At 53.4% G+C, this 259,625-nt stretch overlaps 3 protein-coding genes and 3 long non-coding RNA genes across 7 annotated transcripts; 2 read left to right on the top strand and 4 right to left on the bottom strand.

The window, feature by feature from the left end:
* Positions 1-8,039: 8,039 nt before the first annotated feature.
* On the bottom strand, positions 8,040-13,739 carry RIPPLY3 (ripply transcriptional repressor 3). The gene is made up of 5 exons (XM_054710679.1): positions 13,636-13,739; positions 12,126-12,192; positions 9,999-10,066; positions 8,676-8,857; positions 8,040-8,603 (listed from the first exon to the last, which is right to left on the bottom strand). The coding sequence occupies exons 1-5, from the start codon at positions 13,737-13,739 to the stop codon at positions 8,461-8,463; spliced, it is 564 nt and encodes a 187-aa protein (XP_054566654.1). The 3' UTR covers positions 8,040-8,460.
* An 18,678-nt stretch (positions 13,740-32,417) lies between these two features.
* LOC114233040 (uncharacterized) lies at positions 32,418-35,821 on the bottom strand. Its single transcript, XR_008555494.1, has 3 exons — positions 35,765-35,821; positions 32,920-33,064; positions 32,418-32,667 (listed from the first exon to the last, which is right to left on the bottom strand). It is a non-coding gene; the product is annotated as an uncharacterized LOC114233040 (long non-coding RNA).
* On the top strand, positions 35,697-197,533 carry HLCS (holocarboxylase synthetase). Of its 2 annotated transcripts, XM_054713531.1 has the most exons (13): positions 35,697-35,932; positions 39,299-39,436; positions 46,526-46,688; positions 49,163-50,115; positions 53,185-53,367; positions 75,846-76,117; positions 188,646-188,713; positions 191,190-191,350; positions 192,561-192,675; positions 194,227-194,440; positions 195,894-196,061; positions 196,188-196,208; positions 197,293-197,533. In XM_054713531.1, exons 1-13 carry the CDS (start codon positions 35,738-35,740, stop codon positions 197,300-197,302), a joined length of 2,661 nt encoding a protein of 886 aa, XP_054569506.1. In that variant the 5' UTR covers positions 35,697-35,737; the 3' UTR covers positions 197,303-197,533. The 2 variants fall into 2 exon arrangements, with proteins under 2 accessions (XP_054569506.1, XP_054569507.1); XM_054713532.1 differs by having other exon boundaries at positions 195,894-197,533.
* LOC129148530 (uncharacterized) lies at positions 77,760-78,266 on the top strand. Its single transcript, XR_008555493.1, has 2 exons — positions 77,760-77,970; positions 78,055-78,266. It is a non-coding gene; the product is annotated as an uncharacterized LOC129148530 (long non-coding RNA).
* On the bottom strand, positions 149,860-156,869 carry LOC129148529 (uncharacterized). The gene is made up of 3 exons (XR_008555492.1): positions 156,760-156,869; positions 152,274-152,387; positions 149,860-150,183 (listed from the first exon to the last, which is right to left on the bottom strand). It is a non-coding gene; the product is annotated as an uncharacterized LOC129148529 (long non-coding RNA).
* A 4,356-nt stretch (positions 197,534-201,889) lies between the features above and the next one.
* SIM2 (SIM bHLH transcription factor 2) lies at positions 201,890-245,922 on the bottom strand. Its single transcript, XM_054713533.1, has 11 exons — positions 245,748-245,922; positions 237,155-237,237; positions 234,116-234,205; positions 227,033-227,141; positions 222,311-222,396; positions 220,375-220,574; positions 215,412-215,518; positions 207,268-207,415; positions 206,553-206,721; positions 205,475-205,880; positions 201,890-202,314 (listed from the first exon to the last, which is right to left on the bottom strand). Exons 1-11 carry the CDS (start codon positions 245,920-245,922, stop codon positions 201,890-201,892), a joined length of 1,998 nt encoding a protein of 665 aa, XP_054569508.1.
* Between the last annotated feature and the right edge of the window lie 13,703 nt (positions 245,923-259,625).

Raw genomic sequence — 259,625 nt, 5'->3', positions numbered from 1 at the left:
AATGCAGTCTGTTGCTTCTGGCTTCTTTCACTTAGCTTGTTTTCAAGGCCCATTCATGCGTTAGCATGTAATAAGACTTCATTCCATCCCATGTTATTGCTGAATTATATGCCATTGCATGGATAGACCACATTTTATTTATCCATTCACCAACTGATGTCCATGTAGATTGTTTCCAGTGGGGGGTTATTATGAATCAAGCTGCTATGAACATTTGTGTATGTATATTTTTGTGAATATATGTTTTCATTTCTCCTGGGTAGATTCCTAGGAGTGGAATTGCTAGGTTGTATGGTAAATTTATGTTTAATTTTTGTTGTTGTTAATCCTCATCTGATGATATTTTTCCCATTGATTTTTAGAGAAAGTGGAAGGGAGAGGGAGAGACAGAGAAGCATCAGTGTGAGAGAGTCATATCGATTGGTTGCTTCCCGCACATGCCCTGGACTGAGGGCTGGGATCGAACCTGCAACCCAGGTACATGCCCTTGACCGTAATTGAACCCATGACCCTTCAGTCCTTGGGCCTATGGTCTAACCACTGAGAAAACCCGGCTAGAGCTATGTTTAAATTTTTTATGAAACTGCCAAACTCTTTTCCAAACAACAGGATGTCTCCCCAAAACATATACACACTTTAAAAGCCAATAGCTCAATCTTGAAAATGAAATGTATTTTAATAAACACCACCTTTATAATTCAAAGTGTGTGTATGCATTTTGGGGGACACCCTATATTTAGCATTTTACATTCGCACTAGTGATGTCCCACCTTCTCCACAGCCCTGTCGATCCTTGTTATTACCTGTCTTTTAAAATGATAACCATTCTGGTGGGTGCATGACAGTATCTCACTGTGGTTTTAATTTGCATTTCCATAAGGACTAATGATGTTGAGCAACTTTGTGAAATATCTGAAACTATAAAGTGAAGTCTGCTTGTAAGGATTACTATGTAATGACTATTAAAATAATACAGTATTTCAGATTTGCCCAGCAACTTCTAAGGCAGTCAGATTATCTTTAGAAGCATCCAGCATTTTCAGGATCATCATAAGAGTGCCTGTTTCTGCCTTTGTCTTTCGCCAGCAATTCTACACAAATGAGTCACGCAGCGTGACTCACACCCCGCAGGGGAGGATTACATTCTCCCTCTGGTGTTTGGTAAGGGCAGTCTTTCTCTTGCTTAGAAATATCTTCCCAGCACAGGAGAAAAAAAAAAAAAAAAAAAGTGATACAAACAAATTGTTCCAAATTTGCAATATAGAAACCCACACCTGAGACCTATATGATCATATTGGCCAATGTCATCCCAATAAATTTAATTTTAAAGAAGTTTTTAGCCCTAGCTGGTTTGGCTCAGTGGATAGAGCGTCGGCCTGCAGACTCAAGGGTCCCAGGTTCGATTCCAGTCAAGGGCGTGTACCTAGGTTGTGGGCACATCCCCGGAAGTGGGTGTGCAGGAGACAGCTGATCGATGTTTCTCTCTCATGGATGTTTCTGGCTCTCTATCCCTCTCTCTTCCTCTATGTAAAAAAAAAAAAAAAAAAAAAAAAAAAAAAAAAAAAAATCAATAAAATATATATATTTTAAAGTTTTTAATTTAAAAGTTTTTAATTTAAAAATAAATGCTCAAAGAAACTTTGGTGCGTTCAGTTGACTGTTTGAGGTCCAAAATACAGAACTGGGGAAACTCTAGTAGAGCCTATAGAATTAGCATGACAGGGGTGTGCTCGAGAAACAGCTAAGAGGAATGACATGTGGCCCTTGGTTGGTGTCATTCCCAGGGAGCTGACCTGCCCCAAGGCAGAGGCGGGAGGCAGATGGGGAAGGGGCCTGGGCTCGTTGCTGGAAAGGGGGCATTTGTGGGACTTGGGTCCCATTCTCAGACTTGACTCTTTCTGCGGTGAGATTTTCTCCGTATGTAAAGGCATGAGATGAGTTCAAGAGCTTGGTTGAAACCTTACTATCTGAAAACTTCTTATACCCGCAGAAGAGTTCTTAGACCTTCTTCTCCAGGATCTTAGGGGACTGACTATCCCAGGTCTCATTTCACGTCCCATTCCCTAATGAAGTAAGCTCCTAGATCCCATTACAAAATCCCAATTCAGGAAGAACGAAGATTCCACTGACTGTGGCCACGTGCAGCGCCTCTGAGCTCCAGCCGTTTTTAAAGACCTCAGACAAAACATGGCCATGTCGGTAACCTCATTCCTCTCCTCTGTGTCTTGGTCTACGGCCCCCCTCTCTCCAGTTCTGAAATCACTTTCTGGCTGGAGGAGACCGGACTCAGGGTGCACTCATAAAAAGGGTGATTTTGCTTCATTCCTAGACACACGCACCATGGGAATGGGCCTGTAAGTCCACCAACAGCCATATGCACAGTCAGAGGTGTTACTCCAGGGGCCTCAAACGGGAAACGAACCCAATACTCATCCTTAGGAGGGTGGAGGGGCGGTGCTGCCTGCACACAGGGGTCCATTCAGCAGTGCAAATGGCCGTCTACACCGGCACCCACTGTGACCGAGTCTCACCAACTAATGTCGAGAGAAACCAGACAACAAGAGCGCGTGCCCTGGGACCCCATTGGTGTCAAGTTCAAAACCAGACAATTGGGACCCACAGCGCCGGAAGGTGACGGGGAGGGAGCCCGAGGGGATACCCTAGGGGGACGGGCATGCTGGTTTGAGCTGGGTGCTGCTTTCACAGCACGTGGTCTCCCCGTACAGTGGGATTGATTCAGCCATAGGAAGGAACGAAGTCGTGAGCGGTACGTGATAGAACACGGAGGAACCTCGGAGACATTGGGCCACGTGGAAGAGTTCGGACCCCAGAGGCTGTGTGCTGCGTCATCCCATTGGTGTGAAAGCCCCAGACAGGAGAGTGCAGGTGGCAGGAAGGAGATCAGCTGTGGACAGAGGCTGGGGGCACGGAGTGGCTGTTAATGGATATTTTATACAATTTCGCCAAATGTAATGGCAAATGTTGAGCAGACTTTTGCAAATTCTTGTTTTAACACGTTAAGTTCAAAAAGAAACACGCCATTGGGAACACACTTTTCCTTCCCACAGCAGTGAAACTGGTTAAAAGAGCCCTGGCCGGTTCGGCTCAGTGGATAGAACGTGGGCCTGTGGACTGAAGGGTCCCGGGTTCGATTCCAGTCAAGAGCACATTGTGGGCTCAATCCCCAGTGGGGGGCGTACAGGAGGCAGCCGGTCAATGATTCTCTCTCTTTATTGATGTTTCTATCTCTCTCTCCCTCTCCCTCCCTCTCTGAAGTCAATAAAAATATATATATTTTTAAAAGCTGGTTAAAATAGCAAACAGGAAATAATATGGCAACAAATGGAAATGCATTCCTTTGCCAGCAAGCCCGCCAAAGACTCAGTGTGTTAGAGAGTGGGAATTTTTGGTGCAGAAAATGGCGGGGGGGGGGGGGGGGTTGGCGGGGAGAGCAGGGAGAGCCAGAGAGGCCGTGGACTATGCCCCAGGTAGAGTTGTCAGTGCTGACACCAGGCCAGGCCTTGAGCTATGGTCTCATGGCCCCTTCCTAGCACGTAGATCACCGTCAGCTTTCTGAAGAACAGGATGACCCTGTAAATAACATGGTCGTCAATGGCATGACCCTGACGTTGCTTGGGAAAAACTGTTTTATCTTGGGTTGCTTGCTCTACAAAAACAGGATATGGTAAATGTGCTTAAAAACGGTCCTTCACAAAGGGTTGGGGCTGCTCTCTGGACTCCCTGCATGGAGAAAGGTAGAGCAGTCGCCGGCCGGCTAATAAAGGCTCCCTAAATTTTAATTTGGTCTGGACTCCAGTGGTTGTTCACTCGCGTTCGCTCCACAAGTGGAAATGGAAGATGTGAGGAAACAATACTGTATTACCACAAATTCACACTGCGGGGGGCTTGCTGTCCAGCCGGGAGAGCAACAATGGTCCTGACATGTTTCTGCTGAGGGGTTTGCAGGCTTCTGCTTCAACACTCCCTGGGGTGAGCCCGTAAAAGAAAGGTGTGTCAGGGGAGTGGGCTTCAACCAAGAATCACTATTCAAAGTCATATAGCTTACGGGCCTCTGTCTGAGTGTAACCACTGCTGGGTTGGCTGCTTTAATGCGGATTTTAAAAAGATTCCAGAGAAAAGGTATAGCGGTGGCCTCTCACATGAAATCCATTTCCTGCATCATTAACCCTTTACACTCCCTTGCTTTTTTCAGATTCTTCTATTCTAATGCTAACCTTGTCGAGTCACACTCGACATCCGAGTGCAAAAGGTTAATTGGCAAGCTATTGTAACGAGCACATCGAAGGAGAAATGCAGGTTTTAGAAAATACCATCAAAGCTTTTTTTTAAAAAAATATATTTCTTTATTGATTTCAGAGAGGAAGGGAGAAGGAGAGAGAGATAGAAACATCAATGATGAGAGGGAATCATTGATCGGCTGCCTCCTGCACGACCCCCACTGGGGATTGAGCCCGCAACCCAGGCACGTGCCCTTGGCCAGAATCGAACCTGGGCCCCTTGAGTCTGCAGGCTGACGTTCTATCCACTGAGCCAAGCCGGCTAGGGCCGAAGCTTTTTTTTTTTCTTTTTTTGCTTCTTTGTGTAAATGAGTGGGACTGGCGGTGTGACACCAGGAGTGGGGGGACGGTGGAGAATGGAAGGGGGTGAGGTCCCCTAAGGAGGCAGCCCCTGCTCAGGGCCCGCAGGGGGCTCCACGCGGGGACACAGGGGGCGTAGCCAGAGGTCAGATTTTTAAAGAGAAATTCCGATCTGTAGAGCCCATGCCGCAGGAAAACAAAGGCTTTCAAAGAGCAATTCTCTCTCTCTCTCCGTGGTGTTTTTGTAAGATGGACATAAGCCTCCTGACCCTTCACAAAGCCTAGACAATGTGGCTAATTTTATAAAAACAACCTTTAATACAGCGAACTTTTGCAAGCCTTTGTCATCATATGGCGAGTGACCACCAGTCTTTTGAAGTAAACAGAAGTTAGCCAGCTATATCTTTTGGCAAACCACTTAGGAGTGTCAAACTTAAAAGTTTATTTTTAACTCTTTTCTGACCTTTGTTGGGCTAAGTGGTTGTTAGAAATATACTAGTTAGCAAGTCTTTTAAAAGGTGTACACACAGCAGGGAAAACCCACGTTGTTCCTTCAATGCAGAGGTGATATTCCTCAGCGTGAGTGAAAGGTCAGTGTTGGATCAAAAGAAACTCACGCTATGAAGAGCCATGTGAAAACAGACGTTCGGGATTGCTTCTATCACTGTGTGATTTTCCTTGCTCAAATTGTTACCTTAAAAACCCCACCCTAAAGCAAACATTTAAACGTTTAAAAATCTTCCAAGAAGCCCGGCCGGCGTGGCTCAGTGGTTGAGCGTCAACCTATGAACCAAGAGGTCACGGTTTGATTCCTGATCAGGGCACATGCCCAGGTTGTGGGCTCGATCCCCACTGTGGAGCGTGCAAGAGGCAGCTGACCCATGATTCTCTCTCATCATTGATGTTTCTATCTCTCTTTCCCTCTCCCTTCCTCTCTCTAAAATCAATTTAAAAAAATATTCCAAGAAGATTCAGTGCATTTTTTAATCCTTTGGCTAAAACATAAATATATTATACAGCCAAATAAAAATACAAAATGAAACATCTCCCAGTTGGTTCAAGAATCAACAAATTGACATCAGGGAAGGTAGAATTTACTTATCAAATTTCAACAAAAACTTTTGCCAAATCAGTGGATGAAAACAAATATGTAAGGGCAGAATGTGTTTCCTTTGAATATCTCTGTGAGATAGCTTAAATATTACTGAAGAGCAACGGCTTGTAAAACTACTAGCTAAAATTACGTTGAAAGTTGTTATGGGATATTGATATTACCCTTTAAAATCTGTAGTGTGTGCATATTTATAACGTGCACAGCATATTTAGGGGGACCGTATGAAAACTGCCACTTTGTAGGTCAGACAGCCGAGCATCAGCAGTTCCAAATGGTTCAACGTAAGGTGTAGCTACAAGTGAATACATAAATGTTGGGGTGATGATGAGGCTACAGGATCAAATGAGCGGAGCTTGTGCGGGTTTGGGCCTGTGTGTAGCCAGCCCAGCGAACCACAAAACCAGGACAGTGGACGAGCCCCGAGCTCACCGTCCCCTTTACAAATGCCAGACTCCCAGGAACGTCACTGCCCATTCTAAAGGGCCTCGTTTTCTATACTTGCTCTAGACTGGCCGAGTTCTACCAGTAAGTCATTTAAGGAGAGTGCACCATGCAGCACATTTAAAACTGTGGTGCCATCAGCATACAGACTAGATTTGGTTTCATATATATATATATATATATATATATATATATATATATATATATATAATTTTTTTAAATAAGAGAATGGCTTTGTTCTTTTTTTAAAATATATTTTTATTGATTTCAGAGAGGAAGGGAGAGGGAGAGAGAGAGAGAAACATCAATGATGAAAGAGAATCATTGATCGGCTGCCTCCTGCACGCCCCCCACTGGGGATCAAGCAGGTAACCCCGGCACGTGCCCTGACCAGAATCGAACCAGGGACCCTTCAGTCCACAGGCCGATGCTCTACTCCCTGAGCCAAATCGGCTAGGGCTAGATTTGTTTTTTTAACCGTCAACTGGTGAATGGCCAGATCTTTTTTTCTCAGTAAAACTGATGTATGAAGACAACAAAACAAAGGCAAATGTGATCATTCAGCCTCACCCCAAGCTTCACATGAGAGTAAGAATAAGGCTTCTAGAAAGCCCCTGTTAGAACCCAACAAAATAGAAGGCCATCTTGAATCCTTTGTGAAATAAACCCAGGTAAAATTGCTTTTAAGTTTGAAAAAATATTTTAAAGAAGTAAAAGAATAAAATAAAATACATATTTTTTTAAAGATTAGAAGAAACCATAAATAACAAATTTTTTTAAAGAAAAAAGTAATTTTTAAAAGGTAGAGCAATAAAAACAGTCGATGTTGGCCCACTTTGGATGAGAAAGTGGGGACCGGCGAGGGTGACTTTACTTTGCAATGGACATTTCTCTATGCTGTTTGGATCGTTAAAATATTTGCATGTATTCCTTCTACTTTTTAATATAATAGATTTGAGCATTGATGTTATAGACCATTTTGTTATCTTTTTTTATACTTCCTCTGCATTCTTAAAAACAATAATTTATCATTTAAAGAGTTAAATATAAAAACCTCCTGATAGACTTTTAAAACCTTGAATGTAGGAACTAATTAAATCTAAAAATGTCTTAAACAAAAACGATGATTATCAAACATTTTTTTTCTTTCAAAATATTTACTTCAAGTAGGAACTTATCTGATGTACTTGTATATAGTCAGACAACCACATGTAACATAGTTCAGTAAAATACCTTGAGGAATGTATTCATTTGGTCAAATATAAAAAAATGAAAATAATTTTACATTCAATACTTTGATTGATAGCTATGTTATTCTATTCAAGTAACAAGCCCAAAGCAGCCCCCAACTCAGGGCTAACGCTCTTCTCTATTCATACACATAGCCCTTAAAGAACAGCCATGAAAATGTTATCCACAACCATCTCCTAGAAACCCATCTTTTTATTTGTCACTAGAGGCCCGGTGCATGAAAATTCATGCACTGGAGGGGGGTCCCTCAGCCCGGCCTGCTCCCTCTCATAGTCCAGGAGCCCTCAGGGGCGGGAGTCAACCCAGCGATCAGGGGAAGGCGACACCCCATCACACCTCTGCTGCTGCCACTGCCGGCAGCGCAAGCCTCGGCCGGCCCTGGTTATGTGAGCCTCAGGCAGCCCTGGGTGGCTGGGAGACTCTGGAGGCAGGCGCCCCGGTGGGGCTGAGGGGAATGGGCACCACCAGCTTGTGGCTGTGGATGCTGCCATCTTTGAGGGCGGGACAATCAATTAGCATATTCCCTCCTTATTGGCTGTGGGTGCCACCATCTTAGAGCGCAGGGCAGTCAATTAGCATATTCCCTCTTTATTAGACAGGATTCTTACAGGAATTATTGTTTTGTTTCCCATAAATAATTTTTTCGGAATGCCATGAAGTGACCACAGCAACCTTTGGACAGTATCTTCCGTACAAAATCACAAATAGCCCCAGTACACAGTGAGTCTCCGGTGAGGTGAGAGGCGTGGATGGCCACTGGCCTGCATTGGAGGGTCTCCTTGGACGGCACAGTGGCCGCCGGATGTGGCCTGGAAGTCGGCCCTACCTGATGAGAACCCGTCGACACCAGCCTTCCCGCGGTCCTAGTGTCCTTTCTCAGCGTTCCGTGAGTGCCTTGAAGAAGAGCCCCACAAGGAGAAGGGGAGCTGCGAGCTCTTGCCCTGGGCGGAGTGCTGGCCAGAGACAGTCAGAGCAGCCCCCGGGGACATGCAGTGTCCAGGCCCAGCTGTCCCCAAGAGTGCACGCCAGGCAGGTGTGGGGGGAGGGAGACCCCCGTTATTTGGATGAGGAGCACTCGGCACCCCCTGGAGAGTCACCGTGTGGGAGTCCACCCTTACCACCGAGCCCCCGGTGTTCTCCGAGCCCCCCGTGTCCTTCAGACCGCGGTGCGGGGAGTGTTGGCTGGTCTCTGTTCCTTCCTCCTGGGCCACGTTCCGTGTCTCCTGGGCCACGTTCCGTGTCTCCTGGGCCACGTCCCGTGTCTCCTGGGCTCCCTGCCCCCGGCCCCTGGGCCTCCTGGGGCAGGAGCCGGGCCTCCTCCTCGTGCTCGCCATCCTCGGAGTCGGACGCGTCGTCGTAGAAGTGGATCGTGGCTTGCACCGGGAAACTGGCCAGCACTTTCTCCCCAGAACTCTGCAGATACTCTTGGCGCTTTGAAATGGGTAGATAAAGTCTAATATTTCGAACAAACACAGCGTTAGTCAACCTGAGCCAGCCTGAACTCCACCTGCAGGACCCTGTCCCTGGAAGCAGCTAGCTCCCCACCCCCCCACACACACTCGCGCATCAGCGAGCTGGCCGCTGAGTGAGCAAGTCCACTAGGAAAAGCGTGGCTTCCGCGGAGGGAAAAGGAAAGGAAAACTGTTTTCGTCCAAGACTAAGAGGCCCTCCGTGACCGTGAGGGCTGCCTCCTCCCGGCCCTGCTCCGGGAGGCCCTCGCACGGGGCGTGTTGTGGCCCTTGGGGCTCTCGAGGAACCTTGACTCTGAAACCCTGGTCTAGAGGAGAAGCAGCTCAGCCTCTGGGTGCTGCCAGAGAGAAGCCATAGGGGTGGGTCCCTCACTTTTCCAGAATCGACAATGGCAGCCAGGCTGTTTGCCCAGTAGGAAGAGAGAGGGAAAGGGGAGGGGGAAGGGAAGGGAAGGGAAGAGGAGAAAGCAAGCCAGTTCCCATTTGGGGACCTTTTGGTGTAAATATATCTGAATATTCAAAAAGGAAAGGAGATGCCCTAATGGGGTGGCTCAGTGGACAGAGCTTCGGCCTACAGGGACTGAAGGGTCCCTGGTTCGATTCCGGTCAGGGCACAGGCCCGGGTTGCAGGCTTGATCCCCAGTAGGTGGCGTGTAGGAGGCAGCCAATCAATGATTCTCTTTCATCATTGATGTTTCTATCTCCCTCTCCCTTCTTCTCTGAAATCAATTAAAAAAAATATATATTTTTTTTAAAAAAAAGGAAAGGAGAGAAGATAGCTTATATATATAAAATTGGAATCTCTAAATGCAGGTTTTGTAAATTTAGGATTCCAGTTGTACATAGAAAGTATTTAAAACACCCCCTACTCTAGCCCGGCCCGCGTGGCTAAGTGGTTGACCTATAAACCAGGAGGTCACGGTTTGATTCCCGGTCAGGGCACATGCCCGGGTTTCGGGCTCAATCCCCAGTGTGGGGTGTGCAGGAGGCAGCTGATCCATGATTCTCTCTCATCATTGATGTTTCTCTCTCTCTCTCCCTCTCTGAAATAAACAAAACCTACTCTTGCCCTGGCCGGGTAGCTCAGTTGGTTAGGGTGCATTTCTCACTGGGAAGGTGTGTTACCTCACAGGGTGCTGAAACCCGAAGGCGCCCTTTGGTCCGGAAGTCTGCTGGTCACCCCCTGGCTCAAGCTGTAAAGACAGACACACACACACACACAGTCAAGAAGCTCTGAAGTCGCATCCTGAAACTAGAAAAAAACAAACCCAAAACGGAGTCTAGGTGCCTCAGCAGCGGTTTTAGAGACAGGTAACCACGGAAGCGGTACTTGCTAAGCCCGGCTTCCCCTTGCGGTGGTCGGTAGATGATTCTCTCTCATCATTGATGTTTCTCTCTCCCTCTCCCTTCCTCTCTGGAATCAATAAAAAATATTTGAAAGAAAGAAAGAAAGAAAGAAAAAAGAAAGAAAGAAAGAAAGAAAGAAAGAAAGAAAGAAAGAAAGAAAGAAAGAAAGAAAGAAAGAAAGGGGAAGGAAGGAAGGAAGGAAGGAAGGAAGGAAGGAAGGAAGGAAGGAAGGAAGGAAAGGAAAATGCACCGGGGAATTCTCCTGTTTGTCGGGAGAGGGCGCTGTTGAGCAATAAGCGTCCCCTTTCCGCACTGGCTGTGCTCACCTGGCTGGGGCTCCGGGGACAGAGCGCCTTACCCCTGCCTCTCCGCCCTGCCAACTTAGTTCTGCAAAGAGCTGGTCCCAGGAAAGCGGGGCAGCGAGCGCTGCAGCCCCACGGAACACCCACCCTCCACTCCCCCCAAAAATCCATGGGCACAACTGCTGAGTCCAGTGTGCCATGCTGACGCCCAGCTAGAACCTTGCTACAGCTTAACATCTTTTCTGCAATCTTCATTTTCCTCACCAATGGCCTTCTCATCACCCTAGGGATGAAAATCCACCTGCCTGCCTTCCGTTAGGAAGTTTGCTCTGGTATTTTTATTCTTGCAACTGATAGGCTCCATATACATTTCACTTAAGAGAAAACTGGCCCTAACCGGTTTAGCTCAGTGGATAGAGCGTCGGCCTGCAGACTCAAGGGTCCCAGGTTCGATTCCGGTCAAGGGCATGTACCTTGGTTGCCGGCACATCCCCAGTAGGGAGTGTGCAGGAGGCAGCTGGTTGATGTTTCTCTCTCATCGATGTTTCTATCTCTCTCTCCCCCTCCCTTCCTCTCTGTAAAAAAATCAATAAAATATATTTTAAAAAATTAAAGAAAGAAAACTGCACCATTGTAAACTTCTGTATTATCTCTCTCTCAAGCACTTGAAGTCTCATGTTAAGTTTGAATGCAAAAGAAGGAATTAGTTTCCATTATTTAGACATTGCATGTATTGAATAATAATTTGGGCAACGGAATCATATCTCTTGTTAATTTGATTTTTACTTGCTTCATTCTTTAAATAATAGCCACTGAATGAAAATCCCGTTATTCACACTAATTTAATAAAGTCCTCTACTCCTGTTTTCCCACACCTGAGTTTATCGTATCACCAATAACTGCACACTAAGCCATAGGCCACCTGTGCTGTGTCTTTCCTAGCCTAATTAACGTCAGCATTTAAAAAAAAAAAGCCATCCGTTTCTATTTTAAACCAGAACAAGGGAAGGTGGATTCCATGAAAGCAAGTCATTACTTCAGTAAGCGTAAGGCAATCTAGCTCCCACCGCAGGAGACAAAAGGGGAGTGGGGGCCTCCGAGGGGGTGTATTTGCTCAGACAACCTGCGTGGCCCCGGGACTGCTCCCAGACAGGGCGGAAAGTGCTTCGGAGGGCTTTTCACCACGACGCTGAGCAGCCCAGACGGATCTCTGCCCTCGTTTGCACTGTGGCACCCGCCCAGCGCTAATGGCACCCTCGGCTTTCCTCTGAGGCACGGGAGGGAGGCGGCCTTCTCCCACCGCTCTCTGCCTGTTACTCCGCTGCAGGGAGAAGCAAACGGACATGCCAGAGGCATCGGAGAACGCCCAGGCAGTCGCTATGCGGGAGAGGCGTTGCTTTTCCAGAAAGGAGAAGCCAGCAGGAGCCCAACCTGCTGCGACTCGGGTTGTATCAGCATCGCGCCCCAGGCCCTGCTCCGGACCACCGTGCATTAGATGCCTTAGATGCCGAGGCAGGGACAGGAGGAGGGGCCTTCATCACTTCCGAGACGTGCCATTCCTGGCTGAACCGGTGGATGCCGACAACACCCCACATCCCCTCACCTGGCGGCCAGCTCCCGTCGGCTCGGCGTCTCGGGGTGTCAGGGTCCAAGGTCTCCACGGCGTGGGGCTGGAACGGAAGGGACCAGGCGTGAACGCCAGCATCCTCTGCTGTCTTTTAAAACCATGTCCTAAGAGCTATCGTTTCTGCCGTGTGCCTGGAAAAGGGGTCACTGGACACCCCAGAACGTCCCCTCGGGTTCACTGTGGATCCCCAACGCCGTGTGTGTGTGTGTGTGTGTGTGTGTGTGTGTATGTGTGTATGTGTGTTCCTCCTGCCACATTCCCCGTTTCTGCCATCCCTGGGCGTTGAGAAGCCCCAAATCTGACACAATGATCAGGGGACACATCAGTTGGAGATTTTTCCTCCAGGCCTGGCTAGACTCTCCGATTCAGACAGATCCCCTCCCACAGCTGGGGACTTGGTGGCTCCTGACTTCCAGCCGCACAGCCTGGACCACTGAAGGGTCTTGACTCTCAGAGACGATTCTGCAGAGTTCTATGGAGCACAGAGGGGCAACGGGGGTGCACAGAGGGGCAACGGGGGTGCACAGAGGGGCAATGGGGGTGCACAGAGGGGCAACGGGGGTGCACAGAGGGACAACGGGGGTGCACAGAGGGGCAATGGGGGTGCACAGAGGGACAACGGGGGTGCACAGAGGGACAACGGGGGTGCACAGAGGGGCAATGGGGGTGCACAGAGGGGTAATGGGGGTGCACAGAGGGGCAATGGGGGTGCACAGAGGGGTAATGGGGGTGCACAGAGGGGCAATGGGGGTGCACAGAGGGGCAACGGGGGTGCACAGAGGGGCAACGGGGGTGCACAGAGGGACAACGGGGGTGCACAGTGGGGCAACAGGGGTGCACAGAGGGGCAACAGGGGTGCACAAAAGGCCCATGGGTTTCTCCTCTCCGGCTGCCTGGCCACCCAGCCCGCCACACCTTCCCCGCTAATTTGCTTTCCTTCACCTTCACGACCTTGAAAAGGGCTGACGCACGGGGCCCCGAATACAGCGCCCAGACTGTCACCAAGGTTATGGCAGCCGCCCTAGCCGGTTTGGCTCAGTGGATAGAGCACCCGCCTGCGGACTGAAGGGTCCCAGGCCCGGGTTACGGGCTTGGTCCCCAGCAGGGGACATGCAGGAGGCAGCCGATCAGTGGTTCTCGCTCATCATTGATGTTTCTATCTTTCTCTCCATCTCCCTTCCTTTCTGAAATCAATAAAAAAATATATTTTTTAAAAAAGATTTTGACAGTCCATGTGCGGGGACCCCCTGCCAGGCTCGTCGAGGGGCCGGACACATCCACGCTCCCAGCCAGGTGAGGTTCAGACCCGGACACGGGGGTGCCGGGCTCTTTGCTGGCAAACCTCCCGGCCCCCGCGCTCTGCGTCCCCGCCCCCGGCCACGGGGCTCGCCCGGCGTCGCGGCGGAACGCGGGGACCCGGCGCCTGGGCACCCCGCTCCCAGCACCACGCGCCGCGCCCTCACGCGCCCCGGCGGGCCGCCCTCACCTCTCGGGCCCGCGCGGCGAAGGTGGCCTCCGGGGACCGTCCGCGGGGCAGGGACAGACGCGCCCCCGCGCCGCCCGGGCTCCCGCCGCCGCCTCGGGTCGCATGGTGCCCGCGGAGCCCGCGCCCTCCGGCGGCGACAGCGACTCGGCCGCGCCTGCGAGCGCCCCGGCGAGGGCGCCCGGTTTAAACGGGGCGGGGAGGGGGGGACGGGAACCCGGAGGGCGGGGAGGGCGCGGAGATGCTGGGGGGCGGGGGGGCCGGGGGCGGGCAGGGGAGGGCCGGAGGCGGGGGCGGGGCGGGGGGCGCAGGGGACCCCGGCGGGGGCGGGACCAGAAAAGCTCCCGGAGGGGGCGCGCGGCGAGATGGGGGTGGAGGGCGGGGGCGGGGGGGGGTCAGGGAGGGGGCGCGGGCAGCCCGGGGGGAGGGTGGGGGGAGGGTGGGGAGGGGACAAAGGAAACCAGGAGGGCGCCAGGGCGGGGACCAGGAAGCTGCGGGAGGGGCAGCGGGAAGTGACCCGGGCAGCCGGGGAGGGCGCGTGGGGGGCGAGGCCGTGGCGTCTCCGTCGGGGCGCTCCCGCCGGGTTGGGGGGGCGGTGCTCGCCGAGGTCCTCCCCGCCAGGCGTGGGAGAGGAGGGTCCCTCGCTTCTTCCCGCCCCTTCGGGGTTCTTTCTCCGCGGCCCTCGCGGTTCTGATTCCTGCGCGAGCATCTTGGTCCCCAGATTTAGGGGAGCCTCGCACCCACCCCTTTAAAGTGGCCTCGGGGTTTGTAACGAGCACACCTTCCTCAGGGGGTACCACACCCTGACCATGTGCCTTAGAAATGGCCACTTCTTTATGCTCATTGATTTCAGGGAGGAAGGGACAGGAACATCAGAACCTGTCACCCGGGCGTGTGCCCTTGGCGGGAATCGAACCTGGGACCCTTCAGTCCGCAGGCGGACACTCTGTCCACTGAGCCAAACCGGCCAGGGCGAAAATGGCCACTTCTTGACCCAGGAACTCTGCTTCCCTGACCATCCGTACAAAGATTGTGACCCCAGAGGTGTATTTTGAAATGGGAACAAGCTGTATTTAATCCGAGAGGTGCTCATTGTGGTGTTATTTATGATGCTGAAGAATTCACCTAAAAACATGGCAATGATGAAGTCAACAGTGGTGGAATATCATGCAGCTAATACAAATGTTCACCGAGTTTTGAATAGCGTGGGGAAATACACACGGTATAATGTTAAAAGAACAAAATTGTATGAGTAGGATCCAAAACGTATAGAGAAGGTACACAGGGCAAAACGACTGGCCACTGAGCACAGGGATTACGAAGGATTTAAAGACAACAAAAAAAAAGTTTTCTAACTGTTCAACAATAAGAATGTATTTATTTTTATTGTGGTAAAATATACATAACATAAAAGTGACCATTTTCAAACACAGCCCAGTGGCATTACGTGTACCTGCATTGCCACCAGCCATTTCTAGAACTTTTGAAACTCCACACCCACGAAGCACTAACTCCCCCTCCCCCTTCCTTCTGCCCCGGCAGCCAGCTTCCTCCTCTCTGTCTCTCGGGTCCGGACTACTCCAGGCGCTTCCTGATCTGGAACCGTCTGTCCCTTTGTGGACCACCTGTTATGAAGATAAACTGTCCACAGAACCCTCCCCTCAGCCCTGGGACAGGCATGACCTTCATTTCACAGATTAAGAAACGGGGGGTCCAGAAACGTCCTCTGATTAGACAGCCAGCACGGATATCCCTGTGGGGTTGGGAGACTGGACGCCCCCCAAAATAAATGTAAAGGGCCAACGAACCCAACACAGCACCTGCCGCTCCGTTTCGTGTGTTTGTTTTCCTCGCCAAGTACGTGCAAGGCCGCAGGGGCCCAAACAGGGACCGTCTGAGCAACAAAAGAAAGCAGCGTGGGTTACAACCCAACGCGCAAATACCAGCGAGCTCACCGACATCGGGCAACACTGAAGAAGTGGCTAAACCAGGAGAAGAGTTCCAAATACTTTACGTGGCGACTCTGAGCTCAGGGACGTGCAGTCCAGCTCCACAAGCCGTCCCTGAAATCGTTAGCTGTGCGTGTGTCTGGTGGGAATGAACTTAATGAAAACGACGCTCAGCGGTAACACAGAACAAAAGCATTGTGGGGTGTGTGTGTGTGTGTGTGTGTGTGTTTCCGGAGTTCTTTCTGCAATTAGAATAATTAAAACACAGTAAAAGAAATACATGACTGTTGAGATCGTTGGGATTGTGTTGTGATTACTTTTTCAATTTAAACTTTTTTGGGGCCCAAGGAAGCGCTGGATGCGAGGAAGTACCTTGGCAAAGGGCACAGAAGTCTCGAGGAACTCTTCATTAGGCCCGTGCTTTATAAACCGGGGGGAGCCACGTATCTTCACGGGTGAGCATTCCTGCCTGGGAGGCGATGTGGGAGACAGATCAAATAGAGGCTCTACTTCTCGCTCTGCTCCTTTAATTAAGAATTCTCTTTCTTATGCTGACTGTCAGTCATTGCTTCGGAACAAAGAGTGGAGATGTTAACTCCCAGGGTTTCCGGCTTGCCTAGGAGGAGGATACCGACAGTCAAAACATCTCAGAGGGTGGAATATTTTTACGTAAACAGCGCTGAAGACCAGCAGGGAAGATCGCTTCCTCTCCTCTGTTTAGGCAGACCCTGCTTCCTGTTACCGAGGTTAGAAGTGCAAAACCGCAGTGTGGCCAGGGCCATGCCCGCCCCCCTCGCCCCCCTCAAACCTGTGGGGATCCCTTCCTTACCTCTCCCCAGCTTTGGTGGTTTGCTGCCGCACTCCAGGCTCTGCCTTCATCATCACATGGACTCTCCCTGCGTCTCTCTGTCTTCACATGGCCTTCCTCCTCCCCCTCCGCCTCCTCCTCCTCCTCCTCCTCTTCTTCTTTTTAAAATATATTTTTATTGATTTTAGAGAGGAAGGGAGAGAGAGATAGAAACATCAATGACGAGGGAGAATCATTGATCGGCTGCCTCCTGCACGCCCCCCACTGGCAATCAAGCCCGCAGCCGAGGCATGTGCCCTGACCAGAATCGAACTGTGACCTCCTGGTTCATAGGTCAACGCTCAACCACTGAGCCACGCTAGCCGGGCCACACAGCCTTCTTCTTTAAAATATATATATACATACATATATATATATATATATATATACATACATATAAATAATTGATTTTTTACAGAGAGAAAGGGAGAGGAATAGAGAGCTAGAAACATTGATGAGAGAGAAACATCGATCAGCTGCCTCCTGCACACCCCCCACTGGGGATGTACCCGCAACCAAGGTACATGCCCTTGACCAGAATCGAACCCGGGACCCTTCAGTCTGCAGGCCAACGCTCTATCCACTGAGCCACACCGGTTTTGGCATACAGCCTTCTTCTTATAAAGACACCGGTCATATGGATCAGAGCCTACCCTTCTCCAGGGTGACCTCATCGTAACCAATTACATCTGCAATGACCCCATTTCCGAATAAGCTCACATTGTAAGGTGCTGAGGGTAATGCCTTCAAAATATCTTTTTGGAGGGGGATGCATTTCAACCCGTAACATCAGCCTAAACCTTTTCTGCTCGCTGTAGGTAGGAGACAATGTTAGGGCCCCTTTCATTCAATAGGTCATCCTCAATTCAGAAACCAGCATGTTCGATCCTAATTATGAGTCAGTCCTCAAGCCCCCTTCCAAGGCAGCTCCATCAGGAGTGGCAGCTGCTGCTGGCAGGCAGGAAGGGGGTGTGGTTGGAGGGTTCTGCTCCCTGCTGACCTCCCTGTGCCCTGCCCATTGGCCTCCGTCCTTCCCCCACGGGCTCCGTCTCCACCCTGAGTGGGAGGGGGGGGAGGAAGGGACGGGTCTGGCCTGCCCTCAGGGCTGGCTATTGCCCTCCTTTCCTTCTCAGGGGTGCTTCGGGGGTTCTTTGGAGAGTTCCACCTGGAAGTCTTCTTGTCTGCAGACCTCCTGATTCTGGCAAGTGCAACTTGATTTGGGGAATTAAGTTGCAGTTTCTTCAGGCCTAGAAAGCCGGCAATCCTCCCTCTGTCCCAGGCAGCCCTTTGGGACAGCGTCCTCCAGGACCCAACGCCAGCCCCCCTGTCCCTCCTCCCTGGCCCACCGCTGATGCAAGGGCCTCTCCTGGCCCCCAGAGCAGCTGGCCAGCCTCTTCCTTCTCTGGATTCCCTACGTGATGGCAGACACACATGCGCAGGGGCCCCGACTTCAGGGACACATGCCCATCAGCTCTCTGGGCTTCTTCTGGGACATGGAGGGACCAGGAGATGAAACCTCATACATGGCAAGACCAGGGCTCTCCCCAAAGAAATCTCACCCCAGTTCTCTCCTCATTCTGGCCCCTTGCGTTTCCTCACTCTGGTTGAGGTCAGCATCACTTCGTTTGCAGTTGGGCCGGGGGGCGAGGGGGTTCCTCTGGCAGGTGGGGTCTTCCTCACACGCCTTTGTATCTGTTACATCATCACAGAACATCAGGATTCCCATTCCAGTATCTTCCCACCTGCCAGCACACTGGCCATAGATTTAACAACAGAGCGGTTATTTACAAATTCTCTCTGCCTTCTAAAGGTGGGTCCTAAACATTGAAGGACCTTTATTAAAATATTTTTTAAAATATATTTTTATTGATTTCAGAGAGGAAGCAAGAGGGAGAGATAGAAACATCAATGATGAGAGAGAAGCATTGATCAGCTGCCTCCTGCACGCCCCACTACTGGGGATCGAGGCAGCAACCTAGGCTTGTGCCCTGACCAGGAATCAAAACGTGACCTCCTGGTTCATAGGTCAAAGCTCAACCACTAAGCCACTTCAGCTGGGCTATTAAAATATATATATATTTTTATTTTTATTTATTTATTTTTGAAATAAGAATACATAATTTTATTTATTTTTTCATTTTTTTAAAATTTCTTTATTGATTAAGGTATCACATATTTGTCCTCGTCCCCCCATTCCCATCCCACCCCCCTCCCCACTAAAATATATATTTTTTAAAATAAACTTTATTTTTAGAATAGTTTTAGATTTACCAAGAATTTGCAACATTTTTCCCATAAATCCATTTACTGTTACTATCTTACATTAGTACAGTGTATTTGTTGCAACTAATAAACCCATATTGGTACATTATTATTAACTACTAGAGGCCTGGTGCACGAAATCCATGCACGGCTAGGGTCCATAGCGGCTGGTGGCTGCTAGCCAGGGTCTCCCTCCCCATGGTTGGCCGGCCGGGCCCCGCCCCCTGGTCGAACTCCTGGTTGAACTCTGGGTGGAGGGGACAATTTGCATATTAGGCTTTTATTATATAGGATAGTCCAGTGGTTGGCAAACTGCGGCTCTCGAGTTTGCCACTCTATTGACAAATGACTTTGCTGACCACTGGGATAGTCCATACTCTATTCATATTTCCTCTGTTTTTCCCTAAGGTCCTTTTTCTGTTCCAGGATCCCATCCACACCCCACATTACATTTAACCATCTCCTTAGGCTCTTGGCTTGGACAGTTCTCAGATTCTCTTCGTTTTGATTGACCTTGACAGTTTTGAGGTCAGGTATTCTGTAGAACATTCTTGTATTGGAATTTGTCTGCTGTTTTCCCCCGGTTACATTGGGTTATGGGGTTTGGAGAAGTGCGATTATATAAAAATATATAGTTGGCCTTTGTCCCAGTTCCTGGCACAAAGCTCCTAAAACCCTGGGGATTTTCAGAGTGATAAGAGGTCTTTGTTTTTCCTGATGAATCCTCTTCAATCACATCTGAGTTTAAGCTAATGAGGTGATCCTTGCTGTGCTCCTGTTGGCTGCAGGATGGGGGCTGGTAGCCAGAGGAACCCACCAAGGGATTAGAGGTTAGAACTTCAAGCTCCCTCTCTGCACCCACAGGCCCCTGTAAGCAAAGGGGCCAGAGCTTGGCGCTGTCCGGGGGGGGGGGGGGGCACCGCTGGAGGGGGCAGGCGGTTCCTGAGCTGTGTCCTTCGTAGCGAACCGGTCCCTGTAAGTAAAGCGCTTTCCTGAGTTCTGCGAGTGTCCTAGGGAATGATCAAACCTGAGGGGTGGGGTGTGGACACCCACGGCTTCGTAGTGTGCGGGGCAGACACGCGGGAAGCCTGGCCGCCCCGTCTGTGGCCGGCGTCTGCATTGGGGAACTGGGGTTGCTGTTGGAAAAGACACCACGTGTTTGGAATCAGGGGGAGGCAGACCCGAGAGGGAAAGCATCGTGAGGTGCGGCTGTGTGAGCTCGGAGGAAGGGGTGAGCGGCCGGAGGGCTGCAGGAAGGGGGCTTACAATCACGGTCTGCAGGGGCGCGCGGAGGAGAGAGGAGGCACAGAGACGCCTCGAATGGCTTTCTGCTTTGCAGGTGCGGTCCTGCGTCCAGCGGTGTTGGCAGCTCTCCCCGGGACCCCCGGCCCGAGCCCCGCGGAGGCGCGGCCGGCCGCGAGGGGGCGCAGTGCGCGGCGGGGACACCCAAGCGCGCCGCCCCCATCACTCCGCCTCCCCCGCAGAGGAGTAGGTCCCGGCGCCGCCCCGGGGAGCGCCGCGCCGTCGATCGGGGCCTCGGGTTGCACCCCGGGAGGCTGGCACCTGGAAGACCCGGTTCCTGGAAGGGTCGCGAGGGGACCTCGGGACCAGCCGCGCCGCCGCGCCCGCTCCTCCCCGCGGCCCCGGCGGGCTCGGCCGCTGTCAGTGCGCACGCGCGGCCCGGGGCGCCCGGAGCCTGGTTCTGCCGCCGCCGCCGCCCGGGCTCCCGGCTCCGTCCAGATCGCGCGTCCCAGGACCGAGTGTCGGGGGCCGGGACAGGACTGCCCACCCGCGGCCCGAAAACACGCTGAATTCTATAACCTGGGTGCGGGCCAAGGCTTCCTAATGACCCCAAATCCAGCCGCCAGGAAAAAGCAAAGATTGCTGCGTTTGACATCAGAAAACAACCCCCTCAGAGCCAAGCAAAGCCTGCCGTAAATACAGGGCTGGCACACCGAGGGAACCGGAGACCAAAAGTCCAACTTAAAAAAGGGCAGAGACCCGCATGGACAAGCTGCAGAAACGGATATAAAACTGCTCTTTTTTAAAAATAACATATATTTTATTGACTTTTTACAGAGAGGAAGGGAGAGGTAATAGAGAGAAACATCGATGAGAGAGAAACATCGATCAGCTGCCTCCTGCACACCTCCCACTGGGGATGTGCCTGCAACCAAGGTACATGCCCTTGACCGGAATCGAACCTGGGACCCTTCAGTCCGCAGGCCGACGCTCTATCCACTGAGCCAAACCGGTTAGGGCTAAAACTGCTCTTAAACAAATGTTCATTTCCGTTCAAGGTAGAGAAATGCGCATAACTGAGCTATCTATCGCTTCCAACCCTACACATTGCAGAAAGCCAAGGCAATAGGACAGCCTGCGGGTCAGCGGGCACCCTGGTACATTGCTGGTGGGAAGGCGAGATGGCACAACCGTACCAGGGCTTGGCAATACCTCACAACATTAGAACGTATTTGCCCTTTGACCTGGCACTTTGCAGCTGGGAACTCGCCCTCAGGAAGCACCTCCTCCAGTGTGGAAGCACAGGCATGCTCAGGGTTACTGATGGCGGCGCTGCTTGCGATGACTACATTTTGGAAAGAGCCTCAGGGCCAGCACACCGGCAGCGGGTTGAGAAAACCCTGCTGCCTCCACACCTCAGAGGACTGACTGACTCTGCAGTTGTAAAAGAGAGGGAGGAAGAGCTTGATGACGAGTACGGAGTGATTTCTAGGATAGATTGGTAACTGGAAAAGCTAAATACAAGAGTAATTTATTATGCAATTTTTTGTATAAAATAAGAGGAAACATTAAAAATAGTCAAGTGCCTGCTTAATTTTGCAAAAACAAACAACTCAGGAAGAATAACCTGGAAATGAATACATTCAGAAACTGGTAAACTGATTACCCACAGCGGGTGGCTGGGAATAGGCTGAAAGTATAAGAAGAGGTGACCCTTAGGGAAGAAGCCAGACCAGTTCGGGTAGTTTTGACTTTTAAAAACATGTAAATGTTTTAATATTCAAAACATAAAATTGAGCCCTAGCTGGTTTGGCTCAATGGATAGAGTGTTGGCTTGGGGACTGAAGGGTCCCAGGTTCAATTCCAGTTAAGGGCACATGCCTGGGTTGCCGGCTCCAACCCCAATAGGGGGCGTGCAGGAGGCAGCCGATCAATGCTTCTCTCTCATCATTGATGTTTCTATCTCTCCCTCTCCCTTCCTCTCTGAAATTTTATATATCCTACCTAATAATAGACAAATATGCAAATTGACTGTACCTCCGCTATGCCCGCGATTGGCCAGGAGGCGCGGGGGGGGGGGCGGGCCTCGGGGTGGCCGGGGTGGCCGATTGGGCCGGTGGGACGCTGAGCTCGCATCGCCAGCAGCGGCTCGAGCTCAGCGTCTGCGCCATGGCTGTGCTGCGGCACAGAAGGGGCCTCTGGGGCAGCGAGCTCACGTCCCGTGGACCATCAAAAGCGGGGGAGCTGGGTGCCTGTCCGCTCAGGCACCAGGCCTTTCAGAAGTCTCCGGCGTGGTGGAGGCTTCTGAAAGGCCTGGTGCAGCAGCTTACAGGCACCCAGCTCCCCCGTGATTGAAAGCGAAAGTGTGTAGGGGACCCTACACGTGCATGATTCAATCATGCACTGGGCCTCTAGTATATATATATAATAAAACAAAATAAAATAAAATTGAGTCAACAAAGATGGGGAAACGAAATCTAAAACTGCATACAAATGGAAGTTAACAAGGGAAGGAAACTGTAGATAAATTACCCACAGGACAGAGAAGGAAACCCAAGCCGGTTTTGTACACAGCTCTTTGTGCACCTTGCACGTGTCCACACGCACACACGCACACAGGCACACAAAACCTGCACAGGAACTTTGAGCTTCATTCAGTTGGGAGCGATCTGGAGCCGCAATTCCGACAATGTTTTTTCCGTGTGCTGTGAGATTAAGCAAACTAGTAATTACAATGATATTGTGAGGAGGCAGGGTTCTCCCTGCGGGAGAGGGTGATACCAATATGGAGAAAGGCAGGCAAGCGCTCTGTGAACTGGAATCTGTTCCCTGGATCTGTCTGCGGAAAGCCTCTCCGGCAAGGCACCCCAGTGGCCTTCCTCCTGTCCGTATCTTGGTTGCTAAGGATCACTCTCCAGGCTCCTGGGCATTCAGGGAGGGGCGGGGAAAGTGAAAGGAGAGCCAGGGGCAGGTTGTGTCAGCTGAACACAAGGCGATGGTCAAAGAAGGATAGACCCAGGTCAGGACAGCACAGGGGCCAGCTTGACAGGACTTCCAGTGGCCAAATGTGGGACAATTTGAGCATCAAAATGAGGATTGCATTAATGAATTGTCCCGTTGAATATAAAAGAACCCACAAGTCCAGAGTGATACTAAAAAGCAAATAAAATTACAAATACATAAATGGAGGTAAAAGGGCCAGCTCTAATTTTCTTTCTTTCTTTCTTTTTTTTATAGAGAGAGAGGAAGGGAGAGGGAGAGAGAGAAACATCAATGGTGAGAGAGATCATAGATCGTCCTCCCGAACACCCCGTACTGGGGATTGAGCCCACACCCCGGGCATGTGCCCTGACGGGGAATCAAACTGGCAACCTCTGGGTGTATGGGACGGCACTCAACCAACGGAGCCACACCGGCCAGGTCAGGGGCAGCTCTTCTGGACAGCAGAATGCCAGGAATGAAAGCTAAAGGAACAACAGGGTTCGAGAAGCTGCCACATTGAATGGATGCTAAACCGCTCGGTGCACGTTTGTTGGGCGATAAGCTGTTACCCAGTTTGAAGCATCGCTCCTCCCCAGGTGACTGACTACACAGGGAAAGCAGGAAGCTGTCTGGTGGAGACGCTGCTGGATTCCACCTTAACCATGTGATCCAAGTCAGCACCACCAGTAACGGACGGACTGACATCCTGTGCTGGGTGGGATCCCTTGGGAACTCAAGCTGAGGGACAAGCTAACAATGAACGGGCCTGGCTCTTTAAAAGGGCCAAGGTCACGAAAGACCAAGCCAGAGGGAAGAACTCGGGGCCTGAGCCAGGTGAAAGGGGCCTGAGGAGGCATAACAACTCAGGACGTGTGTGACTTTGAACTGGGAAACATAAATAGGACCGCTCTAAACCATGTAGTTGGGGCAATTGGCAACATGTGAATCTGGACTGAAGAGGAGCTACCATTAGCATTGGATCAATGTTAAATTATCTGAACTTGGTCACTGCAATATGATTACATGAAAGCATGCTGTTTTTTAAATTGATTTGTTGATTTGAGAGAGAGAAAGAGAGAGAAAGAAAGAGGAGATATTGATCTGTTGTTCCACTTATTTCTGCATTCATTGGTTGATTCTTGTATGTGCCGAGAGAGAGAGAGAGAGAGAGAGAGAGAGAGAGAGAGAGAGATTGATCTGTTGTTCCACTTATTTCTGCATTCATTGGTTGATTCTTGTATGTGCCGAGAGAGAGAGAGAGAGAGAGAGAGAGAGAGAGAGAGAGAGAGATATTGATCTGTTGTTCCACTTATTTCTGCATTCATTGGTTGATTCTTGTATGTGCCCTGACAGGAGATAGAAGTCCAACCACCTGAGCTACTTGGCTGGGGCCCATAAGAGAACATTCTTGTTCTTAGGAAATACTCCCTGATGTACTCAGGGGTGAACAGTCACGATTTCCGAAACTTAATCTCAGATGGTTCAGCAAAGAAAAACAAGTCTGCTATACCTTGTGCCGCTGAGTGGATGTACCGCTGTTCGCGTACTATGTTCCTACTGTGGAGAATTTAAAATTGTGAGCTAAAAAACTCATCCCCCTTATAAACCATGTTGCTATCAACATCTTCACAAGTAGAATTTTTCTTCTTGAGTTGTCGTTTTTTAGGATAAATGCCCGGAGTTATGAATACCAAATCCCAGCCTGTGAGTGTTTTTATGGCCTGAAGAAGAGCGTGCTAATTGAAGAGGCCGGCTGTGGTTCCTGGGAGGTGAGAGCATGGCCCACAAATAGCAGGAGAGGGAGAGCAGCTGGGCCAGCGATTGTGCAAAGGATTCTCAGGTTACCAGAACGCCCCACGCCGAGCTTACCCAAGCCTTTTCGGCGAGTAACACCCCTGCCATTGTTCTAGACTTGGGTCTAGTCCAAGCCACCGTGCCCTAAATTTAGACGTTGGACAATAAGGGACTTGTGATTAGCTGGCTCGTTGCATCTAGAGCAGCGGTTCTCAACCTTTCTAATGCCGCGACCCTTTAATACAGTTCCTCATGTTGTGGTGACCCCCAACCATAAAATTATTTTCGTTGCTACTTCATAATGGTGATTTTGCTACTGTTATGAATTGTAATGTAAATATCTGTGTTTTCCGATGGTCTTAGGCTACCCTGCTAGCGGTTCTCAACTGCTAGCAGGGTCGCCTAAGACCATCGGAAAACACAGATATTTACATTACGATTCATAATAGTAGCAAAATTACAGTTATGAAGTAGCAACGAAAATAATTTTATGGTTGGGGTCACCACAACATGAGGAACTGTATTAAAGGGTCGCGGCATTAGAAAGGTTAAGAACCACTGCCCTAGAGGATTCTCCTGATGAACAACCACAATGTGAAATTTTGTGCCCCAGAACCTCATAAATCTCCGAGGCAGTTGTGAAAATCAGTATGAATCTAAAGTGTTTTTAAAAAGTGTTTGGCCTAAAAGACATTGAATTGAAAACAAATTAAAAAAAAAATACCGGTAATGGGAGTGTAAATTGGTATCACTACTTTGGAAAATGGTTTGGCATTATTTTTTAACACTAAATTCTAGTTCGGCTCAGTGAGTCCTCTCCTAGGTCCGTACCCAGAGGAACACCTGCCTGTGGGCCCCAGAGACAAGAAGGGGGTGCTCAGAGCAGCATGGGTTGTCAGAGCAAACTGGAAATTACCCAGTGCCAGCAGCAGAGCAACGGCCACACAGATTATGGTACAGAATATCAGAATCTCACACAGCAGTGAAATGAATAAAGAGCAGCTCTGCACAATTATATGTATGGCCCTTAGAAGCACTGCCTAGACAAAATGAAAGGTTCAGAAGTTTACTTCTTTTTGTTCATTTATTTTATTATTTATATTCCACATATAAGGGCAAGCATATGGTATTTGTCTTTCTCTGTCTTATTTCACTTAAGCATAACAACATCTAGGTCCATCCACGCTGTTGCAAATGGTAAGATTTCATTTTTTTTTTATGGCTGAGTAATATGCCATTGTATATATATATATACCACAACCTTTATTAAAAAATATATATTTTATTGCTTGTTTTACAGAAAGGAAGGGAGAGGGATAGAGAGTTAGAAACATCAATGAGAGAGAAACATCGATCAGCTGCCTCCTGCACACCCCCTACTGGGGATGTGCCCACAACCAAGGTACATGCATGCCCTTGCCCGGAATCGAACCCGGGACCTTTCAGTCCGCAGGCCGACTCTCTATCCACTGAGCCAAACCGGTGAGGGCTACCACAACCTTTTTATCTGCTCATTTATTGATGGGAGAAGTTTACTTATTGAATAGTATTATTTTTATTAAGCTAAAAAACAAAACAATGTACTGTGTAGGGATGCATTCATCTGTAGTTAAGATTTTTTAAAGCAAAGGAATGATAAAAGTAAACTTGGGATGGGGAGCCAGGGGGATAGAATAGATGAGGAATACAGGGGTATTGGCAATAGTCTAGTTATCAGGTTGAGGGGTAAGTACAGCGTGTTCATTTTATTACTAGACTCAGTACCTTACATCAGGTTACAGAAATTCTGTTGAATGTATTGAATAATATGTCAAATTAAAAAAAATGCACTGGTATCTACTGTTTTTGTATGTTGCATTTAAAAACAGCAATGTAGATAAAACCAGAAAGCCATAAAAATTTATAATTGGAAGAGGCCTTTAAGATAATGGTTAATCTGAAATGTAATCACTTAAAAATTATAAGTACTAAGGATTAGTTATCATTTAAGAAACTGAGGCAGACTTTCCCAACATAAAATCAATGGAAAGAGTCATGAAAAAATGGAGAGGTTTTATTTAATTAAAATTATAAAATAGTGCACAAAAGTCATCTTAAATGAAGATAAAAGGCAAATAACAAAGTAGGATAAAAATATGCCACAAATATCACAGCCTTGGGACTCATATCTTAGGCTAATATCCTTAATATTACTCTTAATATATAAAGAACCTATAAAGTCATTAAGGAAAATACTAACCCCAAAATGGAAAAATGGCAATGGAGATGAACAGATGATTAATAGATGAAGAAATGCAAATGAACAGTAAAGCAATTTTAAAAAATAAGTTTTTCTAGCAATTTAAAAAAATAGAAAAATAATCTTTTAAAGACAGGTACCATTTTCATTAATCAAAATAGCAGATTTAAAAAAAAAAACTGGTCCTGTATTACGGCACCTGATCTTGACGAGGGCGTGCTGAAATAAGCGCTCCTTCTTCTACCAGAAGACAAAATTATGAACATTTAAGGCCCGAAGTTTGGCCTTCTGTCTCAGGAGTCTTCGGAAGGTTCGTTCATACCCTTTGGCCCTCACAGGAGGGTAGGCATGCACCTTAAACAACGACCAGAACGTGGCTACGGAGTCCTGGGGAGACAGCCCAGCGCAGAGCCTTCCACAAACGTGGGTGCTTTGTGGCCACCGGAGACCCCGTTCTGAAGACCGGCTCATGGTCACCCCGAGAACCTCTCCCCTGTTCCCCGAGACCTCAGCAGCGACCGGCGACTCCACTGGAGGCTTTCTCTGGCCTGCTGGCTCCGTAGACCACCCGCCAGCTCGGCCCCGGGTCAGACACGGCCCCTTTCTCCAAATGCCTGTCTCCCCTTTAGGACGTCCTCCTCTTTGGGGGCGTCTCGTATGGACACCATGTGGCCGTCGGGGCCCAGCACGGAATCGTGGCCTCCGTGCTCCCCCCGCAGAGGGGGGCCTCACACCCTCGCTGGAGGTCGCTGTGCTGAACTGGGAGGCTCAGCGCAGGGGCAGGATTGGCTGGGGGGGCGGGGGGGGGGGGAGGAGGCCGATCCCAGCCACTGGAAGGAGGGGCGTGGGGAGAAGACACGGCTGAGTGAGCCCACGGTGCACCTGCCTCCCCAAGCCTCCCTCAGGAGCAGCGCCACGCAAACCTTCGGCCACTTTCTTTCTTTTCTTTTTTTAATTTTTAAAAATATATTTTATTGATTTTTTACAGAGAGGAAGGGAGAGGGAGAGAGAGTTAGAAACATCGATCAGCTGCCTCATGCACACCCCCTACCGGAGATGTGCCCGCAACCAAGGTACGTGCCCTTGACCGGAATCAAACCTGGGACTCTTGAGTTCCCAGGCCCATGCTCTATCCACTGAGCCAAACCGGCTAGGGCTCTTTTTTATTTTTATTTTTATTTATTTTATTTTTTTCCCAATTTTTTTTAATTAAGGTATTATACGTGTACATATCTTACCATTGCCACCCCCCACCCCACTCCCATATATGCCCTCACCCCCCAGAGTTTTGCATCCATTGGTTATGCTTATATGCATGCATACAAGTCTTTATTTTTATTTTTTAAAATATATATTTTATTGATTTTTGCAGAGAGGAAGGGAGAGGGATAGAGAGTTAAAAACATCAGATGAGAGAGAACCATCGATCAGCTGCCTCCTGCACAGCCCCCACTGGGGATGTGCCCGCAACCAAGGTACATGCCCTTGACCGGAATCGAACCTGGGATCCTTCAGTCCCCAGGCCGAGGCTCTATCCACTGAGCCACACCGGCTAGGGCTCTTCAGCCACTTTCACTCGATGCCAGGGATCAAGACAGATCCAGCCCCTGCCCTGCCCTGCCCGTGGTGTGTGTGTGTGTGTGTGTGTGTGTGTGTGAGAGGGAGAGAGAGAGAGAGAGAGGGGGGTGGGGGGGAGGCAGACACGTGGTACCAACAATGCCAGGAGGGTGTCACGGCAGAGGACTTTGGGAAGGGGTCCCACCTCGCCCGGGGTCTGGCGAGGCCTCCCTTGGAGGCGGCATTGGCGCGCTTCGGGCCAGACCCACGGGCGGGCGCGGCGGAGCTGGGAGGCGGCGGCGGGGCCCGGGGCAGCCAATGGAGGGCGGCGGGAGGGTGACTCCGGCCCGGCCTCCCCGCCAGTGTGTCCCGCGGGGACCGGGCGGGCTGGAGCGCCGTCAGAATTTGGGGCTGCGACCCGGCAGGGGGCCCCCCCGAGGAGCATCCAGACCTGGCCTTTCCCACGATCCGCTTCCCACGCCCCCGCCGCCACCTGCTCCGTCCTGGGCGACAGCTCCCCCGCCCCCTCCGGGCGCGTTTCGGCGGCGGCCGCCCACTCGGTCCGGGCGCAGCCGCGGGACGGCGAGGCCGAGAGGCCGGGAGCGCGGCGGTGGGATCCGGGCTCGGCTCCCAGGTACGTGCGGCGCCGACCGGCTCCGGGGCTCCGTCTCCCCGGGTGGACGGAGGTCACAGGGCGCGGGCGCTGGCTGCTCGGTGGGCTTCCAGACAAGGCCAGACCCTGCCTCTGCCCCGCGGCTGGCCCTCCCGGGGAATTCATGGGGGAGCGGTTTAACCGCGGCGCCTCCGGCTGTTTGCTTCCTCAGGGTGTGCGGGTGGCTGGGGCGGCCACCCCTCCCTCCGGGGCCGGGATCCGCCGAAAGCGGCTGCGGGAAGCGGCTCCTTGGCCGCATCGCCGGCCCGCGCCGGCTTCCCCGGGAGAAGGCGCCTGGTGACCATTTTACAAACACGGGCGCACTTAGCCCTGTGCCTGCGGGGCTGCTCTGCACGTCTCCCCCGCCCACCAGGTTCCTGCGGCTACAAACCGCCGGCAGCGCTCGGGGGCTGGGCCGTGGGCTTTGCACAATCATGGTGAGAAATCACGGCTTGACCTGCAAAGCCAGGGCCATCGACAGGGGGCGCTGCCGCCTCGCCGGACCGCGCCCTGGATTCTCCCGGCGGAGCCTCCGGGGAAGCGCGTTCAGGGACCGCGAGGGAGCGGAGCTGTGGGCGGGGAACGTGGGGGTGGGGGTGGGGTTGGGGGTGAGAAAGAGGGGTGTCCCGAACCTCCCGCTGGGTCCTCCCACCCACTCTGCCCACCAGACTGCTTCCAGACCCGTGACATTCCCCGCAGCAAAGGGCGATCGGAGGCACCGCTTTTGGTTTTGTTTAAGCAGCAATCGGCTCTAACCAAGCGTCAGCTCCAAAGAGAAAATGTTCAGGTTGGTGGCGGGGAGAGCAGGTGCAGTTGTCACGTGACTCGTCTGCCCCTTTCCACGGAATTTTGGGCCACGAGGCGGGGCCTCTGCGAGTCGCACCGCAGAGCCTGTAACCCCGGCGGAGTCTGCTTCTCCGTGGCTCCCCGGTGCCGCCGGCCCGGCCCAGCCCGGACACTGCCTACGGCCTGTTAGCGTGAGACCCTTTCGACCCTCTCTTCTCCAGTTGTCCCCGGATAGCCCTCCGCTAGTCCCTCTGGTCTTTCTTGCCCCCAGATATGTTCAGGCCAGGGTTCCACCCAGCAAGTCACAAAGGGCTGCAGTTTATACTCAGCTGAATGGTTTTTTTTAAAAATATATATATAAATATATATATATATTTTATTGACTTTTTTACAGAGAGGAAGGGAGAGGGAGAGTTAGAAACATCGATGAGAGGGAAACATTGATCAGCTGCCTCCTGCACACCCCCTACTGGGGATGTGCCTGCAACCAAGGTACATGCCCTTGACCAGAATCGAACCTGGGACCCTTGAGTCCGCAAGCCAACGCTCTATCCACTGAGCCAAACCGGTCAGGGCTGAATGTTTTTTTAAAATATGTTTTTATTGATTTCAGGGAGGAAGGGAGAGGGGGAGAGAGAGAAACATCAATGATGAGAGAGTCATGGATCAGCTGCCTCCAGCACGCAGGATGGAGCCCACAACCTGGGCATGTGTCCTGACGGGGAATGGAACCGTGACCTCCTGGTTCATAGGTCCACGCTCAACCCGAGCCACAAGGCTGGGCGGCAGTTGTATGTTTTTGTCCTCTGTCCTACACACAGCGCCCTGCTCTGCATTTTCTAATTCATGTGATGGACTCCATTCAAAGCAGCAGCCCAGGGCCTGACCCTGACTTCATTCCCTTGGGAGATGGCGTAACCGGAAGGGGAATTTCACCTGGTAGAGATCCCGGGCACCCGTGACTGGCCCCTTGAGGACAGGTCTTAGGCAGAGGAGCTTTGCTGTGCCCGGGAAAGGAGCCCCGCTTTGTGTGGGGCGGAGCCGACTTTCCTGCGCTGTTGCAGGAGGTAATACTACCCACCCCAGGGTGCTGTGAGGATGGAATTGCCGTGGCCTCCTCTTCCTGTTGACTTTGTGCAGGTGGCTGTTCCTCCATGGGAACAGTCAGCCGTCACACCAATGATGTTTCCGTCCACCTCGGAGCATGTGTGACGGTGGTCCCCTGAAATCACAGTGGAGCTGCTAGATGCCTCTGGCCCAGTGACGTTAGCTGTCATAACCTTGCGGCTGCCACAAGATACGCAGGTGCTTGTGGTGATGCTGGTGTGCACACACCTACTTCGCTGCATCAGCTATAGGTACAGCACGTGCAATTATGTACCGTACGTCATACTGGACAACAATGACTATGTTACTGGTTCATACATTTACCATTCTATACTTTTTATCATTAATGTTTTCTTCCTACTTACAAACATTTCTTTTTGCCGTGTAAACAGTATGCCATTACTTGGGCAGCAGACTCACCCATCTCGACTGCCTCATTTTTTCTTGTGCTTGATTTAATCTCGTGTTGTTTTATACAGTGACATGCTGTGCAGGCTGTTCCCTAGCGTGTGTGTAAGGGCACACTGTGCTGTTTGTACAACCATGGGATCACCTCAACACATTTCTCAGCACGTATCCCATCCTTAAAAGGGTACACTCGGCGCAGTGTGCTCACCCTCCACTGGTGCCCGGTGGATGCTCAAACTCTCAAGCTGTGGAGACAGGCACCTGCCCCTGGCCACTGAATGCATTCGTATGTGCGTGTGTGTGCATGTGCGTGTGGAGTCGGGGTTCAGGCAGTATTTGAACCCAGAACGCCTGACTCCAGACCGTGGCCTCTATTGCTTCACTACGCAAACTGCAGCTCACGCAGGCTCCCCCCGGGGCTGCTGCAGGGGTGGGGTGGGAGTTGGGGTGTGTGCAGCTCCTGATGTTTTACCTCATTTTGGTTGTAAAGGTTGTAGTCAATTCCACATTCATTTATTTGACCTCCCTAACCCTGTAAAAGAGAGACCTTACTTCTGGGAATAGGACAAGGTCATTAGGAAGACAAGTGTCCTTGGAGCAAGCAGAGCTCACCTGTTTAGTTCCCTTCACCTCCGTTGAGTGATTTAGACCTTTGAGGCTGCCGAGTGCTAAGTGCCTTGTGTGTGTGTGTGTGTGTGTGTGTGTGTAGTTGTTTGAACGGTAATGGCCCCAACTGCAGGTCCTGTCTGATGGGCTGGAAATTGCTCACAGATGGTGATTCCCCTCCCCCAACCAGGAACAGATTCTGCCTGGGATGTTAGGGGCCACTCCCCTCTGCTGGATGAAGAGAAATTTGCTCTCAATGAAAATTCTGTGAGCACCTCTTTCTAGCGGCCAACTGAGTAAAAGAGGTAACAGTGTTACCTCACTTTACAAATGGGTGTATGAGCCAGTTTCCAAAACTTTTTATTAAGCACCTACTGTGTGCTGGCACAGTGCTAAATGCCAGAGATATGAAGGTGAATAGGACATTACTGCAAACCAAATCCTCGTAAAGTGAATCACATTGCCATTGTATTGGGACCCCAGAATTTCAGAGTCGAGGGGGAAATTGGGGGTACCACCAATGGAAATAAACAGGATTTGGGGTAGAGAGCAGTTGGTACTCCAGGAAGACGACGTTCTAGGTCCACGTGGAAAGCAGGATGTGCTGTCAGTAACAGAGATGAAGAAATCACGGTAAAGAGGTAGTTTGTGGGAGAAACATGCTGCTTCTGAGATACCAGCAGAATACCCTAAAAGAGATATGCGGACGGGAGGAGTATGGCACTGGAGGCCGGGAGAGGCCAGAGCTGGCAGTGAGGGCCTGAGGTCACGCCCTGAGGGGTGGCCGCTGGAACCGGCAGGCAAATGGAACCGCGGAGGAAGAGAACCGGTGAGGGCAGCAGCTGGCCGGACTCACCTGCGCCCAGTGGTTCAGAGGGAGAGAGACAGGCGTCCTGAGAATTGGATGGATTACTCTCCTCGGGCTAACCAGGCGGCTTATTTCCCCACCGTCCGAGGCTGGAAGTCCAAGGTCGAAGTGTGGCAGGGTTGGTTTCTTCTGACTAATGAACACACATACCACTGATTGTCAAACATTCAAAGAAAAGCTCTTCACATTTTATAGGTTTTTTAAAAAATATTTTTATTGATTTCAGGGAGGGATAGGGGAGAGATAGAAACACTGATGATGAGAATCACTGACCAGCTGCCTCCTGCATGCCTCCTACTGGGGATTGAGCCCACAGCCCGGGCATATGCCCTTGACCGGAATCAAACCTGGGACCCTTCAGTCTGCAGGCTCTATCCACCGAGCCAAACCGGCTAGGGCCACATGTTATAGTTTCTGCCAACAAAAACCTCATGATTTCAAATAAGTATGTATTTCAATTACCTTTTCTCAGAGGGGCACTTTAAATAGATGGTAATTCTCAAGTCTCTGGGATCTCTGAATATCATTTCATTTTATTTTAAAAAAAATATTTTTACTGATTTCAGAGAGGAAGGATGTGGGAGAGATAGAAACATCAATGATGAGAGACTCATTCATTGGCTGCCTCTTGCAAGCCCAACACTGGGGATCGAGCCTACAACCTGGGCATGTGCCCTGACCGGGAATCAATCCAGGACCTTCTGGTTCATAGGGCAACGCTCAACCACTGAGCTATGACGGCCGGGCTCTCTGAATATCATTTTAAATTTACAAACTTGTTTAGCAGTCCAACACTGTTGTAGAGGGAACAGATTTTTTTTTTATTTATAAAACAGAGACTACATACTTTAACTGCTAAAAATGAACTGTTTACAGTTACCTAAAACTTCAGCTTCTACTCATCATTTCCTATTAAACAGGGATTTTAAAAAATATATATATTTTATTGATTTTTTACAGAGAGGAAGAGAGAGGGATAGAGAGTTAGAAACATCGATGAGAGAGAAACATCTGATCAGCTGCCTCCTGCACAACCCCTACTGGGGATGTGCCCGCAACCAAGGTACATGCCCTTGACCGGAATCGAACCCGGGACCTTTCAGTCTGCAGGCCGACACTCTATCCACTGAGCCAAACCAGCTAGGGCTCCCCTGATGTCTTATTTGTGCCTCCTTCTCCTTTTCCATTGCTATCTGGGGGCAATGAAGCTAAGCTCCATCGTTTCAGGTGCACAGTTTTGACCCCCACATTTTCCCATGATGTCTTCTCAGACCAAGACCTTGTGAGGCATCGAAGGGCCAACCTGGGAAGTTCCCATTCTGGCCGGATGGGGTTAGGGTGTCTGCGGGAAGGTGAGGTTGCAAAGCTCTTAAGGAACTTGGGAAAACTAGAGATGCTGTGACCTTCAGGCAGAAGAGATGGCCTCTCCATACCGGGCAGGGGTGGGAGGCTGGTCCTCTGAGCTGAAATTCAGCAAACGTCAATGAGGCTGTCTGAAGTGTGTGTCTAGGAAGACGGTAGGGCTTAGCGCGTTAGTAAGCTTTTTCACTTTCTAATTTCTGACTTGTAGCCCTGTGTCATCATGGAGGGGCTGAGTCCCTTCCCACAGGGGCTCGCTCACTTCTTTCTCCAGTGACACAGTTTTAGGTCTTGTTACTGTGGAGGGACCCACTTCCCACCTGTCACCGTCGGATCTGGCTTCAGCCCTGCGTACCGCTGTCTTCTACGTCTGGCCCACTGTGATGCTTCCCTTGGTTTTGAGCTCAGTTATTTCTTCTTGGAGTCTTTCTCTTTTTAAAACTACTCTTGCTGTGTAGCATGGGAGAATTCCCTGTGTCATCTGACCAGAGGTCTGAGGTTCCGAACGTGGGTATTCTGCACTGCTATTTTAAATACCTGAAAAATCTGTCCTCGGATTAAGTAAGACCTGGGAGCGGTATACTGGCTTGCTTTTACTGTGTTATGCCACCCACTCACAGCAAAGGCGAGAATGGTGGTTGGGGCAACTGTTCTCTACTTGCGGCTGAGTTGCTCCACCTGTGGTGTCCCTATGAGTGAGGGATGTCCGTGTCTTGTCCTCAACACTTCCCTACACGCTGCCTTTGGAAAAAGCGAGGCTCCACGGGAGACATCGCATCCATGGCAGGAATAACCATGCTTCTCTTAGGGGACAAGAACAGTGAATCATACTAATGGTCCCCAAAATGGTTTTAGGATGCTCACGAATTGCTCACGTAAAAGAACACCAGGCAGCCTTGTTACTCCTGATCTTTCACTTGCTTCCTGCCCTTACTTTAAAATAGGGCCCAGAAAAAAAAAAGTATTATTGCATTGTATGCATTTACATAAATTATCTTTAAGTCCTTTTTGCAAGAAGGCCTCACCTTATTTTCCCACTGGACTGGGTGGAGGCTGTTGGCACACCGTGACTCCCGTCCGGTGCCGGTTAATGCTGTAAACATGCACGGCCCGGTCCTCCCTCAGCCTCCCACCCGCCCAGGGAGGCCGGACCCCGGCCGGCGCAGGCCAGGCAGCGCCGGGGCCTACCTGCTGGTGCTCAACTTACTCATCATCCCCACCCCTCCCCGCATTTCCCTCCATCACAACACACCAGCCCAGCTCCCCGGCCAGGCACCCCTTCTCTCTCCATCACGCCCCCAGCCTACCTCGCTTCCCCAAGGCCCCGCCTCTTCCGGCCGTCGGGAGGGCGGGAGGGCCGGCGACTGGGACAGGCGGGAGGGGAGGGGCGGGCCGGGCCGGTGAGTTGGAGTGTCCCGGGCCCGCGCCCCGCCGCGGCCGGCCGGCCATGCTCATCACGCTGTGCTACTTGTACCTGTGGGCGCGCTGGGGGCGCCGGCCGGCCGCGCTCGTGCGCATCACGGTGCAGCGGCTGCGCGCCTCGCGCTGCTCCTTCACCTTCTGCGTGGCGGCCGCGCGGCCCCCGGAAGCCAGCGTGTGCCTGAGCCGCGGCGGCCGCGTCTTCTGCGTCGGCGAGAGCCAGGTGGGCGGGGCCTGCGGGGGCGCGGGCGGGGCGGGGCCTGCGGGGGCGGGGCACCAGCGGCGGGGCGGGGTCTGGGGGCGGGGCAGCTCTGGCGCGGGAGGGGCGGGGCCTGCGGGGGCGGGGCACCAGCGGCGGGGCGGGGTCTGGGGGCGGGGCAGCTCTGGCGCGGGAGGGGCGGGGCCTGCGGGGGACGAATCACCAGCGGTGGGCGGGGCCTGGGGGCGGGGCGGGGCAGCTCGGGTGGCTAGAGGGGCGGGGCACCAGCGGAGGGGGCGGGGCGCCAGTGGTAGGGGGCGGGGCAATCCGGAAGCGTCAGCCTGGGCCCCTCCTACCTTCTCCCCTCCACCCCGCCCGCCCTGTGCCCTGGGAGCCTGGGAAGAGCCCTCCGCACGGGGCGTCTCCGAAGTGCCCGGCCGGGCCCCCTGCACGCGATGCCCACGGAGCCCGGGTTAAGGGGACCAGAGATCCGAACACTGACAGGCGCGCGGGGCGAGGGCACGGACGCCGGGCTCCTGGTTCCAAAAGAGGCGCGTACCTGTGCGATCGCGAGGGCCATTGGCACCGAAGCCCGAGAGCGCTGCCCACTGAGCCTCCCGCCGTCCTCCCCTCCACTGTGGGCTGCAGTCCGGGTGAATGGATTCAGAGAAAGAGCACATTCTCAGCTTTCTGTCAGATACTTCCGAGCGACAAAAACTGCCTCCCTCCTCTCCTGTCAGTTGTGTCATTTAGCAGCCAGGGTTTCCGTTTGCACAATTCTACAAGTGCAGCCGCGCTGTGGCTTAATCTCAGCAAAAGCTCTGCTTCTCTGTAAAACGAAAATAGTTCTTCCCGTTCAGCTATTCGAAATGGACTTGATTCACAGTGTGGTTCAGCGCAAATTTCCATCGAAGTCACTGATACTGTTTTCATGAATATTTCAAAATGGTTTCTTGCCCTTTCCTTCTGGAAAGTTGGCTCATTTTTAGCATTAAAATGAGATTTTCTATGTGTGAAAAACCATAACACCCAAATGGGAAAATCTTATCTCAGGTCTTGAATATTTTGGTGAGGTTATGCTTAAGTATAGGATTGTACTGTTCTGCTAGCAAATTAAAAAATACCCTTCCTTGTTAGTCTGCTGTAACACAGAACACTAGTATATACGTCACTATGTCTCAGATCGCTCAAAGAGAGCACCTGTCTGGTACCACCTAGGAGTGAAGTTCATTCACTACATATGGTGGACGCCTGACGGCTTAATTCTCTCAAGGAACCCAGATTGAGAAACAAGTCCAAGTGGGGGGAAATGGAGAGGTGGACTTTCCTATTGCACTGGCTTCCACACTGGATCATTTACTTTAAAAAATAACCTTTAGAGTGGACATTTTGAACATTCAAAAATATTCAGAGGTAAATGTCTTTAATTTTCCTGAAAAACAGTTTTACTCTTTTTAAAAATATATATATTTTATTGATTTTTTACAGAGAGAAAGGGAGAGGGACAGAGAGCCAGAAACATCAATCAGCTGCCTCCTGCACACCCCCCACTGGGGATGTGCCCGCAACCAAGGTACATGCCCTTGACCGGAATCGAACCTGGGACCCTTCAGTTCGCAGGCCGACGCTCTATCCACTGAGCCAAATGGGCCAGGGCAGTTTTACTCTTTTTTATCCTCACCTGAGGATATGGTTATTGACTTCAGAGAGAGAGGAAGGGGGCAGAGAGAGAAACAGATCGGTGGCCTCTGAGTCCCATCCCTGCCTAGGTGTCGAACCTGCGACTTAGTAGGAGCCCTGACCCAGAATGGAACCTGCAGCCCTTGGTGTACAGGACGTCGCTCCAACCAACTGAACCGCCCGGCCAGGACAGTTGTACTTGTGAACATCTCCATGACTTGATTGGTCTCCGCTAACTTCCATGACTGTAACTAAAGCTTTTCAGCCCTCGCCCACGGCTCCGGCCAAACCTGCCTTGGGCTTTCAAGGGATTCCATGCCCCCAGTTCTCTGCATGGTTAACTTTGCCCAGATCTTCAGTCAGACATCACTGTCTCACCGCCGGACTAGATGGGACCGGCCTGCTCTGTGCCCTCAGAGTTTAAATCACGGTTCATCTTTCTAGTTTTTTTTTTTTTTAATTGCACCTGCTTTTATTTTTCTTCTTATTTTTTTTAGATATGTTCTTAAAGCTATCATGGCTGATGAAAATGGAAGGACAGCCCTCTGGGCTAGGCTTCTGTTAGCAATGGGCCTCTGTCTACTAGGATGCACTTCTGAGCCTCATCTTTTTCTTAAATATGTTTTTATTGATTTCAGAGAGAGGAAGGAAGAAGGAGAGAGAGGTAGAAACATCAATGATGAGAGAGAACCATCGATCGGCTGCCTCTTGCACACCCTCCACTGGGGATCGAGCCTGTAACTTAGGCGTGTGCCCTGACCGGGAATTGAACCGTGACCTCCTGGTTCATGGGTCAATGCTCATCCATTGAGCCACACTGGCTGGGCTCTGAACCTCATCTTTAAAAGTCCCTCCAAGACCTAGCTGGTTTGGCTTAGTGGATAGAGTGTCAGCCTATGGACCAAAGGGTTCCAGGTTCAAGTCCAGTCAAGGGCACGTACCTCAGTTGCAGGCTCCTCCCTGGCCCAGACCCTGGTCAGGATGGGTGCAGGAGGCAACCAATCGATGTGCTTCTCTCAGTGGTTCTCAACCTTCCTAATGCCGCGACCCTTTAATACAGTTCCTCATGTTGTGGGGACCCCCAACCATAAAATTATTTTCGTTGCTACTTCATAACTGTAATTTTGCTACTGTTATGAATCATAATGTAAATATCTGTGTTTTCCGATGGTCTTAGGCGACCCACAGGTTGAGAACCGCTGCTGTAGAGCCAGCGGGCTGCGTGCCTCGTTTTCTCTAAACAGTAAGGCAGGGGTCCTCAAACTTTTTAAACAGGGGGCCAGTTCACTGTCCCTCAGACCGTTGGAGGGCCGGACTATAGTTTAAAAAAAAAACTATGAACAAATTCCTATGCACACTGCACATATCTTATTTTGAAGTAAAAAAACAAAACGGCAAAAACACCCGCATATGGCCCGTGGGCCGTAGTTTGAGGACGCCTGCAGTAAAGAATAGTAGCAACAAGCCCAAATTCAGAATCAGTTAGTTGCTGACAAATACCTGGAGATGTTAAAGCTGTCCTGAGTTTTCCTGCTTGTATAGCTCCAGTTCAACAAGAAGCGCAGGTGAGGGTGGTCTGCAGGAGGACACCAGCTGGGCTTACTTCCAGCCCACCCGGGAGGAGCGAGGGGCGAGTCCGGGATGTGAGTGCAGTGGCGGTTGTGGTTTGACATTGAACCCTTTGGCGGTGTTTTCCTTCTCTCTCTCCAGTCCATCGATGACTTGAACAAATGGGCCCTCTATCTCGTGTCTCCTCTTCTACCTGAAGCCGAACACATAGCGTTTGTGACAGAGAGCGTTTGGGGGCGGGGTGAGGATCTGCAGAGGCCGCCTTCCCCGACGCAGACCGTGAGTAACGTGTTTTTCGCCTGTTGGCTGTAAGGAAACTGTGTGTCTTCATTAAAACGCAATTCGTTGTCTGATGAGAGCTTTTTCCTGGCCTTTGTGACTCCCTTTCTTCCTGGATGTTTTGGGTTAAATGAAAACATGTAAGTGAAATTACTTTCCCCTGTTTAAATTTTTTATTTTGTTCATTCTCACTGAAGGATATTTTCCCACTGATTTTTGAGAGAGTGGAAGGGAGGGGGAGACACAGTTGATGTGAGAGAGACACATCAACTGGCTGCTTCCCGCACAGGCTCCGACCAGGGCCAGGGATTGATCCTGCTCCTTGCGGGAATCGAACCCGGGACCCTTCAGTCCACAGGCCGACCGATGCTCTATCCATTGAGCAAAACCGCCTCTAGGGTAAAACATTTATGTTGCTTGATGTTTTATCGCTTTTTAAAACGTGGCTGCCGGGACACGGAGCTCCCCGTGTGGCTTGTGCTTGCGGCCCACACCAGGTTGTTGGGCAGCGCGGCTCAGTGTCCCAGGCCATCCAGGCCATCCTGATGCCAAACCTTGGAGGCTGAGAGAACGGGCTTGCTGAGCCATGTGCTGGCAGAGAAGGACCAGGGCCTGGGACAGGCAAGCTCAACCGCCAGCGTCCGGGCCGGAGGGAGGGGGGACATGTCTCCTGATTTCCAGCTGACGGGGCTCTCTCATCTCATGGGTTTGGGGCAAAAGATGGAAGTTGTTTTGAAAGAGTTTGCATTGGCCATCAATATGGGGCACGGGGGGCGGGGGGAGGGTCGGGCAGGGGGAAGCGGCAGCTCTCCGAGAGGCATCTCCCAGTCCCGGTTGGTCGTGGGCAAGAGTCTGGAAAGTTCATGCATGAGCAGGACGTGGTGGCGTCTGGCGGCTGGCATTTATGTATTTATTTTTGATAGCTGCCTAGAAGTTGATTCAAAGATTTAAATTTTTTTAAATTGAATTTATTGGGGTGACACTGGTTAATAAGATTATACAGGTTTCAGGTGCACAGTTCTACAGTGTGTCATGTGGCTATTGTGTTGTGTGCTCACCAACCACAGTCAAGTCTCCTGTCACCATGTATCCCCCTTTGCCCTCCTACCCCCCCCCCTTCGGTCAGCACCACACTGTTGTCTGTGTCTAGGAGGCTGTTGTTTCTCCCAGCCCCCCAACTCCCCTCCCCTCTGACAGCTGTCAGTCTGTTCTCTGTATCTGTGAGTTGGTTTCTATTTTGTTTGTTAGCTTATTTTGTTCATTAGATTCCACATGTAAGTGAAATCATATGGTACTCGTGTTTCTCTGACGGGCTTATTTCACCCAGCATAATCCTCTCCAGGTTTATCCATGTTGTCGCAAAGAGTAAGTTTTCCTTTTTTTTTTTTTTTTATAGCCCAGTAGTATTCCATTATGTAAATGTATTACAGCTTTTTAAAAAAATATTTTTTCTCTTTTTTATTTTTAAATATATATATTTTTATTGACTTCAGAGGGGAAGGGAGAGGGAGAGAGAAACATCAATGATGAGAGAGAATCATTGCTCTCAGCTGTCTCCTGCACGCCCCACACTTGGGATGGAGCCCGCAACCCCGGCATGTGCCCTGTCTGGGAATCGAACTGTGACCTCCTGGGTCATAGGTCGACGCTCAACCACTAAGCCACGCCGGCCGGGCTATCACAGCTCTTTTATCCACTCATCTACTGATGGGCACTCTGTTTTTTTTAAATATGTTTTATTGATTTTTTACAAAGAAGAAGGGAGAGGGATAGAGAGTCAGAAACATCGATGAGAGAGAAACATCGATCAGCTGCCTCCTGCACACCTCCCTACTGGGGATGTGCCCGCAACCAAGGTACATGCCCTTGACCGGAATCGAACCTGGGACCCCTCAGTCTGCAGGCTGACGCTCTATCCACTGAGCCAAACCAGTTAGGGCCTGATGGGCACTCTGGCTGCTTCCACCCCTGCCACTACCACAGCGGCCAGCGCCATCCACTTCCAGCCCTGAGAATGGGGGACACGGGAACAGCCAGCTTCCTCCTTAACACTGAATCCAGAAGTTTCCAAAGTCACTTCTCACATCCCTTAGCTGCAGGGGAGCCTGGGAAATGCATCCTGTAGCCGGACAGCTGTGGCTCAGAGGCGCCCTGGAGGTGTGTGACTACAAGGGAGAAAGACAGACTAGAGGTTGGGAGATAATAGCATCTCTGCCACAGGTACCCCATTGAACTTACCTTCTCAGGAAGATTTAATTAAGATCTCGCTTAATGGCGGTTTTGCTTAATTCTTTTTTTTAAAATCCTCACCTGAGGATATGTTTATTGATTTTTTTAGAGAGAGAGGAAAGGGGGAGGGGAGAGCGAGCGAGCGAGCTAGAGAAATATCGATGTGAGGGAGAAACATCGATGTGAGAGCATAACACCCACCAGCTGCCTCCTGCACAATCCCCGGCTCGAGCCCACAAGCGGGCATGTGTCCTGACTGGGAATCAAACCAGCAACCTTCCAGTCACAGGCCAACACCCAGCCAACTGACCCGCACAGTCTGGGCCAGTCTGTCCCATTTTGAGGACGATGCAACTCTCACAGACTTTGAAAACGGTATCTTTTTGGACTGGGGCTCTCTCAGGTGGCCACGTTCCCTGGTGCCTCCTGGCCCCGCCATTGCCCGTGGCCGTGGCCGGGGTGAAGCTGGTGGAGCGGAGACAGCACTGCCTGCTGTCCGTCACCAGGGCAGCCCGCAGTCTTGGCTCAGGGCAGGATCTCTGCGCCCTCCGCCTCTGAGGAACCCTTTGTGTAGGGCCGCCCAGGGCTTCCTCAGCTTTGATCTTTGGGGGCCAGCCTTTTCTTTCTCTGCCTTTGTCTTCCCATCTCGGAGTGCCAACGGGAAGGGAAGGGTCCTGTTAGCTTTTCGTCCCGGGAGGCAAACACCTCTGGCCCCGGAGGAGACGCATGACGCGCGGCTCTGCTTTGATCAGGGCACCCAGCTCCGCTGCCGGTGGAGTTTGCATGGTCTGTGGCTCCCGGACCACGTTCCTAGAAAAAGGAAATGCACGTGGGAGAGGAAACGGGTGGCCGCGTCGGGAAACTTGATCGGGGACGTGTGTATATTGTTCTCTGCTGCTTCCTGTCCACCCCCGGGCTTTGTTTATCTCCTGCTCCTCTGTTCTTCCCCGTGGAGTTAATGACCGGCTCCTGTTACACTAAGTGCTGACTCTGGGGTGGGGCTCTGCCCGCTTGATCCAGCAGCTGCTACGTCAGCGTTGGAGCACCTGATGCTGGGCCGGTGTCCCCTGGCGAGCATCTCTGCGCTTTGATTGCCCGCTCAGAACAGAGATGGTCAAAACAGACGGCTCAGAACAGAGATGGTCCTAGCTTTGTGCAGGAGGCGGCACTGTCCCCTTTCCGGTTCCCCATTCACCCTCATCTGAGAAGTCGGCTCTGGCCAAGGTGGGAGTTTCCTTCTCATCCTCCTGAGCTCACATCCTCCCTCCGTTCTCCAAGCTGGACGTCGGCTTGGCAGCAGCGGTTCTCAACCACAGGGTCGCGAGAGCCGCTGCTGTAGAGCCTGAGACCATCGGAAAACACAGATATTTACATTACGATTCATAACAGTAGCAACATTACAGTTATGAAGTAGCAACGAAAATAATTTAATGGTTGGGGGTCACCACCACGTGAGGAACTGTATTAAAGGGTCGTGGCATTAGGAAGGTTGAGAACCACTGGTCTAGGGAAAAGAGGTCAGTGCCCCCAGCCAAATAGTCAGGTATCGCATGTTTTAAAAATTCTTGTGGCGCGCCAGTTGAAAATCACTGACTTAGCATAATGTATTCGAGATTCATGTATGTTGCACCATGTATCACTGCTTCATTGCTTTCAGGGCTGAATCCATTGTATGAGTAGACACCTTTTATTTCTCCACTCATCTGTTGATGGACGTTTGGGTTGTGTCTACTCTTTGGCTATTATGAATAATTCTGCTATGAATATTTGTGTACAAGTTTTGTGTGTGGAATGTTTTTATTTTAAAAAATATATTTTATTGATTTTTTACAGAGAGGAAGGGAGAGGGATAGAGCTAGAAACATCGATGAGAGAGAAACATCGATCAGCTGCCTCCTGCACACCCCCGACTGGGGATGTGCCTGCAACCAAGGTACATGCCCTTGACCGGAATCGAATCTGGGACCTTTGAGTCCACAGGCCAACGCTCTGTCCACTGAGCCAAACCGGTTAGGGCTGGACATATGTTTTTAGTTCTGTTAGGTATCTGCCTAGGAGTGGACTTGCTGGGTCATTGGTAACTCTGTGTTTAACTTTTAGAAGAATTGTCAAATTCTTTTCCAGAGACTTGTACCATTTTACATTTCTACCAGCAATATATTAGGGTTCGGGCTTCTCAACATCCTCTACAGCACTTGTTATTGTCCATCTTTTTGATGATAGCCGTCCGAGTAGTGGTGACGTATTTCATGGTGGTTTTGATTTGCGTTTCCCTGATGACCGATGATGTTGAGCATCTTTTCAAGTAGTTATTGACACTTGTATATATATATATTTTTGAGAAATGTGTTTTAGATCCTTTGCCCATTTTTAAATTGAATATTTGTCTTTTTATTGGTGAGTTATAGGAGTGCTCATATATTGTGGACACAAGTCTCTTATCAGATATATGATTTACAAATACTTTCTCCCACTTTGTTGATAGCTTTTTCATTTTCTTGAAAGTTTTTCTTGAAGCACAGACAATTTGTCTGTTTTTTTTTTCTTTTGTTGCTTGTACATTTGGAGTCCTAGCTGAGAAACCATCGCCTGATCCAAGGTCATGACATTGTGCCTATGTTTTCTTCAGTGAGTTTTGTAGTTTAGCTCTCATATTGACGATTTGATCCAGCTGGAGTTAGTTTGTATCCCTGTGTACATGGGGCGAGCGAGGGGTCCGTTTTCATTCTTCTGCGGGTGGAGATCCCGTTGGCCTGGCAGCCTTGTCCAGATGCTTGATTACCCACGTGTGTGTCTATTTCTATCCTCTCCGTTCTATCCCATCGCTCTCTGTCTCACCTTCTGCCATCTGGACTTGGACTTTGGTGCCCGCGTTTTCTGGAGGAGCAGGGACCCTCAGGGCACACGTGCTTTGGCCTCTGGGAATTTCCTTAGCTCTGCAGGTTCCGGATTTACCCCAGCATCTGGCCTGGCAGTTCATCATGTCGTCATTCTTCAGTGCTTTTAAGATGGCGTTTTAATTATTTCATGCAGCATTTCTCATTGTTTTCAGCAAGAGTTCTAAAAATCGAGCCTACCAATAAAAAGCGGAATTCAAAACTACATATCTCTCACTTTGAGATTTGGGCAGTCTGTTTTTGGAAGATGAATTTTGGGAAGTAGGGGAGTTATTCATGGCATCTTAAAAATGATCACTGTTTACTGCTGCTTTTAAAGTCAGAATTTCTAATAGCTAGTAATTAACTTCATTAACTGAGCACTTTTTTTTTGTCCCCAGTTTTCTGCTCGGGGGGCATTATATATTTTTAATGTGTTAACACAACAAACCTATAAGATCATGGGTATTGGTCCTATCATTTCTCCCTGTCGTACGAGTGAGGAGACAGACCTGCGAGGTTCTGAGACCTGCCTGAGGACACCCAGCGGTGATTAGCTGAGTTTGACCCACACCCAGGTCCTCGGACTCCGGAGCCAGGCTCTGGACCCCAGGGCTCCCCGTCTCCTTGTCCCCGTTTCAGATTCTTGTATGAAAACTGGAAGGCTTCAAGGACGGAGTGTTGGTCTGCTGTCCTTCTCCCCGGCCTCCTGGTGGTGGGAATGGGAACTGGGCCGGGCCGAGCTCTGGAGAGGCCTGGCGCTGTTCTCACCGCTCAGGAACCACCGGGAGGCATGTGTGAATCTGATTCCTGGGCTGCAGCTCCGGGTCTGAGGCAGCAGCCGGAGTCACGCTCAGGACCCTGACGCTTTTTTGCTCTCCGGGGAGCGTCCTTGTAGTGGGCGTGATCCCCGCTTTGAGAAAGGCTGGTCTGCGGGTTACGTGATGAATCCCTGCATATCGTGGACTTGCTGTTTACTCCGATTTCTGTTACTAAAGGGCAAGTTGATGTTTTCGCAGGGCCTGGGGGATGGCTCCTTCCCCCTTTAATTTCTAATAGCTAGTAATTAATTTCATTAATTGAGCACTTTTTTTTTTCTCCCCAGTTTTATGCTCGGGGGGGGGGGGCATTATATATATATATATTTTTTTTAATTTTATTATTATTTTTTAAATAAATTTTTATTGATTTCAGAGAGGAAGGGAGAGGGAGAGAGAGAGATAGAAACATCAGTGATGAGAGAGAATCACTGATTGGCTGCCTCCTGCATGCCCCCCACTGGGGATTGAGCCCGCAACCTGGGCATATGCCCTGACCGGGAATCGAACCAGTGACCTCTTGGTTCCTGGGTCGACGCTCAACCGCTGAGCTACACCCGGCTGGGCTATTTTTAATGTGTTAACACAACAAACCTATAAGATCATGGGTATTGATCCTATCATTTCTTTAGGATATGATAACTTGCCAAATAGGAGTACTAGTAGGCAAGATATGGTAACTTGAAAAGTGACTTGATTGAATTCGCTCCGAGAGAGAAATGAAATACTAAAAACTAAGATTTTTGTGGGGTAGGATGGAGCCTTGGAAGGCTCAAACCATTGTGCTAGCTAGAATTTTTTTTCACACCCCATCCCCCCAACCAGTTTTTGCCCACTTGGGGGTGATATGGTCCCTGCTGAGCATACTTGCTCTGAGGGCTCCACGTTTTGGAATTAGATATGGTAACCTCTTTTCAAGTTACCATATCTGCCTTGAAAAGCAGTGGAGACGTGAGTTAGCGTGAAAGGAGGGGGTCATAGAGCCGTGTAAGCCCTGCTGTTGGGCAGAAATGAGAGGGTCCAGCAGCACAGCTTTGGTGTAAGAATGCAGCGGGGGGCGGGGGGGGAGGGTGGGGAGGGGGGCGCCGAAGGGGAAAATGAAGCACCTCCTTAGTTGAAGAAGACACACGCAACCTCTCTTTTTCTCCCTCCCATTTCCCCCTCAGATTGTGAAGTGGTCAGACTGTTGTGCGCCGTTAGCTTGCAGACCTGGGGACCCTTATCAGTTCATCGCCAGAGCAAGCGTGGATGACTTCAGCAGGCTGGGGGTGGCGTTCATGGAAGACAGACTCCAGATGGCTAATGGGTTGATACCCCAAAAGATTGTTTGTAAGTAACTTTAAACATTTTTAATTTATATATATATATTTAATATATTTTTATTGATTTCAGAGAGGGAGAGAGAGAAAGATCAATGATGAGAGATAATTACTGATCGGCTGCCTCCTGCACGCCCCACACTAGGGATCGAGCCTGCAACCCAGGCATGTGCCCTTGACAGGAATCGAACCCAGGATCCTTCAGTCCACAGCCGACATTCTATCCACTGAGCCAAACCAGCTAAGGCTAATATATACATATATACTAGAGGCCCTGTGCATGAAAATTCATGCACTGGGATGGGTCCCTCAGCCCAGCCTGCACCCTCTCACAGTCCGGGAGCCCTCAAGGGATGTCCTACTGATGGCTTAGGCCTGCTCCCTGCGGGCCTAAGCTACAGTCTGGCCTCCCTCTGGGGGAGGCGACCGGGCTGATCAGAGGAACGCGCCGCCCCCATCACCCACTGCTGCTGCCACTGCGGCCACCACGGCTATGGGCCCTCGCAGCCACTGCGGTGTTTTCATCAACAGGGACTCCAGTCCCTTCACCATGAAAAAATGACAACTTTCTTTAGGCATTTTCAAGATATCTCTTTCATAGGGTATGACCTTTCTCTCTCTCTTTTCCTCACCTGAGGATAGTTTTCCATTGATTTTTAGAGAGTGTGGAAGAGAGAGGGAAAGACAGAGAGAAACATCAATGTGAGAGGGACATATCGATTGGTTGCCTCCTGCATGAGCCCTGACCTGGGCCCGGGTCAGGGAGGAGCCTGCAACCTAGGTACATGCCCTTGACCGGAATCGAACCAGGACCCTGTGGTCTGCAGGCCGGGGCTCTGTCCACTGAGCCAAACCGGCTAGGGCGGGATAGGACATTTCTCAGCCCCTCCAGCAGCGGATCTCCGTTTTTTCCTCCAGGGGTGAGGTGGAAAAACCCCTAGATCACCTTCTTGGATTCTTATTAGCCAAGTTACCAAGAACGCTGTGAGTGGCGTACAGGGAGCTTAGCCAATGAGCGGTCAGAGAAGGTGTTTCCTGTGCAGCTCACGTGCGGAGGCAGGACTTCCGGCGCACTCTGGCTGCCGGCCCTCTCCGGCCCTCGCAGCTGCTGCGGCTTTGTCCAGAAGGACGTCCGGTCTAATCAGCATATTACCCTTTTATTAGTGTAGATTGATTTCAGAGAGGAAGGGAGAGGGAGAGCAAGATAGAAATATCAATGATGAGAGAATCATTGACTGACTGCCTCCTGATCAAGCCCGCAACCGGGCATATGACCTGCCCGGGAATCGAACCGTGATCTCCTGGTTCATAGGTCAACGCTCAGCCACGGAGCCATTCCCGCTGGGCTGTTTGTAAGTAGCTTTAGATGTTTTCATTATAGCAGGTGTCGTAGGTGATTAGCTCACGTACTGTTGAGTACTCCTATTTGGCATGACTTAAGTGAATGCTTATTCTCGGTTTAATTCAGTCAACAGGTTAGATTCCCATAATAGTATAAAGTTCAGACATGTGCCAAGTTCTTTTGAGGAGCTCACCCCTGAGAATATCATGAGCGCTTTTAAAATTCTTAAACAAGGATATCCCATAATCGCACTGTCTGAGAGCGAGCGTGGGAATTCAGAACCCATGGGATAGTGATTTTCCCCAACCTCATACCGAATAACTAGTTTCTGGATTGTAGTTTGATTGAATGGAAAGCATAGTCAGTGTTATTATGAAGTTCTAAATCTTAGTTTTTTATCTGAAATATATACTGTATATACCACAATATTTTGGGACACATTTTTTATTTTTTTTAAGAAACATGCAAGATGGTCTTCCTTCATTAGGCCTCTCAGCTGGCTTCCAGGGGCCAGGATGTCTTCACTGGCATCTTGAGCAAATGACTGTTCCTTACCAGCTTGGGGATTTGTGTAAATCACTCCCTTTTCCCATTTGCCACGTGCGTGTGCCGAATCCCACGTCAGGTGTATAGCAGGTGCTCGGGACTGGATTTCGAACCAGTGATTGTACACGATATTCCAGCCCTGAGAGCAGATCCTGGACAGACCCTTCTTCCGGCCGCGCCTAGGGAGCGCCCTGGGCGTGGCCTTCCCCGGGGTGTGCGTGGACAGACCCAGAGGAGTGCCTTTCTGTTGTGTAGTTTCATTATCGTATCGGAGAGGGACACCCAGGAAACTGAGTCTGGAAGTCAGTGGCCAAATGACCTCTCGGGATCTCACTCTCTTCACTCGTCAGTGGGGGAGTCGAGATTTTCCGATTCAGAGGTGTTGTGGAGACTGGGATTTCACCTGAGACCATCCGGGGCCCCTCCTGGCAGGTGGGAGCACTTTCCTGGTTCCAAAGGACGCCGCAGAGTTAGGTGGGGCGGCCGTGGGTGCCCAGGAACCTGAGTCAGGGAACGCAGGGAGCCTGCGGGGTTTTGAAAGGAGCAGCAGGACAAACCAGAGAGGTGACTGCGTGTCTTTTCTGCTCCTGCGCCAGCCGTGCACCTGCAGGACTCCACTCTGCAGGAGCTTAAGGACCAGGCCGCTGCCAAGCCAGCCCACAGCCTGCAGCCGGGCCCCCAACCTGCCGTCCAGGGTGAGCCTGATCCGGGCGTCATGGAGCACGTTGGCAAAGATGACCGGAAGGTTCTCGGTGCAGAACCCACGCCAGGGCGAGGCGGCGCCTCCGGGAACGAGGCCGCTGGGGAGAGCGACCGAGGAGCGGGCTGCACCGAGCTCTGCGGCCTCCACCTGTCCAGCTGCCACGAGTGTTTGGAGCTGGAGAACAGCACCATTGAGTCCATCCGGTTTGCATCTGCAGAAGACATTCCAGATCTTCCCTACGACGCCAGCGGCGGCGGCGGCGGGGAGGGCGTGGCTGATGCCGTCGGCCCCGAGCGAGAAGGGAGGAGGACCAACCTCACGGGGAAGGCACCCAACATCCTCCTCTACGTGGGCTCCGACTCCCAGGAGGCCCTGGGCCGGTTGCAGGAGGTCCGGTCCGTCCTGGCCGACTGCGTGGACCCCGACAGCTACACGCTGTACCACCTGCCGGAGGAGAGTGCGCGCCGGGACCCGTGGCCGGACAACTGCCTGCTGCTGGTCATCGCCGGCAGGGAGCCTGTTCCCGAAGACGTGCACCAGACGTTCCTGGCCTACCTGGCCCAGGGCGGGAAGGTGCTGGGCCTGTCTTCGTCCTTCGCGTTGGCTGGCTGCCAGGTGACCAGCAAGGACGCGCTGCAGGAGACGGTCCAGAGCCTGGTCTTCTCCAAGGCCGACCGGAGCCAGGTGGAGCTCAGCGTCCTGAGCAGCGGCTGCGTTTACGAGCAGGCCCCCGGGGAGCCGCTCAGCCCGGGCCCGCTCCAGGGCCACCTGGACAACGAGGACCAGGACAGGCTGATCGTGCAAGTGCCTTTTGGAGCGCGTGGAGGGGAGGCCGTGCTCTGCCAGGTAGGCGGCGGGCGGCCCTGTGGCGGTCTTTGGGTACATCTGGCGGGGGACGTGCCGGCACAGCTGTGCTCTGCCAGGTCTGAGCGTCTGCTCCGGGGGCACTTTGGACCTGCGGCTGGGAGTTTCTGCTGATGGGTTAGATCAGGGCTTTCCTGTCGCGTGAGTATCTCGTCTAATCGGAATACTCGCGATGGAGGAGCATTATTTATTTCAGAGAGAGAAAGGGAGAGAGAGAGAGAGAGAGAGGAACATCAGTGATAAGAGAGAATCATTGGCTGGCTGCCTCCTGCACCCCCCACACTGGGGATTGTGTCCACTACCGGAATTGAACCCGGGACCCTTCAGTTCCCAGGCTGACGCTCTATCCACTGAGCCAAACCAGCGAGGGCGGAATCTTTTTATTGAGTTAGGGAACTGTTTCCTTTTTTGTTGTTTTAATTTTTAAAAAAATATTTTTATTGATTCCAGAGAGGAAAGAAGAGGGAGAGATAGAAACATCAGTGATGAGAGAGAATCATGGATCGACTGCCTCCTGCACGCCCCCCACTGGGGATTGAGACCACAACCTGGGCATGTGCCCTGATGGGGAATTGAGCTGTGATCTCCTGGTTCCTAGGTTGACGCTCCACCACTGAGCTACCTCAGCTGGGCTGTTGTTTTAATTTTGTATCCTGTCTCTCTTTCCAGCCCTCCTGAGTCTTTTTGGTTTTCTGACCAAACATTTTTCAAGGGCGTAGGTTTGTTTCTTTACCATTTTCCCCGCTCGTTTGTCTCTAAGATGCGTATAAACAAGGAATCTGGACATTGGGACGGATGCACATGGGCAACCAATCACGTTTCCTCTAGGTTGCAAACCACATGGATTTGTTTTTGGAGGCCTAATCCATGTTCGTCTTCTCTTTCTCTCTGCAAATACGGTAACTATAGTAACTGCATTCTCAGAAAATCCTCTCTAAAACCCGACTTCCTCGGGCCGTATTTCAGTTTTGAAGAGCGAACTTGACCGCCCGGTGCACAGACATGTACTAGAAAATCGATTCGGCACTGTGGCGACGTTTCTCCGAGCTGCACGGCCGGTCTGCTTGCGGCTCCGTCTGAGTTGACCCCGTTGCTGTCATAAAATTCGATACTGCATGCGTGGGCCTCGGAAAAAAGGCAATACGATGCAGCTTCAAAAATCAGATCCAGAGGATTAGTGTCATTTGTGATCTCAGACGGCTCCCAGCCTCTGGGACAGGGTCACCGCTCTCCCCTCCGGCCTGTGTCGCTGCGAGGCCTCGCCGCCGAGATCAGCCAGTAAACATCACCGCAGGCTGGTTCGTTTCCTCTTTCCTGCTGGGTTCCATAGCCTTCATCTTGGCCGTAAATCGGGTAATGATGTAACCCAGTCAGGGGGGCCCAGGACTTCAAGCGCAGCCACAGCTGCACGGTGGGCGGTGGCCTGGCGGCCAGGGGAGCCCGCCACGCTGTTGCCGTCCGTCACCGCGGGGAGGGGGGGTCTGCGGCCCTGGCTGTGCCGGCAGGTGTGCAGGGAAATGTAAGGCTGTGGGTTATGCTGAGATTAGAGTATCAGAGGGGCCAGGAGTTTGGCATGAAATCCAGATACAATCTCTACAATGGATTAAAAAAATATCTCTCTGTATATCTACATATATACAGACAGGGTGGGCAAAAGTAGGTTTTCAGTTGTGAGTACACAAAACACAGAGTTTATTCTTGTATTATTACTTATTCATTATTGTATTATATTCCATGCCAACAACCTACTTTTGCCTCACCCTGTATATTTTATATGTGTGTGTGTGTGTGTGTGTGTGTACACATATATATATATTTAAATATATTTTATTGATTTTTTACAAAGAGGAAGGGAGAGGGAGAGAGAGTTAGAAACATCGATGAGAGAGAAACATCAATCAGCTGCCTCCTGCACACCCCTACTGGGGATGTGCCCGCAACCAAGGTACATGTCCCTGACCGGAATCGAACCTGGGACCTTTCAGTGCGCAGGCCGACGCTCTATCCATTGAGCCAAACCGGTTAGGGCTATATTTTATTGAATATTAATTTTATTTAAAAATTTTCAAATTTTCAGTTATGGTTGACATATATTAGTTTTAGATATACAGCATAGTGATGAGACATTTATAAAACTTATGAAGCGATCACCCTGCTTAGCCTCGCACCCACCTGACACCGCACAGAAAGAGAGTTTTTTCTTCGTTAACTCGCCATGTGGCAGAAGTGGTTCCACTTCACGGCAGCGTCTTACCCACGGCTGTGGCCATCGCTCGCGCCCTTTGTGGGGGGACCGTCCTGTGCCCTGTCGGGTGTTAGCTGCATCACCCAGTAGATGCGGGTGGCGTCCCCTCTGAACGCCCCGTCAGAATCCGATCCAGAGGGGTTGTGGGTTCTGGTACATTCCTCTGTGGGAAGACACAGACCGTTCATTGACGGGCGGCGCTGTTGCAGGTTTCACTGCGGAACAGCCTGGACCGGGCGCCTGCAGTCCCTGACCTTAACCTCAGGCAGGTGAAGGGGAGGGGTGTGGGGCTGGCCTTTCCCGGGTCCCCCAAGCCACGCATCTGCCCGAGTTCCTGCAAACACACTCACACGGGGACGAAGAGGTCTGTCTCCCCGGTGGCTTCCCAGTGGTGATGGCCACCAGGTAGAGTGGGGCTTCCCGCCTGACCCCGTGTGCCTCCAGGGTCCGGGGTGACTCCACGTGGGTCCGCAGCACACCCATCCTTCTAAGTGTCGGTCCGACGTATACTAGTCACCAAGTTAAGTGACTTGCCCAAGGTCCCCAGACTGGTCAGTGGTGAGAGTTGGGACCGGAAAGAGCTGGGCTACCGTCCTGGGTCATGTCCCCCGTGGCCTCCCGGCCCGACAGCCGCGGGGTTCATAGGCTCTTCCGAGGCTTCTTATCGCTTGGCACTGCTCTCTGCGTGTTCAGGCTCCAGGTTACATCGTGTCGATGATCAGCAGGATTCACAGCCACGTTTTCAGAAACACCGGCAAAGGCACTGCTTTCGTGAATGTTCTGATGAAGTGGTGCTTCCCCCGCAGGTGCACCTGGAACTGCCTCCCAGCTCCTCCGTCGTGCAGACTGAGGAAGACTTCAACCGGCTCAAGTCCAGCAACGCGAGGAGGTACGAAGTCCTGAAGGAGATCCTGACCGCCCTGGGCCTCCGCTGTGACGCGCAGCACGTCCCCGCCTTAACGCCCCTCCACCTGCTGCTGGCGGCCGAGGTGAGTGCTCAGCGGGAGGCGCCCCGAGGCGCCCTTCTCAAAGCGGTCACCCTGGCCCTGGCCGGCGTGGCCCAGCGGATAGAGCGTCGGCCTGCGGACCGAAGGGTCCCGGGTTCGATTCCGGTCAAAGGCACGGACCTTGGTTGCGGGCTCCTCCCCAGCCCGGGCCCTCATTGGACACGTGAAGGAGGCAACCAATCGCTGTGTCTCTGTCACATCGATGTCTCTCTCTGTCTTTCCCTCTCTCTTCCACTCTCTTTAAAATCAATGGAAAAATATCCTCGGGTGAACAACAGCAACAAAAACGGTTAACCTTGTCCTGACGCGTCCCTGGCAGTGGGCTTCCACTTTGGTTTCTATTTTTGATTTTTCTATTTGGACCTCTGAGCAACCGTAAAGACGTCCAAGGATAACGGATGTATTTGGCATTTGCATCACAGGGAGGGAGGGCAGACCGTTAGAGTTTAGAAGGTGTTAAGTCTTAAAACTCCGGCCCTTCCCACGTTAAGGGGAAAAGGGCCACTGTTTTATGTGTCAGGAGGAGCTGGGAAACCACAGCGTAGGCCCTTGGGATTAAAACCGTCGTTTGGTTTGGACGGTTCTCGGCGAATCTCTGGAAGGGAAAATCCCCGTTTTGCTTTGTTTTTGTGCTGACGCCTGCCACCTGGTGGCCAATCCTAGCTGGTCTCACAGGAAAGGGCCTGAGCCGGGCAGGCAGGCAGGGATTTTCCTGGCCTGGCGCCTGCCTTTGATGCCCGTGGTTGGTACCCGGTTTGAGCAGGTGGCTAAGCCCAGGCGAGGCTTCTGGCCAAGCTGCCAATTTCTCATTCATTGTGGCACATTGTTTCGTGGGTCTGTTTCTGTCGCCTTCCCTAAACGGGGGGAGGGGTGAGTTTAGTGACGTGACCGTGCAGATTCAGCAAATGGCTGCTAGCCCAGGTGAGTCTAAACACCACCCTCTCCTGCTTTCCCTTGGGAAGAAGGCACTCTGTCTCCTCCCCCAGCACTCAGCGGAGGAGGCGCTCTCCGTGGGCTACACTCTGTCCCGTGCAAACTTGCTGTGCAGAGCAGAGCAGAGCAGAGCTGTGAGCATCCGTGGAGAAGACAGACACACAATCTGGGGCATTTAAGTGTAGGATGTTTTGAAGGAGTGCTTGAGGACTAGATGAAATAGCATATGTGGAAGTTCTGTGTAAAGAGTACAATTATTATTATTATTTAAATATATTTTTATTGATTTCAGAGAGGAAGGGAGAGGGAGAGAGAGATAGAAACATCAATGATGAGAGAGAATCATTGATCATCTGCCTTCTGTATGCCCCCTACTGGGGATCGAGCCCACAACTCAGGCATGTGCCCTTGGCCGGAATCAAACCAGGGACCCTTCAGTCCGCAGGCCAAAGCTCTGTCCACTGAGCCAAACCGGCCAGGGCCAGAGTACAGTTATTAAGATTAAGATCAGATTGTTGAGAGGTTAAGTCACCAGTGTCTAGTGCTTCTAACAAGTGACTGGTGATATAGGTAATGATTTTAATTTAAAAATTAATAAAGCAACAGGTGCTTTTTTCCATCTAAGAACATTCTTGTACTAGAGGCCCGGTGCACAAATTCGTGCACCAGTGGGGCCCCTCAGCCTGGCCTGTGGGATCGGGCTGAAACCAGCTCTCCGACATCCCCTAAGGGGTCCTGGATTGCAAGAGGCGCAGGCCAGGCTGAGCGACCCCACCGGTGTACAATTGGTGCCGCGGAGGGACACGAGAGGTTGGCCAGCCAGGGAGGGACCGTGGGAGGGCTCCAGGGCCTGTCCGGCCCGTCTTGCTTAGTCCCGATCGGCCGGACCCCAGCAGCAAGCTAACCTACCGGTCGAAGCGTCTGCCCCCTGGCGGTCAGTGCACATCATAGTGAGTGGTTGAGTGGCCTTAGCATATTATTAGCATATTACGCTTTGATTGGTTGAATGGATGACTGGATGGACACTTAGCATATTAGGCTTTTATTATATAGGACTATAGTTCTGATGCACAAAATTTTTGCAAGGGGCTTGGCCCTCACAGCCGCCGTGGCTTGCCTTGGCCCTCGTAGCCACGGTGGCTTTCTTCACCCTCACAACCACGGTTTCGTCCGGAAGGTCATCCAGAAGGACGGTCCGGAAGGCTGTTTGGCTGTCCAGTCTAATTAGCATATTATGCTTTTATTATTATAGATTGCATTTTCATTGCACAGTGTCTAGTCAGTTTGCACACTTTTTAATGGGTGCTCCTGGGAATTAATGGTGTGACTTTTGTTTGCACCTGCATCTCAGGAAATCAGAGCTCTCTGTCATTTATCTGTTTTGTGCGTTCTGTTAATAGAAGGAAAAGCACTACCTCCATCCATCTGGTGGCATAAAAAAGGATCAAAATCAAGCTGGAACCCAGAGCTTCCGCCTTGTAGACGACCCCCCTACAGACCTGCCACCTGGCAGGAGGGACAGAGCCATGTGGGCACGGGGCGATGGGACTGTCACTCTCAGAGACTTCCCCCTCTCCTTTCCTGGGCATGGAGGGCTGAGGCTGGAGGGCTGAGGCTGGAGGGCTGAGGAGGTGCCTGCCTTCCCCGGAGGCTCACGGCCAGGGAGCAACAGACCAGGGCTTGCCCTTGACCGCGCTCCCTGACCTTGCCCGGGAGTCTGACCATGCTGGTCTTGGGACGTGTGCCTCTAGACCAGGGGTCCTCAAACTTTTTAAACAGGGGCCAGTTCACTGTCCCTCAGACCGTGGGAGGGCCGGACTATAGTTTAAAAAAAACTATGAACAAATTCCTATGCACACGGCACATATCTTATTTTGAAGTAAAAAAACAAAACGGCAAAAACACCCGCATGTGGCCCGCGGGCCGTAGTTGGAGGACGCCTGCTCTAGACTCTTAGAGCAGCGGAGAAGGAGGGGACCCTGGCCGTCTTCCTGGGAGCAGAAGTTGGGACTCCAGGCTTTTCCCGGTCTCCTTAGGGTGGGTGTGACCTGAGATCCCGAAGGCTTTGGGTCGGGCACGTGCTCACATGACAGTACACAGCGGGTGCTTCCTCCTCTGGTCCTTCCGCTTCTTGCCACTGCCTGGGGTGGGGGACCCATGTCCCCTGTGGATTGGTAACCCCTGTTCACAAACCACGGGCAGGCGATGCTTGAACAAGATTAAAGCACATACTTGTTCTGCGGACACACACACAGATATTGCACACAGACTGCAGGCCCGCCAGCCCCCGGGACACAGCTGGCTTCGGAGAAGAGGAACATCCAGCAGTGCCCACGTCTCATTCCGAGCCTCCGTTTGCTCTGGTTGATCTTAGATGTCTCTCCTGCGGGCTACTTCCCTCCGCACTGCTTCCCTCCGAGGTGATGCACTTTGGGAGCCCGAGGGACTGAGCGAGGGAGTGCGTGTCCTCGTTTCTCGGTGTGTATTAGTTTCTCCCAGAAGACTTGGTCTCTGCTGTGGACGGGAAGGGAAGACTTCGGGCGTTATTCCTGGCATACACGCTCTGTACGTGAATGCGAAGGTGGCTGCTCGCCCGCCGTGACGGGCTTTCTGGGGCGGCCGGGGGATCCCTGCTCCTCTCCTGAGGCCGCGGCCCAGACCTTTCCGAACAGCTTCTGGGCGTTGTGCTGGGGGCTCAGTGTTTGTAGACGGATGGCAGGTTGGGACTAGAACACTTTCCATCGGCTTTGCTTTCCTGCAGCCTTCTCGGCAGGCCTCATTGATCCCCAGGGAACGAAGTTGGCAGCGGAGAGGTTCCAGGCGTCCTGGCACCCCGGGGTGTTACACGCAGCCCACCCTTAGGTTCATCAGCCCCTGCCTTCCCAGCCCTTGCCTGTTCTCTTCCTGTAAAATACGCTGTGACCACACGGTGGCGCTGCTGAGCTAGGCTGCCCGGTGAACAGACTCCCCGGCACCATAAAGTCGTTTTCTCTCTCGACATCAGAGTCTGGTTTCACAGAGTAATTTAGTAGTTTTCCACGATACTGGTGACACTTTCTTCTGGGCCTGAGATTATTTCAGGGTCACAGTTCATAATATTCATCTTCCATTAACCATGGACTGCGCACAGGGTGCCGTTACAGGATGGAATATGAAAGAACCAAATACACACACTGGTTATCTAAATAGTGTTACTGCGTGCCAGCTGTGTTTATACAGTTTGGTGCCCACACACTCGCTCTTTATAGCAAACGGCGCGGAAGATTTATGAGGCACCTCGTGCCGCCACATGACCGCGATGTGAGTGAGAGAGACTGGCACGGGGATCCGCGTAGAAACATAGGCCCAAAGTGCAGCTGGCCCTCGGTGTTTGCAAGGGGTGTGTCCTGAGACCCTCAGCGACACCCAAACGCCACGGTGTCGTGCGATTTCCGCTGTGAAATCCAGCCAGTATGATTCTGCGGCGTCACCGTGCGTGATCAGACGGGGCAGCCAGCTCCTGAGGGGCAGACTCCTGGTGGCCGAGCGTACCTCCTCTCTGACCGGGGTCTCGCCGGTTCCTTGAACCTCCCAGGGGCGGGATTGAAATTCGGGCCTCAGCAAATTTATGATCTGTCAAAGTAAACCAGTAAAACACATGAGCACATGCACACCACACACATATACCCACAGAAAAAAGACTGGAAGGAAAGACAGTGCATATATGGTTATTTTTGGGTGGTGGGCTAAGAGCGATTTTAATAAGCTTTTAAAACTTTCGTTGTATTTTTTCAAATTTTCTACAATGCACCTGTATTATTTTTATAAAGAGCAAACCCAGTTATTAACAATTAAAAACCAAATTACTCTATGTCAGTAGACTTTGAAGGCATTATTCCATAAAGTGTCAAAACTTGAATAAGAGGCAAGAAGTCCCATATCGCCCTGGCTGGTTTGGCTTCAGGGGTAGAGCGTCAGCCTGCGTGGACTGAAGGGTCCCGGGTTTGATTCTGGTCAAGGGCACATCCCCTGGGCTGAGGGCTCGATCCCCAGTAGGGGCCGTGCAGGAGGCAGCCAATCAATGATTCTCTCTCATCGTTGATGTTTCTCTCCCTCCCTCTCTGAAATCAATAAAAAGATATTTAAAAGAAAAGTCCCATCTAGGTGTTGATATTGGCTTAATGTTTGACATCTGTATTAATTATATGAAAAGTGTCAGCTTTGTTAGTAAATGACTCGCACTGGTGAGTGGCCATTAGGCTTGATTGTGGCTCTCAGGCCCCAGCCGTCCCGGCTCCTGGGGGTGGGAGGTCCTTCCGGGTCAGGATTGGAGCGGCTCTCCTCCCCGCTGCTTGGATGCAGCCGTTTCTTGATGGAGCCCCGTGAACTCTTTCTCGGAGAGGCCCACACCCGTGCTGACACCCAATGGGGAGTCCTTCCCGGCAGGTGACCCCCTTTCTGGGGTGTGGGCGGGGCACCATTCGCATGAGCCACACGCTGGCCCCCAGGGTTCTGAGGAGTGAGATTTCGGGGCGGCCACCACCCCGCCCTGCCATTGGTGGTGACGAGAAGTCAGCAGGAAGATGCCTTCATTGTGGGGGACGTGAGTGTGTTTATGAGCATCACCGATTTTATGGAAAAAACAGTTCTTTCCCTTACGGAACCTACAGTCCAACTGAGAAACGCCCCCTCTTGCTTCCGTTTTGATTTCCGCCAGGGACGGGGCAGAAAGAAGAGGGTGTGCAGTGGCGGCCTGTGGGGGCTGCCCCACACGGATGCGGGAACCCCAACGGCGCAGACAGAGCCTCAGCCTCCTCCGCCCCTGCAGAGCAGCTGCCTGGGGTCCCTTTCCATCCCCCAGCCTGGGCGGAGGGGGAGGAGGAGGAGGAGATGGAGGAGGAAGAGGAGATGGAGGAGGAGGAGGAGGAGGAGGAGGAGGAGGAGGAGATGGAGGAGGAAGAGGAGATGGAGGAGGAGGAGGAGGAGGAGGAGGAGGAGGAGGAGGAGGAAGAGGAGGGACAGTGCCCAGCCACCCGGCTCTCCCCTTCCCCTGGGACACCCCGCTCTTTCAGAAACCACAGAGCCGGGATTCTTTGGGGCGTTCCTCTGGCTGATCGCTAATGTGGGGGGACCTGGGAGAAGCAGGCAGGATGTTGGCAGCCTGGCGAGGGCGCATGTGGTTCCTTTGCCTTGGGGTCGAGGTGTAACTGTAACAAGAAGTGACAACTGGGTTTGTTATTAAAGCAACTGGCGGAAAATCTCCCTGTCTGTGTGCGTAACTGGTAGTGTGGGAGTTGGGGGATGGATCAGATAGGCTTAAAGACAGAAACCAGCCCTGACCGGTGTGGCTCCGTGGATAGAGCGTCGGCCTGCGGACTGAAGGGTCCCAGGTTCCATTCCGGTCAAGGGCATGTACCTTGGTTGCGGGCACATCCCCAGTGGGGGGTGTGCAGGAGGCAGCTGATTGATGTTTCTCTCTCATCGATGTTTCTAACTCTCTATCCCTCTCCCTTCCTCTCTGTAAAAAAATCAATGAAATATATTTTAAAAAAAGACAGAAACTAGTCTCACATTTTGATTTGATTCAACCCCAAGTAATTTGCCGTGACCCCCCCCCCCCCCTCCAAATAACAGCAACATTGTTGATCACGATAGTTTGGTAGCTGTAAACAGGTCAGAAAATCCCTGTCCAGTCCCTTCCACCAGGAATTCCCTCCTTGATGCTGGTTGCTTTAGGAAGAATCTTAGCCTAAATCGCACCATACGGTTCCAATTCTTCCTTCTCCTACCGGCCACTTCCTGTCGCCAACACCGCGTGCCTACTCAGTGTGTGACCTCGCTGCGGCCGTTTCTGGAACACGAGATGATCTCTCATGTCACAGCGCTCGTTACAGCTCACCAAGTGCCTTCACGCGTGCCGCGGTCTCCTGGGTCTCCCGGGGGCCCTGGGGCGGGGGGCCCAGTGGAGAGCCTCAGGTCTGATGCTCAGTTCATCAGAATTCTCTGCGTGTGTTTTTAGCGCGGTGTCTGGTACGGGACGCTTCCTCCCTTCACCTCTAATCCCCGTCCTGCGTCTTGAATGTGCAGCGAGAGGAACTTCGGGTGTTCCTCTTGAGAGACCAATGTTCGGGGTCCCCGGGAGAGACGCTCCGAGTTCCAGGTGCGCCCTGAATAGCTTCTGACGGCGGCGGACGCGCTGGTGGCAGCTCTTCCGCGGCCCGGGAGGCGCAGCTGGCAGATGAAAGGCAGCCTTTCAGAGCCGTCCGCGATGGCTGCTCGCGAGGCTCTTTCATGCCCCGTCTCTCCTCTCCTCTTCCCTCGCCCCTGCCCTCAGCAGCGCCTTTTGTTCATTTTAACTGACTTCCTGGTGTCCAACACAATACCTGTGGCGTAGGTGACATGATGGGTTTGACACTGAAGCAAAAGGAAGGAATGACGCGTGGGGTGGTTTCCTTAGCTGCCTTTATTCTATTCTTTTATTTATTTTTTTTTGGGGGGGGAGGCTTTTCAGCTACTGTACACACTGTATTCTCATTGAATCCCGCTTCCACAGGAATGTGTCGGGGCAGCGCCTTTGGAGTAAATCCCGGGCTGACGTCCGGGCGGAGGCTGAGCGGTGGGGAAGCAGGCCCACCTTGGGTAGTTTGCCGCGGCTGCCGGTGGGGTGAGGTTTGGGGGTTCTCTGTGTCGCCCTCTTGCTGGCTGGCCTGGGGAAGGGCAGCCGGGTCTCTGAGCGGCAGCGACCTCTTCCCCAGCGGCCGGCCGTGTCCTAGGGTAGCGGCCTATCTCGGACGGCGGTGTGACTTCCTCGGACTATTTCTATCCACCGCGGTGCAGACGCAGATTGGTGGATGGGAAGCAGGCTCCTCTGGAATAAAAAATCACCCAGGACCAAATGTTTCAGGCCCGCACATCAGGCCCTAATAGCTGCCATGTGTGCGCGGGCCGGGACGTGGAGGGAGCTCCGGGGAAGCAGATTGAAGCTGCCTCGGGGAGTCGTGTGGCGTCCTGGTCTTCGGAGCAGATTTCTGTCTCCCAAGTCGGAAAAAGACAGCCGGGGCGGGAGCCCGCACTGGGGCCGGGTGGGAGGGCGCGATCCAAGGCCCGCACCTTCCTTGTGGTCGCGCCCAGGCGTGGAGCCGAAGCCGAGGGCCGGGAGCGTGGCTCTCGCTCAGCGACGCTGGGGCTGGGACCTGCCCTCCCCTGAGTGACGGGTCCTTCACTTTCCGGGATCTGACTGACAGGTGGGGGCACCTGGTGACTGCGTCCATGCTAATCCCCTGAGAAGGCTGCTCCAGGAATTGTGCCGTCTAGAAAACATGTTCGTGGTGTTTCTGGATTTCAAGACTGACGGGCAATTTGTGGGGCCGCGTGGCGTCGAATCCTCTGCACGCCCCGCCGGCGGGGACCAGCGGCGGCTCCCTGTGCTGGATCTGGGGGGCCGCCAGGCAGGGGGAGGCCTCTTTGGCTTCCTCTGAGAGCGGGCCAGCAGCGTAGCGGCGGGAGGCTCAGCCCAGGTCGGTCGGTCGGTCGGTCTGTCTGTCCATCAGTCCCTTTCTCTCGCAGACAGGAGAGTGCGAGTCACTTCCTTAGTTTAGTTCTTGTCCCGGCCCCGTCGCTGCTTCTCAGTAGATGCATCTGCCCAGGCCCCGCGGGGCCGGTGAGGCCACGGCCCAGGGACCCCACGCTCCTGGTTGTCTTCTGCACCGTCCCTGCTTGCGCGTCCCCCTTTCTGAAGCCGCTCCCAGGCTCCCAGGCCCCGGCGTGGGGCGCCGTCGGGGGGAGAAGCGTTGGTGTCACGCACTGCGGCTGGCTCATTGCTCAGGGAGCTGCTCTCCCTCCCAAGGACGCTGGAGCTCACACCCCTGGTCAGCTGAGCGGCACCCTGCATGCCAGCACCTTGGTCTCTAGGACATTGTTTTAGCCAGTTAACTACCACCTGTCCAAAATGGAAACCATCCCCACACGCCACGATATTTTGAATTTAACTAAAAAAAATCAATTTGCAATGAATATTATAAAAATAAATAGATTACTCACAATTTGGGTGTTCTTGAATATTTTCAGCTGAAAATTCTCACAAAAAATGATTTTAAAGTTGGTCAGGGCTGCCACTTAGGGAGAACATTTTAAAAATATATATTTTATTGATTTTTTACAGAAAGGAAGGGAGAGAGATAGAGAGTTAGAAACATGGATGAGAGAGAAACATCCATCAGCTGCCTCCTGCACACTCCCTACTGGGGATGTGCCCACAACCAAGGTACATGCCCTTGACCGGAATCGAACCTGAGACCTTTCAGTCCGCAGGCCGACGCTCTATCCACTGAGCCAAACCGGTTTCGGCCTTTTTTTTTTTTTCTTTTTTTTAATAGATGTGCGTGGCGTGTGGGGAAGGCCCGCCGCTTGCGTCTACAGACGCTTATGGCGTCAATGGGTTAATTTCTCGTCCTCGGTGGCCCCGAGTCTTTCTAATCTTAACATGAATATGAAGATGTCTGTACACATGTTTGTTTTAGCTAAAGCTTCGGGAAAGGGCTGGAAGGTTGCGGGACTAGAACCAGGGAAACGGACTCTCGGTCGACACCGCCTGCCACGGGGTTTTGTTGGGGGTGTGTGAGTTCTGTGTGTCTCCCTGCGGGGGTCCAAGGTGGGGAGAGAGAGGCGATGGGTGAAGAGATGGGTTGTGGGAGCACTCACACCCCAAGATTTACATGCAGATTCTCAGGAGAACCTCGTGGGCGGGTGGCCTGGCCCGGGTAGCGGCAGGACGCGGGGCCGCCGCACGGGGCTTGGTCAGTCAGTGTCTGTCCTGAGCCCTGAGCTGGACAAACTCCCGGTTTGGTCCCGGTTGCCGTCGCAGGCAGAGGGAACGTCTGAGATATTGAAATGGGGTGTCCTTCCTAGAAAACGGGGAAAGCTTGGCCTCTGTGCCGCGGGAAAGTGCCTGGCGAGCTGTCTTCTTGTCTCTGAGCAAAAATGAACCCCACCTACAGGGCTTAGCACGGTGACTGAGTGAGGGCTCCGCTCCCCCCTCCTGCTTTCGGGCTCGGTAACTAAGGAAAAATGTCTCTTAAAGGAAAACAGTCCATCGTGGTTTCATAAGTGAAAAAATGATGGTTCATTTTTCGGGGGGGATGGGGTGGGAGAGGGGCATGGCCAGACTCTCCCAGCCTAGAATCGCCTAGATTATTCTAGACTGCTGCTTTCCATGGCAACCTCGATATACGCGATGATTTACAGGTGTTCTTATTTATTTTTGGCTGTTTAGCCTATACAACGCTTTAAAGGTCGAAGGTCTTCGTTTCGAAGGTCCTCCTCTCTGAGAGCATTTCCCTCCGTGGTGATGGGATTAGGCGTCTCAGGCTCACTGAGTGGGATTGTCACAGACGATGGCCTTTTAGAGGACAGCCCACTGCCTCTGAGCTCTCAGTCCCTGACCTTCTCTCTCTCTCCGGTTGGGGGAGGGCCGGTGAAATGACCCGTCACAGCTTTTCCCGGACTCTGCAGTGGCACGCTGGTTCCAGGAGAGCCATTAGATGCAAAGCAAACAAACAAACAAAAACAACCACAAAAAAACAAAAACAAAAAACTAAAAAATTATTTTTAAGTGGTTCCTTTGATGCATTCTTTTCTAAGAATTCGTGATTATAACCATTTTCACTTTAAACTGGAACAGTTTGATAACCTCCATCCACAGTTCATTGCAGCACAACGAAAGGAAGTTCTGCTTCTGCTTTGTCTTATCTCAGGCTCTTTCTCCAGCCCGTCTCCCCGGTAACTTAAGGGTCATCAGTGCCACGCAGCGTAGCGGCCTCAGATGTACAAACCGGGTGTGTTTTCCAAGTTTGTGTGCTACATGGCTGTTTTCAAGTCATGTGTGCCAGAGGTTTTCTTCCCAGCTCACGGAAACCCTCGCGCTCCGCAGTGCGGTCCCACCACGGGTCCCACCTCGTGGTCCTGCGTCTGACAGACTCTGGCCGGCGATCAGGAGCGCAGGGGGACCCTGACTGCTTCTCCCTGCGTCCCCGGCGGTCGACTCAGAATTTAAGGGCTTTACTATCTTCCAGGCCCTGCTCAGCCACACACAGTCTCGTTGGACCCCTAGTAATACCGTGGTAGGTGTCCGTATGGAGAAGTAATGAACTCTAATGGGGAGGCTAATATTTTTCTTATATTTAAGAAAACATTTTTTATTCTTTCGCGCAATTGTTTGTACAAATGAAAAAATTCAGGGTGGTGCCTTTTCTACAACCAGTAAATTTTGTTAAGCTGCCAACCCTGGTGAGTAGATGAAACACAGTTTATTCTGGTATTATTATTTATTAATTATTGTATTCTTTTCCATACAAACAACTATAAACCTACTTTAACAAATATGTTTTTATTGATTTCAGACAAGAAGGGGGAGGGAGAGAGAGATAGAAATATCAATGATGAGAGAGAATCATGGATCGGCTGCCTCCCGCACGCCCCACGCTGGGGATGGAGCCTGCAACCTGAGCATGTGCCCTGACCGGGAATCGAACCGTGACCTCCTGGTTCATAGGTTGATTCTCAGACACTGAGCCACGCTGGCCGGGCTGTAAACCTACTTTTGCCCCACCCTGTATTTCATAGAAAATCTCCCACATACAAAAAATAAACAGACGAATGTCCTGACCCCTGTGTGGTCAGCAAGCCACTTCACGCTTTTCTATTCTGGCCAGTGTTATCTCATCCATTCCTATCCACTCCTCCTCCTCCTGTTTATTTTGAAGCAAATGTCAGATCAGATCGCTCATCTGTAAATATTTTATTTTTTTATATTTTATTGATTTTTTACAGAGAGCAAGGGAGAGGGTTAGTGAGCTAGAAACATCAATGAGAGCGAAACATTGATCAGCTGCCTCCTGCACACCCCCCCCCGCCCCCCCCCCCCGCACTGGGGATGTGCCCGCAACCAAGGTGCATGCCCTTGACCTGAATCGAACCTGGGACCCTTCAGTCCGCAGGCCATCGCTCTATCCACTGAGCCAAACCGGTCAGGGCTGTAAATATTTTAGTATGTACGTCTAAAAGATCAGAGCACTATTTAAAAATACAGCCAAATACCGCTATCACACCAAAACCACGATGCCTTCACACAGTCCCGCCGCAGCCAGCGTCCCAGTTTCCAGGGACAGACTCTTGGAAGAGGGGCTGGCTCACCCGTGCACGGGGTCCCTCGTGAAATGAACCCGAGAAAGAAGCAGCTAGAGCTAACCCCTGGCCGCTTTGGGGGGAGTGATTTAGAAAGCTGATTTCCGTGCCTCTTTTGAATGCCATGTTTTACCCCCGTCATTAGGCCATTCTGAAAACGACAACCAATTGCCGTTTGTAATAACGTGCAAAGCCACCCGCACCTTGAGATGGGAGTTTTGTCCCGCCCTCCCCTGCAGAGCTAGCGGGAGTCCCTCACCCCCTCTTTTCTGCCTGCGCAGCCCTGGTTTCCCGGGGCGGGGGCGGGGGCGGCATTGATTCTCGCTCCGTATGCTTTCGCTTCAGGTTGACGTCTAGCCTTTGACCCAGCCACTTTCTTACAATAAACAGTTTGTTGATGAGAGCAGCTGCCCCGCAGATTGTTTCCAGATTGTTCTCCGGCGGAGGAGAGCGTGCACCTTACGGAGAAGCCGGCTGGGCTGCGGCTCCTCCCCGCGCTGTCTGCCTGTCTGCCTGTCTGCCTGTCTGCCTGTCTGCCTGTCTGCCTGCCTGTCTGCCTGTCTGTCTGTCTGTCTGCCTGCCTGTCTATCTGTCTCTGCCTGTCTGTCTGTCTGCCTGCCTGTCTGCCTGTCTGCCTGTCTGTCTGTCTGTCTGTCTGTCTGCCTGTCTGCCTGTCTGCCTGTCTGCCTGCCTGTCTGCCTGTCTGTCTGCCTGTCTGCCTGTCTGCCTGTCTGCCTGCCTGTCTGCCTGCCTGTCTGCCTGCCTGCCTGTCTGCCTGTCTGCCTGCCTGTCTGCCTGTCTGTCTGCCTGTCTGCCTGTCTGCCTGCCTGCCTGTCTGCCTGTCTGTCTGTCTGCCTGTCTGCCTTTGAAGCCGGCTGTCAGCCTCGGAGCGCTGAGCTGTTTATATCAGGGAAACGGCGTGAATCCGGATCAGAAATCGGGGCTCACCGTCTTGACTGTTTTATTTTATTCTCCGAATGAATGATGGCGTTTTCTAGAAGTTTCTGCCATGTTCCTTACATTGCAGTAGGAATTCCTAGCAGTCAGTATGTGGGAATGCGTGTGCCGGTGGTGCCGGGTGGGGAAGTGGACGGGACATACTTTATTTTGTGTAGAAACCGGGTTCCTGGACTATTTAAAGGAACAAGGTAACTCGCGAACTGTTACTATATTGCCCTTTAGAAATAAGGCAGTACTTTAAATATATATATATACACACACACACACACACACACACACACACACACATATATACACACACATATATATATATATATACATATATATATATATATATGTATGTATATACATATATATATGTTTTTGTTGTTTTTAAAAATATATATTTATATTGATTTCAGAGAGAAATGGAGAGGGAGAGAGAGAGAGAAACATCAATGATGAGAGAGAATCATGGCTTGGCTGCCTCCTGCACACCCCCCACTAGGCATTGAGCCCGCAACCCAGGCATGTGCCCTGACCGGGAATTGAACCTGGGGCCCTTCAGTCCACAGGCCGACCCTCTATCCACTGAGCCAAACCGGCCAGGGATATATATATATATGTTTTTATTGATTTCAGAGAGGAAGGGAGAGGGGAAGAGATAGGAACATCGATGATGACAGAGAATCATTGATTGGCTGCCTCCTGCACACCCCCTTCTTGTGATTGAGCCCACAACTCAGGCATGTGCCTTTGACCAGAATCAACTGGGGACCCTTCAGTCTGTAGGCTGACGCTCTATCCACTGAGCCAAACCGGCTAGGGTGTTTTTTTAATGCAAAGGACAGGTACCCTGATGACGGGGTAATTTATGCGGCTCAGAGGTGCCCCTTTGCTTGGCTTTCTGCTGCTCCCCCAGCCGCCCGGGCTGCCGCCTGGACTGGCCCGCCTGCCGCGGCAGCTTCATTAGGGTCAGACTTCCAGCCGCGGAGCCAGCCCGTTTCACCAAACTGGCCACCAGGGGCTGCTGTCAGGACGGTGAGGCTGAGCTCACCTCCCCAGGGGCCAGTTGACTGTTTCTACAACCAGTAAATTTTGTTAAGCTACCAATCCTGGTTCCCCCGCTCAGTCTCACCGCCAGCCTCCCGTCCCCAGGCCGCTCACGGCGTGTCCCTCCAGCCAGGTATTACGTCGGCCCTGGACGCAGTTCAAGACCCGAGATGAAGACTTGTGTGCTTTTCATTCAGTGCCAGTAAGCTGTTACTAACACGCTGATTCCACACACACCGCAGAGCTTCGTGAAACGCGCTGGGGTCTGCGCTCGGGGACCCGCTTCCTGCGTTTGGACTCCAGGGTCCGGGCCTCCGGGGGAGTGGCCCTTGGTGATCAAAATCTGCTTTTTCTGGAAGGTGTTCTTGCCCGGAGTGGCCCCAGCAACTCCTTCCGAGCGTAGACAGCACGGAGGGTCCTGCTGACCCACCGAGGCGTGAAATGCTAAAAGGTATTCTTGGTGGTTGTTTTTTGACTTTTTTTTTTAAACAAAAATTGTATCTTTGATGATTCCAGGATTAACAGCAGAGCAGAAATGTACAGCGAAATATCAGAGCTGACAGGTGCCTTGGAGTGTCTGGAGCAAATTCCTTCATTTCCTCCCAACTTCTTATGTAAGGAAAACTGAAATGTAAGCAGGGCTGAAGGGGTAGCCACAAGCCCCACGCGGGCTGCCCCTGACTCAGCCCTGGTGGACATGAGATGAGGAGGGCTCGGGGGTTTGTGAAAGATGCCCGTGTTACTGCCTCTCGCAGCTCAGGACCTGGCGCCGCTGCGCACGGGAGCGTGTGCCGTCCCGGCCTGGCCTCTCGGAGTCGGCGGGCAGGGGCACCCGTTCCCGCTGGGCCCTGCCTGGTCTCCTGTCCCTGAAGAAGCCAGCGGCCTGCTGGTGTGCGATGCCTCTGGGTGGCCGGCGTCGCCCTCCCGGGCTCCATCCCGTCTTCCCCTGGGCCAACCTGTCTAAACTTCTTCCCATAGAATATATTTTCAAAGTGCTGCATTTTAGAACATGAAACGTCTTCGAGCGCTATGCTGTGAGGGCACCTGGTGGGTCTTTTATACCCAACCCAAGGATGCTAGCCCCGATCAAGGAAAATTCCGCCATCAATCACGCCATGAGTTACAGGATTTACAACTTTTCTTTCACCTTTTTTTTTTTTTTTTTTAAGATTTTCTAAAAATGATTTTTTTTTTTTTTGAGAGAGAGAGAGAGAGAGAGAGAGAGAGAGAGAGAAACATTGGTGTGAGAGCGAAATGTCGATTGGCTGCCTCCTGCACACGCCTACCAGGGATCGAGCCTGCAAGCTGAGCATGTGCCCTAACCGGGGATCTGACCGGCAGTCCTTGTGTGCATGGGAGAATGCCCAACCAGCTGACGCACACTGGCCAGGGCTCTGATTGCTTGCTTCTATGAGCTTTTTTTTTCTTCTTGGTGAAGGGTAAGTGGTGTAGAAATCTCCTGTGTTATTCATGTGAGTATCTGACTGCCCCATTCGACTGTAACCCAAGATCATTTGAAGGCAAGGACCATGTGTTGTCCATCTTGGTATCACGTTCCCCGTGTTTTGCCCACAGTAGGCATTCAGTCAGCGCGTTTCGTTAGGACATTGAAACGCGTTTGGCCTTTCCCACTAAGGCGCTGCGAAGCGCTTCCCCCGCTCCTGTGTCGGGGAGACCCGCGGGCTGGGGCGCAGGCCAGCACCAAGCAGCCAGCAGCTCCCACTGGCCCCCCCTTCTGTCTCGCTCAGTCACCCGTTACTCAGGTGGAACGGGAGTTTCGTAAACAACCACGTTCAGCCGTCGAGAAGAATCAGCGGTTGCTGTGCCTGAGGAGAACTGACAAGACGGCGTTCAGGGGGAAGTGGGGAGTCTTCTCTTTTATCAGCGTGCTTCCCAGGATGGAGGTGATGCCAGCGCCGCCGGCCGGTCCGCGGCTCCTTCCCGTGCACGCGCGGCCCCTTCTGCAACGAGACTCTTAGCCCGGCTCCTCGGCGTGCTGCGTGCGCATCTGCCCTTTGGCACTCGTAGGTGGCGTCCCGGGCTCCACCCCACGTGGCATTCCCTGGGACTCTCGGAATTTTCCAGTGTCGTGGTGACGACACATGGACCTTTGTTAAAGTAAGGGGACTGGATAGAAAGCTCTGGGCCTTCCCTAAATCCTCTGCAAACAGCCACCTCCCTTTTCAGGCCCCGTGGATATTTTACTATTGCAACCCGAGAGCTGTTCTGATTTCTACTGAGGAGCTAACACTGGGGACTAAACACTGAATCTTGAAGCTGATTGAAACACGAAGACACTGAGCCCTGGCCGGGTGGCTCAGTGGTCGGGGCATCAAAAGGCTGCGGGTTCCACCCCTGGTCAGAGCACCTACGCAGGTTACAAGTTTGATCCTTGGTCGGGGCACGTACAGGAGGCAACCGATCAATGTTTTCCTCTCCCCCCCCTTCCTCCCTCTCTAAAACAAACAAACAGAAACCACCCACACGTCCTTGAGGATTTAAGAAAAGGAGAAGGAAAGAGGCCTCATAGCTCTCCAGAGGGTCAAGGCCGGGCCCACAGGTTAGGGGCACACTGTATAGGACGGTGGCCTCTGGGACCTGAGTCTCGGCCCTGCCTGGCGCTCCAGGCCTGCCGCCCACTCGGCATCGTGGAGGAGTGGGAGGTCACACCTGTGCCGTGCGTGCCAGCCCAGGGCGAGCTGGGCAGGGCGCCCCACAGGTGTCCCACCCGCAGCGGGCTCACAGCGCAGAGCCTCCTCGGCGTCCCACGCCCGTCCCAGCCCCGGGAGCCTGTTTGTGTTGGACGGGGACAAAGGGCGGCGGTGCCGGCAGGCAGCCTTAATGAAGGCCCTGGAGACCCCTGCGGATGTGGAGCCCAAACCGGCCGCCAGTGCAAGTTAGCGCCTCTCGTAGGGGCGGTGGCCGCCTCTCTCCCTCCCTCCCTGCCCCCCCATCTCTCTTTTTCTCTCTCTCTGTCCCCACACTCGCAGGACGGGTTTCCCCTCTCAAATGAGCCCAGTTGGCCCAGCGGAGGTGTGATGCCCGTAAAACCAGCCTCGTTAGAAACGGCTTATTCATTACCTCTGTTTTACGGGTCCACCAGCCTCTGGTGCTCTTTCGCGAGTTGGCAGGTAACAAACATGCAGTAAGCCGTGGCCTCTCGGAGCCTCCGCCGAGCGATACGGTTACACAATAAAAGGAATACGGGGTGACCGACATTTACGGGGTGCCTCCTGTGTCCCGGGCCCCGGGGCCCGGGAGCGACTGTGCCGGGGGCGGACGGAGTGCTGGCCCACCTGTCGCACACAGGGGTGTCCTCTCGGGTCCCCGCTGCTCACCAGCGAAGGACCTGGGTGTGAGGGGGCTCATCTCGCTGCTGGGCCCACGAGGGGCCTCAGGGCTGGCTTGGGAGGGGGGTCCCTCCAGAGCGAGTCCCCTCGGCCAGCCCCCAGCCCCCTTGGGCTCTCTCCCAGCCGGGGTGTTGGCCTCTGTCCCAGCTACTCCGTCCCCCTCAGTGAGGTCAGCCCTGCTCTTACAGGAGCGTCCTCCTCTGGTGATGAAGGCGTGCAGTGCGTGTCCTCACGGTTGTGAAGACGCCGCCCACGTCAGCGTGGCCGTGGCTGTGACCAGTTTGTAAACGACAGCGGTAGGAACGGGTTTGTTGTTGTTATCTGTTCCTGTTTCCTCGAGCGTATTGGAGAATGAGACAGCCGTAAGAACGAGCTTGTGTTCCATGTCTGCGTGGATTCCTTTTCTGATTTACACACTGCTGGTTGCCTAGCAACGCACAGTGTTACGACTGAGGCACAACTAATGGGATTATTTGCAGAGGCCAGTGTGTCTCTGAGGTAGAAAACCTTTAGAGGTGAAGATAAGGTGTATCTGGGGAAGAGGAGGACCAAACCACAGGTGGTAATACGTACCGTATTTCGAGTCTAACACTGAATCAGAGGGATGGCTAAGCTTCATTTACTGAATCTTCTTGGATGGATGAATGTAGCCGATGAGACGAGTGATGGGTGAAATGGCTCTAATGGGACTGTGCGTAGCATCCTGCACTCCGTTCCAGTGGGTGTGCAGTGGTACCTCATTGTGGCTTCAGTTTGTATTTCCCTGGTGACTAAGGATGCTGGGTATTTTTTCGTGTACTCTTTGGCCACCTGATGCTTTCTCTTGGGTATTTCTGTTCAAACCTTTTCACTGATGTTCTAAGTTGAATTGTTTGTGTATTTATCCTTCTGTTTTAAGGACCTAAGAATATTCTGGATATAGGTCCTTTGTCGATAGATGTATTGAGAGTAGTTTCTCTCAGTCTGTTGTTTGTCTTTTCATTTTTCTTAACTTTCTCTCTGGAAGAGCAGCAGTTCTTAATGCTCTTAATTTTTATGCAGTCCAGTTTATCATTTTTTTTTTTCTTTTATGGTTCATGCTTCTTTTGTTCTATCTGAGAAAAGCTCTACCTATCCCAAGGTCAGAAAGTTTTGCTCCTATAATTTTATTTTAGAAGTTTCAGAGTTTTACATTTAGGTCTATGATTCGTTGATTCAATTTAACAAAAAAAGATTTTTTAACTGATTTTTTTTTAAAGAGCAGAATAGAGAGAGAGAGAGAGAGAGAGAGAGAGAGAAATATCAATGTGAGAGTGAGACATCTGTCAGAACCAGCAACCTTTTCGTACACAGGACGACGCCCAGCCAACTGAGGCACACCAGCAGGGCTCAGGTTAATTTTTGTATACATGCAGGATAAGATTTTTTTATTTGTCTGTTTTTTGCATATGCATGTACAGTTGTTTCAGTACCATGCATTAAAAAGATGATCCTTTTTTCAAGTGAATTGCCTTGGCACTTTTGTTGAAAATCAGTCAAACATATATTTGTGCCTCTGTTTCTGGACCCTGTTCTGTTTTAGTAATCTATGTCTGTCTGTACTCCAATTTCACACTATCTTCATTACTGCAGCTTTGTAATAAGTCTTGAAAGATAAATCTTCCAACTCCTCCCCCCCCCCCCCCCTGCCAAATTATCTTGGTCATTCTAGGTCTTTTCTATTTCTGTATATGTTTTAGAACCAGCTTATCAGTTTCTACAAAAAAAGCCCGCTAGGATTTTGATTGGAATTTCATGGAATTCATAGATTAATTTGGAGAGAATTGACATCTCATTAATATTGAGTCTTCCAATCCATGAACATGGTATATCTCCTCAGTTATGTTGAGCTCCTTTAATTTTCAAGTCAGGAGTATTTTGTAGTTTTCAGTGTACAGGTCTGGCACATATTTTGTTTAATTTGTCCCTAAATGTTTCAGGTCTATTAAAATGGTATTTTTACAAGTTTCAGACTCCAAATATTTACGGCTAATATATAGACATACACCAAGTTTTTGTATATTGACCTTGTATTTTGCGACCTTGCTGAACTCCCTTACTAGTTCTGGTACTTTTTTGGTAGATTCCTTAGTATCTTCATCAGTGTGTGCCATGTGTTCCAGCAAGAAACAAAGCCATGTTCACCTTTCCTGTGAATGGCTAGCGATCGACCCCCTAGTGCTGTGGCCAATTCAAAAGGGCCGGCAGTTATGTAACTATAAAAAATTCAGATTTTGGTTCTACCTAAATTGTATTTAATTAGCCTGAAATCTTAGAGAAAGGTAAAAATTAAATTCTTGAAGTTCAAATATTTTTTAAAAAAAACATTAATTAGAAGGTTTTTATGAATTTCATTGGGGTGAAAATTGATAGCAGTTGTTTTTTGTTTTCAATAGAATTAATTGGCTTCAAAGATTTCAAAGAGTTAGGTGGATTTGGGACTGGGGTTGGGTAACACTACTATGTCAGCCTATCTGCCTTGATATATATGATCCAGACCTCTTTTGTCAACAGAGTATCTACACTGCCTTAGTGGTCATTAGTAGACTTAAGCCAAGAATCAGGAATCCTTTTTCCTACACATGGCATCAGCTACTTGTACAGCTCTTAAGTCATTGTTGTAACTTGAGTGCATTTGAGGGGACATTCCAGGCAGATTTGCATCAAACAGGTAGTAATGCTGATATTTCTTGCAACCACAATTTTATTCTATTATCCAGGGATGACGGGTGTGGGAGAGCCTAAATACTTCCTTTGTGTACTAGGTTTTGATGGCTTAAAGTTGCATTCGACTATCGTGAATGTAAGTATTTATGGGTAGTATACGGTTATATTTCTTAAGAGGCTCCAGGCCTCATTTTATATCGTTTAGATTCTGTTTGTCCTGAGTAATTTACTTGGCTCCGTGTAAGTCCTGGAAGATTATGTGGAAGAAGTATAAGAGAAAAGAAAAACTTGCATTGCTTTCATCAATTTTATTTTTTGCATTTGTGCATCAAAGTATTGCTTTTAAAAACATAATTGGGACTATTACTTTCGTAATTAGTAGATATAGTAATCTATATATACACAGAAGTGTAAGTGACGGAACAACTGGAAGACTGGTTGACCCGTCGCTATGACCTGCGCTGACCACCAGGGGGCAGACGCTCAACACAGGAGCTGCCCCCTGGTGGTCAGTGCGCTCCCACCGCCAACTTCCCACGGCCGGCCAACCTGCCATGGCCCCTATCCACCCCCCCTCGGCTGGCTGGCCCCAATTGGCCCCATTTGGCCCCAATTGCCAGCCAGCCTGAATTCGTGCACCGGGCCTCTAGTGATGATATAAGTCTTTGAGAATCTGCTCCCAACTGGTGTGCAAATAAGAGCAGATATTCTACTTGGCCAGTCAGGTGGACCACATTGCCAAAGGGAAGTGTATTGGAGTTGTTGGAGTGAATTTTCTTAGCGCTTGTCATACGTCACACTCTGCGGTAGTTGTGTGTACACCCGCCGGCCTTTCGTCCTCTGTCCACTGTGGCACTGTTTGTGAGACACAGATATTTCTTAGATGAATGATGCCTAACTGTGTCAGATAACTCACTCCAGAGAGGACTCCCTGCTTTATTCGGTCCCGGAAGTTCTGTCGCCTGCCTCTGTTCCCTTCTGGTTTCACTCCGGTTTTCATTGACTTTGAGCGGGAGTTCCTATCACCTACACTCGCTGCGCCGAGTCACCACCTCACCTGCTTGGCTAGTGAAAGCGAGAGTCCGTGCAGACACTCCTGTAATCTAGATGGCTTACCCGCTTCACCACTGTGTGTCGTAGCCTGTGTGGTTCCCTGGGAATGTGAGGAAGGGACTTCAGACCTGTTCACTCAGTCCCTTCAGAGGGCTGACCAACATTTAAGGAGCAGAGTTGCTTGTCACGAGTGGCCAGATCTGAGGTTTGGGGGTCTCAGTCCGTTCAGGCTGTGAAACAGAATGGCATCGACTGGGCGGCTGGTCAAGGACAGAGTTATTTCTCCTGCTTCTGGAGCCGGGACGCCGGGACCAGGGTGCCAGCCTGGCTGGTTCTGGTGACGGCCGTCTTGTCGCTGTGTCCTCATTGGTGAGAGGGTGAGGGATCTCCCCGGGTGGCTTTGATAAAGGCACTAACCCCATTGAGGAGGGCCCCGCCCACATGACTAATCACCTCCCAAAGGTTCCACCTCCAAATGCTATCACTTTGGGGATTAGGATTTCAACATAAGAATTTGGGGGGCCCTAACCGGTTTGGCTCAGTGGATAGAACGTCGGCCTGCGGACTCAAGGGTCCCAGGTTCGATTCCGGTCAAGGGCATGTACCTTGGTTGCGGGCACATCCCCAGTAGGGAGTGTGCAAGAGGCAGCTGATCGATGTTTCTCTCTCATCGATGTTTCTAACTCTCTATCCCTCTCCCTTCCTCTCTGTAAAAAAATCAATAAAATATATTAAAAAAAAAAAGAATTTGGGGGGACACCAACATTTATTCCGTTACCTGTGCCTGTCGTTTATTCATTCTGTCTTCTTCCTCCATAGAGTGCATGTCCACGAAACGGCGAACAGGGACTGTGCTCGGAGGCTGAGCCGAATGCTCTCGGTAGCTCAGGGCCTGGGTTTGGGCTTTTCTCCCAGATAGGAGAACGGTTTCCTTGTGGGGAAAGTGTGAGGACACGCGTTTTCTGTAAAATGTGCAGGAGGCTAGAGGATTCCTAGGGAGCCCGAGAGCTGGAGGGGGCTTTGGAGAATTTAGGGCAGAAGGTGTGAGAAAGAGCTCTGCTCATTTTCTTGCATCCTGGTTTCTGAGTCGTTGATTTTGTAGTTTAAGCACTAGTGTCCTTGCTGCCTGTTGTATAATAGTCCCAACCTTCAGAACACACGAATGTAGCGTTTACTGGTCACGACTTAGGAAGTGCTGTGTGACCTAAGTGCCATCTTAAGGCAAAGCTACCCTCCTCTAATGCAATGCCGCGTTACCACCTCTCCATTTCCTTCTTTGCGACGCAGGAGATCCGGGACCCTCTCATGCGGTGGCTGGAGAAATGCATGGATGCCGGAGGAGTGATAAAGTCCAGCAAGCTCTCCCTCAAGTTTGTCCCGTCCCACACGCCGGAAACGGAAGTCACCCCAACCGCCCTCCCCGTGGTGACGGACACGACGGCCTTCTCCTGCGCACATTTTGACTTGGAGATCTACCGGCAGAATCTGCAGACAAAGCAACTCGGGAGAGTGGTTCTGTTTGCTGAAGTGACGTCCTCCACCATGAACCTTCTGGACGGGTAAGTTGACCCGTGCAGATGAGTCCTACTGTGCAGATGAGTCCTACTACGCGAAGGTTCGTTCCCTCCAACCAGTGCTGGGGAGAAGGGATAGGCGCGTCGAACAAGAACTCCATCATCCCGTCATCCCGTCAGGAAGGTGGGCGTGGGCCTGGCCCAGGAGACTCAGCTGCAGGGGGAGAGATGAAGTGCAGTTCTTTGATCACAGGCGTGTGTCCTAAAGATGGGTGGTTCCGGTGCCTGCGACTCTTTGTTCAGTCACACCTTTCAGGGTGTTCGTGGGGAAAAGCACACCGTGAAAAGCCACGTTTAACAGGTGGCGTTGTCGTTCAAGCTATCGTTTCGCTTCCGCGTTGCTAGCACCGGCGTTAGACGGTTAGTTTACATTCTTTGCGGGGGGGGGGGGGGGGGGGGGCGTCAGGAGAGCCGGTTTGCACGACCGACATGCACGCCGTGTTCCGCTGAAACAGATCGGAGCTTTGTGCTCTGCTGCGCTCCTGCCCAGGACATTTTTGGAGCGCTCTGTCATCCCATGTGGATGGTCGAAATTTACTGAAAACGTTCCTTTCTGTTCCTTCTGCTTCCCGGACGTTGATTAAAGGTTAAAAAATGGAAAACAGATGAAAGGACTTGTTTAAACTCCCAAATTAGTCAGGATTAATTAATGCTCTTATTTTGAGATAGTTTAACAAGTAGGGTTACAGAGGGGGTGAATAAGAAAAGCATCTTCCTTCAACATGGGACTAAAATGTAAGGAATGTAAGAGTCCCCCCCAAAACCCAGATTTCCCCCGGTTTCAGACACTTCCCCCTGTTAGACTGCATGGTTAGCTGCATAACTCAATGTATGGAACATATGGGAATACTTGGCCTCTCTCCTTAATAATAACTTGTGGAATTTGATAGCATGTTGATATCAAACGGTAACGTTAGGATTTCTTGACCCTCATTCTCAGAGCCATGGAAATGGCAGCTTTACTGAGTACAGAGAATGTAGGACAAGCATTCGTCAGGCAGCGGTTTTCAGCCTTTTCCCTCTCACGGCACACATAAGCTAATTACTAAAATCTGCAGCACACAGAATGTGGTTTTTGCCGATTCGACACAGGACAATAGGTGTGATTTTTATTCATTCACATCGGACGCCTGTTGTTGTGTTGGCTGTTGTCATTTTCTGTTGGACAGCCTAAGGGAAAAGCGGTCCGTGCCCCCGACTAAATAGTCAGGTGTTGTGTGTTTATAAGTTCCTGCAGCACAGCCGTTGAACATCGCTGGTGTAGGGCCGTGGTCGGCAAACGGCGGCTCGCGAGCCACAGGCGGCTCTTTGGCCCCTTGAGTGTGGCTCTCCCACCAAATACCACGTACAGTGCGATTGAAACTTCGTGGCCCATGCGCAGAAGTCGGTTTTCGGCTCTCAAAAGAAATGTCAATCGTTGTACTGTTGATATTTGGCTCTGTTGGCTGATGAGTTTGCCGACCACGGGTGTAGGGGAATTGACAGAGTGGGGCGAGCAGTAGGAAGGGGAATATGGTAGCCACAGTTCTTGTTTACTGAGCTGTTTGTGTGGTCATAGTACTCCCCCCCAGTGTTCCATCTCTCCTGCCTTCACTCCCCCCCCGCCTCCTCCCCCCGCCCCCGCCCAAGGAGAGAAGACGCCTGTTCTTGCCGGCGTAACAGTCCTACTTGCTGTACAAACCTGGGATAATCTTGTTACTCAGATGAACTGTCTGTTACATTGAGAGGGTGACCCATTATAACTACATCTTCTCCAAAAGTCACCCCTGGCACTGAACACGAGACCCGGGAAAGTGGAATGCGGGTGGAAGAACATGGGCACTTCCGGGCCTTTTCTGGTATTTCCGGGGACGCGCGTGAAGATTACTTCGTGTTGGACGATCTTGAAACTTCGGGGTAATGGTCTGTGTGCTTGTGTATAGGGCAGCGCGTTACCCAGATGCCGGTGGCGCCCGCCAGGGTGCGCGGGCCGAGGCTCCGTGCGAGCGAACGGGCGCTCGGGTTTCCTTACGCCCGGGAGCCTGTGTTTAGGCTGGAAAAGAATGCCATGCAAACACACGGCTTCAGCGCCCTGAAGATGGGTAAGCTCTTTTTTGATATTGAACTTTTAATAAAAAAATAAGGATTCTGTCTATGCAGCGTGGCTCTGTAAACATGTGTAGCTGAGCTCGATGATAGGGGAGCCGGAAACTTCCGTAGGATGAAGACTTTCTGTTTTTACGAAAGAAAAATATTTTAACTCTCCCGGGGGCATTTACACATCTTTTCTGTTTCTCCTCCTGCCTGGTCTCTGTCGGGCGCAGAGGGAAAGGGCTTTGATGGCTGATGGCTGACCCTCTGCTGGGCTCAGAGCAGATCCTGAGGAGTAGCTGCTGCTCAGGGAGACTTACCCCGGAGGCGGTGACTCGCTGGCCCCAGGCCGAGGCCCAGAGCCTGGGGAGAAGTCCCCGGGGGCCGTAGCTTTTTCAAGGGAAGGAACTTGAAGAGGTCACCTTAGTGCCAGAATGGTCCGCAAAGGAACCACAAGATCGACAAGCGAAACATATGACTTATTACTTTTCTTTTTTTAAATCTTTTTTGTTGAAAGTATGCCATAGATACTCCTTTCCCCCATTAACCTCTTCCAGCCCGCTCCCGCCCCCCTCACCACCCACTGTCTGTGTCCATGGTCATGCAGATATGCATACAAGTTCATCGGTCGGGCTCTTCCCACCCACCCTCCCTCCCCTGCCTGCCCTCTGAGGTTCAAGTCTTGGCTTATTACTTTCCAAGCATAAGGCCAAAACCGCTTCTACGCCGAGTGTTGTATTTGATCCTACATAAGCCACGCTTACGGAAACACAGTGCATTGTGGGAATAATAACAGCAATACTAGCCAACATGTAGCGAAAGCTTTTATCTCCCAGACCCGGCTTTTATGTGCTTCACGTGTGCCCACTCATTTCCTGCCTCATCGGTCCGTGCCGGGGGTCATCGCTGGAACCGAGTCAGACTCTGTCATCAGCGTGTGTGGGATGGTTCCTGTCTCTGCACGTTTCTGATGATTGCATGGCATCACGTCCGGGCTCAGCTCGCTGGGGAGGAGGGGTTTTCCAGGCCCCGGACCAGTTTTGCTCCATGCTTGTTTCTCTCTGCGTCCACAGCTTCTGCGGCAGCTGAGTGGCTCTTTCCTATGGACTGGACTAGAAGCGAAATTTAAATTGGATATAGATCTTTTTAAAAACACACCGAGTGGCCAGATCATTACAATCTCTGAACGCATAATAATCTGGCCACTCAGTGTATATCCTACATAATAAAAGGCTACTATGCAAATTGTCCCCTCGACCAGGAGTTCGACCAGCAGGCAGTCCGGCCAACTGCCCATGTCCCCTCCCCCTGGCCAGGATGGCCGGACCCCACCCATGCACGAATTCATGCACCGGGCTTCTAATATATATATACATAGACTGAGTGGCCAGATTATTATGCGTTCAGAGATCATAATAATCTGGCCACTCAGTGTATATTTTTTTTATTGATTTCAGAGGGGAAGGGAGAGGGAGAGAGAGAGAGATAGAAACACCAATGATGAGAGAGAATCATTGATCGGCTGCCTCCTACATACCCCACACTGGGATCGAGCCCACAACCTGGGCCTGTGCCCCGACCGGGAATTGAACTGCGACCTCCTGGTTCATCGGCCGAAGCTCAACCACTGAGCCACACTGGCCTGGCAGATACAGATCTTTATTATAAGGTCTCTAAACCCTGTCTTCCTATTTCTACCCCCACCCCTAGGGACCTGTGCCGGCTAAATATTGAGAATTCCCTTCCTAAGAAAGGAGGGAGCGTGTGTGCTGCGTGCTGTTGAGTTGGCACCCCCTCCTGGTGACCCTGTGAGTGAGCACCCCCCCCCCCCCCCAGCAGCTGGGCTCAGCTTCTACACCAGTGGTCGGCAAACTCATTAGTCAACAGAGCCAAATATTCAACAGCACAACGATTGAAATTTCTTTGGAGAGCCAAGTTTTTTAAACTTAAACTTCTTCTAACGCCACTTCTTCAAAATAGACCTGCCCAGGCTGTGGTATTTTGTGGAAGAGCCACACTCAAGGGGCCAAAGAGCCACATGTGGCTCGCGAGCCGCAGTTTGCCGACCACGGTCCTACACTCATGTCAGTCCATCTCATGCTTGGCTTCCCTCTTTTCCTGCTGTCTTCCAGTTTCTCAGCATTATTATCATTTTTCCCAAAGAACCCTGCCTCCTCGTGACGCCTGGAGTGGGGCGTCTTCATCATTTTGTCTTTTTGGCTCCAGGGATGTTCACTTCCGTTGCTCTGGGACTCGCCTGCTCACCTGCCGGCGGTCCAGGGCACCCCAGAGCTCTCCTCCAACCGTTTCCGATGCCTCCGTTTTTCCCGTCGGCCTTCTTTGCGTCTGTCCTGGACATGGTGTCCATGGTAACAGGGGTGTGGGTGAGCTTGGCCTTGGTCTCTAAGGACACGTCTTTGCTCTTGAGTGCATCCTGGGGAACAGCAGTTCTGTCGCCGGCCCAGACCCCCTTCCCCTCCGTCCCGCACCCCCACCCGCACCCGCACCCTCCTCCGGGAAGGCAGTCCTCACACCCGGTCATAGCGTCCGCTGCTCCGCCCGGGCTCTCTGGGGACGTGCAGGCCTCTCAGGCTGCGGTCCGTCAGTTGACACAGGTGCGCTCTCGGCCCCCAGCACCCGCAGGACTTGAAATCATAGGCGGGGGCGGGGGGTCCCCATTTGAGTGGTGACACTGGTTTGGTTTTGCTGCTTAGTCAGTGTCATTCGCGGGTTTTCCTTACGTGACTGTCAGTCCGGGAGGGTTTGGACATTTCTCTGGGACAAACGGTTTGGAGGCCGTCCTGTTTCCCTCCGGGACTGCAAACCCGGCCAAGCCGCCGCCGAGGGAGACCCTGGCGCTGGCATTGATGTCTGGGTGTGAGCGCAGGCGGGTCCTGAGCCACGACTGCCCACCTCCACCCCTTGTCCCCGCTGCCGGTGAAGGTGAAGGTTACGGCTGAGCCAGTGTCTCCGCGGAGTGCGGGAGTGCTGGGGCCGTCAGTAGCGCAGGGAATAGGGGAGTTTCTTGCTGATAACGAAATCAAAGCAATTGGAGGCCTGTGTCTCTTCCCCCAATAAAAATAAAAAGTAAAAACCGTGTGAGTGATGTTCCCCGGGAGTCTGACCTGGCCGAGCCCCCCTCCCAGGTCGGGTTTGAGGTGGTGTCCCCCCCCCCCCCCGCCCCGTCCTCCCGCGGTCATTTTCTCCGCCTCGCCTTCCTGGCCGTGAGCTGCACCGTCCGCTCTGCCGTCGGGGTGGACCTCTTGGGTGCGACGCTGGTTCTGGACGACTTAGACGCCCTTCTTCCTCCCGGGCTGTTTCCCGGCGGTGTCCCTGAGACCGGTTCGCTCAGCTGGTTGGACGGGTCCCAGGGGGGAGGTTCCTTCCTGGGTCTGGGCCAGTGAATTATGTGTGTTCCCAGTTGCAGACCCAGAGAGCCCTCCGCGCGGGAGCTGTGGGCGGGGGTGCGCCGGCTGGAGGACACCCCGGTGCTCACTCTGCGGAGTGGCCCGGAGCCGCCCGTGGCCGGAGCCCGCCCGCCTGTGTAACCTCCCGATGGGGTGGCTGACCCTCTGCCGTGAGGAGGGCGGGAGGCTGGACCACGGAGCTCGGGAGCTTGGGGGTCACGAGCCACTGTGGCCCTTTGGGATCGTGTCATGTGTTTGACTTGCTGTGTCACTTTTCCCCATTTTTATTTTATGTTTATTTATTTATTTTTATTGTTGTCTCTTTCTGATGACTGGTACTGAGCCTCTGCCAGACACTGGGAGCTCCCTGAGTGCGGCCGGGTGTGGGAGCCCGGGCACAGGCTTGCCGTGGCGCTCCCCTTGGCATTCTGTGCGTCCTCCACCCGCTGGCTTCGGGGTGCTGGTTCCCATTTGTAAAGAACACTTTCTACTTCCTTATTAAGTCCATTTGTTCCCTTCACGTTGCTTCAGCCCCTTGACTTTCAGGTTTACGTCTGCCGTCATCGCTCAGCGAGCGAGCGTGGATGGAGGGCGTCCTGTGTGCCGGCGCCGGAGGGAGCCTGATGGAGAGGTGCCCTCCCGCCTCCCGGGCGTCTGCATCGGAGACAGGTGTGCGCTCAGGTCCCGAGGTCCCGTCACCGTGTGGGCTGCGCGGAGCTGGGGCCGCGGGCCCGTAGGTGGCAGACGCAGGGCGAGCCGGACTGTCCGCGGGGTGTTTGAGCTGCTCCTGTGGGCCAGGCGTCGCTCCTGACGCCGCGAAGCCCCGTCCGGCCGGGAAGATGCTGGACCTGAAGGCGGGCCACCAACCAGCTCTGTCACCGCGGCAGCGGCGCCCTGGGGTTCGCTTTCCTCAGCTGCGGGCTCGGGGCTCCGGGGGCTCCCGCCTCAGCTGCGGGATCGGGGCTCCCCCCTCAGCTGCGGGATCAGGGCTCCGGGGGCTCCCCCCTCAGCTGCGGGCTCGGGGCTCCCCCCTCAGCTGTGGGATCGGGGCTCCGGGGGCTCCCCCCTCAGCTGTGGGCTCGGGGCTCCGGGGGCTCCCCCCTCAGCTGTGGGCTCGGGGCTCCGGGGGCTCCCCCCTCAGCTGTGGGATCGGGGCTCCGGGAGCTCCCCCCTCAGCTCTGGGATCGGGGATCGGGGGGCTCCCCCCTCAGCTGTGGGATCGGGGCTCCGGGGGCTCCCCCCTCAGTTGCGGGATCGGGGCTCCGGGAGCTCCCCCCTCAGCTGTGGGATCGGGGCTCCGGGGGCTCCCCCCTCAGCTGCGGGATCGGGGCTCGGGGGGCTCCCCCCTCAGCTCTGGGATCGGGGATCGGGGGGCTCCCCCCTCAGCTGTGGGATCGGGGCTCCGGGGGCTCCCCCCTCAGTTGTGGGATCGGGGATCGGGGGGCTCCCCCCTCAGCTGCGGGATCGGGGCTCCAGGGGGCTCCCCCCTCAGCTGTGGGATTGGGGCTCCGGGGGGCTCCCCCCTCAGCTGCGGGATCGGGGCTCCGGGGGCTCCCCCCTCAGCTGCGGGATCGGGGCTCCGGGGGCTTCCCCCTCAGCTGCGGGATTGGGCTCCCCAGGGCCCCTCAACTCTACTCCGCACCCAAGCGGCACTCCCAGGCCAGCACCTGCCAGCCAGCCTTTCTGACGCCCAGAACCTCCGGCGTCGTTAGCCGGCTGCAGTGGTTTCTGATTAGCCTCCTGGTAGTTGGGGAAACCTCCTATGGAATTCAGTTGACTTCTACCACCAAAGGCAGACGAGGAAAAACAAACCCATACAATCGTGGTAAAACACATTTTGGGGAGCCCGGCCAGCGAGGCTCAGCATTTGAGCCCCGACCATGAACCAGGAGGTCACCATTCGATTCCCGGTCAGGGCGCATGCCCGGGTTGCGGGCTCCATTCCCAGTGGGGGGTGTGCAGGAGGCAGCTAATCAATGATTCTCTCTCATCATGGATGTTTCTATCTCTCTCTCCCTCTCCCTTCCTCTCTGAAATCAATAAAAACATATTAAAGAAAAACATTTTGGGGGAAATTGCATGGAGGAGAACAGCCACCCTCATTTAAGGAAGGTAGTATTTTGGTCTCAGAATTTGGGGCCAATCCCAGCTTTCCTCCCTCTGCATGGGTGTCGGCTCAGTCCCAGCCGGCTCTGTACCCCTTTCTTCTCTCCTGACTCTGCTCCCCTTGCTCGCGACTCCGCACCCTCCTCCCGAAGTCGAGGCCGAGGGGACAGAGATTGGGCTGGAACTAATTTAATGGCTGAGTGACCTCACAGTAGAGCAACAGCCGGGTCCTAATAGGGATCTTTGTCTGCATTTTCACCCTGGCTGGTAGCATGCCAGTCAAGAGTCAAGCTGGAGACACAGGTGGAAGCGATTAGACCTGTCATAAAGTTTGAAAAATTGATTCTGGAGGCCAAGTGAATAGATTGGACTTGACAGTGTTGTCCTAAAGATTCTAAGGGAAAATTCTGTAGCTTAATTTGAAATCCCTTGATTATTCATTAGCTTTCCAGATGGCTTTTGTTGATGTTTTACATATTAATGCCTGTATTGTGTTATGGGTGTTCCCTTAATGTGCACGTAGGTAATGAGCAAAGAGTAAATACAGGGGTAAGTGTCCCAAATGAATGGGATGTTAGCGTAATTGTGAAATAAAGGGTCTGAAAGAAGCTGATTGCTTTGGAATAATTAGCATGAGCTTTTTTATTTTATGAGCCAATTTGGTACTTTTAAAGTGAAAATTGTCAGAGAGTTTTAAAGAAAGCTCCATTTTAATGTTTATTTCTAAATTAAGGCGCAGGGCCTAGCTCCAGCCTTGGGCTCTGGTGGTCATGACTAAAGGGCAGTTCAGGCATGTTCCCCATCAGATGCCTTTACTGGGGCCCCCTTCGATGCCTGATTAACCTTCTCACCCGAACGCCTGGGGTTGAATTCGAAAGCGACCTCTAGCTTTCCAGAGAGCCTCTACATTGTTTGTGCTCTAGGACGTCTATTTTTACATTTTCTCACTGATTTAAAAAAATATATACATATTGTTATTGATTTCAGAGAGGAAGGCAGAGGGAGAGAGAGAGAGAGAGAGACATCCATGATGAGAGAGAATCATGGATCGGCTGCCTCCTGCACGCTCCTCACTGGGGATGGAGCCCAAAACCCAGGCCTATGCCCTGACCAGGAATCTAGCCATGACCTCCTGCTTCACAGGTTGATGCTCCAGCACTGAGCCACGCCGGCCGGGACTTGTCCCTGACTTTTAAAAGGAGAAGTCAGCTTACTGTGACGTGTGCCATTTTGGGGTGACAGTGTCTGTTTAGATGGCATTCTCAGTAGAACTGGACCTTCTGGGTCTCTCTCAGCGTTGGCCAGCAGAAGAGTGGGGTGCAGGCATGTGTGGGCCGATGTCCCGTGAGTGACGGGTACCACCTGTGGGGGGCACGCGGCCATGGCAGGGACCGCTGTGCCCGAAGCATGGGGCTCCCTCGGGCCCCGAGTCCAAACCCCAGCAGGTCTGCGTGTCCTCAGAGGGGTCCTTCATCTGCTGAGGGTGTGCGGACTTTTAGGAAAAACGAACAACAAAAGCCGGGGACACTGGTGGGGCGTCCGTTGGTGGAGGTATTTGTGGGGACTGCTGCTCCTTTTACACTCGGCGCGCCCCTGGGACCTGACCCTGGGTGTGGGGGGGCTTAGGTCTGACTCTGGGTGTGAGGGGGCTTAGGTCTGACTCTGGGTGTGGGGGGGCTTAGGTCTGACTCTGGGTGTGAGGGGGCTTAGGTCTGGCTCTGGGTGTGAGGGGGCTTAGGTCTGACTCTGGGTGTGGGGGGGTTAGGTCTGACTCTGGGTGTGGGGGGGCTTAGGTCTGACCCTGGGTGTGGGGGGCTTAGGTCTGACTCTGGGTGTGAGGGGGTTAGGTCTGACTCTGGGTGTGAGGGGGTTAGGTCTGACTCTGGGTGTGGGGGGGCTTAGGTCTGACTCTGGGTGTGGGGGGGTTAGGTCTGACCCTGGGTGTGGGGGGGTTAGGTCTGACCCTGGGTGTGGGGGGGCTTAGGTCTGACTCTGGGTGAGGGGGTTAGGTCTGACTCTGGGTGTGGGGGGGTTAGGTCTGACTCTGGGTGTGGGGGGCTTAGGTCTGACTCTGGGTGAGGGGGTTAGGTCTGACTCTGGGTGTGGGGGGCTTAGGTCTGACTCTGGGTGTGGGGGGGTTAGGTCTGACTCTGGGTGTGGGGGGGTTAGGTCTGACTCTGGGTGAGGGGGTTAGGTCTGACTCTGGGTGTGGGGGGGCTTAGGTCTGACTCTGGGTGAGGGGGTTAGGTCTGACTCTGGGTGTGGGGGGGTTAGGTCTGACCCTGGGTGTGAGGGGGTTAGGTCTGACTCTGGGTGTGGGGGGGTTAGGTCTGACTCTGGGTGTGGGGGGCTTAGGTCTGACTCTGGGTGTGGGGGGCTTAGGTCTGACCCTGGGTGTGGGGGGCTTAGGTCTGACTCTGGGTGTGGGGGGGCTTAGGTCTGACTCTGGGTGTGGGGGGGGTTAGGTCTGACTCTGGGTGTGGGGGGGCTTAGGTCTGACTCTGGGTGTGGGGGGTTAGGTCTGACTCTGGGTGTGGGGGGCTTAGGTCTGACTCTGGGTGTGGGGGGCTTAGGTCTGACTCTGGGTGTGGGGGGGCTTAGGTCTGACTCTGGGTGTGGGGGGGCTTAGGTCTGACCCTGGGTGTGGGGGGCTTAGGTCTGACTCTGGGTGTGGGGGGGCTTAGGTCTGACTCTGGGTGTGGGGGGGTTAGGTCTGACTCTGGGTGTGGGGGGCTTAGGTCTGACCCTGGGTGTGGGGGGGCTTAGGTCTGACTCTGGGTGTGGGGGGGCTTAGGTCTGACTCTGGGTGTGGGGGGGGTTAGGTCTGACTCTGGGTGTGGGGGGGCTTAGGTCTGACTCTGGGTGTGGGGGGCTTAGGTCTGACTCTGGGTGTGGGGGGCTTAGGTCTGACCCTGGGTGTGGGGGGCTTAGGTCTGACTCTGGGTGTGGGGGGGGTTAGGTCTGACTCTGGGTGTGGGGGGCTTAGGTCTGACTCTGGGTGTGGGGGGGCTTAGGTCTGGCTCTGGGTGTGGGGGGGCTTAGGTCTGACTCTGGGTGTGGGGGGCTTAGGTCTGACTCTGGGTGTGAGGGGCTTAGGTCTGACTCTGGGTGTGGGGGGCTTAGGTCTGACCCTGGGTGTGGGGGGCTTAGGTCTGACTCTGGGTGTGGGGGGCTTAGGTCTGACTCTGGGTGTGGGGGGCTTAGGTCTGACCCTGGGTGTGGGGGGCTTAGGTCTGACCCTGGGTGTGAGGGGCTTAGGTCTGACTCTGGGTGTGGGGGGGCTTAGGTCTGACCCTGGGTGTGGGGGGCTTAGGTCTGACCCTGGGTGTGGGGGGCTTAGGTCTGACTCTGGGTGTGGGGGGGTTAGGTCTGACTCTGGGTGAGGGGGTTAGGTCTGACTCTGGGTGTGGGGGGGCTTAGGTCTGACTCTGGGTGAGGGGGTTAGGTCTGACTCTGGGTGTGGGGGGGCTTAGGTCTGACTCTGGGTGTGGGGGGCTTAGGTCTGACTCTGGGTGAGGGGGTTAGGTCTGACTCTGGGTGTGGGGGGGCTTAGGTCTGACTCTGGGTGTGGGGGGCTTAGGTCTGACTCTGGGTGTGGGGGGCTTAGGTCTGACTCTGGGTGTGGGGGGCTTAGGTCTGACTCTGGGTGAGGGGCTTAGGTCTGACTCTGGGTGTGGGGGGCTTAGGTCTGACTCTGGGTGTGGGGGGCTTAGGTCTGACTCTGGGTGTGGGGGGCTTAGGTCTGACTCTGGGTGTGGGGGGGTTAGGTCTGACTCTGGGTGTGGGGGGGTTAGGTCTGACTCTGGGTGTGAGGGGGTTAGGTCTGACTCTGGGTGTGGGGGGGGCTTAGGTCTGGCTCTGGGTGTGGGGGGCTTAGGTCTGACTCTGGGTGAGGGGGGGTTAGGTCTGACTCTGGGTGTGGGGGGGTTAGGTCTGACTCTGGGTGTGAGGGGATTAGGTCTGACTCTGGGTGTGGGGGGGTTAGGTCTGACTCTGGGTGTGGGGGGGTTAGGTCTGACTCTGGGTGTGGGGGGGTTAGGTCTGACTCTGGGTGTGGGGGGGTTAGGTCTGACCCTGGGTGTGGGGGGCTTAGGTCTGACTCTGGGTGTGGGGGGGGTTAGGTCTGACTCTGGGTGTGGGGGGCTTAGGTCTGACTCTGGGTGTGGGGGGGTTAGGTCTGGCTCTGGGTGTGAGGGGGCTTAGGTCTGACTCTGGGTGTGGGGGGGCTTAGGTCTGACTCTGGGTGTGGGGGGTTAGGTCTGACTCTGGGTGTGGGGGGCTTAGGTCTGACTCTGGGTGTGGGGGGCTTAGGTCTGACCCTGGGTGTGGGGGGGTTAGGTCTGACTCTGGGTGTGGGGGGGTTAGGTCTGACCCTGGGTGTGGGGGGGTTAGGTCTGACTCTGGGTGTGGGGGGGGTTAGGTCTGACTCTGGGTGTGGGGGTTAGGTCTGACTCTGGGTGTGGGGGGGTTAGGTCTGACTCTGGATGTGGGGGGGCTTAGGTCTGACTCTGGGTGTGGGGGGCTTAGGTCTGACTCTGGGTGTGGGGGGCTTAGGTCTGACTCTGGGTGTGGGGGGGTTAGGTCTGACTCTGGGTGTGAGGGGGTTAGGTCTGACTCTGGGTGTGGGGGGGCTTAGGTCTGACTCTGGGTGTGGGGGGGTTAGGTCTGACTCTGGGTGTGGGGGGGGTTAGGTCTGACTCTGGGTGTGGGGGGCTTAGGTCTGACTCTGGGTGTGGGGGGGTTAGGTCTGACCCTGGGTGTGAGGGGGTTAGGTCTGACTCTGGGTGAGGGGGTTAGGTCTGGCTCTGGGTGTGGGGGACTTAGGTCTGACTCTGGGTGTGAGGGGGTTAGGTCTGACTCTGGGTGAGGGGGTTAGGTCTGACTCTGGGTGTGGGGGGGGGTTAGGTCTGACTCTGGGTGTGGGGGGGTTAGGTCTGACCCTGGGTGTGGGGGGGTTAGGTCTGACCCTGGGTGTGGGGGGGTTAGGTCTGACTCTGGGTGTGGGGGGGGGTTAGGTCTGACCCTGGGTGTGGGGGGCTTAGGTCTGACTCTGGGTGTGGGGGGGTTAGGTCTGGCTCTGGGTGTGGGGGGGTTAGGTCTGGCTCTGGGTGTGGGGGGGTTAGGTCTGACTCTGGGTGTGGGGGGGTTAGGTCTGGCCCTGGGTGTGGGGGGGGCTTAGGTCTGACCCTGGGTGTGGGGGGGTTAGGTCTGACTCTGGGTGTGAGGGGGTTAGGTCTGGCTCTGGGTGTGGGGGGGTTAGGTCTGACCCTGGGTGTGGGGGGCTTAGGTCTGACTCTGGGTGTGGGGGGCTTAGGTCTGACCCTGGGTGTGGGGGGGGGTAAGGTCTGGCTCTGGGTGTGGGGGGGTTAGGTCTGACCCTGGGTGTGGGGGGCTTAGGTCTGACCCTGGGTGTGGGGGGGGTTAGGTCTGGCTCTGGGTGTGGGGGGGTTAGGTCTGACCCTGGGTGTGGGGGGGTTAGGTCTGACTCTGGGTGTGGGGGGGTTAGGTCTGGCCCTGGGTGTGGGGGGGTTAGGTCTGACTCTGGGTGTGGGGGGGTTAGGTCTGGCTCTGGGTGTGGGGGGGTTAGGTCTGACCCTGGGTGTGGGGGGCTTAGGTCTGACTCTGGGTGTGGGGGGGGTTAGGTCTGACTCTGGGTGTGGGGGGGTTAGGTCTGAATCTGGGTGTGGGGGGCTTAGGTCTGACTCTGGGTGTGGGGGGCTTAGGTCTGACTCTGGGTGTGGGGGGGTTAGGTCTGACTCTGGGTGTGGGGGGGTTAGGTCTGACTCTGGGTGTGGGGGGGTTAGGTCTGGCCCTGGGTGTGGGGGGGTTAGGTCTGGCTCTGGGTGTGGGGGGGTTAGGTCTGACCCTGGGTGTGGGGGGCTTAGGTCTGACTCTGGGTGTGAGGGGGTTAGGTCTGACTCTGGGTGTGGGGGGGTTAGGTCTGACTCTGGGTGTGGGGGGGTTAGGTCTGACTCTGGGTGTGAGGGGGGTTAGGTCTGACTCTGGGTGTGGGGGGGGTTAGGTCTGACTCTGGGTGTGGGGGGGTTAGGTCTGACTCTGGGTGTGGGGGGGGTTAGGTCTGACTCTGGGTGAGGGGGTTAGGTCTGACCCTGGGTGTGGGGGGGTTAGGTCTGACCCTGGGTGAGGGGGTTAGGTCTGACCCTGGGTGTGGGGGGGCTTAGGTCTGACTCTGGGTGTGAGGGGGTTAGGTCTGACTCTGGGTGTGAGGGGCTTAGGTCTGACTCTGGGTGTGGGGGGTTAGGTCTGACTCTGGGTGTGGGGGGGTTAGGTCTGACTCTGGGTGTGGGGGGGGTTAGGTCTGACTCTGGGTGTGGGGGGGCTTAGGTCTGACTCTGGGTGTGGGGGGGCTTAGGTCTGACTCTGGGTGTGAGGGGGTTAGGTCTGACTCTGGGTGTGGGGGGGCTTAGGTCTGACTCTGGGTGTGGGGGGGCTTAGGTCTGACTCTGGGTGTGGGGGGCTTAGGTCTGACTCTGGGTGTGGGGGGCTTAGGTCTGACTCTGGGTGTGGGGGGGTTAGGTCTGACTCTGGGTGTGGGGGGTTAGGTCTGACTCTGGGTGTGGGGGGCTTAGGTCTGACTCTGGGTGTGGGGGGGTTAGGTCTGACTCTGGGTGTGAGGGGGTTAGGTCTGACCCTGGGTGTGGGGGGCTTAGGTCTGACTCTGGGTGTGAGGGGGTTAGGTCTGACTCTGGGTGTGGGGGGGTTAGGTCTGACTCTGGGTGTGGGGGGTTAGGTCTGACTCTGGGTGTGGGGGGCTTAGGTCTGACTCTGGGTGTGGGGGGGTTAGGTCTGACTCTGGGTGTGAGGGGGTTAGGTCTGACCCTGGGTGTGGGGGGCTTAGGTCTGACTCTGGGTGTGGGGGGGCTTAGGTCTGACTCTGGGTGTGAGGGGGTTAGGTCTGACTCTGGGTGTGGGGGGTTAGGTCTGACTCTGGGTGTGGGGGGGCTTAGGTCTGACTCTGGGTGTGAGGGGGTTAGGTCTGACTCTGGGTGTGGGGGGTTAGGTCTGACTCTGGGTGTGGGGGGTTAGGTCTGACTCTGGGTGTGAGGGGCTTAGGTCTGACTCTGGGTGTGGGGGGCTTAGATCTGACCCTGGGTGTGGGGGGTTAGGTCTGACTCTGGGTGTGGGGGGTTAGGTCTGACTCTGGGTGTGGGGGGTTAGGTCTGGCTCTGGGTGTGGGGGGCTTAGGTCTGACTCTGGGTGTGGGGGGGTTAGGTCTGACTCTGGGTGTGGGGGGGTTAGGTCTGACTCTGTGTGTGGGGGGTTAGGTCTGACTCTGGGTGTGGGGGGTTAGGTCCGCGGGGGCAGGGCCGCCCGGGGTGCACCTTCTGCCTGAGCAGCTCTGGGCAGGTCAGTGCCCTGGCCTCCTCCTGTCTGTGTGATGTCGCTGGCAGCAGTGCCTGCTTTTTCTTTTCTGTTCCCTTTGCAAGTGCTGTCCCTCAGCTCCTGTCCCCTCGGCTCAGCTCACCCAGCGGGGAACCCCGGCTGAGGCCACCTCCACCCTCTCCCTGGGAGCCTGCAGCCCACCCCGGCTGGGCAGGGTGAGGCGCCCCCAGATGGCTCCCGGGGGCTCTCAGCTCGTGGTCGCTGTGAAGCGCTGCCTGTGAGTCTGCCTGTCCCGCCGCCTCCACCCTGCACCCTCGCGGCCGCGCTGTGACAGCCAGGACGCAGGGCCTTGTCTGTGTGTGGTTGGGGTAGCGTTTTTGTTGAGGATTTTGACAGCTCTTTCTTGCCATCCTAGAAGCAGGATGGCTCATCACTGGTTACCATTTTGCCAAGAAAAGGTGTTATTTTAGTGCAGCTTTTCTTGAAAGATGAGAAAACCTAGTCAATGGTCCGTGTTTGTGTTTCCTTTAAAATACGTGGAGCCAGTTCTCTCTCAGATCGGACTTTCTCTTTATCAATCTTAACACCTTATCACGTTCCCGGCCAGCAGCCGGGGGGAGGGCCAGCGTTCAGCGGGGTGGCCAGTCCTTCCAGTCCCCCGTTTCCTTGGAGACCTCTGACCCTTCTGTGCCAGTCAGGGCGATGCATGGGTCCAGCACTGCGTGCTTCTCTGGAGCTTCTTTTAACACCTCAGGTATTTCTTATTCTGTGGAATTGCTTGATTGTCCGCACATATTTGATATTCATATTGTCAGATGCCTCTGTTATTGTCAAAGCAAGTATGAAAGGCCACAGAGGGAATGAAGCAAGACAAGGTAGAAACGTTAGTCAGGAGAGATGGGACAGGGAATTCTTTTAAGGTTCTTACTCCCCCGGCTCCGTTTACCTTAGAGAGAAGCCGCAGTTGGGAGGGGAGCCGGGTCCTGTGCTGGTTGGGAGTGGTCCCGTCGCGTTAGAGAGGGCACAGGAGTTCTTTCTTAGCCACAGCGCCACTCAAGCGACTCCCGAGTGCGCAGAGGGGGCCTGCTAGGACCCTGGCTCACGCGTGCCAGGCAGCGTGGGTGCCGACGGCAGCACGGGCCTTGCGCACCGTCCGCTGCTGGCCTGGGGCCGAGCCCCGATGTCTCATCTCAGTGGGCAGGCAGGGATGCCCACGCATAGGACGGCCACTCGTGTCACGAGGGTCAAAGGGGCAGCGACACGGAGCAGGTGGTCGGGAGGTGCTGGGCTCGTCTCCTCTTTGCCTCCCAGCTAAGCCACGCAGTGCTTTCCCCACGTGGCGGCTGCTGAGAGCTACGGGCCTGGAAGCCACAGACGCGGATGGAGAGTGTGTCCAGGATTCTCAGGCGCCAAGCAATGTTTGGTGCGAAAACGGGGTTTCCCAGACGTGGCCGTGCAGCAGCATGGCTAGGCCTCGAGGACATTGTGCTGAGTGAGGGAAGCCAGACAGAGAAAGACAAGCACTGTTTGATGTTACCGATATGTGCACTCTAAAAAAGCTCATAAAAACCGGGTAAAGTGGTGGTTACCAGCGGACGGGGAAGGGGAAGGACGGATATTGTTGAAGGTACCACTTCCGAGCAGCGCAGGCGCACGGTCCCGCTCAGACGGCCTCGGGGCCCTGTGGGTGCGTTCCAGGCCATCACAGTAAACGGGTGTTGCAATGCAGAGTCGGATTGCTTGGTTTCTCGTTGCATAGAAGTCACGTTTGCACCATACTGCAGCGTGTTGAGTGTGCAATAGCATTATGCCTTATAAAACAACTAGAGGCCTGGTGCACGAAATCTGTGCAAGAGTAGGCCTACCTACCCCTGGCTGCCGGCACCGGCTTCCCTCTGGCACCCGGGACCCGGGCTTCCCTCGCAGCCCTGGCTTCATCTGGAAGGACATCCGGTCTAATGAGCATATTATGCTTTTATTATTATAGATGGGCACACTTTAATTTAAAAGCACTTTATTGCTAAAAACTGCTAACCATCATCTGAGCCCTCAGCAAGTCATGACCTTTTTGCTGGTGGAGGGTCTGGCCTTGATGTGAATGAAAACGCGGTATCTGCGAAGCGCAATGAAGCGAGGTCTGCCCGTAAGTGACTCCTCGCGATCTAACACCCCGTACGGTGAATAGAGACAACAGTATTGTATTGTAGCCATCACACTTGCTACATAAAAGACTAGAACCTAATCACTCCACTGAAAAGGAACGATAATGATGTAACATGGTAGATGAACTAGTTATTGCTACAGGGGCAATCGATATATAAATGTATCAAATGAACATCTACACCTTAAGTTTACACAATGTTATATATCCAATATATTTTAATTAAAAAAAAAAACTTCTGTAAATGCAGAAAACCCCCCACTTGGTTTATGAATGAACATTAGTTTCTAAGTGGCAATGTTAACTATTCTTAGAATTCGGTGATCACGATAATTCAAGTGTGGTCGCTCACCTGTCTATATGTGGTGAGGAGATAGAGGCTGAGTTCTGGGTTTAAAAAAAAAAGGGTTTTTTTTGTTTTTTTTTGGGTAAAAACCTGTAACTGTGTTGGATGGCCGAGCAGATGTTTTTCCTTCGCCCCACTCAGCATCCCTCTCCCCCTTTTCCATTTCCCACCAGACCCGGCTTTGTGACTCACTTAGAAAAACTTCTGTTTTCCTTTCCAATAAAACACTTACCTGCTTTGGAGGTGCGGGTTGATTTGCTTTCATCTGCCCCTTTAAAATCTTTTACACGCCTCCCCGTGGGCCCCGCGCGCCCGGAGCCGCGATCCCGGGCCTGCTCGGCGGCGGGGAGCGGCGTGTTCTTTCTGCATGAGGGGATTCCGTCACGTCGAGATCCCGAACGCCACATTTTTCCTGCATTGCACAAGGAGTCATTCATCATCTTCCCTCTCTGTCTGGCTCTCCCACCAGAGTATTCAAATCAGCGAGAAGGAAAACGATGAAGTCATCGCCTGGCGGCCAAGTGTTTTCCTGGGAGTGGGAAGGGGCGAGGAGGCGAGGGGGGGGGAAGGCATCGTGGCGAGGTCTGCACCCCCCTCTCGGCCGGGGCGCTCCTGTCGTTGCCACAGCCGGAGGCCGGATCCTCTGCGTGCACAGGATTTACCTAAAAGCCAAACCGCACGGTGGGGCGGCGGAGGCAGTGGCCCCGGCAGCTCAGGCCGGACCTTCGTGCCTCCTCCTGACCTCCCAGCTGTGTGACGTCGTGTGAGTCCCCCGACCTCTCTGGGCCTGTTTCCTCATCTATAAAACGGGAAGGTTGTACTAGGTCCATGGCTTACATACACACCTTGAAAGCAATAAGCCTTTTCAAATGAAGCACCTCCCTTTAGAGGCGGGGCTAAGGCGGGGGCAGGGGGGCGCCTTCTCACAGCCCAGATTCCTCAGGACACACGTCCAGACCCCTGGCCGGGGAGTGTCCGAGGTCCTTGCAGCCGGGACACCAGGCCGCCGCCGGGGGCGGGGAGGCCTTTATGGCAGGCGGCCCGGCGGCTGACCGTTCGGCAGGGTGTGAGGCCGTGGGGACTCAGGGGATCTGTTGTAAGTTCCCTCTGTTTCCTGTACAATCTGAGCAGAGTACACGGTGTCTCCTGTACACTCCGAGCGGAGTGCACGGTGTTCCCTGTACAATCCGAGCGGAGTGCACGGTGTTCCCTGAACAATCCGAGCGGAGTGCACGGTGTTCCCTGTACAATCCGAGCAGAATACACGGTGTCTCCTGTACACTCCGAGCGGAGTGCACGGTGTTCCCTGTACAATCCGAGCGGAGTGCACGGTGTTCCCTGAACAATCCGAGCGGAGTGCACGGTGTTCCCTGTACAATCCGAGCGGAGTGCACGGTGTTCCCTGAACAATCCGAGCGGAGTGCACGGTGTTCCCTGAACAATCCGAGCGGAGTGCACGGTGTTTCCTGTACAATCCGAGTGGGGTGCGCGGTGTTTCCTGTACAATCCAAGCGGAGTGCACGGTGTTCCCTGAACAATCCGAGCGGAGTGCACGGTGTTCCCTGAACAATCCGAGCGGGGTGCACGGTGTCTCCTGTACAACCCGAGCAGAGTGCACCGTGTTTCCTGTACAGCCCGAGCGGAGTGCGCGGTGTCCCCTGTACAGCCCGAGCGGAGTGCGCGGTGTCCCCTGAACAATCCGAGCGGAGTGCACGGTGTTCCCTGAACAATCCGAGCGGAGTGCACGGTGTTTCCTGTACAATCCGAGTGGGGTGCGCGGTGTTTCCTGTACAATCCAAGCGGAGTGCACGGTGTTTGTTGCCTGTTAGGTGTCACGTGTCAGCTCTGTTATTCATAAAACACCGCACCAGTCAGCGTTGCGTGCCTTCTTAGACTAACAGTGGCGAGGACGGAGTGACCCCGCGGGACTGGGGGTCCCCTGGAACCAGCGGGCTGCTGTCGGGGTGTCGTCCAGGTGCTCATGCGGATGTCTCCATTCGAGCTGCGGAGGTCTGAGTAGAAGGGCTTCTGGGACCCAGATCCCACGATGGGTGACGCCGTGGGGTAGCGACTCGGCTGGGGTGGAGCGGGCCCCGCAGCCCACGGGCCTTAGGAGCGTCCTGGAGGGCGCGGTGGGCGGAGGGACGGTGGAGGGGGCAGGCACGCATTGCCCTGTACGAGGTCTTGGCCAGCATCTTGGGTCTGAGGTCTCCCTGAAGCCAGCTTGGCTCACAGAGTACAGGAGGGGCCTGGGTGGGAGCATGGGTCGCACATCGGAGGTGGAGGATTTATGCAAGGTGTGGCTTTCTCCCTGCTTCCTGGGTGCAGCAGCTGCCCCCTGGTGGTCAGTGCGCTCCCACAGGGGGAGCGCTGCTCAGCCAGAAGCCGGGATCACGGCTGGCGAGTGCAGCGGAGATGGCGGCAGCACTAAGGATGTCTGACTGACGGCTTAGGCCCGCTCTCCCAAGAGGGCGCAGGCTGGGCTGAGGGGACGGCCTCCCCCACCCCCTGAGTGCATGAATCTCGTGCACCGGGCTTCTAGTACAATAATATTAATACTTAACATTAATTAGGCATTTACTGGATGGCAGGTACAGTGTATTATGTGTATTTTCCCCATTCAGTCTTTACCAAAACCCCATAGATCGGTGCTATCATAGTTCCCATTTTAACTATGAGGGAGCTGTCATTTACCTAGTAACATACATGAAGCAAAAATTGACAAAATTAAAGAGAGAAATAGACAAGTCCAGAATCATACCACTCTCTTGTTAGGTGATGGAACAACTGAGCAAATCCATGGAGGATCTGAATACCACTTACCCATCACTTTGAAAGAGCTGATGCTTGTAGAACACGGCATCCAGCAGAATGCGTACTTCTCTCAAGGCCACCAAAGTGGAGTACATGCTGGGCCATAAAACGAGTCTCCGTAAACAGAAAGGGATTGAGGTCACACAGAATACATTCTCTGTCCACGACGGAATTCAGTTAGAAATCAATAACAAAAATGTATCTAGGAAAATCACAAATATTTCAGATTTAAGCAGCAGACATCTAAATAATAATCCATGGATCAAGGAAGAAATAAGAAAATTATAAACCATTTTGAAATTAAGGAATATCTAAATAGAGATACTGTACCAGAAGACTCAATATTGTTAAGATTCCAGTTTACTTGAAATGGATTTATGAGTTCAGTTTAGTCAGAATCCCAGCAGGAGTTTTATCAGCTGCATCTAAAATTTTGAACATGAACAAAACTGGAGAAGTCGTATTACCTGACGTTAAGACTTACTATAAAACTGTGATCATCAAAGCTCTGCGGTATTGGCATGAGCAAAAAACAGGTCAGTAGGATAGAATCCCCAGAAATAGACCTGCCCTTCATTGGCCATTTGCTTTTAGGCACAAGTGTCAAAGTTCTCCAGGGAGAAAGGAAAGGCTTTCCAAGAAATGGTCCTGGAATAACTAGCTATGTGCTCCCTGTAGGAAAATAAGTGAAACTTACCCTCTCCCTCCCATCATCCACGAAAACTGACTAGACATGGGTCATAGACCTAAATACCGGAGCTAAAATTATGAAGCTTCTCAAGGAAAATAGAATGTCTTCATGACTGGGGCGTAGGTAAAAGCTTCAAGCGCACATGGTATATTCACCGAGGTAGAACATCCTGGTTATGAAAGCAATAATCAGGGGGGAAAAAAAGCAGTTGATAAAATTGACTTCATATAAATTAAAATAATCCACTTGTCAAAAGATACTGATTTAAAAAACGAATAGCCACACACTGGGAGAGAATATTTGCAAACACGCATCTGGCAAACACAAGGTTACCTGTGATATATAAAAAAAGTTGCATGACTCGATAATAAAATGCCAAACAGCCCAATTAAACGATTTGAACAGCACTACAGTATAATGCCAGCGGCCAAATAATACCTGGAAGGATTCTGAACATTTTCTGTCTTTCAGGAAAATGCCAGTTAAAGCCAGGCTGAGATACTACTGCACACCCACCAGCTTAGCTAGAAGTGGAAGCACGGACCACAGCAAATATTGGGGAGGATGTGAAACCAGCCCCCGTTCCCAAACATCACATTGTTGGTGGGAATGGAAGACGGCACAGCCGCTTTGAAAGAACCGGTGTGGCGGTTCCCTATAAAAGTAAACATGCACCTCCCTTCCGACCCAGCAGCCCTGCTCAGAGTTATTTGCCCAGGATGAATGGAAATATGTGTCTGCACAAAGACTCGTCCCCATCAGTCACAGCAGCTTTATTTGCCGTAGTCAGAGCCTGGAAGCGGCCCAGGTGTCCATCAGCAGGTGAATGGATACATTGTAGCGTATTCATACCAGTGAGCACCACTCAGCAGGAAAAAGGGGTGGACTGCTGATACATGCATCGGCTTGCGAGAGTATCGAAAACTTCACACAGTGAAAAGAAAGCCTCCACAAAAGGCACACACTGCGTGACTGCCTTTTGTGCCGTTCTGGAGCAGACACATCTAATCTGTGGCGGGAGGAACTCAGAAGAGGGCTGGTCTCTGGGGGGAGGTGGGGGGAGATCTACTGGGAAGGACCATGGAGAACCTTCTGAGCGATAGTTATTTGATAGGGGTTTTGCTAACACAGGTGAATACAATTGTCAAAACCCAGCAGGTCGTAGGATATCACCGCAGGCCAATTTTACGTAAAAGCTGAAATATTGAACTCGAGTGAAATGGTATTCCGGCTTTAGTGTTAGGGTTGGGGAGTCGGGTATCTGCCTTATATTGACACTAGAGGCCCGATGCTTGAAGATTCGTGCAAGAATAGGCCTTCCTTCCCCTGGCTGCCGGCACCGGCGTCCCTCCGGCACTTGGGACCCGGACCTTCGCTCCGGCTGGAGCCGCCTTCTGCCTTAGCTTCGGCCAGAGCCACCTTCTGCCTTCGGGGCGGATGCCTGCGTCATCACCATACCGATAATGCAAGCATTCCGGCCCGGCCGCCGCCATCTTTGTCATGTCAATTTGTATATTCCCTTCTTATTGGCTGTGGGCGCCTCCATCTTTGTCGCGGAGTGACAGTCAATTTGCATATCCCGTCTTTATTAGATACAATGCCTAAAACAATACATGGATGGCTAGATGGTTTGATAGATGTGTACTAAAGCAAGTATAATAGAATATTCATGTAGAATCTAGGTGATGGGGGATGAGTGTTCACTCTAAAATTCACCCTTGCTGTAGGGTGTCAATATTTTTATAAGTAAATCGCTATGGAAGAATTTTAAAGATAGCTATGATCGTCTATTTTTAAAAAATATTTTTTATTGAGTTTTTACAGAGAGGAAGGGAGAGGGATAGAGAGTTAGAAGCATCGATGAGAGAGAAACATTGATCAGCTGCCTCCAACCAAGGGGATGTGCCTGCAACCAAGGTACATGCCCTTGACCGGAATCGAACCTGGGACCCTTGAGTCCGCAGGCCGACGCTCTATCCACTGAGCCAAACCGGTCAGGGCTATGATCGTCCATTTAAAATCAGTTTACATGGACAGAATTGGGTTGACGGGAAGTCCTTTGTTGGCCCTAACTGAGTGCGAGGCTGCACCGTGAAAGGAAACGGCTGCGTTTTCTATGTTTATTCCTTTTCCTCTCTGTCTTCCTCCTGTTCCTTATGGAAGCGCAGTTCTCCTTCCTCCGTGAACAGAGGAGCTTGAGGTATATGGGAAGTCGTGAGTTCAAACTGAAGTGTTACTTTGGTGTCTTGCTGGATCACTCACTCCTCAGGTACTGGGTATCCTGAGTGCTAAAATTTAAAACAAAACCACAGTCTGTAGTCTCGTGTTCCCAAGTCCCAGCGGCCTAATGGCACTTTATTTATGCCCCTCGTGAAAATATGTTAAGAATCTAAATTTGTCTGCACATAAAGTTTTCATTTCTCACACCTCGTATCGTCCAGCCCGCGGCCCGGCCTTCACACGTGTGTGCGCTTAGGGGGCTCCCCGCTGGCCCGGGCGGGGGCGTGCCCGGCCGCCTGTTAGGAAGAGGAGATACAATTAGCAGCACTCTCATGATTGAAAGCATCTTCGCTGCTGTACGTTCTGATGTGATTTTCCTCCATAGTTGCCCCAAACACCCTCTCTGAGGCTCAGCCGGAGGCGGGCGGGCGGGCGGGCGAGGGAGTCGGTGCCGAGTCGCTTCCTGCTAAGATGCTGGTTTCCCACCCTTCTCTCTGCCCAGGTCCTTACCCAGCGTGGTGGCCCGGGAGGGTACCTTCTTCTCTCAGAGTCTGGATTTTCGTTGTTGGTATCTCTGGCTCATAATTTTATTGATCATCATCTTCTTAATTAGTCCTTAAGCTATTTTCTGGAATATGATGTTTTGTCCTAACCCCCTGCCCCTCTTGAGATTTTCCTTTTACTTAAAAAATATATGTATATATTTTTTATATTGATTTCAGAGAGCAAGGGAGAGGGAGAGAGAGATAGAAACATCAACGATGAGAGAAAATCATTGATGGGCTGCCTCCTGCATGCCCCACACTGGGGATCGAGCCCGCATCCTGGGCACGTGCTCTTGACTGGAATCGAACCCAGGACCTTTCAGTCTGCAGGCCGACGCTCTACCCACAGAGCCAAACCGGCTAGGGCGAGACCTTCCGTTTACTTTAAGGGACACTTTCAACTGCGATTCTTTAACAGTGACCTCTGATAGGAGGACTGAGATGAAAGTCCTCGTGTCTCCAGATTTAGCCAATGTGCCAACCACCGGCGGAATGACGGCAGAGGTAGGACACAGTTTCCTTCCGCTTATGGACCGTCTACCTTTTACATTGTGAATGAACCATTCTCTGGGCAGATGTGTAAGAAACGGGACGGGGACACACTCCCACGGGTGGAAACCCTCCCCGGAGGCAGACAAGCCGAGTTCGCTCATCGCTAACAGCCGAGGGAGTGACTGACTGCGGGGCCTGGAGGAGCCTGCCCGTGGGAACCTGTCTCTCCTCCCTCGCCCGCGCCTCTGCCTCTGCCGCCAGGAGGAGCCTGGAGAGCATCTGGGGGAGCAGGTCCAGGTGCGTGGTCCTCGGGGAGCCGCCGGGCTGCGTGCAGGCCGGTGGCGGCCGAAGGCGGGGCCCCTCCCTGCAGCGCGGGGCCCAGAACAAAAGCAGCCGAGCTTGCCCCTGACAGTCGTTCAGCATCAGCTTCTGAAGTTTTTAAATGAAAAACACACATGCTTTGGTGTGGAATTACGTACTAAACCGGGGCTGTAGCTTTCCCTCTTTGGGGGGATGGGCTGCTCCCAGGTCTGCAGACCCTGGAGTGGAGGGGCCCTGTCAAGAACTCCCCAGGACAGCCGGCTGGCGTGGCTCAGTGGTTGAGCATTGACCTTTGAACCAGGAGGTCATGGTTCGATTCCCAGTCAGGGCACATGCCTGGGTTTGGGGCTCAATCCCCAGTGTGGGGCGTGCAGGAGGCAGCCAATCGATGATCCTCTCTGATCATTGATGTTTCTGTCTCTCTCTGCCTCTCCCTTCCTCTCTCTGAAGTAAAAAGAAAAACAGTGTGGGTGAGAAAAAAGGAATTCCTCAGGACATAAGCTCCGATTGCTGGGCAGTTGTTCTGTCCCCTTTGGAGGGTGTGGGTAGCAGGAAACTGATCTCTGGATACGTTTTTCCATTATTTTTTTTAATTTTGCTTCTCATTTTCTTTCTACTTTGTGGAAGGATGTACTTCCTGGATTTACATTAGAATCAAAATACAGCCCTGACCGGTGTGGCTCAGTGGATAGAGCGTTGGCCTGCGGACTGAAGGGTCCCAGGTTCGATTCTGGTCAAGGGCATGGACCTTGGTTGCGGGCACATCCCCACTGGGGGGTGTGCAGGAGGCAGCTGATCGATGTTTCTCTCTCATCGATGTTTCTATCTCTCTATCCCTCTCCCTTCCTCTCTGTAAAAAGAAAAAAAAAATCAACAAAATAGAAGCTCCGTGCAGAATTTAGAGGAACAATGGAATTAGTACTCAGAATCATAAAAATCCTGTAGACTGTTGGCAGCTCTCAGTGATACAAGTTACGCATGAATATCTCTCTGTCGTAACCTGAAAAATTACAGCTAATGTTAATGTTCACGCAATCCCGTGTCTCCCCCTCCCACCCTCACCCTAGTCTGTCGTTCGGTCATGCGTCTTGGAGGCTCACCTGTTCCAGCAGACCATCTAGCTTGCTCTTTTTTTAAGATAAATTTAATGATTTCAGAGAGGGAGAGAGAGATAGAAACATGAGTGATGAGAGATAATCATTGATCAGCTGCCTCCTGCACAGCCCCCTCTGGGGATCGAGCCTACAACCCGGGCTTGTGCCCTGACTGGGAATCGAACCCTGACCTGCTGGGTCATAGGTAGATGCTCAACCACTGGGCCACGCCGGCCGGGCTAGCTCACTCCTTTTGACTGCTGCCGGTGGCCCACAGGGAGAGCAGTCTTGGTTCAGCCACGCCCTTCTTAACGGATAATCAGCGGGTTCCCACGCGGGTCTTAGGAGCAGTGTTGCAATGCCCACGCAGGGTTTTTCTCTCTGGTGGGGCCGCAGGGATGTGTCTTGCCCACCCATCTGAGCGGATCGACCAGTCTCACTTGGGGTTTGAGAGAACCTGTCTGAACCTGTTTCTCTCCAGTGGCCTCTGGTCTGGTTCTTGCATTTTAATTCTGACGACAAGGGAGGGGACCCACTCCTACCTCTCCTCACCCACCCCCACACGAATCCGAAACACGAATGTGGGACTTCCGTGGAGAAATACTCGTTGCTTTATTTTATTTATTATTATTTTTGTTAATCTCCCCCGAGGAAATGTTCCCGTCGATTTTTAGAGAGAGTGGAAGGGAGGGGGAGAGACAGAGAGACACATCGATGGGTTGCCTCCTGCACGCACCCCGACCAGGGCCAGGGAACCTGCAACCAAGGTACGTGCCCTTGACTGGAACCGAACCCGGGACCCTTCAGTCCGAGGGCCGCCGCTCTTTCCACCGAGCCAAACCGGCTAGGGCGAGAAATATTTACTATTGAGTAGACTCATCAGAGCAGAACACTTTTTAAAAAAAGACCCAAGTTCTTGGCTGTGTTTTACAGCCAGCGCATAGCACTAATTTATTTCTACCGAGTGACTCAATTTAGTGACAATTTAAAAGCCTGTGGCTGAAGATGATCGTTAAAGATGTAACAGAATTATTTAAAGGAAAGGAAAGTTACCTTTGGGCTTAGCACCAGCCGCCTTAGAGTGAGATCGCTTCAAAGGCAGGTGTGATCCAAGGAATGTGACCCCTGAGTTTCCGCTGTGGATTTGCTCGAATCATGAGAATCGTCACCCCCACGAGAGAGGCCCCGCCCCTCGGGGACCAGAGCGGAGACTCAGTGCTGAAGCCACAGCTCGTGGGTTCAGGATCCTCAGCTACATGAGCTCTCAGAAACTGGGGCCTTTTTGTAGACACACTTTCACACCAGCCTCATACGCACTCACTGCTGAGGTCCCAATGGCTATGTCCTTGATTCTAAGACAACGCTTGTGATCATCTGTGCGTTTGCCCATGTATTCGTTTCCTGGCGCGTCTTAAGTTTCATTTTTGAAAAAGGAGGAATTTCTTCAAGCCCCAGGTTGTCGATTCTCAGCATTTCTGCCCTTCCCGTCCCCATTCCCTCCCCAGCCACGCCGTCCGGAGACTTAATGTGTTGTTACTTGGTGCTGCTGACCACACGGATTTTGGCCCGATCGGAAGGTCCTAAAACGTGGTCAGGCCCAGGAAAGTGAGGGGAGCCGGGGGTTCGGGGAGCCGGGGGTTCGGCGGCGCTTTGCCTTCTGAAAGGAAAGCCGTTTTAAGCGTCAGTGAACGGATCTATGAAAAAGGCGGGGTATTATTTTACAATAATTTTGGACTTTCATGGCTGGAAATTAAACACAGCAGTTTTTAGAGGTATATTTTACTTGAACTTTTACAAGCTCAGGCCATGTTTTTATTAAAAAACCGGACTCAGCACCTTACACGGAGTACAATACCAGATGTGAGATATGAGAGAAATTGCCGGGGCCACCTGCTTACTGTGTATTAAAAACTTGTGTGGTAGCTGATGTCATGTAGCACGCGTGTGATGGGGAGTCATTTTGAGTTATTAGACCGTGTCGGAACGGTAAGGATCACCGGCCGTGGAATGTTCAGCATCTTCTCTCCCGTTTCACTGTTTGTTTGGAAAGACGTGGGCTGAAAGGACGACCCTTTGCCTTCAGAACAACAGCCAAATCCGAGGGCAAAGACCGAAGGGACTCGGAGCGCCCCCTGGAGCCGCGGGAGCCGGGCGGGGGGCCGCTGGGACGGTGACTGTCACTGGATGGGCCCGTGGCCAGCCGCGCGGTTCTAATCCGTAGAGCTTTTCTCTGTTTTAAAAAAGGTTTTCCTTTTCCGACATCTCCCGCCCTCTCCATCCCGGCTTCACCCCCTCTCCCCAGGCCGTTCTCGGTGTCCGCAGGAAAAAAGGCTCCGTTTCAGGCCTGGACCCGTGGTCGGCCCCGGGGTCTGCAGGCGCGTGCCTGGGAGCCGTGCTCTTTAAAGGGGGGGGCGCACCTGGGAGACGAGTGTGGGGGGCGGTGTGTTTTCACACCCTCAGCCTCCGCATGGACTCTCCTGAACCTGATGGCTCCAGCGAATGCCTGTTCTCCGACACCCCCTTCATAATCGCCCCTTTCCACCCACCCCTAATCTTATCAGGGATGGAGCCTTGTCTGAGACGGAGCAGCCCCCGGGGCGGGGGGGGGGGGCAAACAAAAGGACGGTGTGAAATATCGCTGTGAGTTAGCAGACGGTCCACTTCTTCAGATGCGATGGAAGACGGGCCCACCGATCTGTCAGCTGGCAGGTCGTTAGAGACGGGGAGGATGGAGGAGGGTGTGATTTTTGGCAGATACGTGGGAAGGGGTGCAGAAGGGGTGCAGAGCGGAGTGACGTGGCCACAGGGAAGCTCTTGTTTTCCTCTCCTTGTGAGTGCGGACAAGGCCTCTGGGGTTCACGTCTGTGGAAATGGAGAGCAGGAATGGCTACTGGCCGCCGTCTCCTTCCAGCAACAGGATATTCACCCATGGGCCCATTAAAAAAGACTCATTCATCTCATTAGGACGTGGGATTTTATGTGTGCTATGTTTATCGAAATTTGAAACATTTGTGTCTTATCAATTCTGTGCTATTGATCACTGTTAACTAAACCAACGCAGTAAAAACATTTTAATATTTAGAACTTTATGGTTATAGGACTTAAAACAATGTAAAATGCCAATGTTTACACACATACTTCTATTGTAGACAAGTAAAGCAGGGAGGTTAAGACTTGCCCGTATAAACTGATGATGTTGGGATGAAATCCTGGGGGCGAAGTAGAATTTTACTGGAGGAGAAAAGGAATGAAAATTTCTGGCTGAAGAGGTTTGTTCTCCCTGCCGGTGTGGCTCAGCTGGTTGGAGGGTCGCCCTGCACCGAAGGGTCGGGTCGTGGTTTGATTCCCAGTCAGAGCACATACCCAGGTTTCAGGTTTGCTGCCCAGTTGGGCACATACGTACGCAACCGATTGATGTTTCTCTCATCAATGTTTCTCTCTCTCTCTCTCTCTCTCTCTTTTCCTGTCCTCTCTCTCTGAAATAAATTTTTTAAAAAGTTTGGTCATGCACTTTTTAAAATAGGTGATGGTGGGTAGCACATTTCTATGGTACTTTGATTCCTTTGAATATATTTAAAAGAGTGGTATAATAGTTTTATTTAAAACTAGAGGCCCGGTGCACAAAATTAGTGCATCGGGGGGGATCCCCTCAGCCCAGCCTGCACCCTCTCCAATCTGGGACATCCCTCTCACAATCCTGGACCGCTGGCTCCTAATCGCTCACTGGCCTGCCTGCCTGGTCACCCCTAACTGCCCTCCCCTTGCCGGCCTGATTGCCCCTAACTGCCCCCCCTTGCCGGCCTGGTCACCCCTCACTGCCCCCCCGCTGGCCTAATTGTCCCCAACTGCCCCCCCTGCCAGCTTGGTCATCCCTCACGGCCCCCCCACCGGCCTGGTCGCCCCACGCAGCCTGCTGTTCAGTCGTTTGGTCATCCCTCACTAACCCCCCTGCCGGCCTGGTCGTAGGCGGCCATCTTGTGAGGGCGTGAGGGTCAATTTGCATATTACCTCTTTATTATATAGGATATCAATGTCACCAGGCTGGCATGGCTCAGTGGTTGAGCATCAACCTATGGACCAGGAGGGCACAGTTTGATTCCCAGTCAGGGCACATGCCCGGGTTGCGGGCTCGATCCCCAGTGTGGGGCGTGCAGGAGGCAGCCGATCAGTGATTGATGTTTCTATCTCTCTCTTCCTCTCTGAAATCAATAACAATCTATTAAAAAAATACCAATGTCTACTTTAAGCCAGAATTTCCATCCTTTGCAACCATTCAAACTTACACTGAAAAACTTCATATGTCAACTTAAAAAACAGGCGAATCTTTCATAGTTTGTAAACGAAAGGTTTGAGGCCACTGCTTTGGGGCTCAGAGTTCCCAGGGCGTGGGCGTGTTCTTAACCCCATTGTAGGGGCTGAGGTGGACTGTTGGCTCTTGGTCAGCTAAATGTCTCCAAGAAGAAATAGGACAGAGACTCTTGAACAAGTTCAGGAGATATTTTACAGTAAGCTTCACTTCTCATAACTTTGCGGGGAAAACGAAGTCCGTGTGTGATGTTCAGGGACGTTGTGGCTTGAGAGAGTGCTGAGGGCACGTGTGACCACGTCCTGCCCTTTCTTAGAAACTCACGGCTTTACGCTCCGAAGCTGCAGCCCCGAGCACGCCAGGGACCACTCAGCCACCGTCCAACCTTCCTTCCAGCCGAGGGCGTGCTCCTGACGCTGCCCGTGACCCTGACGCTCCTGGTCTCCGTTCGCTGACCACCTGCGACTTCCCGAGAGTGGAACTTTGACTGCGCCGTTCCCCACCATTTCCCCTCTGGTTGTCCCCACGGCACCATCTCGGTCTCTCCTCTCCTCTGGGCGCCTCGTTCGTGTCTCCAGTACCGTCCGTGGCCCTCTCCTTGACCTTGGCCTCCGCGTCACACTGGCACGCACGTGCCGCGTCTCCCCACCGGCTGCGGGTTGGGGCTCCGCGTGGGCCTGTCGGGCCTGCAGAACGATGAGCTCTCACGTCTGTGATTCCGTGTCCGTTGGGCTCGTGGGACTTGGGGGCGTGGGGGTTATAAATGGCGGGCGCGGAATGAGGGTCATGGGGGGGCGCTTGCTGGAAGGCCTTGCGCAGAGACCTCAGGTCCACGTCCGCCGTCCCCGAGCTGCTTCCCCTTGGGCAGGCGGTGGCGTCGTCGGCTTCCTGCCCTGGTCTGCCAGACGCGTGAGTGCTGGGCTAGAGGCCCTTCCCCCCTCCCAGGACTGACAGCTGCCATCACAGGCCTGGGAGGCGCATCAGCCTGCGCGTGCGCGGCCCCCAGGCCCCGACCAGGAGGCGGGCAAGCACGGCTCGGGGACAGCGGGGCGAGGGCGGGTGCTGAACTTGGAGGGGAACGTGTGGAGTTTGAAAGAACACGTAACATTTTAGGAAAACCTGGGAGGGAAAACGGATCTATTCAGAGCCCACGAAAAGATGCCCAACATCATTTGCCAGTGGCGGAAGGCAAGTCAAACCCCAGCGAGGTAGCATCCCCCACGCACACGACGGCGGTAACAAGAGGGACACCCGAGAGGAGTGCTGTGAGGGTGTGGAGGCATGGGGACCCTCCTGCACGGCGGGTGGGCATGTAAAATCGTGCCGTGGGAACCATCGGTCTCAAAGGCTAAGTGTGGAGTTACCCATGACTCAGCCATCCCACTCCTACAGTGGTCGGCAAACTCATTAATCAACAGAGCCAAATATCAACAGTACAACGATTGAAATTTCTTTTGAGAGCCCAGTTTTTTAAACTTACACTCTTCTAACGCCACTTCTTCAACATAGACTCGCCCAGGCCGTGGTATTTTGTGGAAGAGCCACACTCAAGGGGCCAAAGAGCCCCATGTGGCTCGCGAGCCGCAGTTTGCTGACCACGGCACTCCTAGGTATCCACCTGGAGAAGTGAAACGGGTCCACACCACAGCTGTGCGTAGATGTTTGTAACGTCACTGTTCGTAAGAGCCCATCAACCCGAACGTGCCGGTGGGTGAACGGACACGTCCGTGTGGCCATCCACACGGAGGACTGTCACTCAGCCACGAAGAGGGACACGGAACTGATCCATGATGCAACACGGATGAACCGTGGAAACGTTTGTTTCCAAGTGGACGAGGCCGGACACAGAAGACTACATATTGCACGGTTTTCCTCACATGAGATGCCCAGAACAGACAGACCCGGGGAGTTACAAAGTACGTTAGTGGTTACCAGGGGGCGGGGTGGGGAGATGGGGAGTGACTGCTAACGGGTAGGTGGCTTCTTTTCGGGGTGATGAAAATGTTCTCCAGTTAGACAGTGGCGATGGTTGGACAACTCCGCGAATATACCAGGACTCCCGAATCCCCCGCTTTGAAAGGGCGTCTTTATGATATTTGGATTCTGTCTCAACAAATCTTGTGTTTAAAACACTGGAGGTGGCGTAGACACGCGGAAGCCCGTGGCAGAAATGATGTAACAAGTAGGAACCCTTTAAAAATAAAATGCAGTAAACATCGCGTGGTGGAAATGTATTTCCACGTCTGGAAACAGCTTAGCGTAGCTTGACAAGCCACTACTCACAGGTAAGTTATCCGGACCAAGTGCAGGGGGCTGGGGGCGGGGAGGGCAAGGGGGGAGCGCATGGAGCCTGCGGGCCCAGCAGCTCCGCGCAGGTGGCCGCACCCAGCCGTGCGGAGACCTGGCCGTGCGCGAAGGTAGGTGGGGAAGGTGGGTCGCTCATGCTCCTTGGTGCCGGGACCACATTTCCCTTCTCTCTGCCGTACCCTGCCTCCCAGGCCGTAGTGCGGAACCTGGTCAGCATTCCACAAATGTCTGTGGAAATCAAATGAAGTAATTTTTCTGTCAACATACCCGCCGTGGGGAGAGGTGAAAAATTGAGAAAATGAATAGAATGTGTTTAGCTTACTTTCACACTCATTTTATTGAAGCTCTCTGTACACATAAACCCGTGTGGAAGGTAATTGATTGAGTGATAATTTCTAGGTAGCAACGTGTTAAAGTAGATAAGTGCCTCCTACTGTGGAGAAATTGCCTGGCCAGAACCTGAACCGCCGAGGTGTTTATTTTAACGCTGGGGAACATTTATTACCCTAAACTTGTTTCTGCTCGAACACGGCGTCCATCACACCAGATGTGCCACGTCTCAACGAGAGACGTGGTTCAGAAAGTGCAAGGATCCCCGTATCAGGTGAATGTCCCTTTTTCATGTGTCGCCTATTCCTTCAGCCCCCGTTCCTTCTGAAATAAAGCTAGTGCTGTCAGTTGGCTTAGTTTATTTGACTTACACAAAAAATCAACTTGAGCATTAAAGTATGCTTTTTTCTCAATTAAATATAGCTGAAATTAAAACTTGCATATCTCCAAATGAAAGTTGAATTTAGGTTCTTATTCACAACTAGAGGCCCAGTGCATGATTGAATCATGCACGTGTAGGGTCCCCTACACGCTTTCACTTTCGATCACGGGGGAGCTGGGTGCCTGTCCGCTGGTGCACCAGGCCTTTCAGAAGCCTCCGCCCCACCAGAGGCTTCTGAAAGGCCTGGTGCCTGAGCGGACAGGTACCCAGCTCCCCCGCTTTTGATGGTCCGCGGTGGGACGTGAGCTCGCTGTCCCAGAGGCCCCTTCTGTGCCGCAGCACAGCCATGGCGCAGACACTGAGCTCGAGCCGCCGCTGGCGATGCGAGCTCAGCGTCCCGCCGGCCTAATCGGCCACCCCGGCCACCCCGAGTCCCAACCCCCCCGCGCCTCCTGGCCAATTGCAGGCATAGCGAAGGTACGGTCAATTTGCATATTTGTCTATTATTAGGTAGGATGGGATAGCAGTGGCTTTCCCTGACCAGCCCTCCCCGTGTCATGAATTCAAACTTTGTCAGAGGTCCAGTTTGGGGGAGGAGCCGCATGACTTCTGGGAAGGGTGTGGGTCCTCGGGGCGTGGCTTCCAGAGGGTGTGGCTTATCATGGGCGTGGCTTTTGAGTCTGAGAAACCTGGCCTGAGTCCTGTCCCCCATTTACTACCTGGGTGACCAAGGGGAGGGTGTATGACCTCTCTCTGTTCAGTTTCATCGTCTGAAAAATCCGGAAGAATAGTGCCTACTCAGAGAGAACGAGATGGAATCAAACACTGAACTTGAGACCAGGGACAGAGCAGGGGCTCGAGGAACATGAACCCCTCCTCACGTGCTTCCCAGCCTGCATGGTGTGACTGAGGTGGCTAGACCAGTGGTCAGCAAACTGCGGCTCTCGAGCCACATGCGGCTCTCGAGCTGCAGTTTGCTGCTCTGTTGACTAAGGAGTTTGCCGACCACTGGGCTAGACCGTCTTCCCCATCGCCCAGGGCCCGCGTTAGAGCAGCGCTGGGGCTGGCATACCTGGGAAGGGAGGTCCGTGACGCTCCCCTGGGGACCACTCACAGTCCTGGTTTGAAATCCTTACAGCTTCAGTCTAGACTGGATCTAGAGGGTGAGGGGCGATGCTGAGTGTAGTTGTGCTCTCTGCACACCTGTATTAAGACAATTAATTTAATAAGGTGGGAAGGGTGCGAGGCCGGGACTCGGGTGTGAGGCCACGTTTCGAGATGAAAAGGTTAAAATCCTCGACCTTTCTGCTTCTGTGAAGTGTCAGCCACGTAAGCAGGAGAACGAGATGGCAGCTGTCGCCCTGATCTCCCTCCCTTTGTAGCTCCGTGGGGCGTCTGTGGGGTGCACAGGGAGAGAGATGTGGGTGCAAAGCCAGGGCGTTTCACGGGCATTTTGCTGAGAGGTCAGAGAAGGGAGAACAGACAAGGCAGTGCCGGCCAGGCAGCGAGCGAGTGAGGGGCATGCGAGGCCACGGAGCCCGGAAGCCGCCCCGGGAGAGCACAGCCCGGTGCCCGGTTCCCGTTCCCGGAGAGGGTGACGGACCGGGGCTCCCCGCGGGCTCACTCGGGACGGGGTGTCCCTCTGCTGGAAGGCTGCCCCTCCCATGCGTGGCCGCCCTCTGTCTCCCCGGGGGTCTCTGCTCGGTGTCCCCACGGCCAGGCTGGCTCCCACATTCAGCGGGCACCCCCCCCGCCAGGCCCCTCTGTCTGCGTCGTCCTGCCCGTCCTTGTTCCCCGTCCCCCTCGCCCTCTGACACTCAGGCTTCGTGAGGTCGGGCGCTTGTTTGCCGCCGATCCTGCAGCCTCGGTCGCTGGGTAAATGTTTGTGGAACGAGCGGCCGCATTCAGAAAACACTCTCAAGGCTGTTTCCATCGCTTCCCCTCACGCCCCTGTTTTTTGTGTTGTTTTTTATAAGAGATTGATCTTTCCAACCTCAGTTTTGCCAGTTGTTGTTCCTCTTAGAGACGAGGGCTTGGGGGACAGGGAGAGAGCCCCGGCTTTTATTTTAGGTATTCCTTGGCCGGTGGCTCCTTCCGGAACGTTTTAGCTTTGGAGATATATCAAGAGAGATTCCAGATGAATAAAAAGCAACTATCGGAACATGAGAAATGAGAGACAGTGAAGTGGCTGTGGGCCAGTCGTCCTGCTCAGGATGAGATAAACCTCTCAGACTGAAGGGCAATGAGTGAGATTTTCACAGAAACTTTTACTGACTTCAAACACGCAATAAAAATGTTTGGAACACAACAATACATTCAGAAATCAACAACCACAGGGCCCCGAGGGAAATGGCAGTCCGGAGCAAGAACGGCTCCTGTGGAGAAAACAGGCCGGGCTGCGTTGTCAGGGGAACGTGTATGAAGCGGCACCACACGGGCCGGACACCGGCGTCGGGGTGGGGGCCCCAGACACCGGCGTCGGGGCGGGGGCCCCGGACACCGGCGTCGGGGCGGGGGCCCCGGACACCGGCGTCGGGGTGGGGGCCCCGGACACCGGCGTCGGGGTGGGGGCCCCGGACACCGGCGTCGGGGTGGGGGCCCCGGACACCGGCGTCGGGGTGGGGGCCCCGGACACCGGCGTCGGGGTGGGGGCCCCGGACACCGGCGTCGGGGTGGGGGCCCCAGACACCGGCGTCGGGGCGGGGCCCCCGGACACCGGCGTCGGGGCGGGGGCTACGGACACCAGCGTCGGGGTGGGGGCCCCGGACACCAGCGTCGGGGTGGGGGCTCCGGACAGCCGGGGCCCGAGGGCAGGCGGGCGCAGAGCAGGTCGATGCAGGGCCTGGCGCCACAGCTCACCGCCCACCCAGGTCTCGCCACACGGGCTGCCCTCGGCGGGGCCCGGGCCGCACACCCTCCGGCGCACACAGGTGCACACGCTGCTGGCACGGGTGCGCGTGGGCCTCTGGCGGGAGGGCGGACATCGTGTCCTTCTCCCACCCGGCGCCTGCCTGCCGCTGCCTGCCCTCCGCCGGCTTCCAGAGAAGGTCAGACGGAAACAAGGGGTAGAGAGGGGGAAGGAGGGAACATGGATGGCTTGTATCGCTCAGTGCACTTCCCGCAGAGCGGCATCCCTGGCTGCCTCGGGTGAGGTGGCAGTGTGGGACAGGAGAGGGGGTGGCGGGCGGCGAGTTTTTAAGAATTCCCGTATCTGTGCAGACTTTCCAAAGCCTCGGCTGACCTGTTCCCAGGGCAGCATCCCCTGCTTTGCATGGCACCCCGTTACTCGGGACCCGTGCGTGTCAGAGCAGTGACCTCACTCTGCACGGTTCTCAAGGGCACGCCCCTCCCCCCCCTACGGGGGAGTGTCACTCACTGGGTCCCGTGTGAGGTGAGAACCGCCTGGACTAATAAATTCACAAGTTTAAGTTCATCAAAGGACGGCGCCGCGCGGGGGCGTGCCCGGTGTGAGCGTGTGTGTGTGTGTGAGTGTGTGTGTGTGTGTGCGGTTTCGTGTGCTGGGAAGCCTTAGTTAGTTGCCCTGGTTCGCTGATCTCAGAACACATGAGCCATTTCATGCTCCGGCTCATGCCCACCTCGTAACAGAGGTGCGGGAACCTGATCCCGCGATGTGGTTTTCTCTTAACAAGGTGATTATTGGGGGGGGGGGGGGTCGGGCACTCCCGTGTTTCTCCTCCTCCTCTTCTCTCTGTGGCTGGGGGGGCGGAGGACGTATGTTGCCGGATGATAGCGCTGCTGGAGCGGGTTACATGCTAATGCTTTCCAGGGTGCTGGTTGGGGGTGCGGGGTTTGAGGAGCCACTGTGTGTTCTCCATGTCTCGCTGACCCAGAGAAGCCCCTTGTCATCCGAGACAGACTGTCTTAGAGTCCCACCTCCGTGTCCTGCGAGTGAGTTGTCCTTGAACGCCAAAGCCGCCCCGTCGAAGTCCCGTCGAAACCCCAGGCGTGCCTGTCGCCGCCGGCACTGTCCCCGGGAGAGGCCGTGGCCGCTCTTCCCCGCTCCCGACGGGAACTCCGAGTGGCGGCGTGGTCTCCCTCCAGGCGAGGCCCCCCCCTTTGTTAACAACGGCCTTTCTGAGCCATAAGCACATCCGATACGCGCACCATGGAAAGCGCACAGTGAACTCGGTGGATTTGGTGCTCACACGTGGGAGTTACCGTCACCACATCAAACTCAGAACATTTTGTCACCCCAGAGAGAAGCCCGGGGCCCTTTCGCTCTCCCTCCCCAACCCCCTGCCGTCCAGTCCTCGCGGCCACTGTCTGCTCTCTGTCTCTGTGGATCGGCCTGGTCTGGACGGCTCATAGAAACGGGGGACGCAGTGTGGCCTGCTGTGTCTGGCTCCTCGCACGGAGCGTCAGCGGGAATGTCAGTCGAGCTGCCGCCCGTCTGGGCCTCTTTTTACAGGAAGTGTCTGCCGGGCCATCTTTACCTCCTGGAGTGAAACTCGTAGAAGCTATCCCCTGCCTACACCCATAATTTAAAAATTCAAAATAATATCCTAAACAAAATAAAACAAACAAAAAGACGTGGTTAAAGTAAAATAATGTGCATCCTAACAGGTGCCCCCGTGGACTGCTGGGGAAGACGGGGAGGGTCAGGCAGGACCCAGACAGCGGCCGGACGGGACGGGCTCAGGGCGGTGCGTGGCGTTGGGCGACCGACACCGCGGATGGCGATGCCCCCGTGACATAAGTTTTCCTGCCGGGAAACAACTCTGCTTTGGGCTTTCCCCACGGCTTCTGTGGCGGTAACGGCCTTGGGAGGTTGCGTGTATAAGACTGTACAGACGGTACGTTTCGCTTCTGTGTAAAACTACAGTCAGGTTCTCACAGCCACGGCGGACAGTGCTTCACCCACGGGGGGACCGGCAGGGGTGCTTCACCCACGGGGGGACCGGCAGAGCGTGACCCGTCTGTTGGGGTGGAGAGGAGGGTCCGGTTGCCCAGGGCCGACCCTGTGCGCTGCAGGACAATGTGAGTCCCTGGGGCCCTCTGAGCACTAAGTTCTAGTCCAGGGGTCCTCAAACTACGGCCCGTGGGCCACATGCGGCCCGCCGAGGACATTTATCCGGCCCGCCGGGTGTTTTTGCCGCCGCTGCCTTAGCAGCCGACTTAGCAGTGTGCATAGGAATTTGTTCATAGTTTTTTTTTAAACTATAGTCCGGCCCTCCAACGGTCTGAGGGACAGTGAACTGGCCCCCTGTTTAAAAAGTTTGAGGACCCCTGTTAAATCTAGTCACTGCGACAACCCCCAAAAATTGGGTTCCGGAAGGTCCCCTGGGGGCCGGCCTGCACCCATGGAGGACCTCTGCTCGGGTCCACCTCGCCATCCGCTTCGCCAGGCACTCGTACTGAGCTTTCCTTTCCTCCTGGAACAGCCCAAAGGATGGGCAGACTCTCCTAAAGAGGGGGAAGCCGGGACCTGCAGGCACAGTGGGAAGGAGATACTCTGTCTGACTCTCCCTGCTCCCCCCTCCCCCAGGTCTGAAGTCCCCCGCTGCTCTGAAATGTTGCCCTAACGGACCAGTCCCAAGAAGTCGCTCCTGCCCAGCTCTGCGGGTCCCACAGCGTGCCCTCCTGCTGTGCGCGCTGTAAGCTCTCTGGGCGGGGACACCCTCTGACGGCCTCCCCCCCTGTGCCCAGGACATGCCCGTCTCGGATGGAAAGCCACGGAGTATTTGTCTCGGATGGAAAGCCACGGAGCAATGGGACCTTGTTACGGCAGTGATTTTTATTTTAATTTTTATTGTGGTTGACATGCAATATTCTATTGGTTTCAGGTGTGCAGCATGGTGACTCGGCATTTATATGCCTTACGAAGTGATCGCCATACTCTAGAAGCCACCTGTCCCGTAAAGTTATTCCGATGTTGTTCCCTATGCTGTATGTTAAATCCCTGTGACTCATTTTTATAACTGGAAGTTTGTGGGTAGCAGTGGTTTTGAAATTTTCTCACTGTTGCCCTTAAAATAATTTTGAAAATATACAAATCCCCTTACATGTGTTTAAGCTGACAGCTAACAATGTTCATCAAAAGTTTAAATAATAGTACCCGGCCGCCTTGGCTCAGTGGTTGAGCTTTGACCTGTGAACCAGGTCACGGTTCCATTCCCGGTCAGGGCACAGGCCCGGGTTGTGGGCTCAATCTCCAGTGTGGGGGGTGCAGGAGGCAGCCAATCAATGATTCTCTGTCATCATGGATGTTTCTTTCTCTTTCTCCCTCTCCCTTCCTCTCTGAAATCAATAAAAATATCCTATATAATAAAAGGCTAATATGCAAATTGTCCCCTTGACCGGGAGTTCGACCAGGAGTTCAACCAGAGTTCGACCAGGGGGCAGGGCTGGCTGGCCAACTGCCCACAGCCCCTCCCCCTAGCCGGCCCTGCCCCTGATCGCCCCCCCACCCACGAATGGGGGCGGGGCCGGCCAGCCAACCGCCCACGGCCCCTCCCCTGGCCTGCCCTGCAGCCACTCCCCCTGGCCGGCCCCACCCTCAATTATCCCCCCCCTATCGGGGGTGGGGCAAGCCAACCACCCTTGGCCCCTCCCCCTGGCTGGCCAGGCCCAGTCAGCCCTATCAGGGCAGGCTGGCTGGACCTCACCCGTGCACGAATTCATGCGCTGGGCCTCTCTTATTTTTAGAAAAAGTTTAAATAATAGCGAGAGATATAATTCCCAACATATGATGAATATTAATGTTCAACAGAGCAGCATCTCTTTCTAATGTCAGTCCGGTGACTGAGTGCCATGCCCGTGTGAGGCCCACCATCGTCCATCAGTTAGATGAACTCTTCTTCCACAGCCAACCCTTTGTGTTCACTTTATCTCCTGAACCCGCTTCCGTTCCAGGTCTCATAGGGCTTTATCCGAGGGTGACACATTTTAACGCCTGAGAATCTTTATCATTCGCCCTCGGATGCTTCTCTGCATCAGGACCATGTGATCTGTGAACAGTGGGCTCTAAGAATAAAACAGTTCCTCCAGATTTGGGTTCTCTTAAAAAATGATCAGCGGCATGCAATGGACCCAATACCGATGCATTGTGAGTGTTACCAGCTGCTTATTAAACGCACCAAAAGGTATTGGGCATGTGCCTTTGACTGAGATGGATGGGGTCAGTGGGGTCAATTAGTTCGTTTATCTGTGGGTGAACATGACTTATTGGGAGAGTGAGACAGTTTAGCACTTACTCTCTTCCTCCTTTTTATATACGGAACCAGTGAGAAATGTCTTCTCATAAAAAAGTAGGTGGGATGGAGAAGGTTTTTTTTTTTTTTTTTTTTTTATGTAACATCAGCACTCAGTTTTGGGTGATGCCAAAGTTATATGCCAAAATTACACTGCTCGCTCATCGGTGATTCTGTTTACTGATGGAGCTGTCAGTTAATATCTCAATTAGATGCTTCTGCAGTTTTGTTGAATGCAAAGAACTGGAGACCACCTGCTCTACGAGAGGGTTTGTGAATAGTCATTAGAGTCACCCACCAATGATATCTCAAGTTTATCTGAGACTTATCAAATTATTATAATTATCCCTATTAATGATTTACCTAAACTCCTAGTTTAATCTGCTTAAAAATAATTGCAAAATTGAAATAGGTATTTTTGATACATTCTTGACAATATATTTTTAAACAAAATGCTTTTATTTTTATTTATTTTTAAAATATATTTTTATTGATTTCAGAGAGGAAGGGAGAGGGAGGGAGAGATAGAAACATCAACAATGAGAAAGATTCATTGATTGGGCGTCTCCTGCACACCCCACACTGGGGATCGAGCATGCAACCCGGGCATGTGCCCTGACTGGGAACTGAACTGTGACCTCCTGGTTCATAGGTTGACGCTCAACCACTGAGTCATGCCAGCCGGGCCAAAATGCTTTCATTTTATCCCATGTTTTAAATATATATTTTATTGATTTTTTACAGAGAGGAAGGGAGAGGGATAGAGAGTTAGAAACATCGATGAGAGAGAAACATCGATCAGCTGCCTCCTGCACACTCCCCACTAGGGATGTGCCTGCAACCAAGGTACATGCCCTTGACCGGAATCGAACCCGGGACCCCCCAGTCCACAGGCCGATGCTCTGTCCACTGAGCCAAACCGGCTAGGGCTATCCCATGTTTTAAATATACTTTTGTGTAAACCTTGGAGCTGCAGATGTAACTCGCCCAATTTTTGGAAAGTGCCTGCCATGTAAACTCATTGGCACAGCCAATCCTCATTGCCAACCAAGTAGCCAAACTTACCAGCCAAAGACCCGGCCCCTGGTCCTTCTGGCCCTGGCAGAGGTGCCCCCGGCACCGAGCTGGAAGGAAGTGGGTGTACGTTCCGGGGAAGGAGCCTGCTCTCCTGCTCTCGCTGCAGACAGGACAAGTCAGAGTCCCGGTCAGTGGGGCGGCGCCCGCCGGCCACCAGCGCAGGTGGCATGGCTGTTCGCAGGAGCTGCCTGGCAATCCAGCGGCCTGGCCCGTGGCAGCGTGAGGGCCCCGGGCAGCTGGGGTGGGTGGGGGGTGGCTGTCTGTCAGCAGAGCAGCCCTCTGGTCTCCTAGGAAGCCGGGAGAAGCTGAGGGAAGGGGGAGCCCCAGGGAGCCCCACGAGGCTTGTTGTCCAGGTAACACAGAGGGGGCTCGTGGGTGATGTCCCGATAAGCCTGCTCCCCTCAACCCAGTTACCCATGTTTCCTTTAAATTTATTAAGAACCAGTGTGAACAGTGAAGTCTGCTTGGTTAACAAGTCACCAAGTGAAAATAGAGAGGCCCTTAGGAAAGTGGAGCCTCATTCCCAGCGGGGAGGTTAGACGGGCGTTTCTCCTGATCCCTGTAAAGGAACGGCCGGCTGTGCGTGAGAGCGCCCTCAGAAGCCTCTTGAAGGTGTGGCGCTCCTGGGTGTCACAGGGTGGCGCTGTCACATGTGATCTGTTAGCTCAGGAAGCTCCTTAAAGTCCACTCAGGAATCACAATCCAAAAAAGTGGTAGATTTAGTTTCTAGTTTTTCTAATTTAAACATTTCAAGTGTATGTTTCTGAAATGTAGAAGGCGCGCACCTAACTCTCGAAGTAACTTGCTTTATTTCATAGCCTCTGTTTTAAGGAATCAAAGGGTTTCTCTCCTTAAAACAGAGTGGGGAGGCCTGGTTCCCAGCCCATGGACAGAGGGCTGTCCCCACATTCCCAGCTGCCAGCCCCCACATGTGCAGGGAGGGGTGTCCTGGGGAGTCACCCCCCCTTCCCTGCTCCCTGGCCCGCCTGCGGACGTGACCGCCCAGGACGGAGTCTCCGCATTGGAATTGGGCTGGGGGTGGAGTGGGGGGTGGGGAGGGGGACAAGGGACACAGAACGTGTAGTAAGAACATTTGAGGACAAGGATCCAGCCGGGACTTCCATTCTTGTTGACCACTGCCGCCCTGTTGTCCCCCCTCCAGACCGCCAGGGTGGCCACAGACAGAAGCTCCCCGGGGCGTCGCTCCCTTCCCTGGCCCGTGCCCTTTGGAAGGGCGCCCCGGGGAGCCGCCCTGAGGGCTCCGGGCACTGAGGGGTGTCCGCGTGCCCCCCCTCTCGGGAGGCACCTTCCTGAGCCCGTGCTCTGTCCCTGTGCCGGTCTGCGGCCGGCCGCTGGGATGGGGCTTCTCTGGAGCTGCAAGGCAAGAGGGGTGCCCCTATCCCCCCACCTCCCCACCCTGGCGGGGGTCCCGCAGCACCGAGCTGTCCCCTGTGCTGCAGCCCCACGGAGGGGCCGGGAGGCCATCGGGTGAGCTGCCCCCAGCGGTCACCCCCACATGTCCCTTTGTCCCCTCTCTCCTCCAGTCCCTTCACTGCCGTCGGAGCGAATGCCGAGGTTCAGCCGCACCTGCCTCGCTCTTTAACGTGTTTATAGGGAAAGCTGAGCGTCTGTCAGCGACGGGGCCGCTGCAGGGTGGAGGCCGCTTCCATGCAAAGGAGCGCTCACGAGTCTAAACTGAGAGTTTGCAAAAGGAAAGAAACAGAAAAGAAAACAAACAAACAAATCAACAGACGGAGTTTGTCCACGTCAAGGCTCAGGGTTGCAAACAACAAGTGGTCGGGTAACCTGAGCAGAAAAGAAGTGTGTTGCAGCCTGCATGTTGGCAGCTCCCAGAATGAAGGGGGAGGTTGAGGGATGAGGCTGGGGCAGCGAGTTAGAAAGCGAGGCGCACAGAGCCAGGGTCCCAGCACCGAAGGGAAGGTGGGGCTGGGGAGGCAGCTGCCGGGCAGCCCCGCCCCCGTAGGAACTCTAGACCCTCCGGCCTCTCGGGCCAGAGCCTGGGTGAGCAATCTCTGGCCTCCCACCCAGATGCTCCCAGAGGCCCCTTCTCCGCCCTCTGGAAGGAGGTGCAGGGGGTTGGCCCAGAGCCGCCGAAGCCATTCTTTTCTGTTGAACTCTGATGAGATTATGATTACATTTAATGATGGAGCAAAGTGAAGGAGATTTAACAGATTTTTTTTTTTTTTTTTACCTTTGGAAATAAGTAACACTCACATGTGCTGCACATACATTTGTGTATCGGCTCCTTATAAATAACATGCGCTAGCCCATTGGCACCCGGACTGATGAACTGATTGCAGACAGGAGGCCTTTTCCAGGTACGCGCCCGAGAACCTGTGGCTCTCCGTGGTTTTACGCTCCCCAGGCTGGGCATGTCCCAAACCACTTTAGTTCAACATTTTCTGGGTCATTGTTAAAACAACACAGCCTAAATGGGACTTATTCTCAGCGCTGTTATATCAATATATTCTTTATTATTTTAGGGTTAGATTTCCGTGTATAACAAGAATGTTGTGATTGTCTTCAGAGGGGATTTTATTAGGGACCGTTCTAGAATGGGCCTTTTATTCCTTCCCCATCTCCATTTTCTCCTTCATTAACTAAGAAGCAAATTAGACTTGCGTTTGGCCGATGTCTGCCAAATGTTATTTTTAGAAGCCTCTCACCTCTTTCTCCTTCGGGATCCCTTCTTTCTTTCCAGCTCTGTTTGGCCCTCTCAATCATCGCAATCAAAATCGGTGCCCTCCCGATATTAGTTCAATATGTAAAACAGATTGTTTATTTGCTCTTGGGATAGGAAGGGCCTGTCTAAGCTTAAAAATCCAAAAGAAAATAAGAGCAAAACAGAGGTTTCTGCACAGATACACAGTTTTTGTATGTCAAGCAACACTATGAAACAGGTGACCGCCGGAGAACAAAATAGCTGGGACATAAATTAAATCAAAGGGTTAATATTTTCAGTACCCTGTTTTTTACAACTGGAAGAATGGGCAAGGGAAAGCGCCGTCGGGTCCCCGAGGAAGCAGTCAGGTGACCAGTAAAAATGGGGGAAAACATCTGAATATGATTAGTAATAAAAATGGACAAAGACATAACTTTGTGCGTGATAAATTGTGACGATTAAAATATTATTTGGGCAAAGGGACAGGGGGAAGGGTAGTCTCACACCGCTGGTGCAGAATGAATACAGCTTTGCTGGTGTGTCCTGTGTAACGCACGCCTTCAAAGATGCATATATTTTGACCCGACAGTTCACTTTGTGGGAATTTAATCCAAGAAGATGAAGTAGATCCGTGTGTCTGCCTGTTCCCTGCACCACTATTTATAGGACAGAAAAAGCCTCGGTGCCTAAGAATAGGACTTAATGGACAATTTCTTAGCTGCGGAGATCGTAAAAACAGATCCAAAAACAATACCCATAGTATGGCCCAAGTTTTGTTTTAAAAAAGTAAAGAGAATAAAAGGTTTGTGCACACACTCCAGGGCGATGAGCAGAGTGCACCAGAATGTGTTAAAGGCAGCTCTCTTTGGGGGATGGAATTATGGGAGACTTTCCCCCTCTCCTTTGTGGTTTTCTGAATTTTCTAAAATTTCTTCTGTGAATATGTATTGCTGCTGTAAAACAGGAAGAAAAAAACAATAAATCCTATTGAAAGAAAGAGAGAGGCGGTGTTTCTGGCATATAGAATATTAGCAAGAGGATTCTCCTTGATATCCTAATTCTTTGGAGTTTTGACCCAAATGTTATTCTGGTTTTACAATTTACCATATGCAAAATTTAAAATAAAAATTATTTTTGAGAAATTTTTAGTCAGGTTGCTTGGATATCAGTTACTTAGCGTATATGCAGTTCTAACAAATTGAGACCGATTAGTAGGATAGTCAATAAGATGCTATTTATATCTACCACATAAAGTATTACAAATAAAGATATTTATACCCACTGTTAAATGCTTACTATAATTTTCTGTGTGATGCTGTTCTCTCTATGAAATTCCTTGTAAATGATTCATAGAAATGAGTCAGTCTATACCAGCGTTCAGATAACTTTGATTCGATTTTGCTTCTCCGACTACCAGCTCTTATTTAGTAGTCACTCTGTATACCAGGTCCTGTGCTAAACACTGGACTTTTAACAAAGGTAGATTTTGCCTCCAAACTTTCATTTCCACGTAAAAAGCATTCCCAGGGTCTGGCGCCGGTTGTATACTCTGAAGCCCAGAGAGTTTTGCCATTTCCTAAAGCTGCTGCCCAGAGCTTTTCATCGATGAAACTATGATAATTTGTTGCAAGAGAAAAACAATCACTTTATGTTGTGGCCGCGGTGGTTTTGTGTCCTCAGCGTCACTATTTACTATTCAGGGGAGTTTTTAAAATACGTTTAAGCCGGGCAGCCGAAACAGAGAGCCAAGTGAATCAGATGTCTGTGTTTTTGAAGAGGCGGCAGAAATGGCCAGGGCTGCGCTGGGAGCGGCCTGTGCAATGCCCGCCCGGCCTGCGGCCCAGCTGGCTCTGCGGGCCCCGCGGGCGGAGCCGGGGTATTGACAGGACCGGGCAGAAGCGCCGAGCTGTTTGCTCTCAGATTTAGCGGCTGTTTGGACAAGCAGGGCTCTTGATTCCTGCTCAGACCTGAGGGAGCGGAGCCTCCAGGCTGAACAGTGAAAAGGGAACAGGAGGAGAAAAAGTTCTGTCTCCGCTTCCATTCCTGTGTCACACTGACTTCCTGCAGCGTTTTCTTTGTTCTGAATGCTGTTTCTTCCCATCCCACTCTCTCGCTTCACCACAAACACCAAGCAAACAACAACAACAACATCAGCAACGACACAGAGCTGAGTAGACCTTCCCCCAAATCCGTTTGGGAACACAGGGTCAGGCCCCTGGAAGTCTCTTTTTAAAAATATATGTATATATTGTTATTGCTTCCAGGGAGGAAGGGAGAGCGAGAGAAACATCAATGATGAGAGAGAATCATGGATCGGCTGCCTCCTGCACAACCCACACTGGGATCGAGCCCACAACCCGGGCATGTGCCCTGACTAGGAATTGAACTGTGACCTCCCGGTTCATAGGTTGATGCTCAACCGCTGAGCCACGCCGGCCGGGCCCGTGGATGGAGGTCCAAAGGTCTCAGAAGGAGGGCACAAGCCCAACATGAATGGAGTGTCTACTTCAGGGGTCCTCAAACTTTTTAAACAGGGGCCAGTTCACTGTCCCTCAGACCGTTGGAGGGCCGGACTATAGTTTAAAAAAAACTATGAACAAATTCCTATGCACACTGCACATATCTTATTTTGAAGTGAAAAAAACAAAACGGCAAAAACACCCGCATGCGGCCCGCGGGCCGTAGTTTGAGGACGCCTGGTCACCTTTGGGCAATCCGCATCCACTGTTGCTGCTGTCCGTCAGCTTTGAAGCTCTCGAGGTGGTGGCATTCCCATTTCAAAGATGAGAAAGCACACTTGGAGGTCACTGAGAATCTAGGTCCTTCTCAGCTAGACCCCTCACCTGGGCCACCAGAAAGGGACCGAACACTCCCTGTGGCGGGTCTGCGCGCCTGGGGAAGGAGCCCGGAGAGGCCTGTTTCTTATCGCCGTCACAGCAGGCCCTTGTTGCCAAAACCGGTTTGGCTCAGTGGATAGAGCGTCGGCCTGCAGACTCAAGGGTCCCAGGTTCGATTCCGGTCAAGGGCATGGACCTTGGTTGCGGGCACATCCCCGGTGGCGGGTGTGCAGGAGGGAGCTGATCGATGTTTCTCTCTCTCATTGATGTTTCTAACTCTCTATCCCTCTCTCTTCTTCTCTGTAAAAAAATCAATAAAATATATTTTAAAAAAACAGCAGGCCCTTGTGGTCCCGGGGGCACGTGGACATTCATTCCTACCTCGTGACCCTAAAAACCAAACCATTCCTCCTCCAGCTTTTACACAATACCGTCTACAGCTGATGGGTTGCAGAAGGCTACACCTGGAACCTGTATACTTTTATGAACCAGTGTCACCCCAATAAATCCAGCCAACTTTTGTAAGTAAGCCTTCAGCTTGAACAAAAATTACCTAGGAATGTGGGGTGCAGCACCCCGCGTCTGCGCCGGGCTGGCCGGAGCCTCCCCGGGCTGGTCCCCGGTGCGTGTCTCGGAGGTCAGAGGTCGCAGGGGGCGTTAGGCTCTGAGCCGAGGTCAGGGAGGGGCCTTGGCGCTGCTTTGCTGGTCACGAGCCTCGTGCTTTTCTCACTGCGGCGGGGAAGGGGCTGTGGCAGAAACAGCAAATGCTGCTGATCAGCCGGGCGAGGGACCGGGAGTGCGTCCGTCCCCGTAGTGACTTCTGAGGGTGACGCCTGCCCTCGTCCCTCCCGGTCATTCCTGGCCTCCCCGGTGACCTGATTGCGCCCCCCCTTTGCCGGGAGGGGTGGGGGAAGGGCAGGACAAGGTGTGCCGTCGATGCCTTACACAGAACGTTGGTTGCTATTTTAAAACATCACAATCAAAATGTACAAAAGTTATTAAACTTGTTTCCTGTGTTTTTTTAAAAAAAAAAAGTGGTGGTGGAAGAAAGTAGAAGCATTAAAAACTCAAGTGCACGTAAGCTCGCCGAGCAACCTGCGGAGGTGGATTTGCACATCGGCCTTAATTGGCCCAATTGACCTTCTCCGCTGTATTTACAATTGCCTTGAAATTGTAAGCAGATGTTTGAAACCCCTGCTTTAATAGGTCTGCAACATCTGTTCCCCCAGCGCCGCTGCCCACCAAGGCAGTGGTGATTAGGGAGCACCTAATGCACACATCTTTCCTATGGGCCCATCGGTCGGGTTTCTCCCTGAGGTATTAAAGGCGACCCTTATTCTTGCTTTTATTTGAATACATTTTGCATTGTGTTTTCTTACACAGAAGAACAGTATGCCAGCCCAGTACCAGAGAGAGAGAGAGAGAGAGAGAGAGAGAGAGGAGAGAGAGAGGAGAAAAGAAAGACAAACCCATGATAGTTCTCCCTAATGCATTTTGAAAATCGTGTCTGTATGGTTACTAGCAGCGGGTGAAAAAAACTTATGCATCATCAGCCGTAAACCCTTGAAAATGTGCAAAAGCTTTTGTTCCTTCCTGTCGCTTTTGTCTTATAGATGAGGCGTTTCCTGCAAAACCAGCAACGTAAAACGTGCAAATCTTAAAAGCTGGGAGGGAGCAGTATTATTTTATTTTTTAATTAATGGTCTTCATTTCTTAGAGCAGTTTAGTTTTATAAAAAATTGAACAGAAAGTAGCATTTTCATATATTCCCTCTCCTTCTGCTCCCCACCCTAATTTCCCCATTACTAATACTAGTGCCTTGTGTAACAACCTTGAACATCTCGTGTAACATTGTAAAATTGATAAACCTGTATCGAAACATGTTATTCGTTATAAGTCCGTGGTTTGCATTAGGGTTCGAGCTTTGTGTTGTACAGTTCTATGGGTTTTGTCAAATGTATAGTGACATGCATCTACCACTGCAGTATCATACAGAGTATTTTTATTGCCCTAAAAAACCCCTGGGCACCACCTCTGAGCGGGAACACTATTGACTGAAATATTCTTATATCAGGATGTGTTTACCTTCAAAAGGAATTATTTCTCATGCGTAGTGGTCCAAAGAAATAGCCATTTGGATGTTTTAGAACTGACTGTACTAAATGTACAACATTTTAGAGGATTTTATTTTTTTACATGCTTTATATTTTATTTTATTTTATTTTTTTTAATATATATTTTATTGATTTTTTTACAGAGAGGAAGAGAGAGGGATAAAGAGCCAGAAACATCGATGAGAGAGAAACATCGATCAGCTGCCTCTTGCACACCCCCTACTGGGGATGTGCCCGCAACCAAGGTACATGCCCTTGACCGTAATCGAACCTGGGACCCTTGAGTCCGCAGGCCGACGCTCTATCCACTGAGCCAAACCGGCTTTGGCCATGCTTTATATTTTAAAACAACATTGCATATACCTTATAAATTTTACTGAGGTTGATTACCCAGGGTTTTTTTAGGGCAATAAAAATACTCTGTATGATACTGCAGTGGTAGATGCATGAGCTATGCCTAATAATTAGAAAATTCTATAAATTGCTAGCATTCATTTCGATTGCTTACAAATAAATTACTCTTTTAAGGATGAACTCCTTTAAAATTGTGTCTTTAAAGTAGATACTCCTTTTCAACGACTGGCCAGAGGTAAGATGTGTTTAATGGAAAGAGCATGGTGTTCATTGGTTCATTTTAGCTCTGGGTCCTGAATTCCTTCCATTGGGAGATAGCCAAAGTCTCGGAGTGAGGAAAGATGGCAGGGAAAAGTGCCCAGTTTCAAACATGTGAAAAGCAACAGCAAGATGCCAGGTTTAGAAGTGAGTGAAGGAATCACGGGTGGGAGAAGGTGTTGTATCTGGCCTGTGTTCCCGCCCAGCAGGTGGGGAGGTGATGGAGGCCCGTGGCATTCAGGGCTGGGGAGCAGAGTGGTATGTTCTGCTCTTGGCACATAACCTTGAGCGAGGCAGACTTTTTATCAGCAGCAGAGGTAGGTTTTAAAAAAGTGTTATGGGCCCTCGCTGGTTTGGCTCAATGGATAGAGCGGCAGCCTGCGGACTAAAGGGTCCCCCGGTTTGATTCCAGTCAAGGGCACGTGCCCGGGTTGCAGGCTCCATCCCCAGTAGGGGGCGTGTAGGAGGCAGCAGATCAATGATTCCCTCTCATCATTGATGTTTCTATCTCTCTCTCCCTCTCCCTTCCTCTCTGAAATCAATAAAAATATATATTTAATAAAAACAAAAAAGTATTAAGCAAGTACAAAATGCATACAAAAATGCACATATCCTAAGGGTGCACTGTTTTAATTTTCACAAACTGAACTCCTGGGTGTAATCAGATCAAGAAATAGACCAGTCTAGCATCCCAGAGGCCACTGCCACGGTCCGTTCTGGTCCCTGTCCCCCTCTGTGGGGACTCTCCTGACTTCCAGCACCATCCTAGTTTTGCCTGGTTTTGTACTCGATACAAATGGAAACATTTGTGTTCATCCACACGGTTCCATCTGCCTACTTTGTTCGTCTTCATTGCTGTGAAATACCCTGTGGGGCGAACATTCCACAGTCTGTGCATTCTCCTGTTGCTGGGCATTTGGCTTGGGGCTGCTACGCATAGCGCTGTGGTAGGCGGTGGGTGCTTCTGGCGGGCCTTTCTGTGGAGCACATACCGAGGAAGCGATGTGGGTTGCAAGGTGAGCATCTGTCAGCCTCGGCGGTTTTCTGCTCAGCCTGTCCAGCTGTTTTCCAGTCGGTCATGTATGGGAGTTCAGGGTCAGGACTGTCAGCATCCATTCTAGCACCCTCACGTGATGACCTCGTGTTAGTTACCAACAACAAGGATTTCCAGGGCGCCTGGCCTGACCTGTGGCTGAGGAACAGAGCCAGGCCACTTAGGGCCACGGCTCCCTTTTTTTTGTAGCTGCCCCCTGGGGGCAGGCACTGTGCCTGGTGCTTTCACACGCATTAGTTACCTGAGTCATCAATTGGGTTGTCCCCATTTTATGAGGAGAGGACTGCTGCTAAGAGGCTGTAATTTGTCCGAGGGTTTATGTTCCTAAGGACAGGCCCCAGCCGAGGCTCGACTCCCGTACTCTTAGCCACAGAGTTGTGCAGCCCTCGACTTTGCCATATTCAAGTGCTGATGAAGTCGGCACGTCATCCAAAGAAGTTGCAGTACCTGACTTCTAGATAACACGGGGCCATTGTTATTTATTATCAAATTTTATGAAATCTAGATTTTTATATACATTACAAATTGTTCTAATATTTGAACAATGATTTATTTATTTTTATTTGTTTTGTTTGCAGTCACCTCAAAGCCAACAGAATACCCTTGGTTGACACTTTCAATCCATTAAAACTTAAGTATGAGCCAACTGAGTTAAAATATTTTTGGCAAATTAAGAAGCAACTTCAATTTATGGCAGTAAGATGAAAAATTAAATGCCTCCCAAACATTTTGTGTGTGTATGTATGTGTGCCGAAGCCTTTCTCATTATTTTATTGAGATACTAGAGGCCCAGTGCATGAATTTGTGCATGGGTGGGGTCCCTCGGCCTGGCTGGAAATCGGGCTGATCGGGGCTGGCCAGGGGGAAGGACTGCGGGAGGTTGGCTGGCCGCAGGAGGTTGGCTGTGGGAGCGCACTGACACACACAGCCATGAGCCCTGCATCTGGCGCCCGTCCCAAGGGGGATGGGAGTGGGGCAGGGACACGATCAGCTCTCTGGGCCGGCGGTGGGATGCCCTTGCCGGCCCGGGATCCAGATCTGACCCGCTGATGTTCGTGCCAGTTGTCGGGAGCCACCTGGCAGTCGCTTTTATATCCTTTCTTCCTTGTGGAGCGTCTAGGGAGGGGAAGCGGCCGTGGTGCCTGAGGCTGACTTCCGGGAGGCCAGCGGCACTGGTCTGCCGGTGCCTGGCCCGGTCCCCGGAGATTGGACCTGCAGGACTACTGAGGGAGGGAGTGGCTGCTGCCGGGCTGGTGGGCTACTGGGACAGGTCGGTCAGCTGAGTGGCACTGCTGCTGTGGGAGGGCACTGACCACCAGCGGGCAGCTCCTGCGTTGAACGTCTGCCCCCTGGTGGTCAGTGCATGTCATAGTCGAACAGTCGTTCAGTTGTTCTGTTGTTCTGTCACTTAGGCTTTTATATATATAGATAATTCACATACTATAACATTCACCCTTCCTCAAGTTTTATCTTCATATTGCTTCTCCATCCCTCTGTGAAAAATAATCTTAATGAAATTTATAAAATGAAGATTACAAATTTAGTCTAAAAGCAATATTGTGATATATAGCATGCATTTTTTTCTTATAATTTAAGAACATGATTTTATAATCTCCTTCAAAATGTGGGAGACAGTTATCATTTTTGTATATCATAATTTCACTAGGAGCAATCTAAAAATTCTTCAAAGGTAACCATTAATATATCAATACTAGAGGCCCAGTGCACAACATTCGTGCACTTGGGGGGGTTCCTCAGCCTGGCCTGCACCCTCTAGCAGTCCGGGAGCCCTCAGGGGATGTCCAACTGACATCCTTAGCATTGGGACGAAGGTGGCAGAGGCTCCCGCCACCGCCACTGCGCTCGCCAGCCGTGAGCCCAGCTCAGGGCTTCTGGCTGAGTGGCGCTCTCCCTGTGGGAGCACGGTGACCACCAGGGGGAAGCTCCTGCATTGAGAATTTGCCCCCTGGTGGTCAGTGTGCATCATAGCGACCGGTCATTCTGCTGTTTGGTCAATTTGCATATTACCCTTTTATTATATAGGATTAGTCAGTAATATCTTCATATATTAAGATTAAGGTGAAACTTGTTTTGATATTTGGATGTTTCCCCATAGAAGTGTTTTTAGAGTTTCTATCAATAGTTATGGAAGTAATACTGCTTAATAGTAAAGGTAGACCAGATTTAAAAAAACCCCGAAAACATCTACTCACTTTTCTAGTGATAGGTTATTTTTGTGTTTTGTACTTGTCATTTTTGCCTCAAACCAAATTTAAGTGTCTAGGAATGTGCCTATTTCGGTTCTATGATTACATAAAAATTAGTGATGAAGCAAGTAAATCTATAAGATGTTAAAGCTTTCTTAAGTCAGTCCATGCGTACCTTTTCTGTGAATGGGCTATTTCAGATCCATCCCTAACCCTTTATTATGACTCATGGAGTCTTACTGAAGATTAGAGTTTGTTTATATTTTGAATTTTTTCCCCCTTGGAAAGCACTTCTGAAGCTGTTTTAGCCAGTTAACAGTGAGCCATTGATAGGCTAAGTAACAGTTGTGCTATTAGTACTCTTGGCATCGCGTGAAGTAAACGTTCACTTTAGAATTCATCCTTTCACTTGGTGAGCAGCATCGTGTCCCCGTGTGGAGTCTTCCTTGTGTTGATGTAGTTGGGGCTGGAAACAGGTACCGCATCATCACAGATCCGTGTTTGGGCTTGAGGGGTCTCCTTGAACCTCAACACCTCCTGAAATTTCAGAAACGTGCCCGTGAGATACCCACAGTGAGCGGGGCCAGCTTCCTGTGAACACGGCGGCGGCCTGGCCCTCTCCTGCAGGGCGGGGTGCCCGTTGACGACCTCTGCCTGTGCTTTTAGCGTCGGCTCTGCCGTTCTTGTCTCTGGTGCGCGTCCCCGCGGACACCTGCTCTCCCACTGCCCCCCGCCCTCCGGCTGCTCCCTGGGTCTCCTCCCTCCTTTGAAGAGGCGCGCTCCCTCGTTCAGGCAGAGTGTGGCCGTGTTTGTTTATAGAAAGAAAGGCAAATCCTCACAAAACAATGGGTCGTGACAGTGTGTTGGAGACAGATTTTTAGAGTCGGCCACCGCCTGACCTGGGAAGCGAAGGGAGAGGGTCGGCAGTTTCAGGTGCATTTCTGAATCTTTGACTGAAGCAAGCTTTCTGTGCCGCCAATGCGGTATTTACTAAAGTGACCCTGAAAATGTGTCATTGTTCTCTGAGGGGGGTGTGACGAATGGTGTACGTGGACCTCTTGTGTCTTCCCAACCGTGGCTGTTGGCACAGCAGCTGAGCATGTGAGGCAGCGCGCGGGTCCCGTCCCATTCGGTGTCATTGGCGAGACCAGTGCTGCGATGGCCCTGAAGACGGGAAGCTGGTCCCTGTTACTGCTGAAGTGATGTTTCTTTGCTGCTTAGAACTGCGTGTCTGGAACGTATTACCTTTTGGGGCTGTTGAAACACATTAGCACCAACTGGGTGGCTTAAACCAACGGAAAACCATCCTCTCCCAGTTTGGAGGCCAGAAGCCCCAAATCGAGGTGTGGCCAGGGCCGCACCCCCTGGAGGCTCCAGCAGAGGGTCTGTTCTTTGAGTCTTCTGGCTTCTGGGCTTCTAGGGCTTGTACATTCATCGTTCCAGCCTCCGCCTCGGTCTCCACGTGGCCTGTCCTCCCCTGTGGGTCTGGCTTCTCCTCTGCCTCTTAGAAGGATGCATGTCTTTGGATTTAGAGCCCACCCCGGGATTCAGAATGATCTCACCTCAAGATCTTTAATGGCATCTGCAAAGAACCCCCCCCCCCCCCCCTTTTTTTTTTTTTTCAAATAAGAAAACATTCTCAGGCCTGGCCGCGGTTCGATTCCGGTCAGGGCATATGCCTGGGTTGCAGGATCGATCCCTGGTTGTACAGGAGGCAGCCAATCAATGATTCTCTCTCATCATTGAGGTTTCTATTTCTCTCTCCCTCTCCCTTCCTCCCTGAAATCAATACACACACACACACACACACACACACACACACACACACACACACATATAAAAACAGTCTCAGAATCTGGGTATTAGGCCATGGACATATGTTTGGGGGGGAGAAGATGCCACCATTGAACCCGGAATGAAAACTCGCATTCCTAAGAAGCTGGTGGCAGCGAGGGCGACGGCATATCACTGGCTAGTGTCCTGGGAGGGTGGAGGCTGGCACCCGGCTCTGGGCCCGGGGAGAGCGCAGGCGTGCCTTCCTCGGCTGCTCCGAAATGCAAGTGCCGCCCAGGTTACACCAGTCAACTAAAAATGGCATGAAGTGACCTAAAAATAGCTCCTAAGTATTCTCTGGCTTTAACATTGGCCCAGATTCCCATGTTACTTAAGAAGTGGGCAAAGGAAAACTTGGGACACTATCAACTGCATCCACGGTCATTTCCCGAGGATTATGCAGGTTTTGGCATTGTTTCAGGAAGCCTACTCATTTTGTTTCCAATTTGTGTTTCCTCGCCGTCCCTGCTCCCACCCCAGGGTAAGGGCTTGGTTGGCTGGACAGCCTCTCGGTCCCAGCAGGGGCTGGGCCGCACCGAGCCCACAGAGACAAAAGTGGTTTTCATTACTGAGCTCGATACGGCTTCGTGATTACCGCTGACCTACACATTTCTCTAAAATTATACTTTTATGAAAAACCAACTCTTCCAGCGTGTGAAAATTACCACTCATTTCTTCCTGCTCGACCGCTGCGGTTCTTCCTAATGTTTGCTCTTCTGTAGACTCACTTTACCGGGGAAGCAGCTTTATTTTCAAACAACTGTCATCCGTTCCTGCTGAGGGTTCTGTGAATCTGAGGTGGCGTTGTGATAGTAGCAGCCCCTGGGCAAGTTAAGTGTTAATGCCCTCTTGAGTAATAAGGGTTTTTTTGCTGAGGTTGATCATTCAGCCACTTCCATTGTGTGTGGATTATTCCCTGGCATGGCATGGCCACGAAGCTGTCTTTTCTGTTTATGTTTAAATGTCTAAATCTTGTTCCAGTGTAAATTTGGGGTGATTTCGAGTTGCCTATTAGTAGAAGTTTCTAACTTAAAAAAGGTCCTTCAGATGATAAAAACCTTTATAACATAGTGCAGTTTTTGTAATGCTTTAGGGCTTCACAAAACCTTTAGAAATAGCTTTCTGAACAATACGCATGATCAGATCCCAGTTCTAAGAACATCAAGGGCCATCCAGTTAGTGTACCTTTCTCATCTGCAGCAAAAGTTTCGATTCAGTTCCTGCTACCTGAGAAAGTGGCTGGCTTGGGTCATTCCCCGACACTTAACTGCCTTTTATTTATTTATTTTATTTTATTAGGATTTTCACTGTATTGATAAGCAAAATAGTAGTCCGGTCGTAGCCTTGGTGAACATAGTTCTTGTTCCTATTTCACAGCTGAGAAGCAGATTAACTTGCCTGGATGGAAGGTTAAGGCCCTTTGGCCCTTTTGAGTATGCCTGCAGGGCTGTCTTCCAGAACAATCTTGTGACAGTGGCTAGCAGGAGAGGCGGATTGACTCGGGGATTTTTTTGGAGATGATCTCACTAATCTGAGGAAACCATAATAAGGATGAGAATTCAGACAGGGGATAGGAGTTGGGAAGAGGCCATGGGCGTATTTGCATGACATTATTGAGTAAGAAGATAAACCAGACGTGGGCATGGTTGGCCAGAGCATGAATATAAGCCAGGTGACTCCTGGTTGGATTAAGATGAAATGGGAATCAGCTCTTTGTGGCCATGGCTGAGGCTTGAAAGGCCCACGGAAAGCCGCAGAGGCATCATCACCTCTGACATGCCAGGAGGGATATTTTCGTGTCTAAAAACGTCCTGGTGCTGATTATTGCTGGCAAATCCTGACATCTTTATAGTGGCTAATTAGACCACTCAAGTGGCATGTCTGCTCGAGGACAGCTGATCCAGGGCGTGCAGCACCGTGATCCTGTGACACCTGATCCCAACCCTGGGTTGGGAGACAGCCCGAGTCCATCAACACGGGGCAGCAGGAGCCCCGATGTGGCCTTGTGGGCCAGTGAGGCCCCGAGACAGGCACACTCCCCAGGGTTCTGCACTGAGCGGGTATCGCCCTGGAGTCCAGAGTGTCTGTCTGAACTATATTGGGGTTTATGGGAGGGGCCCAGTTTATAAAATTACTGCTTCCAACTGTCATCTAGAGAATGGTGACTTCATAGTACAGCTTTGACACATGTTCTGGATTTAATCTCACCGCTAATAGAACGCATTTTGGTTGTCAGTTGGTTTTAATCAAAATTTTGACCCCAAAGGTGATAGTTATGATTGCTGCTTTTTTCTGCTTGATTTCTGTGGGATTCATACCGGAGTATTCAGCACTGGAAACTGGCTCCACAAAACTCCTGACATAATGTGAAATTAGAGTCTTTGTCGCAACATTTAGAAAAGACAAAACTGCAAGTTCTTTCCTGATAAGCGGAGTCAGACGCCTTGAAATCGCTTGGCTTTAAATCTTGGAAGCAGCTGCCTGCTCTGCGGGGAAAGGGCTCCTCCCTGCCCTTGGGGTTCCGTGTGGGGTTCCAGAGGGCGGGGCCCCTGGGCACCGGGAGAGGAGGCTGAAGACCTTCATCCGGGCACCCAGGAGGCCAGCCGTCCAGGCCGCGCTCCCTGCGTCCTGACGCCACGCAGTTCCTGAGCGATCACTGCACTTTTCTTAAGAACTCGGCCTCGTTTCTCACCCTGGAAGTTTATTTTTGAGCTCAGAATACGAAGCCTTAGAGGGATTTTCTGGAAGAGCCTCTCCGTACACAGCCTGAACCTGCGAAGCACCGAGGCACGCGCACCCCTGCTCTGTGTTTCTGCCACGATGTTCTCGCGATAGGGATGCTAGGCCACCCACTCTCGGCCTTTCTCGCGATAGGTCAGTCAGGCTCGGTTTTTCTACCTGTCGGTCACACTCGTGGTTGGTTTTTCTCGCGATAGGTCACACTCGTGGTTGGTTTTTCTCGCGATAGGTCACAGTCACACTCGTGAGCAGCGGGTCGCTCGGGGCGCTCGGCCTCCGTGGGTGGTGCTCCCTTGGACATGGCCCTTAAACCAGCCGCTCCCCGTTAGAGAAGGAAATTCACCTCCACGTTTGGAAGCAGGTAATGGTGTAAAGAAACCAGGTGACGACCAAGAATGTGGACGAGCCGCCATGTGCCAGCTCTCCTGGTACCAGCAGGTTTCCTTCCGCCCGGACGGACCTGGGAAGGAGAGCCTGCTCTCCTCAAAGCCCGAGTCCCGCGCTTGCGTGTGAGCTGACGGGGCGCGGGTCTCGGTGGTCGTTCCGGTGCCGGCGTCGTCGCGTCCTCGCCGCCCTCTCACGTCGGAGCCGCCCGGGGCTGTGCCCGGTGTGCCCCTCTCTGGCGGGGCGGGTGAGTCCGCATCCCCTGTTGCGGTTCCTGGTCGTTAGTATCCCCGCACGAGTCCGTGGCTGCAGCAGGTGTCTTTCTGTGTGTTTGTTCGGAGGGGTCCTCTTCGGGGGCTCCGCGCCCTCGGGGTCCAGGGTGTCCTCTAAGGGAGCGGCTCCCGGGGCCCCAGCGGCCCTGCCAGCAGCGAGGCCAGAGCCACGTGCGGGGGAGGCCGCGCCCAGCCCGGCACAGCCCTTGTGCGGTTCGGGGGAAGCTGAGGACTCTGGGAGGGAGCGTGTTTTTCCCCCTGTGACTTACATTTGAGGACACGTTTTGCTGACTCTTCATAAACGAGAGCAATGTCAGTGTGATGTTGTGGCAAACAGTGACCAGGGAGCTGGGGAGTGACGCTCAGTGTGAGGGCTGAGGCTCTGCCCTGGCTGCTGGCTCCGTCTTCTCCCGAGGACCTGTGTCCTTTCCTCTCTGCCTCAAGGAAGGACACTTGTTGGGTTTAGGGCCCACCAGGCAATCCAGGATGCTCTCATCTCAAGACCCTGACCTTAATTATATCTGCGCAGAACCTTTTATCAGGCGAGGTAATAGTCACAGATTCCAGGGATTAGGACACGGACTTATATGGGCGGGGGTTGGGGGTGGAGGGGTACCGTTCAACCCACAGATAACTATCTGTTTGAAAAAAATTATCTTTTTTATTTTGGCACTAGAAGCATTCGCCATTGAATGACAGTGAGCCCATTGAGAAGGAAATACCCTAGAGTACTTTTTGTCTCATTCGAAATAAAATCTATATAGTTAATAATGTGAAATATGCGTCATAGCATATGTGTCAACTTTTAGGGTGAACCTATAGACAAATCATAAACGACACAACAGTTGTTACGGAACCGAGTGAAAATGTCCTTAGTTTTGATAACGTGGTGGGTGACAGAGGTGGGAGGAGGCGCCGATGAGAAGTAGAACCAAGAGTTGAACATTGATGAGCTTCTCTTTTAAACTGAGCAGCAAGACCTCCTGTCTGGCAGGTAAAACAGTAAGTGGGGTTTTTGGTATGTTACCTGAAGTTTCACAGTTCAGTAGAAATGGCCGCTAAGTGGGGGGAGGAGAGGTGGCTGATGGGTGAGTTAGTTAAAACCTCATAGCAGGAAGCCCGAGGACAATGTATAAAGTTGCCAAACCGTGGAAACCAGTAAGGGGCTGGTGAAACCAGTTACATAAAGCACACTGCATTTTTGAGAGCATTTTTTTATACTAGTTTAGGAGCTTGGCTAGATCCCCAGGGTCTTTTTAATCACACATTTTCCATGATTAGCAGTATGGTCTGATAATCACACATCTGTCTTCCATGAGTGGTTCAAATTTTGAAATAGGTATATTGTCATTTGTTGAAAACTAAGGTCTGCAGCAATATTTTTATTACATTTTCTTTTTCAGTAAGCGAGATCAAAGGAGTGATCCTGAAAATTATGCTTATAGTGGACTTAAGTAAAAAGGATTTATGCAATCAAATTTACAGATTGTTTTTTATTGATCACAACTTTTATGCTAGGGATCAATTTTAATCTACTTGACATCTTTAATTGCTTATCCACTTAAAAAATTAACTCTGGTAGATGGAAGAACACCTTCTAATGCAAATTGTTTTACTGTTAGTGAAAGTATGGTATTATGTTATAGTCAGGGAAAAAAAAAAGAATTGCTGAATAGGCCATTATCCCCTTGTAAAAAGGGGAAATGAAGGAAAGAAAAGGGCTCTCCTTGAGCGGAGTTGTATTCAGCACGTCCTTAACATTTCCAGGGTGTAGATCCTGCCTGCTCTAGTGCAGCACAACCACTCATTTATTCCACACACTAAGTACTCCCAGTGTTCCAAGCATTAAGCTCCGGGGAGATAAAAGTGTGAGTATTCTTTTAAGAAATTCAGTCCCATGAGCAATGTTTCCTCCTGGTTGATATGCTCTATCCTGATACCTAGTTTTATTCCATTTCTTCCTAATCTATTGAATCAAACTTCGACCAGCACATACAACAACACTTAATATCCTTTCTTCAGTTCTCAAAACATGGGAAGACTAGAAAAATACTCATCACTGAGGTTCTTTCTGCCATGGGAATTATTTAACCCTCCAAACAGACTTCAAGTACAAGCTCCTCATCGATTCTACAAGACGCCTCCATTTCCTAGCCTGCCATCCCATTCGTGTTCTCAGCAATCTCTTAGGTCTCCTGAGTGCACCGACCCCTCTGTCCACCACGCTCCCTCTCACTATCCAGCTCGTCAGATCTAGTGTTAGCACTTTTCTTATCCACACATTTGGCCATTCTTTTCCTACTCTTCTGTATTCCTTTTGCCTGTCAACATATACAGATCATATTTATACTTATTAAGCCAACACTGGGCCCGGTATCACCTCCATTTCCTCTCTTTTTCTTTGTTCTGTAGTCACTGTCTAAATCTTTATTGGGGGGCAGGAGAGCAGAATGGAATCCCAGTTCCATTGCTAACTGTGTAAACATAGACAAGCTTCCTCAATTGTAAAATGGGAGTGATTATATTATGTATTTCATTACAGTGTTGTGAAAGTTCACATACAAGGCATGATGTACAACTTGATGTAGCCATTCTAGAAATTGCCACACAGTAGAACTTCACTGTGTGCCTGGTATGAGTTGGAGGTAAAGGAGGGCTTGATTCCAGGTGTTTTGAGCCGAAAGGGATTGAACGCAGGGTGGTTGGATTCATGGCAGATCAATGAGAGGGCTGAAGGCACTCTTCTGGGTTAGCTCCAAGAATGACCTGGAAAACAGCCTCTGAAGTCGCCCACCGCTGAGGAAGAGGAGGACTCACGGTTGCTAATGGAACTGCTCACTTTAGGAGCGCACCTTGTAGCTGAGACCAGGGGTCAGGTCCTACTGCTGCTGCACCCGCTCACGTGTAGGAAGCTTGTGGCCTTGGGATGCTCGATCTGGCTGCTCTCGCCAGGCTGGGGACGACGCAGCAGCCAAAGCAGCAGGAGGGTGTCTCCGCCTCTTTTCCTTCCAAATCGTATGTGATTGTATCTAATTGCAAACTTATGTCAGCTGCCTCCAGAGCCTTCCATGCAGGGCGTTTGCGAATGCCATTTTTAATTTTTCCGTCCTCTAGGATAGGAAGACAGCCTAGAAGGAAGTTGGAGGGATTCGGGGTGCCAGTCCTCCTTATCTACCCCTGGAGGTCTGCAAAGGCGGCTTAGAGGAGCAGGGCTTTGGCGTGGTCCTTAGGGATAAACAGGTACAGGATTTGAACCAGTGGACATATTCTAGGTTGGCTGTATTTAGTCCATCCCATTTCTCTGTCCTCGAGTGATCAAGTCCTTCCTCTTATGGCTTCTCATCTTGGCCCCAAAGTTGATCTTCAGAAAAGGCCCTCCCTGTTGGCCTCTTAACTCTGGACCCTTGTTCACCTCAGCCCTTGTGCTGAGGTGGTTCCCCTGTAAAGTGCCACATCAAACTCTGGACCAAATCCAAGACCCTTCACATAGGCACCAGTGGTCTACCACTTCCTGTGTTTCTTGCAAATCCAGCCCAGCTCTTCCTTTTATCTCTGGCTCAGCCGCTAATGTCTCCTTCATGTGCCTGCTTGCTGCTGCCGCCCAGCCTCGTGGAAAGAGCCTCACATGCCTGGACTGCTCTTTCCTAAGACCCCTCTCTGAGGGGAGGCCTTCCCGCATGGGCACCCACATTCTCTTTGAATCAGTCAGTAAGGGTTATTCTTGATCATGTGTATATTTTTAGTTACATTTTATGAATATTTTCATGCCAAATTACAAATAAACTCAATGGGATTAATTTGTCACTGAAAAAGTTAAAGTTGGTGTTTGGCACATACCTTTAATGTATATGGAAAAGACAACCCTCCAGCAACATAGTGAAATGGGAAATAGGGGAATTAAGAACAAAAGCAGACAGGTGTTAAATGTTAAAGATTGACAGGTGAAAAGCTCTTTCTGTCATGTGGGGGATGGGGATTAAAAGGTTCATTCATTGGAAAAAGTACTTAAATCAATAGTAGTAAAAGGTGATTATGTATTTCAAATGTTGGCTTAAAATAACTGAGATTCATCTTGACACAATCATTTCATGAGGTGTGCAGTGTAATGCAGTCATGGTTTGTTGATCAAGTAACTGATTCTTTCTAAACTGTAGTCGTTTTATCTGTAAAATAAAAGTACTAACCTTACTTGAAATCAGGCTTAAATGTAATAATGCATGCAAAGTGTTTACCCAGCCCAGTCTGGGCCTAATTACTCAGTACATTTTGTCACTAATGATGATAGATAGCTATATTAGTTACTAAATTAAAATTGTTGGGAGATTATCAGAAACATCCATTTTGGAAACTTTGTGGGACTCATATAATTTCAGAAGTACTGAGCTAGATCAGTTCTTAGAGATCCTGGTTGGTTTAATTTTTAATGTTTCATATTTATTGTACAAACTATCCTCCTATCTAATAAAGAGAGAATATGCTAATTGACTGTCATGCCCTCACAAACAGTGGTGGCGTCCACAGCCAATAAGGAGGGAATATGCTAATTGACTGCCACACTCTCAAAAATGGCGGTGCCCACAGCCACAAGATGGCGGCGCCCAGTCCCCTCAGCCCCGCTGGGGCCTTGCCGTATGCCTGCCTCCGGAGTCCCCCAGTCCCCTCAGCCGCCCAGCCGCCCAGGGCTGGCCTGAGGCACAGGCAAGCCTTGGATGGTGGCTGCCCAGCCACCCAGGGCCGCCCAAGGCTTGCGCTGCTGGCAGTGGCAGCAGCAGAGGTGTGATGGGAGCGTCATGCCGGGTCGCCTCCCACCCCTGAGGGCTCCCAGACTGTGAGAGGGGGCAGGCCGCCTGAGGGACACCCCTCCAATGCATGAATTTTCATGTACTGGGCCTCTAGTGTTTTAATGAAAATACATTAAAAAATTCCACTATCATACTAAGTCAATATATCATTTATTTTCATTTTTCCAAAAGCTATTTCAAGCCAAGCCTAGAAGAAAAAAATCATTTCATGGTGATATGATTTTAGTGTGGACAGAATTGTGTGTTTTTATTTTTCACCAAATTTTATATTAGAACCATGTTACAGTGTTGGCACTTCGCCTCTAGTTAAAAATTACAGTAAAGTTGTATTGGACTCGTCTTTTCTCTGGGCCGTTGTTGTAGCAGCCAGCCTCGTGCAGGTGTAACCAGACGCCCACCCCCCGTGGTTAAGAGGGTTCTCCAGCCCCAGCAATGTGGGGCCCTGCTGGAGCCCACCTAGCTTTCATCCAGGCTCTCCTGGGAAGAGTGTTCCCACTGGGCACGCCTTGACCAGTTGGGATGGTAGCTAGCAGGTTAATGCTCCCCTTTTCTGACTCTTGGGCACATGAGTCTGAGGCCTGCTCTAGCTAGCTCCTCAGAAGTCTCCCCAGTTCCCATTCATCTTCACTTTCCAGAATAAACTACCTGCACAGCAGCCCTAGCTTCAGGATCTTTTTGGGGAGAGTTAACCCTTTGCACTCGCTTGCTTTTTTCTCGATTCCTTTATTCTAATGCTAACCGTGTCAAGTCACACTCGACATCCGAGTGCAGAAGGTTAAGGCTAAGACAGTAGGCAGAATGGCCCGGTCAGTTGCTCATACTGTTTCTTAATGGTCTTCGTGCTGTTGGATATTTAGGAAATTTCAAATTTCTGTCATTCTGAAGCTACATTGAACATTTTTTGTGCCATTCTTTTATGTCTTTGAAAAAGAAGTTTTAGGACAAACTCAAGGAGCAAGGTCACTGTGTTGAAGACCATAAACCTGTAGATCATCACGCCAAAGTGCTTCCCTAGGGCGCTGCCTTTCATATAAAGCACCGCCAACACGCAAGTGCAGCCATTCAGCTGCCTCTTCGGTGATTTAAATCTGGCTGGGCCTTGAAGAGGAGGAAACTGCCATCCTTTATTGTTTTAATTTGGTTTCTTTCATGGTTAGGAAGGTTGCATGTGTCTTCATTCTCTTTGCTGTATTTGTGCCTCTCACTGGGTCTTGCCTTTGGCTCGGGCTCTCATAAGGTCCCTGGTGGAGGAGTCTCCACATAACATGAGCAAAGGAAAGCCCGCTACATGAGATACCAGAGGTGGCCTTGGCCATGCCAGAGGACATCCTGTGCGTGGCATGGCGGGAAGCCTGGTGAGGATGGCAGCGGGGAAGCAGTCACTGGGCCTGTGAACGGCTCTCCTGATGAAGTTATGGGTCTCGTTGTGCTGTGACAGAAGTCTCTCCATCTAGCTGCCAGGGAAGCTGCAGGGTTAGTGCCCGGGTAAATCTGACACCCTGGTTTTCCCCGTTTTTTTTCTGTTGAGAATTAATATTGTAGTACTAATTCTGTCACTGCCCTCTGTCCTCCTTGCTGGTTCCAGCAGGCATGGCGCCAATGCTCTTTTGTTTCTCTCGATGCCATAGAGTTAGATACACAGAGAACCTCTGAGGACAACAAATTGAGTTTTGTCCTCCATGGATGGGAGGAGGAAATAGCTAAGTAGGCCTCTACATAGTTCAAATGCAGAGAAATATTTACCTAGATAATGCAAACACAAAGACCCAGTTGGGTCTCATTTACACAGGTGACCCTGACTCTGTACATCTGGTGGTTGGAGACTATAAAGTAAATTACATAGCATGTGCCCTGCCCTGGTGCACAGTCATGCATACATGCAGCCCACCATCTCCCTGTCCCATGCATGAACAGAGAAAAAAGGTGAGCACACACATCTTGTACATCTGAAGCTGGTAAGGGGGCTGTGGTTAGTCTTGTCATAGATCAGGTTCTCACATACACACATTAAAAGTGCAGAGTACATGAAAGCATTCAATGAATCTTCTAGAGTCCTTGAAGGAAGTTGACAAATTAGTATTTCAAGTTTACATGGAAATTATGTATAGATGAAGAGGTGTCCATGATAATAGTTCCTTATAAGGAAGGAAGTGGTAGGGGGTCCCAGGCATAGCCAGGTTCAGAGGGGAGAGAAGACGGTGTGTCAGCAAAAGCAAGTAATTCCGTATTAACAAATGAACATGACACCCTTGGCCATCCATCGATTCAGTAAATATTTACTCGCTGCCTGGCATTGTACATCGTGATCCAAATAAATAGGGAATGTAGTTTGGATTGGATTGGGTTTTATTTCATCAGTTCTAAAACACATTTTCACACTTCTGAAATTGACAAGTGTACTGTGGTAAATGGGGTCTTAGATTAGATAAAAGAGCTAGTATTGGTCATTATTGTGTTTGGCAATGTTTAAAAAAAAATAGCAGAGAAGTTCAGGCTCACAAGTTGAGAAAGCCTGAGTGGTTTGGCCCTGACCTGTAGCTCAGGCAAGTCATGTGGTGATAAAGTAACTTCTACTTGGGTGTTTTCATTTCTTTTAACTGTACTTGGAAGTAAATGTTATCTTTATTGGTAGTTTTTTCCCCCCAGTTATCTTCATTTTGAATCATTATGCTGCTATGACTAAACGTAAACAGTTAGCCTTGTCCTGTTCTTGCCTTTCCATGTTCAGAGCACTTTCCAGGTGTGGATAATTGACCTACATAACTATGTTTTTTAAATACACGAGAAGTAAAATTTGTGGTAAGGATTATCTAGGACTACATCTGCACCTGCGTGTCTATCTATATATCCATATATCCCCAACCAAGTTGTCCCTGGATGGACTTGGGAGGGCATGTGTGTATGTGTTGGTGGCCACCACCTGCGCTAAGCCCATCACAAAGATGTTACACTGTAGTTGCCATGGCATTAAGACAATGTAAATGTAAAATTTTTCTAAAATCAAAATGTTATTAGAAAGAAAACAAAAGGTCAGGTGGATATGCTTTGTGAAGTCTGTGCTTCATCCATTAGATAAGGATGGGTCCTTTACCACACTAGTGGCCTGGTGCATGAATTCGTGCACATTGAAAGGAAATTAATTAGAAGAAATATTTTAATATCGCTATTCGCCCTTTCTCTATAATAGAAGTGTCAACCATATTCACGATCGACAATGACAGATCAAAACACACTTGTGTGATTGGTGCCAGCGAGAGCTTTATATGTATCGCGCATGCGTGAGTCAACTTAGCCATATATATATATATATACTAGAAGCCCGATGCACGAAATTTGTGCAAGGGGCCCGGCCCTCACAGCCCCGGCTTTGTCCGGAAGGTTGTCCAGACGGTTGTTCTGCTGTTCGGTCTAATGAGCATGTTAGCTCTTTATTATATAGGAGATATATATATATATATATATATATATGTGTATGTATGTATGTATGTGTGTGTGTGTGTGTGTATATATATATATATATATATATATATGTATAAACTTGCTTAATTAGACCTGCTTTCTGATTTAGCTAAACTTTTTCCAGCCCAGTGAAGCACCCCAACTTGCCTTTCAGGTAATTGTCAACAACACAGCAGTAAATACCAACATGAAGAGATTATTATTGTAGATCATGCATGGAGAACAAAGGGTGAAATATTTTACTGCAGCAGTGTTTGACTATAATCTGCGCAGTGAGAAAACCTGAAGTCATTTTCAAGGTCCACCATTTCTTCTTTTCAGTTGGGTCAAGTTTCTAAGCTTTCTAAATCTCGGTTTTCCGGCTAATGAAAAGAAAATAGGATTTCACCGAGTCTCCTATCTACCTTCTCCAGGACTTCTGTGAGGACCAAATGAGATGAGGCACAGGAAAACGCTTCACAGACATTTGGTTAAAGTGTAAAATGATTCCACCTGTGTTCCTGGGCTGAAGAAACTCCAAGGAGGCTAGTCGCTAGGCAGAGGAAGCTGGGCATTGCTACGTGACGTCATTACCCGGAGCCCACAGCGACCTTTCTGGACTGAGTTGGGCTGGGCTGGCCTGGGCTGTGGGCCTTTTGTGCCATGGGGTCTTGGCAGTGTTGGCTGCGATTTGGTGGGGTGTTGCTCTGGGGTGGTGGCGGGACCTGTGTCCCACTTGGGTGAAGTCAAGTGTTGGTTTGTCTGCGCCAGTTCCGAGGTGCTAGCCAGTGTGCATCATGGCAGCTTCTGTGTTGAGCATCTGCCCCCCTGGTGGTCAGTGCGTGTCATAGCGACTGGTTGTATGGTAGGAGGGACACTTAGCATATTAGCCTTTTACATATAGAGATACACTCACAAGAAAGCGTGTCGGCAGTCCTTTGAATTACTTGTATGGGCCTGACTAGCTCATTCGGTGTACGAGGAAGGGGAAGACAACTGGCTTCAGCTCTTGGTTTTCATCAGGGACGCTTTGTGCTGGTTCCTGTGCCTCTTAGAGCAGGACCTACTCCCTGGTGTCCGTTTCTCCTCTTCTAACCCCCCTCCCTTCACCTTGTCTCTCCCCCTCCTCCCCCCCCTCTTCCTCTCCCCTCCCTTCTCATCCCTTCCCGTTATTGGCCACAGTTCTCATTTTAAAGAACACATTTTCATTCTTCTCATAGCCCAGACTTTCTATCTTAAAACTTATGTCAGTTTTTAGGGTAATCACTATTTTGTACTAAAAATTTAGCAGCGAGTCTTTAATCTATTCAGATGAAATACTTGAAGTTTTTTTTCTTTTCTTTAAACAAATGCGTAAGTACCATATAGGACATTAAAGGTATCCAGGAGGTGACAGTGTGAACATCTGGGTTAGAGAGGTACTGATACCTTAAAGTGTAGCATTGAGATCACTGTTAAGCAAAATACAAAACCTGAGATTCGGGGAGCAGGGTTCTTTCTGTGGTGTTGGTAAAGGCCACATCTACCCATTGTTATTTTTTTCTTTTTTTTTTTTAAATATATATTTTATTGATTTATTACAGTGAGGAAGAAAGAGGGATAGAAAGCTAGAAACATCGATGAGAGAGAAACATCGACCAGCTGCCTCCTGCACACCCCCTACTGGGGACGTGCCCGCAACCAAGGTACATGCCCTAGACCGGAATCGAACCTGGGACCCCCCAGTCCGCAGGCCGACGCTCTATCCACTGAGCCAAACCGGTCTCGGCCCATTGTTATTTTTTGATGAGTATGCGGTGATGGTTGCAGCTGGGGATGCCAGTTAACCGAATGAGTGAATGTCTTAGCAAGTTAAGCCAACTCACTTTTATAAGTCTTCTCGGCAGTGGGTCAACAAAACCATTGAAACACAGTTGTTTTCTCTGTTCTTCCTAATCCTCACGTGCTCTGACTGTGCACAAAAGGCAGATGGAGAGAGCATGGAAATTACGGCAAATCTGCCAAAGGAAACAGTCTACTGGACTCAGCGTCCAGCCGCCCCTCACAATGCCCACCTTCCCCGGTGATGTAAGAGCCGAGTGACAGAGAACTCCCGACATGCAGGTGGACTGTGTCCCAGTTCATAGTTCTTTACGCTGTAAAGTGAGTGTCTGGTTTGTTTTACCCCTTCTTATGTGGGGATCATGCCTCCCATGCTATCTCTATATGTAAAAGGCTTATCCTTTTACACACTTGCTAGAGCCCCGCACGTCCCAGGCACCAGGGCTGGCCCCAGTCCAGGCCGCCATGTCGCCTCCCAGGCTTCAGTCATCATGCCACTTTCTGGGTTATATTTCTCCTGCCCCTCCTCCTCCACTGGCAGCCACCTGCAGAGCTGCTTCTGGTTCCTGGGGCTTTGGCTGCCGCTCTCAGGGTAATCTAAAAGACAAAAGCCCCTCTGACCTGAGCAGTAGAAGTCTGGGAGTGAATGTAAGACCTGGTGGATGGCAGATATTTGGGGGTAAGAGACTCAATCTAGTTCCACTCCAATCCTTACAGGAGATGGTAGAATTCTTGTGATTCTTAAAAATTCTGTTACTCCGTATTTCATTCTACGAGGACAGATCTTTTCTTCATAGAGAAGTGGAAGGAGCTTGGATTTTGGTCTGACAGATCCCAGCCCCATCCTGTCGGGTGCCTCCTAGCTGTGTGACCTTTAGCAGCCAACTGGCCCTCTCTGAGCTTCAGGTGTTTTATCTGGAAACGAAGATTCCACCTCCTTAAAGGAGTGTGAGAATTAGAGGTTCTGTATTAGAAGCTCTTGGTAAATGATGTAGCCATGATTATTCTGTTCAGATGCAACATAGTTTAGCTGATAAACCTAGTGGGTTTGATTAAATCACAAATGACAGATGCTGATGAGAAAGGGAAAGGTCAGAGGGAGTGACTCTTCAAATGTTTACAGCACAGTGTTGATTCATACCCAAGAACAAGTGCTGCACGTGTGTGAGTTAGGGGCACGGGACGTGGGCCTGTCACACCTCCACCTGTGCTTCTCTCCCTCCACTATGTCTCTCCCTGCTCCCCCCTCAGCAGGCACCCCTCTGCTGAATTTTGTGTTTCACACTGAAAGGAAAACTTCCTCCCTCCCTCCCTTCCTTCTACGAATGCTCTGTGGAGCCCCTCCCATTTCTGGGTTGCTTCCCTCCTCTGTGTTTTTGTCTTCAGAGCCCCCTCTCCTGCTGATCCTGTCAGTTCCATAGTCTCAGTGTTTTGTTCTTGGTGTGTCTGGTATTAGAATTGACGTTGCTTTAGAATTTATCATCATTCTCTAGGGTAGTCCCGCCTTTCCCCAGGACTAAAAACGAACTCATCAAGATGTGATTTCCAGTCAGTACTAGGCCCGCCATTGTTAACCATCTTCTAGATTTAGCTGCAGATTTCCGCCTGTAAGAAAAGCTGTCCTAAATGCCTGTATAAATGCCCAGCCCTGACTCCATCTTGATAAATGGTCAAATTATCTCTTAATTGAGTACAAGCAAAATACAATGGGAGAGAAAGAGAAGTGTTCAAACACTGCTGCTTCAAGGGAAATGGAGTGCTCTTTCATGTCTGATTTTAAAAGTGGGTTTAATGACTGTTGTGAGGCTAATGCTGTGGAGACACACATCCTCCCCTGAATGTGGGCGCACAACAGCGGCGTTGCAGCTCGCTATGGAAAAGGGCCTTCCCGTGCTGTCTCCTGTAGTGTTTCTCATGGGATTACTTGGACAGCCCAACGTGAAAATATTTTGGCTGCAGGTGTCACAAGTGACACACTGGACCCTCTCTCCTCAATGTGCAGGGACAAAAGCGATTCTTTCAGACCTGCACTTTTAATGAACCGTCTCATTGTAGACACTCAGAATCTAATAGTGTGCCTTTTGGTGAAGTTGTTGAGAATTTTAATGCATTTTAGTTCTCATTCATCACGGCCTATGTGCTCCTAGCGGGAGGGTCTTTAGAAATAGGATTAACTTCTAGAGGAATGCATTAGCCATGCCACAGAAGTAGGCAATGTGCTAACTAGTCTGATAGATTGCTCCAACCCTCAAATCCTCCTGGCCGCCCCCTCCCCGACTTTTTTCCTTTATTGACAGCTTCTCATTGAATGGCTAGAAGCATTAGTGTATTTAGGAGTTAGATGTTTTGTATGATCCTAGGCTGATCTCATATTCCCTTTCTGAAATTAATTCGACACTGCTTTACATGTTAATCCGCAAAGGATTGATTTGGAGAAGGTCAGAGCGGTGCAGCCTTAGAAAATGGAAGAAAAGCTCCACTTAGAACAGCTCATTTCAGTTCCCAGACCTAAGCCTCGCTGCCTTTTCATTGTGGCACTTAGACAGCTGTAGGCGGCTTGGACACCTCGCAGAATACATCAAACACTGGGGTTTGATGTGGGCTGTAGGATCGTTGGGCTAATTAAGTTTAGCTTGGTTAACCAATTGCAGTTTGCAAATTGAACAATTGCACTTTGAAAGCTTCTGACACAATAGAACACAGAATCTTCTTTTTAGGCATAAACATTCCTAGTAATGGAGTAGTACTTTTTGAAAGAAGCTTATACCAAATCCACACAGTTTGGATGTCTGTAATGTAAAGTTCGTTTCGCTGGTAACAAAACTCCCGTCTTCTTTATTCGGGGAATTGCATGTTGTCAAAGACAAGAAGCCCCAGTGCAGTGGAGGGAGAGGTGGGGGAGGAGTGGGGTGAGGGGAGAAATACCCTGTGGGTGCAGAATAGGTGAGTGCTTGAGAATGAAGAGATTGCAGTTCTTTTTAAAGGAGTTTAAATCTTGAGCCATAGTCAAACAAATGTTGGAGGTCCGATCACAACTATGGCACAAGATAAGTAATGGTTTTTAGAAGATGAAAACACTGTAAACCCAGAAAATCAAATTAAGGCAAATGCAGGGTCATTTGGTGAAAAGACTCAATTTTATAGGGAAAGGCACAGAAACCAATTAAATCCAGGCTGAGCAAGGACACAAATGGTAAGCCCAGAGTAATTCCAAATGGGAGCAGTAAAGGAAATTATCAGTGTTTGTAATTTATCTTTACATTGAAGGATTCCACATTGGTAGTTTCTTTTTTATGTTGACAGTAATGTGGTATGTGATACATCCTGTTATCGAATGCTTAATCTTTTATTTTAATCTAATCTTAATCTTTATCGAATGATTGCTCTTTGGTCTGGAATGTTTCAAGACAGCCATGGTGTATTGCAGCCAAAGTCGCTTTGAATGATTGCCAGGAAGGAGGAAAGCCAACTTTAATTTTCGCTAATGGAAGTCTTACTGGGAACTGAGCAGTGGTAGCAGCTGACTGCTTTGATCCTTTGCTTAAGTAATTAGTGTCATCGTTAGGCTTTTTAAGAAAAGGTGACTAATCACGGAAAAGGAAATCTTACCACCTCTTTCCTTTACACGTGGGCATAAAGCAAGGAGTGGGAAGTGCTTATGTTACTAGTGGATGTGGCCTTCGCGCCTTTGGTGACGTCATTGTGGTACATCGGAATGCAGTCGTGTCTGACCCTCATCTGAGGTCAGTGTGGGTCCTGGTGTCTCACTCTAACGCCAGGCCACCCCTTTATCAGTACAGACTCTCGGGAAAGGAACTTTGTCTGGGTAGCTCAGTTGGTTGGAGCGTTGTCCCTGTACATCGAGGTTGAGGGTTGGATCTGTGCTTAGGGCATGTGCAGGAAGCAACTAATGAACGCATGGATGGCTGGAGCAGCAAATCGATGTTTCTCTCTCTCTCTCAAATCAATCAATAAATAAAAAATGTAAAGAACCTGTACATCCTTGAACCAGTTAGAGACTTTTTATCACTAGAGAAGCTAAAGAGGAGGAGATCATTTAAAGTTCCTTGGTTTCAGGGTAATATTTAGCAATTCAGAACATCATGCAAAGTAGCAAGGTAACACTAATTACAATAGTCATGACAGTGTGTTAGTAGTGGAGGTTATTGAACTCTTACTCGATACCCTGCTAAGCACTTGACACTTTTTCTCCAATGTGTCCCTCATAGGAACCCACTGACAGACATACTTGAATTTGCCCCTTTTACAGTGAGGTTAAGTTTGGTTATGTAGCCTGGGATACAGGTGGTGGGCATGTGAGCCAGGCTTTGGCACAGCAGTTTGACTCTGGTGCTCTTACCCAACACACTTCATTAAAATGTTTTTTAAAATTAATTTTTTAGTATGTTTGATGATAATGCTCCCTCCCCCACCCCTAGCCCCCCCTTGGGAATTAGAAGGAAATTTGAAAGAGACCAAATCTTTGTATTTCATCTTTGCCACTAGGAAAGTTTCATTAGTCACTGGCCTCCGTCCTTCCCAGCCACATCTCCGCATCTTGCCCAGCGGGGCTTCAGAAAGCGTGGTCTTTGCGCCAGCAGCCTCAGCTCACCTGGGCCGGAGTTCGAAAGGGGGCTTCCAGGCCCCCTGTCCTGCCCAGTCAGGCTCCACATGATGAATGGACAGATCCCTGGGTGACTTGTGTGCATATGAAAGTGTGAGAAGCACCCTTCTATTAAAGCCCTTATTTTCTCCTCACACTTACCCTCCCTTACCTCTACCCCACTCCTCCTCAGCTTCCTTTTCTCTCCTTCCCGACTGGCAGAGGAAAACATGTTCATTTCTCGGCAGTGTTCTGAATGTGCTGCGTAGGTTTGCCAGAGAAAATGCAGGACACCTGTTAAATTTGAGTTTCAGACAAACGAGATAGTTTTTTATATACTGGTAACTACATCTCGTACAATATTTGGGACATACTTATACTAATAAATTATCTTGTTTATCTGAGGTTCACAACTAACTGGGCATTCTGAGTTTTTATTTGTAAAATCTGGCCACCGTAGTTGGAAGAAAATGAAAGTATAATCCTTTAGCGGAGAAAGTGATAGTGTAAAAGGTAAGCGATTTTAGAGGGGAAGCCTGGAGAGTCGTCATGTAACTTCCTGCCTTTGGCCTGGCTAGTACTCTGAAAGGGATGGGATTTGGGGTTTGGCATCTTCCTCCTGACACAGGTTGTAGTGTGAGGTGTATTTGGGGGAAAGGTGAGGACAGGGGACATCAAGAGAAAACTATACCTTATTCTTTCTGAGCCTTCAAAGACTGTCCAGTGAATGAAGCAATACCCTGGAAAAACCTCACTGACCCAGAATTGGGGGCACATTTTCCACCAGGAGGCTTTAGGAGAGGGAGCTGGCAGGGTTGAACAGCAAAATTTGGAAGAGAAAATGCCCTCCGTGTGAGTATTTTCATTTCTGTGGGGTTCTAATTTGGGCTTATTATGTCAGACTTAACTGTTAAGTTTTCTTGTTTGATGAGGAACATGAAGCTCTCCCTATTCACCTCATTAGGCGAAGGTATTGCAGGTGTTTCTCAGGCAGCTTGTGACCTCCTATTTCTCATTGTTAGCCACTTCCAGATGATGGAGTTGGACTCAAATGCCCCAGAGCAGTGAAACTCGGATTTAAGGTTTCAACATTTGCCATGACTCTTTGCTTTTTATGCCACTTAATAAGTTGTACATACATATTCGAAGGAAAATTATGAGCTGCCTTATTCATTACACATTTTTCCAACGTGCAATTGTGTTGGCGTCAAATGTTGGCAGCATTTGAAAGAAATTGGCATATTACTTGATCATTGTAAATCTCCCAGTGCTTTTAACTGAAAATGGCATTAGAATCATTTTGCTAAAAATTTGCTTTCTTACATGCTCCCTGTTCGGGAAATATGCGGTGTTGGGAGAATTCTTCCAGGACACATTCGAAATGCTCAACCTTTCACGAGCGGGTCTTCTTGCTGTTGGCAGACTGACCTGAAAAGCACAAATAAGACTGTCTTTGGACCTCAGGCATGAGTGAAATTATTACAGGAAATTATGTGGTGGAAGAAATGGAAGTTAGAATATTAAAACGTTGGTTGTTTGGCAGTGTATTTGTGTTGCTTGGTATCATGAAGTAGGTTGTACAGAGGAATGCTGACTAAATTTATAGTCTGGTAAAGAGATATTCCTAGTAGAGCAAAATTATCCATATTTGCAAATATGTTAGCATAATAGTGCCAGAAAACAGGAATTCAAGACTTCTTGCTATATCTGATTTTTTTTTCTTTTCTTTTTTTTTTTGAGAGGAAGAAAAGGCAGAGATGAAAAATGTAATTTTTTTTTTCTCCATCTTTTCTGTATCTGGTCTCTTGCGTGCTCTTTCAGATATAATTTATTTTCCCTTTTAAACTCACTAAATTTAATGAATAGCACTGGTTTGTTGAGGAAATAATGTTAACAATTTCAACGGTTAAGGTCAAATAATGAGAGCTACATTTGGGGGCTTATGAAGCCTCACATTAGTATTTTAAAATTTATTTTAAAAATTAAAATTCCAAGACATAATTGGCTAGATTTCAATATTAGGAAGTCTTATTCTACAACTAACAGTCAATCAAAAACCAACGATGAAGTGTAGCATGAGTGACACAAAGGATATGGAACTTTAAAACTTTGTTAACGTGCTCTGGGTTATAAAAATTATATATAACTAGGGGCCCAGTGCACGAATTCATGCACCTTGGAAGGAACTGTGGGTCGCGAGGCTGCAGTTGTCACAGGGGTGGGTCTCCGCCCATCCTCCGTGCCCCTGCCCAGCCCCTCCCGCCGTGGCTCCCAGTCCCCTACCTGCCAGCAGCCCTAGCTCCTGCTGCCCCCGCTCCCACACACTGACGGCGCCAGCCCCACTTGCACCCACTGAAGGTACGGAGCGATTGGGGCCGGCGCCAACAGTGGGTGCGAGCAGGGCCAGCACCATCAGGTGCGAGGGGCAGCTGCTGCCCCGATCACCCCTCAGGAGCAGGGCAGGTGGAGTATCCCTCAGGGCTGGCAGCTGCTGCCCCATCACCCCTCAGGAGCAGGGGCAGGTGGAGTAGCCCTCAGGGATGGCAGCTGCCGCTTGCACCCGCTGATGGTGCAGAGCGATCGGGACTGGTGCTGGGCACTGGCAGCGGGTGTGAGCGGCAGCTCCAGTGCCGGCTGCGGGTACAAGCGGGGCCGGCGCTGACAGTGGGTGCGAGAGACGGTTGCTGGCCCCAGTTGCCCCTCAGGAGCAGGGAGAGGTAGAGAAGCCCTGAGGGGCGATTGGGGCCAGCAGGTGCAGCTTGCACCCGCTGACACCTGCCGAGCGATCGGGGCCGGCACCAGGTGCCGGCAGTGGGTGCAAGTGGGGCCAGCGCCAGGCAGGACCACGGTGTGTGGGAGCAAAGAATTTTCAGTAACCACCAGAGGCTCGCCCCGATGACAGCGACCGGCACCCCACCTTGGTCTGGTGCCTCCACTCACCTGCTCCACCATCCTGCCATGGCCGACACCCACCATGTTTTGCGCATGACCCTGGTGGTCACTGCACATCATAACAACCGGTTGTTTGGTGGTTCAGTTGTTCCGGTTGTTCCACCGTTCGGTCTATTTGCATATTAGCCTTTTATTATGTAGGATTATTATATGGGATACCTTAGAAGGTAGATTTTTTTCCCCTCTCATGAAATCCATTTGGAAATTCATTACTTCCCAATTTGAGCAGACTTAAAGCCTAGAGGAAGGGACGATCTATAAAATTGATTTTAGATACAGAGTCAATTTCATAAAACTCCAGTCATTTTCACCTTGACCTGCCTATACACCTTGTCCTTTGTAGAAAGATCGCTTTGGTTGTGTTCATGAGGCTAGTTTGTGTCTCCTGCTACTTCCTACTTCAGCAGAATGATCATAGTTCTAGGTGCCACATTCATTCCTAGATCAATAAAGAATCATGGAATATCAGAGATGAAAGGGCTTAGCAAGCTCTACCAACCCTCTGGTTCTACAGGTTAAGAAACCAAGGTTCAGGGAGGTGCAGTCATCCCTGTCCAGTCGCTTACCTGGCTAATGGGCATATAGACCAGTTGCTGTGGCTCCCCAATCCTGGTCCTGTGCCCTTTCCGCTGTCTTCCACCGTCCCACGTGCTGGCCATCTTCAGGAGCATGTGAGAGCACTGAAAGCCAGCATTTCAAAACTTCAGAGATTAATTATTATTAAAATATTGATAGGTCGGTGTCATGAGTGGAAAAGCTGTCTCTGTGATTTATTTAACTTTTAAACCACATTTCTCTAAGGACTAGTACTCAATGAATCCTATTTTCATACTTAGTTTTGTAAAGAGGCACACGATGTTGTCTCTCAATTTCCAGACTATAAAGCTGACTGGAGTTCTTTTAATAGTGTAAGTGGTAAGTTCATTATATCAGCAGTGGGAAGGGTATTCTGGCTCAGTAATAATGCCGTACATAGTGGATGGTGTGTGTGTGTGTGTGTGTGTGTGTGTGTGTGTGTGTGTGTGAACACTATGGTTTGAACTTTCAGTTCTTAAACAGCCTATTTCAAAATAAGAGAATGTAGTTAGGATTGACCCTTCCCTGGATGGGTAGGCCGCATGTCCCTCTCTTTGAGTCTGGGTGGGCTCTGGGACTGCTTTGACCTATGGATATGGTAGAAATGACACTGCGCTGGTTTCTGAGCCTTAAGAGATGGGTGCCTTCCTCTTCCTGTCTTGGAGCACTTGCTCTTGAGCCCAGTCGTCATGCTGTGGGGAGGCCTATGCGGCTCTATGGAGAAGAACTGAGCCCTGGTCCAGCTGCAGCTGAACTCCCAGCTGGCAGCAGCCTGCAGGCCATGTGCACGGGCCATCTTGTCAGGGGGGTGAGGGGGAATCATGGGAGAACTCCAGTTCTGCCTGCACACCTTTGACCACCGAACGACGTGTTCGTGGAATGCACTGAAAGCACCGAAGCTGCTGCCCAGAGGAACAGAGTTTTCAGTTCAGTTCAGCCAAGATAATTGCCAGCTAAAACAAGTAACACCAAAGAAAAATAAAATCTAGAATATGGACACATTTTTTAAAATTCTTTTTTTTGTTTGTAGTTGACAAACAATATTATATTAATTTTAGGTGAACAGCACCATGTGATTAGACATTTATATACCTCCTAAGTGATCGCCCCATAAGTCTAGTACCTATCTGGCGCCATACATAGTTATTACAATATTACTGACTATATTCCCTACGCTGTACTTTACATCCCTGTGACTGTTTTTATAACTGGCAATTTGTACTTATTAGTCCCTTCAACTTTTCATCCCCCTATCCCTCTAATCCACCTCCCATCTCGCAACCATCAATTTGTTCTCATTATCTATGAGTTTCCTTCTGTTTTGTTTGTTCATTTTGTTTTTTAGATTCCACATATAAATGAAATCATATGGTATTTGTCTTTCTCTGACTTATTTCACATAGCATAATATTGTCACAAATGGCAAGAATTCATTCTTTTTATGACTAATACCCATTGTGTGTGTGTGTGTGTGTGTGTGTGTGTGTATGTATATATGTATATATACATATACACACACCATATCTCCTTTATCAATTCATCTACCATTTTTATGGCTGAGTAATACCCATTGTGTATATATACTGTATCTTCTTTATCAGTTCATCTACCAATGGACATTAGGTTGCTTCCCTATCTTGGCTATCTATCTATCTATCTATCTATCTATATATATATATAAAAGCCTAAATGACCAGCTGACCGTTTGACCATCTGACCGGTAGCTATAACGTGCACTGACCACCAGGGGTAGATGCTCAATGCAGGAGCGGAAACCACAGGCATGGAAACATGGAACAGACTGATGAATCTCAGAGGGAAGGGGGAAGGGTGGGAAGAGATTAACCAAAGACCTTATATGCATACTAGAGGCCTGGTGCACAGATTCGTGCACCATTGGGGTCCCTCGGCCTGGCCTGCACCCTCTCGCAATCTGGGACCCCTTGGGGGATGTCGGAGAGCCAGTTTTGGCCCGATCTCCGCAGGCCAGGCCGAGGGACCCCACCGGTGCATGAATCCGTGCACCTGGCCTCGAGTTGTTAAATAATGCTGTAATGAACTTAGGGGTGCATACGTCTTTTCAAATTAGTGTTTTGGATTTCTTTCTATAACTACCCAGAAGTGGAATTGCTGGATCATATGATAGTTTTATTTTTAATTATTTGAGGAAACTCCATACTGTTTTCCGTAGTGGCTGTACCAGTTCCACCACAGAGCACAAGGTTCTCTTTTTTCCACATCCTCACCAACACTTGTTTGTTGATTTATTGATATAGAATCTATACAATTTAGCATTCATTGTGCTTAGCATACAAAACTAAACTACCTGACATTTGAAGAACCAAGAAACTAGAACACTCTCTCAGGAGAAGGGAAAATCAAGTAGTCCAACCCCCAGCTGAAGCAGAATAGGGTTTTGCCGTGGCAATTGTAACTATCCAATACAATGAAGGAACGTATAGGCTATCTCAGCAGAGGAATGGGAATGATTTTTAAAAAGAACCGAGTGGGAATTACAGAACTGAAAATAATTCACTCAGTGGACCTCATAGTCCAATGGAAATGACGGAGGAGAAAGAGGAAATGGGGCAGAAACAATGTTAGAAGTTAAAATTTTTTCAAATTCTAATGAAAAGAGCAAATTTACAGATACGAGGTGATCCATGACCATCAAGCTGAGTAAAATACAGAGCAGCCCATGCAGAGTCTTTCAGATTGCAGAAACCAAAGGTGGAGAGCAATCCTCAAAAGCAACAGGGGAAACAACACACGGAACCGTAACCCATTAATGGCTCATTTCAGAAGTCATGGTGGCTGGGCGAGAGTGGAACATCTTTAAAGTGCTGAAAGAGACTATTTTCAACTAGAATTCTATATCCAGTAAAAATATCCTTCAAGAATGAAGGGATTGAGAGATCCAAGATGGCGGCATAGGTAAACATCTGGGCTGCTGCCGTCCACAACAGTTTCCAAAACTACAACTAAAAGACAGAAGGTCTATCACCCAGAACCACGGGAAAGCTGGCTGAGCGGAAGCTCTACAACTAGACCGAAAGAGAGGGGAGCAAGCAGGGCACAAACGCTGAAAAACTGAGGTACAGGGGAGCGCGCGCATGATACGGGCTGGCGCCGGAACCCAGCTGGCGGCGGCGTTGCTTTCTTCAATCCGAAGAGAGACAAGCTCCCAGTCTCTCTGAAATCCAGTTTCTGGGGAGAGACTGGGCTGTCTGCCATCGGGTCAGAGAGTGAGGGTGGCTTGCTAGCAGAGCTGCGTGGAGGCACAGTTGTTGGCTGCGCTGGGGTGCGAGACGCAGGGACGCGGTTGGAGGCGGCTCACTGCCAGTCATCGCTGTTAGCCTAGTGACGCCCTGAGACTCCACCCTGCACAATCTACAAACACACCCAAGCTCCTAGCAGCGGCTTTTGCATATGAATGGTCTTCTCTATTGCAGTTTAAGCTAGTAAACTTGCAACCTGGTGCAGACAGCTCCAAAGCCTCCAAGCTCCAAGCAGGGAGGAGAGGACAGCAGTTCTCGCTGTAGCTCCTGCAGGGTGGCCTCAGACAGTAGCTGAACTGCACCCCATTGGAGATCCAGAAGCCAGTATGTCTAGTGGTCAGTGTGAGACACCAGATTTCAACTCCTCACATCCATAAGTGACACATTCGGGAGGCAGACTCAGTGAGCACCAAAGCCCCACTGAAACAAGTCCTGTACCATAAGCGTGTCTCCAGTGCAGCAGTGCTTCCATTATAGACACAGCGGGTCCTCAAGCCAATTGGCCTGGAGGTCATTTCCTCCCAGTGTACCAACAGCAATCAAGGCTTAACTACACCAAGACTTTGCACGCAGCCCACAAAGGGGTGTACCAAGAGCAACCACCTAGGGTGATTGGGGAAGCTGAGCTACTGGCCACTATAGATCACTGACCACACAAAACCACTCCATCAACACAGGGAGGCAGCCAAAATGCAGAGACACTGAAGCTTGTCACGAATAGGAGAGATGGAGGAAAGTAAACTACTGGATGACACAGTGTTCAGAACCACATTTATAAGGTTACTCAAGAATCTTCTAAAAACCGCTGAGAAACTTGAAGAGACCTCCGAGGAACTTAGTGAGACCTTCAAGGACCTTAATGAGAATGCCAAAAAAATGGAAAAGGACCAGTCAGAAATCAAGCATACACTGTTTGAAATAAAGAATATACAGAAACTGAACTGTAGATCACCGTACCCCAAGAGTCAAACCAAAGATCTGGAATATGAGGAAGCAAAAAACACCCAACCAGAGAGGCAGAAAGAAAGAAGAATCCAAAAGTGTGAGGATAGCGTAAGGAGTCCCTGAGATGGCTTTAAGTGTACCAACATCCGAATTTTGGGGGTGCCAGAAGAAGAGAGAGAGCAAGATACTGAAAACCTATTTGAAGAAATAATGACAGAAAACTTCCCCCACCTGGTGAAAGAAATAGACTTACAATTTCAGGAAGCACACAGAACCCCAAACAAGAGGAATCCAAAGAGAACCACACCAAGACACATCATAATTAAAATGCCAAGGGCAAAAGACAAAGAGAGAATCTTGAAAGCAGCAAGAGAAAAACAGTTAGTTACCTACAAGGGAGTACCCATACGACTGTCAGCTGATTTCTCAACAGAAACTATGCAGGCCAGAAGGGAGTGGCAAGAAATATTCAAAGTGATGAACAGCAAGAACCTATAACCAAGATTACTCTACCCAGCAAAGCTATCATTCAGAATTGAAGGTCAGACGAAGAGCTTCACAGACAAGAAAAAGCTAAGGAGTTCATCACCACCAAACCAGGATTACATGAAATGCTGAAGGGTATTCTTTAAGAAGAGGAGGAAGAAGAAAAAGGTAAAGGTAAAAATTATGAACAACAAAAAGACATCAAATACCTACCTACCAACAAGTGAATCTAAAAATCAAGTGAATAAAAAATCTGAAGAACAAATTGGACTGGTGAATATAATAGAATCAGGGACATAGAAAGGGAGGGGACAGACAATTCTCAGGGGGAAGGGGGTCTGAGGGGTGCGGGAAGAGATTGAACAAAAATCTTACACCTATGGATGAAGACAGTGGCGGGGGTAAGGGCATGGGGTGGGGTGGGGAATCAGGTGGAGGGGAGCTATGGGGGGGGGAGAGGAACACCTGTAATAATCTGAACAATAAAGATTTATTATAAAAAAAATGAAGGGATTGAGATGATGAAAAAATTCTAAAATGTATGTGATGGTTGTACAACAATGTAAATGAACATAATGCCACTGTATTGTGCCTTTAAAAATCAATAAAATGATAAATTTTATGTTATGTATATTGTCCCACAATAAATTTTTTTTTAAAGAATGAAAGCAGGCTTGGCCTGGTGGCTCAGTTGGTTGAAGCATTGTCCCATACACCAAAAGGTTTCAGGTTCCATTCCCAGTCAGGACACATACCTAGGTTGTAGGTTCAATCCCTGTTGCAGGTGTATACAGGAGGCAACCGATCAATATTTCTCTCTCACATCATTGTTTCTCTCTCTCTCTTCCTCTCTTCTCCCCCCTTCCTCTCTCTAAAACCAATAACAAACAAATATATTCTCAGGTAAGGATTAAAAGCATATATATATATATATATATATATATATATATATATATCTTTTGCTGTCCCCTAAAAAATGTATATACACTTTAACAGTTGATAGCTCATTTTTGAAGGTGAAATGTATTTTAATAAACACTGCCTTTATAATATTCAAAGTATGTGTATACATTTTTTGGGACACCCTATCCTATCTAATAAAGAGGGAATATGCTAATTGACTGCCATGCCCTCAAAGGTGGCGGCGCCCAGTCCCCTCAGCCCCCCAGCCACCCAGGGCCGGCCTGAGGCGCAGGCAAGCCTCAGATGGCGGCTGCCCAGCTGCCCAGGGCCACCTGAGGCTCAGGTAACCAGGGCTGGCCGAGGCTTGTGCTGCCAGCAGTGGCAGCAGCAGAGGTGTGATAGGGCGTCGCCTTCCCCTGATTGCCGGGTCGCCTCCCACCCCAGAGGGCTCCCGGACTGTGAGAGGGGGCAGGCTGGGCTGAGGGACCCCCCTCCAGTGCATGAATTTTCATGCACCGGGCCTCTAGTATGTGTGTGTGTGTGTGTGTGTGTGTGTGTGTGTGTGTGTGTAAGAATGAAGGCAAAATAAGGACATTTCAGATAAAAGAAAATTAAGAGAATTCATCACCCACAGGCCTGTACTTCAATTAATGCTAAAGGAACTTCTTAAAACTTGAAAGGAAATGACACCAGGTAGGAACACAAATGCTTGGGAAGGAATGTAGAACACTGGAAATGGTAAATATCTGGGGGAAATACAAAACCATTTTTTTCTCTCTCAATTTCTTTATTAACTATATAACTACTTAAAGCGAAATTATAACATGGTTTGTGGGGCTTATACCATTTGTGGCTATGACGCTTATAACAGCCGTAAGAGCAGCTATGGAGCTCTAGAGTTGCAGGACCTCTCTATTTTACAGGAAGTAGCACAATATTGACTGTAAGTGGACTATGAAAAGTTATGACATATATTGTAATCCCTGGTGCAGCCACTTAAAACTACAAGAAATATGGCCAGAAAGCCAACAGAAGATTTGAAATGGATATTCAAATAGTTTTTTTTTTAAAGGCAGGAAATGAGGAACAGAGGAACAAAGTTTTCTTTTTTTTTTTTTTGACCCATTAAATGAGTAAAAGGAAATCGTTTTTTAAAAATTTGGGTTATAATAATATGATGGTAGCCATTTAAAATGGAACTTTTTGAAAAGCATTTATTAACATGGGAAAACTGCTCCCAATGTTTCCCAATGTGAAAAACACAGGATACTCAGCCACTGTAGTATGACAATTAAAAAAAACACACGGCAATATATTCACGCTAGAGGCCCGGTGCACGAAATTCATGCATCGGGGGGAGGGGTTGTTCCTCAGCCCGGCCTGTGCCCTCTCACAGTCGGGAGCCCTTGGGGAATGTCTGACTGACAGCTTAGGCCCGCTCCCTGTGGGAGTGCACTGACCACCAGGGGGCAGCTCCTGCATTGAGCGTCTGACCCCCTGGTGGTCAGTGTGCATCATAGCGACTGGTCATTCTGCCCTCGGGCCGAAACCGGCTCTCTGACATCCCTGAGGGGTCTCAGATTGTGAGAGGGCACAGGCCAGGCTGAGGGACTCCACCAGTGCACGATCGGGGCCAGGGAGGGACATGGGAGGTTGGCCAGCCAGGGAGGGACTGTGGGAGGGCTCCAGGGGATGTCTGGCCTGTCTCGCTTAGTCCCAATTGGCCAGACCCCAGCAGCAAGCTAACCTACTGGTCGGAGCGTCTGCCCCATGGTGGTCAGTGCACATCATAGCGACTGGTCGACCGGTTGACTATCTGTCACCTGGTGGTCAGTGCACGTCATAGCGAGTGGTTGAGTGGCCTTAGCATATCATTAGCATGTTACGCTTTAGTTGGTTGAATAGCCGACTGGACGACTGGACACTTAGAATATTAGGCTTTTATTATATAGGATAACCATACTTCATAGAAAAAAAAAATTAAAGGAAATATACCAAAATGCCTTTTGGTAGTAGAATTATAGGTGTTTTAATGTCTTAGTCTTGTTACATTTTCCAAATTTTCTACAAAGAGCATGAGTTATCACAAAATTTATGTTTTAGCTATTGCTAGTTTAGGTTTATCTGGGTGTAAGGAGTCTCGCCAGCAAGCAGCCCGTGAGGCAGTCCCGGTGCTCATGTTCTTCTCCAAGCCTCTCCCCTGAGTGTGGGCTGGGCCGGGTGGCTCACTTCTAACCAACGGAATATGTCGCTAGTAATGGGGTGTCACCTCAGATTAGGTTGCAAAGACTGTGACTTCTTACTTGCCTTTCTCTGTCTGTCTCAGCTGTTGCTCTGGGGGAAGCAAGCTAACATGCTCTATGGCGAGGACCACATGGCAAGGAATTGAGGTTTCTGGCTAACAGCCCTGCAGAGCTAGCTGAGACCTGCTGGTAGTCATGTGACTGAGCCTGAACGTGGACCCTGTCCCAGTTAGGTTTTGAGATGAGCACAGCCCCTGCTGCCACCTTGATTGCAATCCTGTGGGAACCCCTTAGCCAAAGGCACCCGCCTGTCCCAGACTCCTGACCCACAGGAACTCTGAGATGATAGATGGGTGTTGTCTTAAGCTACTAAGTTTTGGGTTAACTTGTTAAGTAACAATAGGTAACTAATACATTCTCTTAAGCAATTCAGTATCTTACTGACTTTCTCCTCCTCATCCCTCCCACCTTTAGTCCTTAGGGAATTGTTCCAGTTTCTTCATGGTACCCTTTATTTTTCAAAATTTCCATCAAGGCATCAAATGTCCTTTTCTTCATCTTTCCATCGTTTCTTCTAGCCCAGTCACCACTTTTTGATAAGTTAACAAAAGATAACCAACTGACTATGCAATCATGTAGTCTGTTTCTTGGAGACTTCCCCTGCTCCCTTCAAACGCCATAACAAGATGTGGCCTCCTTGTGATCTAGAGCCTAGAGCAGTGGTTGACAGCCTGCATTTTGTCCCTTTGTCACATCTCGAGGAGGATGCCACACAGAGGAGCCAAACTGAGTTGTTCACTGTGGGCCACTGCAGTGAGAGAGCCAGTGGCCACGCGTGGTTCCCAGCGCCCCAGCTCCCAGCCGCCCGTCAGCCTGCGTGCATGTTGGTTGGCTTGCTGAAAATCGGTGGTGGAAAATTCTCTGGCCTGGAGTGCACTGAACTCACGTGACAGCCCACATCCTAGTCCCATCTCAGCTACAGCTCTGCCTCGTCTCCATACTTAGGCTCTGTATCTGAAGGCCTGCACAGCGAGAGCCCCTGTTTCTTTCTTAGAGCGCTAGGGAAAGCGTCCCTCTGTAAGTGGCAGAAAATGAGTGTTGAATGTTTTAAAGCTGAGCGGAATTTGCAATCTCTAATAGAAGCCACCACTGTCCCTAGACCGTGAAGAGTTATGGGGGGAAATAGCACATCTCACCTAATTGAAAATATCTGCCAATTGAAAATTAGTTTCTCATGAATTGCCTCCTTATTCTTTTAGTTCATACTTAACAGAGTGGACATTTGGTGATGGGCTTTTCAATGCTGTCCCTGTGGTCATCGGCCTAGTCACACCATTCCTGGCTGCATTAAGTATCCCCAATGCAGAGGATTAAGTCATGGTAAAAGCATACTCTGGATTTTACCCAGAGGTCACGGAGCGCCCCTCTTCCCTTGGCAGCCAGCAGCATTCTTATTACACTTCATTTATCTACTTGGGAGGACTCGGAGGACCAGCTGGGCCCCTGTCTGCACTCATCAGGAGTTAATTTCTGAGGGAGGTGCTGTGGTCATGAACAAGTGCAGAAGGTCCCCGGTGGTCCTGCCAGACAAGAGGGGCCCTTAATTAGCAGCAGCGTTCAATCAGGCCGCTTAACCCGCCACGGGTTGAGGTGGTCATGTCCTCCTGCCGCCCTCCTGTAAACTCAGCCCACAGACGGGCTGGGACATTCGTTTGTGTGGCCCTGGATGAGGAGTCGGCACAGATCCAGCCCAACACACTTCCAGGGGTTACCTGGATTGCTTTTATTTTTGACAGAGTAGTGAAGGTTAATAACAGAAATTTCCCCCACCCCTTAATATTTGGGAGCTTCATTTTGTCTTTGCCAAGTTCACATTTCCCAAGCTGGACATCCTACTGGTTCTCTCTCTTTGCTATCAAAAGCCATCCTCATGTCCTGTTACAGGCATTGCTTAGAGCTAAGTGTAGATTGCGTCAGCTCGGTGTGCTGGAAGTCAGAAGACCTCACTAAGCTTGAGGCCTTGTCCCAACTTCATCTCCAAAACATGTTCTTTTCAGCTGCAAAGTGGAGGTGGTTGTACCTGGCTTGCGTACCTGGCAGAGCTGTTCGGAAGATCAAATATAGAAACAGTTGTGAACTGTCAAACATTATACAACTCTGAGGTGAAATTATTGAATGCCAGGTTTGGGTCACTTAAAATTTTTTTATTTTTTATTTTTTGTTAATCCTTACCTGAGGATTTTCCATTGATTTTTTTTTTTTTTTTTTTGAGAGAGTGGAAGGGAGAGAGGGAGGAATGGGGAGGGAAGGAGAAAGAGAGAAACAATGATGTGAGAGAAACACATTGATTGGTTGCACACATGCCCTGACTGTGGCTGGGGATTGAACCAACTGCTATTGAGGTATGTACCCTTGATCAGGAATTGAACCCTCAACCCTTCGGTCTGCAGGATGGCACTCGAACCCCTGAGCAAAACTGGTCAGGACAAGGTTCAGGTCACTTTTAGTTGACTCATTCATTATAGCCAAAGTAGGTGTTTATTTTAATAGTCACATAGAGAACACCAAAACCTTGCTAGATACTTGTACTTTATTAGAAATGCTGTCTACTGCAGCATTTAATAAATAGCAAATGAATATATGCACTTCCTCAAGCTCTGGCCACATGACTCGACTGCACACTGCGGACCCTAGCAGACAGAGGGTCAGTGTAGTAGGAGGAAAGGAGGGAGTTCCTTAGCTCAGCGTGACGTCTCGCTTAGTCATGAGACCCTCCGGCACCATTAACAGAGAAAACTGGAGGCAGGCTCTATCACTTCCTCAGTTCCCAGGCCCAGGACGGGTGATTAGGGATGATCCACCACGAGTCCATGAGCAGAACCCTCGCTCATCTCTGGGCAAGGTCAGCTTCTGATGGCACATGGCAAACCCAGCATCTTTCCTCCCCCAACGAATAACCGGATTTACTTACCACCAGTGGCTCAGAATTCTTTTGGGTGATCAGAGAGCCCACAGAACAAAAGTGGAGGCAGCTCCCCCTTGTCCGTGGAGCAAAGGAATGTGGGGGGTTAAGTGAGTGGCAGTTATAGCACCTGCTGGGAGCACTGCATTGAGCAGGACCAGCCAGGAGGAACTAATGGGCCTCATGGTTGGTCAGGAGGGTCTCAGCCACAGGAAGAGTCACACTCGGGCTGGGGAGCTGTTGGTAGGACACAGTCATTTAGGTGGAAGTGCCTCGTATTTTCAAGGTTACTGTAAATTCTAAGCCTTGTTCTTTATTTACCTGGCAGATGGGAGATGCCATGTCTTGGTGTAATGAAGCATTATGTTAGTATAGCGAAAAGGAAACTGCCCTCCTGATGGAATTCATTCTCACTAAAAGCTCATGGTCTGTGTGGGGATCGCCTGGGAATGGACGTGTGTACTTGTGTGTGTGTGTGTGTGTGTGTGTGTGTGTGCGTGTGTGTGCGTGCAGGCACTGTTCCTGACGGGAAAGTCGAGACCAAATTGTCCGTTACGTTGCCTAATTCCACCTGGCAGTTTCCTGAAGTGGGTGGTGGATAGCAAATCCATTCCTGTTTGCAAGCTTTTTTTTTTTTTTTTACCCTAGAAAATTTCTTTTTACCTGTGGTTTTCTTTTTCACTTTTGCTTTGGAAACATGGAAATGATTCATGTAGAATTACTTTGACGGAGAGAAAAGGATTGAAATTGAGGAATAAATCAGCCACTGGATAGTTCTTGCAGCCAAAACCTGTCGGAGCCAAAAGCTCCTGCCGTGTCTGGAACCTTGCTCTGGGCCTCGTGGGCATAAACTGGAACCTTGGCAATAAACTTCTGGACACAAGGTCTCCCTATGCCAGGGTTTCTGGAATCCAGATTTAATATTGCACATTCCTCCTTGTTTTGAAAGGAGGAAATCATTATTTTAAATATTGAGGCTAGACAGAGAACATGGCGAAGGAAGCTGGGGACAGGTCATCTGCTTGCTCTAAGACTGCCCTTTGAACTTCGTCCCATCATGGCCACCTTGTCGATGGAGGACAGTGCCGAGCAGCTGCTCGCCTGGCCAGCTCAAGCTTTGAGTTCTGAGCATTGTGTTCTGACCTGTCTTCAGGCTCCATCCGGCTCACTGTCACCATGACAACGGTGTTAGATGTAGGAGTCACTTTCAGTTAAGGGTTTAGGCTTGGGAACTTGATTCTGCGGAGTTCTGCCCGCACATCATTAATTTTTAATTTAATCATACTTGCCCATATCTGTACCTATGTCTTTGACCTTCAAAATAAGAATTAGAGGTCGTTCCCAGCTGGCATGGCTCAGTGGTTGAGTGTCGACCTATGAACCAGACAGTCACGGTTCGATTCCTGGTCAGGGCACATGCCGGGTTGCAGGCTTGATCCCCAGTGGGTGTGTGTAGGAGGCAGCCAATCAGTGACACTCTCTCATTATTGATGTTTCAATCTCTCCCTCTCCCTTCCTGTCTGAACTCAATAAAAATATGTTAAAAAAGAAAGAATTGGAGGTCGTATTTTGGGATTGTTGCGTATTAATTCCTGTTTCAATCTTTAAACACTCCTTGAAAAGGTTAATATATGATAGCTTGCTAGTAAAAGGTGGCTTGCTGCTCAAGCTGCTCTATCGATTCTGCCCTTATGAACTGTATAAGGATGGTACCATTTTGATGGGCTTGCATTGCATTGAATTGCATTGAGATGAAAAGGTAACCCCCCGTTCTGTTGTAAATCTGTCCAATCACAGGAGCTCCTTTGTTCTTGAAGTTGAGTACGGTGCAAAGCAAGGGCTTGCAATTGCATCCAAAGGGCAGGGCCGTATGTCTTAGCTGGGTCACTTATCTGGTTGGAGACTGACTTTTCTAAGCTTCAGTTCCTACATCTATAAAGACAGTAACAATAGCACCTTTTCAAGTTTTTCTAGTGACGAGTAAATAAGACATAGTTGAAAATGCCACGTGAATATTTGTCAAATACATGTCAGATGTACACTATCTATATATATAAACGCCTAAGCGACCATTATGACTGGTCAGCCAAACAACCTGTCGACCAGTCGCTATGATGACACACTGACCACCAGGGGGCAGATGCTTAATGCAGGTGTGCTCCCACAGCCAACTTCCTGCAGCCTGCCAACCTCCCATGGTCCCTCCCTCCCGGCCAGCTGGCCCTGATTGGCCCGATCGCCGGCCAGGTCGAGGGACCCCACCCATGCACAAATTCGTGCACTGGGCCTCTAGTATGTAAATCATGCTCCTGGCAGAGAAAGTTTATGTGATTCCCAGTCCTGCTTCATTTCCTCCCCGGCACACAGCCCCCCTCGTGGCTCAGCTGATGTTAGGTGGGTGGTCAGTGGTCAGGGTGGATATGAAATGTGCATCTTCCATGCCAGGCCATGAGAGTCTCCCACTGCCCTTCTCGCCTCCCATTGCGATACTGGAGATGGTATGGGATAGTGGTCGGCAAACTGCGGCTCGCGAGCCACATGCGGCTCTTTGGCCCCTTGAGTGTGTCTCTTCCACAAAATACCACGGCCTGGGCGAGTCTCTGTTGAAGAAGTGGCGTTAGAAGAAGTTTAAGTTTAAAAAATTTGGCTCTCAAAAGAAATTTCAATCGTTGTACTGTTGATATTTGGCTCTGTTGACTGATGAGTTTGCCGACCACTGGTATGGGAAAATGTCAGTGCTACAAGTGAAAGAGGCCAGTCTCTGAGTCCCCACTTGGAGGAGAGAGCCCTCTGACGAGCCAGCACTTGGGCCACTGACTGCCCTTGGGGTTCTTTCCGTAATATTAGCCTACCCTGATTGGTACAAACTTAGAAACTATATTATTTGCTATTCTTAGCATGTAAGTTAATTGTATTTTTGTATAACTTACATTATATACACCATAAATATGCTCTATTACTTAAGTCTACTTATATAATGCCATATATAATATTGTTACTAGAAGTACAAAAGAAAAGCAACCTCTATGCAGTTTTTATAAATAGGACATTTTAAGTTTTACTAAAATTTGTATGTATTTTAACCAACACGGAAAGTCAGTAGACTCACTGAGAGGTGAATTCCTGGTGGAAACATTAATAATAATAAAAGATTAGCTGCCATTGATTAAGCACTTACCATGTGCTAGACAGACTATGCTAAGAACTTTGCAGATATGATATGAGGACCTGATTTCTAAAATGTCGTAGGGCAGGCAACTACTAAAATCAACTTCTGGTGGACAGTTGACAGTTGAAAAATTACATGGTCTCTTTTGTGAACTGGATGTGTTTTGGCTGGCGTGATCAACAATAATAATTCGGGGGGCTGTGGCTTCCTTGTGATCTACCAGTCTGTTCTTTAACTTTCATACACACACACCCAGCCGAAGATGGTTGCCTGCATGCTGCCTCTGTGTGCATTGAACACCCAAGCATTCTATCCACCGTCTCGTTTCCAGAGGCAAACGCTGCCATTGATTACACCCTAGCAGTATCACCACTCACAAAAGCTTTGTGAGGGATTGTTCTCAGGTTTCGAATCTTATCTCTTTCCTTCAGTACCACTCTTCACTCCCAAAATTAAGTGGACAGAATTCACACCCCAAAGTAAAGAAACTGCAGCCGACACTGAACTCACTGTTCCTGGTGGGCTCCGTATCACGGGTTGGTTCTGAAGTTGTGCGAGGTGGAGGTAGGTGCTTTAGGATGACAGATGACGGGAAAGGAATTTCCAGTTAGTGCCTTACACTTGAGGTGAACGAAATGCTCTAAAGATGAGCGTGGAGGCTGGGGAGCCCCACAGCCCGAGTCCTGGGTTCAGGTCCCAGTCCAGCCACTTACATGGGTCCTTATCTATAAAGCGGGAATAACCATAGGGTTTTCCTGCCTCTGTTTCCTCACCAGTAAATACAGTTAATAATAGACGATGTCGTAAGATTAGTGAGTCATTTTGTGAGTGCTCAGAAGGGTGCCTGCCCCCGAAATCGCTGTTTCTGCGGCTGCCTCTGTTCTGTGTGAATGTCGGTTTTCACCTTGCTGGAGTGCTCAATCACAGAGTCTCTGTTTTCTCCGCTTGTTATGACATGCCTATTGTGTTTGTGTGTGCCTGTTTGCTCCCCAAGTGCTTATGGAGTGCCTGCTGTGTGCTGGACACGGTGCCAGGAGTGTGTTCCAAGTATGTCCGCGTCTGTATTCTGTTTTCAGTGGGAAGCACTCTGCTTGCCGACTGCCACGCCAGCACGGAGTCGGGGTGTCCTCAGGCACTCATTGTGATCTTACTCCTTGATGATGTGATGGGGTCGAGCTGGCCTCAGCGTCTGTGGGGTCATTTGGGCTCAAGACGATCTGTCCAGCAGCTGTTGGCATGCGGTCTCTGCAGCGATAGTAAGCACAGTTAATTAATGTGGGAATGGATTGTTGGAAGCTGACGTCCTCAATAGAAAGATGGCCCGACTTTCCTCAGGAGACTGTTTGTAAATGTTTACATTTTACTATTACTAGTTCCTCACAAACAACCCTGTGATTTTGGCTACTTTCTGAATTGCCATTTTTCCAAATTTGAGAACGGAGGCTTTGAAAGCTGGAGTGACTTCCTGAGCCTCCTGGCTGGATCCGGGCCTGGATTTGTACGGCCCCGGTTCCTGCCCCATGGAAATCTGGCAGATCCGCGTTAGATGGAGCTGCTGGACCCTGCTGCAGCTGCTGTAGGTCAGAGAGGTCGGGAGGCTGCCTTTATTAGCACCAGCCGACCAGAGTGTGAAATGGCACGCGTGTGGGTGTCCCGCCTTGGGGCGTGTCCCCTAGTCCCTGCTTTAAATATCATCCGAAACTGATGGCTTCCAAATTTACATCTCCAGTCTCTCCGCGATCTCAGATTCTCATACTTACTTGACTGGATATATAAATAAACTATCGTTAGACTTAGATATCTAATTTTTACATATCTAAGAGCCATCTTAAAAGTTCCTTGCCCAAGTAATCAAGATAGTATATAATGGTAGAAGGGTAGAGGTATAAATTAATGAAACATAGTAGAAAGTCCAGAAATAGATTTACATTTATATGTCTAATTGATTTTTTAAAAATACATATATTTATTGATTTTAGAGAGAGAGGAAGGAAGAGGGGGAGAGAGAGAGAGAAACATGGATATGAGAAACATGGATTGGCTGCCTCCTGCATGCCCCCTTTTGGGAATCGAGCCCAAAACCTGGGCATGTGCCCTGACTGGGAATCAAACTGGTGACCTTTTGGTGCATGGGACGGCACTCATCCCCCTGAGCCACACCGGCCAGGGCTCCAATTGATTTTTGATAAGTTGTCAAGTTCATTTAGTGAGGAAGATAGTTATTTTAATAAATGGTGTTCAAACAAACAAACAAAAAAAAGAGAGAGTGAATCTCTACCTTGATTTGATACCATATGGAAATTAACTCAAAATAGATCATAGACCTACATATCAGAGCTAAACCATTAAACTTCTAGGAGAAAACCTTTGTGACATGGATGTAAGGAAATAGTTTTTTAAAGAAGACAAGAAAAGCATGACTTGTAAGAGGAAAAAATGACTTAGTTTAATCAAAATAACTTTTTGTTCTTATTGTAAGGCACAGTTAAAACAGAAAGGCAAGCCACAGACTGGGAAAAAATATTTGCAAAACATTTGTCTGACAAAGGGCTTACAGCCAGAATATATAAAGAACCTTATAACTCAATATTGAGAAGACAACCCCATGTTTTTTAAAAGGCACAAGCTTTGAAAAAACACTTAAAAAACCCCAAACACATGTGAATGCCAGAAGGTACATGAGAAGATGCTCAGTATCACAGGCTTCAGGGAAATGAAGTTCAACTACAGTGAGCTACCATTACTCACTCATTGGTGGGGCTGACTCCGCGACAGACAGATGCGGGGAAATGGAATTCTTCTACAGGGCTGGTGGGAATGCAAAACGATGCAGCCACCTGAAAACATGCCGGCGATATCTTATGAAATTAAATGTACGCTCACTATATGACCCAGCCATGCTACTCATAGGGATTTTTTTGCCCAAGATAAATGAGAACATATGTCCACTCCAAGACTTGTATGCAGATGTCCATGGCAGCTTTATTCATAGCAGCCCCAAACCAGAAACTACTAAGTCTTTATCAATTAGCAAATAGATTAACAAATTGCTGGAATACTACTCAGCGATATAAAGGAGCAAAATATTAATACATGAATTACTGGGTGGGTCTCGGAAATATTATGCTGAGTGAGAATCCATGGTTTTGCCTGCCTGGAAGCCCTACGTGATTGCCTCCCACAGACAGGGCAACACATACCCCTTACCTCAGATCCTCTTCCCCTGCCTGGATCATTCCTCTCGCTTTAGGTCTCTACTCACATGGCAGCATATGAAAGAGGTCTTCCCTAACCCCCTTTACAAGACATAACACAGCGTCCACACTCTTGTTCCGACCTTCTTACCTAATGTAAAATGTGCTATTTGCTATTTATCTAATACCTACTGCATTGTTTACTGCTGTATTCCTTGGTCCCTAAAATAGTCATATATAGTAAGTGCTCAATAAGCAATTACAAAGTAAATTATGTGAATGCACAAGTCAGGAATGCAGGCCGCAGGGTAGGGGAGACGGCAGATTTTGTGTGTCCGGTCAGGATCTATACCATTGCACGCTGTGCTGGCAGCTTCCCCTTTCCTTCTCATCCACTCGTGCCCAACAAGCTAGCTCCATGTAGCTTTGAGACACTGATGAAACGCACACCAGGAGTGAGTGCAGATGCATTTAATAGGTTCAAATTGGAAATCTTTCGTATTTTTGCAAAGGTGTTAAAATAGAGCTTTTTACACAGGAAGCTTCTCAAATGATGTGTAGCACACTTATTATTAGTCCTCCTAAACCCCCTCCCCCCATTTATAAAAACAGAAATATAAGGTGAAACTAGGAGGAGATAATTCTAACATTTATGAAATGTTGGATCTAAATGCTATTAAAACAGCTATGGACATGGGACTGATACTGTTTTCTGATATTATCCCTCTATTCTGTTGCTGAAGATGTTTCTTTTAATGCCAGATTGGAAGATTTTAGACATAACACAAATACTGCCTTTGGATGGCACAGTCATAAATTATGTAGGGAGAGAGGTAAGAGAGATTGTGGTCAAAAGTCATCTACATATATAAAAAGCTAAGCGACCATTGCATCTGAAACAACTGGACGACCAAACAAGCTGTGTGGGGCGACCAGGCTGGCAGGGGGGTTAGTGAGAGATGACCAAATGACCGAGCAGCAGGCTGCGTGGGGCGACCAGGCCAGCAGCGGGGTTAGTGAGGGGCGACCAAACGACCGAGCAGCAGCCTGCGTGGGACGACCAGGCCAGCAGCGGGGTTAGTGAGGGGCGACCAAACGACCGAGCAGCAGCCTGCGTGGGCAACCAGGTCGGCAGGGGATTAGTGAGGGGTGACCAAACAACTGAGCAGCAGGCTGCATGGGGCTACCAGGCCTGCAGGGGGTGCAGTAAGGGGCGACCAGGCTGGCGGGGGAGCACTAAAGGGTGACCAGGCCGGCGGGGAAGGGCAGTTGGGGGCGACTATGCCTGCAGGGGGGGAAGTTGGGGGTGACCAGGCCAGCATGGGGGGCCATTAGGTGTGATCAGGCAGGCAGGCAGGCATGTGAGCAGTTTAGGAGCCAGTGGTCCCGGGTTGTGAGAGGGTGCAGGCTGGGCTGAGGGGACCCCTGTGCACAAATTTTGTGCACCAGGCCTCTAGTCTTTACATAATAAACTTGTTGATTTAGGTCTCATGATCTCTGTATGTTACTGTACATTCTGCATTGCTTCTTTCCCCTGGTCCTGAGTTCTTCCTTCTGGGAGTTACCACTCGTCAGCATGGGCTTACATATTTGCGTAGACTTGAGATCATACTAGAATCATGAAACGAGTCCAGCAGCTTTTCTCTTTTTCTAATTTGTGGGACATAATGGAATGTTTTCAAAGTTAAAAACTGCAGCTGTTTTGAACCCCAGTAGTGTTTGGTTTACTTAAGCCACCAAAATATTTTTTTAAAGCCTTGTCCTTAATTAACCTTTTAAATTAAAAAGATACTTTTCTAGTTTCAGTGTTTTTCTTTTTTCCAGTGAATGACCTAAATTAACTGTCCAGTTAATTTTTAATGAATATTTATTCACTCATTCGTTTGACATTCATTTAGATTTATTGGGCATTTGCTCTGCACAGAGCATTATCCCAGGCCCTGGGGGAGAAATGAATGGCAAGAGTTCTTCCCTCATTTCTTCCAGAAGGGAAACACAGATCTCCTTCACACAAGACAGCGTGTCTCATGCTCTGAAAGGAAGGGGTTGGACCACTTGGGACCCTCAGACATTTGTCTGTCATGGAATACTAATTTTGCATATTTTTTGAGCTCTAAAGTAGTCATAGTCTCAAATTTTGTAGTTTCAGTTAGAAAAGTACATAATCATTTATTTGTCAAATACTTAATTACTAGAGGCCCGGTGCATGAAAATCTGTGCACTGGGGTGGGGGAGGGGAGGTCCCTCAGCCCGGCCTGCCCCCTCTCACAGTCTGGGAGCCCTCAGGGGATGTCCTACTGTTTATCTGCGGGAGGAGACCAGGCAGATCAGGGGAAGGCGCCGCCCCCATCACCCTGCTGCTGGCGCCACTGCCGGCCACCATGGCTGCCGGCTTTTGGCCCTCGCTTCTTAGTGCTGGTCCCGCCCCCTGCCCACTGGTGGGTGGGGGGCAATCTGGGGCCAGGCCGGCTGGGGGAGGGGCTGGGGGAGGTTGAGGCACAGCAGATTGCACCCTGTCCAGCCTCTGTGGAGGCATGGCACCGGGACTGGGCCCGCGCTGCTGCCTCTGTGGCTGCCTCTGCAGGAGGGGCAGCACTGGGACCAGGACCGCACAGCCCTCTCTCCCGCTGCCTCTGCGAAGGGGCTGTGGCACTGGACCGGCCCGTGCTGAGGTCTCTCCAGCAGCGGCGGCCGGCGCCTTTCCTGTGGCCTCTGCGAAGGGGCTGCGGCGCTGGACCGGCCCGTGCTGAGGCCTCTCCAGCCGTGGCGGCGGCAGCGGCGGCCCTCAAGCATCTGTGGCTTTGTCTGGAAGGATGTCCGGAAGACGTCCGGTCTAATTAGCACATTACCCTTTTATTAGTATAGATTATTTTTAAATCCTCAACCAAGGATATGTTTTTATTGATTTTAAAGAGAGAGGGAGACAGAGGGAGAGAAACATCAATGTGAGAGCGAAACATCAGTTGGTTGCTTCTCGTATGCACCCCTACTGGCTATCTAACCCAAAACCTTATGGTGTACATATGGGATGACACTCCAACCACTAAACCACGGGGGCAGGGCTCACCAAGTATTTAAAAGTACCTAGTGTGTGTGTGGCCTAGAAACTGTGAAATTTATTCAGTCCTTTGTTCCAGAGGTTGTTGCTATTTTGGAAAATGCCTGTCATCCTTTATTTCCATTTTGAATATATTTAAAAAGTGTTTGTCCATCTCGCCCTGCTCTGCACACGGATGTGACACTCATGAACAAGCACTGCCGTGGCTCTTAGAGGAGGCGGTGCTTTTCTCAGAGTTTCCAGCTCAGGTGTGATGACAGGGCGTGGTTTCTGAAAAATAAGTCCAGGCTGTGGCTTTCTGAATTCTTAACCGGGTGCCTTTGCCAGAGAACAAAGTCAAGTTAATCAGACGTTTCCCTCTGTAGTTTGGCTCATTCCTTAGCTGGCCACCTGGTCCCAGGGCTGTACGTACCATCTCCAAGGCAGTGGTTCCCACGGGAATCGCCTCGTCCAGAGCTCTCTACAGGGTCGCCTGCTCCTCAACTACAGACCACTGCTTAGGTTCCCGGGCTGGCCGGCGGCCTCTGATCCTGGCCACGCTGACCCCGCACCTGGTCTCCCCCTCCGCCTGTCAGCCCAGGCTTCTCCTCTCAGCAGGCGGCACCTCCCTGTTTCTGTAGTTGTGGCAGAATTCTTGGACCCATCATGGACGCCTCTCCTTTCAGGAATCCAGGTTATCCTCAAATCCTGTTGGTCCCACTTCCAGAGTGTTTAGAATGCTCCCACTTCTCCCGCTGCTGGCACTCCCAGCCCAGCAGTTACTTGTCCTGGGTACTGGGGTGCCTCTTACAGGCGACCCTGGATGGTAACATCAGTCCCCTCATCTACAAAGGGGCTGTCACAGTCCCCGGCCTGGAGCCGTCCCGGGATTAAATGGGACGGCAAGCAGCAGCTCCCAAAGGGGCTGGGAGAGAAGCAGCTGATGAGGACCCTCATTGAGCCACAGGAAGTGCCCTCCAGCAAGTCTGACATGGCGGAGTGGCAGCAGTGACTGCTGTGGACCCTCCCGCTCCTCTGCCCTGACCCAGCACAGGGAGTGGTTTGTGAGCAGGTGGCAGCTGTCTCTGGTCACACAGATGCCACAGGGAGCTCGTCCTCCTGCCGTGTGACCGAGGAAAAGGCTGCCTGTCCCAGGGGTCAGTGCTGAGCGCTGCCAGGTGATTTAACAGGCTCCTTTCATAGGTGTCACTATTGGCACCTGGTTAATGGGTTGGGGACTTAGGGACCCGGCGCCGAGTTTGTCTTTTCCTGTTCTGTGCGGCAGGACCCAGTGCCCTGAGGACAGGTAGAGCGTCTTCTGCCCGGTTTCCGAGGCACGAGCTCCTGTCTGGACACCCCTGCCCCCGGAATACTGCTTTTCTCAGGTCTGCTCTCCTGGGGTTCACAGTGTGAACCCTGCTCAGCCGTCCCAACCCGCCTTTTTAAATGGTGAGAGGACGCCCCATTTTAACCTGTTCCTTCTCCTTTTTTATTTTCTCTTTTTCCTCTTCCCTTTCAAAGAGTGTGTTTTGGGGGTCCCCTTGCAAGCAGGTTTATGAAGCTATGGAAACTTGATCCTTGTGGTCTCCCAGACAGGCCTTTGGAACAGCCGCATTCCACATGGCCTGTGGGCCCTGCCTTCGTGGCCCCGGCTTACGTGGCTCGTGAGGGCCCCCCTTCCAGGCGCTCAGAGCTACTCTCGGTCCCAGGCCGCCCATCGCATGTTCCCATCACTCTCTATTTCTCGCAGACGGTACAGACCCACCTAGAGTAGGTTACATTTAATGGGGTGAGAAAACCCACATGGTAAGAGAGAAGTCGCAGGTGAGGTCGAGCGGCTTCCTCCCGGGAGGCGGAGTGATTTTCTCCTCTCTGGCTCCCACACCGAAACTCCTACAAAAGAGCTCTTTTTATGTTTGATGCATTGCCTTACAAACCAAGGCCTTCGTGTTTTTTCTTTTTTGGTTCATACCTCTTGGCCGACCCAGCAGGAATTTGGCAGTTGGCTGTGCTGCTTCTCGCAAATGCTGAAAGCTGTGTCGCTGAGGGTCCCTGGCTGCTGGGAAGACGGGATGGGTGGGCTGAGCAGGTTGGGGAGCCATGGGGCGCCCCACTCCAGTTTGGGTGTATTCAGGCACTTAATCGCTTGTAGACACTGATAGCCAGCACACATGGGGCCCCTTATGATTCTTGCTACTATCTATACGTTAGAAAGTTTTCATAAGCAAGAGGGTTTTTTGGGGTTACCCAAGGCATAGTGAGGTGGGTGCAGATTTCGTTTTGGACAAGCGCATACTTTGCTATATTTTCCCTGGTGTGAAATCTTTTCTGTTATGATTCATGTTCCAGAAGATCCTCGATAAGGCATCTTGAACCCACTGTAGATACAAGCAAGCTCAAAAACATGAAGCACACCTTCATGTGCTATTTCATTTCATTCTGTTGACAAAGCACATTGCCCAGCACCCGAATTCTGTGCTATAAACAGAATCAGAAGCCACACCAGTGCCAAATCAACTGATAGGCAGTGATGGGGAAAGGCATACTGTAAGAAAATTCTGCCAACTTCATCATCTTTTTAAATGGAGAGGACACCCAAATCCTGCCATCTCCTGCTTTCCAAATCACAAGTGCTGTTTCAGGCCGACTGAGGCTCCCTGCAGAGGGCCCCAGAGCCTTCTGCTCGCCTTCCAGTGCACACAGCCCTCTTGCTGAGTCTCGACTGACCGGAGTGGAGCCTTCTCTCTGCCTTCTGGATCTTTCTCTGTGGATGAGCAGGAACTTAAGACTCTGAGGAAGGCAGCTAAGCATAGGATGTGTCTTTATGGTTATTTTTATGTCTTTGCTCTGAGTATAGGAGGCAGGGTAATACCATAGAGCCCTACTTCATAATCCTTCACAATACATTGAACTCTCTTCGCCCATGAAATTAGCCAAAAACGAAACAGATAACATGGTTTGTTTTTTTAAATGCCAGTATTTGAGACAGGCAAGGATATAATGAAACAGGCACTCTTCTTAAGCCTTGGTGGGACTATAAATTGGAACAGCCTTTTGAAAAACAATATCTGTGTTTTCCGATGGTCTTAGACTCTACAGCAGCGGTTCTCAACCTGTGGGACAAGACCCACAGGTTGAGAACTGCTAGCAGGGTCGCCTAAGACAGTGGTCGGCAAACTGCGGCTTGCGAGCCACATGCGGCTCTTTGGCCCCTTGAGGGTGGCTCTTCCACAAAATACCACGGCCTGAGCGAGTCTATTTTGAAGAAGTGGTGTTAGAAGAAGTTTAAGTTTAAAAAATTTGGCTCTCAAAAGAAATTTCAATCGTTGTACTGTTGATATTTGGCTCTGTTGACTAATGAGTTTGCTGACCACTGACCATCAGAAAATACAGATATTTACATTACGATTCATAACAGTAGCAAGATTACAGTTATGAAGTAGCAACGAAAATCATTTTATGGGTGGGGGTCACCACAACATGAGGAACTGTATTAAAGGGTCGCGGCATCAGAAAGGTTGAGAACCACTGCTGTAGATGGTCATTTTGTTGCCTTTTTCTAATAGGGTAATGAAGGTACTCAGTTGTTAACTGGAGGGACTCTCATACCTATTAGAACTTTCTTAATCAAAGAATGTGTATCTGATCTTAAAAAATATATATATATTTTTGGCTTTACAAACTCTAACTGCTGGCAGTTATAGAGCTCTGGCATATGGCTGCACCCCAGTCAGTGGGAAATGGGGTGATGGCAGTTGGGGCTCCCCTGCATGTCTCTGTATTATAATAATGAATTATTCATCTTTACCAAAGAAGTTATTTATCCTCAATAAAAATTCCTTTGAGTTTTTATAACTTCAGGATCCTTTTAATAACACACTCATTTTCTATAATAATCTCCGACTGGAACGCAGCGCATAAGCCTCTCCCGCAGACCCCGCCCACAAGTCCTCCTCTCTCCCTCCTTCCAGACCTGGGCTGCGCAGGGACTTTCATGTTCCTCCTCGCGTTTTAATGCTTATCGTAAAAAGCGTTATGAGAAGTTCCAGGCAGTTTCATTTTGTGCAGGCACACCCGGCAAGCTCGGTTTCATTAGAAGGGTAAGCTCCGTTTACTATTCTTGGCTTTATGAGGGTCATTCACTGGGATAGCGTGTAGCAGTAGGTCCAGAGGTGTGTCAGTCCCCCGTTCTGCTGGAGAGTCCACTGGGGTCCCTCTGGCTCCGTGTACACCATGCCCAGTCCAGCTGCACCGTGAACCCAGCACACCGCGGGTGGTGGTGACCTTTGCCCTTCCCTCACTCTCGCCAGGCGTGTGCGTCCCTCATTTCTCGGGTCCTGCGGGGCGCTTCTCCAAACACGGAGCTTGTGAGCAGAAGGGGCGGGCGCACAGCTCAGCTGCAGGAAGACAGTTGCCATCTCCAGGAGACGCCGAGCTCCGTCTTCCCTGGGGAGTCACTGCACAGCTTACTAGGGCTCGAGGGAGTGGACCGAATCTAGCAAATTGGAAATGGAAGAAACTCCTGATCAGACTGGAGCCAACCAGAGGGATGACAAGCAAAAGAGGCGTCTCCCTGACCACCCTCCCTGGCCACCCTCTGGTGGATGGGCCAGGGCACAGACAGATTCCAGCCTGGTGTCAGCACAGGCGAACTGGCCTTTATTTATCGGCCAGGAGACAACCACCGCCTTCACATAGCACTTGGTAGCTTTATCAATGTTTTCACAGGTCTTCTTTTTTTTTAATTTTTAAAAAAATATATATTTCTTTATTGATTTCAGAAAGAGGAAGGGGGCGGAGAGAGAGAGAGAAACATCAATGATGAGAGAGAATCATTGGTTGGCTGCCTCCTGCACGCACCCCACTGGGGATTGAGCCCGCAACCCCGGCATGCGCCCTTGACCGAAATCGAACCCGGGACCCTTTACTCTGCAGGCCGACACTCCTTCCACTGAGCAAAACCGGCTAGGGCTCACAGGTCTTTCCTATCTTCCACACCATCATGTGAAGTAGGATGGGAAATGAGGTGATTCCTCTTTTTCCAGAATCTTCTGTGGTAGAGGACCTCCAACAAGGGTGCACTGGTCTGGAATGTGGGAGCCGCCTCCTCTCCTGGAAGAGGCTCTGCCGAGGAGCCTCTGTCCCTCCGGCACATCAGAGGGAAGAGCTGACGTTAACTCAGCGCCCTCAGCGTGCCAGTGCTCTGCTCAGGGCGTCCCCGCACAGTGACACACTCACTGCTCATGACGCCCAGGGAGGGTAAGAGGTGGGGCCTGCTTTCATCTACAAGAAACTTGGGGCTCAGCTTAGGCTGGGGACCCTCGGGGGCCCCCCAGCGAAGTGCCTGGCTGGGTTTTCTGTGAGCCCCTCACTCTGGGGGCAGTGCCTGCTGAATGGTGGCTGTGCTGGCTGGAGGGCCCACTCCCCAGAGACTGGCACTGCCTCGCCAGCTCCCGGAAGGATTAAGGAAGTGAAGTGCTCCTCCCACCGGGGCCCTGGGGGACGCTGAGTCACACGACTTAGAGTGGAAGTGACAGTGTCCCAGGCAGACCAACACGGACACACAGGCGCACACGCACCGCCAACCGGAAAACCTGAGCAGTCCCTGCTCCCGGGTTGGTTCAGCACTCTTGGCCCGATACGTTCCCGCTCTGAAACGGCTGAATGCAATGCTCTCTGTAGCCGAAATGAACAATTCACACGTGTTCAGGTCGTTCAGTGTAGTGTAGGGTTTGCTGTGCCTTAACCAGCCCTCACGTGGAGGGAGCTGCCTCCCCTGAACTCTGACCCGTCATTGCCCTGAGCCTGAAGTGGCCCCTTGGCTTGGTGCTGCCAGTCAGCCTTCTGTCGGCGTCTTCTCTCCTGTTTGTTCACGTTCGGTGAGGATGGAACTTTCCGTAGAACTTGTTTGCGTTCTCCCCTGTAGCTGACGTGGCATTTCAGTGAATAGGAATCCAGGATATAAACGTTTGTTATTAAAAACTACCCCCCCCCCCCCCGCATGACTTGCTCTATCATTGTTTGAGATGGTTCAGGATGCCTTTAAAATTTTTTTAAAAAGAAAAATGAAACAAAGAAAACCCAAGGAAAAGATTTATGTATTGGGTTGGGGGAAGGAGAAATTCAACTTCTCATAATAGTTTTTAAATTAAATTTTGTACTCGTCTAAATCCCTTCCTTCTCCACCCCTTCCTCTGATATTCCCTCCCTCATTAAAACAGGATTTCGATGGTATTCACAGGGAAGCTGATTTACTGGAATAAAGAGGTTCTTTAAGTTTTACATTTTGGAACATTCCCAGTGTGTCTGAACCGGGTTTCAGATTTTACTGGCATTTTGTTGGCAGAGCAGCCTGCGGAGCCTGTCCTCATTTGAGCGTGTTTCCTGACACCTTTGGCGGTATGGTGCTATGTTTTTTAGATTTAAAACAAAATTTAAACAGAAAAGCGTATATAAACATATACAGAAGATTGATTATAAAATGTCAAGCAAAATAAAAGGGCAATAAAAACGCTCAAAAATTAACAAATGGGAAGAACTTTCTTTTTAAAGGGGGAGGAAAAGGCAGGATAAAGACAAAGACCCCAGGAGAGAAATGTTTCAGGAAGCCCCAGGAAAAGCTGCCTTTTCATCTGTGCTCAAGGTCATCTCCACTCACAAGTGTCCTGGTGCAATAGGGCGAGGATCCTGTACTGGGCACGTGGTCGGTGGCTGCAGTCAGCAGGCCCACAACAGCATCCACCTGAGATGAAGGGAAAGCTTACGGAGGTGAGGGCAGGGTGGCAGGACCCTACATGGGTTGGAGGAGTCTCCAAGACCAGCCACAGAGGGGATCTCCGCCTTCCCATCCTGGGCCTGAAGGGGCCAGAGAGGAAACAGTACTTCCCAGAGCCCTGGAGAATGAGGAAGGGTAGAGATGGGTCCAGTGTTGGGAGGTCCACTGAGTCCTGAAGCCAGCGTCTCACTTAATGGAGACCTCTTGAGCATTTCCACAAAGACCAGGATGCCCACTCCACCTCTATTGCACATCATCAGAGATACCTGCCCTTTCAAGTAGACGAGAGAAGTCAGTTAGAGGCACACACATTGAAACAGAAGGAAAACCGCCTCCATCTGCAGCGACATGGTAGCGTGCCCGGGTAAAATGAAGTGAAACAAAAGAACTCGGTAAGGGAGCAGGATGCATGTCCTGCCAGCACGGAGCCCCACCACAGGCCACCCCCACGGGGCAGCAGGGCAGGCAGAAAACAGAGTTGGGAAGGGGTGATAGGAAAATGACCATTTGAACGAAAATCTGTGATAGAATTGGATTCTGAACCAGGTTTAGTCATGGGGGCCATAAACCCAGCAGATCATGGAGCCAAGCCCTGCGTGAAAGAAAGGCCCCTTGTCCCACTGAGTGAAGAGTTAAGCTGGTGCTAAGCTTTCTGGTCCAACAAGCTCTGGCAGGCTGCTGATCGCCGGCAGGGCGGGGCCGGGGAAGGCTCCGAGCAGGTCTGAGGTCTGCGCCACGCGGGGAAGCAGGAAGGGTGACATCCAGGGCAGCGAGCTGGTGAAAGAAGCAGTGGTTTTGAGGCCAGCTGGCAGGGCAGGGCATTCTTCCGCGGCACTGGGCGGAAAACGGGCCCAGTGAGGGCCTGAATGGTGGGTGGGGGCTCCCCTTTCTAGAGGAAGAAATTCATTACCTTCACGTTGCTTTGTCTGCCGAGGCGTTTCAGCAGCCTCTTAGCGCTGTAGGGAAGGAAACTGCTTACAGTAGCACTTGATGCAAATTGGGTGAGGGAAGTTGGGTGTATTTGAAGCAAAAGCATGTAGAGAGCAGGGAAAACACCTACACATGCAAAAAGACCCGGCTAATGAACTTGGGTGCAAGTGTGCTGTCTAGTTTTTAAAAACTTAAGATGACTCTTATTTCAGTTCTTAAAAAATACAAAAACCCCATATTGATTTTACTCTTTGGGCCTATATTTTCATAACTTTCCAGAAAATGTAGAATCTGCAGAACCGTCACACTTAACACAACTGGAAAAATGCATTATAAGAGATTGGTGGCATGTCTACCTGCACATTTTGTTTTGATAAAGGAAGAGATTCTTTGATAGTGACTCGGGGAGTGGGCCTCAGAGCCAGGCAACGCTGCTTACCTGTGCTGGGACCTCACCAGGCTCTGGCCCCCACTTTCTCATCAATAAAATGAGATCACAGGGCAGTGGCCATCACAAGAGTTGCCAGTGTGTTTCAGTGAGAAAATCGCTCATACCAAGGGCCCGGCACATGGCTGGATGCTCAGTAAATGGAACCATTTGGGTTATATGCAGTCCAAAACCTTGTGGTGCTTTCTGAGTACCTGGAGATCCCATCCTTTGCCTGTACTTGAAGATCCATGGTTTATCGATCAGTTAATTAGTTCACAAGGCCTTGGAGAAATCTTAAAGTGAGTGTTGGCTGGTGTACTCACTGTCATATAGTAGTCAAGAGTGGTGTGTGTGTGTGTGTGTGTGTGTGTGTGTGTGTGTATCAGAGAGAGGGAGGGAGAGGGATGCTGAAAAACATTTTATAAAATTCAACATTTTGATAAATACATTTAAAAATGGGAATTAATGGGTATTTTCTTAATAAGATTGTGTATGTGTCCTAAAGGTAACATTTTATTTCGTGGGAAAACCCGAAGAAGTAAGGATCTATTAAGATAGGAGGAAAGGCAAGGATGCCCACTATCTCCACTTGTACTTCACATTGCTCTGAAGGGATTAGCCAATCCAAGTAGACAGGAGGAGTCAGCTTGAGGCATGATTGAAAAGGGAGAAAAACTTGATCCATTTGCAGATGATATGATGTTATACCTGGGGAACCTTTAGAGAATCAATGATCTTCTCATTCTCGCAATAAAGGGATTAGTAAGGGAGCATGATGTAAAATTAGCATATTAATCAATAGTCTTCATATACACATACAGTAACCAGCAAAGGCTATTAGGGTATGTGTTTACAATAGCAACAAATAAGATAAAATACCTAAGAATGAATTTAACAAAAAATATGTAAAATTTTACAGGAGATAACTTTGAAATGTGTCTGAAAGACACAAAAGTTAACTTGAACAAACATAAGACAGCCCTTGTTCATAGATGGGACAGCTCTACATCACAAGGATGTCAGTTCTTCCCAGGTAACTCACAAATTTAATATATTTGTAACAAAATATCATTAAGTGTTTTTTTACCATTAAGCTAGACAAGTAGATGCCAAAGTTCATTTGGAAAAATAAATATGTAGGAAGAGCCAGGAAGACAATGAAAAGGGAAAGCCGTGAGGTGGCACTAGCTTGGCTAGATTTTGAAACACACAAGCCTCTGCCATGACAGCAGTGTGGCACTGGCACAGGAGTGAATGAGACCGGCAGAAAGGAGTAGAAAGCCCAGAAACAGGCCTGAGCGCATGTAGAAATTTAGTGTATGATAAAGATGGCATTCAAATTCCTACGCCAAAGGCAGACTTTTTAGCAAATGGTTCTGGGACAATTTGAAAGACATTTAGGAAAACCAGATCCCTCCCTTTCCCCATACCTGAGAGTAAACACCAAATGGGTCAGGGATCCAAATTTACAAAGTGAGGCCCTGTAAGGCCTGGAAACAAGTGGATGAATTCCCGTATCACATGGGCATGGGGAAAGGCTATGAGGACACGGAAACAAGAGGCATTAAAAAAGAGATTGATACATTTGACTACAGAAACATAAAAAATAAAAAAGTTTCTATGGTACAAAACACCATACATAATCAAAAGATAAACAACAAACTGGAAGGAAATATTGGTAAGACAACACAGATTAAAGCCCTAATAGTACCTAAATATAAGGAACTGTTAAAAATAGGTGAAAGACATGAATAGGTAATTCACACTACACACACACACATATACATTAAACATTTGAAAACCTCACATACAAGAGAAAGGCAAAGTACAACTACACTGAAATACCGTTTCTCACATATCAAATTGGCAAAAGCTAAACAGTATGACATCACCCTGTGTTGCCCAGGCTCTGTGGAAATACGTATCCTATCCACGCTGGTGCATTAGTAATGGAGGGGTCTGGCAATATCTAACAAAGCTACGTATGCGTTTTCCTTCTGACTCAGCATTCCACTTTGAGAATTCACCCTGAAGAGACACCTTCAACAACACAAAATACATGTGAACAAGGGATTCATTGTCCTGTCATTTCGGACACCACCTAAATGCTGATGCAGATACATCGGGAGGAGTTGAATAGCTATGCTACATGCACACAATGGGTTACCACTCAGCTGTAGAAAAGAATGAGGAAGACTCTATTAACTTAGAGTAAGTCATAGTTTCCAGGTTAAAGTAAGTGTGTGTGTGGGGGGAGGGGGACGACACAAAAAGCAAAGAAGTATCTACAAATGGTAACTTTCTCTAAGGAAGAAAGGCAAATAAGAAAACACACATGTATCTGTTCATTTGTGCAGAAAGAAACGGGACGAATAAACCAGCAACTAGTGAGATTAGTTGAGTTGTTATTTACGGAGAGTCGAGGAAAGGGAGATCTAGGTGGAAGGGGTGGGTGGGGACCTGCCACTCCTCAGAGGGTGCTTCTCGGTACAGTTCTGACCCTTGGACCGAGTTAAAAATAGAAGAGAAGCAAGATGGGAGCGGAGACCCTGTAATGGAATACAGAAGTACCCTTAAGCCTAACCTTAATTCTCATGAATAACATAACCACACTAAAGTGAAAGGAAAAGGAACAAGCTCCAGGAACTTCTAAACATAATATTTACCATATCCCCTCAGGCTAAGGACAAAAAGGACTGTGCATAAATATTGAACCCTAGTTAGTAAGTTTGTTTTTCACAGTAGCATGGGTCAGCAGTTCTGAAACCACTCTCTGTGTATTACAGTGTTGAGCAAATAAGGAAATACATCTGAGATAATGTGAGCCAGATTTCTCAGCATTGGAGAAGGAAGTACAGATACAGAAAGGAGGTAGAGTGAACCTCATGTTGGATTGTAATTGGAGTTTTCAGTGAACTCGGGTTTTAAGGTAGATGGATGGGTCTATGGAAGGGCGGGAGGGAGGTAAAAACACACTCATTTTTTAGCTCTTTCCCGGCACTCAGATTTGTTTTATAAATATCACTCTGCACGAAATGGAGCCAAACCTCTTTGCATAAATGGCTGATTCCAGGGCTGGGGCTGAGAAAGTGCAAGGGGAGCCTGGAGCCTCTTACGCCAGGAAGGAAGGAAATGTGGAAGGTGACAGGGCCTCAGGAGGAGCAGCCAGCTTGAGGCAGCGTCCACTGGCCGAATCTGGGGCAGTTGAGCTTCCAAATGAATAATGATCATAAAGTCTATAGCCTATTGAGTGAGAATTCCCAAGTCCATTCTGATAGAAATAAATAAGTAGAAGGATAAGTAAGTGGGGAGAAGGAAAAGCCGCACAGTCGTGTCCCGACAAGCAGATGTGAAATAAGTGATGGCATCAGAAAATGACTGTTCGTCAGCCATCAAATAAATAATCGAGTCAAGCAAGACTCATCCACAGATACAAAACTAGGAGATTAAATTTTATGAGGAACATCTTTATCTTTCCAGAAGTATTTCTTAATCACAATGAAAAACAGTAACTTCACAGTGCAAAAACCTGGCACACAGCACCTTAACCAGGGGGGGCAAAGTCCCTCACTAAGATGAGGTGTTCATTATAGGGAAACTGAGGGGGGGGGTTGAGGGGATGTATGGGAAGAGAACTCGGTACGTTCTGCTGGTTTTCTATAAACTTAAACCTCAAAAAATAAAGTCTAGTAACTTCTTTAAATGCTGTATTGTGACACATGAACATGTATGAAGTGGAAATTTCTGTGTCTGCGTCGTTTCCCTGAGCACCGCCACACTTGCGCATTTACATATTATGTGCAGCTGCTCTGGGGCTGGGTCCTCAGGGTTGGATGTTTGCAGCAGAGGCATATGGCTCACAAAGGCTAACATAGGATGCCGGCCGCTGTGTGCAAGTCTCCCCCGCCCAGAGGCGCTGCCCGCGGACTGGACCCGGGACTGAGCCTGCCACCTCGCACAGGCCACGTGCTCCACCAGGCATCAGTGCAAGGGACAGGCGTGGCAGCACGAACGTCGTGTGAGCTACGGGAGGATGCGTGCAGGGAGCCCGTAACAGCTCGGCAGCTGCTGGCCTTGGCATTGTGAGTCTGACCTCTTGGAAAGGAGATTACTCACCAACTAGTGAGCTGGCGGATGCCTGCGTAACCTACTTGAAGGAAAGCTGGGTTTACGTAACTCTTTTATAGCACATTTCCTGGTTATAAAATGAATGTACTCCAAGTGTAGGAATATTGGGAAATTCAGAAAAATAGAAGAAAATGAAAGCCACTTGAAATACTACCACCCAGAGATTACACAGAACAACACAAAAGATGTTGGACTCTAACAGAATTGTGCCTCCACGTCCTGGAGATGCCGGCGCTCGAGGTGCCCTGGATTCTTCTGTCGGCGCACCCAGGAACACAGCCGCGTAAATGGGGCCATACTGCTCTGCTGAGCCTTTCTTTTTAGTTACTAACGTAGCAAGAATGTCCGTAACTGTATCAACAACGTCATTGTAATGCCTCAAGTAAGGAATTTTTCCACTTGTCAGAAATGTGTCTTGTAAAATATACCAATGCGTGTTCTCTTAATGGGGAAAATGTCTGAAAGAATACATACTTTTAGTAAGAAGAGGAGATGGCAGCAGTGGGTAGCTCCGGAAGGTAAAGTCAGGATTATAGCCGATGATTTGAATGTCTTCCTTACCATCCGTGTAATCTCTGGGTGGTAAATTTTCAAAAAGGACTTCTGGATGGCTTATTTTCTGCTTTGTGCTTATCCATAGTTTTCAAATAATTACACTCCTTAAAATGACCACAGCTGATACTTGGTTATATTTCCTAACATCGTAAGGAGTATGTCTCAGACGTGATGGAAGCCGCGCTGTGTAGCCTCTCCGCTGGTGAAGGGGCCCTCCTGTGGGGCCGCGGGGCCTTGGGCTCCTCTGTCGCGGGCTGCGGCACATTTGTGATTTTCAGGGTGGAATGCTGCGATGAGGAGTTGTGCCCCACAGTCTTCTTCCTCCCGGTCTGAGCGCTTCCGAGGCTTCAGTCTGAGGAGCACGCTCACCGGTCTGAAGGCAGAACATGTTTAAGGCTCTCACTGCATAAGAAAGACTGGCTGTGAGCGTTTCTGCTCATTAATTGCTGTCAGATAAGCTCTTCCTCATTGGTTATAATAAAAGAGGGCTACAGATAACTTACTGACTTATCTACTTTCAAAGCAGCTCTCTTAGTCCTGTCTTAGTATTTATGAGTAGTTAATTACAGATATTGTGTCTGAACATAAAAATCCTGCTTTCCCAAAAAAACTTTTCAAAATAATTTTAAAGGTAGCTAATCATGTTAAAGGAAATTTTAAAAATAAAGAAAAGAGTTTTACCAAATCTCACTCCTTCCCTTTCTGTGAATCTTACGTAGTTGGAATGAAAGTATATGTAGTTTTGGTGTCCTGCTTTTGTAATTTAACATGCTATTGCATGCGTCTATTGTCACAGTCTCCTCATGATGATATTTAATGACTACAAATTATTCCACTGACTTCATATACGACAGTAGCATAACCATTCCCTGCTGGATCCTGAGGTTTTTGCTAATTTTTACTTGTAGCACTGTGGTGATTGTGGACTATTTCCTTGGTTCATATCCCCAAAGTGGATTGACTGGGTCTGAATTTCAATTTTTATTCCTTCAGAATTTTCCCTAATGCGTCCTGGCCTGTCTTCTAGGTTGTCTTAGTTATTGACGTTTTATTCCAACGACCTCATGGAATTCATACGTTCCCATTGGCAGAGCACCCAGCAGGTGCCGTGCTGCCCTTAGGAACCTACATGGCCGGGACACTGCCTGTTTGCAGGGGACTTATGGGCCGGTTGTTTCAGACCTCGGAACACTTCCCTTGCATGCCTGGGTGGTTCTCCAGTGCATGCCCTCAGCTGCCACTCACAGAGCCTTTTCCTCCGTAGCCTTTGCCAACAGGAAGAAAATGCACAGAGGCAAGGCGGTCATCATTACGGAGCCCCCTCCTTTTTCCTTTTCTGTTTCCCTTTGTGAGAACATCGAGTCAGGATGGACATGCGTTTCTGGTGCCTCCTTGCTGCTAAAGCAGACTCCAGCGGCTTCGTTTGGAGAGATGCACAAGCTACAGGGTTCATAAATGCTCCTTTGTTGCCCGAGGCCGTGCGGTTTGGCCCCAGAGTTATCTCAGATGCACAAATAAATCTGGCGGCCTCCGGTTGTCTCCGGTTCGGTGTTGCCCCTTCCCCGCTTGTCTCCCTCCTCGCAGTTTCCTCTTGGCCTTCAGAGCACAGACCCGTCTTCTCATCAATATGCCCTGTTAACTGCTGCCAAGCCTCCAGCAGTGCAGTGCATATGTTCCCTTAATCATTTCTCTTTGTTCTAGAAGTCTGTGTTTGGTTTCTGAATACCCGCCTGCCCCCAGTTCCACCATCACCGTCATTGGCTATAGCGCGTGGCTGTCTAAGGTCTGTTTAAAGAACATCCTAGATTGCCTGGCCTGGAGGGCGCCCGCCGTCTGTGCACAAGGTGCTAAATCACCCCTCCCCTCCTCGCCCAGGTGAGGGACTGCAGGGCCCTCTGGGGCGCAGCGGGGCCTGGAAGACTATCTCCCTCCCCCAGGGACAAAGCTCCCTTCTCAGGCCTGTCCGCTGGCCCAACACAAGAAAAGGACGCTTTCTTGTCTGGGCCCCGTGATCTCAATGGGCTATTCATGGCGTCCAAGAGAAATACCTCAGGAGCTGTATTTCATGGGAGATGGAAGGGGCCTGGGCTGTGGGCGGCGGGCGGCCTGCTTGCTGGGAATGCCCTGTGCCTGGGGTCCGGCCCGCCCCTACCCGACGCCCCCTACCCCACTGGCGGGGCTCTTTCAGCTGTAAAGGGGTCTCTGGGCTCCTCCTCCCTGGGGCCTGCACACCCCGGGGCACAGCTCTGCGGGCCAGGGGCGCACGGAGGCCCAGGGTTGTTTTTCTCTGCTCTGAAGCGTTCTCCTCCTCTTCCCTCTTGTAACCTTCCACTCGGTCCTGGAGCCGCAGCAGAGGAGGAAGAGCTGCTCGAAGCGTGGGCTTCCTTCACCCTTCTCCTCGGCCAGGGGCGCTGTGGAACCCTGGAAACTATTAGGAGAAACTTTATGTTTATGCAAAATACCGTCTCTCCCTCCTCCGCGCCCCGGCCGCTTCCCTCCAAAAAGTATTTCAAAGAGGCCCCAGCAGCGGCCCTGCCAAGCGGGCAAACCTGACCTTTGCTTTGTTTACGAGTCCTGCCATGGACTGGACCCACACAGCACCTGGCCAGCCGCTCCTGGGAGCGAGAGGACGCCGTCCTGACGGGGCTAGCACATGGAGGACAGAGTTGGGAGGAAATTCGCAGAATGAGCGTTCCCCCTTGCCTTTTCAGAAAAAAAGTGACTGTTGCCCCGTTTGCTGGAGATACAGTGCGCTTTCCACCTACCCCCTGAAGGGAAGTTTGTATTCTTTTAAGTGAAACCAGTTTAAAAGCAGAACTCAGGCCAAAAGTGATCCAAGGTTCTCCCTTGTTCTCAGAAGGTGTAGATTTATTTACTATAGTTAAAGCATAATTAGTTCTCAGGGGAGAGTGTATCTTTTAAACGGCTTTATTGCCACCATATTGGTTTTCTGAATAATCAGAAACTTCTGTTATGATTATGGTCTCGGGTTCGAACAGAAACGCACTGTAAGTAGAAACAAATGTCGGGAATTGTTAGTTGTCGCTCGAAGAGGGGACAGCACGTCAGAGAGAACTCGACGGGATAGTCCAAAGACATGCCGTCTGACAGCGTCTCAAACTGGGCAGCAGCTCAGGTGGTGCGCATGCCTGCCGCCTCCGTCTTCCCGGAGGCTGGGGATGGGGTGCAACCCAGGGAAGCCGGAAGTGGCCTTCCTTACCCACACCGTCACACATGAGTGTACACAGGTCCCCCATCTTGTCTGCGCCGGAGGATCCCCTGCCCGTGTTCCCGTTCTGGCTGACCAGTCTTTCCCACCATTTGCAGGTTGATGTTTGAGACGCCGCAGGAAATGGGTTTAATAGCCATCGCAGTCCGCCAAACACAGGGCAAAGGTCAGTCACCGTTTGTTATCGTTTCTGTTGTGTCTGTTTTCTAAAATCGGTGACTCTCGTGGCCAAGAGAGCCCACTGATTGAGTGTGCTGATCCTCAAGGTGACTCCACTTAGAAGTCATTTGTTTTCACCCCTCCCGCCCCCGCCACCCTGCAGTTGAATGAGGAGAGGGGGTTGATCAGAAGATGGAGCCTGAGTAGAGTTCAAGCATTCTCTCAGACGGAGATGTGTAGTAACCACCTGACTCTGCTGTGATGGCTCTGACATCTTGTGAATTCTCCCTCTGCCACGTTCTGGGCATTGCGGTTGTGACTCAGCACTGTGCTGTAGAGACGGTCATCTTCCTGAGGGGCCGTCTGTGCCTATACTGAGAGTCGCATGGAGGGGCCTGGCATCTGCCAGCCCCTGCCCCAGCTGGCACTGGGATTTGCATGGAGCCTCGCCCATTCACCAAGTGCCCGCAGAGAAGCAGAGGGCTGCACAGAGCTTCCCCACCTCTGACCCTCGGAGGCCGGAGCCGCCTCCTCCCAGACCCTCGGAGGCTGGAGCCCGCCTCCTCCCAGACCCTCGGAGGCCGGAGCCGCCTCCTCCCAGACCCTCGGAGGCTGGAGCCCGCCTCCTCCCAGACCCTCGGGGGCCGGAGCCGCCTCCTCCCAGACCCTCGGGGGCCGGAGCCGCCTCCTCCCAGAGCTCATTGTGTTTGGCCGAGAACAGATTCCGTGGTCAGTGTCCTGCAGGAGGCACCGGCCCCGGCCCCTCGACAGCCCGGCCAACGCCCGGCTGACCCACCTGTGCTTTACCCCTCAGGCTCTGGCGCCTTTCTCAGAAGGAGCAAAGAAATAAGGAATCAGCTTCTGTTTCTTTCTCTTAAACATTTCCTAATCCTCACCCGAGAATATGTTTTTATTGATTTTTAGAGAGACAGAGAGAGAAACACGGATCAGTTGCCTCCTCTACGTGCCCCAACTGGGGATCGAACCTGAAATTTTCTGGTGTGCGGGACGACACTTCAACCCACTGAGCCACCAGGCCACGGCTTACACATTTCTTTTGAACATAAAGAGAAAAACATTTCATTTTACTAAAAGCCATGGGACTCAGTATGGTGGTTTTTAAAAAGACAGAAAAACTTGGATTAGCTATATCTCCCATTTTGATTATTTTTCTCCTGACTTCGGTTTTAAGAAAAATAACTCAGAGTTAACATAAGGGATCACCTTTTAAGTTCAGCTTCCTTTTTTTAAAATAACAGTGAGATATATTCCACATGCCACCCAGTCTCCCGTGTGAAGTTTCCAGCTCGGGGGGTTTTCAAATAGTCACAGGGTGGTGTGACCCTCACCACAGTAGGAATCAGTTCTAAAGAGGGTTGTCCAGGGCCTCCCCTCCCAGCATAGACCCCCCCCCCCGCTGCCCCAGCATAGACCCCCCCTGCCCCAGCATAGACCCAGGGCCTCCCCTGCCCCAGCATAGACCCAGGGTCTCCCCTGCCCCAGCATAGACCCAGGGCCTCCCCTGCTCCAGTCTAGACCCAGGGCCTCCCCTGCCCCAGCCTAGACCCAGGGTCTCCCCTGCCCCAGCCTAGACCCAGGGTCTCCCCTGCCCCAGCCTAGACCCAGGGTCTCCCCTGCCCCAGCATAGACCCAGGGCCTCCCCTGCCCCAGCCTAGACCCAGGGTCTCCCCTGCCCCAGCATAGACCCAGGGCCTCCCCTGCCCCAGCCTAGACCCAGGGCCTCCCCTGCTCCAGCCTAGACCCAGGGTCTCCCCTGCCCCAGCCTAGACCCAGGGTCTCCCCTGCCCCAGCATAGACCCAGGGCCTCCCCTGCCCCAGCATAGACCCAGGGTCTCCCCTGCCCCAGCCTAGACCCAGGGTCTCCCCTGCCCCAGCATAGACCCAGGGTCTCCCCTGCCCCAGCCTAGACCCAGGGCCTCCCCTGCCCCAGCATAGACCCAGGGCCTCCCCTGCCCCAGCATAGACCCCCCTGCCCCAGCCTAGACCCAGGGCCTCCCCTGCCCCAGCCTAGACCCAGGGTCTCCCCTGCCCCAGCCTAGACCCAGGGCCTCCCCTGCCCCAGCCTAGACCCAGGGCCTCCCCTGCCCCAGCCTAGACCCAGGGCCTCCCCTGCCCCAGCCTAGACCCAGGGCCTCCCCTGGGTGATATAGATGCCGTCCGTCCTGTCTCTCGCCGGCATCGCCGTATGGTGAGAGTTAGACTGTGAGCGATGTTCTGACACGGGAAGACTTTGAATCATCAAAGCACAGATGATGTGCGCACAGGGGCAGACCAGTCTGCTAATTACTGGAACTTGCTCAGCAGCAGAGCCTCAGATCTGGGGAAGCTTCTGTGGTTGAGTTAACCCCAGAGCACCCAGCGCCTGCCCCAGCCCAGGTGTGTTCACGTGGGACGGCCTTCCTGTGAGGCTGAGTCTGTTCAGGTGGTGAGTGGCCAGTTTCCCGCTGGGGCCTGTCTTCCAGGGCGAGGAGGGAACGCGTGGCTGAGCCCCGTGGGATGCGCTCTCTCCACGCTGCTGGTCTCCGTCCCACTGAGGTCCCCGCTGGGACAGAGGATCCCGTTCGTCCAGCACCTGATGTCCCTGGCTGTGGTGGAGGCGGTCCGGTCCATCCCCGGGTACGAGGTACGTGCGGCTGCCTCACCTGGCCGTCCCCACCCTGTGTGCAGGTGCCGGCACGGTGTGTGGCAGCATGTGTTTGCGTGATGGCTGCATGTAGAGCCTTGGCCTGCTCTTTGCCACGTTGGCAGCAGCGTCCGTGGAATGTGTAGCTGCTTTAGGCGCCAGGATGGGCTGCTCCCGGGGTTCCCTCGGCGCTGTTGTCACACAGCCACAGCCTAGGAAGGACGAGACTTGTTTTTTATTGAAGCGGGTTGGACCGGATGGCTGTTTGTGTTTCCTGGGGAAAGGCTTATTTTATAGGGCAGAAAATCCCTCTCATTTCCTACCCTCGTTACCCGGCCTGTGCTCAGCAGGGCGGCCTAGGGCTGCATTTGCGCAGGTTCGGCGTGTGGTTTGTCTGGGACGCTGCCCCAGCCGTGGGGACAGAGGTGCCGCTCCATCCTTCCTGTTGGTGCTTTGGTGTCAGTGACTAAGAAGACAAGGAAAAGGGGGCGAGTTCCACAGCGACTAAAAGCCGTCTCTCCGCTACCTGCCCCACCTATCGGCCCCCTTGTCTGTTTTCCAGGGAGAATTCCATGTGGCCATAAAGAAGGGGTGTCCCCTGCCTTCCCCCCACCTGCAGCTCTTACTTATGTCAGGCTAGACACATTCATGGGAGTAAGTCCTGAGGCACGGTGCTGCGCATGGCTCTCGGAGGAGGCTGGTCCCGCGTTTACACAGAGCGGCCCGCCCTCCCGAGCTGCAGGCACGCCCTCAGTCACCGCGTGCAGGACCTGGGCCCACGGCAGGCCACCACGGTGTGGGTTAGCCCAGGGCCCTCTTTCTCACATCGGCTCCTTGACCCCTGAGAGCCTTATATTCCCCCACCCCCGCCTGCATCTAGCACGCGGTAGCTGCTCCATGGTGGTTGATGCTGAGATAAAGAACTGCATTCACCAGATAGGCATCTGCAGAAAGGGTTGTTTATGATGAGAGACAGTGATGGGGCGGGAAGAATGGTGTAGTTAATGCCAAATATGTCCGTAGGTCTCTCCGTAGCCCCGAGAGGGGCTTTAACACTGCTTGTCCCAGAGGAGTGGTCGTCATTCTGCAAAGGAAGAGGGGATGAGCCCCTGGCTCCTGCTTCCCAGGGCGTTCTGTTCCTCCCTTTCAGCTGGAGGCTCAGCTGGCCCGTGTCTGTGGCGGCTTCATTGACATGCAGGCTTCCCTTTAGGACATCAACCTGCGGGTGAAGTGGCCCAACGACATCTACTACAGTGACCTCATGAAGCTGGGCGGGGTTCTGGTCAACTCGACGCTCGTGGGAGAAACATTTTACATTCTTATTGGTAAGTCCTTAAAGCCTTTCCCCCGGCGTTTGGCTGTGGTGGGGAGTGAATTATCATACGAATTACTTTTTCTCTGAGTCTCGTGTTATAGAATGTAATACGTGTGCACAACAGGCAGATTAGTTGAAAGTGCTTCAAGGGGTTTATTAGCCTTCCTGTCCGTGGCCTTGGAAACCTAATTGGTATCATGTCAAACGCATTTTCTTACACCTGCCCACACTCCTGCTTCTTGTCGAGTTAGAAATGGTGAAAGTAAGCCACGGTGAGATACACCTCACACCTGTTAGCACGGCTTGTGTCAAAAAGACAAGCAATGACAAGTGTTGGCGAGGATGTGGAGCAAAAGGAATTCTTGGGCCCTGTTGGTGGGAATGCAAATTGATGAAGCCACTATGGAGCTGAGGTTCCTCAAAAAAGTAAAAATAGATTTAGCATACGACCCAGCCTTTTCGGCGTCGTGTACACTGAATTCCATGCCACACTCCATGGGTGCTTCGAGGATTGTGTGCAGAGCTACATGAGGAGCCAGCGAACCCCTGCAGAATCTGCTGTTGTTGGAGTTACTTTTGTTTTCCAGATGTAAATGATATTGCTTGTTTTTTAATAGGCACATACTTTTAAAAAACATGCTGAGGCCAATCAGGCCTTCACTGCACAGAGGGTGGATCAGAACATTGACTGAAGGCCAGCGCTAGTGCAGATGTCATTGCTCTGTGTGAGGCGCGCGTGGGACGTGTGCTCAGAGGCCCTGAGCACACGGTTGTCTTGCTGCTAGTCTTGCAGTGTTTCGTTGCTGATTGAGGGCCCCTGGGAGGTTGATTCAGGGCCCTGCTGAAAACGTGGGTTCAGCGTCTCTGAAGACTAGTGGCTCCCGGAGAGATGGCGGTGTTAAGTAGCAGCAGAGATAAGCCTATTGAGGCCCCGCTGCTGGTAACGTGGCTTCCTGAAGCCTGGGTTGGGCGGCCAGCAAAGAGCCACTGGAAAGGGGTTGGCCCCTCGCCAACAGCTAAGCCTCGCACTAAAGTCGTCCAAGGATAGAGCATTAAAAGATGTGTTCTAGGGTTATCCCATCACCAGGCTTTGAAATCTCTGATCCACAGTTTACTCCTTAAGACCTGAATGAAATGCTTCCTTTTCAAGCATGTGTTCTGTTACTCGCGTAGCAAGAGAAACAAGAGCTTGTCGCTGCTGAGCGCAGGTCTGGGCTGGACCACACGAGGTACCGCTGCAGAAGCAACTCTGAGAAGTTTGTCCCCCGCTGGGCTTCTGTTTAACTGAATCAGAAGTGGCTTAATGCCTTCCGTCTCATTGCCAGGAAGGTGGGGCTGGTCCTGGCTGGATGAGGATAATGAAGGAAGAATGGAAAGAAAGATGGGCTCAAATATCTATGTCCCTCCGTGAGTGGGCAGCGAAGCACACACGGATGAGGACAGGGAGGCAGGGAGCTGACAGTCCACGCTGCGCCTCCTTCCAGGCGTTGAAAGGAACAGGTGACACCATCAACAGGTTGAGCTGTGCATGTGTTTCAGTTTTCTGTTTGTTTCTGACCAGGCTGTGGATTTAACGTGACTAACAGTAACCCCACCATATGCATCAACGACCTCATCACAGAATACAACAAGCAGCACGGGGCGGACCTGGCGCCCTTAAGAGCTGATTATCTCATCGCCAGAGCTGTGACGGCGCTGGAGAGCCTGATGGGCACCTTTCAGGACGCAGGGCCCAGCGGGGTGCTCCCCCTGTATTACAAGTACTGGGCACACAGGTCAGTGTGGCGCCGCCTCATTCCTTATGAGGCCAGGAGTTCAGTCCCTTCACCTGAGAAACTAAGCACCCGTCGGTCTAGCTTCTGATGGAGAAACCGGGTGGACACTGCCTCGCCTGGACAGCGCCGCCAGTCCCAGGCCCACCGGCCTCCCGGGCCTCCCGCGGGGATGCACTGGGAGGGACCCCGTCACTGGGAGGTTTCCTGCCGGCATGTTTACGCAGAATCTCATTGTGAGGAAACCGACAAATGTAAATTGTGGAACATTCTAGCTAACAATGGTTTTCAAAGCGAGCTTCCCCAGGTTGTGGGGACTTGGGAGGAATACCGATTCCTGAGTCTCCCTGACAACCTCCTACATCAGAAACCCCAAGGCTGGGCCCAGCTCTGTGCTCCCACAAAGGCTCCAGGAGATTCTCAGGCCCCTGGAGTTTGAGAAGCCTGGTGTACGCCCACAGGCCTCTGCCTTCCAAACGCCAGGGCCTTAGGCAGGCAGGTGGGCGCTCTCTGAGAGTAAAGACCACAGCAGTTAAGTGCAGCGTGCTTCCTAATTAGATTCTGGCTGGGAGGAAAGGGCCACCGAGGACGAGGACGGTAAGGAGACAGATGCGAGCTTGCAGGGTGTTAGGCTAGTTAGTGCAGCACGGGGAGTTTCCGGAGGGAGAGAGTGCTGTTAGGGTTTTGCAGGGCGCATTCTCATTCGTAGGAGACACAGGATGAAGTATCTAAGCGGCATGGTATTGCAGCTTGTTTTAACTGTCAGCCCCCAAAAAGTGTGTGTGTGTGTGTGTGCGTGTGTGTGTGTGAGATCAGTTGATGTGAATTCAAGTAAAGGGAGAGTATGAGATTCATTGTATTATTTTTCCAACTTTTCTATAAGTCTGAAATTCTTCAAAAGAAAAATGTTGGGGGAGGGGAATTGTGTACTTTTAAAACTTAAAATTCTATACATTTGGAAAATATTTAGAAGATGGAGAACTTTTCAACTCCGCTTCTTTTCCCGGAATCTCAGCCAAAACACCTCGAGCTTCCCAGTGTTCTTACAAGTGCTCGAGGGGGAGAGGGGAGAGCGGCAGCCACTGGGGAGAGCGGCAGCTCCTGCCCTGGCTGCTCGGTTGGTTAGGGCGTCATCCCGATACGGCCAGGCTGTGGGTTCAGTCTCAGGTCAGGGCCATACAAGAATGCATAAATAGGTGGAACAACAAATCTCTCTTCTAAATTTAATAAATAAAATTTTAAAAAATAAAGAGGGAAGCAGTTCCGAACTCCCTGTTGGACTTGCGCACACCCTGGTCATCGAAACAGCTCACGCGGACTGTGAGTTGGAGCGCAGACAATGCATCTAACCTCTCCTGGCCCCGCCCCGCCCCCCCCCCCCCGCCCCTTCCTGTCAGGGTTCAGGACAGTCAGCCGCATCCCATTCCAGTGACCTCTCCCTGTGCTTTGTTCCCAGTGGCCAGCGAGTCCGCCTGGGGAGCGCTGAGGGGCCCGAGGTGTGGATCGTCGGCCTGGATGACTCCGGGTTCCTCCAGGTGCACCAGGAGGGTGGCCAGGTGGTGACTGTGCACCCGGACGGCAACTCCTTCGACATGCTCAGAAACCTCATCGTCCCCAAGCAGCGGTAGTCCCTCGGGAAGGCGGCTGGGGGCGCGCAGAGCGGGCCTGGCGCTGGGACCACTCAGGACTGGCCCGGGCCGGCCATCGCAGCAAGCATTCCAGTTCGGGCCTGCTCTCTCCTTGCCCACAGATCTAGAAAGCTAGCTGAGAGGTGTGGACGAACGTCTTCTCCCTCCAGTGAACCTGTTAGTCCTTGAGTTTTGTTCTGTCAGTTCTTTCCTCGGGTGATGGAGGAAGATCCGGGGGAGGGTTCCGCGAGGAAAGCCCTACCAAAGGTGTGACATTGTTCCCCTCTTGGGCCTGGATGTGTGTTTATTGCACCCCCCCCCCCCCAAATCTTTTTACCTGGGAACCACAATGGAATAATTCAGACGTTTCCCAGCAGTGGAGACCTTTACCCCTAGACTATTAAAAAGCAAATCAAAGAGCTCTGGGCTGTGCGGGGCAGGCGGAGGTGCGGCAGCTGTTTACAGCACCCAGGGCGGTTTCCTGCGGGGCAGACGGGCACTGCGGCGTCGTTACGTGTGTGTTAATGAGGAGAAGAGAAGGTCAGCTTCTGAGAGTTCCTCTCCGCCTGGCGGTTCGAGGTCCAATGGCAGTGGCCACAGAGGCGGCTCAGCGGGGCCGGCTGCGATGATCGTGCAGAGGACACTGGTTAATTACTTTGACTAGTTCTGAGCTCTCCTTTCATAGCTTTAGTTTTACTGCGTATTCTGAAGTGATGGATCAGGTTCAGGGCCCTTCAGGGCTGATTAGGCATTGCCCAGATGTGGGGGCGCCCTGGCTCTTGACAGCTGGAGATGGAGGCTCGCGCTGACGCACGCAGGGGGGACTGGTAGCTTTTGAGCCCGTTGAGGCGGCTTTGAAATGTTCCTATGAGACTGCTCACAGAACACAGAAGTACGTGACCTGGTGTTTGCAAATCATTATATTTTTGCCCCCTTCTGATATCGACAAGAAAATGTTATTGATATGGAATGCCATCATTTAAGTGTGTGTGTGTGAGGGGGGCGGGGGGAGGGAGAGAGCGCTCTTTAAATTATCTTCAGAATCTGATACACTGAGTCTCCACCGAGGAACAAAAGGAAGGAAGCCTTTTGATACACATTTGCTGTTTCCAGATGGACTCCACGCTTTTCCCATGTAACTCCTGTCTCTGTTGAATGTGTGAATCATGCACATTGCTTTTCAGCCTTAAAGGCCGGTTTTTGCCCACTTTTCTCTCTTCCTGCCAGTCCCAAGTGAAATTAGCGGAAAGAAAACGGATGGCGCTCTCAGCTTTGAACGAAACCGCCTGATTGTGCAGCCCGCACCATCTTCCCCCACCTCAGCCGCCAGGCTGATCCCCGAGACGTGCCGTTTGGAGGAGATGGTGCGCCCTCAGCCAGGCACGGGCAGCCCCACAGGAAGGGAGCAAAAGAAGTTAAGTAACCAGCCCGATATGTGTTTTTTGGAAATGTAACTTTTTAAAAAGAACTTCAAAAGTAATTTTTGCAACTAAGACTTCAATTAGAATTATCCGCGCCCCCCCCCCCCCCCCGCCCGCCCCCAAAGGTCACTCTCTTCTAAATGCCCAAGTCTTCCTTTGGAGTTAGTCCCAAGTTTAAATAGAAGTTCACCCCACCCCAACACTACAGCCAGACTCACCCTGGAGAGGGCTCTGCAAAGCCTCATCGAGAAGAGCGATCTCGGGCGCATTCATCGCAGACTTGGTAACAGAAGGCCAGTCATCTCTCAGGGCCGCCGTCATTACTTTCCCGTTTCTTTGGGGGTTATTTAATGAAAAACATGCTATGTTTTGTTTTAAGCCGAAGTCCTATTCTGGACAGTTCTGCTTTGGGGAAAAAATGTTATCATTCAATTTCCTTTCTGTAAATTAAAACTAATGAGGTGTGGCCATGTCAGAGCAGAGAGAGCTGCGGGCGGCGCTGCCTGTGTGCGCGAGCCTGCGCTTGCTGTGCCACGTCCCGTGTCTTCAGGGAGACAAGATGGACTTGAAGCAGATGCTGAGCTTTTCCTAAAGCCGATTCTGCCTCAGATGAACCAAAGACTTTGGAAATTCTGCTTCGTATAGAGCAGCTGCACACAGGCATTTTCCTTAGAGCTGTCAGCACCAGAGAAACCCATCCACCCGTCCATGTGGGGTGTCCCTGCACCCGGCCGTCTTATCCCAAGGAGCTTTTAACGTCTTAGCAGAAACTCTGTGGTCCTCAGTCCTGGAACAGGACACTGAACTCAGGATCGGTGTGTGTGTTTAGGACATGGAGTGGTCCCCCAGTTTGGAGGCTGCGCTTGAGCATCTGACAGGTTATGGGCAAGGCAGGACTGCTCTCTGAGCTTAAAGCCGATTTGGGGGACACTGTCAGAAGTGCCTGCTAACATAGGATATGCCAGAGCTGGGCGTCCTGTGGCCCACAGAGCAGGGGGTGAGGGAAATCCCACTCCTGGAGGATTTCAGGAGCCGGCCTGGGCAGAGCCTGGCTGCATTCACAGGGCGTGGGCTAAGTGGGAAGGATTTGTGTCTGCTGTGAAAAAGTCTGGGGTTCATGGCTGCGGTACCCTCACTTGTGACCAGAGAGGTAGGTGCACAAGCCCAGGTTAGGTAGCACACCCCACTCCCACATACACCCCCCGAGTCTGAAAACCCGGAGAGAAGCCGGCCTCACCCAGCAGATTGAGAATGCAATGCGAGACCTTTTAGGCTGACATTCTGTAGATCTGTTTGCCGCTCACAGGCAGAAAATGGAGAGTCTTTATTCCTGGGTAATTGCTCTGCATATTTGAAATAAAAGGAAGTGGCAACCTTTGCGTTTTTAGCTTTTCAAAGAATCGTGTCTGAAAAGTAATTACTTTAAGCCGATGCCTATAAAACACAAGTCTACCAAAATAAACTTTAAGACTTTCTATACAGTTTGAGCTCCTTGTTATTTTTACCACAAGTTTAATTTTTAAAAATAGACTACTACTTTTGGTTACAGTATTTTTATTCATATTTAAACATTTTTACAAAATAAATAGTTTTACAAGGTAAGGAATATGTATGTATTTCTAAGTATTAAGAAGCTGGTGCTTTTTAAAAATGTATTTTTGACAAATGTATTGTGTCATACAAAAGAGAATTCTTATTCCAAAGAAAGGAAGTTAGCAAAACCCAAAAGTAAGACAAAACAAAAAAATAAATGTTTGAGATGAAAAATAAATTTAATAAAACAACTTAATGTAAGTTTTTAAATTTAAAATGAATGTAACAACAAATTAAAGAACATATTTTGTTCTTGTAGAATTTTTTCTTACTCGTATTTTTTCTTACTGCTTGATTTCTGTCTTGCCAGTTTTAAGATTTAACCTTATAGATCATACTTAAGTTTAGGATCAGCTTGAATAATGCATTTTAGATCAGGGCTATGATTCACTAACCATTTTAAGCTACTGCAATTTTCCAGCATTTATTTGAAAATGTTTTTATTCCATCTTACCTGTGGCAGCCTACCTTAACTGTCTTACAGTTACAATAAATTACAACTTTGGATAGACTTTCTACAGGAGTCATTGACCGTATAAACCCCTCCCACCCAGAGGGTCCAAGGGAGGAAGACGTGGCTGTAGAACTTAAAAGGACGGGGTGAGGGGGACATGTGGGGGCAGAAAATACAGGCTCTTGCAGATCTCTGAGCGGCCCTGCTTCCCACCCTGTTCACTTCTCTGCAAAAGTATGAATGGAATGGCTTTTCTAGAAAGGGCTTCCGTGAACATAAAGGAATTCTTTTCCCTGGGAGGCCCTGTGGAGGCCCCGTCAGTCTTGAGCTGGGCTTATTTCTCAAATCCATTCGATCTGGCATTTCTATTAACGTGTTAGGACCCACTACAATTTGTGTGTGTGTGTGTGGGGGGGGTATTTATTAAAATGCTTCCTCTCCCTCTGCCAGGCCCTCACAGAAATCAAGAAGTGATATCCCCAGCTTAAATGTGCGGCCTCTTAAAGATGGAGGTAACACTGTTAGGTTGCCGTAGTAACTGCTTGTTCAGTTTGCACTGAGCTGCTGACTGCCTCCTGCCAACGTGCCTAGGAATCTTACTTCACAAGGGAGTCTTCTCAAGCACACACACTCTTTGTTAATTAAGCTCGTCTGTGTTATCATTTGTAAACCTCCAACAGTCTTCTTTCTTCACAGCAACCTGTGATCTTAAACTGCCCGAAAGCCTTTGTGGTTTGTTTATTAAATATGGCCCCCAGTGGCTAATAACAAAGTAGATGCGAAAGCATTTTGCTGTGCTTTATTGAACAATGTCAGGTGATACACCTCCTGCTCATCACACCTACACCTTCCGGGAAGCATGGTTTCGTTGTGAGTCTTTTGAGCAGAACAGGAATCCCTGGGGCTTATCTTACGTGCAGCACGCACGAAGGTACAGCTTGCTAACGAGGCACAGCTGAGTGCAGGCGGGTGTACGGTCCAGCCCCTGGCCGAACAGGTGCTGCCAGTTTGCAGATTTCATCTCGGACCACACGCTGCCCAGAAGGAGGCAGGTCCGCACAGGGACACTTGGCTGGCAACAGGTTTCCCATTGCCTCCAACAGTCGAAGGTGCACTTTGGTTCTAGAAGGATGAGTTCAAGACATCTGTGGAAAGCCCTTGCCCTCAGGTGGGTTTTCCCGAACGTAAACCATTTTTGAAAAACCCACACGGAGTGCTCATGGCGTGGAGCACTGACAGATGGTGGATCAAGGCATTGAGCTACGACACAACTTTTTAATGGTGAAACCTTGCAGCGAAACTATAAAAATAAAAGTATGAAACACTGCTGGTGCTTTATGAAAGATTTGTTTGCCTGTGACAGACATGACATGTTCGCCTGGAGTTCTGCTACACAGAAAATGCTGCAGACAATGCCCACGTCATTTTCATGACATCCCTGGGGCGCGTTTTCTCCGCGAGGCGCAGTCCGCTGGCCATTTCCCATGTTGCACATGCAGTTTAACTCACCGGCCTGGCAGCAAGCACCAGCCTCGGGGATTGCAGGGCCAGAGGGATTCTGCCTTGTAATCGGGCCTGACTGGGGTAGCCAACCGCCTGGGGCGCCTGTGTCACCCACGTGTCCATCTCCTGAACTCTGGCTGTGTGTATCCTTTTTGCATCCCATGCTGAACATTCTGAAGGAGCTGCTCTCGGTGTGTGTTACCCAGAGCTCCGAGGGAGGAAGAGCTCGTGGATGTACTCGAGAAGCATGCTCGCTCGCCGCCTTGGTCTCAGCTTGCGGGTTTTTTGTATGAAAGGGTTAAAAACAACTTTTCATGAAACTCATGCATGACTCAACGAGCAGAATTGTCTACTCATGGGACTTGGAATAATCACCTTCTGCCTGGACTTAGAATCTGAAAGGGCTCCGAATGCAGGAAGTCTGCCTCCAGCCGCGGCCCTCCTATCTGACCACGTCAGGGTGCGCTCCTCCCCAAGGTGGAGGGCACTGGCGGAGCCAAAACCCCTTCACTCCCACGGGGCAGGCAGGGCGCGCGAGCCTGATTTCAAAGTAAGGACACGGAGTGCCCCCAAACACGGGGTGGTTTGAGGTCACTGGTGGGACCCTGCCCTTCAGGAAAACCTGGCTCTTGGAGAACCAAGGTGGGGCAGTCGCTTCTCTCTACTCCGGCCTTCATGGCGTCTACGGTAAAAACCTAAAGGTCGGGTGCGGTGCTATTAAAATAGTTGTCTCTGTATAAATTAATTTGAATCGTGCATATACAGCTCGCCCTCTGAACTCGGCTGGACGCTGGGAAGCCGGAGCCCAAGAGGCCTGCCTATGGCTTCTCGGGGAGGCCCAGGCGCCGCGGGGTCACCTGCCGTGCGTGATGATGACCGAGGCGCCCAGGTAGTGCGGCAGGGGCGCGGCGGGCGGCGCGGCGGCGGCGGGGCCGGGGGGCCGGGGCCGGTGCGCGGAGGCCGCCGCCTCCGGGGCGTGGGGGCCGCAGGCGAGGGCGGACGGGGCGGGCGCAGCGCCCCCCAGCGGCCCGCGCCGGGCCAGCACGCGGTGGTAGTTGAGCAGCACGAAGGGCAGCTGCGCGGGCGCGGGCGGCTCGGGGGCCGGCGCGCAGCACTCGGGCGCCGCGCGGGCCAGCGCCAGGCGCGCCCCTTCCCGCGGGGCCGGGCGGGCGGCCTTGGCCGGGCCCGGCGGGGGCTCCTCGCGGTAGTGGCCGCAGCTCGGGAAGCTGGGCGGCGGCGGCGCGGTGTCCTCGCCGAACCTGCGCGCGGGGCCGGGCGCTGCGGGGACAGGCGACAGGTTAGACCTCCGGAGGGGAAAGCCGGGCAGATGCCTGAGGACGGGGGACCGGGCGCCGCTCCACCCCGCCGCCCGCCGCCCGCGCTCAACCGGGAGCTGCCGCGGCCCTGCCCCGGTGCCTGCGGGGCGATCTGAGACGTGGTAGTGGCCGCATTAAGGCGTGGAGGGAAGCAGGTGAAATTACTAACAATTCAGTACAACACAGCCAAAATATTTCAGGGTGCGATCAAACTTTAAAGGTGTGCTTTGTGCCCTGGCCGGTCTGGCTCAGTGGATAGAGCCTCGGTCTGCGGACCACAGGGTCCTGGGCTCCATTCCGGTCAAGGGCATGTCCCTCGGTGACCGCCGGCCCTCTCTCCCTCTCTCTCCCACTCTCTCTAAAAATCAATGGGAGTTGGTCCGACGGTTGTGGGTTATTGTTAAGCTGATTAAAAAGCAATGGGAAAATTACCCCCGGGTGAGAATTTTAAAAAAAGTATTTTTTGTTCCCGTGTTTGAGCGCGGTCAGACAGCCCACCTCACTGTGGCCGATGGCTACCAGACTGGACAGCGCTGGTCTGGAGGTCGCCCCATCTTTCTGGCGGACCCCTCAGTGGGCACAGGAGTGGGCACTCCCCGCTCCCTTCAGGGCTGTCATGATTAAATTAATCACCTTGTCCCTAAGCAGATGCTTGCCTCCAATGGGCTCCTCCTGCCTTTACCTTAAGGCCTCCTTTGTCTCTCTCTAACGTGAAAACACCAGGAAGTTGATCACAAATTGCCCCCAATTAGCACCTCGGGCCTGTGCTGCACCACGTGTGTGATCAATGAGGTGGTCACTGACCTCTCACTTTCAAAACAGCCTTTAGGAAAGCAAGCCTGTGCTCTCTCCCTGGAGACCCCCACGGAGAAACGATTCTTTCCTCACTCACTGCTGCCGAAGCCCTTGGCTCTGCCTCTTTCCTCAGAGGTCCCAGAGCCCTGGTTATCTGAGGGACCCCGCTGGGTACTGGGGACCCACATCGGAGAAGCCCCCAGGCCACAGGCAGGGCTGGACTGCCCCGTGGCTGGGAGTCTTTTCTTAAACTGGTTCCTTCTGAAAAACACGTCCTCGTCATCTCCGAGGTTCGAGTTCTCCCAGGCCAGTGGTCGGCAAACCGCGGCTCGCGAGCCACATGCGGCTCTTTGGCCCCCTGAGTGTGGCTCTTCCACAAAATACCATGGCCTGAGCGAGTCTATTTTGAAGAAGTGGCATTAGAAGAAGTTTAAGTTTAAAAAATGTGGCTCTCCAAAGAAATTTCAATCATTGTACTGTTGATATTTGGCTCTGTTGGCTAATGAGTTTGCCGACCACTGTCCCAGGCCCTTCGCAATCTGGAACGATGGTCAGGGCACAGAGTGAGAGCTTCCCGAGCAGCAGGATGGGGACCGAGCCCTATCTGCCTCCAGAGGGGACGGTGGGGCCCAGCCGGTGTGGCTCAGTGGTTGAGCGTGGACCTATGAACCAGGAGGTCACAGTTCGATTCCCGGTCAGGGCACATGCCCAGGTTCCAGGCTTGATCCCCAGTGTGGGGCGTGCAGGAGGCAGCCGATCCATGATTCTCATCATTGATGTTTCTATCTCTCTCTCCCTTCCTCTCTAAAAATCAATAAAAAACATTTAAAAAAGTAAAGAGAGAGAGAGAGAGGATGGTGGGGGAGGGAGCCCCAGGGGCCGTCCTCTGAGCACAGGCTTTTTTTCTGAGTCCAGTGGCCGCCGCAGGATGTTTGCACGGCCTTGGCCTGCATTTTTTTTTTAAATATAGTTTATTGATTTTTTACAGAGAGGAAGAGAGAGGGATAGAGAGTTAGAAACATCGATGAGAGAAACATCGATCAGCTGCCTCTTGCACACCCCCTACTGGGGATGTGCCCGCAACCAAGGCACATGCCCTTGGCCGGAATCAAACCCGGGACCCTTGAGTCCGCAGGCCAACGCTCTATCCACTGAGCCAAACCGGTTTCGGCTTGGCCTGCATTTTGAGCAGCAGCCAGGTCAGGGTGAAAAGGAACTACACCTCCTGCAGCCAGTCCTCAACCCCAGCTCCTACCTTCCGTCTGGGGTTGGCCCAGCGAGCAAACGGGTCTGCTGGGCCCAGGGCAGCTGGTGGCACCTCCCGGAGGGCCTTTGTCTGCTTGCCGGCCACCAGGAGGCGCTGGCTGAGGGGCCATTCCTGTCTCTGCTGTGGGGCTAGTGTGTGCAGGACAGGCACCTACTGTGTGCCGAGCCCCAGGGTCAGCATGTCCCACGGCTTAGGATCCCAGTTACAGATGCAGAAACTGAGACCTGGTGGGGGCGGGTGTGGTGAGTGACATTTCTGTCCCTGAGCCCTGAGATTCCACCGCTGCTTGCCACACTTTGAAAATTGGCACGGGAAGAAAACCAAGTCTCCCATGTTCGTTTTTGGCTGGAGCAGAGCATCTATAATAATAAAAGGGTAATATGCTAATTAGACCGGATGTCCTTCCCGATGAAGCCGGGGCCAGAGGGAAGCCGGTGCCGGCAGCTGGGGGAAGGAAGGCCCACTCTTACACGAATTTCGTGCATCGGGCCTCTAGTGAACTTATAAAATACGTGCAGCCCGGCTGGCGTGGCTCAGTGGTTGAACATCGACCTATGAACCAGGAGATCATGGTTCGATTCCCGGACAGGGCACATGCCCAGGTGGTGGGCTCGATCCCCAGTGTGGGGCATGCAGGAGGCAGCCGATCAGTGATTCTCTCATCATTGATGTTTCTCTCTCTCTCTCTCTCTCTCTGCCTTCCCCTCTGACATCAATAAAAATATTTTTTTAAAGTAAAATGCGTGCAGCTGAGCCCTTCTCAGGACGTGGAAGCTGCCTTTGGAAATCACTTTGGGAGGCCAGGATGTTATGGGGGCAGCTGAGCCCCGTTCCCGCGCCCTTTATACTGCCACTGGGGCCTCTGAGCACACGGACCAGTCTCCGGCTTTAGCCTCTCCCACGAGGCGCTCGCACTGAGAGCAGGAACGCGCAGCGATCCCTACTTAGAAGCGGAAAATGGGGAAGTGTGCCCAAGCTGTGAGGGTCCCTCTCCGCCCGCCCCCACCGCCACCACCGTGTCCACAGCCCCGCCCCCGCCCCTCGTGCCCACGGGACCCACCTTCGTAGTTCGGCACCAGGCTGTGCCGGGCAGTGTTCACCGGCGGCTCAGAGAGGTTTTTAGCTGGAGATGGGCTGCCAGGCACCAGGGGGTTGGCATAGTGCCACTGGCACTCGCCGCCGGCTGGCAGCGCGCTCAGGAAAAAGCGCGCCACCTCGCACGGGGACCCCTGGGGCCCGAACTTGGCCGGCAGCACGGGCTTCTTGCCGCTGAAGACGTGGGGGTCCAGAGGGCAGTGTCCGTAGCGGTAGGAGAAGGGCAGGCTGTAGGGCGGGGTGTACAGGAGGTCGCCGCCTTCGGGGTGCAGCTGCTGTTCCGGGGGGGCCGCGGCGTCCGTGGGGGGGCTGGCCCTCCAGTGTGCCAGCTGGCCGCACTCCAGTCTCTCCGTCGGGAACGGGCTGAACTGCTGCGTGGCACAGGATGCGGTAAAGGGGGGCTGCCCAGGCCGGAGCCCCGGTGCCCGACCCCTCCCAGGGCTGGACCCCTCAGCCACCACTGCGAGGTCCCCCGGGGGACAGGTGCACGGCAGACAGCACCCCAGGGACCCTCCCCAGGTACAAACATCTCCTCTCCCCAAGCTGGCAACACCACACACAAGGGCATCTGCTGTTTCTAAGAGCTCGCAAACTACGGAAAAAAAGAAAGAGGCCGGCCGGCGTGGCTCAGTGGTTGAGTGTCCCAGGAGGTCACGGTTCGATTCCCGGTCAGGGCACAGGCCCAGTTTGTGGGCTCCATCCCCAGTGTGGGGCGTGCAGGAGGCAGCCCGATCAATGGTTCTCTCTCATCATTGATGTTTCTATCTCTCTCTCTCTCTCTCTCCCTTCCTCTCTGAAGTCAATAAAAGTATATTTTAAAAAGAAAAAAAAATTTTTAAATGCCGTGGAAACAGACGGTGCACCGGGGCTGGGACCCACATTTCCGTGGACTCTGCGCCTGCCCAGTGGGACCTGACCGGGCCCCGAGGCCAGCCTGCCCACCTCGGCTGTGTCCCTATCGAGCGGGACATCTCCGGGCAGGGAGACTGCTAGGCCGTGAGCGTGGGCCGTTCCCCAAAACGCCCCCCCGACCCGCGTGTTACCTGCGGGGGGTAAGGGTTTGTTCTCAGCTTCGTCTTCATCTTCGTGGTTTTGGGTTTAGCTAACTTCCTAGTTTCTTGTGAGGTAGACAGGGCGGTCCTCCAGGAGTCCTGGGACTTGGCCGTGGCCACCTGGTCCAGGGACAGCTGCAGCTCCTTGTACTCGATGTCCCTGCGAGGCAAGAGGGCAGGCGTGTCCAGCCGGCTGCGGCTGCGGGCCCCGGCACCGCCCCGGCAGATCGCCCTCCAGGCTCCAGGGGCCGTTTCAGCGAGGCCGGTGTGGGCGGGGGTGGAAAAAAGGACAGGCCCCCCGTTATAAAAGCCACCCTGCAGCCCGGGTGCAGCGCCCCCAGAAATGCTGAGTGGGGACAGTGTTATTCGGCAGAAATGGGGGCGGTGCGCAGCTCTCTTCAATCCCATGGGACCCCAAACACACTGCTTGGGGACCGGGGGCACTGTCTCCGAGCATCGGTGGCCCCGCCGGCTCGTGAGCCCCCAGGGAGGCCTGGATAGGAACCTTGAGGGTCCAGGGGCCCAGTTTTGCCCTAAAGAGCCACCTCAGTGCCCTCATCCCCATCCACCAGCGTGTTCAAATGCAAACAAAACAGGAGACAAATGAACAGTTCCAGAAAGAGAGAGGGAGATGGTGCCGATTGGAGCGAGCGATGAGGGGCGGGAGGAGAGAGAGCAAGGAGAGAAACAAATACGTCGGACTTACGTGAGGACATAATTGACACTCACGATGCAGTGGGGCCGGGACGAGCGGCTGTTGTGCACGACGGTGGCGTAGCTCTGCACCCACACCCAGCCGCCCAGCTTGGACAGCAGCCGGTAGTACTTGGTGGTGACCTGGCCCTTCACCAGCACTGCAAGCAAAGGCGACAGGGTCCCGGGGACGGTCAGCAGGCCCTGCCTGCGGGGACGCGGACCCCGGGCGACCTACAGCCCCGGTTCTGAACCTGCCTGTGGGGACGCGGACCCCGGGCGACCTACAGCCCCGGTTCTGAACCTGCCTGTGGGGACGCGGACCCCGGGCGACCTACAGCCCCGGTTCTGAACCTGCCTGTGGGGATGCTGACCCCGGGTGACCTACAGCCCCGGTTCTGAACCTGCCTGCGGGGACGCGGACCCCGGGCGGCCTACAGCCCCGGTTCTGAACCTGCCTGCGGGGACGCGGACCCCGGGCCACCTGCAGCCCCGGTTCTGAACCTGCCTGTGGGGACGCGGACCCCGGGCCACCTGCAGCCCCGGTTCTGGACCTGCCTGTGGGGCGCTGACCCCCGGGCGACCTGCAGCCCTGGTTCTGAACCTGCCTGCGGGGACGCGGACCCCGGGTGGCCTACAGCCCCGGTTCTGAACCTGCCTGCGGGGACGCGGACCCCGGGTGGCCTGCAGCCCCGGTTCTGAACCTGCCTGCGGGGACGCGGACCCCGGGCGGCCTGCAGCCCCGGTTCTGAACCTTCCTGTGGGGACGCGGACCCCGGGCCACCTGCAGCCCTGGTTCTGAACCTGCCTGCGGGGACGCGGACCCCGGGAGACCTACAGCCCCGGTTCTGAACCTGCCTGCGGGGACGCGGACCCCCGGGCGACCTGCAGCCCTGGTTCTGAACCTGCCTGGGGTCAAGGGCCCCTCCGGGAACTTGACAAAGAGGGCAGGCTTTCCCTGCTGGAGGGTGCACGCTTGTGCACACACACCCTCACACACACACACACACACACACACACACACACACACACACGATTTCTGCCCATGACGCCCAGGGCTGGGAGGCGCACTCTCGCCGTTCCCTTGCTGAGAACCTGAGTTTAAAGCCACCGCTTCCTCTGGGAACAGAACGAGCCCCCGTCAGCATTGGCCCCTGGCAGCGGCAACACGGACCTGCTCTCCACATCCCCAAACGCCACCGTTACTCGTGTTATAACCCCAGGCCCGTCACAGGTGGGGGTGGGGAGGAGGGGGAGCGACGTAGTTGTTTAAACAAAACAGTACGTTACGTGACTCAACCGAGTGTCCACCTGCTGCTCACTGCTGCGCCCAGAACCCCTGTACCCAGTGACCCTGGTCCTCGGCCGCCGTGTATGTTTTCTTCCCATCACCCCGTTTTCCCGGGCGGTTAGCTCCCCGTGTGGCCCATGTAGGAAGCCCTCTGCGTGACTCGCAGCGCCTGAACACTGGGCGTGTGGCCGCCCTCCATGCACAGAGCCAACGCCGGGCTGCTGAGCCCTGCACACGCCGCCGCCTCCCGGGCCTGCAGCGGGCCGTGCGGGAGGGCTGGGGGTGGAGAGGAGACTCCGGGGGGCGGTGGGAAGGAGAAAGGCTGACATCTTCCCCAGGGACGGGGAGGCCAGCGCGGCCGTCACTTGTGGCCGCAGCATTCCTGCTCCTCAGGCGCTGGCCCGGCTGTAACTAGCAGACACCAGCGGGGGTGGGGGGTGGGGGGGCAAGTCTCTGACTGCAGGAGCTGGTGCTGGAAGATGACCCCCCGCCCCGAGATTCACAGACACAGAAATTCACCCCCGTCGGTACACGAGGCAGAGCCCGCCCTCTGCCCCGACGCCCCGGGCTCCCGGCACTCCGTGCCTCCTCTCAGCGCCGGGCCGCGGTGGCCATTCCCACACCTGCAGGGGGATGCTCTGGAGCAGAAGGACACCTGCTGCCCATGGACCGTCGAGCGGGATTAGCCTTAACGTAGAGAGAGTTCAACCAGAGGGGCCGGACCCCGAGACCCGCACGGCCACGTGGGCGAAGGGCACGGACAACAGCCCGCCACAGGCCACGCAAACGGCACCCACAGCTCACGGGTCTGTTCAGCGCGCGGCTGGGCGCCATCCACCAGGTGAACAGACGTGTAAAGAGGACTCCAGTGGTGGAAAGGTCCGGAACAGGGACGCCACAGGCGGAAGGCAGTGAGCGGTGCCGGGCTGGGGGGCGCGGGGCTGGGGTGACTGGGAGGAGGATGTGTCCTGGAATTGACACGGCGACAGCGGCGCGCCCTGGGAACACACTGCAAACCCCGACCGGCGTGGGCATGGCGACGTCCACACCACGGAGACGGCCGCGGCGGCGCCCGTGCTGACGGAGCGGGAACTGGGTCGGCCTCCCGGAAAGCAGGTGCTTCCGGGAAACGACGCCCGACCTCACCTCGGGCACCGCCCCCCCGGGAACTGTGAGTCAGGCCCAAGGACTGGGCCCGTGAGGCCGCTGTGCCCTGCCCGTCCCTCAGGGCCACGGCGGGAAGAGGGCAAAGCCATGGCCAGTGCTCGCCGCCGCGAGCTGCTGATTGATGGGAACGTGGACGTCACGGGAACGTGGACGTCACGGGAACATGGACGTCACGGGAAGGTGGACGTCACGGGGAAGGTGGACGTCACGGGGAGGTGGACGTCACGGGGAAGGTGGACGTCACGGGAAGGTGGACGTCACGGGGAGGTGGACGTCACGGGGAGGTGGACGTCACGGGGAGGTGGACGTCACGGGGAGGTGGACGTCACGGGGAGGTGGGCGTCACGGGGAGGTGGACGTCACGGGAAGGTGGACGTCACGGGAAGGTGGACGTCACGGGGAAGGTGGACGTCACGGGAAGGTGGACGTCACGGGAAGGTGGACGTCACGGGAAGGTGGACGTCACGGGGAGGTGGGCGTCACGGGAAGGTGGACGTCACGGGAAGGTGGACGTCACGGGAAGGTGGACGTCACGGGAAGGTGGACGTCACGGGAAGGTGGACGTCACAGGAACGTGGACGTCACGGGAAGGTGGACGTCACGGGGAGGTGGACGTCACGGGGAAGGTGGACGTCACGGGAACGTGGACGTCACGGGGAGGTGGACGTCACGGGGAGGTGGACGTTATGGGAACGTGGACGTCACGGGGAAGGTGGACGTCACGGGAAGGTGGGCGTCACGGGAACGTGGACGTCACGGGAACGTGGACGTCACGGGGAAGGTGGACGTCACGGGGAGGTGGACGTCACGGGGAGGTGGACGTCACGGGGAGGTGGACGTTATGGGAACGTGGACGTCACGGGGAAGGTGGACGTCACGGGAAGGTGGACGTCACAGGAACGTGGACGTCACGGGGAAGGTGGACGTCACGGGAAGGTCGACGTCACGGGGAAGGTGGACGTCACGGGAAGGTGGACGTCACGGGGAGGTGGACGTCACGGGGAGGTGGACGTCACGGGGAAGGTGGACGTCACGGGAAGGTGGACGTCACGGGGAACGTGGACGTCACGGGAAGGTGGACGTCACGGGGAAGGTGGACGTCACGGGGAAGGTGGACGTCACGGGAAGGTGGACGTCACGGGGAGGTGGACGTCACGGGGAAGGTGGACGTCACGGGGAAGGTGGACGTCACGGGGAGGTGGACGTCACGGGAACGTGGACGTCACGGGAAGGTGGACGTCACGGGGAACGTGGACGTCACGGGAAGGTGGACGTCACGGGGAAGGTGGACGTCACGGGAAGGTGGGCGTCACGGGAAGGTGGACGTCACGGGGAAGGTGGACGTCACGGGAAGGTGGACGTCACGGGGAGGTGTAGGGAGGGACTGAAGGAAAGGCAGGGCGGAGCCGCGCTGAGTGGAGTCCTGTGCGGCGGGAGTGCCCCACGCCCTGCCTGTCACCTTGGCCAGGCGCTCGACTCCCGTTTCTCCGAGTGGCCACGTGGAGGAGGGGCCAGCGGCTTCCAGAAGGTTCTGTGTAGCTACGTAGGGCGCTGGGGCGGGCCAATCACGGAGACTTAACCAATTTGCTCATGGCCCCCAGAGACGTGACGTGATCAAACGGAGCCCCCGCCGGGTTCCCCGGAGGCCGGCCTTCTCCCAGAGGAACGCCCATCGCCTCCGCGCGGAAAGCCGTTCTGGCCGCGTCTGCCGAGCCCCCGGGTGACCGGACACCGTTCCTCCTGGTGTTCCGGGCCACGTTCTGAGACCCGTCGGTACCAGCTTAAAGCCGGACCCGAAGCCTGGTCATTCCGCGTCGTCCCGGTCAGGGCCACACGGCGGACACGCACAGCCTTCTCCCCGCCTCCCCGGCTCCGCTCCGAGGCCAAACGCGGACACGGGCACGTTTCTGCTGGTCCCCGACCCCGGGCGCCGGGCGGCACAGCAACCGGGGGACCCCTGACGCTCGGTCACGACCCCCGCCCCCCCCACCCCGTCCGCTCTCGCTGGCCACGCAGCCAGAGAGCTGCCCGAAAGGGCCCCGGGCTGGAATGACCTAGAATAAGGCCCTGCTGTGGTTGTGATGGATGGACGGATGGGGGGTCGGGACGTGGGGGGGGACGCCCCCACCCCGTAAGCTCCTGCCTGTGCACCTTGGAGCTATGTCCCCGACATCGCAGGCCGAGACGGCTCTGAAATCGGGGCCCACGCCCAGCGGACAGCCAGCGGCCGTGCTTTTCTGAGGCGACTTTGGGATGGAAACTCGAGTTCCATAAACGTGCTTCCCCCAAAATAGGGGCCTTCCTGGTTCCCCCGGAATCCTCCCTGGAGGTGGGGCCAGGCTGGGAGCCGGCCCCTGGGAGGGAGACTGTGGCCTGAAGCATAATTCCTACGTCTTTAGGAGCCGAGCAGGACCCCAGGAATGCCTGCCCTGGGCAGACTAGTGTCCCCCCAAGAGGGATCCCCTACATCCTAACCCCAGAACCCGGGAGTGACCGTATCTGGGAGAAGGGTCTTTGCAGGTGTGATTAGGGTTCTCACATCGAGATCCCCCTGGATCAGGGTGGGCCCCAAATCCAACCAGCGTCCCTGCAAGCGATGGAGGAGGAGACGCCGACATGCAGAGGGAGACACGCGGAGGTGGGAGTGCGTGGCCACAAGCCAAGGAGTGCCGGCCGCCACGGCAGGTGGAGGGGACGACAGGGCTCCCCCCTGGGGCCCCAGAGAGAGCACAGCCGCCAGCGCCTCGATCTCAGGCTTCCCGCCTCCGGGCTGAGAGCCGATCCTGTGGTCTCAGCCCCACGGTTCGCGGGACTTGGTGACAGGGCCCGGGACGGACGGTAAAGCTCCTGCCGTGGAAACGTTGGCGAGGGGCTCCCTGCCGGCCGCTCCCGGCTCCTGCCTCTGTGCCGGGGTGGAGGGGGGTCTCAGAGAGCGAGGGGCTCCCTGCCGGCCCGCTCCCGGCTCCTGCCTCTGTGCTGGGGTGGAGGGGGGTCTCAGAGAGCGAGGGGCGCCCTGCCGGCCGGCTCCCGGCTCCTGCCTCTGTGCCGGGGTGGAGGGGGGTCTCAGAGAGCGAGGGGCTCCCTGCCGGCCGGCTCCCGGCTCCTGCCTCTGTGCTGGGGTGGAGGGGGGTCTCAGAGAGCCAGGCGGAGACCAGCCTTGTGCTCCTCGGGGAGCGGTCCCGGATGCAGCGGGGCCCCCACACCCCCCGCCCTGCCTGCTGCCGCGCAGCCGGTTGGTAAGACGTGGGAAGCCCGGGAAGAGAAGCACTCGGGGCCTCACCCTGGGCCGCTGCCCGGCGCCCCGACCCCGGACGACGGGCTGAACTGGCCCAGCGCGTGCCCTCTGGCACCGAGCAGAGGGGTCCGCCCGTGATGATAAACGTCCAAACCTGCTTCCGGCGATGGGGGGCGGGGGGCAGGGGACGGCTTTCGAGGTTACTTCCCGCCTCCTGCTCTCAGCCCCTCCCCCGACTGTGCCGGCTCCCCACACCAGGGTCCCCACCTCCCGGCTCTGCTCGGAGGGGCCTCGGGGAGCTCTCCGGTGAGTGAAGCTGTGCCGTCCATTTCCAGTCGCCAGGCCCGAGGCCAGCGTGGAGCCCGCGTCCCGGCGATGTCCATCACACGCCTCACAGCGAAGGGACACGCCCTCTCCCGCCTTTATCTTCCGTTTGAAGGCCTCTGTCCCCGGCGGTTGCAAACAGAAGCCCGTTTGCTGTCCGCACCCACCGCGGCCTGGCTCCGCGCACCGTCCCCTCGCGGTTTCCTGGCGCAGGGAGGTTGGAGTCAGCACGGGCGCCATCACCGTCCATGCCGCTGTCTCTTGCTTCCTCTGATTTACAGATTCTCGCCCGCCTGGCCGAGACAGCCACGCTCCCTCTGGGCTCCGTGCTCCTCGGAGGCCCCGGCTCGCCTCCCCTAACAGTCCCGTCCGATCAGCCCGTCCGGGACTCCACGTCCGAGGGAGGCGAGCGAATGTGTCCTGGGGTCCAGGAGGCCCCGGAGCAGAGCCCTTGTTGGGGGGAAGCCAGGCTCCGGGGGACACAGGCCGGGCTCTGGGTGTGACCCCGTGGGCGGGGACGGGCTGAAGGCTGAGGCCACGCCGTCCAGCTCCCGTCCCACCGGGCGCGGCGGCGGCGTCGCTGCCTCCCTCCACCGGGGGGCTCGCCTGGCTCACCTGGGAGCGGACACCGAGCCCAGCTCCCCGCGGCCCCAGGTCACAACCCGGGAGCAGGAGCCCCCGCCGGGCAGCGCGGAGGCCTCGCCAGCTTTCCAGACACTCACTGCGCCTGCTTCCCCAGAAACGCCTCTCCTCAGCCGGGCGGGAGAGGCAGGAACGGGGTTGGAAGCCAGTGTGGCTCAGTGGTTGAGCGCTGACCCATGAACCAGGAGGTCAGGGTTGAATTCCACCGTTTTCCTTCTCGCCCCGCAGCCCCGCGTAGAACAGCGCGTCCACGTGAGTCAGGGGCTTGCTTTCCACTCGCGCGCAGGACAGCAGCGGCTCCCAACACGCTCCTGCCTCAGCCGAGGGGCCCGGCGCGCCCAGGGCTGGGTCCTCCCCTCTCCTCCCACGGTGGGGGGACTGTCCCCCTGCAGGGGGTGGGGGGGGTCTCTCGGGCACAGAGACCTTAGCGCGCCGTCGCGGACTGAAGGGGGCAGGGAGAAGCGTCCACGCCTGCGCAGGGGTGTCCCCGTCACGGGTCTCGGCCTGCAGTGACTCAGGACAACGCCCCGGACCTGGCACGCTCAGCGGTCCCCATTCACACCCGACGGCCAGCCAGGCGCCCTGGGCCTGCCGTCCGCCTGCCACCCAGTCCCTGAGCCTCTTAGCACAGAGCAGAGCCCGGCGGGGACGTGCCGCCCAGGTCCGTGCGGAAGATCTGCTCCTCCAGCCCTCACAGCCCGTGAACGGGCACCCCCAGGCCGGGCACCCCCAGGCCGGGCACCCCCAGGCCGGGCACCCCCAGGCCGGGCACCCCCAGGCCGGGCACCCCCAGGCCGGCCACGGCACAGTGGGCTCGACGGCGAGGATGAGGCGTCTCCTCCACCTCCGAGATCTGCTGCCTACACGTGGGTGCCAGAAGTGTCACTTCTTTAGGCATTTCAGTGGCTAGAGCACCCCCAACCCAGACACCCCAAACTGCCTCTGTTGGCTAATCGGACGCTGTGTGTTCACGCTTCCCACACGGACTCCTCCCAGCCTTCCCCAGCCAGACGGTGGGCCGCGGTCCGGGGCTCAGCTCCCAGCTCCGCCACCTCCTGCTGTGTGACTATGGGCAAGCGGCTTACCCTCTCTGAACCTCAGCATCCTCAGCAGTGAAAGGAGGGTCATGAACACAGACGGTCTCTCTGGGTCGACCAGATGGTCACTCCCCGACGCCATTGCCCTGGCAGTGAGGGCCCCGTGTGGTTCTTTAACGGCTCTGACTGTTACTCGCAACTGGTGTCCACATGTCACAGAGGAACTTCGTCCCAAATCCACAATCTAGAATCTAGAAGCTTCCACACCACCCCCACACCTGCCAGTGTCACTGGGTGTCTGGGCACTGATAACGAGGAACTGCTTAAACCCGGGGTGCGAGGACCCCCGCCTGAGGCTTACGATTCCTGTGTGCACAACGGACGGCCATCAGGCACACGCAGGGGCCGCCCCACCCTCCGGCCTCCTCCCGGCTGCCGCCCAGGCCGCGGGCAGTACTCACGCAGGTGGTGCGCGTAGCGGAGGTGGAACGCGTCGCAGCCGTGCACGTGGTGGTACAGGGTCTTCTCGATCAGGTCCTGCGGCTCGTACCCCGTCAGCTCGGTCACCCTGGGGGGCGGGGGGCGGGGCTCCGTGAGTTACCTGCTCTGCAGGCTGCCTTTCACCTCAGTTCCCCCTGGTTTTGCCAACCAATCAGATGCTAAGAGGCCGGGGCGGGCGGGATGCGGGTTTGGGAAACTAGGAATGGTATTTTTTTTACAGGAAGAAGGTCTGAACTCCAGCCCGGGCCGGAGGGAGCGCCTAGGAGCCGGCCTGCTCCGCGGAACCGCGGCGGGAAGGTGGGGGCTCAGCGCAGGCCTGGCCCGGATGCAGCTCATCCGAGGGCCTTCCGCGTGAACTTGGATACGATGTCGGACAAAGCTGCCACCCGGAGAAAGAACCCTCTCTGGGCACTTTGGTGGGAACCTTCGTACGAATTACTGTGGTGAGTCCGGCCCGCCCGGCTCCGTGGTTGAGCGTCGACCTATGAACCAGAAGGTCCCGGTTCCATTCCTGGTCCGGACACAGGCCTGGGTTTCAGGCTTGACCCCCGGTAGGGGGCATGCAGGAGGCAGCCGATCAGTGATTCTCATCATTGATGCTTCTCTCTCTCTCTCTCTCTCTCTCTTCTCTCTCCCTCTCCCTCTCCCTTCCTCTCTGAAAAGCAAATGTTTTAAAAATTTTCTCCCGGAAGAGAATAATTTAAAAAAAATTAATAGCCCTGACCAGTTTGGCTCAGTGGATAGAGCGTCAGCCTGCGGACTCAAGGGTCCCAGGTTCGATTCCGGTCAAGGGCATGTACCTTGGTTGCGGGCACATCCCCAGTAGGGGGTGTGCAGGAGGCAGCTGATGGATGTTTCTCTCTCATCGATGTTTCTAACTCTCTCTCCCTCTCCCTTCCTCTCTGTAAAAAATCAATACAATATATTTTTTAAAAAATAAATAAGTAAATAAAAATGACGTTACCATTTTAACCATTTGTAAGCGTACCGTTCAGTGGCAGGAACGCCACCCACAATGTGGTCTGCTCATCCCCACTTCCATTTCCAGAACGTTCCACCCCTCCAAGCAGAACCTCTGCCCGTTAGAGAGCAAGTCCCCACGTCCCCTCCCCCGTCCCTGGCCACTTCTGCTCCACTTCCTGTCCCTCTGGCTTTGTCTCTTCTAGAAATTTCATCTGAGGGGCACGCGCCGGCGTTTGTCCTCTTGCGTCTGGCTTCTCGCGGTCGGCACGATGTGTTCCAGGGCCCTGCACGCTGCAGTGCGTGTCGGATGCCGCTCCTCTCACGGCCGAGTCACGTCCCACGGCACGTGGGCCCCACGTCGTTTACCCGCTCTTCCGACGAGGGGCGCTGGTTCCTGGCCCTGGTGTGTGTGACCTCTGCACCCCCAGGCCACACGGACACTGTCCACCGTCAGACTCCGGACGCCTGTGGCTGGCGAGTCCTCGCGGGGGGGGGGGGGAGGAGTTAGGGAAGAACTGGAGACGTCGGAGCCTCGCATTAGCGGGGGGATGGCTTTGGACCCCCCAGAAATAGCACGACACGGAGACGATGGGCTAGAGGCCGGCCGTCAGCTCCCTGGAGCGAGGGAAGCCGGCGCCCAGGGCGGGTGTGACGCTGCCCTCTCCGTTCTCATCACGCCCGGGCGCACCGCTCCCGCGCCAGCCCTCGGAGGAAGCGTGGCTGCCGCATCCGGGGCGGCGTGGCGGCGGCGGGAGCCCGTGGGGCGCTCCGCGCAGGTGAAAACTGCCTGTGGCCGGGGCCCCGGGACCCGGGCCGGGAGGAGGCGGCCCGCACGACCTGGCGACAGACACTCCAGAGCAGATGACAGATTCCAGAGGAGCGAGGCCGGAGCCGCGGGGACCGAGGGCGGCCTGGCAGCCCGGCCGTCCAGGCCTGAAGCATGAGCTGCAAACGACACGGGAAACCTGACCTCGCTCACTCCCTCGCCCGCTCCCCTTTCCGGCGAGTTCTGTGCGGGCTCGGGCCGTAAATCTCCGAGAGCCTCATATTTCCCTGGAATGGCTCGCTGTTTGGTGGACGCATTTCCATGGTGCCCCTCGGCAGGAAGGAGCCGGCGCGGGGCGGGCGGGGACGTGCGGAGGCCACAGCGCGGGGCTCCGGGGCCGCGGGTGAGGGCCACCCGGGGTGCCAGGCCCTCGGAGCCCCGCGCTGAGGCAGGAGCAGGAGCAGGAGCGGCTGGCTTCCCCCGAAATCAAGCCGGGCCCCCCTCTGGGCGGGGGGGAGAGAAGCTTCCAGGCCCTTTGGACGGGACGTTCCAGAACAACGGCCCGAACGTGTAAATGAAGCAGAAACACATGGATTACGTTTCTCACCGAAGTCCACGCGGCTTTAAGACTTACGGGGGGCAGGGCTGGCAGCGTGCCGCCCGCTCTCCCAGCCCCCCCGGGTGTCGGACGGCCTGCCGGAGGGATCGGCCAGACCCCAGACAGCGCTCGTTCCCCGTCCTTCGCCAAAGCACCAGCTACAGTTTCAAAGCGAACCGAACGCCAGGTTATGCTGAGGTCAGCTGGGTCTGGGGTGCTGCGGGGTGGGGGGCCCCGCCCTGGGGACTTGGGGCGGCTGGGCTTCCGGCCAAGCCCTCTTAGGGGCCCCGGGTCTGAGGGTCAGAGCTGCCATCTCCCACCTCGCGGGCCATTCTGCTGACCTCCCAGCGCCGGGCCAGCCCCCCGTCCCCGGGCTGACGCCGAGGACCAGCGACGGGAAGAAGGCTCCAGCGTCTCTCCTCACTGAGCACCCCGATGGGGGAGATTAGGACAGGGCTCCCCGCGTCTGGGAGCTTCCTGGCGCTCAGCAGGGGCCCCCGTCTGCTGGGGGGAGAGGGAGTCTTCCTCCCGGCCAGCGCCTGTCCTTCCTACCCCCCCCCGGGGGCATGGCCCCCACACCCTAACGAGAGGGACACTGGCTTTCCAGAAAGCCCCACATCAGAGGCCCCGCCCTGGCCTCCGTCTCTCCGTCCACCTCGTCTGTGCAGCCCTGTGTCTGCGGGAGGCGCAGGGCTGAGTGGGCCCTGAGGTCCCTCCTCGGGGAGACGGCTGCTTCGGGGAGACGGCTGCTTCCCCTCGTAAAGACTCACCAGGTCTCGGGGGCGGGGGCGGGGGGTGAACGGTCAAAGACAAACCAGGAGACACACAGAACCAGCGTCTCCTCCCGCGAGTCTAAGCTAAAGCGCGTGGACAGCGTGTCCTCTGTCCACTCTGCGAAGGGGCTTGGCATCTGGAGGGAATGCTCCTTCACGCCTGCTCCTGCCCACGTGGTCCGGGACCACGGAAGCCCGACTCCTGTCCCCGGGGCCGGCCCCCACCTCCCCATCACTCCACCCCCACCCCCACCCCCACCCCAGGGAACAGCACTGGTCGGCCTCGGCCCTCGGCCCTCGCGTGAGGAGCCGCCCACCCCTGGCCTGCGCTCCTGGGAGACAACGGCCGCACACAGGCCTCGTCCCCTCGCCACCTGAGTGGTCCCGGGTGCATCGACGACGAACTAGACCCGTGGTCGGCAAACCGCGGCTCGCGAGCCACATGCGGCTCTCTGGCCCCTTGAGTGTGGCTCTTCCACAAAATACCACGGCCTGGGCGAGTCTATTTTGAAGAAGTGGCGTTAGAAGAAGTTTAAGTTTAAAAAATTTGGCTCTCAAAAGGAATTTCAATCGTTGTACTGTTGGTATTTGGCTCTGTTGACTGATGAGTTTGCCGACCACGGAACTAGACTAACCTGGGTCCTCACCTCCTACCCCGAACCAGGTGCGTTTGCTCTTCTTCAATAAATGGCTAAAATGATCAATGTTATGTTATGTATCTTTTACCACAAAAGTGAAAATAATCAGTAAATCCTCGTCCCCCCCCAAAAAAAAAAAAATAAATAAAAATAAACAGGAAACAAAAAGATAGCAAGAGACGTCCTTTCTCTGGGCCAGCTCGGCCACGCCCATGCAGGTCAGGCGCCCAGGCCCTAAGCACTTCCCCTGCACAGCGAGGGCCCTTCCAGGGGGCGGGAGGGTTAGGGTTAGGGTTAGGGTTAGGGTTAGGGTTAGGGGAGGGTTAGGGTTAGGGTTAGGGTTAGGGTTAGGGTTAGGGTTAGGGTTGGGGGGGAGGGTTAGGGTCAGGGTAGGCGGAGGCCCGGCTCACCTGCTGGTGCACCTGCTGTTACTGTGCAATGCCCACCCCTGCTCCCTAACTTCATCTTTCCCAGGCCCCGTGGCAGCCAGTGGTGGTGGTGGTGGTGGTGGTGGAGGGGGTGGCCTGTCTTGTTTTTTTACCGATCAGAGACCAGAAGCCCAGTGAGGCCCACAGCCCTGGGGACACCGAGGCCTCGAGCACAGGCCTCCCTCCGAGCAGGCTGTCCCCTCGGTCACCCCAGCCCTGGCCCTTCCTCACTCCTCTCCCTGCTCTCTCCAGGCTCCAGGGGAGAGGCAGGGACAGTGGGAGAGGGTTTCAGGCTGACCGGCCCAGCTGTGGTCCGCGACCCCCCAGGCAAGGCCGCCTGTCGCCCCCGGCTCGGCCCTGTGGTGGGGTTTCGTGCAGCCCGGGGGCGGGGAGGGGGGCGTCCCCCACACACTGCCGTGCGGACCTGCTGGTTTCCAGGTCGTCCGGGCCTGAGGGCAGCGCAGGCAGAATCCTGCCCCTGCGGGCCCTGCAGACAGGAAGCCTCCAGCTCCGGCCCCGCGGGATGGCGTGAGGAGGGTTGACGTGAGGCGGACGACGACGATGGGAATGAGTCTGACTGCCCGGAGCTGAGGGCGCCGGCCGCACCCGCGCACTGAGGCGGCTGTTAATTCTCCCCATTCCTGCCTCGGTTTCTCTAGGTCCCTTCTGGCCCGTTCCCTGTCCAATCCTGGTTTCGGGGTGTCACCTTGAGGGGCCGGTCCCCTCAGGACCTGGGGACCCCGCGGCGGCCACTCACCTGGAGTCCAGGAAGATGAGCTTCAGGTCGAGGCTGGCCCGGAACATGAACATGTTGCTGTGCAGCTTGACCTCGGTGACGGCGCTGGGCGGCAGCGACTGGCCCACGGCCACCAGCCCCACGACCTGGTAGCAGGAGTCGTACAGCGACATGTCCAGCAGGTACTGCCTGACCTTCAGGTAGCCGCTGCAGTGGATGACCTGGGGGGGAGGGCGCGTCAGCCCGGCGGCCCGGCCGCGGCCCGTCTCTCCCACGGGCAGCCTGCCCCCGGCCCGGCCTCCGGGGGCGGCGGCCGCACGCCCGGTTCCTGGCCCGGGAGGAACGGGCTGGTCTCCGTTCTCAGAAACAACGTCAGCATCACACAGGGGCTGCCGCCCTCGCTGACCGTGGAGGCCACGGCTCGCTAGCGGACAGCGGGGCCTGAGCAACCAGCGCCCGCGGCGGGAGCGGCAGGACAGGGCACTTCGGGGGGAGCCTTGGTCCCGTCACCTGCACGCCAGCTGGAAAGCTTATGTGCCGACGGGACTGGATGCGACATGCTAACTTGGCCTTGGTATCACCTGACAAGCTACATCACTCAGGAAACTCAGGATTCTTCCAGCAGAATGGGGGGGAAATGGGGAATGGGGAAAAAGCTTCATGGAAAATAGGCTTTATTTATAATTCAAGATTTTATCCCCTTGTAATAAGCAAGCGCCGGGTGACTCTAGAGAAACACGGTGACAGCTGTAGCCACACCCCACGCAAGAGGACGCGTGCGTGTTCCGAAGGTCACGCAGCAGCGCTCACGCAGCCTCAGGCCTCGGCCCTGGACGCTCTGGACGCTCCGTCAGGACATCCCGAGGGGCCCACGGCCGCCGCGAGGGCGGGAGGAGCCCTTCCAAAGCCTCCCTCCGGATTCCCTCCCGGATTCCCGTCCTTACAGCTGGAACAAATCCTTACAGCCTCTAGCCTATTCTCCCATTGCACGGAGGAGGAAACTGAGGGCAAGGGAGGTGCTGTGCTTTGCTTAGGATTGGACAGTTAGTAAGCGGCAGAAACAGTTCAAGACCCGTGTCCAGAAGAGTGTCTGTGGGTGCAGGACCGTGCGGGGGGTCCCCACGCCTGGCCAAAGAGGCTTCGAGTCCGGGACAGCAGCTAAGAAACATCCTCCAACGACAAAGCAGAGTGAGGCCACGTCAGCGCCCAGAGCTCCGAGTGTGGCTCCGAGGAGGGCCGAGGAGAGGGCGCAGGGCGCAGGGGGAGGCAGACCTGGTGCTGGGCATCAGGGCACCTGCTCCTGGAGCCCCCAGTCAGCCGGAGGTGGGCACTCAGGCAGAGAAAGGGGCCAGGTGCGGGGGGGGGGGGGTCGAGGGCCAGCTCTGCCGCTGACCGGCCTGCCCTCCGGCTTGTCGGCTGGTGACCCTGACGTAGGAAGGGCCGGCCACACCCCCTCGAAGGGCTCGGCTCTCTGATGGCTACAGGGGAGACACTGCCGACGAGCTCTGCTCCGCACTCAGTGGCCGCCCTGTCCCTGCGCAGCACCGACCTCGTCGCCCGCGGGGCAGACCTTCTGAGGACCAGCGACAATTCCGGGCTCTGAATGCTCCCTGCGGCCTGGCCCGGCCCGGCCCACGCGGGTTCCGTTAGCTCCAGGGCAGCGCTCAGGCAGACAGGAGCTCAGGTGCCAGGAAACCGCCCTGAGCCCGTGCCCTCCGCCCAGGGACGAGCGGCCTCGGGAGACGCCAGCTCTCACCGCCCCCTGAGCGGCGGCGCTACCGTACGCATGTCTGCGTCCCGTGTCTGCGTCCCGTGTCTGCGTCCCGTGTCTGCGTCCCATGTCTGCGTCCCATGTCTGCGTCCCGTGCCCTCCTGTCTGCACATGTCCTCGGGGTGAAGCAAAACACAGAACACTCAAGACCTCCCCTCCCCCTCCCCACAGCCTGGCTCCTCGTACCTTGTACCCGCTGCACGTCAGGCCCGCGTTCCTCTTTGCCAGGACGCACTTCATGCGGAGGAAGAACGACCTCTCGATCTCGTACTCTGAAAGCAGGAGCCGCGTTAGATGCCAGCTGTCCCCCCGCTCCCCACTGTCACCCCACAATGTCAGTCACCCTGAGGACCCAGCCAGGGGCCTCGTCCCAGCAGCCCAGATGCCAGCCCAGAGACCCTGGCCTGTGGCCAGACCTGGGGGGTTCGGGGATGGGGGGATGGGAACCTGGGTGAGGTGGGGACCTGGGGGGGTGGGGACTGGGGCGGTGGGGGCTGGGGTTGGTAGGACTGGGGGGGGAGGGTCCTGGGTAGGGTGAGGACCTGGGTGGGGTGGGGGCTGGGGTGGTGGGACTGGGGTGGTGTGGTCCTGGGTGGGGTGGGGACTGGGGGGTGGGGGGGTGGGGTGGGAACCTGGGGGTGGGGTGGGGACCGGGTGGGGTGGGGACCGGATGGGGTGGGGACCAGGTGGGGTGCAGAGCGGGCCCCATCGGCCTGGCTTCCACGTGCCCCGGAAGAAGGCGGCTGGAAACGGCCGCAGCAAGAACTCGGGGCAGGCCAGCCTGGGTCACTGAGCACCGTCCGGGCAGGGCCCACGTTCACCACAGAGGCCTGGTGCCCGGAGAGCTGCCCTGCCCTGGGGGCAGCAGATACCGAGATCAGCCCTTTCCCGACTGCAGCCGAGGGAGCCAGCCCCGGGGCCCCCCTCCACCTGTGCCCGGGGCTGAGACCGCCCCGAGTGTGGGATGGGGGACAGGACCCAGCAGACCCGCTGGGCCACACCCGCCTCCGGTTCTCCGCAGCCTCAGCACAGCCTCCGCCCTCGCTACCGCACACGAGGGCCCGGGGACGCCTCTGCTTGGGAGGGACCAGCTCCCCGGGCACCTGTGCCCACGTGGCTGCCCCCGGGGGAGGGAGGTCACTCGCTCTAAACACACCCCTGGGAGTGGTTAATAAGTTACTTTTTAGAGAAGGTTTCCCCTCGGAATGGGCCTGCAGCCTCTACCCCTCCCCCAGGGCACGCCCGGTGCCGGTAAGGGGTTCGCTGGAGAGACACCCCCAGGTGGAGAGGCTGCCCATTACCCACAATCCTCTGCACCTGGGGGTCAGGGGTCTGAAGGCATAGCTTCCCTTTAACACGGCACGTCCGCCCGTTTCCACACGAGCATCGGGTCTGAGCAGCATCTCATGATGATGAGAGTGTGGGAGCCCGTTTCTCCCCCAATCACCTCAGACACGCCAGTTCCCACCCAGGAAAGCAAGTCTGCGGGGGCAGGGGGTGAGAGCAAGCACGGTGACCCCCAATCCCTCACCGTGACCCCCAGTCCCTCACTGTGACCCCCAGCCCCTCACTGTGAGCCCCAGCCCCTCACTGTGAGCCCCAATCCCTCACCGTGAGCCCCAGCCCCTCACCGTGACCCCCAGTCCCTCACTGTGACCCCCAGCCCCTCACTGTGACCCCCAGTCCCGCACTGTGACCCCCAGTTCCCTCACCGTGACCCCCAGCCCCTCACCGTGACCCCCAGCCCCTCACCGTGAGCCCCAACCCCTCACCGTGAGCCCCAGCCCCTCACCGTGACCTCCAGCCCCTCACCGTGACCCCCAGCCACTCACCGTGAGCCCCAGCCCTTCAATGTGACCCCCAGCCCCTCACCGTGACCCCCAACCCCTCACCGTGACCCCCAACCCCTCACCGTGACCCCCAGCCCCTCACCGTGAGCCCCAGCCCCTCACCGTGACCTCCAGCCCCTCACCGTGACCCCCAGCCACTCACCGTGAGCCCCAGCCCTTCAATGTGACCCCCAGCCCCTCACCGTGACCCCCAACCCCTCACCGTGACCCCCAGCCCCTCACCGTGAGCCCCAGCCCCTCACCGTGAGCCCCAGCCCCTCACCGTGACCTCCAGCCCCTCACCGTGACCCCCAGCCACTCACCGTGAGCCCCAGCCCTTCAATGTGACCCCCAGCCCCTCACCGTGACCTCCAGCCCCTCACCGTGACCCCCAGCCACTCACCGTGAGCCCCAGCCCTTCAATGTGACCCCCAGCCCCTCACCGTGACCCCCAACCCCTCACCGTGACCCCAATCCCCTCACCGTGAGCCCCAGCCCCTCACTGTGACCTCCAGTTCCCTCACCGTGACCCCCAGCCCCTCACATGAGCCCCAATCCCTCACCGTGACCCCCAGCCCCTCACCGTGATCCCCAGCCCCTCACCGTGAGCCCCAGCCCCTCACCGTGACCCCCAGTCCCTCACCGTGAGCCCCAGCCCCTCACCGTGACCCCCAGCCCCTCACCGTGAGCCCCAGCCCCTCACTGTGACCTCCAGTTCCCTCACCGTGACCCCCAGCCCCTCACATGAGCCCCAATCCCTCACCGTGAGCCCCAGCCCCTCACCGTGAGCCCCAGCCCCTCACTGTGACCCCAATCCCCTCACCGTGAGCCCCAGTCCCCTCACTGTGACCTCCAGTTCCCTCACTGTGACCTCCAGTTCTGTGAGCCCCAGTCCCTCACCGTGACCCCCAGCCCCTCACCGTGAGCCCCAGTCCCTCACCGTGACCCCCAGCCCCTCACCGTGAGCCCCAGCCCCTCACCGTGACCCCCAGCCCCTCACCGTGAGCCCCAGCCCCTCACCGTGACCCCTAACCCCTCACCGTGAGCCCCAGCCCTGCACCGTGACCCCCAACCCCTCACTGTGAGCCCCAGCCCCTCGCTGTGAGCCCCAGTCCCGCGCCGTGACCCCCAGCCCCTCACTGTGACCCCCAGTCCCGCACTGTGACCCCCCAGTCCCTCACCGTGAGCCCCAGCCCCTCACTGTGAGCCCCAGCCCCTCACCGTGAGCCCCAGCCCCTCACCGTGACCCCCAGCCCCCCACTGTGACCCCCAGCCCCTCACCGTGACCCCCAATCCCCTCACCGTGAGCTCCAGCCCCTCACTGTGACCCCCCAGCCCCTCACCGTGACCCCCAGCCCCTCACTGTGACCCCCAATCCTCTTACCGTGACCCCCAGCCCCTCACTGTGACCCCCAGCCCCTCACCGTGACCCCCAGCCCCTCACCGTGACCCCCAGTCCCGCACACTCCGCGGTGGCCAGGAGCCGGGCGGTCCCCTCCTGGGCCTGTGCCTCTCCACACGGTCACCGTCTCGGCCGTGCCCACCGGAGCCGGGGGCTCGCATGTCCCCAGGCTGTCTGCGGTCACTTTCCACCCGTTTAGCGAGCGGGCGTGAGGGAGGGAAGGAGCCGGGCGCTGGACAAGGCCGCTCCCGCGCCGTGGACCCGGATCGTTTGGAACAAGGACAACCCGAGGCTCTGACGACTCGGGGTCCGTGTCTGCCCAGCTGGACACGACCGCCCGTGAGCATCCGTGTCCAGTGCCCTGTCCTCCTGGCCTCGCTCCGTTACAGCTGACTCCTCAGACTCGGCCACCCCCGCCCCCCCGACCCCGGGGTCTCGGCCACGCGGGCCGCCACAGCCAAGGCAGACCGGGGACCCTCGGCCACCTGCGGGCCGGTCCATCGGATGTCAGAGGGACCGCCAGGCCGGGCCTGGGACAGCTCCCGTCTCCCAAGCACACACGGCAGCTGTCAGCGAGGGCCACCTGTGTGAGGACCTCTCCCGTCCGCCCGGAACAGCCTCGGCGTCCGTGCTGACACGGGCCGACCGCAGGGGGACCCCGCCCGTCGGGGGACATGACGGAGGGACTCCGGAGGAGGGCCGTGTCCCGATGGAGCTGGGCCAGGGGGACGACCTGCCTCCGTCTAGACCAGGGCTTCTGACCCGACTTGTGTCCTGACAAGACCCACACATCCCCACGCAGAACGCCGCCTCTGAGCGCAGGAGAGGAAACATGAGAATCCCCACGGGCGGCGACCACCGGACGGCAAACGGCGGTTACAGCATTAGAACACGGGGTGCGCTTGTCCACGTGCTGCCTTATCGGCACCTTAAGGAACCGACGCGGCAGTGGGGCCTCCGACGCCCGACAGTTCGAAGGAGCGCGGGGATGGCGCCGGCCTCCTGTCCACAGTCCATGCGCCAAGGAGACGCTGGCTTTCCACCGAGGAGTAAAGTGAACCCCCATTCGGTCTGGCCAGCTCACGTTCTCACCTCGGCCCCCGGTTAAGGAGCCGGGCCCAGGCCTGTGTGGCCGGAATGGGGGGCCCAGAGCACGTTAGGGAGTGGCCCTGGGCCGCCTGCTTCGCCTCCCACCCAGCACCCATCCCAGCGCCCAGCACCCATCCCAGCGCCCGGCACCCATCCCAGCGCCCGGCACCCATCCCAGCGCCCGGCACCCATCCCAGCGCCCGGCACCCATCCCAGCGCCGGAACCCATCCCAGCGCCCGGCACCCATCCAGCGGCCAGCACCCATCCCAGCGCCCGGCACCCATCCCAGCGCCCGGCACCCATCCCAGCGCCCGGCACCCATCCAGCGCCCGGCACCCATCCCAGCACCCGGCACCCATCCAGCGGCCAGAGCGAGGTCCCAGCGCCCGGCACCCATCCAGCGGCCAGCACCTGCCGGGGCTCGGACGTGCTGCCTTGAAGGACAGAGGATGAACGCTCACCGCCCTCGGCGGGAGCAGCGTGCTGGCTGAGGCCCTGGCCGGGCAGTGCAGGGAGCAGACCCCGGGTCACGTCCGAGCGCAGCGCCTGGTTTTCCTGCTGGTTCTTTCCGGCGGGAGGATACGCACCTTGGAGCAGGTGATGGTGAAGGGGCTGGTGGGCCGCCAGCACGGCCGTCATCTCGTCGTGGTCGGACGGATGGATGTACTCATAGATGCTGTTGCCCGTGAGCTCCACCTGCCGCAGAGGGAGGGGTCAGGAATCCTCCCGGGACTGCGGGGAGGGGGACGTCGTGCGGACCACAGGTGTGCACCTGCAGGGACCGGACTCCAGACCCCGCGGACCACCCGCCCTCCTCCCAGCGCAGACACACCTGTCTTTTCCAAACCTCCTCCCCCGCCTCCAACGAGGACAGAGAGGTGTGAGCTGAAAACTGAGTCCTGAGCAGAAACCGGAAAGTAAAGGATGAGAAAGGTGAGCCATGGCCCAGCCGGCGTGGCTCAGCGGTTGAGCGTCGACCTAGGAACCAGGAGGTCACGGTTCGATTCCCGGTCAGGGCACATGCCCGGGTCGAGGGCTCGATCCCCAGTTTGGGGTGCACAGGAGGCAGCCGATCAATGATTCTCTCTCATCACTGATGTTTCTCTCTCTCTCTCTCCTTCTCCTTTCCTTTCTGAAATCAATACCAATATTTTTAAATTAAATAAAAAGAAAAGAGGTGCCAGAGGTGGACCCACGCAGAACGCCGCCTCTGAGCGCAGGAGAGGAAACAGATGAGAACCCCCACGGGCGGCGACCACCTGACGGCAAACAGCGGTTACAGCATTAGAACGGGGGGGGGGGGGGGGGGGGGAGGGGTGCGCTTGAGGAGATGGTCCGCCATCGCCCAGAGCGAGGTCCCGGGAGCCTCGCCCCTCGGAGGTGAGAGGCAGGCGCCAGGCCACCGCCGAGGCCGCCCTCCTCCTGCAGCTCTGCTCCCCACGATGACTGTGCTGACCCACGGTCCCCACCCACGGGTGCGGCTGGGGCCCACCCCACGGAGCTATGTGACCCTGGGTTCAGACACCGCCTAACCCAGACACACCCCGCGGAGGGCAGCACCCAGCGCTGTGATCTTTACACAGAGGTCCCCGCGGTTCAGTTCCGAGCCCCGAGAAGGTGTCTGTTCTCCAAACACGAGTGCCAGTGCCGCCATCCGGAATGGCAGTCTCCAGAGCGGCCCCCATTCCCCCCTCCCGGCACGGGCACTGGCGGACCCCACTCTAGAAGCGGCCCCGTGTGGGTCCTCCTGTGGAGGTGAGGACGGTGAGCCAGGGCCCGGGATGGACCAGGGGGCCCCAGCGCAGTGACGGCAGCTCCTCCACAGCCAGGAGGAGCCCCCAAAGCCCAGCGGGAGAAGGAACTCAAAGTGGGCGGGGCACTGCCCGGGGGTGGCAGAGCCCCTGGGGTGGGCGTGCAGAACCCCGGGCCCTGCTCCGGGGCAGAGGGCCAGCTGAGCGAGGGAGGCTGGCGAGCGCGGGTCCCAACCCCCCTGGCGTTTCTGTTTGAGTGTGTTGTTGGGAGCCTCCTTGCCCTCAGCAGAGCAGAGAGGACCTGACCTCATGATGGGGCAGCCGTGATGGTGCCACCTCACGCAGCAGGACAACCGGCCAAAGGTTTAATGGACAGCGTCCCCACCTTTCCAAACCAGCCGAGGCCACCAGCTCGTCCCCGGGGACCACGGAGAGGTGAAGGCATTCACCCCTCCCCTCCGAGCCAGGGCTTCCCATTTGCTCAGAAGCGTGACTTGCCCTTTTAGTCAGAGCAAATGACGGTCCTGGCCCGGGAAGCCACCTGGTCCTTGGCCCGGCATCATTCACAGTTCTGTTCTCTGCGTTATTCATAGAACTGGAGGCCCGGTGCACGAATTCGTGCATGGGTGGGGTCCGGCCTGCCCCCGATCTGGGCGATGGGGCCGGGCTGACAGTGGGGAGGGCCAGTCCCGCCCCCTGGTCGAACTCCTGGTGGAACTCCCAGTCGAGGGGACAATTTGCATACTAGCTTTTTTATTATATAGGATGTCTCCTTCCCATGTTGTGCAAACAGAGCCATGGAGAGAATCCTGGGCAGAAGACCGCCCTGCCCACCTCCCGGCCTGGCTCTGTCCTAGCAACCCAATGGATGTCCGCCTTGATCCAAAGCTAGTATGTGAGGCCATTAAAAAATAAGGAGCAAAAGCAGCACATTCTTCAAGCCATTCCCGTTCATCCTTACATTTAAATAACCCGGAACATTTCAGCCAGTCATGTGGGACCGGATGATCGTTTTTCTGGGGCAGCGGGAGACGCCTTGTGGGCGTCAGGTGGAGAGTGACACGACTAGTAAATAAGGAAGTCTTTTTTTTTTTTATGGATTCCCAATTTCCATGGCTTATTTTAAAAATTAAAAATAAATTAAAACAAAATAGAATTTCTTTCTTAATCTTCACCCGGGGATATTTTCCCATTGATTTTTAGAGAGAGTGGAAGAGAGAGGGAAAGATAGAGAGAAATATCGATGTGAGAGAAGCACATGGATTGTTTGCCTCCTGCTCGACCTGCCACCGAGGTACATGCCCTTGACCGGAATCGGACCGAAACCCCGACCCGGAACCCTCCAGTCGGCAGGCTGACGCTCTATCCACTGAGCACACCGGCGAGGGCCCAAATAGACTTTTTGTGTTGGCTTATCGTTTCTCCCCTGCCTTTGTGTTTAGGTGGGGGGAGAGGGATCATTCTGGTTTGCTCCAAGGTCTTATTGAGAAACCAGGAACCTGTCTGGCTAGAGAAATGGCTTCGTGTACTTGCACAAGGCCTGCCCCTGCCCGGGGGGCCCCCAGGAGCGGCTTCGGCCCAGGGCAGCCTCTCTGCCCCCAGGCCCCACCCGCCACCCTCGCCCTCTGCGCCTGGAGCAGGAGAGCGAGGCCCGCGGCCCAAAGGCTTGGTGTTCCGAACACCCGGGCCAGTTCTACAGCCCGACGGCTGTCGGGGAAGTAAAGCAGGCCTCTACCGCGGAAACGCTGTTAAGGAACCGTGTGTGATGATAAAGCCATGCTGACCTGGACTGGGAATTACGGCGGACGTGCGTTTCCTGTATTTACTTATCTCCGCGTGCCTTTGAACGCTGGAAGCAATGCGACTGCCTCGAAAAAAAAAATAAAATTACGGCCGTGGCCGTAAAACTCTGCAGGTCTCACCCGTCGGCCTTATTAAAACAGCCCCTCCGTGTGCCGCTTCGGCACCGGCGAGACCCGCAACTACAAAACGAATTGCTTTCCTCCTAAGAGCTTTTTTAGTGTTTTGCTGAATGGCTTTTCTTCCTGCCAAGAACACGGCCCGGATGCACACTGCCCGACGGGGTACATCCTGGGTCAGAGGGGGCCGCACCCTGGTCTCCAGACACGCACGGTCCCGCTCTGGGTGTTTTGCTGACTACGGTGAATTAAGCATTTTAAAATAAGATGGTTTGAGTTTCAGGGTTCAAGTTATGTCAACAAACATAAAACGCTGTCCTTCCTCTTCATTTCAAGAGCGAAAGGCTCAGGTCTTCGGGCCCCGGACGCTTCCGCTGCCGTCTCAGACCCGCGTCTCCCTCCTGGGTCTCCGGGGCCCGCGGCGACATTTATTTGAAAACGTCTATGCGTTTCCTACCCGCCATACGGTGTGTGCGACCTCGGTAAGGAAATCTAAGCCACGTGGGTGCTCACACGGCAGGTACACGGAGATTCCTTCCTTCTTCAAACAGAAGTTAGTGACAGTAACCAACAGCCACGGGATTAAACATTTAATAAATCTGCATGAATAAAATGTGCTTGCCCAGCCCTGCCTCTGCCAGGCAGACCCGTCGGCCTCCGCGCATTGTTAGGGATTAGACACGTGTCCCCCCGAACAGAGCGCCCCGGCCAGCAGCTGGCTCGGCCTCCCGGCACCCGGACGGTGGGCTGAGGCGAGAACCTCATTTTGCGGTTGTCTCTGTCTTTTTTTTTGTTTTTTGTTTTGTTTTTTTTTATGAAAATTTGACAGTAAGCGTCGCTGTGTTCACTCATTTAAAAGTACAAACAAACCTTAAAAACTCTCCATATGAAGTTGATTTCTTATTCCAAACTTTTTAAAAAGTTTACTAAAAGGCTCTGAGTTGAGAAGGGCTTGTACCAGAACCATCTTCTCACCCTCAAACCGATAATTCCGACAGTTCTGTAGGCCGTTCCGGTGGGAAATAAACTGCCGCTTCGCTGTGAATGACCACACCGCTAAGGCAACCAAGGAAGGGGCTCGTGCTCCCCAGACGCTGCTGGCGTGGGGTTCCACCCCGAAGTGGGAAAGGTGGCGTCCTGAATGCAATCAGGTCACTGAGCGTGGTGGAAAGTTCCGGAACACGGAAGGGCACTGTGTAAACATAAGCCGTGACGATAGCTGTTCCTTCGCTAGTCATCGGGAAACCTGTCTGAAGGTTAGACGGCTGGGTAACACTTTAGTAACATTTTTCTTTCTGGTGGTTTAAAAAATTCATTAAGCCTGTGTTAATAAAGTGTTCATGTCTGACACCTTTAAACCAAAAGCCCGTTTGCCTGGCTTCTTCCTAACAAAATAATCTAAAAGAAAAAAGTGTATTTTTTTTTTAAAGAGAAGTTGGGTATTTGACATCCTCTTCAAAACTTTGTTTTACTATTTAAGTGAAGAAGACAGAAAAAAATACACATCGCGGGGCTGCCTAGATTGCCTCCTGCACAGTGATTGTGGGCAGGAGGCGGACGCGAGGGGCGGTGTGTGCTGGGCTTATTTAAACGGCTCACAGGGCACCCCCCCCGCCCCCCGCCGTGCGAGGCTCCCTCCTGCGCTGCGTGTTTTTGTAACTGAAGGCTGATACCCAGGCGGTCCTGCCACGCCGTCGGGAAGAAAAGGAGAACAGTTGTCCTGCACAGTGTGGTACATCCTCTTGTGTGATTGCCACTTCTGGAAACATCTACCAAAGGCAGCTCCGCGTCTCTCCTGGGAAACGGTCGTGCATGACGTGTCCCCTCCCCCTTCAAACCCGCAGCACAAAACGTTATGTCTGCATTAGGACCGAAAGTAAATGTCATTTTCACTGGGACTCGGCTCAGGTGTCCTCTGTGGAGGGAACAGTGAACAGAGGCGTATCTGTCAGCTGTCCGATATCTGGGTCATGTCAACTGGAGAGAAAAACGACTGAGGGAGGGGTGTGGGGTTCGAGACAGAGCAGGCACTGAACGAGCTGGAACGTGCCGGTCTGTGCACGGTGCCTCGCCGTGTGCGGGACATGCCTGTGACAGAGCCCTGTGGGTGCACACCAAAGGGCGGATGCCATCTGCAGCAACCTCTGTGCTCTCTGAGGGGCAATCCTAATGAAATGGGGATGAGGCCTGGCTTGTGGGGGGCTCTCTGTCGTTGGTGCATCACATAAAATGGGCACTTTGATTTGTTTCTTACCACAATCCTGAAAGAGAGGAATTATTTTCTTAAGTTATCACTCCGGGAGGTTAAATACCTGCCCTGTCAGACAACAAAAACCACGTAGCTGAGTGCATTTCCCTTTTTGCTTTGGCTGCTAGGAAGCTCAGATTTAAATTTACTATTTCATAACAGTAACTTCGCCTAATCTAAAATATGTTCGACCAGTCATTTTTAAAGTATGTGAAATGTTTTGTCTTGTCTGTGACATTACAAGACGAATCAAAGGTTTTATAGAGTATGACTGGAAAAATTAAGTAATGTGATCGAGGTCCATCAGCCACAAAGCAAGCCAGGAGAAGAAGCCAGGCTGGGCACAATGAAAGGGTCTTAAATAATTACAAATAGTGCCAGGTCAAAATTCAGAGAATAAAAACTTTGCAAAATAGAAAAAAAAAAAAGTAAATTTCATGTCTCCCACAGTGTTTTCCGTTCTACAAGGGCACTCACTACTCCCACGAGTCACACTGTCAGAGCCGCGCCCTGGTCAATCTTATCTGGGAGACCGGGTTTCATACAGAAGAGAAAAGAAAGAGGAAGGAAAACACCAAACAGTTCTAATACGAGACGATTCACTTCAAAGAATTCTGCATAAAAAAAACCCCAGGCACAGGGGATGCGGACAGACACACGCGGGAAGAGAAGGCTGTAAACAAAGGACAGGTTTAAAAACATGTAAAGGCAGCAGAAGAACAGGGATCCACGCCAGATGCGATTGCAAGCTGGCGCTTTCGCTTCTCAGCGAGGAAGCCGGGGCCCCATTAGTTGGCACGTTTTGTTTCGGCTCAAACGACACCAGGGGGCTGGGGCAACGCAAACCATTCACGGGCCTCCCGGGAGCCCATTTCCTGTATCTCATTAATTCTAGTGTGATGGAAAAGCGCGCTCTGATAATTCCCAATGTAAAGAAACATTTAGTCCCTGTATGTAAAAAAAAAAAAAAATGTGGCTTTCAAACCCCTGTTCCACACCTGCTAAATCAGAAACGTGAGTGGCAACCATCAGCTAGCGTCCCCCCATCTGGACCCACCCGCCACCGGCCCGACGGCAGCCACATTCCCCAGCAAGCCCTCGGCTGGCCCGGGAGAAGGAAAGCCGAGTGCAATCCTTCCCAGGGGATGAGCCCCTTTGAAAAAAAATGGTTCCAGAAAAATCAGTCATATTTAAATGTTCTGAAGAAACCAGGACCTTGCTGTGCAAAACAGTAGTAAACTGCGTTTTATGAGTTTCTATCACAAGCATATAAAATGCTTTACTGAAACGACCACTGAACTGGAAAAACTCAGGAAAAATTACCCTGAATTCCATGTGAACACTCATAAATCCGCCCCCCCCTTCCCTCTCCCCAAAGCACAGTCTGCGTAAAATCCACCGTCCCCACCAGCTTCCCCCTCGCTGCTCTCACAGCAGCGCACAGCCCCACGCGCAGGCCGTCGCGCAGGGGCCCCTCACGCTGCCTCTGTGGAGCCCCGTTGGCGACAGGGCGTCCGGCGGGACTCGCAGCGCCCAGGCCACTGAGCGGAAGCTCAGAGCAAGGAAAAAGGGAGGGAAACGTGAAACGGAACACGGAGAAGCAAGGCCCCGCGGGACGGCCTAAGGGGAGGATCCGGCGATTCGGGATCTTGCTCGCTCACAAGAGCAGATGCTGGAACACGTGGTCACGTGGGGTGACCCACCAACACACGTTTCACACGGAGGTTGCACGTAAAAGCAGGTCCCACCTACCTGGGACAAGCCCAGATGCACGGAGGCTGTTTCCGATATGTACATGATCTTCCCGTCCGAGGCGACCACAAACACAAAGCCGTCCAGGGTCTGAAAGAGAAAGCGTGCCGGGGTCAGAGAGGACAGGCGTACATGACGGTTAAATCTAACCACTGTACTCTCTCTGGGATGGAGGGCTGTATAAAATAGGATCACCAACACGTATTTGTCAAATGCAAAAAAACACACACATACACACAGAGCGCAGCCCCGGAAGGGCTGTAAGTTACACCGAGGCTGAGCCCCCCGCACCAGGCTTTCAAGTGCTTTTAAAGCGCTGTAAAAACAGCCTTACATGCACGTCGCCAAAATCAGGCAAAACGTTTGAGAATTCCTATCGTGCCCAGTTTAAATGCAGTAGCTTTATTGTTTGGGGTTATTTTAGCACTTAGCACAAATCCGGAGTTCTATGGTGCTTAGGGGACAATCTGCCACCATACAGACCATTTTATGTCATCACTGGCAGCGTTCACACCACGAGGACATGGGCTTTATTTGCCACGATCTTCTCGTTACCGCTAAGTACCATCTGAATAATAAATTCCAAACACTACCACTCCCCAGAAAAGAAAATACCGGGTCATTTGAACAGACTATGTCTACAGAATTAATGATCTCAAGTAACCTTTGCAAAATTCAAGGAGAAGAAGGATCAATTTCTGAAAAGTGAAAACTACCTACGTGGTATTCTGCTTTGGCCAAGGTTGGCTAGCCCTCAAAAAAATAAAGTAAAATTATAAGAGGTAATGAAGGCACATAAAAAGGTACTGAACATGTTGATGTGTGGCAAGGACAAAAAAAAAAAGACAAACACTGTAAGTTGTTTTTGAAAAAGGAAACTGTATTTTGTTTACCCATTCATGTTTTAGATCCGGGACCAAAGGGAAGCAGTAAAATTGGTGAAAGATCCACACAACCCACAATGCTGCCCCCATAAAAAATATTCCAAATTAATTTCTGGCCACAAATTCTATTTTTACAGCATGTAATTGAAACCAGATTACCTTTGGCTTTTTCCTAAATCCCCCCTCCTCGGGCGGGGGGCCTAAGGAGAATGCAGCCGAAATGAAACTTGGAAGATGCCCTCACATTCCCCTCTCCCAAATGGAGTTTTTGCTGCAAGAAACCTTTGCCAACTAAACTCTCACGCCCTCTCCCTCCGCTGAGGTGGAAATCAACATCTTGATGAGAAGCATTGACTTTCACGTTTCTAACTCAGCGACATTTCCCCCAGCTAAACGCCGGTTCACAAACACAGACGACCGGGCCATTTCTAACGCTGTCCGCCGCGTGTGGCACCTTTTGCGTTCCTGCCCGACTCCGAACCCCTGAAAGAGATACATGAACGAAACGGTCTCTGACAGGGAGCCGTGTGAGTCCAAGCAGAATGATCATAATCAAATTCTGCAAGTTGCCAGCGGTAGCTAAAAATAACATCCTCGATGGAAAACGCCGGGGACGCCTTCACCGCCTCAAAGTTTCGCTTGCAAGTGTGCAAACTGCAAAGGCGCTCGTCCACACGCGCCGCGGAGTTCGTTACGGGAACCGGAGCAGGTTGGCTTTGCCGCCAGGTTCTCACCGGGGTTCCCGGGCACTCAGTGGTCCCGATGTTAGTGTCACTTATAATACACAGGAGCATCTAACGCGGAAAATACCGCGGGGCCGGGCCGGGCCGGGCTCCAAGAGCACCATTACCCGCGGCCGCCACCCCGCGCGGCGTCGTCAAAGCCTCAGGTTTCAAACATCCCGGCCCCGCGCTCCCCGGCGCACGCATTTCAAAACATAAATCACACTCGGGCACTCGGGGCGAGAGGGTTTTGAAAAGATCTGCCTTTTCCCAACGCGGAGCTCGAGGCTGACTCGGACCCCAGTCGCAGCCAACTCTCTCTTTTTCCCCTTTTAAAGAAAACACCGCGGAGCGGGAGGACATGCAAAGTAGCTCTCGGCGGGCACTCGCCGGTGGCAGAGACAAATGACGGGAGGGGAATGAATGGGTCGTTGAGGAGGCTTTGTAAAGGGCGTCTGAAAGGCTCTGGGACGCCAGGCTCTGCCGGCCCGCCTAGCGCCAGCCGCCGGCTCGGAATGGGCCCCGGAATGGGCCGGCCGCGCGCCCTGACCCTGCAGAGGAAACCCGAGGTCTGGGGCAGTTTAAGTGCTGAGGACTGAACTGGGGGCGCTACGTGGTTGACCACAAACCAAGCACGGGCTCCTTCCCTCCGTGAGCCGGGCGCCTCCGGAGGCCGCACCACGTCCTGAGCCCACGGCTCAAGCGCTGGACGGACCATTTGGATTGAACCTCGCTCCCCCACTTGCTGTGTGACCTCAGGGGTGTTGCTTAACCTCTCTGTGCCTCAACTTCCTCCTCTTTAAAAAAAATGGAGTTCAGAAGAGAACGCATTCTAGGTGGGTGGGGAGGCCAGAGGATGCAGGAAGATTTAGGAGAGGATCTGGCCCGTCATAAACTCTCAGTCAATTCCAGCTGTTCATCGATCAGCGATGCGGTCTCCCTTTACGAACCCCTCCCAAACACGGGGAGCGGCCCCACTCTGGTTCAGAGCGCCCTGACCTGCTCCGCTGGCTCCAGCCTGGCACAGCCTCAGGCACAGAGCAAGGCTCCCTAACGATGTTGGGGGGCGGGGGAGTTGAGGTTGGAAAGGACTTAACCACGCCCAGGGGCGCCCTAAGGCCTAGAATCCGGGGGCTGAGGGACAGCGAGGTGCCGGGAAGGCCTGGGCCGGTGGCTCTGGTTGAGCTGAGGCCACAGATCCCGCCGGCCTGGGTGCGGGGTGCGGGGTGAGCGCTGGCGGCTGAGGAAACCGCTGGCTCAGATGTCCCAGCACCGCCTCTCCTCGGGGCTGCCTCCCCCTCTGCAGCTGGAGGCGGCCTGTGGGTCCACTCCGAACGCTTAAGGACAGGAAAGAAACCTCGAGACGGGGTGTTGGGGTCACCGGGGAGCACCCCCCAGGCAGCCATGACCCCCTCCCCCAGGCACGGCCCTACCTGCAGCAAGTGCGACCCCAGCTCCTTGGCGACACTGTCCAGGGGCCCCGTGCGGCTCGGCTGTCCCCACGCGTCTCCGAGACCTGGGCAGGGGACAGAGCAAATCAGTTCGGCAGGCCCCGAGCCGGCCAGCCAGGGCCCAGCCCTCACTCCCTGGTACCCCCCAGGGCCCAACCCTCACTCCCGGGTACCCCCCCCAGGGCCCAACCCTCACTCCCGGGTACCCCCCCAGGGCCCAACCCTCACTCCCGGGTACCCCCCCAGGGCCCACCCCTCACTCCCGGGTACCCCCCCACGGCCCACACCCCTCACTCCCAGCGCCAGCACCCTCCCCCAGGGCCCACACCCCTCACTCCCAGCGCCGGCGCCCCTCGGCCTCCATTAAAACGCAAAAGGCCCGGGGGTTCCCTCCGAGGCCCAGGTCCCAGCACTCCCGCGCTCAGCTCGCCAGGCCCATGGCTGTGTGGGCCGCCCCGTGCTGGCGGCTCTGAAATGGACGTTTCCTTAGCTGAAGGGCCACAGAGTGACCATCTGCTTTGCTGAACTGCCATCCTCGCCGCCAACGGGGGACCCGACTTGACCCGATCGGATTGCTCCGAGGACCCTCCCTCCCTCCCTCCCCGCGTCCCCGCAACTGCATTTCCCGAAGACCGAGAAGCCCAAGGCCCGCGCGTCCAGGAGGCGGCTTTGCCTGAGTTTAAAAATGAAATAAAATAAGAAATCTTTTCAACCTCAGTCACCCCCGGAGTCCCGGGGCGCCATCCTGTCCAATCCAGAGCCGCGGGGGGAAGGTTACCTGGGGCTGGGGGAGCGCGCCAGACGGCGCTGGGCCGAAGGCGGTGAGAGCCCGCATCTACTCGACGCTCCCGGGGAGGTGTCTGCTGTCACATAATCAGGGTCCCCCAGCCCCTCGGGTTCCTGGCAGCCCCCACCAGGCCTCCCGCCCCCATCACCTCCCCGAGGCCGCCCGCGCTGCAGGAGGCGCCGAGGAGACCGCCCTTCCCCATCCCCGCGCCCGGCCCAGGCTGTGACCCCGCCCGGCTTCCTCTGCGCGCGGAGGCGGCGGGAGAGCCAGGGGAGGTCGCGGCACCTGGGGAGCACACAGTGGGTCCACCTGGGAAGCACACAGTGGGTCCACCTGGGAAGCACACAGTGGGTCCACCTGGGAAGCACACAGTGGGTCCACCTGGGGAGCACATAGTGGGTCCACAGTCCTTCCGAGGGCGGCCAGCCTCCCCCAGGTAGCGCTGCGCCCCGAGGCCACGGCCGCGGTCTGCCTGCGGCCAGCTCCGGGCCCACGCGCGCCCGCCCACCCCAGCCGCGGACGGACGTGCGGGTGAGCTGTGGGTCCCGCCGGCGCGTCCGCTTCCCGGGTGCGACCTCCGGGCGGTGCGGCCCCAGCCCGCTGCGTGCCCGGCGGGACCCGGGCGCGGCCACCGGAACGCACGGTCCTGGGTCCCCAAGCCCCTGAGGACGCTGGCGAGGGAGGGACAGGGAGTCGGGGCAGGCGCCTGGGGTCTCCCCGCGGTCCCGGAGGGAACGGGCATCGCGTTTCTGGCGGCTTTGACCCGGGGAGGTGGAACCGCACCCCGCGGGAGGGAGCCGCGGCCTGGAGCCCTGAGGAGCCCTGGGCCCCCAGCGGCTTTGGGGACCCTTCCCCGCGAACTGAGGCAAAAAAATGAAGAAAAAATCACCACCTTTTATTCTTCCTCCCGGGCTCCAGGAATTGGGGGCTTATCCCGGGCCCCCCAGAAGGAAGGAGCGAATCTCCAAACGTCCCCGCCCCCATGTGACTGCCTCCGGCCTCCACCGCTGGCAGAGCTGCCTCTGGCCTCAGCGCCCCCACCCCCCACCCCCAGGGGTGACCCCAGTGACCAGGCCTCGGCCCCAACGTGTCAGTGGGCAGTGGCCGCGTCCTCCACGAACCAGAACCCGAAAGGACCACAACTGACCCCCCCCCCCGCCCCGGCTTGAATGAAGAAAGAATTTCATGAAGACCCAGGAATTCAGATTCCCGAAAACGGACAGATGCGCCCTGCTCACTGTCCTTCACCGCCCTTCCTGGCTCAGTGGTCCCCTGGCCTTGGCTTCTGGAAGGTTCCCTGCCCAGTGACCTGGGAAGGTCTACACACCCTTGGGAACGGCCCCCACACCAGACTCCCCGGCAGCCTGTGGGCGGCTCTGGCCTCACCTGCGAACGTGCCCTGGGTAACGGGGTGTAATGGACAATTTCGGAGAAATTCAGATTCCCAGCGGCGTGCAGGGAGCCTGTTCCCTTCTCTCATCACTTCCCGGTGCTGGCCCGCAGCCTCCGTGTGCGGGAGGAGACGTGGTCAGAACGCTCCTTCCAGGCCTGGTGGTGGGCGTGGAGGCGGGGTGGGGGCGAGATGTTCCCCTCGCTTCCGCCCTGTGTCACCCCACCCGGGGTCCCCTGTGCACCCCACCTGGGGTGACAGCTGCCAGCTCTTCCATTAGAAAGTGCTGTGGGCGAGGCCTTTTTACTCAGCCTATAAAAACCCACTTTGGGCAGAAGGCAAGACTAAATAGAGGAAGGTTTGTGACCAATATGCGCCCCCAAAGTGAGGTTGTGTGTGTGTGTGTGTGTGTGTGGCCCTTATCTGGACATAACAAAGGGCTTTGAAAGAAAAATGAGGGCGGGGGGGGGTGCTGAGCTCTCCAGGGTGTCACCCGTGGCCGGCTGTCCTGCCCAGACCTGGGAGCCTTCCGCTCAGTGAGGCCAGCAGCCCAGCCCGAGTCCTAAGGCCACCTGTGGCTTCCCAGCCACCAGGGCCTGGGTCCCTGGCCTACAGCAGGGAAACCCGTGGGGACTCCCTGCCACTGGGATCCCACCAGGTCAGGGGGGAGGGGGAAAGGGCCCAGGCACCCCCTTCCCTCTGCCTTCCAGGGTTTGGGGGCGCCACGCCTTGGCACTCAGCCGGGCTCGCTGTTCAGTGTGAACCCCCGCCCCCACTGCCAGGAAGCTTTCTAAGGTGCCTCCTCCCGACGCTCAGTCAGTCAGCACCCAGCTCTTAGCACCCACGGGGCCTCCAGGGGGCCGCCCAAGTCAGACAGGTTCCCAGCGGAAGGGGGTCACACCTCTCGGATGAGGGGACACAGGAGTTGAGACAGGAGCAGAGCGCACTGTGGCCTGGGACCCCGGGTGCAGCCCTGGACTCCCACATGAGCTCCCAGGACAGTCAGCACCACGGGCAGCCTGGGGTGTCCAAACCCGGACAAAAACACTGCTCACCGGGACTCTGTGCAACTAAACGGGTCAACAGCAGGGCCTGACCCGCCCCGACCCTCCACGGAAACCCGGGCCTGGGACTGTGAAAACTGGGAGCCTCTGGGAGCCCCTCCCAGGGACACCAGGGCTTCACCCCCCTGCCTCCTCCCTCCGTAAAGATGCCAGCTGGGCCGGCCTGGATGGTCTAGTGCCCGGCCAGCAGCCTTTAAGTCTCACCTGTGAAATGGGGGTGTTGGGGGATGGAATGAGCTAAAGTCACAGGTGCCAAGCGGAGAGCCAGTCCAGCTGCGCCTGCCACCCCGGTGGTCTGGCCTCCTCTCCCTCTCCCACCCCGTCCCTGCCTCCAGCCCTCGCCTCTGCCTCCCCTCCCCCACGCACTCCCTCCTCGCCCGGGAAGGGGATGTGGCGCGGGGGAGCTTGGCCTCTCCAAGACTGGGGGCCGTCTGAAGACACAGGGTCACACTCTCCACTTGCAAACCACTCTGAAGTCAAGAAGGGGCCGGAGGGTAAGGACCGGCGCTGCTGGGCCCTCTTCTCCACGGCCATCTGCCCTCTCCCCAAGCGAGGGAGCCAGCATCTACTGCCCGTCACCGCTCCCCCATGAGCCCCCCCCCCCCACCACACACACACACACAGGCAGGGCTGGAGCACCCTGGGCAGAGGCTGGGGAGACGGCACGTGAAGCGCTCCGGCTGCCCGCCTGCCGCTCCAGGAGCGCCCAGAGCCGGCGACTCCTGACTCCGGACACCAGGGACGGTGGTGGCTCTGGGCCTCGGGCCCTTCGCCCTTCTCCTGCCCTGGATGCTGCATCTCCCTGGGCCCCTGAAAACCCCAGCCTTGCTCCAAACCACCCGTCACGCCCCCGAGGCAGGGACCCGGTGTGAAGGGGGTGGTAAGGGTGCCCCAAAAAGGCCACACAAGCGCTGGGGTAGGGGAGGGAAGGGGGCTTCCAGCTTGCCCTCCCGCGCAGGCCAGCGTTGTCAGCGGTCAGACAACAGACGCAAGACCCCCCACACCCCACTCCTGATGCTCAGACCTCAGGATGGGAGGGAGCCGCGGGCCACCACGCAGCGCGACAGCGGGCCAGGCTTCCGTGGGCACCGAGAGCCGGGACTGAATAAGCCGCCCTGGGCTCCATCCCCTCCTCCCAGTGCCAGCCCCTGGAGCACACCCTGGGGCCCAGATCTCCCCCCACCGGCGGGAGCGTCCTGCGCGGAGACCCAGCTTCCCCACGGACCCAGGCGCACGGCCTGGCGGGCCTCTGAGCAGAGATGGGAGAGGGTGGCAAAGGCCCGAATTCTAAAAACTAAGTCTGTTTTTTAAAAACTACATTATTTCGGGTTGCGGGTAGAAAGGCCTTAGCTCTGTAACCCCACGTCTGTTTAGGGGTGTCTGTTCTCGCCAAATCCTCTGAATCAAAACGTTCAGATTCCAGATAACGATTTCTAAGAGGGCCCCCTCCTCCCTGGCGCTGGAATGTGTGTGTGTGTGGGGGGGAGGGATGAGGGGTTGCCTAAATCTAAAAGCAGACAAACCCCACACTGGAGTAACCCAGGCCTCCAACCCCGCCCGCCTCTGCTGTGTGTGAATGCAAAAGGCTGCGATAAATGTTCCAGTCCTTCCCCATCTTGCACCCACACCTGACGGGGTCCTCAGGCCTGGGGGTGGGGACGGGGGCTCCGTTCTCCTGTCCACAGTCAGCCTCAGTTTCCAACTCCGTTCCTGATGGACCTCTGGCCAGTTCCTCCTGCGCGCCCTGACGGGGCCTGCACGTGCCGGCTGCCCCGCGGAGCGCAGATCTCTGCTCCGGGGAAAGGGGGTTCGGCTGGGGGTTAGGCCGTGGAGCCGGGGGACCTCCTGCAGCCACTGCCCAGCACCCGATGGCGGCGCTGGCCCTGGTCACGGCCGCCGGGGGACCTCCTGCAGCCACTGCCCAGCACCCGATGGCGGCGCTGGCCCTGGTCACGGCCGCCGGGGGACCTCCTGCAGCCACTGCCCAGCACCCAATGGCGGCGCTGGCCCTGGTCACGGCCGCCATGGGACAGAGCAGCGGAGTGCGCCCGCCCTGAGTGCTTCGGGCTCTCCTGGAGGAAAGGCCGTACTGAAGGAGGGCCTCCCAACCACCCATAACTCTCCAAGTCTCCTGAGTCCATTTCCGGAGCCAGCCTTGCTATTCTGCCCGCTTTCCTACCCATCTGGCCCCCACTTCTTAGTCTTTGGGGAGAAAATGTGCGGGTCCAGAAAATAGCGAGTCTCGCCATTGGGGGGGGGGTCTACTGACTGAGGGGCTCCTCCGTGGAAGGGGCGTGTGGCTGGGGACACGCAGGCCGTCAGCTCACAGGAAGCATGACGGGTAAGAACAGGTCTGATTCCCACCCATACGCCAGGCTCCTCGCACGGATCTCAGGAGCCTGTGCAGCCCATTTCACAGACAAGGGGACGGAGGTCAGTGGGGCAGCCCAGCTCCTGCCGCCTCCCCTCTGTCCCCTTTGGGCTCCCGGTTCCCTCCTCCTGCCCCTCGGACTCAGGATGGAAGGAGCTGAGGCCGAGGCGAAGGGAGAGCCGGGCTCAGGCTTTTTCTTGCCCTCCCTGAGGGACCTGGGGGAACCCTCCTACGAAAGGTTCCCCGGGAGAGGCCTGGGGTTCCTTGGGCTTCTGCTGTTCTGTTCCGAGTCCCGAAGTCCTAGACCCTCCCTCCCAGGGCCCGGCCTGCGTCGGGGCTACGGAGCAGCGAGCAGCGAGGCCCAGGCCGTGCTTGGCACGTTGGTTCTGCCGGTATCTTTCCATCGGAGGCCCGAGAGCCCTGCAGATCCCGGAGCTCGGCACCGCCCAGGACGGCTTTGGCCCTAAAACCCGCTGGATGCCTGCGCCCTGACCCTGTGGCTCTCTCAGCCCCCGCCAATCGGAACCACATCCCCAGTGCAGACCCTAACCCCAGCACAGGTTAAATCAATTACAGCGCCTCTTCGCACTGCCCTTGGGAGCTACTGCAGGGGCAAGCGGGTAATTTTGCATAATTGAGCGCTTTCTAAACTCTCTCTCTGTCTCTCCCTCTCTCTCTCTCTCATCCCCTGGCACCTGCGTCACACATCTTGTCCCAAAACTGATTTGAGGGAAAACAGTGCAGCCGCCCAGAGGTGCAGGCCAGAGGCCGCTGGGAGCAAAGGCGAGTCCAGAGGTCGCCTGCCCCCCCTCCAGGCCGGCGCCCCCACGCCAGCGCCGCAGGAGAGTCGGGTCAGAACCACCCTCCTCTCTATCCCCTTGGGTGGCTCCCCAGCTGGTTCAGGGCTCTTCCCAACACTGTAGATGCTCCTGGAACCCAACCTCCCGTCACCGCGGAGGCGCACAGCCAGGCCACTACCGAGCCGCACAGTCAGGCCACTACCGAGGCGCACAGCCAGGCCACTACCGAGCCGCACAGGGGCCGGCGCTCCCGGCCGGACCCCCAGCGCCCGCAGCCGGCTCAGGGCCACGCGATTCTGGGCCCAAACACCCGGAGACTGGTTTCCGGGGCCGGAACGCAGAGCCCCCCTTTAACTCTCTGCAGCAGCAGACCCGCAGCTTCCTAATGTTTAGCAGGTTTTCCTGGAAATCCCCCGAACAACCTACAGCTTCCAATGAGGCCTCCTCCTTCAGACCTCCCTTCTAACTAATCTCTGGCTCATTGGAAATCTGTTGGCAACCAATCATGAAGTCTTCGGATTGTTTCTTTGTATATAATTTCCAGCGGGCGCAGGGGAGGTGGGCGCCCTGTCTGGCCCATACCTCCCTGCAGCATTCGGATAAAAAACCAGCTCACGGAGCACACCACTGAGCACCCTCCTTCCGGGTGTGAAGGGCCGGCCAGTGTAAAATCTGGTCCTCTTCGAATTTTTCCGGAAACTTCAACTGCCGGGGAATCACCTTTGCTTCTGGGCGGAGAGGTCACTCTGGCAGACAAACAGCCCCCCCTGCCCAGCAGCCCCTCCTGAGATCGGGGTTGGAAAGGGAAAGGAGGCCGGCGGGTCTCGGGCTTCTGCTCCCCGGAGGAGAGTGCCCAGCGGCTGCAGGCCCAGCGGGGAGGCACCCGGACGCCAGGCCGCTGCTTCCGGCTCCGGCTCCCCAGCCAGCCACGCAGCAAGCTGGAGGCTGAGCTGAGCTGGCCGCCAGGCCCTCACCGCTCCACCCGAGGTGCTGTGGCGTGCGGCTCCCGACCCAGAGGAGAGGGTAGCCAGTTTAGCACCGCGGAGGTAAAGTGTTGAGCTTATGGCTGGGCCGATACTCTGGCCAAGCGGCCTCAGTGGCCGAGGAGCTGGCTGCGAGGACACCTGTCGCCGCTCTGCAGAGACCCTCTATGCCCTGCCGCTGAGGTTGGCTCCCTGCTCACTGGGGCTCGGAGCCCACTCAGCCCCGTGGACCCTCAGCCGGCAGGAGGTCCTGGGCACCCGTCACCAAGTGTGGGGTCTCTGGCGCTGGGCAGCAGCAACCCCCAGGGGACACAGCGGCTGCGGGGCCTGGTTCAGAACCCCCGGGCGCCCGAAGCAAAGGAGCGCTGACCAGGCCTCTGTCCCACGGTGCCCGCCGGCTGCCATGGGCACCCGCAGGCCAGTGCTGGCAGAGAATGCCGGCAAGACACCCCAACACCTCTCACCACCGCGAGTCTGCCGGACCCAGGCGTTCCTTGCCCCCGTGGCACCTGCCCCTCTGGGTTTTTAATTCCAATCCGGAGACAGGACTGTGCTCAGGCCGGCCTGCCATTTTCCAGCTCCCTCTCCTGCCCGGTCTGGGCTCCACACTCGCCCTCTCTCACACCCTGACCTCCGAGTCCCAGCCGCAGGAAGGTGAGCAGAGAAGGGCATCTGGAGAGGCCGAGCCTGAGGCTGCCCCAGGCGCTCTGCGGGCGCCGGGCCTACAGGCCGGCCCTGGGCGCACTCCCCTCTCCGGCGGAGCAGCCGGCGCCTCCACTCCCCGCAGGGCGCACAAGCTCCCCTCCGCGGAAGGAGAGAGAGAAGCGAAGAAGGAAAGAGTAAAAGGGGGAACTGACCGAGGAAAGGAAAGGGGCGGAATGAAGGTCCGCAGGATGCAACCGCAGGCTCCTACCAAATCCCCTTCCATCCTGAGTCCGAGGGGCAGGAGGAGGGAACCGGGAGCCCAGAGGGGACAGAGGGGAGGCGGCAGGAGCCCGGGCCAGGAGGTGGTTTGGTCTCGGGGCTCCAAGGCCCTGGTCCTTGTCTTGAGCCGGAGCCAGAGCGCCCTGGCCCGGCCTCCCCAAGACCCCCCGAGACTGCGGGGAGGACGGAGCGGCCCTCCGGACCGGCGGGGGCCCAGGCCGCCGGGCTCCCCAGCCCCCGCGCGCCGCGGCCTCACCTTCGGGGAAGACGGCGCGCATCTTCAGGTAGCTGGTGGTGAGCCGGATGATGGACGCCTTGTCCAGCTGCGAGGTGATGGCCGACGGCAGCGGGAGCAGCTTGGCCAGCTCGTAGAACTCGCCATTCTCCTTCTCCCTGCGGGTCTTGGCCGCATTCTTGGACTTCTCCTTCATCGCGCCTCGGCTCCGGGCATATTAGCCCCGGCCGAGCTGCAGCCGCGGGTCCGCTCCGGCTGCGCGGCGGCGGCAGGGCCGGGGAGCGCGGGGCGCCGGCGGGCAGGTGCGCTCCTCCCGCCCCGCCGGGGCGGCCTCCTCCGGGCGCGGCTCCCGCGGAGACGGACCCCGACTTCCCGCCGCCGCGCCCTCTTCCTTCTCCCCGCTTCTCCCGCGCGTCGCTTTCCGTGGGGGGCGGTCCGGGGCCGGCGAGGAGGCGGAGGGGCCGTTTAGTCCGTGGCCGAGGGCTCGTCCCCGCTGTCCCGAGGCCCCTCCGGGCGGGAGGGCGGCGGCCGCGGAGCCATGGAGCGGGGGCGAGCGGAGGGGAGCGGCGGAGGCGGCGGGGCCGGGCCGGGCGCGCTCTCCCGCCTCCCTGGCGGTCCCGGTGCCTGGAGACGCGGCGCCCGGAGCCCTCGATCTGTCGCGGGCGCAGCAGCTCCGAGGTCCACGTGCGACCGAGCCGCGTTTGTTTATGGCGGACCCGCCTTCGGGCGGAGCACCGGCCGCGGCCGCCGGGGCGGGGGGCGGGGGGAGGGACCGCGGGGGGGGCGGGGGCGGCGGGCCTCCCTGCAGATCCCGCGGCCGGAGTCCGGGGCGCGCCTCCGAGCCGCTGCCTCCAGGGACGCTCCGGGAGGGACCCGCGCGCCCGGCCCGGGGTCCGGTGAGTGCACTCGGCGCGCCGCGGGGACGGCGGGCGGGTCGCAGGCCGGGCGCTCGGAGGGGCGGCGGGGGGAGCGGAGGAGGGGGGGCGGGGGGTGCCGAGGCCTCCTCCGCGGCGCCGGGCAGGGAGGGGCGCGACCCTCGGGCCAGGTGTCCGCGGGGAGGACGGAGCCTCGGCGCGCGCCGCCCGCGCTCTCGCCCTTCCCACCTCGAAGGTCCAGCCTCGGGGAAAGGCCGGGGAGAAGGACACCCCCCCCCTCCTCGGGAGCGGGCCTGGACGTGACCCTTCGCCCTCTCTCCTCGGGACGCGGAGCCCAAGGAGACCGGCGCCTCACCCGGAGGGACCGGAGGCCGCGGGCGGCAGGGAGGGCCGGGCCGGAGCCGCGCTTGGAGGCCCGGCCTCGCCCAGGGCAGCGGGGACAGGGCCACAGTCTGGCTCCCATGCCGGGCCCAGCGCGGCCGGGATTTGGGGGAATCTGCCGGGATTTGGGGGAATCGTGGCTGCGGGGCGCTTCGGGTCGCGGAGGGTGGATCGCGGGCGGGCGCTGGTGGGGCGGGGGCAGCTAGGGTCGGGACTCGCAGCTGGAGACGTGGCCACACTCTCCCCGCAGCTGCCCGTCCCTCTTCCCGGACCCTCCATCCCCAGTGCCTGCACCGCGGGTGGGACCCCCCAGACTTCCGGGGGGCACAAACCCCACCTCTGCTAGGGTCTGCACCCTCCAGTTGCGGCCAGACCCGTGCGCTGGGGGGACCGCAGCTTCCCGGGCGCAGGGTCAGAGGGCAGCCCCAGTGGACGCGGGGCGTGGGTTCTGGGGCTCCCTCGGGGTAGCGCTGTGGGGCTGGGGGCGCCTGCTCTGGGGGTGGGTGCTTGGAGGGGAGAGCTGCCCTGCCGGCGCTGAGATCTCCTCCTTGGTCCGCCCACCAGCCGCCGGGAGGGACCTGGGCTCCGCGGATTCGGTGCAGGACGCGGCCGGCTGCTGGCCTCCTCGCCGGCGCCGGGAACCCCCTTTCCGTTCAGGGCGCTCCGGCCTTGTCCAAGGACCCCTGGAAGGCCGGAAAAGGCCTTTCTTTTGGGTGGGAAGCGTCCACGCGTGGACCCCAGCTGGAGGGGGCACCTGGCCCCGCGCCCTGTATTTTGGTCTTGGCCGCAGGGCCGGTGCTCCGGGGCCTGGAAGCCGGGGAGCGGGGGCCTTGGTGGCTCCCCACCCAGTGCCGGCGGAGGGTCGGGCGCCCACTGGAGCAGCCCCCCAGTGCGCGCCTGCACCGCCGGCCTGGGAGGGTGCAGCGCTCCCTCGCCCCCATTTCCCATCCTCAACTAGGGACCCGGAGAATTCCTCCCGCTGGACCCGGATTCTCCCATCGCAGGAGCCGGCCGAGTGGACGCGGGAGACACTGGGCTGCAACAGAAGGAAACTCCTCCCCCGGCTGGCGGGCTGAGTTGGACGAAGTGGCCTCTGCACCCCGAAGTGTTTCTCAGGCCGAACTCCCCGGGTTTACGGGGAGCACACTGATCCCCAGGCTGGGTTTTCTGGGGCGGCCGCAGTCTGCGGGGCCAGACTGGTGAACCACGTGGCCTGGGAGGCCGCCTTGGGCGTTCGGAGATGCGAAGCCACGTCCTGTGGGACACTCAGACCCAAAGCCTGCCCAGCAGACGCCCAAGGGGGCAGTGTACACCCCACCCCAACACAGCCACCCAAGTACCCCAGCTCAGAGTTTCCCCGGGGAGGATGGGGCCGCCTGGGTGGAACGGTGAAGTCTGAGCCCCCGCCCTGCCTGACTGGGGCCTTGTCCGGGACTCTGTCCCTCAGGCAGGACACTCAGGACAGACGGCCACCGGCTAGAAGCGACGTGTAAGCTGGGGAAGCACCAAGCCCAGGCCCTGAGGAGTGGCCAGCAGGCCGGCGGCCGAGGACTGGGCACCGCCTGCGGGTCCCTAGACCCTGGGCCCTTCGTGAGGGTGCCCCCTCCTCCTGCCCTTTGCTTTGGGCCCAAGCCGGGCACCTCCCCCAAAGCAGGGAGACCAGCCTTGGAGACTCCGTGAGGAGGCGTAGAGACAAAACGAATGACCCCCAAAGTCCCGGACTTTACCCGGGACGGGGTTCCCTTTGGCCGCGCAGGAGCCTGCAGACTGGGGAATGGTGGGAGGTTGCGGGCAGGAAGCGGATCGGACACACCGGGGGCCAGAGCTCCCCGCAGGCCTGCTGAGCCAGTGTGGGAGCACCCCGGGGCCCAGGAGCCGCCTTCACATTCCAGCCCTCACCCCCACCCCCACCCCTTAAACATATTTCCATTAGGAAACTGATCTGGAAGAAATTGAGGCACAACAGGAAAGGGGCGGCCCGGCCCCACATCTGCTTGGATTTTCCGCTTCAGATGCTCCCCAACTGTTCTCCCCCCCGCTCAGCCCGTGCCCACCTGAGGCCCATCACCCCAGGAAACCGGCTTCCCATCGGAGAACCCACAGATGGTCCGAGGGGATGGGCTCCGGGAGAGGCTGCCACCCGCGGGATCAGAGACTTGGTCCCTAAGGAGGTGGGGGTGTGGGAGGACTTGCGCGATTCCTAGCACGAGATTTTTTTTGGGGGGGGGGTTCAAACTTCAGAAGGGGTGCAGCAAGGGAACTCCGACCACTGGGGCCAGCGGAGACACTGGAGTTGGAACCTGCTGGATGCATAAGCCCAGGTCTGCACAGATGGGGTCGCTCCAGAAATCCTGCCGCCCAGTGAGGGCCACGTCTGTGACCGTTCCATGGCTGGGAGCCTCTGTTCGTCTGACTGACCCGAAGGAGTGCCTCAGTTTCTCCTTCCTGTCCCTGTGCCAGCCCCAGGGACGTATCCCCCACTTTTCCTGGGGTCACTGTTGCTCCCAGCAAAGATCAGACCAGGACCATGCTCCACTCCTTGGTAACAGCAGTGACAGGTGTCCTGAGCAATTCGTGACGACCCATTCCTCGGGGCCAGACAGGACCCGGCTCTGCTCCCCCCTTCCCAAGTCCCAGAGGGAGAGAAGTGATCTTTTTGTTTTGTTTTAAATAAATTACTTCCCTGGAAGTCACTCCACTGGACAGAGTGTTGGCTTTTTAGGCTGGTCAGCGTCTCTGATGATGTGGTTACGCGGTAGGAACTAGAGTAGATCCACCCTCTTGCACTGGGCCCGGTGGGGCTGTGGGCCGGGGTGTCCCAGCCGGTCTGGGGGGCAGGACAGGCAAGGGAAGGAGGTACCCAGGACACCGGCTTGAGGCCGACTCTGCTCTGGGGTTCCAAGCAGAGCGGTGTCCTCCTCTGGGCCCGGGCTGTCCAGTCCACTGTGGGTTCTGGGATTGAGGGCGCTGCCCGGCACTTCCCTTCTCCCCCCTCCCTCAAGGCGAGGCCTTCAGGGAAACACACAGGCCACTGGTCCCAGAGCCAGGCCGGGGGAGCCACAGAAGCCAGGCCTGGTGTGAGTACAAGGTGGCCACAAGTTCCTTCTCATTTTACTGGAGTTGAGGGTGTGTAGCCCTGTCTTTAATTTTTAAAAATAAATTGTATTGATATTTAGAGAGAGGAGAGAGAGAGGCATCTGTGTGAGGGAGAAACATCCATGGTTGCTTGTCACACTGGCCAGGACTCTTAAAACTTTTTACTGATTTTTTTTTTTTTTCAGAGCGAGAGAGATTTGTTGTTTCACTTACTCTTGCAGTCAAGGTTGATTCTTGTAAGTGCCCTGACTGGGGATGGAACCCTTAACCTTGGCGTAGAGGGGGCAGCCCTTCTCTCAGCCTTCTCCCCCCCCCCTCCCCCTGCCGGCCTGGCCTGGCTTTCTCCTCCATCTCCTAGAAAGTGCGGGGGGGGGGGGGAAGGTGTGTATCCGCGCGCCCCTCCCAAAGCACAAAGCCCTCCAGTGTCCTCCCGGGAGCGCAGGGATCCGCGGAGCGAGCGCAGGCGGCGCCGCTGCCCCGGATAAGCGCCCAAGGACCCCCAGGGATGGGGCCGCTGGGGCGGGGAGCGAGCCTCCGGGCCGACCCCCCTTTCCACAACCCGACTGCGCGGAGCTGGGAGGGTTCCCTCGGTAGCTCTCCACCCGGATTAACAGAAATATCACCTTAAGTCCCGGTTGGGGAGAGGCCGCCATCCGTTCCCTGCAAAGCCACGCTCCCGCCCCCAGCGATGGGGGTCGCTCCGGACGCCCCGGAGCTGGAGGAGCCAACAGCCCGGCGCGGCCGCCCTTCCTCGGCGGCGGTATCAACCGCGCACCGCCCCGACGCCGAGAACCAGCGCGTGCGTTCCCGCCGGCGCCGAAACTGCCTTTCAAAAACCCCCCGAAAACTTCCTTTGGACACAAAACCCGCCCAGGGGACACGCGTTCGTGCGCAGCGCGGAAAGCGCGGACCGGACGCACTGAGCTCCTTCCCCTCCCGCCGGGCCCGGAGCGGCCCCTTCCCGCGGCCGGGTTAACGCGGGGCCGTATTTACAGACGCCAACCCGTCTCCGTGCTTAAGGGGCCGCTGTGCGGGGCAGAGGGAACGCGGGAGCCGCCTCCCTGATCTAAACGGACCCGCAGGAGGAGGGCGAGGACTCGGTCAGGTTTAGTGGAGGAAGTTACGGCCGGGCCGGCGCGGGCACCTTCCCGCTTGGCGCGGATTCTTCTTTCTTTTCTTTTCTTTTTCTTCTTTTTTTTTTTTTCCTTTTCATTTAAAAGCCGGCGGGGAAGGCGGGCTTCCCAGCAGCTGGCCCGGGGAACGCACTCTGCCTCCCGGGCGGAGGGGGGAGCGCTGCCGGCAGTGAAGGGCCGCGGGCCGCGCTGCGTCCGGCGTTCCGGGTGCGCCGAAGCGGCGGGATCGGAGCGGCGGCGGGGCCACACGGGTCGCCAGGTGCGGAGGTGAGGGGCTGGCGGCCCCCCTCGAGCCCCGCTCCCCGTGCGGAGACCAGAGTTGGGAGCTGGGGGGCGCACTGGGGGTCGCGGCCAGCGGAGAGGGCCGAGCGTCAGGCTCCCCGCCAGGTGTCCTCACGCCGCGGCGGGCACAGAGGACCCGGACTTGCGGCGCTGGGTGCGGGCGCTTGCGGGAGGGGGGTGTTTCCTGCACCCTTTGCGGTGTGGTTCCCGCTTTTTAAAAAATCGCTGTCTCGGGACCGCCCGCCCGCGGCGCGCCCAGGGCCAGGCGGCGGAAGGGGGCGCAGCGTGCGTGGCCGCAGGCGGGACTGAGGGAGCGGGAGGGTGGAGGCTCCGCGAACGCCGCGGGTCAGAGCGCGCGGAGGGGTGTCGGCAGACTCGGGTGGGGAGGCGCAGGGCACCTGCAGTGGGAGCTCAGGAGGATGTGCGCACCTGCAGGCGGCAGGCGGGGGCCGCTGGGGGGTGCCCCCCGCAGGCTGCTCTGCCTGTCGGAAGGTGTGGGAGACGCTGCGGTGCGACCTCCAGTCTTCCCCCCACCCCCTCGCTCCACCTCTGCTCCGCACTCCCCCCCCCCCCCCCCCACACCCATTCTTTCCAGTTGGAAAGTAGGGATCCCAGGGAGCCGCGGCCACGTGGAGCAGGCGGGAGAGAGCGGTACTCGGTGCACGTGGGTGTGGGGGGGTGTCTGGGGGGGGGGGTAGGGGCTGGTGCATTCATCTGGGCTCCGCCAAAGCCCCTGGAGCCAACCCCTAGCTGGCGCGCACGCAGGCAGCCCCAATCTGACAGCCCCAATCTGGGGGTCTATTCCCCCCCCCCCTGGCGGCTCAGCGCTGGAGGGGAAGCGGGGGGGGGGGGGGGGGGGGGAGGGAAGGGGGAGGAGGTGGTCCCGGTCCCTTTCACCGTCCTCTCCCCCCCCCCCACCCCCCTTTAACTGCCCGGGAACAGAGTTCCCTTTCGGTGCCAGAGCAAATGCCCCAGAAGGAGGCGAGGGGTAGAGCACATTTTCGTATAAAACGAACGACTTCAAATTAGCACTTTTTTCAGCTCAAGAGGATGTTCCCTGGCCAGAGAGCCTGCTCGCTGGTAAACCAGGGGCCAGCGCCAACCTGCGGCCCCAACTCCAGCGCAGTCTTCACTTTTCAGCAAGTGGAAGGAAACCACGTTATGTCACCAACGCTCCCTCCCGCCCCCGGTGTTGGCGCCCAGAAGCTTTTGAGCCCAGCGGGCGAGCCCTGGGGCGCCTTCCTCCCGGTACGCTCAGATTTTCACGTCCAGGGAACATTCCAGTAGCTTTCTTCGGGGGAGGGGTGGCCAGGGTGTGAGTGTGCGTGCAGCTCAGGGGAGTCGCTAAGAAGTGCTCCTGTGACCCCAAGGCGGAAGCCAGCTGACCCTCTGTGACAGTGGGGTGACAGACCTCGCTCAGTCCCGCTGGTCACTGGGGAACCCCTGCAATCGCCAGGCCCCCGGGGGTGGGGGTGGATACTTGGAAGAGGTCACTGAGAAATCTAAGTTTTGAGTTATGACAAGCAGGCTTGCGGAAAAGAAAGGCCGGACGGTGGTTGAGTGACAGACACGGAGCTCAGCCCTGTGCCCACCAAACGTGACACCCTCAGGCAGCCTTGACGCACTTGAAATAAGGAACAGAGCAGCACCTCATCTGTGAACGGCTTCCTTCCTGGGCGGTGGCGCCATTTCTCCCCTCGCACCGGGTCAGCGCTCATGAAGTCCACTTACAGGCACTGACCGGGCCCTACCCGCCCTGCCGGGTGGAGCAGCAGGCGGGGGCTCCCTGGGAAGGGAAGGGGCTCATTGATATTTCTGTTCAGCCTGATGCCGACACCCTCGTCTCAGGAGAAGCTGTCGCCTGGTGACAAATGAATGTGGAAGCTGGGCTTGCTGCACCTGCAGGAAGTTTGGGATTCCAGGGCCGCCCCGCCCCGCCCGCCTGGCCTTCAGGAGCTCTGTGCTTGGACCCCGCTTCACTGTCTGCCATCCAGCCGTTCAGTGTTCTGCCAGTAAATCCCAGAGATGGAAATTCCCTCTCCGTGTCCTGCAGACACTTTTTCATATCCGCGTGGCCTGTGTTGAGCCAAGAGGCGAGGATCCTTCCTGCCATAGACCAGCAGCCCCGGGGATGCTGAAAACCTCCCCCTGAGGGCGGGAAGGCGGGAAGGCAGACACACAGAACAGTTCCCAGCGAGGAGAAGAGAAACAAGGTCCGAGTGCAGTTACAGCAGGCACATTTCGCAGCGTCCGAGGAGCACTGCTTGGCAGTATGTGTTTTTCCAGTCAGGCATGTGGGTCTGAAATTCTCCGTGCCCCTTGGCGTGTGTGGGTCGTGAGAGCAGCTCTCAGCGAAGATGACGGATGGATCTTTCAGGAATCCAGGCTTTAACGCTGGTTTTCTACGTTGGCTGTGGCAGCGGCTTCACTTTAGATACTTTATGGGATGGTTGTCAAGGGGATCTTGGGTAAAATTTCTCAGGAGTTGTCTCGAAAAGCATTATTCATCATTAAAAAGTGATTCGTAGAAATCACTAGAAAAATTATGGCGAGTTATGTTCCGGCATGTTTTAGGCCATGTGGAATAGATAAAACCGTTAAGGTCCGGATGGGCAGTACCGCCTGGCCGCCTTCCTCTGTGCCAGCAGGACCTGCTGTCGCCTCCCGGCCTGGGGGACATGAGCTGAGGGACATCTGATTGTTCGCCAGGTATTTTCTATGATGACAGTACACGTTATAATCCCGTCCGACTCCTGAATAGTATATATTCCAACAGATGGGTTAGGTAGCACAAAAAGGAGTATCTTTAATAACCTTAGGATTTTTTTAAATTTTTAAAAAATATATATATCTTCATTGATTTCAGAGAGGAAGGGAGAGGGAGAGAAAGATAGAAACATCAACGATGAGAGAGAATCATTGATCAGCTGCCTCCTGCACTCCCCACACCCAGGATTGAGCTTGCAACCTGGGCATGTACCCTGACCGGGAATCGAACTGTGACCTCCTGGTTCATAGGTCAACGCTCAATCACTGAGCCACCGTGGCTGGGCAAGCTTAGGATTTTTAAAAGGGGAAACGCACCGGGGGGTGGGGGCATGTGTGGAGAGGGGGGTGGGATGGGAATGGGGGGACGAGGACAAATATGTGATACCTTAATCAATAAAGAAATTAAAAAAAATAAAAGGGGAAACGCACCGTGGAAACCCTACGTGGCAGAGTCTGAAAGACAGAACCACCCATTGGCACACAGACCCACCCGGTTGGAGGCCAGTTCATGTTCAACAGGTCTGTTGGCACCTTGGTGAAACGCTCAAGACTGCCCCACACTTGGCTTTGCAGGGAAAAGCGTACATCGGGGTCCCAAGGTGTTAGCCATCCAAAGCCTGTCCCCTGGTAGCTGTGTGGAGAGATGACTGACCGCGGCGTCCTCTCCTGGCAGGGAGGTGGGGCAGCGCCTGGCGCGGCCGCGTGGTGGCCTGCACTGGTTAAGGCAGCTTCCCCAGGCATTGGGTCTGGGTCTGGCTTTCCTTGAGCGATGGTGAACTGTAACACTGTGCTGCTGGTATTTACATGGAGAATTGTCATTTACTAGGGCAGGTACCTCGTTAACCCAACCAGAAGCAGTAGTACTTACTAGAAAATACTCCCAATGTCCAGCCCCATGTGTGGCCACTCCGATGGGCTCTGGTGTGACCTCTTAGGTCATTTTGGATCTCTTCACAGTCAGCGAATTCACGGGCCTGGGAGGGGAGTCGCCGGCGTGTGAGGGTGGCTGACACGCGGACAGGGCTGAATGCTCCAGGCCTCATTCTTCACGTGCGGTTAGAACGGGACTCACTCGGAAGCAGCTCGTGTTTTCCCATCCAAAGGAGCCACGTCCTGTGGCTCAGGGCGTCCTCACACACGCCTACTTGCACACACGCTGTTACTCATTCAAGAAATATGCATGAGTGGCCATGGTGTGCCAGGCAGCCCACCAGGCATCTGCATGATCAGAATGAGTTCCTGCCACTGAGGCGGCTCCGTCCTCAGAGTGACTGTGAGAAGCTCACCTGCTGATGTGTTTCAGGGCCTTAGAAATGTTCACAGCTTGGAACCCCTAATTCTATTTCTGATTGTTTGTCCTATGAAAATCATTTCTAATATGAAAAAAAGCGCCTTTTTCTTCCCCCTGAGTATTTGTGTAATTGTTAAGGGTGTGAGCTTGGGTATCAAGTTTAGGTTTGACGTCTCTTTAACCCTCAGCTTTGCTAACTGTACAATGGGGATAATAGCTATTTCTTAAGGGGGTTATGAGTGTTAACTAAAAAATGAATGACAAATATAATGAATAGAAAGGGCCAAGCACACTTTGTAGAAGGAAGTATTCAATATGCCATAGCTGTTATCCTTGGCATTATAATCACAGCATCCTCTTACCTAATAATAGACAAACATGTAAATTGACCATACCTCCACTACTCCCACAGCCAATCAGAGTGAGTATGCAAATTAGAAGGCCAAAGATGGTGGCCGCCCAGCTGCTCCAGGCGTGGAGTGGCCAGGCGGGGCCAGGAAGCCTGCTATGAGAGGGAGGGCGGGGGGCGAAGGGATCTACAGGAGTGGAGTGCCGCAGCGAAGACGAAGATGGCAGATTCTGGCTGGAGTCTGCAGCAAAGCAGTGAAGATGTACCGGCCGGAGTCTGCAGCAAAGACGAAGACGGCAGACTCTGGCCGGAGCGAAGGCCTGGGTCCCAGGTGCCGGAGGAAAACTGGTGCTGGAAGCCAAAGGAAGGAAGGCCTATTGCATGAATCTCTTCCTGCAATGGGCCTCTAGTCTATAATAGTAAGCTTTGGAATATTAATAACATATATAATAAAAGCTTAATATGCTAAGTGTCTGGTCATCCAGTCGGCCATTCAACCAATCAAAGCATAATATGCTAATGATATGCTAAGGCCACTCAACCGCTTGCTATGACGTGCACGGACCACCAGGGGGAAGATGCTCCAACCAGTAGGTGAGCTTGCTGCTGGGGTCCGGCCAATCAGGACTGAGCAAGATGGGCTGGACATGCCCTGGAGTCCTCCCGCAGTCTCTCCCCAGCTGGCCCACCTCCTGCATTCCCTCCCCAGCCCCAATCATGCACTGGCCCACCAGCCTGGCCTGTACCCTCTCACAATCCAGAACCCCTTGGGGGATGTTGGAGAGCCGGTTTCAGTCCGATCCTGCAGGCCAGGCCGAGGGACCCCACTGGTGCACAAATTCATGCACCGGGCCTCTAGTTTATAATACCAAACTAAATGGGTGGGAGTTGATGAATCTTTTAAAAAATACATTTTATTGATTTTTTACAGAGAAGAAGGGAGAGGGATAGTCAGAAACATCGATGAGAGAGAAACATCAATCAGCTGCCTCCTGCACACCTCCTACTGGGGATGTGCCCGCAACCAAGGTACATGCCCTTGACCAGAATCAAACCTGGGACCCTTCAGTCCTCAGGCCAACGCTCTATCCACTGAGCAAAACCGGTCAAGGCAATGAATTAAGTTTTGATACATTAATACAGAGATGGACAAAAGTAGGGTTATAGTTGTGAGTACATGAAACAGAGTTTATTCTCATATTATTATTTGTTAATTATTGTATTATTTTCCATATGAACTTTGCCCATCCCTGTATTTAATGAAAAGTTATACAGCTATTTTAAAAGATTGTGGAAGTTTATAACAACATGGTATGACAAATACTTTCCTAGAGTACAAAGCCTGGGGAGCTGTCAGTCATGTTTTCTAGACTCCCTTGCAGCTAGGTTTCCTGAAATGACTTAAGTGTAGCCAATTAAATGCACTTATTTGAAAATTAAAGTGGAAGTCACACTTCTGTGGCCTTTGTGGTTTCTGCTGGTAGGCATGATTGTGTGTGTGTGTGTGTGTGTGTGTGTGTGTGTGTGATGTGTTTGCAGAGGTCCCAAACACATTGCCCTGAAGCCAACAGTCCCAGTGGTAGTGATCCAATCCCTGGATCACTGCTAATGAGGGCATTGCTAGACTCATCAGCCACAGTGGCAGCTTCCTTATCCCTACTTCCTGACCAGCTATGTCTCCAAGGATGGACAGCACTGCAGAACTGACCCTGGCCTGTCAGTTCTGCAGTGCTGTCCATCCTTGGAGAACCTCTTCTCCAGTCCTTCCAACAATTTTGTAAGCACCAAAGTCCTTCTGTTAAATATTTTCCTGCTTAAAATAGCTCGAGCAACTTCTGTTATTGGCAAGTAAATCCTGACTGGTGTACATTGGAGATCAAGCCAGTACTACAAATCACTACATATTGTATGGTCACCATTAAGTGAAATAACAAAACTATGTAGAGAGAAGGACTAGAAGGAAATTGTTCAAAGTGTCGATAGTAATGCCCGGGTTTAAGGAGGAACAATACCTCAGCTGCCCTTTTCAGCTGCCCTGGGGTCACTGGGAACGGGACTCTCCAGCGGAGCCAGATTCAGGATTCATAAGAGGAATGGTGCCCCTTCGCAGAGGGTCTGTGCTCCCCACGTCTGAATGTGTGGGATTCCTGCAGATTAACTCGGGGACCTTTCATCCACAGGGGTCCACAGCTGCTTGTTCCATACCAAGGTCATCTCAGAATTCTTCAAGGATTTTTTTACCCTCGAGCAACCATCTCAGATCCGGGTGCACCTGTGGGACCCCACGCCAGGACAGCCCACCCCCTTGCTGAGGCTACAGGTTGCCATTCAGATTTCCAGTTACCCCAACCCTGTGTCCGGGCCTCTCAGCTGCTGAGCAATCCTGCCTTAGTCCTTGGTCATTCCTGCTCAGCTTCTGACCACAAAGCCTAGTGAACTCCATCTGCCTCCTCGCCACCCCTCCCTGCCTCTAGACTCAGCTTTCCACGTCTGCCTCTTTGGTGGCATCCCTGGGGACCTCTTCCACCTCCAGGGATGTGTCATGTCCATTGCATCGTCCCACACTCCCACCATGACACCTGCTCTGAGAAAAAGCTAGGACAAATGCAGGAGGAAAGCTGTGCTAAGTAAGTATGGTCCAGCCAGCATGGCTCAGTGGTTGAGCACCAACCTATGAACCAGGAGGTCACGGTTCAATAAATACCCCGTCAGGACACATGCCTGGGTTTTGGGCTCGATCCCCAGTGTGGGGCGTGCAGGAGGCAGCCGATCAGTGATATTTCTATCTCTCTCCCTTTCCCTTTCTCTCTGAAATCAATAAAAATTTACACTAATGGAAGAGAAATATGCAAATTGACTGTACCTCCGCAACACCCATCAGCCAATCAGGAGTGAGTATGCAAATTAACCCAACAAAGATGGCTATTCTTGCACGAATCTTCGTGCAACGGGCCTCTAGTTTATAATTAAAAAAAACACACAACAACAACAAAAAAAGGCAGTGCTAAGTATGACCCCTCCCAGCAATATCAGAGTTTTGAGCAGGGGCAAGGCCAGAGGAAGGCAGCTCTAACTGTGGAATTTGGGATGTGGACCTCCTGGTTTTGCAGGGTCACGAGGGGAGGGAGGGGTGTTGGGATTCTGAGCCTGCCTGGCTCCCCCAAAACCACACCAAGTGTTCAGCAGTTGCTGGCTTCACCTGACAGTAGAGATGCTATATCTGGAGCGATGCCTATAATGATTCACGGCTTTCCTGACACACAGAGCCGGAAGAATAGGATGCCAAATCCCTTTCCACATGACCCCGGTGGAGAAGGCAAACAGCCGACGACACGCTCACATTTACTTACATTGCTGCACGGAGCTGTGCTCCGCTGAGTTACAATGAGGGTGTGATGTATGAGCCTCCCACACATGGGTTTCAAGTGGGGCACTGCCTGCTTCGCTCTGGCTCTGGCTGGGGAGGGGGCCCTTTGGCTCCAAGGAGCCAAAAACACCAGCTGGTGGAGGCAGGGGAGGGGCTGAGTGGGGGACCTCATCACCACAGGCGGGGGACACAGCCAGCTCGGCCCCTCCACTTGCGAGCGGTTTCACTCGGCGTCACGGGACGCTTCGTTGTTCCTTCTCTCAAAAAATGAGACGCGTGGACAGGAAGACTGACAGTGGACCCTCTGATGCTGCAGGAGTGTGGGCACGCTTTTCCTGTCTGTGCTGCTCTCCGTG

This window comes from Eptesicus fuscus, chromosome 3, assembly GCF_027574615.1.
Source record: "Eptesicus fuscus isolate TK198812 chromosome 3, DD_ASM_mEF_20220401, whole genome shotgun sequence".
Lineage (NCBI taxonomy): Eukaryota > Metazoa > Chordata > Mammalia > Chiroptera > Vespertilionidae > Eptesicus > Eptesicus fuscus.
This window is presented reverse-complemented; position numbering and strand designations above follow the sequence as displayed.

Excerpts from the sequence above, each read along its gene's own strand:
- RIPPLY3 (XM_054710679.1), bottom strand. The coding sequence starts at position 13,739 with ATGCGACCCGAGGCGGCGGCGGGAGCCCGGGCGGCGCGGGGGCGCGTC. Across the intron at positions 12,193-13,635 it reads TCGCCGCGCGGGCCCGAGAG|CCCCACGCCGTGGAGACCTT; the intron begins GTGAGGGCGGCC and ends CTTCCGTTCCAG. Across the intron at positions 10,067-12,125 it reads CGACGGGAGCTGGCCGCCAG|CTTGAGCCAGGGGGTGACCA; the intron begins GTGAGGGGATGT and ends CTGTCTTTACAG.
- SIM2 (XM_054713533.1), bottom strand. The coding sequence starts at position 245,922 with ATGAAGGAGAAGTCCAAGAATGCGGCCAAGACCCGCAGGGAGAAGGAG. Across the intron at positions 227,142-234,115 it reads TGCATCTGGGCTTGTCCCAG|GTGGAGCTCACGGGCAACAG; the intron begins GTAGGTGGGACC and ends CCTCTGCGGCAG. Across the intron at positions 222,397-227,032 it reads TCACCATCACCTGCTCCAAG|AGTACGAGATCGAGAGGTCG; the intron begins GTGCGTATCCTC and ends TCCTGCTTTCAG.
- HLCS (XM_054713531.1), top strand. The coding sequence starts at position 35,738 with ATGCTCATCACGCTGTGCTACTTGTACCTGTGGGCGCGCTGGGGGCGC. Across the intron at positions 35,933-39,298 it reads TCTGCGTCGGCGAGAGCCAG|TCCATCGATGACTTGAACAA; the intron begins GTGGGCGGGGCC and ends CTCTCTCTCCAG. Across the intron at positions 188,714-191,189 it reads CCGCCAAACACAGGGCAAAG|GGCGAGGAGGGAACGCGTGG; the intron begins GTCAGTCACCGT and ends CCTGTCTTCCAG.